General features: G+C 45.2%; 2 protein-coding genes across 2 annotated transcripts; one reads left to right on the top strand and one right to left on the bottom strand.

Annotated features, from left to right (window-relative positions):
* The first annotated feature begins 7,066 nt into the window (after nt 1–7,066).
* On the top strand, nt 7,067–134,199 carry SUCLG2 (succinate-CoA ligase GDP-forming subunit beta). The gene is made up of 11 exons (XM_075287532.1): nt 7,067–7,155; nt 36,778–36,919; nt 51,481–51,580; nt 51,766–51,856; nt 54,080–54,232; nt 55,163–55,252; nt 60,456–60,552; nt 74,608–74,769; nt 76,652–76,794; nt 123,250–123,370; nt 133,749–134,199. Exons 1-11 carry the CDS (start codon nt 7,084–7,086, stop codon nt 133,862–133,864), a joined length of 1,287 nt encoding a protein of 428 aa, XP_075143633.1. The 5' UTR covers nt 7,067–7,083; the 3' UTR covers nt 133,865–134,199.
* Nucleotides 134,200–220,057: 85,858 nt separating this feature from the next.
* Nucleotides 220,058–243,671, bottom strand: LOC142218946 (monocarboxylate transporter 2-like). Its single transcript, XM_075287955.1, has 5 exons — nt 243,635–243,671; nt 240,667–240,912; nt 226,595–226,738; nt 221,705–222,559; nt 220,058–220,801 (listed from the first exon to the last, which is right to left on the bottom strand). The coding sequence occupies exons 2-5, from the start codon at nt 240,881–240,883 to the stop codon at nt 220,506–220,508; spliced, it is 1,512 nt and encodes a 503-aa protein (XP_075144056.1). The 5' UTR covers nt 240,884–240,912; nt 243,635–243,671; the 3' UTR covers nt 220,058–220,505.
* Between the last annotated feature and the right edge of the window lie 5,225 nt (nt 243,672–248,896).

Below are 248,896 nucleotides of genomic sequence, written 5' to 3'. Positions count from 1 at the left end.
TAGATAGATAGGAGATAGATAGATAGATAGATAGATAGATAGATAGATAGATGGGAGATAGATAGATAGATAGATAGATAGATAGATGATTGATAGATAGATAGATAGATAGATAGATAGGAGATAGATAGATAGATAGATAGATAGATAGATATGAGAGAGAGAGAGATAGACAGATAGATAGATAGATAGATAGATAGATAGATAGATAGATAAATAGATGATAGATAGATAGATAGATAGATAGATAGATAGATAGATAGATAGATAGATAGATAGATAGATACTGTAGATAGATAGAAGACAGACCTAAATCCATAGGAGATACTTACATGCTTAGAATACTCATCGCTGGATTGGAGATATCTCTCAGAAAATGCCAGCTCACATCTCTATAAAATTGTGTTTTACAACTATCCTCTGCATAAGTTACCAAGCACTTTTCTTTGTTCCGTGTGATGCAAATACTCTGTGAATAGCAGGAAATTGTGGGTTACAAAATCTTACTTTACTGCACAGATTTCATCTCTGGAACGTGGCTGCAATCCTGATGATTCAATCTAGGAACATTAAGGGCTCTGAGCTTAGAGGGAGAAACTGAGCGACAGAAGAAGAGAAATATCCTCATTCCTATTTCTCTCACAGTCACACGTGCGCACCCATACACTCACACAGACACACGGATCACATACAGACGTGTGTCCCTGCGGTGACAGCTTGTCCTGTTTAATGACATAGTCCTGTCTTCTGTCTACATAGCTGACCACATCCGCACCTTCTATTATCCCCTATTCATCTGCCAATGGACCATGAAGAATATTAACCCTTGGTGTGTGGGCGTCGATGACTATGGGGTACCTTATATCTAGCACACAAAATCTCAAGGCCAATAGGTTGGGTTTTAAATTTCCAGAACACCAAAATATATATGTGACTACAACTATCTATGACGTCTATGCGAGCTTGTAGATGAGCAATGGGGAAAGTTACACCAGAATTATTAAAGGGAGTGTGTCACTGGACTACAACCCTGCAGATAGATAGTTTAGGGTCACCTGAATCAAACGCTTTTTTCCGCCTGGAAATCGGTGACTCCGTTGCCAAGATGTCAACATTTTTGTTAAATTCTTCGAAGCAATTAGGGCGTGGCCAGTACTCTCAAAGCTCCAAAGAGCTAATTTGCATATTGGTACAATTAGCAACATCTTGGCAGTGGATACAATGATTCACAAGGAGAAAACAACATGTAATTCAGGTGACTATAACCTATCTATCTGCAGGGCTGGGGTGATATGCTGGGTCTGGTGACAGTAACCTATCTATCTGCAGGGCTGGGGTGATATGCTGGGTCTGGTGACAGTAACCTATCTATCTGCAGGGCTGGGGTGATATGCTGGGTCTGGTGACAGTAACCTATCTATCTGCAGGGCTGGGGTGATATGCTGGGTCTGGTGACAGTAACCTATCTATCTGCAGGGCTGGGGTGATATGCTGGTTCTGGTGACACTAACCTATCTATCTGCAGGGCTGGGGTGATATGCTGGTTCTAGTGACTCTAACCTATCTATCTGCAGGGCTGGGGTGATATGCTGGGTCTGGTGACAGTAACCTATCTATCTGCAGGGCTGGGGTGATATGCTGGTTCTAGTGACTCTAACCTATCTATCTGCAGGGCTGGGGTGATATGCTGGTTCTGGTGACAGTAACCTATCTATCTGCAGGGCTGGGGTGATATACTGGTTCTGGTGACAGTAACCTATCTATCTGCAGGGCTGGGGTGATATGCTGGTTCTGGTGACAGTAACCTATCTATCTGCAGGGCTGGGGTGATATGCTGGTTCTGGTGACACTAACCTATCTATCTGCAGGGCTGGGGTGATATGCTGGTTCTGGTGACACTAACCTATCTATCTGCAGTACTGGGGTGATATGCTGGTTCTGGTGACAGTAACCTATCTATCTGCAGGGCTGAGGTGATATACTGGTTATGGTGACGCTAACCTATCTATCTGCAGGGCTGGGGTGATATGCTGGTTCTAGTGACTCTAACCTATCTATCTGCAGGGCTGGGGTGATATGCTGGTTCTAGTGACTCTAACCTATCTATCTGCAGGGCTGGTTGATATACTAGGTCTAGTGATACTAACCTATATATCTGGAGGGCCCCTTGCACACAGTATTATGCCCTATAGTAGCCCCTGCACACAGTAGTATGCGCCATAGTGGCCCCTACACTGATCAGCTGTCTTGGTATACAGCTGGAGACAGCTCTGCTCCTATTCAAGTGAAGAGAGGTAGAGCTGTAGTTCCCCGGTGACATCACTACAGTATAGGGGGCTCTGTACACTGTATACAGCTTCTGGCTCCATATACTGTAGTAGGGTCACCAGAGAACTTCAGCTGTGAGCCCAGTCACTTGAATAGGCCATATATCCTGTATATAGCTTCTGGCAGCAGATCAGCGTCAGACCCCCGCCTATGATACTGGTAACCTGTGGGGAGGTCATCAATGTCCATTTTGCAGGGTTTCGGGCACCCCCTATAACTTGGGCAATGCTCCTGTGTATGCGCAGAGCTCTTCCTCCTTGGCACAGTCTGTGGCCCCCTCGGCACATACCCAGTGACATAGTGTGATATAAAGCTTTTATTGCCCCGGCACAGACTGATATAAACATTTACGCTTTATATAACTCTCTGTATTGTGCCTGCAAGTGACTATAAAGACCAATGACAATAAACATCCGCCATGTCCCCGGGCGCTCTGTATGGCGGCACCGCTGTGAAATATGGGAATAAACAAGAAGCGCCGTATTCTCCAAAAATCAATGTCTTATATGGCTGCACCTCTATTAAGTAAAGAGGAAAGCGATGCAAAGAGATCGTCCCGCTAATAAATACCTGCAATTATGTGTAATAAGGAGAGACGTCCGCGACTACCTGCAACATCCCGGAACGGGGGAGATGAAATCTTATGGACCTCACTAAAATAACTGCAAGGGGTTGTCCAAGACTAGTCTGAGGATCGCTCATTTATATGAAATTGGTCCGACAACCCCAATTATCAGCTGATTTCTGCAATTATGCTGTGGAGCCATCTTAAGGGGGAAGGGCCACATTAACGAGGATGTTATACGGTATGAGTAGCACATTAACCCCTTCCCGACATGCGCCGTAATAGTACGGCGCGTGTCGGGTCTGTAACTATGGCGACCGCCCGGGAGCCGGGCGGCCGCCATAGCCGCCGGGTGTCTACTGCTTTAAGCAGTAGACAACCGGCTCTGATGCCTCCGATCGGTCCCCGGACCGATCGGAGGCATTAACCCCTCCGGCGCTGCTGTCAAAGGCGCCGGAGGAGCCATTTTCCCGGCGGCGCATGGGCGCCGCCATTTTGGCAGGGATCGCCGGCTCCTGGAGCATGCTCCAGGGCCGACCCCCCATTGCCATGACAGCCGGGAGCCTTGTTAAAGTCTCCCAGCCGGTCTGCAAATTCTCTCTTTTGCAGGCTGGTGTATACAGCCTGCAAAAGAGATGATGATTTTTTGCAATGCATTGCAATGCATTAGCATTGTAATGCATTGCATTAGTGATCAGACCCCCTGGGGTTCAACACCCCTAGGGGGTCTAATAAATGCAAAAAAAAAATAAAAAAAAAAAGTTAAAAAAAATATTAAAAAATATAAAAAGAATTAAAAGTTCAAATCACCCCCCTTTCCCTAGAACACATATAAAAGTAGTTAAAAACTGTGAAACACATACATGTTAGGTATCCCCGCGTCCGAAATCGCCCGCTCTACAAATCTATAAAAATATTTTTCCTGTTCGGTAAACGCCGTAGCAGGAAAAATAGTCAAAAGTGCCAAACCGCCATTTTTTCACTGTTTTAATTCTGATAAAAATTTGAATAAAAAGTGATCAAAGCAATAACATTTCCCGAAAATGGTAGAACTAAAAAGTACACCCGGACCCGCAAAAAAAGACGCCCTATACATCCCCGTACACTTACGTATAAAAAAGTTACGGCCGTCGGAATATGGCGACTTTTAGAAAAAAAAATTTTTAACACCGTTTTGGAATTTTTTTTAGGGGTCAAAATGTAAATAAAACCATATAAATTTGGTATCCCTGGAACCGTACCGAAACACAGAATATAGGGGACATGTCATTTTGGCTGCACAGTGAATGCCGTAAAACTAAAGCCCGTAAGAAAGTCGCAGAAATGCATTTTTTCTTCAAATACACCCCATTCTGAATTTTTTTCCTGCTTCCCAGTACATTATATAGAATAATTAATGGTGGCATCATGAAGAAAAAATTGTCCCGCAAAAATTAAGACCTCATATGACTCTGGGAGCGGAGAAATAAAAAAGTTATGGGGTTTAGAAGGAGGGGAGTCAAAAACGAAAAATGAAAATCAAAAAATGCCATCGGCGGGAAGGGGTTAAGGGGGATATTATACTGTGGGGGCCATATTAATGAGGATGTTATATTGTATGGGTGGTACATTAAGGGAGCATTATACTATGAGGGCCATATGGAGGGACAATATACTGTGGAGCCATAATATGGGGAATATCATACTAGGGAGGGCCATATTAAGGGGGATAATACATTTTGGGGGCCATATCAGGGGAGCATTATACTATGAGGGCCATATTAAGGGGATATTATACTGTGTGGGTGGCATTATACTGTGGAGGGCCATATTAAGGGGGATATCATACTGTTGGGGCCATATTCGGAGGGATATTATACCGTGGGGGCCATATTCAGGAGGATATTATACTGTGTGGGCCATATTATGGGGGATATTATACAGTGGAGGCCATATTAAGGGGGATATTACATTTTGGGGGCCATATTAGGGGAGCATTATACTACGAGGGTCATATTCAGGGGGATATTATACTGTGGGGGCCATATTAAGGAGAGCATTAGACTATGAGGGCCATATTAAGGGGGATATTATACTGTGGGGGTGTCACGACCTGAATATTTGTAAATCATTTGTGTGTTTTTCTGCTGGGGTATGGAGGGGGATTGATCCCGTGGTCTGGGGTCTTCTGGTGGTTTCCTTGCCATTGGGCCTTCTGTTGGGTAATTGAGTATCAGCCTTCAGAATATACTTGAGGTTCTTTGGATGGAGCCTCAGGTGTTGGTCATTACCATCATCCTATCGGGCGGTTCCGGGGCCTGTATAAGGAGGAGGGCTGGCTTCACTATTTGATGGTTTTTGTTGCATCCAACTAGAATTTGTGGCTCTGGGAGGAGGAGTCGTCTTTGTGGAAGTTTCAGCTGACTAGGAAGTGGTGTGAGTGTTGCCTTGTGTGTGAGTCTGGTTTATCCCTCTGCACTTCTACTCTGCCCTGTCCATCAGTTCTGTTTGCCTGGCACTATCTGGTTATTTGTGAGGTTTGGGGTCCAGTTTGTTTTGCCCCAGTCCTATGTTTACCCTTTCCTCACCTCTCTGCTGTCCCTCTTCTCATTTTCTTGTTGTGCTGTGTGTCTGTTGTCCAGCACATCCCATCCTGTTTTGTCTGCAGCTGCACCTTGGTTTCTGTAGGGGTGACCACCTTAGCATCCCCAGTCCATAGCTCTCTTGTAGCTCTCGCCCTATCTGCCGGCTAGGCCTTCGTGCTAGAGAGCCAGGAGTTGTCGGGGCCAAGGCTAGCTTGGGAACAGCTGACCACCACCCGCAGGCAGGGCCTAGCTAGCCGCCGTAGCGTCAGGGAAAGTCTCCCACCCCTGTTCCCTTAGCGGTGCAGTCCGGATTCTGTGTCTGGTCATAGATAAAATGTAACAGGGGGCCATATTTGGGGGGATGTTATACTGTGGGGGCCATATTAAGGAGAGCATTATACTATGAGGGCCATATGGAAGGATAATATACTGTGGCCATATTATGGGGGATATTACATTGTGGGGGCCATATTAGGGGAGCAATACACTGAGGGCCATATTCAGGGGGATATTATACTGTGTGGGTGGCACATTAAGGGGGGCATTATACTGTGGTGGCCATATTAAGGGGGATATTATACTGTGGGGGCTATATTAAGGAGAGCATTATACTATGAGGGCCATATTGGGGGGGGGGGGGTTATACTGTAGGAGTCATATTCAGGGGGATATTACATTGTGGGGGCCATATTAGGGAAGCATTATACTATGAGGGCCATATGGAAGGATAATATACTATGGCCATATTATGGGGGATATTACATTGTGGGGGCCATATTAGGGGAGCATTACATTGTGGGGGCCATATTAGGGAAGCATTATACTATGAGGGCCATATTCAGGGGGATAGTATACTATACTGGCCATATTCAGGGTGAGCATTATTCTGAGGGGGGTACATTGAGGGGGAATTATATTATATGTTTGCATTATACTGTAATGGCTACCAGGGGTCATTATACTGTGCGGGGATCACAAGATACTGTGTTGTTGGGGCCACTAAATGCTGTTTGAGGGCACAAAGGGACTTGGATGGGAATGAGTGGAGTCAGTATAGGTGTGGGCAGCGCTGGAGACACGGCTTACAATACCAAAACCTGCTGCAGCCTGATGTGCATGGCACAAAGTTTTTCCCGCTTTCAAGCCTATGAAATTTGGGCGGCATGCTCCTGTTTGAATTGGATAGGTCGTAAATGCGTAGCCCACTCCTCTCATCTCACTGGGTACTCCCAGATTTAGGGGGGTCCAGGGTAGTGACTACTGCCCCCCCCTATAACTACAACCAGGCAGTATATAGGAGGAGCTTATCTGACTAGTAGTAGCTAAGATATATGCTATAACTTGCCATAGGTAACTTTGTGCACTTAAAACATTTCATAACCTAATTTTCTAAAAGCAAAATCCTTCCTAATCCTTCCTAATTAAAGTCACCAAATGACGAATTTTTAGTAAAATAATCCCATAAAAAAAACCAGGGACTGGAGAAGGAGACAAAGGGGCGTGGCGGGTGGTCGGTAGAGCCGTCCAATCAGTAGTGAGGGGGGCGTGTCCTCCGCCGCTCTGCCCGTGACGTAGCCTTACCCTGAACGTGTCCATGTGGAGCTTCACTTTCTCTTCCGGTCAGACATGGCGGCCTCCATGGCAGGGCAAGTGCTGAGACATTTTACGGCAAAAACCTCACTTTTGGGAAGAAATAAGGTAAGAAGCGGCGGCGGAGCCTGGAGGGGGTGCGGTAATGGGAGATACTGGGGTGTTATAGACGGTGCGGTACCGCTGCGGAGACGCTGCACAGTATGACTCCCCTACTGTGCCCTGTATACAGTATATACGTGTGTGCTATCTATATACCACTACTAGTGTTATAGGCAGAGCTTTCGCTTTAGGGACCTGCAGCTGCAGGAGGACTACATCTCCCAGCATGCACTGACAGCTTGCTGAGTCTTGTAGTCCCACATACTAGTTTAGGGTATCACATCCCCATTGTGTGTGAGGGCAGTGGTTTTGTAAAGGGGAGAGGGGGGAGGGTCTCTTATAGACTTTGCATGGAGACCCCAAATTTCTTATAGACTTTGCAATTTTGGAGCTGGTTTTTTTTTTTGGTGGAATTGGTAATTTTTAGCATTGGAGTATATACGGTCCCGGGGGTGGTGGAGTGTGTGTGTATGTGTGTATATATATATATATATATATATATATATATATATATATACGGTCCCGGGGTGGTTGTCAGATGTGTCAGGGATCGGGGTGGTTGGATGTGGACTGTATAGGGGGGCGGTTCTGCTCTCAGTTTTGCTTTGTCATTGGGGGTCTTTGGGTTTTTGGTCACGATCAGGCTTAATGTGCAGTGGACGGGAGATGATTGGGGTCTATCTGATCTGTGATCGGCTGCAGTGCCATGGTCAGAGCATATTCCTGTGCAGCTCAGTCCCATTCATGTAAATGGGGCTGAGCTGCAATATCGTGCACAGCCATTATACAATGTATTGCACTGTCCTTGACATGTCGTTTACTTGTCAGATTGCTGCAGACGGCTGATCTGTGGGGATCCAGGGTGTCAGCCCCTCCTCCTCATCATTATTGCAATACTGGAAAATCACTATAAGGGTCAGTTCACACGTGAAAACCGCCTAGCTTATTTGTGCGAGGTAAAAAACCTCGAGGAGTTTTTTTGACGCTGTTTTTTGCATTCCACGCGGTTTTTGACGAGGTTTTTGACGCGGTTTTCGCTAGCGGTTTTCGCTAGGGTTTTTTTTTCCTATATGTGCTATAGAAACTGCAGGCGAAAACCGCGCGGTTTTTTGCAAAAAACCGCGCGGTTTTGTGTGCAAAAAACCGCGCGGTTTTTTACCGCGCGGTTTTCGCCTCCCATTCACTTCTATGCAATTCTTCAGGCGTTTTCCGCCTGAAGAAAGGTCATGTCGCTTCTTCAGGCGGAAAACGCTAGGAGGAAAAAAAAAGCTAGTGGTCTACATAGACCACCATGTTAAAGGAGAGGTTTTTGAAGCGAATTCCGCTGTCAAAAACCTCCCCTTTGCCCACGTGTGAACTAGCCCTAACTTTCCCTAGTTCTGCCCTAGGATGTGAGACTACAAGTTTCAGCGTGCTGTGACAGCCATAGCTGCAGAAAGAATTAACAGCGCCTCTTGGTGACCTCTAGTAGTATCACTTCCTATATGGTGTGACCTTGGTGCGATCCCGGGCGCCGTGTTCATGTGCAGGATTTTTCTGTGTTGCGTGCACAAGAGGCTGAGGGCCACCTATGTGAAGTAATGATCTACCGCACTGTGGCTCTGCAGCTCCGCCTGTCACTACTGTAACATCACGTATACTTCCATAGGTTGTAACCAATGCCGTCCCAAGCTGCATGATATGGAATAATCCATCGCTTTAATGTCCATACACCACGTGATCAAAGGCTTAGAAATACTGGGCTGCCATTTAGAGACAGCGCCTCACCTGCTCACAGGTTAGGTCTGGTATTGCAGGCTGTTGCAAACGTTAATCTGTGCAAGATTTGGGTGTCAGACCCTGACAGATCATACACTTCTTCTTAAGGCTTGGAGTCCTTCTTGAAATGACACGTGACAGGCGGCATGGAGAACGTCAGGGGACTCTGCATCTCGTTGCCCTATGCCCCGCAGTGCTGCAGGTTAAGGATAGGGTTCACATATTTACCAGATCAACAAACCAGAGAACTGGAAAGTCCTGAAAGTCTGTTGTGTGTCCGTGTAGCAGGACCTATAGCCTGATAGGGCGCCGTGTGGGGGATGTCGTGTCTTCTCTTATGTTTAATCGCAGGTCACGTGAAGGATTCCTGCCGGTTGTTTTTCCATTGTATGTCTGTACCAGCCGGACCTGACCAGATAAGGAGCCAGCAGATCACTGCGTACTGGAATAAGCCTTCATGGGGGACGGGTATTTGGAAGCTCAGGCTGGGGACTTATATGGAGTTTTCATTTTTGGTGCAGATTTTGCTGTGTTTTTCAGAGCCAAGGCCAGGAGTAGATTCAGCAGAGAAGAGCTTTCTATAGAGTTCCCTGTTCCTTTTGTATCCACTCCTGGCTTGGCTCCACAATGGCAAAATGTGTAACAAATAAAAATGCAACTTTTCTGCAATGTGTGGCCTCAGCCTTAGGGCCCGTCTACACGCCCCGGACAGCACACTGACCTATTCATTTGTATAGGCCCATGCACAAAAGACAGGATTTTCAGAGTTTCGTGTATAAGCCGACAGCCCTTGCGGCCAGACTCGGGACAGGTCCTATTCCTGTCTGAGTTTGGTGACACAGAGGAATATCCGTGTGCCGCCTAATCCGTTGATTCACGCTATAGACACATACAGGGGGTGAGCTGGTTTTGGGTGTTTCTTGCTGTAGTGGGTTGCAGGAGAGCGCGCTGCCGGATGTCCCTGTGTGTTTCTACTTTGTGACTCTACTCACCCCACATAGATACGTGCACATTGTAGGTATGTTTCCTAGATCTTCTTCTGTGCAGGGGTTGTTCTATCTCAGGGGTAGGGAACCTTCGGCTCTCCAGCTGCTGTGAAACTACAACTCCCAGCATGCTCCATTCACTTCCATGGGAGTTCCAGAGCAAGTATGCATACTGGGAGTTGTAGTTTTGCAACAGCTGGAGAGCCGTACGTTCCCTACCCCTGTTCTATCCGGTCTCTCTCCAAATCATCGGAGCTGACAACCTGGCCTTTGCCATACTTGCCCCTCCACCTGCTTTCTAGGCTGGGAGTGCTGGTTAAAGGTTGTGACATTTGCTGAGCCTGCATGTTTATTACTAGTGTCAAAGGGTATTTCTTTCACTTGCAAAGATTATTCTGGTTAATCATCAGCCCTGCAAGATCCGTCCTGGACACGGACAAGGAGCGCTCACAACCTGGAGGTTATACATTATACATTAGTTTGAGGGTGCTTTATACAATACCGCAGGGGTCAGCCCCCCGACAGCTGTGAAACTACAGTTCCCAGCATGCATACTGTGAATAGCAAATGCTAGGAGTTATAGTTTTAGATGGCGTTCTGAAGACTGCTGAATGTGGAGACGGCAGCAGAAATCCAAGGTTGAGCCTTGCCAAGTAGCCCCTATCCCTGCCAGGGGTGCATGTTTACATTGCAATTTAGCGAATTGTCTCTTAACCAAACAGGCGTTGACCCCACCGCTATGACCGGCTTTAGTTCGTCAGTGGACGTGAAAGTTAATATCAGGACGCGCCAATTGTATGCCATCTTGTTGCCATATTTTTTATCTATTTTCGTTATTATTCAGTGATTTAATGCCGGGATAAAGATTTTTCAGCAGTTTTTGCAGCGTCTTTGTTTGGCATCACAGAATGGTACATGAATCATTATTTTCCTGCCCGAACAGCGTGGGACATCCAACATCAAACCTCCACATCACACAGACTGTAAAATCAGGGAGGCGCTGAATCCATAATTTATTATCTGCTGGCATGCCAAGGATCCTGGAGAATAATGAACCCGACCTGAACCCCACGTTGCGATGTAGTAAGCACCTTTGTCACTCAGCACAGAGACACTGCCAAGGCCCCCACACCATTGCTTCATAACTACGAAGATTTTTATTATTTGCCGTATTTTTTGGACTATAAGACAAACTTTTTAGCGAAAGTCCCGGTGTCTTCTGGCCCCGAGCTGCTTTCTCCTGGGAGAATCGCTGATAAAACGCCTTTCCCGATCATAAGGCGAGCTATGGGGCTGCATAGTTCTCTCCTTCCCTGACCCTCACCGATCGATCAGAGAGAAAGTTTCACTCTCCATAGTCCGAACCCCTGGATCTTCATAATGAGAAACGCTCATCTCCTGACCGCTGGTCCACTAAGTCCTAATACATTACAATAGTGACTTCCGGGATCGGTTATCGTCCCTGCTGCCTGCTTATGACACTTTACTCGTGCAGTCGCAGGGACGATTGCCGATCCCCGCCAGTATTGCCATCTACAATATTAGTGCTAAAAGGGCGCTATAAGTGACCTGTCAAGTCTGTGATGGGGGCGCTCAGGAGCATCATATTGTGTAGGGGGCACCAGTGTCCCATTACTTCTTCCCACACTGTATAATGCTCCATTTACTGTATGGCGGCACCACTAGGACATTATACAATGTGAAGGATGCTAATGGTTTGTGGATGTTCCCGTTGTGAGCTGCAAGAGCGGACTAGCTAATAGCCCCCTTTGCTAGGTCATTGCTACTTAATAACTGTGATATACCAGAGGGGCTCACTTATTAAGGTTGGTTTAGGAAATGGCAGTCTGAATAAATCTCCCCCCACTGTCACCACTGACCCCGTTGTCCCCGGTAGGGCTCACAACCTAAATTCAATGTGTGTGGAGGAAACTGGAGTACCCCGAGATACCTCTGTAAACATGGGGAGAACATACAAACTCCTTGTAGATGTCCTTTGTCGGATAAGTAACCAGGACCCCAGCCCTGATCTATCTGTAGTATAGGAGTCAGGGTTCACACCTGCGCCCGGTCTCCGCTTTCAGGTTTCCATCTTCTGCCCGAGAAACTGGACAGGAAACGGAAACCGACAGTCAGTTTGCAAACCCATTCACTTGAATGGGTTTGCAAAGTGACCGCCTGTGAGCGTCTTCTGCCTCTTCGCGGCGAAACCGTTTTTTTAACCGGACATGCAGGACTTTGTGTCCAGTATAAAAAAAAAAAAAAAACAACAGTTTTGCCGTGGAGAGGCAGAAGACGCAGCGGGCGGTCACTTTGCAAACCCTTTCAAGTGAATAGGTTTGCAAACTGACTGCCGGGTTTCCGTCTCCTGTCCAGTTTCTCTCAGCAGAAGACGGAAACCTGAAAGTGGAGACCGGGCGCAGGTGTGAGCCCGCCCTCAGTAATCCAGGATGGGAAATAAAAAGATTTATTGTAAAGTTTGTAATAATCTGTGAATGTAAGAAAACTCTGAGATGAGATCTTGACGGTGTCTCCGGCCTGGCAGATCAGGACGTCCACTTAATGTACATGTTCATGTTGCTGAAGATGATGGAAATCTGGTGAAGATTTTCTTGTTCTCGTGAAGTTTTGTCATCGTCATGCTCTGGTGGAGGTCATGGTGGTCTTATATGTCTTACCCTAATGTCCTCCAGTCCCAGCAGCATAGAATTGCCCTCCTGATGGCCGGGCCTCTACTGCCGTCTTGTTGTGGTTCCTCCGGATACACTTTGGGATCCAGCGCTTTCTTTGTGGTGTAGATGAATCCTTGGTCGGCCATGCTTCCTTCCCGTCGTCTCTTACAGATGTTATCACTGCTTGAAGGGTCTGTGTAATGTTCTTATTCCTCAGGTGGTCTCTGTCCTGGATTTTGATGCTTTTTTTGGAACCCACCATTTTCTCTGAGGTATAACAGGGTCCACACTCAGCCATGTCTCCTTCATTCAATGTCCTCACTTACTTTCTCTACCTCCATGTCTTTCTCTTCCTCATAGATTTTATCAGTATTGGTCCAGTCTTGGGACGTTCTCGATGCTCTGATGTTTACCACGATCTCCTCTATTTCCTCCTCCATCTCATCTATAAATATGGTCTCCAGGTTGGGCCAACATGAGGCCTCTCTATATTGAGTAGGCCTGAATTCTGCTTGGCTGCGTTGTTTTTCCCGTCCCCAATTTTCCATTGGACGACTGAATCAGCCCCTTTCATGTCATCCATCAATCCGTGTGCCGTAACAAAATTGAAAACTCCCTTTAAGAAGCTTTAAGGGCGTCCTGCCGGCTTGTAAGTCTTCCTTTTACCGAGGAGTCTCTAAGTACGTCTATTAGAGGCCATTACATCAGGTTAATAATGGGGCCACACGCTCATCACCCTTTGTTCCCTGATAAATCCGAATACGTCGTTCACTTCTCGCATGAATTATCAAGAAATTCTCTTTCGTTATGAACCTTTGCCTAAAAATATCACTTTAATATCACTTAAGGTGATGAGGTTAAAGTTTTCATAACTGGAAGGCCGAGGTATTACGGCGCCGCTCCCTGAAGAGATTAGGAGCGCCGATCCTCTCTGTGTTGTATCTGGTCCTGCGGACGTAACGTCGGTGACTGCTCCCCCCCACACGTGAGCCGCGAGGTCTCTGCCAGGAGACATTTTCAGGTCATAGAAAACACCGATTTCTCAGGATTCTGAAAATTTAGGACAAGAATAAATTTATTCACAGATTAAAGAGGTTTCTATTGTTATCTGCGGTCGCGTCGTACAGTCGGAACGGATATCCCCGTGTCCCAGCGTTGTGTGATTAATGATGTCCGCATGTAGTGGGAAAGGGACTTATTTATTTTTTTCTGTTTTTATGAATTTGTTTCTATCGTGTAGGGTTACGAGCGCCAGAGGAATACCAACAACCAAACAGACCACGAATGGAGCCTGATGGACGCCATTGATTATAATGAGAGATGAGCGAGTAGTATTTGATCGAATACCTCGCTGCCATGGGTATGCGTGTAAGCGGCTGAACACCAAGTGAATACTCTGTGCTTAACCCCTTGGTGTTTGGCCACTTACACGGAAACCTATGGCAGCGAGGTATTCGATCGAATACTACTTGCTCATCTCTAATTATAATGGGGCCCATCAGACATCCGTTACTTTTTGGACAAAAAAATTGAACTTGCGGGACTTTTTCGTTTATCTACTTTCAATGGACACTGACTTTACGCAGATTTGAACCCAGCGTTAGGGTCAGAAATCTATTAAAGGGGCTGTCCAGGCTTATAATAGGCCTCAGGATCCTATTAATATTATAAATGTGAAAGTTTGCGTGTTTGGATGTTTGCATGTTCGGATGTTTGTTCCTCAATCACGGAAAAACCGCTCCACCGATTTGGCTCAAATTTTCCAAAAACATAGTTAATACACCCGAATTGCATAATAGGCTACTTTTCGTTACAATAGCGCATATCCGTTTTTCCCAGGACCCACGCAAAAAGCCAACTCACATCACTATCTCTGCAATCTCACACACTTTGGACCATAGGAAGCCCTAAAACTTCACATTCCCCTCTACAGCCTCGCCCCTAACCCCACACAATCACATATACATATACTTTACCACTTTACCCCTCCCCTTACCGATACTCCAGGAGGCGCTCTATAACGCTCCGGAGCAGCCATGTTTGCCGACCCCCACCGCTCTGACAATCCGCGACACCGCCCACCCATGTCAATACCCCTAGGGGGTCTAATAAATGCAAAAAAAAAGTTTAAAAAAAGTAAAAAAAAAAAAAAAGGATTACAAATTCAAATCACCCCCCTTTCCCTAGAACACATATAAAAGTAGTTAAAAACTGTGAAACACATACATGTTAGGTATCCCCGCCTCCGAAATCTCCCGCTCTACAAAGCTATACAAATATTTTTCCTGTTCGGTAAATGCTGTCGCGGGAAAAATGGTCAAAAGTGCCAAACCGCCGTTTTTTCACTGTTTTGATTCTGATAAAAATTTGAATAAAAAGTGATCAAAGCAATAACATTTCCCGAAAATGGTAGAACTACAAAGTACACCCGGCCCCGCAAAAAAACCCTGCCCTATACATCCCCGGACATGCACATATAAAAAGTTACGGCTGTCGGAATATGACGACTTTTCCAAAAAAAAAATTTTTTAACACAAGTTTGGATTTTTTTAAGGGGTCAAAATGTAAATAAAACCATATAAATTTGGTATCCCCGGAATCGTAAGGAAACACAGAATACAGGGGACATGTCATTTTGGTTGCACAGTGAACGCCGTAAAACCAAAGCTCGTAAGAAAGTCGCAGAAATGCATTTTTTTTCTTCAAATCCACCCCGTTCTGAATTTTTCCCTGCTTCCCAGTACATTATATAGAATAAATATTGGTGGCATCATGAAGAAAAATTTGTCCCAGGAAAAATTAAGACCTCATATGACTCTGGGAGCGGAGAAATAAAAAAAGTTATGGGGTTTAGAAGGAGGGGAGTCAAAAACGAAAATCAAAAAATGCCATCGGCGGGAAAGGGTTAACTTCAAATACTTCTGTCCCAGAGTCACTATGTAAAGTTTCTCACAACACCGTATGTATAGCAGCTCAAATACAAAGTAACTTCAACACAAAAGTCTCACGGATTCTCTGAATTACAGCAAAAACAAGATACAAAGTTACATTTCATATCCCATCCCTTATACACAGTACGAAAACCTTACCCACACCTGTATATACCCACTGCTACCATCACTGCAGACCAAGTCGCGGGTACCAGCTAGTAGGCCATAAATCTCTGATCAGGGGGATGCCGAGAGCTGCCCCCGGTCCCATTGGCCGTACATACCTGTTTCCAGTACCCGTGCTATACAGTGCTGGAAGCAGAAGGCTCCGTCCTTTATATAGTGGCTGGCGCCATTACTGCAGCTCTGACTTCAATGAGCGCTGAGCTGCGGTGATTTTGCTCGTCCTCCCTACAAGGGACGGAGCCTTTGGCTTCCAACACTGCATAGTACGGGCGGGCAGTGGAATCAGTTTGATACAGATGATCGGTCGGTCAGGGGGCCGACTCTTGTTCGTCCACCAATCAGGCATTTATGGCTTACCCAGAGGATTGGCTTAAGCCGGGGCAACTCCTTAAAGTGTAGCTTTGCAGGGAAAGAGCCATCTTCTTCATCTGTCAGTAGCCTGCAGTTTCTCTTCCCCATCATGCACAGAATCTGTAACGGTTTATAGCCCTCCTCAGCCCCCAGAAAATCCAAAAGCCATAAATACTAAACTGGAAAGAGAGGGTAGGAGGGGGATGAAGCTGCAGTCTAAGTGAGAACCAGTACTGCTAGGTTCTCTTGCTCATGGGTTTTGGGTTGGTTCCAACTGTGGGTCTTGGCATCCGGTCCCCAAGTAGCTCCGCCTCCTCTCCCGTCCTCATTGCCGTTTACCTGTACTATGGCGGCTGGCTGAATACATCATTATAATATCAACACCAGCCCCCATGATACAGGGAATAGTGAACACCGGAGCAGAGGGGGAGCGACTTTGGGGTCAGGGGTGCCTAATCTGATCAAGTGACCTGCATCGGGACCAGCCACTTGTCCATGGGCCATAGGTCTTATTGCACATACATACACGGATGGGACAGAGCCGCAGTACCAGCCGTAGCCCCTGCACACGTATGGCGCTGTCTCTCCTCTTCCCTCTATCACACGAGACCTTGTGAAGTCAGAGAAATGCGTTTCTTGTGTTCTTGATCCGTTCTTACAATAAATACATAAATATACCATTGGAAGGAAAATGTCTCTTTGTCGTTCTTCTTTTACCCCGGGATATGGAGCAGCCTTGTAATTAAAGCAACAGGCAGTAAACATTAAATTGGTCACGTAGCGCCGGAGACGCTGGAAGCGATTTTTGATCCAATAATTGTGATTAAATAGATTTAACAATCTCGGGACAGTTTATAGGGAAAGTGCGGCTTTTATTTAACCGTCACATTATAGGAAATGGATTGAAATTTGCATTTAATTGTGTAGGGTTTTTTTTTTTTGGGAAGTGGCGCGCCCGGGAAACCCATTAATTCTGATCACAATATATACATTGGGGGAAGATATCGAGCCCTCTATGCCAGTTTTCTCCACCATTCTGGCACCTGATTTAGTAGTGACGGAGCCTCCGGATGCATCGGCCGCGTCCTGCACCTATGGTAGAGTATCGCCAGCGGGGGGCGCTCTTAACCGCCCAGAGATGACGCTCAGCTGTAAGGCTACATGGGTTGTCATGAATTTGACATCAGCACAGAGAAGAGACCTGAGTGCAGCTGATCGGTGGGAGTCCTGGGTGTTGGACCCTCACCAATTAGACACCCCATTCAATACCAAGCATAGCTCCTACTATATCTACAGCACGGTGCACTTGGCATTCAGTAACAAGGCCACAGTGCATATCCAAAAACTGCAACCTGTTCAACCTGCTGATCAGCACTGGTCCTGGGATTTGGGCCTTGTGCCTATGACGCCACGTTCCATACCATGCACAGATCCTACCGTATGTACAGCACTGTGCTTGGTGTTCAGTGAAGAGGTCACAGCACTGCTTCCTTTTCAACCAGCTGATCTTTGGGGGTTCTGGGTGTCAGACCCCCACCAGATATGACAACCTATGCTTATTCTCCTCAACCCCAGTGTCGTGATGCTACACATATGTCCAGGCCACTGTAGATAAGTCCTGGACTCCTGGCCTACACCAACAGCGAGACGTATGGGGTTGGGGTCACCTGATATTTTAGGGGCCACAAACCTGGTGACCTCCAAGGCAAGGCTCCCGCATTTGTCTTAGTTGGGTTGGGTTCTCCAACCTATGGCTGTGGATATCTGAAGCTTCCAGCATGATGGCGGTTGTAGGTCTCCCTTAGATTGGGGCGCGTTGGGTTCCGTGCACGCAGTTGTCTCGATGTGACACGTAACGTTCTTACGTCCTGTTGTTTCCGTACCCGAAGTTGCAGATTGATAGCGAGGACTCGGGGAGTGGGTGAGATGTTGGGTGTAATGTAGGCCTGTCTGTAGGCTGTGAGAGATGTCGGTGATATTTGTGGGAATGGATGTATGTTACGAGTGGCATTGGCTGCTGATATATCTGCACAAGGCTGCAATTTGCGATGACCTTTAGAATGAGCAAGCGGGTAATGATATTAAATGTTACTCTGATTCACCTGGGTCATTGAGAAGCGAGCGCGCCTCACCGTGCGAACAAAGCCCTGCGTCTTCCTACAGCTTCTCCTCTATGGGGGGTTTATGGCTGCAAATGAGAAGATTTTTCATGGTTTTTGTTCTTTCTATTCATGTTTAATGCAATTTTTTATTCATCAGCATTTACTTCATGTTTTTTTTGTTGCGTCGGTGCTTTTGGGTTGGAGACCTATAGATTAAAAGGGATCCTATGATTGGATACCCTTTTTTTTCGGACTAATACATAGGAATAGCCTTAAGAGAGGCTATTCTTCTCCTACCTTTAGATGTCTTCTCCGCGCCGCCGTTTGGTAGAAATCCGGATTTTCTTCGGTATGCAAATGAGTTCTCTTGCAGCACTGGGGGCGGTCTTCAGCACTCAAACAGCACTGGGGGCGTCCCAATGCTGTGAGAGAACTCTCCAGCGCCACCTTCATCTTCTTCAAGAATGTCCTCTCCCTGTGTCTTCTTCCGTACTGGATTTCAATCTTCTAGGCCTCGGGCAGAGCCGACTGCGCATACCCACAAGAAAATGGCTGCTTACACAGTAAGCTGGTGTAAGCGGCCATTTTCTTGTGGTCCGGGCATGCACAATCGGCCCTGCCCGAGACCTAGAAGTTTGAACCCAGCTCCGGAAGAAGGCACAGGGAGAAGACGTTCTTGAAGAAGATGAAGGCGTCGCTGGAGAGTTCTCTCGCAGCATTGGGGCCGCCCCCAGTGCTGTTTGAGTGCTGGGGCCCACCCCCAGTGCTGCAAGAGAATTCATTTGCATACCGAAGAAAACCAGGATTCCTACCGAATGGCGGCGCGGAGAAGGCATCTAAAGGTAGAAGAATAGCCTTTCTTAAGGCTATTCTTGCATGTAATAAAAAAAAAAAAAATGTAGAATCCCTTTAGGAACTGCCAAGTTTAATAAATTCCCACCTATTAAGGAGTCATCACCTTGCTTTGTGCAGGGACTTATTAGACTGTGCATGCCCTGCTAAGGCGTCTGTAAGAAGAATATGTATATAGGTTTCAGGAAAACCAAGCATTGATCGATAGAGATCTTCTCTCCAAAAGGTGGTGCTAGAGCAAGTTCTGAGGACTTATTTGCATACTCTTTTTCCCAGCATTCTCAGCAGGGCATGCGTGATGTAATAAATCCCTGCGCACCGTAAAGAGACGTCTCCTTCATGACACTTAGTGAGACACGGGAAGAAAAAAAAAAAAACCTGCGATAATCGTGAATTTGACATTTTTCTTGGCCGGTCTTGCCGCGAAGGCATTTGTCCTGTCACATTACGGACTGAAACCATCTTACTTAGCAAAACTGTAGCAGGAAAGACACAATGATCTGTAAAAAGACGTATTTACTGAGGATTTTATGTTTACCTTAAGGGGAGGAAGCCATTAGCTGGCAGAGAGACAAGCGCGGCTATTTAGCGGACACATTACATTTCACGTAACCTTCACAAAGTGATCTCCAGGCTGATTGCTAATGCAGGCAGAAAACTAGGCACAAACGTATCATAAAAAGTTAAAGAGGGAAGCGACGCAGCCGTCTGCAGATGTTTGTCTGTTTTTCAAGACTCCGGGAACGTTCATTAAGCCATTTGGAGCAATGCTGGGATTCTTCGGCGTTCTCCGAATCTCTTAATTCCAGGGAATGGATCGGGATGTTATATATTTTTTTTATTGTCATTTTAGGCCGCGTGTTACTCTTCTTGGCACAGGGTTCTGTAGGATCCAAATGACGAAGCCAGGCAAATTAATTACTGATTAATTTGTGCCGGAGAACATCTTGCGACGGCTTGTAAAGGCAGATTGTAATTCAGGGAAAACAGGCAAAGTGTGGAGTATAAAGAAGGGGAAAGCTAATGGAATCTCGCAGGATGTACAACGTATAGGTACGTGTGGAATTATTATGTGCATGGAGACGCAGTGTAATACAGAGGTAGCAGAATGATGCTCGCTTCACACTAGCGCCAGCTTGTTGGGAGAGCCGGACTGCTAAAACAATGAGCGGTGGACCCCATTGACCCCATAAACGGGCCGTGTCTCTGTGGCCTCATACATCAGGGCCAGTCAGCACAACCGCAAAACTAGACAGGAATAGGAACTGTCCTGAGGTTTGCCGCACACCGGACTGTGAAAATACACAATCGTAGAAATTAATGGGTCAGTGTGCTAGCGGTGAACAACATGGTTCACACTAGCGTTCAGTACTCGTCTCCCATTCTGCTGTCCATGTTGTTTAATCCCGGCCTGGCTACACGTACACAGTCATGTGCATTTGGCAGGATCATATAGGATATTACCTGTATTGGTGTGAGTAAAGCAGTTGGGGTGAGATAGAAACTTCCCATTCGTCTCCAGAAGGCTCTGTCCGAGTCTGTGCTTCTCCTCTCACTCAGTTCCCGCTTACTTTTCCCTCACCATGGCCTCCTACATTGACCTGCTTCATGACTCCTTTGTTCTATCTCTTACTCTAGCTCAGGGGTAGGGAACCTTCGGCTCTCCAGCTGCTGTGAAACTACAACTCCCAGCATGCTCCATTCACTTCCATGTGAGTTCCAAGAACAGCAGAACAAGTATGCATGCTGGGAGTTGTAGTTTTGCAACAGCTGGAGAGCCGTACGTTCCCTACCCCTGCTCTAGCTAGATGCAATTCAGCAGAGATTTCAGAGTGAAAGTCAATGTAGCAGGGAGAGGAAGGAAAAAAAGCATTTTTCTCTAATATGTAACAAATTTCTTCTATTCACTTGTGATATTAATTTATATAAAGTTTGCTAAAAAGATGGTGACCATCATTTGCATCCATAGCACACTGCCCATAGACTGCTACAGTTCATTATTATACCTCCTTCCATCATGGCTTCCAAGAGCGTGTGTAGTGCTTAAAAAGATGCATGATACATAGCCACAGGGGTAACCTTTTACCACCTTCAACCCTTTGCACCCTGTAGTAGGTGGCGCTCCATGGAATCTGGCGCAGTTGGAATTTTTTCCTCTAACCCCACCATTCCTGAGCAATCATTTATTTTCTGCACTCATTATGCTAATTAGCCCATTTACTGTCAGGTAGGCGGTCCTTCGCTGGAGCAAACAGTCTGGGACTGCCCACCTGAAAGCAGAGGGCTTATAGAGGACCTTTCATGGATTTGGGCACATGCGGTGATATATACCGCTGGAGAGCCGACTGCACTGAATTCAGCGCACTGTCTGCTTTCCTGATCTGTGCTCCGGGTGAAGAGCTAGCGGTACCGTAGCTCTTCATCGTCAGAAGGGCGTTTCTGACACGTTCTTCTACACAGCAGCACCTATCGCGCTGTAGTGTTAGAACTGGGGAGGAACGCCCCTCCCTCTGCTCACAGTGCTCGTCCATAGACGAGTATTATCAGGAGGGGAGGGGGCGTTCCTCCCCGCTCACACAGTACAGTGATATTGGCACTGCTGTGCAGAAGGATGTTCCTGACTGTCAGGAACGCCCTTCTGACTGTGAAGAGCTACAGTACCGGGACCGATAGCGCTTTACCCAGGGCACAGATCGGGAAAGCCGACAGTGCGCTGAATTCAGCGCACTGTCGGCTTTCCAGCGGTATATAACACCGCATGTGCCCAAATCCATGAAAGGTCCTCTTTAAATAGCGCACTGTGTGCTGAAACTAGCAACCCTGATTGCTCAGGAATGGTGAGGGCTAGAGAAGAAATTCCAACTGGACTAGAATCGGTGGAGCAGCGCCTATTAAATGGGTGGAGGTGGTGAAAGGACCCCTTTAAGGGTCCATACTATAGACCCACCCAAATCCATAGCTTATTCACAAATGACAACGTCCTATGCTTTTCTCCTTTAAGCAGGGCCTTGGATTGTAAATGGTTAAGAGGATAGAACAAAGGCCTCCTAGTAGGAAATCATTTTATGCCATATATTTGGGGGGGGGGGAATAAAATAATTTCTTTTCTGGAGGGATTGGTGCATTAAATGTTGAAAGGTGCAATCTAGGCAATATTAATTTTTAATCACCGCTCGCTGCATGTCTCTCTTCTCTTACGGTTCATTAAAGGGATTCTCCTCAGAAGTTCAATTAGAAACGTTTCATATCATAAAGGATTTTGCGATTTAAAAATCTCCGCTCCGAGCCCAGCGGTGAAGTTGGCGAATTTCCTTGTAGTGCACCAGAGGGTGCTTGCTAGGATAACCTCTCCTGCAAAAAGAGAGCCGGCGCCGGGTAATAACAGACCTGTTAACCTCTCTCGACGAACATGTCACATACAAGACGTTCTACCAATTACTTGGACTTTCTTTTAGAAGATTTTTTTTTTATTATTATTTGAAGTACTCTCAAAGCTGCGACTGGCGCGCACAGCGGGCTCTATCGGGGAAATTGAGAGATTTTAGTCATTTTTGCTATAAGGCGTAGGAAGAGAGGAAAAAAATCCAAAACATTGATTTTGTAAATATGCGTTCACATCTGCGTTCAGGTTTCCGTTCGGGGAGTCCGCTTGGGGACCCCCGAACGGAAACCTATATGCTTTAAAGGGATCCTATCATTGGATACCCTTTTTTTTTTTTTTCTCGATAACATGTAGAAATAGCCTTAAGAAAGGCTATTCTTCTCCTACCTTTAGATGTCTTTTCCGTGCCGCCGTTCGGTAGAAATCCTGGTTTTCTTCGGTATGCAAATGTGTTCTCTCGCAGCACTGGAGGCGGGCCCAATGCTGCGAAAGAACTCTCCAGCTACTCCTCCATCTTCTTCTGGAACACCCTTTTCCTGTGTCTTCTTCCATCCTGGGTTTCAATCTCCTAGGCCAGGGGTAGGGAACGTACGGCTCTCCAGCTGTTGCAAAACTACAACTCCCAGCATGCATACTTGCTCTTCTGTTCTGGGAACTCCCATGGAAGTGAATGGAGCATGCTGGGAGTTGTAGTTTCACAGCAGCTGGAGAGCCAAAGGTTCCCTACCCCTGTCCTAGGCCTTGGGCAGAGCCGACTGGGCATGCCCGAGCCACAAGAAAATGGCCGCTTACACCAGTTTACTGTGTAAGCAACCATTTTCTTGTGGTCTGGGCATGCAGAGTCGACTCTGCCCGAAGCCTAGAAGATTGAAACCCAGGACGGAAGACGACACAGGGAGAGGCCGTTCCAGAAGAAGATGGAGACAGCGCTGGAGAGTTCTCTCGCAGCATTGGGGACACCCCCAGTGCTGTCTGAGCGCTGGCGCCCGCCCCCAGTGCTGCAAGAGAACTCATTTGTATACCGAAGAAAACCCAGATTTCTACCGAACGGTGGCACGGAGAAGAATAGCCTTTCTTAAGGATATTCCTATGTGTTATCGAGGGGAAAAAAAAGGTATCCAATGATAGGAACCCTTTAAAAAGTGATACGTAAGGAAACCACACGGACCTCATAGGCTATAATGGGGTCCGTGTGGTTTCCGTTCGGTTTCTGCACGAATCATACAGAGAGAAAAGTGACTTTTCTCTCCGCATGTTTCATGCAGAAACCACATGGACCCCATTACAGTCTATGGGGTTTGTGTGGTTCCCTTAGGTACTCACTTTTTAATGCGTATAGGTTTCCATTTGGGAGGGTTCCCAAATACAGATGTGAACTGGGCCTAAAGAGAATATTACTAGGACCATGACATTTTGAATCCTTATATGAAGAGCGTATGAGAATTTATCAGTTCTCTATAGTTTTCCCTAAAGCGTAGGGACATGTTCACTGCAATGCATCTAAAATGGAAAAATGAAGCAACTTTGCAGATAGTCTTGATTAAAAAAAAATCTTCTCCCATTCTGTGTACTCATCTCTTTTGTAGCTGTCTCCGTGATAACAGACTACAAAGACGTCCTGCGCAGTCTGGTCTTGTAGTCCTCCTCCCTTCCATCTGTCCTTCCGTGTTACAGTCAGAACCATTCATCATGTGTCCTCTGGATAAGCGGTGAACGTTAGATTGGCAGGGCTCTCACTATTGGGCTCCTCTTTATTCGGTGGTCTCCAATTGCCCCCCTCACAGGTGTGTCAGTGGAGGCAGACCTTACTCTAATCCTCCGCTCGGTAGCTCTTTTCTTTGATCCTGTTCGGTCTCCTATTGCAGTCAAAACTGAGAAATCTACAAGGAAACCTTCCCTTTGTGCCCTATGTGGTCAGCCACGTCCTCCTGCAGAAGGAGCCTCTCCCCACTACTATTTGCAAGAAGACCCAAAGAATGAAAAACAATCCCCCCTCTTTGTAATCTCTACTTCTTTACTCAGGGAAGTGACCTTTAGGAAATTTACTGCTCTTCTCTATAAGACTCAGGCAAATTTGGCCACAACCATTGATCGCTGGGCCACTGAGCCTTTATTGAATGGAGTCACACTGCGACCCCTAGTGGCTTAGTGGTGCAAAAAAGTCAAACCGTATTCAACTAGAAATCGTGGCACAGGGCGACTCCATTCACTAACATGAACGAGTCTCAAGGTGACCTGATAATTCTTGGTCGCAGCCAAAATCACCTTGTAGCCGAGCCTTATAGAGAACACAACACTAAATTTCCTAATGATCGCTCCTATGAGTAGAGGGTAGGGCTTAGACATGGGAGTGGTGCTTAATATTTTTGGTCTCTGAGAGGGGGAGGCTCCTTCTGCAGGAGGAGGAAGGAAGTCCTGGTCAAAATCACCTTGTGGTCCAAACCTAAGACTCTCCGGTCCGTACATTGGCACGACTTACCAGGACTCCTTGCTCCATAAGTTTAGGAGTCCTCCTCCTCTCATGGCATGTGTTGTGTATCCAGACCACATCCATCCTGGGAAAAGTGGCCCATATACGTTCCGATTTTTCCAGACCGCATTTCCCTGTGTACGTGGCCTCCGTCTATCAGATTTTCTGCACGTTCCCGAGCAGACAGTGTGATCAGGTTTATCTCCTTTCCATTTTATCACTTATTTCTCCGTTGGGTTACCTTAAGGCGGTTTTTTGTCGCCCTTTAAGTCTCGATTGACCTCCTATTAGTGAGATGTATCGTTACAATCCGATTCCTTGTTCCAGGACACGGAGCAGACTTTGGCCTGCTGTCATTTACACTCGCATTCTATTCCTTACAATACAAGTCATGTCTTTTCATTACGTTGGGGGGGGGGGGGGGACAAAAAAAAAAAAAAAAAGGCCATTTAGGAATTAACAAAGACCCTCCGTTGCGAAATCTCAGCGTCAGAAATTGGATGTCAGTCTGGAGGCAGCACGTACTACTTAACATGGGGATAATTTGTAAAGCCGCCCTTGACATCCCGGTATAAAAGGTGTCGCACACCTACCATTTCCAACGACGAATGTGATCGGTGTTATTGTGAATAGCAGGTGTCAAACAAAACCGGTCTCTGCTCCTCCCTCCTCCCTCTCGCAGCCGCAGACTTCCATAGCTCTTGTGAACCTGTTCATTTAGAACCAGTTACCTGGGGTTTTTCGGGAACTGGGAGCATGCTTCTATAGTAAATGCATCACTGAATACCCCGCCGAGATGTAATGCAAATTAGGGGCCTGCGATATTCGCACCGCGGGTATTTATTGTAGGTGGTAGGCTCACGCCGGGCCTGTCTTTAAGGTCGCAAGATGCGGTTTGTTCTTTAATGACGAGCTTTGATTTACAGGCAGTTCACCTTTGTGCTCGGGGAAGAAAGAATCAAGCGTCCCTTTTTTTATTTTTTTAGGTCTATAGAAATCCCTTTTAGCTTTTGTCTCGGGCCTAGGGGGATACATTGTCCGAGTCAGGTACAGGCTGAATGTAATCACCAGTAATCATGTAACAATGAGTGTGGGCCGGATTTGATTCATGCTCCGAGTGCGAGCGGCGGCCGCGCTTGTTTTATTGATCCACTCCGTTCCGATGATTATAGTTCAGAATTATGCGGCCCCCGATTTGACACAATCCACTAATCAAGTGCTGCAGCTCTTCATAGACCCCCGGCCCGCCTGAGACTTTCCAATTGCTTGAGGGCTGCTTGGGAATTGTAGGGCTGAGGCTGGAGGTATTGTACATGCTGAGAACAAGTCCCATCGCTTCATAATGGTGCCCGTTACGGATGTTTTTATGTATCGCATGTCAAGTTTTTGTTCTATGAAGTGTGTGATATACATTTTTTTTTTTTTTGGAAAAGAAATTCAAGTTCAGCCATTATTAAAGGGAATATGTTACCGGAACCTCAGCATAACAACCCAGCCTTGCAGATAGATAGGTTAGTGTAACCAGAACCAGCATATCACCCCAGCCCTGCAGATAGATAGGTTACTGTCACTAGTACCAGCATATCACCCCAGCCCTGCAGATAGATAGGTTAGTGTCACCAGACCCAGCATATCACCCCAGCCCTGCAGATAGATAGGTTACTGTCACTAGTACCAGCATATCACCCCAGCCCTGCAGATAGATAGGTTAGTGTCACCAGTACCAGCATATCACCCCAGCCGTGCAGATAGATAGGTTACTGTAACCAGAACCAGCATATCACCCCAGCCCTGCAGATAGATAGGTTACTGTCACCAGTACCAGCATATCACCCCAGCCCAGCAGATAGATAGGTTACTGTAACCAGAACCAGCATATCACCCCAGCCCTGCAGATAGATAGGTTACTGTAACCAGAACCAGCATATCACCCCAGCCCTGCAGATAGATAGGTTACTGTCACCAGTACCAGCATATCACCCCAGCCCTGCAGATAGATAGGTTAGTGTCACCAGAGCCAGCATATCACCCCAGCCCTGCAGATAGATAGGTTAGGGTCACCATAACCAGTATATCACCCCAGCCCTGCAGATAGATAGGTTACTGTCACCAGATCCAGCATATCACCCCAGCCCTGCAGATAGATAGGTTACTGTCACCAGTACCAGCATATCACCCCAGCCGTGCAGATAGATAGGTTACTGTCACCAGTACCAGTATATCACCCCAGCCCTGCAGATAGATAGGTTACTGTCACCAGGACCAGCATATCACTCCAGCCCTGCAGATAGATAGGTTACTGTCACCAGAACCAGCATATCACCCCAGCCCTGCAGATAGATAGGTTAGGGTCACCAGAACCGGTATATCACCCCAGCTACACAGATAGATAGGTTAGTGTCACCAGACCCAGCATATCACCCCAGTCCTGCAGATAGATAGGTTACTGTCACCAGAACCAGCATATCACCCCAGCCCTACAGATAGATAGGTTAGTGTCACCAGAACCAGCATATCACCCCAGCCCTGCAGATAGATAGGTTAGTGTCACCAGAACCAGTATATCACCCCAGTCCTGCAGATAGATAGGTTAGTGTCACCAGAACCAGCATATCACCCCAGCCCTGCAGATAGATAGGTTACTGTCACCAGATCCAGCATATCACCCCAGCCCTGCAGATAGATAGTTTAGGGTCACCTGAACCTATTGGTCACATGGCTATAGTGTAGCTCAGCCTCATCCAAATGAATTGAACTAGCTATAATAAAAAGCACAGTCACTATACAATATATGGCACTATGCTTGGCAAGTAGTGAAGAGGCCACAGCACTCAGTGTCCTAGTCCCAGACAAGTAGTGTAGAGATCATAGTCCCACACAACCCCTTTACAGGGTTCTCCCATGCGAACTACCTATTCTCTACCCAAGGGCACTGTAGATTAGCCGATCACCATGTATTAGGGAACTGAGATCACTGTCGATCAGCTGTTAGCAATATGGTAACTGGAGTGGACTTATATTTTCCCTACAGTGGCCACTACAGGAGAAGAGTGGTATTACATGCCACCTATTTGAATGAATGGTTGACCATTTAAAACAAGGGCACTCTGAGTCCTCCACACTTAGGTCTACTCTTGGCATTGGCTGTCTGCTGTGGTTAGCAATCTGGCCTATGAACCCAGGTTTTGTTACCGTATACAGGGTGCCTGAGATATATATTATACATTTGTGAATCTGATTGGAGTCGACGGAGAAGTTTTAGGCCTGTGCCCTGTAGCATAGCTGGAAATGTAATTCCTTCTACGCACGATGTACTCGTGGTGAGATCTTCAGTAACCGAATGCAAGAAAGTTATAAGAGAAACGTAAAGCAATACATATGTCTTTATGTAAAAGTGGGGCGAGCTTATTGCCTGCTGGGCCGCTCCTGAACGGAGAGGAGAAAGTTCACAGCGCCTTGTTTTATAAGTGGAAAACACTATTACATCTCGCACGTTACGACTTTTATACGCCTTGCGAAGGCCGGAGATAGTGGGAATGTAAAATGCCAGGACGTGAGGGGAAAAATATAACAATTACTAAGAAAAAAAAAATCCCGAGAATTGATTTTAAAAGGTTACTCGGGACTTTGTGAATCTGTAGCTCGAGGGGACACGAGCCCGGAAACTAGACATGGCGTCTTGCGTGATGGGAGAGGAAGATGGAGAACAAATGACATTACCTTTATTCGCTTAACGTCAGGGATTTCGGTGTTTTCGGAGACAAAAATTGCGTAGTCTGCGCTTGTATTCTTACCGTATACCAGACGTCACTATAAGACACGGGTCTTGGCAATGCCGATACCATTGCAACTGCGTTTTCGGAAAAAAGAAAAGTTGTTTTTACAAGGCTATGTCTTTGTTTAATTGCTCCATTGTATCCCAAATGAAAAACTAAGCAACTGTCCAAATCGTTTTAGTGAAAATTCTCCTGCCGTTTTATGTTTTCAGCTCCTCTGTTGGCTACTGTATCGCCATAGATACAGATTCAGCCGACGCAAAGGAGCGCTTTTATTCTCCAGTCATGTTCCCGACTTCTTGCTAATATACGGAATATTCTTTGGTATGAATAATTGTAATAGAGTGGGACGGGGACTGCAGGATGAGACTACACTATATGTATTGGTCACATGATCGTGCTGTAGCTCTAATATGTAATACCGCCACTATGTTATATATGGCACTGTTCTTAGTAGGTAGTGAAGAGGCCAAAGCAGTCAGTGTCTTTGTCCCAGACAACCCCTTTACAGGGTTCTCCCAACTGGACAACCTACTTCTACCCAAGATCTTGGAGATTAGCCAATCACCATATGTTAGGTAGCTGAAATCACTGTCGATCATTTGCTAACGGTGATGTGGCTGCCAGTAGGCTTGTACTTTCCCTACAGTGGCCACTACAGGAGAAATGGGGTATTACATCTTAAAAGAACATTGTGGACAAAACTTACCGTGTATCTTCTGCTAGGTCGTAGTGGAGCATGACATCAATTTAAGATCTCCTAAGAGGGATGTCCTGTGTTTTCTTCCACCCTCTTAGGCCCTTCAAACTTTGCCTTGTGTGTTCCTTTAATTTTACACCGTGCCGTACAACATTGGCTGTATCCATTCTAGATCAGGAGCTGCAGAAACAATTGTAGACTTTGTTAGCTATAATAAGCCCCTGTGCCCGTAACTTTCAGGCGCCGCTACGTGCGTTGTGTGATAATATGTTTGATCCCCGGCCGCCCCTAATACATAGGTGGACCTCACAGTATTTATAGTGAGGGGAGCCTATGCTTTTCCTGAACAAATGAAATTTTGTCCAGATGAAATGTGTAAGCCGGCAGAGCTGTGGGATCTGTGTGGGGCTGTACATATGGTGCAGCAGACGTGTCGAGCTCAGGACTTCCCACACGCATTGCTGCCTCCCCCAGAAACAATCTGCACTTATTATCTTGTTACCGACTGCACAAACTAGTTCCTGCAGGAAAGTGAAAGCTCAAGTTATCATTATTATTATTATTATTATTATTATTATTATTTTAGACCTTTGCCCTCTGTTCTTTAGCTTGGCTATAGGATGATATAGATCAGTGATGGCGACCGAGCGCCCAAACTGCAACCGTAAATCCACTGATTTATCGCAAAGTGCCAACACAGGAATTTAACCTTAGTAATGTGCACATCCACAATTGCAGACATTTACAGACCTGTAAAATATGCTCCACAGTGGCCCCCACACAGTATAATCTGCTGCACAGTGGCCTCCACACAGTATAATCTACTGCACAGTGGCCCCCACACAGTATGATCTGCTGCACAGTGGCCCCCACACAGTATGATCTGCTGCACAGTGGCCTCCACACAGTATAATCTGCTCCACAGTGGCCCCCACACAGTATAATCTGCTCCACAGTGGCCCCCACACAGTATAATCTGCTCCACAGTGGCCCCCACACAGTATAATCTGTTCCACAGTGGCCCCCACACAGTATAATCTGCTCCACAGTGGCCCCCACACAGTATAATCTGCTCCACAGTGGCCCCCACACAGTATAATCTGTTCCACAGATGGGTGCCCAAAGTGAGGGCTCTTGAGTGCCACCTCTGGCACCCGTGCTGTAGGTTTGCCATCATGGATATAGAGGAACCAGGATAGGATATTGAATACTATTCCAATATTTTTAGAGTAGGTCCTATTCCGATCAGCCAGGGTGGACACACAGACCCAGAAGACACCCAGTATGGAACATAGCTGTGTGCACGAAACCTTATACTTTGTAGGAACACAACAACAGGTTATCTATCTATCTATCTATCTATCTATCTATCTATCTATCTATCTATCTCCTATCTATCTATCTATGGGGCGGTGTTTGGGGCAAGCCGGGTCGCTTAGGTAATTGACAAGTACTTCTCCTTCCCAATCCCATAAAGTTGGGTGTCACAAATCCTACTATCAATCTATATAACTATGACATGTAAATCCCTGCTGCTCCCTTGCTGCGTTCCTATCCTTACTTTGTACTGTACAGGATAGCATAGCCAGAGGGACTCCCAGTGTTGTAGATCACTACTCTGCAAGGAGTCCGAGTCTCCTGACTGGTTGGATGCGCCGGCCTGAACCCAGTGTAAGGGCTAGACTTTTCTGGTCTGTATTCATCCATGAGCAGGAGGATTGAGAGTCTTGCAGAGAACATAATGGTAATTTCAATACCGATCGCTTCCATGAATGAGGGGGCAGGGCTTAGCCAGGGGGTGGGCCTTAACACTGCAGACAGAAGTGGGGAGAGGCTCCTTCTGCAGCCAGCTGTATAGTGAGGAAGAAAGAGGACATGGCTATTCTCTTGGGACACAGAAATTCTATATATTTCTCAGCTATGACTGCCTACATTTTCGGGCCTGAATTTCACCATGTGCATGAGGCCTTAGGAAGGTGCAATAACTGTACTTTGGGGGGGGGGGGGGTATTGATAATCTTGTCAACTGTCATATCAAACAGCTGAATTGTGAGTGCAGCTTTGGAGTATAATAATAATATTAATACATTTTTATTTAAAATTTGTATTAAATTTTTATTTATATAGCGCCAACATATTCTGCAGCGCTGTATGATTTGTAGGGTTCGAATACAGACAGAAAGATACATTACAAGAAAAGTCATTTCACACAATGGGACTGAGGACCCTGCTTGCAAGAGCTTACAATCTATGAGGTAGAGGGGGTGACACAAGAGGTAGCAGGGGCGGTATTGCTTATACAGAGGTCAGACAATTTTGTAATAGAGGTGACTGTCATTACACAAACATAAAACTTTGAGCCGTCAGCAGTCGTGTCCTTTAACATGTGGAAGGTGCTTGGACCTATAAAGTTAGCCTGAGAAAGCATCATATCATGCGGGGACAGAGGAGGGTTAAATTTTGGGGATTCTAATTATAGTACGGAAGGGTTTACGTTAGACATTGTGATAGGCCTGTCTGATAAGATGTGTCTTTAATTTGCGTTTGAAACTGTAGAAATTGGGAGTTAATCTGATTGTCCGGGGTAGAGCATTCCAGAGAAGTGGTGCAGCTCGGGAGAAGCCTTGTATACGAGCGTGGGAGGTTCTGATAATAGAGGATGTAAGTGTTAGATCATTGAGTGAGCGGAGAACACGGGTTGGGCGGTAGACAGAGATGAGGGAGGAAATGTATGGAGGTGCAGCATTATGGAGAGCCTTGTGGATGAGGGTGATAACTTTATATTTTATTCTATAATGAATAGGCAGCCAATGTAGTGACTGGCACAGACCGGAGGCATCGCTGTAGCGTCTAGCCTGATAGATGAGCCTGGCCGCTGCATTCAGAATAGATTGTAGAGGGGAGAGTTTAGTGAGGGGAAGACCGATTAGTAAGGAATTACAGTAGTCAAGGCGAGAATGAATCAAGAGACAATAAGTGTCTTTAGTGTATCTCTGGTAAGGAAAGGGCGTATTCTGGAGATGTTTTTGAGGTGGAGGTGACATGAACGTGCGAGTGATTCAACATGAGGGGTGAAGGAAAGGTCTGCGTCAAACATGACCCCGAGGCAGCGGGCATGCTGCCTAGGAGTTATAGTAAGGCCTGAGACTGCAATGGATATATCAGGGACAGATCTGTTAGATGGTGGAAACAGTAGTAGTTCAGTCTTGGAGAGATTTAGTTTCAGATAGAGCGAGGACATGATATTAGAGACAGCAGAGAGACAGTCACTGGTGTTCTGTATGAGTGCAGGGGTGATGTCACGGGAAGATTGGAGAATAATAGAGTATCATACAAGCTGTTACCCAGAATCACTATAACATACATGATGCAATGTATTTACAATTGCAGATTAATTCTAGATATATTGATTTTAGGGACATATTTTACTCTATATTTGTTCTCGTCCTCCCGCCAGTCATAATAACTTCTCATTGGTGACTTATGTCGGAGTTGGACGCTGAGATTTGGCTGTTCTTCTGCGCCTGAATGTTCTTCTTTCCGTAGAACATCCCAAGCTTTTGGAAGCCCCAGAGCCCCTTTTATACCTTCCAATTACTGTGGGTGTTTACCGAGTACATTACTGTTATTGCCAGGATCTGCTGGGTAGCGTCAGACGTTGGCCGGCCTGCCGGAGTTCTCCGCGGTCAGGGCTGATTATATTTTTACAGTTTTGTGTATGATCCATAACAGCACATGCTGCTTTCAAAGAATAAACCGCTTGCATGGCCTGGAACAGAACTTAAAGGGATGTTCCTCTTTTAGAGGGATTTTGTAATACAGAAAGAGATGGCGTACTGTTAAAGGGGTTTTCCAAGAATTGGTCTTTAATATGTGATCGGTGGGGCTCCAACATCAGTCAGCTGGTTGAACAGATCGCAGTGATCGGGTGGGTGCAAAGCACAGCGCCATACATTGTGAACTGGTTGTGCTCGGTATTACAGCTACGCTCCTGAGCTGCTGCTGTTACAATGTAACCAATAAATGTGATGTCATCGGTACAGAGAAGAGGCCTTGAGCGACTTTAAACTGGTCGGCGGGGGTTCTACGTGTCAGACCCCCACCAGGATTTTGATGTCTTATTCTAAGGCTAGGTTGTCCTTATGATAGTCCTGGAAAGTCTTTAATATATGCTATCCATATCAGATTGATGGGGGTCCGAGGGCTCAGAATGAAGGAGCGACAACATTCTTCAGCGGTGCGTCCTCCTTTGCTTTGCATGTTCCAAAGTGGTAAAATAATAAGGGGGGATTTGTTGCTAATTTAGGGGACGATTCTGCCCCCAAATTAGTGGCCGATTCCTCCCAGATTCTGTCTCCCATGGGAACAACCCTTAAGGAGTTTGGGTAGGTTCACACTGAAAATGGAACATAACGCACGGCTAGCAGTACATCGGCGTCCCGTCGTGGCGTTCTGCTCCGGATGAGGCCCGAATGAATGGGTCTTATCGGGAGGGAGTCTTGCATTGCGAACGCCGTGGCTGAGTCAGCCGCGGAATCCGCCTGAAGAAAGGGCATGTCGATTCTTCTTCTGCTACTAGCTAATGGAAAAAAGAAGCGATAGTCTCCCATTGAAGTCAATGGGAGCCGTTTTTGGCAGCGGATTTTGAGGCGGATTCCACGTCAAACGAACGAGCCCTTTCTTAGATTGGTCGGGATCTGACTGCCGGGAACACTACATGCCATTAGCTTCCTGACACAGGCGTTGTGTACATGCCAAGTCCCTGTCCCACTTATGCGCCATTCTGTTAGTCGTGGCGATTATGGGTACTGCATCTGTGTCCCTCAGACTTGAATATTCACTGATAACCACCAGTGAATAAGCAGCTCCCGGCACCTATGCCATCTGAAAGTGCTGATCTGAAATGGGACAATTGGCCTTCCCCTGGATCAACACTGTAGCGCAGGGGTAGGGAACGTACGGCTCTCCAGCTGTTGCAAAACTACAACTCCCAGCATGCATACTGGCTCTGGTGTTCTTGGAACTCCCATGGAAGTGAATGGAGCATGCTGGAAGTTGTAGTTTCACAGCAGCTGGAGAGCCAAAGGTTCCCGACCTCTGCTGTAGGGGATTGTAGGGTTATAGGTTGGACTTGATGGACCGGTGTCTTCATCCAACGTCATCAGCTATATAAGGTTACAAATTAGTTAAGTGGAGGTGGAGGATTCCTTTAATACGATGAAGCTGCAATACTTGGCACCGCCATTAGTAGTGGGCGATGTACCGGTAGACGGACCAGACTAAACGCTTGCATATGTGCGGCAGATCCTCCATATCCTGATCCCACGCCCATGTCGGTGACTCTCTTGCAGATTCCACCATTACACCTGCCGATCTTCCATCGTAGTCCGCGGGGTCCATTGGATGCCATCGGTCCTGCCCTCATTTCTTTCTGTCTTTGCTTAGGCTCACGTGTACCGACATCCCCCCGACTTTAATGGAAGTTCCGGCAGGTTACCTGGGTCTATTCTATTATGTAAGCGCATCTCCAAACCTAAAGTCAGGAGAACATTCTAATTTTTCCCGGATCACAAATGTCATCTTTCGCTTTTCGGTCGTCTTTTAAGTGCCGCGGAATGGAAAATGGGAGCAGATGAGAGGGATGGCGGGGAGCGCCGGCTCCTCTGTAGAGCCTCTACCCTTTCTTACCTGTCCTTTTTCCTGCAGGCTAAGAGTTAACCGCGCTCGCTGCCAGCTGGGAGAGACCGCGGCCGTCCATGTCTTCACAGATGTTCTACGTTGCGCTCCGGGCTTTTGTGACAAGGAAGAGATGTACTTTTCAGATTTAACGTGTTCTAGCTGTGGAATAGCTTAAAGCGAGGTTTTATGATCAACCTTTCCTTACAAATAGACTTGAAATGCTGAACATTTGCAATCATAAAACTTTAAGGCTCGCTTTTTTTTTTTATTATTTTTTTATTTTATTTTTTTCTTCTTTTTTACAGTTACTTTTTTTTATTTTTTTATTGTCTCGACGATGAAAAAGTTGCTTTATGGGTCAGCCGTAAATTTTTTTTTATTATTTATTGTACCTTTTTGGGCATTTTTTTTTTTTTTTAATTTTTTTTCGTAGAGTATTCTTGACTTTTCTACGTTCTATTGAGATTCCTTTCCGTAGCCGCTATTAATTATAATCGAATAAAAAAAAGGAATGGTAAAATAAAAATAAAAAAAATCCCTTTTATTACAGTCGTCCCCGCTCGTGCAAGTTTTAGGTGAAGACGCAGACAAACGGATGAGAGCAATCTATTTCACGGTTTGCTTAAAATTACATAAAATCCATGTTTGTAATAAAACTAGGCCCGCGGCTTTTTATACATGTATTTTTTTTTTTATTTTTTTATTTTTTTTAATCTGTTTGCTAGGAATAAAGGTAAAACGTCTGGCGGAGCAAAAAAGAGTTTTTGCAAAAAGTTTACCTTTATGCAGTTTAATGTGTTTTGGGTAGCGGGTGCCTGGTAGTGAATAGGCACAGACCTAGCGACTTTGAAGTTTTCCTAGCCACCCCGCTTAGGCCAGGGCCAGTCACCAAATCCGTAATGGCCACGCACTGCTGGATAGACACCCCCTGTTGACCGCATACCAGCTGGACTGTTTGTTTGGATATAATGTACCGCATCCCCCGAAGCTACACCATCATGGCATTGTTATGGGCTTAAAGGGATCCTATCAATTTTTTCTGCCTACCACGTAGGAATGGCTTTAAGATAGGCTATTCTTATCCTACCTTTAGATGTCTTCTCTGGACTGCCTTTCGGTATATAATCCGATTTTTGTCGGTATGCAAATGAGTTCTCTCGCAGCACTGGGGGCGTCCCCAATGCTGCGAGAGAACTCTCCAGTGCCACCTCCATCTTCTTCAGGAACGCCCTCTCCCTTCTTCCGACTGTGGCTTCAAACTTCTAGGCCTTGGGCAGCTGACTGCGCATGCCTGCTGGCCACAAGAAAATGGCCGCTTACAATACTGTGTAAGCGGCCATTTTCTTGGGGCCGTCGGGCATGTGCAGTCGGCTTTGCCCGAGGCCTAGAAGTTTGAACCTTGCTCCAGAAGAAGACGCGAAGAGAGGCCGTTCCTGAAGAAGATGGAGGCGTCGCTGGAGAGTTCTCTCGCAGCATTGGGGACGCCCCCAGTGCTGCAAAAGAACTCATTTGCATACCGACAAAAACCGGATTATACACTGAACGGCGGCGCGGAGAAGACATCTAAAGGTAGGAGAAGAATAGCCTATCTTAAGGCCATTCCTACGTGGTAGGCAGAAACAATTGAGTTTTAGTGATAGGATCCCTTTATTGGGTCCCCAGACATAATATTTTTTGGGCCCCTGAAATTCCAAATTCAGCTTTGCAAGAATTTCCGACAATATCAATGGTTAGCAAATATTAATAACGATGAAATCGCTAAAATATCCTTTCTTGATTTTTAGGGCGCCCAAGTGACCACAAGAAGATGGCTGAATCTGCAGGAATACCAGAGCAAAAAACTGATGGCAGACAACGGTGTCACAGTACAGAGGTTCTTTGTCGCCGACAACGCTACCGAAGCCCTCGAGGCCGCCAAGAGATTAAGTATGTATTTTATATGTTATTCTTACACAATGTTACAGTTATAATGGATATAATGGTGGGGGGGGGACCTAAAAAATTTGTTAAAGAGAATAAAAATGTTTTTAATTTTTGGGTTACAACAGACATGGCTGCAATTTTGGCTTCTACAAGGATAGTGGCAGTCCTTGCAGAAATGATACCTTGCTTCTCTTTCACTGCCCCGTGTGATACAGTGCACACAATGGTTGTCACCAAGATCTCTCCAAAAAGGAGGAGAAAAAGCAATTCTTAAAAGAAAAATTTCAGATTTTATGAGAATCTGAGTCAAGTCCGGTTTCCTGCCCACTGAGCTGACACATTGCTTTCGCGCTCATTGTGGATGTCCTCGCAGTGATGATATCGGAGTTAGTCGCCGGCTGTTCTAGGCCTGTCCGTACACAATAGGTTTTCTAGGGATTATTGATAAACTTGCTGGAGCGCACCGAGAAAACAATCAAAGTCGCCAGTGATAGAAATGCCTATGTCTGGGAAAGCTGGGTGGGTACGGTATTCACACACAGACTATGGCTCCCCCTGCAGTCAGATACGTATACACTGTCCTGTAGTTACAAGGTAAGTGGTGTTAGTAAGAAGAGCCATTTAACTGTTTGCCGACCGCCCATTGACGGTCCACATGTGACTGCTGGGGACAATCTGTGGGCACTGTGGACATAGGAAAGACATCGGTGACCTCACTCACATACGTCACTGGTTCCTTTCCTATTGGCGCTGACCGGTGGCTGTGACACCACGTTGCAAGCCTCAATGGCCCGTTGCAGTGCTGGGAACTGGCGAGGATGATATCTATTTTTTTTAGTGTTTCTCCTTCCCCTGAGTCGTCCAATTCCCCTTTAAAATTTTCCATCAATATTAGATCTGCAGGGGTCCACACCTAGGACCCTTGCAGATCAGCTTTGAAACGGCATGGCTGCGAGTAATGTTTACAAGCCAGAAGCGATGCTGCTCACTTGCCGTACAATGTGTAGTGGCGCCTTTAGGTACTGCAGTACTATCCCGTAGATTTCAGTGCTGCCGTTCCTAAATCCACCCCTACACATGTGTGTGAGCAGGAGCCACATCGTCCCGGGTATCGGACCCCTAAAGATCTAATATTGATAATCCTAAGGAAACATCATTCATATTAGAAAGTGGGTAACCCCTTTAAACATTCTTGTTCTAGTTAAAGGGATTGTCCAGCATTAAAAGAACATGGCTTCCACCACACCTGTCCATTAGTTGAGGTTTTGCAGCCTCAGTCACTTCAGCAGAGCGTAGCTGCAATACCAGACACAACCTGTGGACAGGTGTGGTGCTGTTTTGGAAAGAAAGCAGCCATGTTTTTCTAATGCTGTGCATCCCCTTTTAAAGGGGCTCTTCAAGTGTCCACCTCTTACATGTAGCCTCGGCTGCCAGTTGTAGTATTATATGGCGTCATCCAGATGGACGGTGCAAGTCTCGCAGAATATTACAAGGGGGTGTCAAGTGGGGGCTATCCGCCTTCCATGCCTTGAATTTTGCCCTTGTCCAGTTCTATCTTCTTCCCCATTGGTGTCTGGTATCTTCACCTTCTTTCCCGTCCCTTTAATGCGCTTATCACCGGTCAGCCGGCGCGCGATGGGTTAACCAGTAAGGTCGCGCCGATCTCGGCACCGTAGAATGTTACCGTCCTTGCTTCACGTTGCAAATGGCTCCATTAAAATAACACTTTTTATGCGTTATTGTTCACAGCGGGATCCCAGAGTTCTGTTTTGGGCCAAAACCGTGAAATTTAATGATCACTATTTGTTTTCTTCTTCTTCTTCTTTTTTATTATATTAAAACTGGTATAATTTTTTTTATGGGTTTATTATTATAAGTTTTAAAAGAATAATCTCCGCTCGGATACATTTTGGTGCAATGTGAAGACTGTTTTTATTTATTTTTTCATGTGGCACCAACATAGTCAGCAGCGCTTTACAGATATTGTCATTACTCACTATGCCCAGTAGGGGGCACAATCTAATTTCCCCATCAGTAGGTCTTTGGAGTGTTAGAGGAAATCGGAGTACCCGGTGCAAGCCCAAGAAACAATGTGGAGAACATACAAACTCCTCGCAGATGTTGTCCTGGGTTGGATTCGAACTCAGGACTCCCTTAGGAACTGGCTGCATGTTTCTTGCGCAGTGGCCTCTACAGGTTAAGTGTGGTATTACATGGTGACACTATATAATATAAGCAATGAGTCCTACAACAATACGTGCTAAGGGTGGGCAGCGATGTGGTGAATTTGCTAGTGTATGGCTGGAACCTAATTTGCACCAAACCCATGCCGATTTTGCAGCAGAATCGACACTGCTTTATGGCAAGATCTGCAGCTGAGAAAGTGACTTCTCGTACACGCGCACAGCGGTTGCTCTTTTCCTTTTTGCACTGATTCTAGTTTCTTGGACAAGTATCCGGTCAGTTCCTACCATACGTGGCCATTGTAACAGACAGCGGTCAGAGGGGTCCTGTATTCCGTGGCTGACCGTTGCGTCGTTGCGGTGTGCGCGCACCGTCGTGTGTTTTCGCTCCCCTTTCTAGTTACTGTGATTATATTGAATCATTAACGTTTCAGCAGTCACCGGGCACGCCGCCATTAAATGTGACAGAATGAGATCGGTATTGCCGTAATCCCGCACGCAGCGCTCGCTTTTTATGTTACCGCTACTCCATAACCGTTCGTACTTTTCCAAAATGACCCCATACTGCCTAGATTTACAGTAATGAGTGTAATAGGCGGGAGGACCACAAATCAAAATCTCATTTCAGATGTGAGACACTAATGTTTCGCTGACTTATTGTTCGGCGTCTTCCATCCCTTATAAAATTATAAACATACCTACCGGAGAGCGAAACGAGAAAAAATAACATTTGAGAACCCCGCGGCCCATGTAATGTGCTCACACTTTAGACAAATCGATTTTGGTCTAGGTAAAGGATTGTTACTGAGGAAGAGGAGAAGTTTTGCATAATGGCCGAGATTAAGACTCAATTCTTCGTAATTGGGATTTAGATCTAGGCTCGGAGTCGTTTTGAGGAATGGGGCGGGTTTTTATGGCCGTCGGCTTCCAATATTTCATCTTGGAGCTCTATTTTTTTCTTTTCCCCTTGGCCTGTATGAAGTTATAACATCTTGTCTGTTACCTATGTTTACTATTGTAGTTTTTGTGCTTTAAAGTGTTGCAAACACGACATTGCATTACCTGACACAGCCAGTGGACATGAGTGGCGCTGCGGAACAGGGGATGTGTCACATCTTTAGTGCAAGATGGAGCCTTGTGCCAAAGATGTGCAAATTATTACTCATCTACACTAATGTGTTCACCAGTTTCCCCCCCATATTATATACATTTTATAGACAAGCCATTGATATTTGGGAACTTTTAACTACCAAAATAGTCCATTGACTTCTTTTCCTGCCGGCTTCATTGTGTCCTGTAATTACATACTCTGAATTCTGATTCCTTATTATGTAACTGACATGGGGGAGCAAATATTACATTATCCCTTTAAGTTCTGTAGGAGGGTGGAGTCAGATAGGGGCGTGTGATTTATATCTCCAATCAGAGGCCTGTTCATGCCTGGCTCCACCCTCTCGAGTGCAGAGCCTAAATAGCATATCAGGCACCAAAACTGACAGCACTGATTGCTCAGGAATGGTGGAGGGCACAAAAACTGACAGCACTGATTGCTCAAGAATGGCGGGGGCACCAAAACTGACAGCACTGCTTGCTCAGGAATGGCGGGGGAACCAAAACTCACAGCACTGATTGCTCAGGAATGGTGGGGGCTAGAGAAAAAATTCCAACAGTGCAAGATTCAGTAGAGCACTATCTAGTAAATGATGTAAAGAGCTGGATTTGTTGGAGTTAGTGAAAGATTCTCTTTATATCTGCAATTGGGGGTGTCGTGATTTGAATAATGGAACAAACCAATTCTGTCTCCGATCCTTCTAAGTCCCTACATTATCCCTATCATCCCCCTAATTTAATTCCCCTTTTATTAGCTGATGAAATCCTAAAAAAATCAATCAGCGTTTCCAGGCCGCTCCTTCCTCGCACGTTGCTTAGCTGACGAGCAATGAGAAGCGCAATTATATAGAATACAATTTATAGCAGCAGGAAAGCGAGAGACGTTCTGCAAAATACATTACGGCAGGCGCGTATCGCTACCGGGAGCTTTGTGTCTTAATGGACTGGATTTCCACGAAGAACATTTCTCACAACGGCGCGATGAACGCCGCCTGCAAGGGCCACGACGTAGACGGCTTTTAATGTTGTCACTATTTAGATTTATGGGAACGTTCCAGCACCAAACAGTGAGAGGAAGAATAGAAGACGATGTAATGACCCAAGACATCTGAACCAGGGCGGTGGAGTTGGTGTCGGGTCAGATTTGGGTTGAGTTGGAATCGGGAAGGAACGGGACTGAGTCCAATTATCCTATCATTCAAACTCAATTTTTTCTGCCTATCACGTAGGAATAGCCTTAAGACAGGCTATTCTTCTCTTACCTTTAGATGTCTTCTCCGCGCCGCCGTTCTGTAAAAAAATCCCATTTTTCGCCGGTATGCAAATGAATTCTCTCGCAGCACTGGGGGCGGGCCCCAGTGCTCAAACAGCACTGGGGGCGTCTCCAATGCTGCAAGAGAACTCTCCAGCGCCGCCTCCATCTTCTTTAGATATGGCCTCTTCACGCATCTGCTTCCGGGGGTGGCTTCAAACTTCTAGGGTAAAGCCGACTGAACATGCCCGCCGGCTACAAGAAAATGGCCGCTTACAATACAGTGCAATACTGTTTTCACCTGTCCGAGCAGGTGAATGCGTGTAATACACAACCTACAGAGCAACCTACATGTAAATGAACGTTTGTTAAAAAGGATGAATCTGTCTTGGCCTTCCAAGATGGACTGTTGTCTCACTAAATCATCAATGATATGATATTGATCGCTGTGAGCTCTTGACTACGTACCAGGCACAGTGCCGTCCACGTATAGTGGCTGTTCTCGGTATTGCCGTCTTACCATGGTCACACATAAGTCTACATCTGAGCTGTATAAAGGGAATATTTTCAATTTTCGATTTGTAAAGTTGTTTTATGTTGCATCCTAGGTGAAATTGGACGTATTTTATAGAAAAGCCCTCTTTAAATGATGAAAGGGAGGGTATAGGTCATACAAAAAAATAAAAAAGAGGAGCCAATTAGAATACGTCGCTGTTCACACACAGATGACATTTGTCTGCTTGGTCCAATTTAGATTAGGAAAACAGCAGATTGAGGCGTCGATGTCTGAGACAGGAATACAATAGTTACACTTTTTCTGGCCATTTCTGGTTAAATATGTAGAAGCGAACACGTCTCCATGACACTGTCAAGTGTGCGGAGAGCGGAGGAAGTCTGTCCCCGGGGAAATTTAAGACAATTTATTGACTTGACGACTTAAATATCTTCCTCTGTGTTCTAAGACGTCTGGGATAGAAAGCTGCTAATTTCTCCCACAACTGTTGTTGAAAGGGCCATAATTGAAATGGTAAATCTGGTGGCAGAAGAAGATCAGGGAGAAAAGACGAGACGAGAAGCTTTCATGTATTTACTAGGGGGGGGGGGGGAAGGCAATTTAGCGTTAAAGGGATCCTATCACTAAAACTCAATTGTTTGTCCCTAACACGTAGGAATAGTCTTAAGAAAGGCTAATCGTCTCCTACCTTTAGATGTCTTCTCCGCGCCACCATTCGGTATAAATCCCGGTTTTCGTCAGCATGCAAATGAGTTCTCCCGCAGCACTGGGGGCGGTCCTTGGTGCTCAAACAGCACAGGGGGCGTCACCAATGCTGTGAAAGAACTCTCCAGCACCGCCTCCATCTTCTTCAGGAACGGCCTCTCTTCGCATCTTCTTCCGGCGCTGGATTCAAACTTCTAGGGCAAGAAAATGGCCGCTTACACAGTGTTGTAAGTGGCCATTTTCTTGTGGCCGGCAGGCATGCGCAGTCGGCTGCCTGAGGCCTAGAAGTTTGAAGCCAGCGCCGGAAGAAGACACAAAGAGAGGCCGTTACTGAAGAAGATGGAGGCGGCGCTGGAGAGTTCTCTCGCAGCACTGGGGCCCGCCCCCAGTGCTGCGAGAGAACTCATTTGCATACCAACGAAAACCGGATTTCTACCGAACGGCGGCCCAGAGAAGACATCTAAAGGTAGGAGAAGAATAGGCTTTCTTAAGGCTATTCCTACGTGTTAAGGACAAAAATTGAGTTTTAGTGATGGGATCCCTTTAAGGTGGAGGCCCCACGTTACGGAAACGCAACCTTTTATGTTGCAGATTTTGCTGCAGGTTCTTAAGCCAAAGCCAGGAATGGATTAAAGAGAAGAAGTATAAGGCTTAGTTCACACTGAGTTTTATGGCAACGGATTTTGACACAGAATCCGCCGCCAAAAATGTCTCCCATTGACTTCAATGGGAGCCGTTTGCTTCTTTTTTCCGCTAAAAAAGAAGCGACACGCCCTATCTTGCCATGGATTCCGTGGCTCAAGACACACTGCAGAGTAGACCCATTCATTCAACCTTGCACAGGAGCAGGATGCCGCAACGGAATGCCCATTGCTGTATCAGTATTCCTTCGCGGCGAGCGGCATGGAATGTTCACACGGCAGAAAAGATTTCCGCGACCTTTTCCTTCCGAAGAGCTTCCTATATATTTTCCATTCCCTTTGTAGACAATCTTAGCTTTGACTCAAAAAATTGCAGCAAAATCTGCAACCAGAAAAAGCTACGTTTCCGCAACGTGGGCCGTGGGGCTCTACGTGGCATAAACGTTGCGGTTTGGCCACGCCGTAAACACGGCACGATGACATCATTCACGTGACCGTTGCAGTCCACCATTGGACTGGCAATGGACCTCTGAGGCCAGAGATTGACGTTGATGATGTGTGTGACCTCATCGGTGCAGGAACAGCGCCAACCACTGGAGTGGCGGAGGAATTTTATGGCATAAACGTTGCGGTTTTTATTTTACACCCTTCCTTGCTTGCATGTAATTTTGGGACAACCCCATCTGCACCTTATGTGAGCTACGCGTTACATAAAAACTTGTACAAGAGCTGGAATACTGAATCCATCAGGATCTATGGACCCAAAACATTTTCCGTGAAGTTTGAGAAGAAAAATTCTTGCCGTGTTCCCTATTAGATACAGATATTGCGTTGTACAGTATTTGAGCACTCTATGGCGGTATGTTCCTACGTATGGGCCCCGTGAACGATATAAAACGCCTTGCACTTTTTCCTACCTAGTTGTTTTAATTTCTCTTTTTATATAAAAAAAAATTTGAGTCGCCTTTTAACATTTCGTGACCCCGGGAAGACAAAAAAAAAGTATTTCCCATCTTTGTGCAGTTTTTGTGAAAGTTGTGCCTGTCTTTTATGTTCTGTCTTTAGTTAAAAGCAGTCCTTTGAAATCCAGGAGGTTTAGGTGCCTGGAAGAGGCAGATGTGAGAGGTCCTCTGGAGGTCCCTTCTTCCACCGCCCCCTCCTCTCCGCTCTCCTCTACAAACTCCAGTCCCCTAGATAAATGATATAAAAAGGTAAAATGGTTCTGTACTTTTTCGTCGGACAAGTCTTCAGAAAAGTGCTTTAGTTTTTTTTATTTTTTTTCGAGAAATTACTTGAGGCTAGAGGAAGAGAGAGAGGACAGAATGTCTTATATCTGCTGCTTATATTCCAGTCCAGTTTTTGTACCCAATTCCAAAAAAAATAAAATCTGCGGATCCCCTGTTAAACTTTCTCCAGGTCTGAAGACCCCAATGCCATCCCTCATCTGACCCTTCCATTTTTTGGCATTTTGTTGATCCAAATCTGTTTGGCTACTCCAAAGATATAAGCCCTGCTTGTTTTAATGCAAATAAAGGGCCCCGGTGGCAACACTGTGGGGTCTCTGTGCTATTTTGTATTGTTACCACCCACTTGGCAAGTTGACCATAATTTTAATTACCATTAGCATCGCTTGTATCACTGTCACTCTAATCCACAATGGGGACGGCGCCGATCAGATGACGGATATTTTTGGGATTTTGTCTCTGGACAAATTTTTTGATCATGGAACGTAGAAAGGTTGCAGGCCAGTGATGCGAACTGTAGATGACCAGCATAAGATGTCAGTTCTTATTGGTGATTCTTATCCTGGGGAGACACTTAAAGGGATTCTACCATTAAATCCTCTTTTTTTTGTAGATAAGACGTCGGAATAGCCTTTAGAAAGGCTATTCGTCTCTTACCTTTAGATGTGATCTCCGCCGCGCCGTTCCTTAGAAATACCGTTTTTTACCGGTATGTAAATTAGTTCTCTGGCAGCAATAGGAGCGGGCCCCAGCGCTGAAAATGCGATCGGGGCGTCCCCACTGTTGCTCGAGAACATGATCCTGCGACGCCTCTATCTTCAGCTGGATCCTCCCCTTCTCTGTTGTCTTCCTTTGCGTCACCTCCGACGCCTGCGCAGTTGGCTCTGCCAGTGAGACACTAGTAGAGCCAACTGCGCATGCCGTCCGGTGGCCATTTTTGGGAGGCCGCTCTTGCTCTTGTAGTTCAATGCAGGAGCGGCCTCCCAAAAATGGCCACCGGCCGGCATTCGTACTCGGCTCTGCTGGTGTCTCACTGGCAGAGCCAACTGCGCAGGCGTTGGAGGTGACGCAGGAGGAAGACGACAGAGAAAGGGAGGATGCAGCCGAAGATAGAGGCGTTGCAGGAGCGTGTTCTCAAGCTGCAGTGGGGACGCCCCCATTGCATTTTCAGCGCTGGGGCCCGCCCCCATCGCTGTGAGAGAACTAATTTGCATACCGGTAAAAAACGGTATTTCTAAGGAACGGCACGGCAGAGATCACATCTAAAGGTAAGAGACGAATAGCCTTTCTAAAGGCTATTCCGACGTCTTATCGACAAAAAGAGGTTTTAATGGTAGAATCCCTTTAAAGAAGTTGTCCATGAATTAGACAAACCCATGTGGGGGCTGGGGAGCTGTAACAAAAAAAATAAATCATGCTCACCTGTTCCCAGTGCTTTGTTGTGTGCCGCGTATCGTGCCCTCATTGTTAGAGGTTCTGTGCCCCATGCGATTGATCTCGGTGGTCATGGCACAGGGACCGAGAACACAATGGAGCACCGGCGACAGGTCAGTATGAAAAATATATGTGGGACTGGGAAACCCGTTTACAAAAAGTTTGTCACTAGAACCCAGCATACCGATCCAGCCCCATTGTGTTCTCCCCTTGAGAATTGGGGCCGAGATATTGCTGTTTATGTCAATATGTAAATGAGCTCTTTGAGCAACAAAGTCAGTGCCATTGATCCAAAAAGGAAAGCGGCAACTCCCTCGTTACTCAGCAGTCCACTTGCTTATTGACAGTGATTCACAAGCGGAAAACACTGTTAGGTTCGGGTCACCCGAACCTCTCTATCTTCAGGGTAGGGGATAGGTTCCTGTTCTGCTAAAACCAGCACCTATCTACAGGTTCCTGTTCTGTCCGCCGAGGCACTAACCAGCGGCTACAATAAGGGTCCTGTGTTGTTGCCCCAAACAATACCGCCGCAGTCAACGTCTATGAAGAAGATGGCCAAGCGTGTTTTTTTTGCCTATCTTAATCACTTCCATAGAACACAAGTCAAACTGGGGCCACGGGACTTGGTGGTGGTGGCCACGGGACTCTTGTTCTTGATGGTGTTCCCAAAGGGCAGACACTTTTTTACTTATCCTATGCATAGATTGTAAGTTGTTCTTCTTGGACATCCCCTTTAAGATTCATTCCTAAACCATAGATTTGAAAGTCTTATCTGAAAAAGGAAGCCGAGAAGCTTCTAATCTGTTTGGGCAAATCCCGGCCCGTCCACGGGTCTAATAACCTCAACCATTACACTTGCAATTTCTTCGCCAACTGCAGAACTAATGACCCAAATTTCAATCCTTATCGATCCCTTTGATGCTATTAGATTGGATCATTAGATTGGCAGCACAAAATTGTGCCCGTATTACTCTCGTTTGGGGCCCTGAGGGTCCCGGATTCACATGGAGAGTGTCCTGCTTTGTATAATCCACTTTTTATACTGCAGTGAAGAGATACTGGTGGTTTACATCCATCGGAGGGAACCGTGAGGTTGTGTTAAATGAAGATATCCGTGTCTGGGAGCCGCAGCGCATTAATCAAGTGCTCTTAGGCTCCTGTGACTCCGGGGAATCTGTGTCTTCTTAATTCAAGACATTATGGTTGGGGAATCTTCTTCAAAATAGACTCAATCCCTGGAGGTTCCTGAGAAACAAATGCTCCTTTTCAGACCTGTAATATTCTGGCTAAACGCTCAACCAGTCAAAGTGTACAGAATATAGATAGCGGGTCTCGCCACGTCGCCCATTCCGGACTTTTAATTCTACGTATTTGTTCTTAAAGGGGAATTCGGGATTCGGATAGTGAAGACCTTGAAGGATCGTGAAGGATAAGTCATCAAGATCCTCAGATTGGTGGATCTTCGGATAGATCAGCAATATCATTAGATTGGTCCAACATGCAGCGCCCAACTTTTTGTAGAGAGAGCGACCTTGTTAAAAAATAACTGGAATTTTTTTACTTTTCTACTAAAAAGTTGGTCATTTAGGACTTTTTCTTCTGCCACTACACTAAACCAATATGATGGATGGGAAACGTCCTTCGCGTCTTTTTTTACATTACAGTCAGTGGTCCTGTACCACAAGAACGGAAGTTCTGGCACATGTGAACCTGGTGTAAGTTAGTGACTAACTGGTACAGAGGGAGAGAGGCCACTGCCCACAAGGGCTTACACTCTAGAATGGAGAGGAGGGGGAAGGACAGTAAGTGAGGGTAGAAGCCGTCCGGATGGTGGTGTTGTAGCCACAAGGTTTACTGAAGGGTGAGGCTTCAGGGTCATCTTGAACTTTGTGATTGTGGTGGGACAGTCTTACTCTTGGTAGTCCATTCCAGAATATAGAAGATACAAGAGGAACCTTGGAGATGGTTGTTTGAGGAGCAGGTATGAGTAGAGCAAAGAAGAAGGTCTTGAGAAGATTGGAGATCCTTTTTTTTGGTTAGACTTCCACCTCAAATACTTACATTTCAGCCCCTACAACCTCTGTGATGACCAAGGAGAGCGCTTATTTTTTCAGGGAGGAATTTGGTACCAATTTTGAACCCAAATCCACCTAAATATCAAAGCAAAATTTCACAGTGTGAACATACTCTTAAAGTGGCCATCCAGTCAGGAGCTCAGAAATATGGGGGGGGGGGGGGGGGTAGCTCTTCTCCATTTGGGCAAAGCTGCGATCTGTGACAAAAATCTTAGTTACTGTGTCTTATAGGGAAGTCTGAGGTGGTCTGAAACACACCCACTATCTTAAGACTGCTGCAGCCTGAACCAATGAAGAGCCAGGAGGCGTGTCTCAGACTCCCTGTAGGATAGTGAAGTCACCAATAAGCTTTAGTCACAGATCACAGCTCCGACATTATGGAACGCAATATTAGATGAAGTGGCCATTACATATGGATACCTGCATATTATTTTTTTTATTTTTTTTATTGTCTGACCGATGGTGGAAAAAAAAATTGACAGATGATGATTTTATTTTTTTATTTTTTTTATGTCCACTCACAAAAAAATAATGGAGAACAAGATGTGATTAAAAAAACTAAAAAAAAAATAGAGGATACCTACATATTATTTTTTGTATGATGGTGGAAATATTTTTTTTTTTTTAAAACTTTATTTTGTTGTAAATTCACCCACTTTTTTTTCTTTTTTTACATGGTATTGCAGTTTTCACATAAGCAATCTTGGGCTTATTTTCCCAACCTGATGTTTTATTTATTTTTTTTAAACTTTTTTTTTTTTTTAAACTTTTTTTTAAAAACTTTTTTTTTTTTTTAATTTAATTCCCAATTGCCTTCCAAGTGTTATTTTTCCTAATCTTAAGCACATTTTATTTTCTTCTGCACAAGTTTGCCTACATCTGACCAGAATCCATCACCGTTGCTTTGTAAAATCTACGGGGACTGTGATAAGTGCGGACTAGCCGTTGCGACTTTGTTCTTAATTTTTTTTTTTTTTTGAGGTACCGTGTGATTAGCGGCGCAATCTGTTCCTCTAACGTATCGTCAGCTGTGATTCCTCTGCCCGATTTCTGTCTTCCATTGAACTGAAAAAAAAAGCGTTGACGAGAATAAATTATCCCGTACACGTCTTTAGGCTTTTAATGGCTCAATGAACCAGTGTCTAATTTCTTTGTATGAAGAATTTGCTTCCACCGAACGGGCCGGGGAACGTGTGATTGGAACATAATTTTATCCTGTGTTTTAAAGCAGTCGGATAGCTAACATTTGTCTGTAGTAACTCAATTTGTACAGCGGCTGGGATATTTCCATAAAAAATCCATTATGCCCTTTGCAATTTTTGTAGACGGTACCTAAGAGAGTAGAGCCATATCATTGCAACTAAAATTACATTTTCTACTAAAGAACATTTTCTCGTAATCCCGTTAGGGAATTTGAACTGTGAAGGTATAAATATAAAAAAAAAAATGAAATAAAAATCTAAAAAAAAAAAAAAATTAAATTAAATAAGGTTATAAAAAAATTGAAAATTATTTGTTCTCTTAAAATCAGATATTTAAGTAAATAAAAATTGGTGACGGAGGGGCCAACAAATGGACCCGTGCAAAGAAGAGGTGGGAATAAATCTCCTAAATCAAATTTAAGTTCCCACATGCCCAGAGGGCAAGAAGTAGCGGCCTGAACTGGTGGCGGCGTCGATGTATTGATCGTAGAGCGGGGTCTAACATTTATCTAATAATGTTTGTTTTCGAAATATGACTTTATGGGTTTTCTCTACTATTCATTATGGTTGTGTGCCTTGTGGTGTTCGAAGAAGATTGGCTTTCGTCAGGAAGGGATGGGATTAGTTTTTGGCAAAAAGTTGCAGAATCGAGAGTCATGACCAATTTTGGGTGGAATCTGAGATGGAAAAAAGTTAGAAGATCTGACTCTGGTTTCAAAATAGAATGATCCATTTTTGATTCTATGATTCAATTGGTTATATTGGATCATTAATTAGATCTCAAGTTTGTTACTTTAATTGGAGTCCATCACTAGATCTTTCATGAATTACACTAAGTTCACACCTGCGCTCAGGTCTCCGTTCTTCGGATTGGCTTGGAGACCTGAAAAATGGAAACCCAATCCACTTAAATAGAGGTTATCCACAGAGACCCACGGATCTCATAGACGATAATGGGGTTCGCCAGGTCTCCACCCAAAAATTTCAAGCAGAATGGAGGGACGGAATCCTCGAACAGAAAGCTAGCACTGATGTGAACCCAAACTTAGGACTAGTTCATACGGCGTCAAATGGGCCTGATTTTGATGCGGAATCGGGTCCACAAAAACCCCGCTTCCCATTGAAATCAGTGGGAGCCGGTCGTTTCCTTTTTCCGCAAGCGGTTTGTTCCCGCTTGCTGAAAAAAGAAGCGAGCTGCCCTTTCTTCAGGTTGAATCAGACACGGACATCCGCCTTGTGACACCTCTCTCCCTCCCGACTAGGCCCATTTATTTGGGCCTAATCCGAATCGGAAAGCTATGACAGTTGCGGCTAGCTGCAGCAGGCACATCTTGGGCTTCCCGCGTCAAAATCCGGACCATTTTACTCCGTGTGAACTAGCCCTTAGAGGGTCTTTACTATTTCTGGCTGACTATGGTCATTTATGAAGCCATCAGAGTTGGACTGTACCAAAATAGAGGAGTTGAAAGATTGGCCCACCAATTCCGCATTCTTGGTAGATGAAACCACTTACATGAATTACCGTATATACTCAAAATATGTGCCGAGGCCCCTAATTTTACCACAAAAAACTGGGAAACTTATTGACTCGAGTATAAGCCTGGTGTGGGCGGAGCTACTAGGATTTAGACTCAACCTTATCTGCAGATGTTACATACCAGTGGCTACAGGACCTTTGATGACATCACAGTCATGTGACCTCATGACAAGCCAATCACAGAGCAGTAGCACTAAAGGACCTCCCCCTTTCGGTCCTTCCAGTTTTCTGTGCTCCGTGGACCCTGACTCGTGTATAAGCCGAGGAGAGCTTATTCAGCATGAAAAATGTGCTGAAAAAGTCGGCTTATACTCGAGTATATACGATAGATATACAATCTGAAGTGAAGTAGTGTATTCGGCAACGGTCACGTCTGCACTCCGGTCAAAATATCAGCCCTTAGAAGTAAACTCTTGGCTTACAAAAATAATCTAGGGGGCAGCATGGTGGCTCAGTGGTTAGCACTGCAACCTTGCAATGCAGGAGTCCTGGGTTCGAATCCCGCCAGGAACAACATCTGCAAGGAGTTTGTATGTTCTCCCCGTGTTTGCGTGGATTTCCTACCTTACCACCCTATATGGGGCTCACAATCTACATTCAAAATTACTAATAATCTTAACTTTTTTAATCCTTTTTGTTACTTATTTACTTTTCTTTTTTCCTACAGAGGCCCGAGAAATCGTTTTAAAAGCTCAGATCTTGGCCGGGGGCAGAGGCAAAGGTGTTTTTGACAGTGGACTTAAAGGCGGAGTCCATTTAACGACTGAGTACGTTTTCGGTTACTTGTACACCTCTTGTTTTATTGATCTATTTCTATGTTCATGTTATTGCCACGTGCATATATAAAGATGGGCGCGCATGTTGGAAAGTGTGATGGTTACACCGATGTGATGGGCTAGACCATACCCACGTGTAAGTTTCTCCGGTGTTCACTTATTTCTTTGTTTTCCAGCCCTAACAAAGTAGAAGTCCTCACAAAGCAGATGATTGGCTACCACCTTTCCACGAAGCAAACTCCCCAGGGCGGTGTCAAAGTGCACAAGGTAAATTTTGGTAACATTTTTGCAAAGTGTGGCCTTTGCATTGCATAAGTTTTTGAGCAGCTTTGGGACTTTTGCACATGGACTATGAAAGCACTTTGTGTCTTCTCGTATGGCGCCAACACATACCATTCAAGGGTGAGATTTTATAGAGTTCTTGTACCAAAAAACGGTAGAAAACCAGTCTGAGAGTCCGCGCGCCTCTATCAAGTTAGTGTTTTCGTTTACTCTAAAGATCAATTGTCTCCATCTCTTGGCTCTCTATATTACAACCCCCACCAGGTCCATGCTCTCTATTTAGGCAACACATCCCGTCACCATTCTGTTATCCTTTAGGCGAGCCATTCCTATGGGAAATGGAAGTAGATCTTGGCTGGAAGGCAGCTTGCTGCAGCAGAAACCTACCCCAACTTTTTGAAAAAAGTGGACAGGAGTCGAGGTGGACTTGGATGGACACAACGGATGCAGGATAACTTGTGCAAGTTCTAGTTGATCTCCTTTCTATTACATTGGAGCACCCAAGTTGCACCAGCTTTATTAAGAAGCCGAAGTCTCCTAATAAGTCCTCTGCCTTTCACGCCACCCGAGGAATTTCTAAGACTGGCGTACGACACGCCAGTCTTTATAAATCCGCTCCCCCCAGTGTGTCTGCTCTATGGAGATAATAATCCGAAAGAAAGTTGTCCCTTCCATTGCAGAATTTCCTCTTAAGTTCTCTCCCCCGTTTGATCTGAAATAATGAAGTTTTTTTTGCAGGCATGTAAAATACAGCGTGATGACTGTCGAGCCGCTCACTGTTGCCCCCTTTGCTGTGCTTCAGCGAAAAAAATCCACCTCAGCGAATTGCGAGCCCCGAGTAATTAATGAGCCGCTCTCTCGGCTTTTGGCAGGCGGCCATGTTCCTGCTTCTGTAGGAAACTCTTTTCTTTAAATGTGGAAAACAAAAGACGTCAAGTGATGGTAAAACCGGCCTCATTATGCTCCGTGTTTAACTGCACCTCTGCGCCTTTATGTAGAAGACGGGGAAACTTGCTTCATTAGTCTAAAATTAGCATGCTCATTGGCGAGGGGCTTAGCGGAGCGCAGGCGTGGCGGGGCCGGAACATACAGCACAATCCATCATGGAGTGCAGGATTTATGTCTTATATAATCTCCGGAGACGGGGAAAGCTGGGTGACCACTCACCTGAGTGGTATCACTTGTGCAGGAGTGGATAATGTATTGCTGCGTAAGTAGGCAGGCTTGACATTAGGTGGAAACAGGACCTTTAAAAGGATCCTATCATTGGATACCCTTTTTTTTTCCTCCCTAAAACGTAGGAATAGTCTTAAGAAAGACTTCTCCTACCTTTAGATGTCTTCTCCGCGCCGCTGTTCTGTAGAAATCCGGGTTTTTTTCGGTATGCAAATGAGTTCTCTCACAGCACTGGGGGCGTTCCCAGCACTCAAACAGCACTGGGGGCGGCCCCAACGCTGCAAGAGAACTCTCCAGCGCCGCCTCCATCTTCTTCTGTAACACCCTTTCCCTGTGTCTTCTTCCGTCCTGGGTTTAAATCTTCTAGGCCTCGGGCAGAGCCGACTGCGCATGCCCAGGCCACAAGAAAATGGCCGCTCACTCCAGCTTACTGTGTAAGCAGCCACAAGAAAATGGAAGGAAGAAGACACAGGTATTCGATTGAATACTACGTTATTCGAGATACTCGTACCCGGTCGAATACCACGCAGTAGACGCCTTTTACGTTCAATCAAATACCTACTCGATCGAACAAAACTCACTCATCTCTAGTAAACACCCGGGCTATATCACCTCTCCCGATATCACTTGTTCTTAACCCTCACAAGCCCCCAGTAGGTGCCCATGGCGGCCACTCCATCACTGAGCTTGTTGTCATTGGTCCAAGTCAATGAGATGTGTCGTGTACCCATCTAGATGATCTTGTGACTTCTCCAACCCTGGGGACCGCCATCTGCCGTGACCTCACCTCAGCGACCAAGACACTAAAGATGATGATAAACTTGTCAATGTTCTTGGACGGGAACAAATTAGAAATCGGAAAATCTGAGGAAACTGCCAAAAAGTTCATCTGCAATTTTTTTTCTCCCCCCGATAAGAAATCTGTTCTTTCCCTGACATCAGCAAAGGTCGTTGTAGTAATTACCAGTGGCGGGGCGAGTATTCGCTGACTCAGGACTACTTTGGTTTTAATTGAAACAATTAATGTTTTAGGTGATGGTGGCAGAAGCCCTGGATATCTCCAGAGAAACTTATTTAGCAATTCTAATGGACCGTGCGTGCAATGGACCCGTGATTGTCGGCAGCCCTCAAGGTGGAGTTGACATTGAAGAAGTCGCGGAGAAAACGCCGGAGCTTATTTTTAAGGTATTCGTTGTTTATGTTGTTCCCCTCCAATTTATAACAGCCATAGATGGAACAGAACAGGACTGGGTTCCCCCCCTTCCCGTTTTCCCCAAGAAGCAATGTCGGTTGCTGATGACTCAATTCCATTCTCCTCCATCCATGCTATAGAGTTGCAATCTGCCCCATACTGTTGATTAAAAACACCCTCACCGATTCCCTGCTGGTCCCGTTCTTCGGCCGTCCAGGTTCCCTTCTGGTCCCTTTTGACCCACAAGTAGCGCCGCTGAGCAAAAAGTCTGGTTTAAAAACATACCTCAATTTTATGTCTTCAATAGGGTTGAGCGATCAAGATCAGATCCCAATCTGTTTTGGCGGGATCGAGGTCTTGCGTTAGTTCCCACAATGCTTAGCTACTGGCCAGTCGTTGTGGGAAAAGCAAACAATGTTGTTAGGAGACACATCTACTTAGAAGCTGTAATCGCAACATTATAGTCAATAGTAGCTTAATGTCTTATTTCGATGCCATTGTAAAGCTCTTTATACATTGTTACATTTTCTTGGAATTCTATATAATAATGATGTTTGGTGCCAAAACAGACCCCGCGCACCCCCAACCCCCCCGAAGCGTATTTTGTAATAACATGGCTGGGTCGTGGCATGAACACACTGATAAGATTCCGGAGCTTGTCAGGAAAAATTAGCTGCTTAATGTTTGTCAAAGCCATCTGCCCGGTAATTAGAAGTGAAAAGTGGTGTCAGATTGTCTTGTCACCACGCCACCGTCTTGTTGTGGAAGGACTTCATTCGGAAGCATGGCGACATCATTAAAATGTACCCTCTGGGCAGCTGCTGCCTCCACTTCTTGGTGCCGGGGCGCATAGTAATTTTTGGTTTACATCTAAGTTACATTTTCCGATTTCTTTGCATCACTTTTTTTTGTTGCTTTCAAAGGAGGAAATCGATATCTTTCAAGGAATACAGGACAGCCAAGCACTGAGGATGGCCAACAATTTGGGATTCAAGGGACCTCTAAGGCAACAGGTGAGGAGGACGGTGACTGTATGGCGTGTACTGCTATATAGTGTGAACCATTGATAGACCGGAATGGATATTTTATAGCGCCTGGACCCAAATATGGTAGAGAATGAACCAAGTAGGTCAGTAGATCGATGGGTCAAGCTCTAGTTCCTGCCAATTGTTGCCTTGCAGTGCTGGGGTCCTGGGTTCGAATCTGACCAAGGGCCACGTCTGCAAGGAGTTTGTATGTTCTCCCCTTTCCATTGATCTCAATGTAGGGGCTGACACTACTGAATCTTCAAGATACACTGCATAAAACCTGGCATTAATTTAATACATCCCTCTCCATAGACTTCTGTGCTGAATACCAAGAGATTCTGTACTGATAAGTGGAGAAGGAAACTGATTTCTTTATTAAGATTTATTACTAAGTTTCTTATATTCAACTTACCAGCCCCTGTGGGATATATTTTAATGAAAAGTCTATGGAGAGGGGAGGAGGAAGCTCGAAAAGGCATAGCTGCAAAACTTAAGACACGCCGATATCCAGAGAAGAAAGATAGAGCAGCGGTTTCCAAACTGCTTTATTAGATCAGGTAAGACAGGCATAGTCTTCGGACATTGTATCTTCAAGATAAGACTCCATGACACAGAATGAGTCCATAAATCAACAGCCAGCCCCTCCTCCTCTCCATAGACTTCTATGTCTGAGCTGAATACCTTGAGGTTCTATACAGATATAACTGGAGAAGGAAACAGATTTCTTTATTAAGATATATTGCAAAGTTTCTTATATTCCCCTGGACTATTCATTTATGCAGAGTTGTTTTATAGTTAGAGGTACGCTTTAAATGCGAACAAAGCCCAACGAAGCTCTTGCAGCTTGAAACAGGATGCCAGGTTGTAAAGCCTTGCATTTGCTTTGGACGTTGAGAAGTTAACCAGACCTTGCTTTTCAAGTACCACTTTGCTGTGCGAGTATTATGCACCTGAGCAGCGTTGCGGCCGTATACCGTGCAGTGTTCTAATGAAGCAGCCTTGCCGGGAGTGCGGCCTCCTACGGAGGGCTGTTAGCTCCTATCAGGAGTGCACTTAAAGCACAGCACATCAATAACCTAAGTATTATTACACCCAACAAGTCATCCTTAAACAATTGCAACCATGGAGCAGTTGGATGACAAATTCCAGGGGACGGCTACATCTGCCGCTGTGTTCCGGCTTTCCCCCAGACCCGGACTGACACGGTTTCCTTCTGTGTGTGTTTTTTTGTTTTATGCGTGTTTTTTTTTTTTCCCCCCCCCAGCTTTGGGAATAGGAATAGAAATTTCATTGTTCATAAAGAGCCTGGTATCGGTATCCTGACAACGTGCATTGCTCATCTTAAACGTGATTTAATATATACACAGTGCTGTGTCTATAAGTAAGCGGCGGCGGGTTTATTTGATCTTGTCTGCCGTAGATCTATCATTATTTATGTTTAAAGACCTGCAGTACTTGTATTATGGATTATTACAGATTTTCTGCTTCTTCAGGCACAATACTCTGAAATATTACTGTACTTATTTGAAGAACAGATCCGTTCCCCGCTGAATAAGACAAGGCGCGGCTTGACGATTTTGTAAATTTCACTAAGCGGTTCTTCTTGTCGGTAAATACTGACGATTATTTTATCATTTAAGCAATTTTTTAAAATTTTTTTGCAATTAAAAAGTTGGCTCTCCTTCAAACCTGATGACTCTGATGCAAAACGGCCTCGGAAAAGTGACATTGCACATCTATGGGACTCCTGTTTTTATGGATCCTTCGTAGACTTGAGTCTATTGAAGGTTCTGCAAGGTCTGGCAAATATAAGACGTCCTATTTTTTATATGCCCTGATAAACCGACCACGCAAAAATTGGACTTGTGAATTGCCCCAATGCAATGACTAGGGTTGAGCCGATCTTGAGATTTCAGGATCGATTTTTAAAAATCCAATTTCCGATCATTTTCCAGCCGATCCCGTGAAATTTGCACGATCACCGATCAGGATCCGATCTTTCCCGATCGCTCAACTCTAGTCAATGCTTCTCTATGGGAAAAGTCACTTTTCAGGTTGAGCCGATCTTGAGATTTCAAAATCCGATTTCCGATCATTTTCCAGCCGATCGTCAAATTTGCTCGATCGCCGATCGGGATCCGATCTTTTCCGAACCCGATCACCCAGCCCTAGCAATGACTTGATTTTAATGCAGCCGTGTGACAGTCGTCACACAGCCATTAACCACTTCAGTACCGGACCTATTTACGGTTCAGGACCAGACTAATTTGGGGGGATTTTTGTATGTGCGATTTTGAGAGAGTCCCTAATCACTTAAAAAGCGATTTCCTACACCATAGACTATAATGGGGTCCGGCAGGTTTCCACACTCACTGCAGGATTTTTCTGATATTAAGCTGAATCGTCGGCAGAGACTCCAATACAGATGTGAATCCAGTTGCTGACAGTCTATTGTCTTGAATGGATAGGACCATGAATGCCGGGGGTTTCTAAGCGTTGGGACTTGAGAGTAGGTTACTCCGAAGTATGAAGGCCATCAACTGCAGTGGGAGAAGATCTTAGTTCAGTCCTCAAAAGGTCCTCAAAACATTAAAACCTGTATCTATCTAGATATGCAAAACTAATACTCTGTTACCAGCCCTGGGAATTACTCTGTGTCCAGACACAGGAAGCAGCAGCTCCGTCAGCCTCAGAGCAGGAAATCCCAGCATGTCCTTATACGCCGCTCCTATAATCGCAGTCTAGGCCTTGATCCATAGGAAGCCGAGGAACTCTCAAAGGCTCCTTATCTCCTATACCCCGGACAGGCCAGGAACAGCAGACGGTCTGAAATTACTTTTCTTGCTCAGTAGGGAAGTCGATTTTGATTGACAGAAGGCCGAACTTCCAATTTTCTCTGAAAAATGTATTTACAGGGCTACAAAAATGAAGATTGCGGCTTGCTGACAGCCCGCTGCATCCTAACACAGCATTTTATTACTTTACTGTTTACAACCCCTTTAGCGTCCGCTCTATACCGAGCGCCTTGTTATGATTGGTAAACGGCTTTTTAGCCTTGCATCTAAAGCAGCTCCCTCCACCGCTCAATGAAACGCCATTAAGTTTTATTACAGAAGTTGCAGGAGCCGAGGTATATTATTGTTCTTCTATCCTACAGCGTTTTCTTTTATCGGATACAGGAAGAAAATACATTAAAACACCAGATAAATCCATCAAAGCAAAAGTCAAGTAAAATAACACGTGCAAACTTTGTCCTACATAGCCTACTCTTTCCATGAAGACTTGGGTGGAGATCAGGGGACTGCAAATAATCTCCTGTATAGGATGGCTGCACTCATCGGTGTATCGCTTGTCTGTGCCGGAGTCTACCAGGTCCAAAATGCCTCCAAAACAAATAGTGCCGTGTAGGGGCGTCTATCAGGGGAAGAAGCATATCGAAACCCATATAGTAATGCAGAGAGAATCTTCTTTTCATGTGCAAATCATCTGCAAGTGCACTGGGGGCTGGGCCTGATTTGCCTACAGACAGCCGCAAGTGCATAGTTGTCCTGTTCAGTCTGTGTCATGGCTGTCTGTAGGCAAATAAGGCCCCTCCCACAGTGCACTTGCAATCTGATTTTCATATCCATACTTCTGCATTTCTCATCGATTTGTGACACAGTAGTATGTCTCTATTCCCTACAAGGTCTCTACAAGGCACTGTTATTGGCTTGGAAGGCATTTTGGACCTTAGACTCCCTTTGGACAGTCTATGAATCCCTAATTAATGTCCCATTGAAGTGGAATTGGCATGTACTATGTACTAACATTCACCTGGCTGTGGTTTGGCTCTGGGTGTAACGGCCTGGTGGTACAATATACCCTTAAAGGGGTTTCCAGGATTCGGAGAATAATCAAGGGAGATTGGGTAGGTGTAAAGCAAAAAAAGAAAAGGCATACCTATACCCCATTGTCTTGTGCCGGTTCCTTTTCCCTCATATGCCAGGGCTCACCGCGCGGGAAGACGAGAGGCGCACATGACCACTGAGACCGAGCAGGAGAGGGACCATTGGTGTCACTCGTGTACAGGCTCAGTCATGGGAGCCTCTTGCTTTCGAGCCTAGTGAGTAGGGTTGAGCGATCGGGAAAGATCGGTTCGGGATCGGCTGCAAAATGATCAAAAAATAGATTTTAAAAACGATCCTGAAATCTCAAGATCAGCTGAACCCGACTAGTGAGCCCTGCCACGTGAGGGAAAGGAGACCAAACAATGGGACCAGGGTTTGGTGAGTGTCTTTTTTTTTTTGTTTGTTTGCTTTACAGCAGGGGAAGGGAATGTACGGCTCTCCAGCTGTTGCAAAACTACAACTCCCAGCATGCATACTTGCTCTGCTGTTCTTGGAACTCCCATGGAAGTGAATGGAGCATGATGGGAGTTGTAGTATCACAGCAGCTGGAGAGCCGAAGGTTCCCTATCCCTGCTTTACAGCCACCCCAACTGGACATCCCCTTTAAATGGAATGGAGTAAATCGCGGTAAATTCACTGTTAAGATACCTTCAGGTCACCTGGATGTAATGCTGTTTTTCAGAAATTTGGTCCTTCTATGCAAAGATATGTTTATAAAATCATGCTGTGCAGTATCGGTGCATGTGCACCACCGCTTACACTTCAGGCCAGAGCGGATGTAGTACGCATGCGCCGATATCATAAATCACAGCGTAACCCTGAGAATAAATGATCTATGCAGGCAAGCCACAGGTTTCCGAGAATCTGTGACCCAGGGTCGGAACAAGCCTGGAAATATGTGGTTCTTCTGCATAGATCCCAGGGTAAGTAAGCATTAAGACTAGAGATGAGCGAGTATTGTTCGGATCAGCCGATCCGAACAGCACGCTCCATAGAAATGAATGGATGCACCTGGTACTTCCGCTTTGACGGCGGCCGGCTGCTTAACCCCCTGCGTGCCGGCTACGTCCATTCATTTCTATGCGAGCGTGCTGTTCGGAACGGCTGATCCGAACAGTACTCGCTCATCTCTAATTAAGACCCTCCCTGGACAACCCCTTGACCTAGGGGTCATCTTCCTATCTTTCCTCTCGATCCCTCCTGTGACTTATGTAATAGAACAATGTAATTTTTCTTCTAATACTCTTCCTCTTCTTCTCCGACCTCAATATCGTAATTGTGTTGTGTTTAATGAAACGCAGGCCGCGGATCAGATTAAGAGACTGTACGAGCTTTTCCTGAAAGTCGATGCTACTCAGGTTGAAGTGAATCCCTTCGGTGAAACTCCGGAAGGACAAGGTAAGAAAACAATGATTGTAATTATGTTTTTTTTTTGCAATCTTCATCATCCTCGTGGCTCGGAGCTTTGGGGAGTCGAGCGTTACAGTCAATAGGATTGTTTTGTTCTCGCTTAGAAGGAAGGAAAGGTCAAGTTGGTTTGTGAAGTGATCCTGATATTTAGCTGGGTTTTACATCGCCTGGCACAAGGGCTCTCCTAGAGCACGTCCATGGCCACTTGCCACCGCTGGATGGATGGAGTCAGTTCCTTATAGGATTTTGTCATTATAGACATTTATCACCGCAATCTCCGACAACACCATGTAAATAAATGGAGGGCCAGTTGGGGAAACACACATGGAGTATGCATGAAGACCTCCGGGCACCCGTACTCCTGATCGCGGGGGGTTCCAGCACTCAGACTAAGAGCGACCTGACCCTTATCACCTCTGTAGTGACAAAACCCCTTTAAGGGTGCAGACTGCTACTTCTTATACACATTTAAAGGGTCTCACTTGAATGGGGATGAGCTACTGCTGTAACGTATGACCGGTGAAAGTGATGTCATCGCCACAGGACACTTCAAACATGTGATATTTGGGAGTACTGGATTTCGGATCGCCACCGATCCTAAGGATAAGTCATCAAGATGTAAGCCTTGAAAACAAGATGTCTATATACACAAGCTTTCCATCATTCCTGTCCCGTTTCAGTGTCCCCCACATAGTAATCATCACAGTTTGTGCCGCATCCTCTTCCAGAGAATCCCTCCTTGACTATAAGCTGCTATTTTTGCTATTAAAGAATTTTCTCCTCTCTGACAGTGGAAGGCTGTGTATCGTAAATCTTCTCACTTCAGTGCACCAGAGGGCAGGGTTGAGAAATGTATGATGCCCAAACTACAAAAGAAATAACAAAGGAGATCAAAGAAGTTTAGCCAGCCCTGATGTGGTGAGGGTGACCTGTGAGAAACTGGTTACAATAGTGACCACCTCGACCATCCCTGGTACAGATGCTATTAAAGGGATTCTCCCATTAAAATCTAATTTTTTGTCATTGACACATAGGAATAGCCTTAAGAAAAGCCTTAAGAAAGGCTATTCTTCTCCTATGTTTAGATGTCTTCTACAGTCGCTGTTCGGTAGAAATCCCGGATTTCGTCGATATGCAAACGAGTTCTCTCGTAGCTCTGGGGGTGTCCCCAATGCTGTGAGAGAACTCTCCAGCGCTGTCTCCATCTTCTTTAGGAATGGCCTTTTCATGCGTCTTCTTCCAGCGCTGTAGGTCAAACTTCTAGGCCTCGGGCAGAGCTGACTGCACATGCCTGTGGCCACAAGAAAATGGCTGCTTACTTACAGTTGGCTCTACCCGAGGCCTAGAAGTTTGACCGCCAGCGCCGGAAGAAGACGCATGAAGAGGCCGTTCCTGAAGAAGATGGAGAGTTGTCTCGCAGCATTGGGGACGCCCCCAGTGCTGTTTGAGCACTGAGGCCCGCCCCCAGTGCTGCGAGAGAACTCATTTACATACCGACGAAATCCGGGAATTCTACCGAATGGCGGCGCAGAGGAGACATCTAAAGGTCGGAGAAAGCATAGCCTTTCTTAAGGCTATTCCTACGTATTAAGGACAAAAAAAAAATTAAATTTTATTGGTAGAATCCCTTTAACAGTAGGCCACTGAGCAGTAACTAGCCGAGAAGTTATTACCCATTCCGCAAAGATAAAATATCAGTTTCCCTTTAACGCCAAAGTCTCCGGTAAGCGTCGTCTCGTCTGTAAAACCTCCGAGCTGTTTATCGTCAAAAAGCAATTTGTTCATGCGAATGTGTAATGAGATACATGAGGCTCATTCAGCGGCCATTTATACTGTAGATGATGTCAGGTTAACGCGTCTCCGCGTTCGGCGCGCCGTTTGATGCATCATGTGTAGTTTTTAATGTACAGAAGATCCATATTTCCAGCTCCCCAGATCAATCTGAACACTTGACAATACTTTTTTTTATTTTTTCTTCTTCTTCTTTTTTCGCAAAGTTTTTAAATCAATTTTTGTGCAAACTGTAGTAATCATTCTGTCTGCATGGGCCGCTGCCACTTAATCAATGCCAGGTGAATTGGCAGCATGCTAAGGAGAAAATGGCCTTGTTCTGGAGATTAAAATCCTTTACCGTATTACACTCTCATAACTAAAAGACACATCGCACAATGCCGGGGGCGCTGGCCTCGGTCATTACTGAATTACCTTGTTAGAGCTCCAAAATACCAGGCCGGGTCACAAACGAAATGATATTGTTCCCTTTGTCGTCTCGGTGCCCTCGGCTGCTTTGGAGCAGGACGGCGCCGGCATCTTTTATGAAGAGCTTTTTGCAGAGTCCGCGGTGATACATTGCTAACCCATTTCCCAATGTAGACGGGGCAGATATTTGGCTTGTTGTGTGCCGCATTGTTGGTTCTGCTTTAAGAAAGTGGGCAGAGACCAAGGTGGGCCCGGGCAGGCCAGCGCCGCACCTCCCATGAGGCGACCTGAAGCGACCGCTTCAGGCGGCGCTATGCCAGGGCCACGGGGAGGGCGGCATTTTTGCTGTCCTAAGCCAGTCCAAGACAAGCTGTCCTGGACTGGCTTAGGGTCACCGTCACTGAGCGGTGGATTGGGGAGGCCGCTGGAGCAGCGCTGCTCCAGCGGCCGCCCCTCACGCTCAGGCAGAGAGCAGGTCCTCTCCGTGCCTGCTCTCTGCCTGATAAAGACACTCGCTCCGCTCGGTCCCGCCCCCTCTGCTCGGCCCTGCCCCCTCAGTGTGATCCCGCCCCCTCCATACAGCCCACCCCGCCCCCTTCCGCTCGGCCCCGCCCCCTCCTCCGGTGTGGGGGGGGGGGCGGCTTTCTGATGTCCGCCTCAGGCGGCAGAAAGCCATGGTTCACCCCTGGGGCAGGCCCAGAATTTACTATAAGTTGCACCGAGGAACTGGTACCAGTTCTACCTGACTGGCCTGGGTTTCGTTACTGAAACATGGGTCCTCCCGTATACCGCCTGAAATTTTAAGAGGCCACTGTTAATAATTTAAGAGCACGTGCCTTACTGGTCTTAATAAATTCCCCCTATTACGTATACCCTAAACTTCTAAAGATGCCCACACCCTTTTTCCAACAGCCCCGTACATGTGCAAAGGACCAATTGGTCCAACACCCAGGACCCCCTTCCTGATCAGCTGTTTGAAGACCTTAGTGAGCTCCACTTCCTCTTCGTAGGCCAATAACCTCTCATCCTTTGGTCACATGGCCTTGGGGAAAATGGATGGGACTGAGCTGCAATACCAAGCACAGCCACTATATATAATGTTTGGTAACCAGTAGAGATGAGCGAGTACTGTTCGGGTCAGCCGATCCTTGCATAGAAATGAATGGACGTAGCCGGCACGCCCCCCGCGGCCGGCCGGCCGCCGTCAAAGCAGAAGTACCAGATGCATCCATTCATTTCTATGGAGCGTTCAGCCGATCCGAACAGTACTCGCTCATCTCTAGTAACCAGTAAAGAGACCTCAGCACTTGTCCATACTCAGTCGGCTGATCAGAGACGGTTCCAGGTGTCAGAACCCAACAATCTGATATTAAGGTCCTATCCCAAGGACAGGTGATCAATATCATAATCTTGGAAAACCCCTTTAGGCTAAGACCCCACATGGCGGAAGCACAGATTTTTTTTGTTGCAGTTTCTTGAGCCAAAGCCAACAATGGCTAAAAAAGGAATGGGAAATATATAGGAAGTTCTTCACCGTCTACCTTCTTCTCAAGCCACTCCTGGCTTTGGCTCAAGAAACCACAACCTTGGGCCTTAACCTTAAAGGGTCACACCATTGCCTTTCACTAGAACAAAATGGTAGCAGAGTTAGGAAAGTCTCTACTTGTCTCTCTCCAGAGGTCGGATGGTCACGTATATGTGTCACCAAGTAAAGCCAAGTGGAACCCATTGGGGGGTCATTACGATTGGGGCCTACCATTGCCGTTAGCCCTACCCGTCGCTCATAAGTGGCACATCCTGCCAAGACTCCTTGTATTTTTGTCACAAGACAACCCTTTTCGAGTTAAAAATCATTGATTTCCTACAATACCTTGTTTTATCTTGCGGCAGATTTTTCGATGGAGGCGAGTAATCCCCAGGTATTTCCCTGAGAATACGCAGTCGTAGAAGTGTTATGGACGCTCTGCCAAACAAAGCTTAAGCTTGGAGGAGAATCTTCTTGTTACAGCTGTGATTTTCAGCAGAACACAGAACAACTGAGGGTTTTCATTATTTGCGCGTGTCTCCGGGGATTGCCGCAGAGCCCTCGTCTTGGCATCCGGATTCTTAGATCTACAAGTCAGGCCTTAAACCACGTAATTAAAGGCTATTAAGTGCGATGTGCAGAATACGGCGTTCATTAGTGGCATCTACTTGGCTCAACGTAGTCCATCGAGTCTCCGGCAATTGAGAGTCTGTTTTGTAGTGCCAGCTTGTAATAGGGGCCCCATAAAGTATCTGTAACCTCCAGGCGTAAGAATATTGCAGAGAGACTTCTATAAATGTCTTGTAAGTAGCTAAGAGCTTCTCGTATTGTGTGGATTATAAATGACCGCAAGGGCTTGTTAGTATTTTCTCGTTACTTGCCCAAAAAATTCACTGGGTTTTCCAGGACTATAATATTGATGACCGTGTCCAGTCAGGGCCGGCGTCAGCGCACGGTATAGTCGGGCAAGTGCCGGGGCCCACAGAGCCTCTGGGGGCCCCCCGGCACTTGCCTGTCACAATTTCAGCTCATCGGCGTCCGTCCGCCGATGAGCTGAAATACATACGCGATGCAGGAGCTGTGAGATCAGCTCCTGCTTTAAAGCTCCGGCCCCGGCTTGCGTGTGTAGGCGCGATGACGTCATCGCATCGCGCCTACACACGCAAGCCGGTCCGGAGCTAAGCAGGAGCTGATCTCACAGCTCCTGCATCGCGTATGTGATTGGAGGGAGAGAGAGGAGCGTCGGGGGAACGAGGGAAGGTGAGTGATGTAAGTGTTTGTTTTGTATTACATATTAAGGTGAAACATAATGAAGGGGGCCCATGAAACTGGGGGGCAAATGAAGGGGAGGGGGGGAACGGCATGACACTGGAGAAGATGAAGGGGGTGGGGAGAGAACGGCATGAAACTGGGGACAGAGATGGAGGGGGCCCAAAGAAACTGGGGGGCAAATGAAGGGGAGGGGGGAACAGCATGACACTGGGGCAGATGGAGGGGGGAGAACAGCATGACACTGGGGCAGATGGAGGGGGGGAGAACAGCATGGAACTGGGGACAGAGATGGAGGGGGCCCAATGAAACTGAGGGGGCAAATGAAGGGGGGGGGAACGGCATGACACTGGGGAAGGGGGTGGGGAGAGAACGGCATGAAACTGGGGACAGAGATGGAGGGGGCCCAATGAAACTGAAGGGGCAAATGAAGGGGAGGGGGGGAACGGCATGACACTGGGGCAGAGATGGGGGACATGAAACTGTGGGCAGATGAAGGGGGAGAACGTGATGAAACTGGGGACAGAGATGGAGGGGGGACATGAAACTGGGGGCAGAGGAAGGGTGTATATGAAACTGGGGGAGAGATGGAGGGGGGCATATAATTTACGGGTGACTGTAGGAGGATTATACTGTGTGGGAGCACATAATAAATGAATGAGAATGGGTGGAATCAACATAAAAGTGGGTGGAGCTAAATTTGCCGCGGCGCGCAGAGGGCGCCGCACATTTTGCCCCTCTTTCTACTCTTTAAAAGATTGGGAGGTATGGCGTTGGTGACGCCACCCTCCTGCATGACGTCACTCGCTTCATCTGCGACGCACAGTGTCTCGACTCCCCCCACCTCCTTTACAAGAGGGCCCACTGAGGCTCTGTCGCCCAAGGGCCCATAAAAACCTGGAGCCGGCCCTGTGTCCAGTTTATATGAAACAGGGTAGGTGACCAATGAAAGGGATGTCACCAAACTGAGAAGAGGAGGTGGTGGTCTCATGAGAATAAGGTCCTCAAAAAGCTCAGGAGTGGGGTGTAGGAAGCTATAGCTATGGATGGAGCCCAAAGCAACTTGGGCTTATTCAAGTAAGAGGAGCGTCACTGTATAGTGATGGCTCTGGGATACTTCAGCTCTATCTGCTATTTATCGGTAGCTCTTGGGTACTGCAGCTTTGTCTACTGTATTAGTGTTGGCTCTGGGGTACTGCAGCTCTGTCCACAGTATAGTGGTGGCTCTGGGGTACTGCAGCTTTGTCTACTGTATAGTGGTGGCTCTCGGATACTGCAGCTTTGTCCGCTATGTATTGGTATCTCCAGGGTACTGCAGCTCTGTCCACTGTATTAGCGATGTCTCTGGGGTACTACAGATTTGTCCACTGTATAGTGGTGGCTCTTGGGTACTAAATCTCTGTCTTCTGTATAGTGGTGGCTCTGGGGTACTGCAGCTCTGTCCACTGTATAGTGGTGGCTCTTGGGCACAACATCTCTGTCTTCTGTATAGTGGTGGCTCTGGGGTACTGCAGCTCTGTGCGGTATAGTGGTGGCTCTGGGGTACTGCAGCTCTGTCCACTGTATAGTGGTGGCTCTGGGGTACTACATCTCTGTCTTCTGTATAGTGGTGGCTCTGGGGTACTGCAGCTCTGTCCACTGTATAGTGGTGGCTCTTGGGCACTACATCTCTGTCTTCTGTATAGTGGTGGTTCTGGGGTACTACAGCTCTGTCCACTGTATAGTGGTGGCTCTGAGGTAGTTCATCTCTGTCTTCTGTATAGTGGTGGTTCTGGGGTACTACAGCTCTGTCCACTGTATAGTGGTGGCTCTGAGGTAGTTCATCTCTGTCTTCTGTATAGTGGTGGCTCTGGGGTACTACAGCTCTGTCCACTGTATAGTGGTGGCTCTTGGGCACTACATCTCTGTCTTCTGTATAGTGGTGGTTCTGGGGTACTACAGCTCTGTCCACTGTATAGTGGTGGCTCTGAGGTAGTTCATCTCTGTCTTCTGTATAGTGGTGGCTCTGGGGTACTACATCTCTCTTCTGTATAGTGGTGGCTCTGGGGTACTACATCTGTCTTCTGTATAGTGGTGGCTCTGGGGTACTACATCTGTCTTCTGTATAGTGGTGGCTCTGGGGTACTGCAGTGTTGTGCTGTATAGTGGTGGCTCTGGGGTACTACATCTGTCTTCTGTATAGTGGTGGCTCTGGGGTACTGCAGTGTTGTGCTGTATAGTGGTGGGTCTGGGGTACTACAGCTCTGCATGCCTATTATCAGCAAAGCTGCCCATCCACAGCAGTGGTTTCCGGTGCCTGGAGACCCCTAGATCAGCTGATTGGTGTGGTGTTCGGTTATTGGACCCCTCCCCACACATGCACACACATCTGTCAGATATTGTTGACCTATCCACCCAACCTTTGACCTGGTCATGAGATAATTAGTGATTTTCGCAACTACTCCTGTGATCTTTGAGCTGATCTGTGCATACCCTTCATGTAATTGCCACCCCCTGGGCACAAGTGCCATGCTTTTTCACTTGTCATGCATGTAATCGTACATACCAGCCCACATACTAGATCACACATCTTTGCCCGATTAGCACCGAAAGTGTTAAATAACCTAAAACAACAGGAAATTGTCACCTAAGGATTGTTGCAATGGGGCGAATTAATTACCGGGGGCTCCGATGTGAGTGATGTGCGGAAAATTGTGATAACTAGCTTGTCTAATGGTAATTAAAAGCATATTAAGACGCCTCGTTTTACCCATCATAGGAGGAATCTCTTACATTTATTAATTAATCTCTAATTCAGCCACAAAGGAGATTATACAGATCAGTCGATGTGATAAATGTGAACATCGACTAACGGAGACTTTCATGAAAGAGATTCCAGAAGGAGCGAGATTACAAATTACCGCAAAGATCCAACAGTATCTCGGAGTTCTGCAGAATTTGCCCATTAAAAGGGTTTGGTGACCGATTCTTAAAGGGGTTATCCATCTTTGTAATACTGATGATTTGTCCTTAAAGGGGGTTGTTCATGATAGGTAACAAAAAAAACTCACTATACTCGCCTGTCCTCAGTCCTTCCATGTCCTAGTCCACTGCCCTTGCGGAGGCCAATCACCTGCGTAAGGAAAGGAAGCAGGACCCTATAAGTGACGTATACGTATGACTTCTGCCTCGGACTTTGGCCAGAACAAGACCCGTTGCACTACGGGACTGGTCAGTGGCCAGGGACACCGGAGCACTTGGGACAGGTGAGTATGCTTGGTTTTTTGTAAGCTTTTTCCTGGACAATCCCTTTAAGATAGGCTAGTAGGGTAAGATAGGGTAGTCAGTGGGCCTGGTTTTTGGGGCCTTATTCTTAAAGGGTTGTCCAGGAATAAAAAAGTTATACTCACCTGTCCCTGGTGCTCTGGTGTCCCGTGCCACGGTCCAGCACGCGCTGGGGCTTGAGCCGGCAGAAGTGCTATCCACACGTGACCGCTGACGCCAGTCCGTAAAGTAAAGGAGCCGAAGACGTCACTCACATACGTCCTTTCCTTTGAGTGATTGGTCACAGTGGCCACACGCCGGCACAAGGGGACAGGTAAGTTATCATTTTTTTGTCCAAGTACTATAATTCCTGGACAACCCCTTTAAGCCTATCCTAAAATTCCGTAATACGCGTGCGATGTCCGATCAAGGTCTATCCCCGCGGATGTCTCCGTCCCGCTTCCGGACCCGTAAAATCCTTTTGTAAATCTGAATGTTTCAGATTGGACACGAGTGTTTTCCCAGCCAAATGGCTTCGTAACGACTCCGATATTAGATTTAAATTCTAAAGTAAAAACCAATAGGTTTTTATCCTCCTCCGATTCCAGGATTACCGCTTATCTGTGCCTGCTATAAACCTGCCAAAAACAGCCCCGCTCTCGCTCTATTTTTCAATTTAGGAATTGTAAGTCAATTTTTTGCTGTAGTCTAACTTAATAGGAATTTGTACCCGCAGCGTAGCGCGCATTAGATCAGATATTTGCACAGTAAGCAGAACGCACAGTAAAATAAAACTTTGAAGTTTCTTTTGGAAAATGGTATCAGCTCATCTCCGAGAGGGCAGGCGTCTAATCTAATTCCGAGGGCTCTATTAGAAAATAACAGAGGCACCATCGCTAATGGCGAGTCAATGGGGAAGGGGGGTCCTGCGGGGAGGGTATTGTCAGCGCCTCTCGGCTTTCAGGGAGGGCTGAGTCAGATGAGATCTCATTTGTATTTTGGCCTCGGTGCGGGAAAATAAAGAAAAATGGCTCCAACTCCCTTATCGGGAATATATTTTGGTTGCTTATGACTAAGCAATGGGGGGGGGGGGAAGGTTTTCGAGGCTGCGTAAATCATGACGAGACGCCGGCTCCTTCACATCGGGCTGTCAAGCAGAGTTAACGTTCTGCATGTATCACCTTCCCCGATACATCCAACCGAATCTGCTATACGTAGGCGTTAATTCATTGGTGAGATGACATCAGAGACGCCGCCGGTTCCGGAATCACTTGTGGGACGCGACTCGTAACAGGCCTTGTCGAGAACTTAATTGAAAGGCTTCCTCTGCACCCAAAGCATGAGACGCCATGAGGACGGCGATGAATCAGACGTAATTGTAACAGGAAAATGAATTACGGCTTCGGGATGAGGAAGGGAGTCGGGTAAATTGGTTTGTAAGGTTCCTTGTAAGATCAAATAATAGGCACTGTTCACATCGGCATCGCGGGTTCTGTCGGCTGCTTTCAGCCTCGCCAATGGATCCCAGTCAGCGCCAATAGCGTCCACTACCATGATAAAGTGCGTGAACAGAGCCTTAGTCATTGAAGATTTTATTCCACTTTCTATAGCTGTAACATCTTCTGAGATAGTTGGGTAATGGCCAGTATGGGAAAATTTCATGATAACTAACATAGGAACTCGTCACTCCTTGGGGAGAGACCACCATATCGGTGTGTGGAGACTTATTAAGCCTTTAGCACTCCACTTTGCAAGGGACCATGGGAAGAATATGCAAATCTGTCTTCCATGATGTAATTAGGAAGTCAGGTGCCTCAGTGTTGCAAACCAATAGAGGGCGCTCACTGGAATGTGCAAGTCTGTCTTCCCTGATGTAATTAGGAAGACAGAATCTCAGTGAACTAGCCCAATAAAGGCTGCTCCATTTAACATCATGCTCGACCTTCCAAGAGGCCTTTGTTTTGCAATGATGCTGGGATTATTACCAGATATAGTCTCTCAACTGAGGACGGCCGTTTCGATGTTATTGCATCTCGTCAGCCCGGTGTAGAGAAGACTAACCTGGTAGAGGTGAGAGGCTTAGACAGGATTAGGGGGATATCATCACTCCTTGGGGAGAGACCACTATATAGGTGTGTGGAGACTTATTAAGCCTTTAGCACTCCACTTTGCAAGGGACCATGGGAAGAATATGCAAATCTGTCTTCCATGGCACAGCCGCTCCATTGACTCTTTCGGAGAGATGGCCAAGTCCAGTGCTTAGAAGACCTTAATATATTTTAGCCTCCGTAGTAGAGCCTTGAGAATTGGACATATTCATGTGGCAGAATTTGGCACTGATGTTGAGATGGATTTCGCCTCGAAATCGGCACCGAATACCACCCTTAATACAATGGGAGGCAGAGATGGAAACAGGACGCTGAAACAATAAGCCCCCTGCCCAATATTGCCATGGATTCCGCCATTTTGTTAGACCCATCCATCAGAGGGCCAGAAATAGAACAGAAATTAGAGGAGGAATTTATATAATTGTCGTATCCTATAAGGGTCTAAGTCTTGTACATTATCAGGATGGGACCGGATCTTGCGGCCTACGACCAATTTTATTGGAACCCATTCAGTATGTTTTTTGAAGCGTGGGAGAACATGGAGGTCGTGTATACGTCCTACGTCAGGTCTTGGCCTTTGGTTGGATGAGTAACCAGGACCCCAATGAGAATCGGCGTTACCCTGGTACTCCTTCCTTACAGTGTGCGCATAGCAGGCGGCTATAATGCTGAAGAATTGCGTGATATGTAAATACTCTTACTGGAATCGTACATTTCGGCCATTACCGGAGTTGTTTAGAACCAGTTAAAATATCTAATTGTGTTAATGGTCAAATAAACCCTTCCCTTAACAGTTTAATGCCGTTGTACGTAGACGACAGCCGCCATCTGTTCCCGGCTATGTTATTACGCCATCAGAATAATAATAAAAAAAAGCCAATTATAGTTAAAGGACTCGTCTAGCTCCTGATGAAGTTGTTTACTTGCTGGGATTAAATAATGGGTTAATCTTGAGCCGGCGGTCGCTGTTTGGAGAGAGACAACGTTGCGTTGCTTCGTTGTCGGGAAATATTACACCATTATCTCCCATATTGTATGCCGTCTATAGAATGCATTTGCCTAATCCTATAATACAGATATCTGTAAAGCGCAGGCAAATACTAATCAATCTAGAGCAGCCATGTTGTTGGCGGCGGTGCCCGTGTCGTTTCTTCCTTCCGTGTTAGTGTTAGAAAAAATGGATTGGCGTTAGTTTTCCGAGATATAGCGCCACTCTTGTCTGTAGGTAGTTTTCGGTGTTGCCCTATTCACGTGAACGGAGTTAACTGCAATTGACCATGGACAGGAGTGGCGCCATATCTCAGTCTATGGATATCCCGCTTCATCTTGGGTTGTTTTTGCCCCGGGCTAAGAACTTGAATTCTGTTACGGATTTTGAACTTGGGAGTGGGCAAATTGGTGGATCCATTTGGACCAAAAAATGTCCAGCAGCCTATGGTCTTGGGCTCTCTGAGACCTCACCCAAACCCAACAGACCCAATTCTAAGTCACCGGGGTCCCTTGGTCGCTGCTGGTCCCTTGTTCGCAGCAGATCTTCCATGGCGTTCAGACTTCAGACGTGCACAAAACTTTATGAATTCTCCCCAAATATATTGCAGATTTGGCGTTGTAATATTGTGCTGTCACTCGGGGACTCTATAGGTCCCGGTGATGATTGTCTGTGACTGCCGGAATCCTTTCATCTACATCTAAGCTTGGTTATTGGTAGTGTTATGTTCTGTATTGTAGTTGGATTTATTCCTCGGTATAGACGGCTCATCTGACAATAGCGACGTTCCTTTCCGAGTCCTAAGTCAGACAAGCCGCCTGTGACTCAGACACGGTAATATCTCCGTATAGACTGCTGTCACTCTCCCTGTATCCGTAATGTAATACTGAGAGGACAAAAACTCTGCTCCTGCTGCCTGTCTCACAGATAGACTTGATATATGCCATCAGGGAAAGATATTACATGAAGATACATCTAGATTTTTGACCATTTCCACCAAATAAGTGGCTGCGTATTCTTTCTTTGGCTTAAAGGGAGTCTCATAGCATTGTGTGTTAGACTATAAGCAGACTAGCCCAGGGTCATGTACATAATTTTTTTTTCCCAATTGGCGCCCCCGTTGATTAGACTTTTTTTCCCTAATGTTCTCATGATGAGTTGTTTGGTGCAACAATGGCGTCACCATTGCTCTCATCACTCCGAATAGACCGGGCGAAGACCCTCCATCACTGCTTTGGTTGACACGTATACAGGCCGGCCCTGTCTATCAGTGCATGGGGGTTGCTGTTTGGTACGGTGAGAGCTATGGTGAGGTCATCGTTGCACCAAACCGCTCCAGAAAAAAGCAGAAATCTCAGCAATGGAGGAGAAAAAATTTTGTCTTCACGTGAACCCCGGCTTAATTCAGTATTGCACCGAATAGGGGAAATGTTACAAGCTCATTGTGCACTGGTCTGAATATTTTGTGCAATGGGGGTTTACCAGAATTAAGATTCTCCAGCCTCTTAAAGGGGTTTTGTTATTAAAGACACCTATTCCCTGTCTGGTGGGCATCTTTGGCAAAAATATAGGCCTTGAACCAAAGATGTCCCCAATGTACCCTGATCTGTCAGTGGCTTCTTCTCGTCACCATGCTTGATGGGCCGAGAAGATGCAAGTCCTTCTTCCAAATGGATTGGATCAGCGTTGGCCAAACCTGCTGGTCTCAGTTGACTGTCTTATGTCCACGACTGACTCCTTGAATGACGTGGATGCAAGTCCTTCTTCCAAATGCTGGCCGTACATTGGATCAGCGTTGGCCAAACCTGATGGTCTCAGTTGACTGTCTTATGTCCATGACTGACTCCTTGAATGACGTGGAGCAAGACACTAGGGTAGCTTCACATGGAGGACTTTGATGTGGTCTTCAGCCTCCAGTTCCTCTCCAAATTCTGGTCCTACGGAAGCCGTGGTGAGTTTTCACTTTCCACCGCAGATTTGCGTGCTGAAGGGCCTTCGTCACAATGGGGTTGATCAGTGTGAGCCTCGGTGGCAAGGGTTCAGCGGCAGACACAACTATGGAACCCGCGGTAAGATCGAGCAGGACGCTTCTTCTTTTGCATTCCGACACAAGTATGGAGATAGATTCCGAGCTGATTTTGAGGCAGAATCCACTCCAAACTACCCCATGTGTACCCACCCTAGTCTATAACCCATCCCTGAGTGCCCAGCTGATTAAAGGATAGTCCTAAAACGTGCCGGTCCGGATTGAGTTCACGATCACCACGAGTCTGATCTGTATATTGTACAAAGTCGCGCGGATAAACTTATCTAATTTCCGCTTTTTCCTCCATTGTTACCCTGTTATCTCCGTCGTCCCATTATCCTCCCTTTACTGTACTCGCTTTAGAAAACTTGAAACGAAAAGCCTCCCAGTATAATTGATGAAACGGCGTGTACTCCATAAACCTAAGTAGCCGCAGCAAATAATAAAGCCGTAAAACAATAGGAAGTAATGGCTGCGTCCTAATTATTTCTTTCTCTGGGTTTGCTCATCCATCCAGCCGTCGGCTTCTGATAGATAATAGATGTTTGTGTCGTTTGTTACGTAGAAGGATCTGTTTTATATCTCGTTGCATTGTTGGTTTCTAATCTTCTAAGCTGGAGGAAGAATTGGCGTTGGCTCCGGGTAACTTTCCATTCTTCTCTTCTCCCGTTCTTTATCGCCACAGTCGTGTGCTTTGATGCAAAAATTAACTTTGACGACAATGCCGAGTTCAGACAAAAGGAGATATTTGCGATGGATGACACGTCGGAAACCGATCCCATTGAGAGCGAGGCCGCGAAGTACGACTTGAAGTACATCGGTATGGATGGGAACATTGCTTGCTTTGGTAAGAACAGGAGTATTGTAACAGATCTTTTGTATCAAGTAACTGTTCATTTAACGCAGCCATTATTTCATGGGCTGGGTGATTGTGTCCCCCTGGCTGTGAGAACAATGGAGCCCTGTGTTTCTATTGTTCTCATGTCTAGTTTTGACTAACAGTATTGTACGTGTCATGGAGGATGCTGATGAGCTGGTATTTCAATTCAAGACGGGAGTTTGTAAGATACAAAGCATTTAAAGTAGCCCAAATCTTGTCATATTACACATGTTATTTACAGGTGGATATAATATATAATATAATGAGTATATGGAATGGCTGATCCTGTACTGATCCAGCAGAATAGTGAGCGCAGCTCTGGAGTATAATACAGGATAAGTAATGTAATGTATGTACACAGTGACTGTACCAGCAGAATAGTGAGCGCAGCTCTGGAGTATAATACAGGATAAGTAATGTAATGTATGTACACAGTGACTGCACCAGCAGAATAGTGAGCGCAGCTCTGGAGTATAATACAGGATAAGTAATGTAATGTATGTACACAGTGACTGCACCAGCAGAATAGTGAGCGCAGCTCTGGAGTATAATACAGGATAAGTAATGTAATGTATGTACACAGTGACTGTACAGCAGAATAGTGAGCGCAGCTCTGGAGTATAATACAGGATAAGTAATGTAATGTATGTACACAGTGACTGTACAGCAGAATAGTGAGCGCAGCTCTGGAGTATAATACAGGATAAGTAATGTAATGTATGTACATAGTGACTGCACCAGCAGAATAGTGAGCGCAGCTCTGGAGTATAATACAGGATAAGTAAGTAATGTATGTACACAGTGACTCTACAGCAGAATAGTGAGCGCAGCTCTGGAGTATAATACAGGATAAGTAATGTAATGTATGTACACAGTGACTGCACCAGCAGAATAGTGAGCGCAGCTCTGGAGTATAATACAGGATAAGTAATGTAATGTATGTACACAGTGACTGCAGCAGCAGAATAGTGAGCGCAGCTCTGGAGTATAATACAGGATAAGTAATGTAATGTATGTACACAGTGACTGTACCAGCAGAATAGTGAGCGCAGCTCTGGAGTATAATACAGGATAAGTAATGTAATGTATGTACACAGTGACTGTACCAGCAGAATAGTGAGCGCAGCTCTGGGGTATAATACAGGATAAGTAATGTAATGTATGTACACAGTGACTGTACCAGCAGAATAGTGAGCGCAGCTCTGGAGTATAATACAGGATAAGTAATGTAATGTATGTACACAGTGACTGCACCAGCAGAATAGTGAGCGCAAAATAAGCCACATGTAATTTAGGTGTGACCTAAGCCTAAGGCTTTATCCTAGCCAGGGCGGATCGCTCACCAGACTGTAGTGATGCCGCCCGACTCCAGCTGGTTACTGTGCGCCTACCTGGAGATTCATCTGCACATCAATTTATACCCGAGCAATTTCATATACATCAGACGCCAAAGGAGATGACAGGCACGGAGAGGGAGGATGGATGCACTTGTCAATAAACTCTGGATGAGTCAATTACAGTGGAAGCCGGCAACGCTAAACCTAATTACTATATACATGGCTGCCGAGGCGGGCGACCAGGGTGTAAACATGCCCGGTTTCCGTCTTCTCGTCTCGTCTTTGTACAGCGTGTACCCAATGAGTTATAATTTAGTAACCATCCTGAATGTATCTTGCGGTGTTATACCGGGGGAACCTACTCCATGTTTAAAGGGATAGTCTACTTTTTACTTGGGCATGTACTGACTACTCAGTATTCCCAAGGACAGACCTTGTCACCGCTCCCTGTCGTCGGGAGGAAGTTTCTTATGTTATTCATTTACGTCCATCGTTTCCCCTTTTTCCTTCAGTGAACGGGGCCGGTCTGGCCATGGCCACCTGCGACATCATCGACCTTCACGGAGGAAAACCTGCAAACTTCCTTGATCTCGGAGGAGGTGTCAAAGAGTCTCAGGTGTATCAGGCCTTCAAGCTGCTCACCGCAGACCCCAAGGTAACCTGCTTATGTCACATAGAGGGTCATGTAACGCTCTGCACCGCCCCCTTGACACTTATCAAGTGCAGGGGTAAAGTGAAGCCATTGCCCTTAGCAGCCCATCAGGGTTCCTCCAGACTAAGTGGGGGTCTGATAACCTGAATCTCCACAGACCAACTGCGGGCACAGATCTGTGATATAAAGTTTTGTTTGTCACGTGGCCTTTGTGCAGCTCAGTCCCATTCAGGACGCTTGCATAGCCGCTAGGTCATGTATGGTGGTGAGCTTGGAATTCAATGATTCGAATACCTCCGCCGCATAGCTCCTGGTACATAAACACTTCCAGGGCATCAAATTTTTACTCTGGCGCTGGGAGCTATGCATCGGAGGAATTCGATCGAGTATATTCGCTCATCTCTAATGGAGATCCCAGGCATCGGACCCCCCACCAGTCTGATATTGATGCCTTATCCTAAGCATAGGTCGTCAATATGCAACTCATGGATAACCCCTTTAAGTATGTTTTGCAGGCAGATATTGTTGCAGAGAGTGAAATAAATGGAAAAAAATTGCAAAAAAATTACTCCAAGTTTCAAATCTGCCTCCAAGTCAGTTTCCTTGCAGATTCTGACAGATTTCTTTATCAGAATTTTACTATTTGATTGGTGCAGATTCTCTATTTGCAAAATCTGTATCTCAAATCCACTGTTTTTTAATGAATTTTCCCCTCTGTATATCAGGTCTCCCTTCAATAACCGAACGAATAATAGAACGGTATTGCAGATCCGTTCTATTCACTTGAATAGGTTCTAGTTGCAATACCAGATGTCGCCACTGGGCAAGAGGGGCACTGTTTCAGAATGAGGGGTGACATGTTTTACTAACATCACGCGATGGGTAGTCCAGTCTGAAGCATTTGTCAATTATAGACTGTTTGGGGGTCCGACCACTTGCCACATTGGGGAATCCTTTTGTACACAGCGCATTAAGTCAGTGCCATAGCCTTTCAGTGGATTAGCGGGGTGCATACTAGTCCGCAGTCTTATTAAAACTTCTACTGTGGTCAGGTATTCGACACTGGTCCCATCAGTCAGACACCCCACCAATACACAATACATCTACACTCGGGGACTCGTATTATTTGCCCCGCAGAGTTTTGAGCAGACCCTACGGCAGACATTTATAGGATTATCCTACGTCATTCCGTCTTTGGTCTCCCTTTATGCAATGGTAAAAATAACCCTGATGTTTGGTGACACCTGAGAATCCAAAGCCCAGAAAGCTGTGTAGCGTTCTGCCATCCGCCCTTGTGTAAGATGGTGCCAGGGAGTCTACATCGGGCTTGTAATTGGTCCCAGTGTGCGGCGTAATTGATTATGAGTAGTGTACAGATAAATCATCTCGCCGAGGTACAGAAGAAATAAAACATTAATCTCATTAGTCGACCATCTATGCAGAAAACTGGAATTTACAGCGCGCTCTGTGACTTGCACTTGTCCTATGATGAATGGTGCGTGGTGTCGGAGTGTACTTGTGCAGGGCCTTACGACGGCGAATTCTTGTGTGTGCGTCTTATATGGCATGAGCGAGGTTACCGATGAAACCGGTCGTCTTATAACTGTGTAGGCTGGACCCTGCCAGACTGTACTTGAAGTTCTAGTTAAAGGGATATCCGTTTAAGCTAGAGCTACACAATTCACGTGCCAAAACCAAAGATCACCAAGTCACCCTGCGACTCCTTCACTAATGTTACTGAATGGAGTTGCATTTTTGACCCCGTTGAGCGTTACACAACTAGAAGACACAATTCTGGCAAACTGGGGATCGCAATGTGACTCCATTCATGGGCAGCACATGCAGCGTCGCTCCTATTCAATTAATAGAAGTGGTGCCGCAGTTCTCTGGAATCAGCACTGTGCAGTGGATGGCGCTGCTGTGCCACTCCTATAACTTGAGTAACAGAGGCGCTGTGCGCGCCGGCACCAGGAGGCTTCCAGAACACATGACCTGTGCAGGGTCTGGGTGTTGGTCACAGACAGATCACATACTGATAACCTATCCTGTGGATAGCTAGATTTGATTTGGGCCCAAAAAACCTATTTAACCCCTAGATGTCGCTCATCTGATGCGGTTGCGTAACACCTGTGAGTTACAGCTGCTCCTGTAGGAGTGATAAGTGCTGAAGTTACTGTCAGGGAGTTACACTGTGATAAGGGAATCTTTTAGGAATTTTATCATCACTTTTATCAGCAAAATTTAACTCTTTATAGTGGTCATAGTAAAGTGAAAGAGACTTCCCATTTACGTTGGTGCTAGCAGAACTCGCTCCCATGCAGCTCCCTCTGCTCCCATCCACTCCCCTCCTCTACCATCCCCTCCCTTCCTCTACCATCCCCTCCCCTCTTCTCCCCTCCCACATCTTCTCCCCTCTCACCCCACCCTCTCCCCTCCCACCCTCTCCCCTCTAATCCTGTCCCCTCCCACCCTCTCCCCTCTAATCCTGTCCCCTCCCACCCTCTCCCCTCCAATCCTGTCCCCTCCCACCCTCTCCGCCCCAATCCTGTCCCCTCCCACCCTCTCCCCTCCAATCCTGTCCCCTCCCACCCTCTCCCCTCCAATCCTGTCCTCTCCCCTCCAATCCTGTCCCCTCTCCCCTCCAATCCTCCCCCATCCCCTCCCCTCCATCACCTTCTTCATAACCCCAACAGTTTACAGCCCTCTACTATACTAAACTACTGTGTAATTAACACATGGACTAGAGGTCCAGAAAATAAGCTATACTGAATATAAAACCTAATGTTTTTGTTGTAAAACTATAGAAATGTGTAGCCCCTGTGATCAGAAGGATTAGGAAAACAAATTTTAATATGGTTACGTGCGATAGTATAGATAAAAACAATGTTGTTTTAGGTAGAAGAAGCAAAATTTACATTTTTTTTTTTTTTTCACATTCGACACCGTTCTTCTACTTCTAGAACGTATGTATATAGTATATAGTTCTTCTACTTCTAGCGAAAAAAAAATATTCAACTTATTTAACAAAAAACATTTTATTTTTTTTTAAATGTAGATTGTGAGCCCCACATAGAGATCACAATGTACATTTTTTGTCCCTATCAGTATATCTTTTTTTTTGGAATATGGGATGGAAATCCATGCAAACACGAGGAGAACGTACAAACTCCTTGCAGATTTTTTTTTTTTTTTGCCCTTGGCGGGATTTGAACACCACGACTCAGCGCTGCAAGGCTGCAGTGCTAACCACTGAGCCACCGTGTGGCCCCTACAGAGAAGGAATAGTTGTCTGCAGTGTGTAGGACAAGTGAATAGGACTGTACGTTGTGCCATATAATATAGTGACATCAAGTAATATGTCCGCAACGAATTCTTCCTAGCTCAGACAGAACTGCAGTCGTCTCGCGTTCGTGCCTCCAGGGGTTAACTTTTCTCCTTCCTTTCCAGAAGAGCCTATTTTGTTCCCTGCCATCGCGTAGGTTACGTCTTGTGGTCTAATCCCAAGAAATCCAGAGTCCCCGCTATCTTTAGCTAATAGAATTACATTTCCTGAATCCTCGTACTGGCGGAGCGGTGTCAGAGCTTGCCCGGCCTGGGTGTTCTCGGCAGACTCGCGCCCATGTATCTGAATTCTCTGCATTATCTGCAGCCGGCACGGGTGAAATCCAGCGAGAGGCGAGGGCTCTGCCTGGCGGTCTCAATCCTCCCTAAGGCTTCTCGCCGCTCTCCTAGGTTAATTATTTTATTTTCAGCTTATCAGGGAGTTATTTTCGCTTCCTCCCTATTAATCGCTATCACAGGCGCTGCACCTTTCCCCGGCTTCGCGCCTCAATTAAAACAAAGACAAAATAGTTTCTGAGCAAACATCTGTGGCTGCGTCGGAATAATTGGAGACCTTCACGTCGCTCTGTAAACAGCCGGTAATTAACACATTTAGAAGTTGAACTTGTTATACAGAAGGTTAAACGCACTTATTGAATTTTTCCCGCTTGCAGCGAACTGCTAAATAACGCTCGTGGGTTTCATGGACAAAAAAACACCCCACAAAGTCCTAATCACTCACACAGTCATTGTTTAGGGTCCAGACTCATTGGCAAAATCATGGCTGTGGGGGGGGACTTAGTTCTGTGATATATCAGGTTGTGGGATGGAGGAGAGAAGCTGAGCTCTGTGATATATAGGGTTATAGGATAGAGGAGAGAAGCTGAGCTCTGTGATATATAGGGTTATGGGATGGAGGAGAGAAGCTGAACTCTGTGATATATAGGTTATAGGATAGAGGAGAGAAGCTGAGCTCTGTGGTATATAGAGTTATATGATAGAGGAGAGAAGCTGAGCTCTATGATATATAGGGTTATATGATAGAGGGGAGAAGCTGAGCTCTGTGATATCTATAGGGTTATAGGATAGAGGAGAGAAGCTGAGCTCTGTGATATATAGGGTTATATGATAGAGGAGAGAAGCTGAGCTCTGTGATATATAGGGTTATATGATAGAGGAGAGAAGCTGAGCTCTGTGATATATAGGGTTATATGATAGAGGAGAGAAGCTGAGCTCTGTGATATATAGGGTTATAGGATAGAGGAGAGAAGCTGAGCTCTGTGATATATAGGGTTATAGGATAGAGGAGAGAAGCTGAGCTCTGTGATATATAGGGTTATAGGATAGAGGAGAGAAGCTGAGCTCTGCGATATATAGGGTTATAGGATAGAGGAGAGAAGCTGAGCTCTGCGATATATAGGGTTATATGATAGAGGAGAGAAGCTGAGCTCTGCGATATATAGGGTTATATGATAGAGGAGAGAAGCTGAGCTCTGTGATGTATAGGGTTATATGATAGAGGAGAGAAGCTAAGCTCTGTGATATATAGAGTTATAGGATAGAGGGGAGAAGCTGAGCTCTGTGATATATAGGGTTATATGATAGAGGAGAGAAGCTGAGCTCTGTGATATATAGGGTTATAGGATAGAGGAGAGAAGCTGAGCTCTGTGATATATAGGGTTATAGGATAGAGGAGAGAAGCTGAGCTCTGTGATATATAGGGTTATATGATAGAGGAGAGAAGCTGAGCTCTGCGATATATAGGGTTATAGGATAGAGGAGAGAAGCTGAGCTCTGCGATATATAGGGTTATAGGATAGAGGGGAGAAGCTGAGCTCTGCGATATATAGGGTTATAGGATAGAGGAGAGAAGCTGAGCTCTGTGATAGATAGATAGATAGATAGATAGATAGATAGATAGATAGATAGATAGATAGATAACATATATCCGATTATAATATGATGGAGATACCATGAAGATATTATCTAAGGCTGGTGTTGGCTCTCCGTTCGGAATTCTGTTCCCCTCTCCACTTGAAAAATGCAGAGAGTAATTCCATGTAAGAAAGGGCCGTGCACCACCTTTAGGGTGAATTCACACTGAGTAAACGCTAGCTTATTCTGAACGTAAAACACGTTCAGAATAAGCGGCGTCTAAAGCAGCTCCATTCATTTCTATGGGAGCGGGGATACGAGCGCTCCCCATAGAAATGAATGGGCTGCTTCTTTCACTCCGTGCAGTCCCATTGAAGTGAATGGGGAGTGCCGGCGTGTACGCTCCGGCATGAGCAGAGCTTGCCGTATACGCCGGCACTCCCCATTCACTTCAATGGGACTGCACGGAGTGAAAGAAGCAGCCCATTCATTTCTATGGGGAGCGCTCGTATCCCCGCTCCCATAGAAATGAATGGAGCTGCTTTAGACGCCGCTTATTCTGAACGTGTTTTACGTTCAGAATAAGCTAGCGTTTACTCAGTGTGAATTCACCCTTACAATCCTCTATACCAGAAAATTGGTGTTGATGGGTTACGCTAGGTTCACACTAGCGTTCGTCTCCCCGTTGTTCAGGTGCACATGGCGAACCAAAATATAGTGAGCCCGTCCGCTAAGAAAAATGGTTAACCATGGACCCCTCGGTCTTCCGTGCAGGATTTTTCTCTCCGCCAAGTTTAGATGAAATCTGCGGTGGAGACTCCAACACAGATGTGAACTGAGCCTATGTATAGGCATATTTTCTTAAATTATTTAAGAGAATATAGAGAGAACAATAATTACTCCGTCGTCCAGCAGGTAGGTATAGCACAGTCTCTAGCTGTCCATGTAATGCTGTGCTCAGCAGGTAGCTATAGCACAGTCTCTAGCTGTCCATGTAATGCTGCGCTGAGGCAATATGGATTGATAGCAGAGCCAAGAGATTGAGCAACAAGACAGCCAAGATGGCGTCTGATCAGGAGCTCAACAATCAGTTGAGGGCTAAAAGGCTGTATAAAAGGAGTTGTCAGCCCCCATACTGTCACCAGTATGTGATTTGTGAGGGTCTAACAACCCCCTCTCTGCACATACCTGCTCGTTCAGCAACTCTCCTACTCGAGTAATAGGAGTGACTCAGCTGCCCCCTCCACTGTATAGTGGTGGTTCTGGGGAACTGCAGCTCTCCACAGGATCCAGTCATCAGTATGAATAAATCCTTTTGGGGCCGGACAACCCCTTAAACTGTTTGCCGTTCCCTACAATCCCATATTAGTATTTTTTTTTTATGTTTTTTTCGCTTTACCTTTTTAAGGCATCTGCTTAAATCGTTCCCGTTTCCGTCCCCTGTACATACAAGCTGCAATAATCTCGCCCCCCGCAGCTCTTTCTTTTAGATTACCTTCCATTATGTATCGCGGCCTATAATCAATACCGCGCGCTGTAATTTTTCCTGCATGTTCCTCGGGATCCGCCATGTGCTACAATCATGCCTGCCGATCCACACGGGGTTGTCTAATTCATCCTTCTCTTTGTACAATTACTAGGAATTTGGTTTCCACGGGAGAATTGTAACCTATTATTGTTCTTGGAGCATTTAATCTCTTTAAAGCAGATTTTTTTTTCTTGAACCCCCCCACACCGCCCTCCGCCCAATTTTCTTCTTTCTTTCGCCTTAGCATTTGGCTATGATTTAATTTACTCTCCTCACTTGTTACAAAACACAACCCTCAGATGGTGTGTGGGTAGCGCGTAGCACTCTGAAAAACCGTTCGCTAATCCGTCTTTTATTTTAAATTGAGCGAAATAATGACATTTATCAAAACCATAATGCGAATTAAAGCCTGAAATCGGGTCAAGAGGCTCCACGCCAGCCGTTAGCTTTTTCCCGGTTCCCCCTCCTATTGTGTCACTTTCCGCTATTGAAGGATTGACACGGAGTAACCTGTGTTAATCTAGCGGGCGTGCGCGCTTCTCGTAGGATGTTGGTTTATAAGACGTAGTGGTTAATAGATTTTTTTTGAGAATAGTAGTTTGACTTGCCTAACTCTATAGGATCTTGGTTTGTGTAGGTTTATTTATTTAAAGGGGTTGTCCAATTTACCTCCTCAAAGAGCGGCCGATCGAGTGATTGAATCCGGTAACAAGTGGTTGCTTTTCCTGCAGCGCCACCACAGGTGTAATGGAGCATTACATAGTTACCACCCGAATCAAGACTTTCCATTTCGAGGGGTTTTCCAGTCCATAATCCTTGTGTCATACTGGTGATCTATTCTATTCGTAGGTCATCGGTATCGGATCAGACTAGCTGATCTATGCTGGGTCCTCTACCGATCAGATACAGATTAAGGCCAGAAATTCCCTTTAGGGTATGTTCACATGGCTGAAATAAAGAAGAATTTGAGGTGGACCCCTGGCAATGGGAGGTAGATTCATGGCAAAATTTGATGCTGATTTTTTTATTTTTTTTTTTGATGGAACCCACCTCAAAATCGATGCAAAATTACGTCTTGTTAACATTTAATCTAAATACATGGACTTTACCAAGTTCTTCCCAAAGATTGCAATAAAGATCCTGAAGAGGATGGGTTTTCTAAGGTTGGGCTCACATATATCAGTTGTTGGTATAAGCCTGTAAGTGCACTGGGGGCGGAGCCTGATGTGCCTGCAAAGGGAGAGTTAAAATGGGTATCGCAGTTAGACCAGGTTCACATTAGCATTGAGGTTTCCATTCTTCGGATCCGCTTAGGGACTCAAAAAAAACGGAAACCCAATCCGCTTAAAAAGCTGTTACCTGCGAAGACCACACGGACCCCATAGACTATAATGGAGTCCGTCCGGTTTCCTCCTGAAAAGCATTCAGAGAGAAAAGATCTATATCTATCTATCTATCTATCTATCTATCTATCTATCTATCTATCTCCTATCTATCTATCTATCTATCTATCTATCTATCTATCTATCTATTTCATGCAGAATGGTGGATGGAATCCCCAGTCACCGAACACCGATGTCTATAGGCATGTCAGGCTCCGCCTCCACTGCACTTGTAGGCTGATTTGCATATCCATCAATTGATGACTATCTATGAATTGATTGACCACTAAGGTATTTTGTTCCTAATAAAGGCTCCTACATGGCACTCTTTATGATTTGGGAGACATTTTGGACCAGTCCCTTTTGTATAAGACCCGTCGCTTCACTTAGACGGACTCTCTGCAGTTTACGGTGTCTAGCCGAGGAAAGCCGCTTAAGTCTGAAAAATGTGAAAGTTATTATGAAAAGGATTTTTGGCTTTCTGTGACTTTTCAGATGGGTTATTTAACCCCCTTAAAGGGATTTGAACCATCAGGTTAGGAAGAGGGGGGTAGTTCTGACACCTGGCACCCACATCGATGAGTTAGTCTCGAGTACAAGGCAGTGGCAGAACAAAGTCTCTACAGCTTAGCTCCTGTTCAAGTAAATGGAAGCTGACCTGCAGTACCTGGTTTGACCACTTTACAGAGAACTGAGCTGGCTGCTTCCTGCTCCATTCACTACCCCCCCACGATCTGATATTGATGACCTAACCATAGCCATTGGGTGAATATTTGCCAGCATTTGCTATCTAATATCCATGAGAACAGGATAGTTTGTGCATAGTCAGAATTTTTGATGTGGCCAAGCCCCTTTTGCAATGTGGACATGAAAACACCTCTTATTTCAGGAGCCTCCTGGATGTTCGGGAGGATTTGGCAACTATGGTGATTGTTGTAAAATATAGGTTAAAAGATTCTTACCAGACTATTACATTACCCTCAGTGATCGGCTGTGATCATTGACCAAACCAAAGTGTTCACTTTCCCTACAGTGACACCACAGGAGAAATGAAGTACTGCACCATTCCTGTTGTGTCAATGGGCTGTCCATGTAATACACAACAATGCTGAGTCCTCCAGAGTGAAAGACCTTCTTTATAGGCTCTGAAAAGGCAGGATTAGAAATCCAATGTCCCGTATACATATTAATACCCAAAAATTACCAATTAGATGGCGTTTATAGGGCGCCAGAAATGTAAGTCTTGATTACTCTCATTAACATTTAGCTGATTACCGCCTTAAGTGACACGTGGCCGTTTGCGAATCTTTCGAACGCCATTGACATTATCTGCTTGGTCAGAATTCGATTTCCCCCCCTCCTCCAACCTGCCTTGTCCGAGGCTGCAGGAAAAGGAGGGGGGGAAAAAAAACCAAAAAATCAATTATTTGATTAAAAAGAGTGGATAAGACGCCAAAGTCAATATCTCACGTTATGAAAGTTAAATAAGTGATACCCGGCGAAAAAGAGAAGCTTCTGGAATCGCAACGTGTGACTTCTCATTGACGGAACATAAAAGAACAAATTACCGTTTAGTAGGAAAGTCATAGGAACCTTATGAGAAGTGTTTAGTGGCTGCCGCTCCCCGGAGCTGTTCTTCTCTGACTGCTGATTGAGTATATGCTCTCGGGGTTGTGAAGGATTTTACTTTAATCGGGACTTGCATGGAAGCACACAGTGTTCTGTCTGAGGGAAAGGCAAATCATTCTCTCTCCGAAACGCAGGTGGGTCTCGGCCAGCTTTGCTTCTTCGCACCTTCTTGGTCTTCGTTCTTCTGCAAATGTTGTTTCTTTTTTTATAAACACAATGTAAAAGAAAAAAAACTCCAAAAATTTCCTGGATGTAGAACTTAACGGAGCTCACGTCAAGGTCTGTAGGAAAGTCACGGTTTTTGGCTGGATGGTTTCTGCAGACAAAAGCTTATTGTTGTGGGGTTGTAGTAAATTGTAGAAAACGGAGGCGTCTTGTGGTGTTCGGCAGCATCTTCTACAGCGTCGCCTCCCGCTTGTATAAAGGAGCCATAGATCCCAGTGGTATGGCCCTCATGAGGGGTGCATGACGCCTTACTCCACTCTCTCCAGCTTCTTATTACACAGTCCAAGTCATATTAATGTGACCACCGCCTACTTTTGATGTCAACGTTAAATAACCAATGGCAGGCGGCACGTGTCATCAGCCATCTGGGTGCGCTCATCATGGTGGAAGGCACAATGGATCAATACAAGTATGCATCTATCCTTGCAGACCATGTTCACCCCTACATACGAAATGTTTTTCCTCAGGATGATGGCATCTACCAGCAGGCCAATGCAATGTGTCATAAAGCTCGCAGTGTACGTATGTGGTTCAAGGAGCACCAGGATGAGTTTACTGTACTCCCTTGGCCAGAAAATTCCCCGGACTTGAACCCAATTGAGAATCTGTAGGACAACTTTGATCGGGTTGTTCACACCATGGATGCTCAACCGCGTAACCTGGCATCGTTGGCCACGGCGCTAGAGTCAGCATGGCTCAACATCCCAGTGATCATCATCACAACATCCCCTCTCTTCCTGCACGTCTTGCTGGTGGTTATTCTGTATTTTGCCAGGTGGTCACAGTAATGTGACTGGACTGTGTATATTGCTTCATTATAGATGGAGTGACGATGGTCACACTCCTCATTCCACCATCTCCTAGATACCTCAATCAAAACTTTGGTCATTTAAAAATTTTACTTGCCCGATATTTCTTTGCCCCAGGCACTTGCCCAACCATCGGCAAGAGCTGAGACCTTGCCGGGGGCATAAGTTGGTGCAAAAGCTTGGCCTGGACTTCGTCAGCCATGTCCCATCCGTACATTTTTCCTTTCCTTCACTCTGTGGGCCCAGACCACCATAAAGACTTGCTGGTAACATATCCGTACACATTCCTTTTACTTTTTGGTGCCCCAACCAAGTAACCCAGCACCATCTTTCACAAAGTTCTCCGCACTTGTTTATGGCGCATGGAGTTATTCTGAGACATTTATCTGCCGATGGTGTGTTTTGTTACATCTCCGGCCAGCTTTGGGGGACGCACTCGCTGATTGGCGTTGCTTTTCGGCGACTACGAGGCATATGTTCATCACGATGGCGGATCCAGAGGAGTCCTTTTTAGAAGGACAGTTATCTGACGGTTTGACGTGTTTGAAGCGGCTCAGATGGCATCAGTTACCGAGCGAGATTTGTGTTCAGTATGCATCGCGCGGGCCAATTTAATGCGGATTATGTTTGTCACAATAATTTGTATGCTTTGCCCGTCTCCCGGAGGTTGTGCTACAAACTCTTAATTATGTTTTATTGTACTAATCACGTTTTTAACAAGCCGACTCCGTCACGTGCTGCCGGCTGCGCGTACCGAAATGAAATAGTTGTGCGGGGAAGATAAAGCCACCTTTTCCAGATATTAGGTTCCGTTAGGAAGCAATTTGCAATAATTGGGTTGTTTTTGTTTTTTTGTGGGTTATTTCTTTGTGTGTGTGTGTGTGTGTGTGTGTGTGTGTGTGTGTGTATTTTGTTCGGCTTTGCCTGTAATGGGGATTTTCCCAAAAAAATGTGTGAGATATTCCGGTAGTTTCTAGGTTGCGACAAGTTCTGAGCAAATGTTCAGCAACGCATAGATATATTTAGAGATAGATTTGTAAAATTTATTTGCAAAATTATCTCTAAATTTTGCAAAAATTATTTGCAAAATTTGTAAAATTGATTGCAAATCTTTTGGGCGCTGCAAAAATTTCCTAGACTGATGCACTTCATTTGTGTTTTCTGCAAATGGCAAAGGGATCATTGAGGGCGGGTGGAAGCCTTCTGTTGTCCAGTTTCGCCCGGGACAGGACAGAAACCTTGCGGAGTGACACAGGAGCAAGTGTGAACACCCCCTAAGATGTCTTACTTCCCTTAGAAGACTTTCCAGGGATTTATGTTATGCGGTCATTTTGTTCCTTTCACGCCAAGTAATAGTGATAAAATAAACGGCATTAAGGGGCAACATGGTGACTCAGTGGTTAGCACTGCAGCCTTGCAGTTCTGGAGTCCTGGGTTCGAATCCTGCCAGGAAAAACATCCACAAGGAGTTTGTATGTTCTCCCCGTGTTTGCGTGGATTTCCTCCCATACTCCAAAGACATACTGATCGGGAAAAATGTGCATTGTGATCCCTCACAATCTACAAAAAAAAATAGAGGTTGCAGGGGCCACAGTGAACCCTGCAACCTCTATAAAAAAAAACGGCATTCGTGAACCTGCAGCCTCAGAGTTTCATGAAACGAATATTTACGTCGCCGATTTTGCGGTATAATCGTGATTGTGCGCCCCGGAGCTCTGAAACATGCCAATAATTTGCCAACGTTCAGCTCTCTGCAGAACGCGGCATTAATGTCTTGAAATCTCTAAATTGTGAGCAAAGATGATGAATATATTCTCTGGAGGAAACGCTCGGGAATTGTTCATTGCAGGTTAATCCTTCTGCCAAAGGTGGCGGGGTCACAAAATGAAGTCACGTGCCGAAATCCTCATAGAGATCAGGATGACTAGACCCCTGGATGACGACTATTCCCATATCCTAGAGTCAATATCTCTTTCCTTCATTTTGCTAAAAAAATAAACTATTAACCCTTCTGTTTCTGAAAACATTCTCATTTGCGGCATTTTTTTCCCCGCCCCCTGGCTAATACTTTTGCTTAGTCCTGTTTACAGTTTTTGTTCAAGAGAACCTGTCGCCTCTCTTGATAAGTCTGCTTTAGTACATACTAGAGATGAGCAAGTACCGTTTCGAATGGCACGCTCCTATAGGAATGAATGGACGCAGCCGGCCTCCGGTCGCTTAGCCCCCTGTGTGCCGGCCACTCCTATTCATTCCTATGGGAGTGTGCTATTTCGAATAGTACTTGCTCATTTCTATTCCCCTTAATATAACCATTCTGGGGCATCTCTTCTAATAACTGTGTTGCGATGTTCTTCTGTTACCCCTCCTAGAAATTTTTGAGTGATTTGACAATGGGTGTTACCATTCCCTTTCTCAAAAGGGCTGGTCTACACAGTCTGGTACTGTCAGCACTGATTGGACGGTGTAATAGTGGGCATGGACACCCCCCTCCCTTCCCCAACTGGTAACACCCAGCTACCATTTGCCAGGAGGAACAACAGAGGAACCAATCATTGATCTCTTAAGAAAAAATACTCTAAGGTTTTTATAGTATCCAACAAGACAAGTCACTTTGTCCACTTTGACTTTTTTCTTCTTTCTCCATTTTTGTGTCTTCCTCGGCACCATAAAAGATCAGACCTAGTTAACGAAAAAAAAGCAATTATCCCCTGTAACCTTTAATAAAGGCGCTGACACGCACAGTTAAGTCCTTCTCCGGGGACCATTTAACCCTATTTTCCTACAAGTAACAAGCTATTAAGTCAGTCCTCCGACTTCACCTCTGTAATCGATAATTGCGGCCTATAAAGCCAATGTTCTACAAATGTCAAAAACTTCTCCGACTCTTTTTTTTCCCCCCTCTTTTATCACTATTTGTGCACCCCCCTCCCGGTGCGCCCCCACAATCTATACAGATAGGTAACATAAGGCTGACTCCTTCATGCAGATACATCGTTTTTCCAGCGTTCCGCCAAACCTTGGCTGATACTTAAGCTTTAAGTAAGGAGCTGATTGCCTTGTCAGTCATGGCCGGAGCCGTCCGGGAGCTTCATGGATTGATGCTTGACAGATTAATTAGAAAACTGTCACTTGGAGTAACCGCTCTCGTGCCGCCGTAAGAAATGTGCCCGTACTAAAGTGCGGTGTCCAGATCTGGAGGTTAAATGTTCGCCAAGACGTAACGCGGAGTGTCAGTGGGGGAAATTACTTGAGCGGAGTAGCGGGAGTGATACCGCTCCAGTTTCTAATCTATTAGCTTTCAATTCTTTAGAACTATATAATCTGCGGCGCGCTAAGAGCACTTGGTCGTTCACCTGTAATAACGATATAAAGAACTGGAAAAATATACGGGGGGAAAAAAAAACCTAAAAGGAGAATACAAAATTAGAAGGCGGTAAAGTGTGAAAATATAGAAAAATGCGAAGTCTGTCTACTTAGCACAGGCGAGGCAGGCGTGATGTTACATTAAAGGGGTTGTTCAAGATTTGGGGGGTTTTATCTCGGTGATTCCCAAAGGGGTCCACGGGAGACTTGACCAGGGGGGGGGGGGGTGTCTACGTTGGTGTGAATCTTCACATTTTTTGACGTGTTTTTGGAATATGGTAGTAATGTAGCAGAAGGGGGTCCACCGAAACCAGTAAAACTTTGAAGGTGGTCTACGAGGAAAAAAAGTTTGGGAACTTCTGGTTTATCTGATTAGCGATATGGGGCCCCTTACAACACCCGTACTATAAACAACACTGGGTCAGGATCAGATGGCTCCAGCCACTATACTGACTATGCAGCGGCTTCCTGTGTTGTGTATAGTATGGTTGTCAAAAATGGCCCCACTGATCATCCTAAGAATAAGCCTTAAAAACCTAAATCCTAGACAACCCCTTTAAATTAAAGGGGAATGGTCACCTCTCCTAAAATGTCTATTCTTGTAAATGTTTACATTAACCATTCCTTCACCCTATGTTGTTCTGTTCCTCTGTTATTCCTCCTGAATATTTATGAACTGGGTGTTGCCAATTCCTATATAGGTGACCAAACCCTATGTGGTCCGATCCTGCCGTCATGCTCCATGCCAAGAACTATGGGATGGACGGAAGAATCGATAACTGTCAAGATCTGACTACACAGTCTGTAGTCTGTTGCCATGGAGACGTATACAACTTTGTAACAATATTTACTTATGACACTTAGTACAAGGTCTCCGTGTGCCTATATATATATATATATATATATATATATATATATATATATATATACAGTCCTATGAAAAAGTTTGGGCACCCCTATTAATCTTAATCATTTTTAGTTCTAAATATTTTGGTGTTTGCAACAGCCATTTCAGTTTGCTATATCTAATAACTGATGGACACAGTAATATTTCAGGATTGAAATGAGGTTTATTGTACTAACAGAAAATGCGCAATATGCATTAAACCAAAATTTGACCGGTGCAAAAGTATGGGCACCTCAACAGAAAAGTGACATTAATATTTAGTAGATCCTCCTTTTGCAAAGATAACAGCCTCTAGTCGCTTCCTGTAGCTTTTAATCAGTTCCTGGATCCTGGATGAAGGTATTTTGGACAAACAATTCAAGTTCAGTTAAGTTTGATGGTCGCCGAACATGGACAGCCCGCTCTCAAATTATCTGAAAACAAAGATTGTTCAACATAGTTGTTCAGGGGAAGGATACAAAACGTTGTCTCAGCGATTTAACCTGTCAGTTTCCACTGTGAGGAACATAGTAAGGAAATGGAAGACCACAGGGACAGTTCTTGTTAAGCCCAGAAGTGGCAGGCCAAGAAAAATATCAGAAAGGCAGAGAAGAAGAATGGTGAGAACAGTCAAGGACAATCCACAGACCACCTCCAAAGAGCTGCAGCATCATCTTGCTGCAGATGGTGTCACTGTGCATCGGTCAACAATACAGCGCACTTTGCACAAGGAGAAGCTGTATGGGAGAGTGATGAGAAAGAAGCCGTTTCTGCACGTACGCCACAAATAGAGTTGCCTGAGGTATGAAAAAGCACATTTGGACAAGCCAGCTTCATTTTGGATGAAGGTCCTGTGGACTGATGAAACAAAGATTGAGTTGTTTGGTCATACAAAAAGGCGTTATGCATGGCGTCCAAAAAGAAACAGCATTCCAAGAAAAACACTTGCTACCCACTGTAAAATTTGGTGGAGGTTCCATCATGCTTTGGGGCTGTGTGGCCAATGCCGGCACCGGGAATCTTGTTAAAGTTGAGGGTCGCATGGATTCCACTCAGTATCAGCAGATTCTTGAGAATAATGTTCAAGAATCAGTGACGAAGTTGAAGTTACGCCGGGGATGGAGATTTCAGCAATACAATGTCCAAACACCGCTCCAAATCGACTCAGGCATTCATGCAGAGGAACAATTACAATGTTCTGGAATGGCCATCCCAGTCCCCAGACCTGAATATCATTGAACATCTGTGGGATGATTTGAAGCGGGCTGTCCATGCTCGGCGACCATCTAACTTAACTGAACTTGAATTGTTTGTCCAAAATCCCTTCATCCAGGATCCAGGAACTGATTAAAAGCTACAGGAAGCGACTAGAGGCTGTTATCTTTGCAAAAGGAGGATCTACTAAATATTAATGTCACTTTTCTGTTGAGGTGCCCATACTTTTGCACTGGTCAAATTTTGGTTTAATGCATATTGCACATTCTCTGTTAGTACAATAAACCTCATTTCCTTTTGCCTTCAGAACTGCCTCAATTCTTCGTGGCATAGATTCAACAAGGTGCTGGAAGCATTCCTCAGAGATTTTGGTCCATATTGACATGATGGCATCACACAGTTGCCGCAGATTTGTCGGCTGCACATCCATGATGCGAATCTCCCGTTCCACCACATCCCAAAGATGCTCCTCTATTGGATTGAGATCTGGTGACTGTGGAGGCCATTGGAGTACAGTGAACTCATTGTCATGTTCAAGAAACCAGTCTGAGATGATTCCAGCTTTATGACATGGCATTGCATTATCCTGCTGAAAGTAGCCATCAGATGTTGGGTACATTGTGGTCATAAAGGGATGGACATGGTCAGCAACAATACTCAGGTAGGCTTTGGCGTTGCAACGATGCTCAATTGGTACCAAGGGGCCCAAAGAGTGCCAAGAAAATATTCCCCACACCATGACACCACCACCACCAGCCTGAACCGTTACCGATACAAGGCAGGATGGATCCATGCTTTCATGTTGTTGACGCCAAATTCGGACCCTGCCATCCGAATGTCGCAGCAGAAATCGAGACTCATCAGACCAGGCAACGTTTTTCCAATCTTCAATTGTCCAATTTCGATGAGCTTGTGCAAATTGTAGCCTCAGTTTCCTGTTCTTAGCTGAAAGGAGTGGCACCCGGTGTGGTCTTCTGCTGCTGTAGCCCATCTGTAGCCTCAAAGTTCGACGTACTGTGCGTTCAGAGATGCTCTTCTGGCTACCTTGGTTGTAACGGGTGGCTATTTGAGTCACTGTTGCCTTTCTATCAGCTGGAACCAGTCTGGCCATTCTCCTCTGACCTCTGGCATCAACAACGCATTTCCGCCCACAGAACTGCTGCTCACTGGATGTTTTTTCTTTTTCGGACCATTCTCTGTAAACCCTAGAGATGGTTGTGCGTGAAAATCCCAGTAGATCAGCAGTTTCTGAAATACTCAGACCAGCCCTTCTGGCACCAACAACCATGCCACGTTCAAAGGCACTCAAATCACCTTTCTTCCCCATACTGATGCTCGGTTTGAACTGCAGGAGATTGTCTTGACCATGTCTACATGCCTAAATGCACTGAGTTGCCGCCATGTGATTGGCTGATTAGAAATTAAGTGTTAACGAGCAGTTGGACAGGTGTACCTAATAAAGGGGCCGGTGAGTGTATATATATATATATATATATATATATATATATATATATATATATATATATAAACCCTCCTACTATAGATGGAGAGTAGAAAATACTCCGAAATATACCGTATGCAACCAATTAAATAAGTTCCAGTTGCAAACATTCGCTACATATTGGTTTAGTAAAAAAAAACTAAAAAATCTGCTCCCTTATAGCGATATATGTGCATGCCGTGAGCTATAGATATAGGGACTCGGACATGTTGCATGTTCTGTACAGACAACAATGCAATCCTTGCAGGCGACTTTCCCGGAGCAGCCGGCGCTGAGATCTTACACGTTGGCCGCCGTCTTGCAGCCATTTCCAAGTTACGGTTTGCAGCTCTACCCGGCCTCGTACAATCTAAAAACACGTGGAGAAGCCACAACCCCCCCGGGAAGGTAATTAGTATCTTCTTAAATCAAGTTACTTAATTGATATAAAAACCTGTAGACCGCAGCGGCCGGTCCTCGCGTCCAGCTTCAGCGTCTTCTCCTCCCCCACAAACGCTAAGTCTTGGCTGCAGTCATTAGTCAAAAGAGTTTTTGGCAGCGTCTTAGTGACTGCAGCTCCAGGCCCGTCCCCGGTGGCCCGGCAAATCTGGCTGAGCAGTTTTTGAGATGCACAAAGCTGGAACAGAGGAATAAATGCCTTACCTACTAAATTATATCGGGAGAAACAACGACGACGAGTACAGTGGGGACCAGAGAGGGGTTCACAAACTTCTCCTCTGCTCTGTTTACAGCATTTAGTGATCTGCTTTACAGTAGAGTAGGTAATAAACTAGAGCCGACCCATTGAGGTGTATGGGATGATATCATCTTATTGTCAGTAGTGGGTGTTATCTTATATTGTAATCCTGTCTGTGATGTAAAAGAGGTGACTGCTGCAAATTAAAAATTGGCAAGTGTCTGTCTAATATTAGGCTTAGTGGCCAGAGTGAAAATATTTTTTAAATAATGACATGGAAAATTTAATTATTTAAAATTTTAATTGAAAATTTAAAATGAAATTAATGAAAATTCTGAAAAATAAGTGATACAACTTAAGAAGAAAAAAAAAAAAAGTTCATTTTTGGTGAAACATTCCCTTTAAACATTCCCTTTAGTTCTCCGAAATGTTGTATTATTTACATTAAATAACAATTCTGGAATATCTTTTCTTGAGTCGTTCCTCGGTTATTCCTCCTGGAAATTGGTGAATATATTAACAATTGGGCGTTACCACTTGTCTTCTCGGAGGGGTGTGTCTCTGCAGTCAGCACTGATTGGTCAGGGTGTACAGGGACACACCCACCTGGGTAGCTCCCATTTCATAAATAGGCAGGAGGAATAACAGAGGAGCAGTACATCAGAGATGTAAGAAAAGATGGGTAGTGCAAGTATTTACTAAAACGGTGTCAGGAGAGTGGACACAAGGCCTTAAAGGGAAGGTTCATCTTTGTGCCCTGAATATTAAAAAATAGGAATGATAGCATCCATCCATTATGCCAGGAGGAACAACAGAGGAACGACACAACGTAACAGCCTAAGAAAGTCTTGCTACGTTAGTATTCACCGAAACAGACCTGTCGGTTCATCGTTCACCAAGTGTTCGGGGAAGTCTAGTGGGGCAAGTTCCTGCCGGCTGTTGTTGTTGTTTGCTCCTGTATGTTGTATATGTCAGAGGTTAATCAATTCCCGGGCCTTTAATGTAAACCTCACCTGACTCCGACAACCATCGCGCCATTGAAAGGGCGCCCGTCCCATTGTGCTCCCTATCATAGCCGCACGTCAGGAGCTTTTCATCTATTCACTGGGAGAAAACCTACATTTTACAAAGCACATTCACAGGGAAAGAAATACATTCCATTTTCTGTAATCCAAGAAAGAGATTATTCTCTGCGGGGAGCGCCGCGCCGGCTGCATCTGACAAATTACCTGCTTTCATTATTTCACAAGACATTTGCTTTGAAGGCAACTGTGCAACAGATTTAGGACAATTCAGACAATGCATTTAGATGAGGGGTGCAGAAAGGAGCCGCCATTATCACCCACATTTATATTGACACTTCACTGGACGACGAGGGCTACCTGTCGCCACGTCCGATGCCGCGACTGACGGGCCGTCTGGTCAACAAATAGATCCGTCGAATTAACAGGCACCACATACAATCCCCACGCTAAGTGGATGCGGCTGTAAATGAACATTGGAGGGGACACTTAAAGGAAATAAATAAGGTGGCGGGCGCCGATTGTCAGCACGCGGATAATGGAGGACTAGAAATCGCAACGTAATAGTAAAAATGTACCATTCCAGTATTTCGCCATCTGTGCCACTTACATGGGACTAACTCCTTATAGCACTTTACTGTGCACATCGAATAACACACTGATTATGGATATAAAGGGTTAAAAAAAAAATGGTGACCATATCACCGATCCATGACAGTCCCGTTTCAGCACTTATTGGGTCTCCACTTCCTGATACACAGGAAATGCCTGATCAGCCAATCACAGGCTGAGATAAGTCATCACTGTTGCACTTCCTGTTTGTGAGGTTGAGAGCAGGAAGTAGAGATCAGCGCCGGTACCGGGACCACCTATTCTAAGCCTGTTCGAAATTTTGTTTTTCCATACTAGACAACCCCTTTAATAATCCTTTATAAGGGTCAGCGCACTATTCTACTATTAGACTACACGGAGTCTACATGTTTTACTGTACAAAACATGGCTGCTTATTGTAGACCATAGTAAAACCAGCTCCATAGCACAGATCACTGCGAACACACGGGGGGGAGGGGGGGGGGGTAGAGCAATTCGGGGGCCCAGGTGCGGGTCAGAACCAGTCCTGTGATCACTGCCTAAAAGCCCAAGAAGACGTAAGTATTCACAGGCTCACTGGAGAATCCCTTTAAGTTAAGGAAGGCAGAGTACCCCATTGAATGTGCACATGAAACTCTCACAATAGGTCGACACTTCCTATTTTGTGGAGATCACTTTTCAGCCGGTGCCATGTTTAGAGTCAGCAGTCATGTCCATTATCTGAAGGTAAGGGAGCAATGAACACCTCTGATACAAGGTTCAAGTCAGATTAGAGAATCACACCGTTGAAAATTTGGTAAGAGATACTGTGCAGCTTCTTCTCCCTCCGCCCTCTCCCAGCACAGTGACAGAGCATGCCCACAACACTCTGTTCATGTGCCTGCCCTAAGACATCTGGTCACCTTACTATAATAAAATCTATGGTCTAGCGCACATTGCTCAATCTCTTTGCGGCTAGAAGTCACAGTCCTCGGAGTCGCAATGCGGTATGGCGATCTTTAGATTCACGGCCATGGCGCCATGTAACCCTAACCTAAAGGCACAAAACCAGGAAATTGCCATCACTGGGTTAAATGGCAGTCGCTCTGCCAGAGCTTTCTTCTTTTGCACCCCCTGCCTCCGCCGGAGACCCCCGTGTAGCTCATACATTGGAATGGTTTTGAGTGGCTCCCGGAAAATGACACACTGTAACTTGCGACGAATCAACGCTTGCTGTGAACTGCTTTAGAAACATGGAATTCATTGTGTTCATCTCGTAGTCTTGACAAATTTCCCCGAGCAAATTTATATTCCCTTTGTCTCTCAGTCCTCGGAGATGATCTATGCCCCATATGGAAGAGTCATGAGCCAGAGAGCCATTTCTTTTCTTTTAATATAGAGCCTTCAATGACAGAGCCGGCGTGTTCATCATCCCTCACGCCTCGCGTTCTCCTCGCTTCACCCGTCTGTCCCGCTTTACGAAGGCCCAAACCAAGAACAAACTTCTATTACAACCACTACGAGCAGCTTGATAAATGGGAGCGGAATCTTCTAATAAAGTCCTATGTTATACAATGTGTTCCTAGCGGCTCCCTTGAATCACTCTGGAAGTTCTGCCTGGAAGATTCACTGTATATTAGGGAGCTGTAAGCAATTTTGGCTCGGCTTCCTCAAGCCCTTATATATGGCGCCCATTTCCGTCTCTTCACAGTACCATACATTGGAAACTTTGCTTTACTTATAAGATTTTTTGAGGCCTACCATTCGCTTCTATTTTTCTCTGCTGCGAGTCGTTGAATGGAAACCCATGAAAGACTACGGGTGTATTCACGTCTCTGTTTTTGTACCCATCAAAATGGACAAATACAGAGCACGTCCCCAGTAGCCAATCAAACGCAACGTATCTTCCGTGATGGTCAGGATAGAGGGACCAGGAACACATCAGTATGGAATTTGAATAGAGTGTTAGCTATGTAAAACCGCAGAGACAAATCCGCCCCAAAATCCACCGCAGAAGCAATTCCGCACCGAAATCTACCGCAGAAGCTAAACCGCCCCAAAATCCACTGCAGAAGCAATTTTGCCCCAAAATCCACCGCAGAAGCAATTCCGCACCCAAATCCACCACAGAAGCTAAACCACCCCAAAGTCTACCGCAGAAGCTAAACCGCTCCAAAGTCTACCGCAGAAGCTAAACCGCCCCAAAATCCACCACAGAAGCTAAACCGCCGCAAATTCCACCGCAGAAGCGATTCTGCCCCAAAGTCCACCGCAGAAGCGATTCTGCCCCAAAGTCCACCGCAGAAGCTATTCCGCCCCAAAGTCCACCGCAGAAGCTAAACCGCCCCAAAATCCACCGCAGAAGCTAATCCGCCCCACACATTCAAAATTCCTCTTGGATTCTTAATTCAGTTTATTGTGGAATTATTTGACCTGCACCATGCACCACCATTTTATTTCGAGGAAACATGGACCTTCAGTGATTCCAATGTACACAGCCGAGTTTAGTCCATGAAGTACAGCCCACACATGCACAATGGCCACTTAGGGTTTGTTCACATGTTGCAGGTCCGGTTGCAGAAATGTATACTTACTAAATGTCCCTTCCATCTGAATGGGATTGTCTTGGCAGTAAGCATATGAATTTTTGCAACAGAATTCTCAGTGTGTGAACAGACCTTTACTGTTTCATGGAGTGAATCTGTCTCGGACTTGTCACGCTCACACGGCTGCTCGGTTCATTATGAGACAGATTTTTATCCCCTGGAATGAAACAATGAATGCTCCTGTTCACTGACTGCAAGCAGAGATGACAACCTTTAGATAAAGGTCTGTTTTTTTGTTTTGTTTCTTTTTAATTCTATCAAGGGAACAGCGCCGCTCTTGTCTAGTGACTGCGCCTGGTATTGCAGTCATGTTGAAGAATTAATGTATGTCTATTGTTCTAGCAGTCATCTTTCACTAAGAGCCCTCTGTAATGTCCATTGCATCTTATATAGGACGGCACTGTATGTGATCGGCAGAGCTGACCTGGGGATTACAAGCAAGTTCTAGGCTTTAGCGGCATAGGATTTCTGTAATTTTGCAGCATTTTGTTTCAAGAGAGCTCTTTCTTAAGACAAGCAATTACAGTGTCATGTTAGGATTCAGAGTATTGACTTTCTGCTAAGAGGGATACGTCTCCGTCTTAAAGAGCGTCTTGACAGTATCTTGTTCATGACTTGAGAAAATCCAGCGTTCCTGGTCGAGCAAGCAGCAGAATTTATATGAATAAAGAGCTGATAAATCATCCCATAAGAGTTGGTGTAGATATCTTAAAGGACAGTTCTTGTGTTATTAAAGGGATCCTATCTTTTTTTTTCTAACTAACACGTCGGAATAGCCTTAAGAAAGGCTATTTGTCTCCTACCTTTCGTTGTCTTCTCCGCGCCGCCGTTCACCTAAAATCCTGTTTTTTGTCGGTATGGAAGGGAGTTCTTTCGCAGCACTGGGGGCGGCCCCAATGCTGCGAGAGAACTCTCTAGCGCCGCCTCCATCTTCGTCTGGAACAAGGTCTTCACCGCGTCTTCTTCCGGCGGTGTCTTCTAACTTCTAGGCCTTGGGCCTAGGGCAAGCCGACTACGCATGCCCACCGGCCACGAGAAAATGGACGCTTACAATACTATGTAAGCGGCCATTTTTCTTGCGGCCGTGAGCATGCGCAGTCAGCTTTACCCGAGACCTAGAAGTTAGAAGACACCGCCAGAAGAAGATGCGGTGAAGACCTCGTTCCAGACAAAGATGGAGGCGGCGCTAGAGAATTCTCTTGCAGCATTGGGACCACCCCCAGTACTGCGAAAGAACTCATTTACTTACCAAAGAAAACCAGGATTTTAGGCGAACAGCGGCGCGGAGAAGACAACGAAGGGTAGGAGACGAATAGCTTTTCTTAAGACTATTCTGACTTGTTAGAAAAAAATGGGTTTGAAAGATAGCATCCCTTTTAAAAGGGTGGTGTGGCTTATAACACTCTCCGATAATAGAATGGGGTCGCCATTTCGATATCTTTAGTCAACGAAGATGATGGTTACGAGTCTGGAGGACCCACTGTGTGCCATATTACACCAACCGTGCACTGGGTTCACTGAAAACTATGTAATACTTCATTTTCCCTTGGGTGGCGCTGCAAGGATATTGAGCACTCTCTACTGATGTGAATAAGGTGCTTTGATTGTGATTGAAAGCTTCACGTGGCTCCAACATCAGACTAAGCTTATATCTCTTATCTCCTGCTCACTCCTCCCTTTTATAGTTTAGTAGATATTTAGTGATCAGACAGTTGTTCTACATCCTACGACTACCCAAAATAATTTTCTACATTTTTTTCATCCCTTATCTGCTATCCAAGATGTAAGCAGTCGCAATTTATTTATTTTTTTCTTATGATTTTGTCTTGTAATTACACAAATACCGACATACACCAGCCCCGTTCTGCTTCACTTTCTAAAACCGTACGTTCCCATCGAGCCGCAAATAACGTTATTTTGGCCATTACGGCAATGTCTTATGGAACGCAGCTGTACGGCCGCCTCTGCAGCTGCTGATGGATACGGCCAGCGCCGGCTCGTCTGCTTTTTAGTGTGCAGGTGCCGGATGAATTGAACAGTTTCTTATCATTGTGTCTTCATAAGTAGTTATGTGCATGGAAGTTAAGCGCGAGGCCTACAAACCCCGAAGACAATGGCTCATGTTCCACTGAAGGCGACAGGCCCTTAGTAGTTTATTACAGTGTAATGTGAATTTTCCAAAAATTTTCAAAAATAGAATTAAATTGGTACTGATGGAACCTGTTATAGGACCTGTATAATCTACATTGATTTTAGGTATAATGTTTATAGAGATTTTTTTCGATTAAAGTGGTTCCTATCTGACAGAAATGGTCATCAGCCGTCTCCAGAACTTCCATAGGTGCAATCTACTCTCTGTTCACATTGGTCAGTTCACCAGGATCACCATTCTAGATCTAGATGTGGATCCTTTTCATCCATCAGACAAAATGTCTAAGATGGTCCCTTTTGAGAAAAAATCTAAAGTGTCCGATTTTCTCTCATTTCCATCAGTCAACCCTCAAGAGGTCTATGGAACGGGTTTACGTATTCCTTATACAGTCCATGATTGGATCAACCTTGCTTGGAGGAATCTTGCCTGCTTCCACCATGACATGCCACCCTCAACATCTCAACCCGAATACTATGTTTCATTAGGAACTACCAACATGAGGTGTTATAGGGACTTATTAGACCATGCTAAGAATTTTGGGTAAGAAATATGCAAATAAAAACTCCTGCTGGGTCATAATCTGGAGCTAAACTAGAATTTGTTCAACTAGATGGACAAGGAAGTTCCTGGGACCATTTTGATGCAATGAGGCATGTAACACCATGGAAATAGCAGGAGAACCCTTACTATTAGAGATGAGCGAACAGTAAAATGTTCGAGTAGCCCCTTAATATTCGACTACTCGAATCGAATATCGAACCCTATTATAGTCTATGGGGGGAAAATGCTGGTTTCAGGGGTAGGCAACGTTCGATCAAATTATACTTACCAAGTCCACGAGTGAGGGTCAGGCTGGATCCTCCAAGCAGTCTTCTCTTTGCATCGTCCCCGCGGCATCTTCCGGCTCTGAATTCACTCTGCCAGGCTTCGGGCCTGGGCAGAGCCGACTGCGCATGCCCGCACTGCAAGCGGACATGCGCAGTCGGCTCTGCCAAGGCCCGATGCCTGGCAGAGTGAATGAAGAGCCGGAAGATGCCGCGGGAAAGCTGCACGGAGAAGACTTCTAAAGGTAGGAGAAGAACCAGCGTTGATTGGCCGACTGTATAGCATTCGGCCAATCAATGCTGGTTCTGCATCGAACTTTTACATTCGAATAGCGAGTGGTACTCGATCGAGTACGAGTATTTCGAATACCGTAGTATTCGATCGAATACCTACTCGATCGAGTACTACTCGCTCATCTCTACTTACTATGATGCCTTTTGGTGGGTGGCCAAGTTTTTGCCCAGTGATACATTTTATCAATACAAACTGAGGTGGGTCCTTCTGATCTCACTTGGGTTGTCCACATGGACTGTCTTGCTTCTGTTTAACCTTCCTTTGGATGGATATAATCTTTGATTCCACCATCCTATGTTTTGGCACCTTAATCACAAGAAACCCAACTTGGCCGATCTTCAGAACCTTCTCCTCCCGTTGCATCGTCTTTCGTTTCGGTCATGCCTAGATTATCCATTTGATCCATGGCTATTTTTGTGGTGGAGACCTCTTTTAAAGGCAGTCTGAGGCGGACAGATAAAACGAGCCCATTGTTTTAGCAGATTAGGACGTAAACGGCTTAATATTTTGCCATTTTGTTTGGCGGGACAATGGATTGTGGAATGCCTGGGTGATAAGAGACTTGTCATTGTTCATCCCGGAATAGACACCCATGTGGAGCTAGCTGATTATTTGTGGACAGGACTTGTCTTTATCGTGTGCTGCTCGGTAATAAATGGAGGGAATGTAAAACCACCTCCCACCCTCTTCCCGGGACGTTGCTCTTGACATTCATCTTGGGGCCGATACGGCGGTAATCTCTTTAAGTATTTACGACACAAGTTAATTTGATAAATTCTATTATTTCACGATTAGAGCCCATTTGGCTCTTGTATTTCAATCACCGCGGCGGCGATGACATAAAATGTTCCCAATTTCTACTTTAATTTGGCTTCCAAATCTCAAGTGGTAGAAATCTTTAAGGGTTTTTTATTTTTTTGTTTCCTTTTTGTACTGGTTAACGTCACCGATATAGAGTGTGTTTTCAGACGCCGCAGGGAACCCACGCTCTGCAATTTGCAAGGGCAAAAGTCGACTCATTTTGCAAAATTAAAAACCACTTTATGATTTGTTCGCCGGGAATTTTTTGGTCTTTTTTTTTTTTTTTTAATTTTTGAAAAGGGAGGCTTGACATTTACAATTACTCTTGAGGATTAAGTACCGGCCACTTAGGGGCAGAAATAAAAAATCATTGCGAATACAATGTGAGTGATGTGGGGGGTTGTGCATGACAAGTATGTTGGAGTGACGTTCCATATGGAGAGAAGTTTAATGCCGGGCGGAAAATCCCACAATGCCTCGGGTTACTTCCAGTAGGGAAAGTCTCTTGGACCAGTCACTTTTAGTGCTGGAACATTATTAATTTGGCAACATTTAATAATGTGACGGGAAACGGGGAAAAAATAGAATTTTCTGTAATCGTGGGAAAACATTTTATCGCAATTTTGTTTTACGCGGTTTTCTTAAGCTACTTCCACATGGGGTGGTCTCTAGTTTTTGTCTCTCAGATTCCAGCAATGACTTCACATAGCGAATTGTATTGGTGTCATGGGCTGAATTTTATGCAAATTTGCACCAGTTTCATTGGAGTTGCTGCAAAATCTTCAGACCACCGAGTATAAGTGGAGGCCCAGAGGAGCTCTTTTGGACCTCCTCGGCACTCTTCTCTCTCCTCGTTGATGTCTGGGGTCACCGATGAGGCTCGTGATTGGGCCTCTACTCGGCATGTCCATATGGCAAAGAGGCCAAAAGAGATGAGTTAAGGGGGAAGGGGGGGGGTCCCTCCTCATCATCATCATCATCATCCCTCCTCCCTCATCCTCATCCTCCTCAGTCCTCATCCCTCCTTAATCCTCAATCCTCATCCCTCCTTAATCCTCAATCCTCCATCCTCATCCCTCATCCTCCTCAATCCTCCATCCTCATCCCCATCCTCAATCCTCATCCTCCTCCCTCATCCCCATCCTCATCATCCTCCTCAATCCTCATCCTCCTCAATCCTCATCATCCTCCTCAATCGTCATCATCCTCCTCCTCCATCCTCATCCTCCTCAATCCTCCATCCTTATCCTCCTCAATGCTCATCCTCCTCAATCCTCCTCCTCCTCCCTCATCCTTCTAGTCCCTCATCCTCATCCTCCATCCTTCTCCTCATCCTCCTCCATCCTCATCCTCCATCCTCATCCTCCTCAATCTTCATCCTCCTCAATCTTCATCCTCCTCAATCCTCATCCTCCTCAATCCTCATCCTCCTCAATCCTCCTCAATCCTCCATCCTCATCCTCCTCCATCCTCATCCTCCTCCATCCTCATCCCTCCATCCTCATCCTCCTCCATCCTCATCCCTCCATCCTCATCCTCCTCAATCCTCATCCTCCTCAATCCTCATCCTCCTCAATCCTCCATCCTCATCCTCCTCAATCCTCCATCCTCATCCTCCTCAATCCTCATCCTCCTCCCTCATCCTTCTAGTCCCTCATCCTCCTCCCTCATCCTCCATCCTTCTCCTCATCCTCCATCCTCATTCCTCCTCCTCCTCAATCCCCATCCTCCTCAATCCTCCTCAGTCCTCATCCTCCTCACTCATCATCCTCCTCAATCCTCATCCTCCTCCATCCTCATCCCTCCATCCTCATCCCTCCATCCTCATCCTCCTCCATCCTCATCCCTCCATCCTCATCCTCCTCCATCCTCATCCCTCCATCCTCATCCTCCTCAATCCTCCATCCTCATCCTCCTCCCTCATCCTTCTAGTCCCTCATCCTCCTCCCTCATCCTCCATCCTTCTCCTCATCCTCCATCCTCATTCCTCCTCCTCCTCAATCCCCATCCTCCTAAATCCTCCTCAGTCCTCATCCTCCTCACTCATCATCCTCCTCATCCTCCATCCTCATTCCTCATCCTCAATCCTCATCCTCCTCAATCCTCATCCTCCTCAATCCTCATCCTCCTCAATTCTCATCCTCCTCAATCCTCATCCTCCTCAATTCTCATCCTCCTCAATCCTCATCCTCCTCAATCCTCATCCCCCTGAAATTTATTTCACGACCGCCATTTTACTTTTTCCAAGACGAATTGATAGTTAATTGGTTTTGTTAAGAACCAAACCATTTAGAATATTCGCTTCGAACCCAGCTCATAAGTCATCAGTTTGCCGTCTCTAAGCTTAAGACACTTTTTGGATTCTCAGTCACTCAGTCTCTCTCTCTCTCACCTTAATTTTTGGAATATTATTCGGCCATGTAAAATTTCGATCATTTGTAGAACATTATAAAATATTCGCTCAGTTATTTCAGTGTTACCAGTCGATCAATGAGCGCTCAATCCTTTATGCAGCAATTACAAGAAGAAAGAAAGAAGAAACTCATCAATATCGAAACTTCTCAGGCATCCCTTTGATGTACAGACAGTTGTGCCTGTGACCCAGGTCAGTAGGAGTCTTCTTGATATTTACCCCATTCTCCAAGCCTCTAAGGCCCGCTAAAAGCAGGAAGTATGGCAGTCAATATGAGGACCGGCTCTAATGACCACCTACTCGCTACAATCAATAGAACTTCTCACTGATTGAATCATTTAACCATCTACAGTGGTCAATAAAGCAATTTACTTTCACAGGAAACCATCTAAAATTAAAGAAAAAATATTCTCTTGTTAATCTCTTAACTACCACCTGGGGGCAACTAGTGCTCAGGCGCAACGTCATCGCCTACACGTTCTTTCCCTCTTCCCTGGATATGGTTTGAGATGTTAAAGGGAATGTGTCATCGGCAAAGAACCTACTGTCTGGTTAAGGTTTTTATGATAAATGTTTTTTTTAAGAATTTTTTTACTGGGCTTTATTAAAGGCTAGCACTTCCTGTTCAGTAGAGATCACTTCTCAACGGGAATCAGTTGACAGGATTATGATGGTGAGTAGATAGTCCTCCATTCCCCATAGGTGATGTCACAAATTATCTTCTTCCACCTTCTCTTCGCAATGACCTCTGTACAAGTCACAGAGCATGCCCACAACACATTACCATAGAAGTCAGTTAATATAAGCAGGTGGTGGCCACCTTGTAATTCTCACCAGCTTTGGACTCTAGGAGCTAGGACCTGTGTCTCAAAAATTTATGAGAAGGATGCCTTCACGCCTTGGTCCATAGTGGTTTCTCGTTTGGCCAACCTTGATCTCCAACTTCATCTTCTTGCCCATGACCAATGACCTCAACCTGTCTCCGACTTTGTCTTCCTACTCGTATCATCTTTCTTTGGCTCATCCTTTGATACCAGCTGGACACCTTTTCTTGGTTCCTAGCCTTTTCTCCCAAGGAAGTTTCTCCAATGACTGACTAGCAAGTCCCGTGTAGAAGGCCATCTCAATAAGAATGTGTGAAGAGAGAAGACGAGGAGCTTGTTAGATCCTACGCCCAAGCCATTACTGGTGTCGGTCTTTGGAGACGTAATGGATTCCCACCCCTGCTGTTACCTATCATTTGTGAATGACTTCCGCAAAACGATTTGGTCTCCGTTTCCTCCTTGATAGTTGGAGTTCATCGTCTTATATCTTATCTTCCACGAATATTAGTATCTGATGACCAGTGGAAATGACTGGTCAATGACTCCTCGATGTCCTCCTCCAATTCCTGTAAGCTACGAGACCTCTATAACCACCATTAACCATTTTCTGATTGTAATGTCCCCTACCGACTGCAGAGAAAGGCCACTCAGGAGTATTTTACTGTGCGCACGTTCTTCTCTCCGAGAGCCAGTAATGAGCCTCTGGAGCTCACAGCTTTGTCACTTGAGAAGAGGCTGTGACAAGAATTCCCAGGGCAATCGAGAATACACGAGCACAGAGCTTTAGATTTAGGTCAACCTGGCCTTCGTGGAGAGGCAGCGGGAAAAAAAAATTAGAAGTCGTAAAAATTATTAAAACCGAAAAAAACGTGCATCAATTAGGTGTGTGGAGAGTCTAGGAGAACGCTACGAGGGCATGGATGTAAGAAGGCGCTTTCCTTTGTTTTGGCGTGCTTGGCCTATGGATCCACCGACCATTTTGATGGGTTGACGGGTGTAATTATGGGTACTGTCAAAATTGGCCACAAACCTCCAGTAGGAATGGAAGCCCTCAAAATTGGCCCAAGGGAGTCCTGCACCTCTATGATAGCGTCAGGACTTGTCTGCAATAACATGGAGCCATAATGTGACTTGAGCTGGGTTATTTCAGCAGATAATTTACTCATCAATTTTGGCCTCCAGGGGGCGCCGCACAATATGTCTGGACACCTATTGTACTGTATGAGGCAGAGAGGTTGACAATTATAAACTATTAACACTTCTATGTCTAAAAACCATTCTGTTTTTCACACTTGTCTAAAACTTTTGCACAGTACTGTATATACACACAGAATCACGGCCACATTTTCATGTGAATTTCCATAATTTTACATTGGGGCAATTATTTTAATTTTTTACACTTTTTTTTTTTTTTTTTTAATTTTAAGGAACTGTCCATTGAGTAACTCAAAAGCAGTATATAAGTCAGTATCTATAGGTGATGCCTACCTGCTATTTATTAATCCATGCTCACCCCTTGGCTTCTTTTTAGGTCTTCTCTGATGTGTATAGGGAGTCTGTAGAAGTCTAAGACACACCCCTGCCCCCTCATTGGTTCAGGCTGCTGCTCTGTCCCTCCCCCTGTGCTCTGCCTCCTCTGATTGGCTGCAGTGTATAACATAAACCCACCACCGTCTCGCCAGCAGTAGAGGCTGATGTTACACTACAGCAAGGGCAGGATTACTCAGATTACTAGAGATTAATACGGATTATTAAACCACCAGTAAGAAACACAGACATCGGCTCATTGCTGTCCGTATACGAGTCAAATCAGCCGTATTAAGGGGGCGCTTGGAGAGTCACTTTAATTTTTCCGTTTCCGTCTTCCTCCGGCATAACTAGGGCAATCACTATCATATGGCGAGAGCGTTCTTACACACATGCTGTTGTTTGCTAATTGATAATTATTCTTCCCAAATCGCCGATCCCCGCATTGTACCTGTCGCGTCAGAAGAACAATTCACGACAAGTTCAGCCTAAAATAAAATGCGAGCGCTGATCCCAGCCGCTCCCGCGCGCCATAAATCCCGTGTTATCATTTACTCCTGACATTCCATTTGGCGTCGCGGCTCCTAGCGCTGGAGCATGCAAATGAGATGCTAATGAGGTGTGAGCTGCCTGCACTGCCCGTAGCATTCTGCTTGTAATGAAGACAATATTAGAGCGGGTGTGTAATGTGCAACTCCCATTTACTCTGCACAAGGAGGAGGCTGCAACAATCGTATTTATGGCCACGACATGCTCATTAGCAGCCTGCACCCTGCGAGACGGTGCACCATAAACAGGTGACCGTAAAGGGTTAACCTGAAGGGAGAAATTGCATGCAGTACAGTGCCTCTACATAGTGCTGGAAAGCAGCAGAATTTATAGAGCATGTTCCTCAATTACTCTTCCTGCAAATGTAGCAATAATGTAACGACTCGACAGGGTGCGCCCCTGCCTAGGCCGACACGATCATCACAAGAAAAACAGTTAAAAATGCAGTAGGCAAGTTATTCATACATTTCCAGGAGGCATAATAGAGGGACAGAATTTTTAGAAAATATGTTCCAGAATGTTTTAATAGTATGTAGGTGCGAGGAATTGTTGGGAGAGATGCCAGGTCCTCTTACAATGGCCCCTGGCACAAGGACAATGTGATCACATTGCTAATGGGTATGGTCACATTACTAATAATGATATGATGTGACTGCAATGGGACAGTCACAAAACCAGAGTTTTGGTTGCAAAATGCAAGCGACTTCAGCATGCAGATATGCAGCCCAAGCCTTAAAGGGAAGGTCCACATTTGCAGCCGGCTATCCCTAGAATTCTAATTTGCAAAAAGTCTAGATTACAAATGTCTTACCAGCTTGTGTATACAGCTCTATAGGCAAACTCTTGTGTAGTCTGATCCTGCTGTCTGTCACCTTTACTGCTGACTCGCATACATTAAGTAATTTAGTAAGAAGTCGGTGGGCGGGGGTGGACTGCAGGATCAGACTACAGAGGTGATTGTAGTCTGTAACCATGAATACCCAGAGTTTTGCATTTGGGCTTTGAGACAAAATGGTAGGATATCTTTTATCAATAGAATTTGCAAAGTTGCTTCATTTCTTATCGAAACACATCGGCAGTATAGACGTAATATTGGTTGCAAAATATGGACGCACCCTTTAATAAGGTTGTGCAAAATCTCAGAGGGCTACAGAATTATAACTATTTTTGCAAGTGCGCCCCCTAATGTTGCTTCCTTTATTTCGATAATGTGTAGATGATGTGGCTGTTCAGTGACCTGCACGGTACCCAGCAGCTCGGTCACACTGACCCCGCACAGGTTCCGGTTTCCCCGTCCCTCTCTGTCTATATTGTAAAGCTCACAAACAAAAAGTTGAGTTCAGAGCAAAAATGAAATTTGTCGGCCATTGTGCTTCTGTAATTGAATGGCGTCCATAAAAGGATTTGCGAGCAGGAAGATGATATTGAAGGTTCCTGGAACACACAGAACTGGCACCCAGGAGCTATATGGTGCAGCTGGCACCCGTACAAAGGGAACGGAGCAGGAGGAAGCAGCCAATACATCTGCTGGTAGTTGGACGTCTCTGCTCCGTGCACAATATGCGTATGTTCCCAGCACAGGATACTGAGATTCTGTCTCTTTCCATTTTGTTCCGACTTTTGCCAGAGAGTTTTGTGGGTAAATTCTTCCTCGGCAGCAGCATATGGCCGGGTGCGTTCATTAATGTGACAAGTGTTAGGATTGTCTGATCAGCTCCAGGATTTTTCAGGCTGCGGAGAGTGTTCATTCGCTCCTATAAAGGATGGGCACCTATCAGGTCTTCAGGTAGACGGTGCACCTGGGTCCTAGTCCCCAAGACTCCAGTGCAACAGAAGAAGATGCCAGGATTATACATGGTGCGGGGGATGGTAGCGTTTGCATCGGGGTCCTGGAGCTTCAGGTTGCAGTAAGGGGGGGCTTCTGATGGGTCCTTAATCCCATGTTAAAGGGGTTTTCCAAGATTCTTTTTAGGATTGCCTGTTAGGATAGCCCATCCATATTGGATCGGTACTATGCAGTGTACAGAGCCAGAAACAGATGACTCCATACAGCTGCAGAACCATCATGACGTCACCGATGTGTATACAGGAACGGAGGGGAGGATGCAGGTAAGTATCGGTGCATTTTTATTTTCTCGCCCTCCCCTGCTGCCTGCACTAAATTTTATGATCCTAGACAACCCCTTTAAGCTGCAACTTTGAGTAGGTGTTTCTTAAAGGGGTTGCAGAATTGCAAAATTGATCCTCCGTCTTTAGGATAGGCTCTCAACATTGGATTAGTGGACGTCTGACTCTGGGCACCTTCACGATTCGTGGTGGTGTGTAGTGTTTCAGGTCTGTTGTACTTGCTAGAATGGTGTAATACCAGACATGGCCACTGCTAATAGTATGGCACTGTGCCTAGCGGCACGCACCCCCCTTATACAACTCACTGTCACGGGGGGTCTGACTTTTGGCATCTGATAAATATAACCTATCCTAGGAACAGGCCATCAGCATTTTAGAGCTAGAAAACCACTTAATGATTGGTGGCGACCTCGACACCTGGGACCGTCACAGATCAGCCACTTGCAGCAGCAGGTGGGTGATCACAGTTTCTTCCTCACGGGCCTGTGATGTCACATTCATTCATCATGTGACCTGTTTGCTGTCCCCTTCAGCTTAGTGGGACTGAGCTGCAATACCAAGCACAACCACTATACAATGTACGGCGCTGTGCTTGGTAATCTGTGAACACTGCAGCATCTTTAACCAACTGATCCGTGGGGTCCCAGATGTTGGACCCCCACCGATCAGGTATCCTGTTCTGGAAAATTTTTACAGTATCGAAACGCCTCCTTGGGGTTGGTCAGCCCGCCATCGTCACCTGTCCTGGGGATCCCAAATATTGTAAATATTCCGTTTTATTGGCGTTCAATCACAATTTGTTGCTCCTGACGCCATTTTTTTGTAGCCTTTTAGTAGAAACCAAGTAACTACTGACTGCCAGAGATAATGGCTTTGCAGGGTATACAGGTGTTCGTCGGCTGCTGCGTCACCTCTTTACATGTCCGCTCAGCACATTACTTATTACCGCCACACATTACATCTTCACCTAGTAATCCCCGTCCTCTCACCTCTTAATGAAGATGAGAGGAAGTGTCTCATTAACACCTAAGCATCTGTATAAGACGCTCCGTACCCGTGATCCCCCGTACTATAGGATCTGATGCACTTGGACCCCCCCCCCCCCATGTCAGTTTTTCACAATTTTTTTTTATTATTTCCCTCTACTTCAGTTTAGACTGCACGTGACAAAACCGCAAAAATAAACATTGCCGTCATACTTGAGATTACCTGTCAATGGCCGACACAGACATTCGCAGCTTAGACTCCTAATTCCTAATGGATATCGCCAGGGGAACGTACTTTACTTGAAAAGAAAAAGGAAAAAAATTCAGGTTGTATTTTTGGGAAAAAAAAAAAACAACAAATATCCGAACCATTGCTGACTAGCTCTTACTGCCCCCTAGTGGCGCTTCGTATATGGCAGCCTCATTAAATACAACAAATGTTCAGCCACCTGAAAATAAAGGCAGAACGCTTTCTATTCTCGGCTGCAATCTGTCCAGCAGTTATTTATTGCATTGTTTAGATGCGGTTATTTTCGGTTCACGTATTTTATGTCTTTTTATACTTGCCTGGACTGTAAATAATAGTTTTAGCATCGGTAATTGTTATTTACTTTTATTAAAATGTGACTGTTTAACCCCGGAACGAAACTGCGTCTTGGGTTTTCAGCCTCTGTTGCAGTTCCCCATTGACACCGTATCAGGATATAGGACCCATCACCATCTCCAGTTCTTTGCATCCTTCAGTAGGCGCCGCTCCACTGATTCTGGAGCAGTTGGAATTGTGTCTCTAGCCCCCACCGTTCCTGAACAATCAATGCTTGTTTGTTTTGGTGCCTGATAGACTATTTAGGCTCTGCACTGTCAGGAGGGCGGGGTCAGGCAGGAGCAGACAAGGGATGAGATTCTGAGCTGTGACCATGGCTGCCTCTGATTGGAGCTCTGAATCATGCCCCCTGCCTGACACCGCCCACTAGACATTACAGAGCTTAAATAGCACATCAGACAGCAAAACTACCTGCTCTTGTAGCTCAGGAATGGTGGGGACTAGAGGGAATATTCCAACTGTGCTGGAATCAATGGAGCGGTGACTATTCGCAGAGGCTAAGAACTTATTGGTGGTGGTGAAAGGTCCTCTTTAAAGGAAGTCTGTGACCATATCACCACAGCTACACAAATAGATAGGTCATCGCTAGGGTTAATATGCTCCCTACTATCAGGTGGGCGGTACTTGTCTGCAAGTTGGGACCGCTCTCCTGACAGAAGGGAGCCTAAATAGGATAGCGGGTGCTGAACCTGATAGCACTTGATTGCTCAGGAGTGGTGGGGGCCAGAAAAAAATTCCGAGTGTGACTGATTCAGTGGAGTAGAAACTATTAAAGGATTCAAAAGAGTTGGAGCTGATCAGAGTGGGATCTCTAGTGATCGAAAAGCTGTGATCTCTACAGGAACCTGACTGTAAGTATTCTGCTCCCCTCCAGCACCACAGGGGGAATGAAGCATTGCAACCGCTCTTACCTCTAAGAGATTAGGTTTAATAAGGGCTCCCCTTCTATTCAGGTTTCCACCTCAGTGCTCACACCTACGTCGAGAATGGGGGTTGGGGGTCCCAGGCCCAGTCTCGCCACTACTCTACATATGCGTGGCTCTATTCACTTCTATGAAGTTCCGGTTATCATCTCGGCATTTCTTGTTGCAGTGTGATGCCAGTTGCAATAAGTAAATATGCCTTTACTAAGTGCAATCCTATCCCGCCTGTTATGTGATCTTTACCGACTTGGAAATCACTTGATTAAACTGATTGTTGCCAAGAAAAGCTCTGTCTAACCCTACGTTTTACCTGCAGTGACCCCTGTAGGAAAAAATTGGTATTACACGCCAGTCAAATAAGTGGCTCTCCACAGAAAACATGGAGGGGACAGGACCATCCAAGTAAGTCTCTGTCGCCCGGGGCCCCATGTAGGTCTACAGGGCCCCTAATTGGGCCCACAGACAAAGGGTTAATGTAATGAAGCGGCCATAAGTAATAGCACATGATGAAGGTGCCATTTATACCATCCTCCACTGCTTTCTGCAGAGCGCTCCTGTCATTTATCATACGGCTCGGTGCTGGCGGCTGCTCTTTGAAGGAGTCGCTGAGATCATAAGGTGTTGAGGACGCTTCCGAGTTCCTTGAGACATCTGCTGGCCGCCAAATGAACAAATCCTCAGGACACTCCATGGCTGCCTGCTGAAGATATGAATAGCTGTAAAATATAGGTGACAGCCAGACGTTCCTTTTGCTATTTTCTATCTCCCCCTTTTAATCAGAAAATCTGATGCTGACAGTGGAGAAACGCATTAATCCTGCCGCCAAATCTCGGGGGCTGTCACCGAGCGCCATGGCGCTTATCTGTCTGACCTGGACAGTATTTTAAGTATTAGGACAATCCAGTAAAGATGTAGGCGTAAGCACTCCTTTAATGAATAGGATTAGGGTAATGTATTGCGGTGGCTATGAGATTTGGCGGAGCGCAGAGAGCGACACCTATCCCAGCGGATGAGGATTTTATTCATGGTGTGTATAGGGCTCGATCTTACCAAAGCTATCGGCCTGGGGTCGGGATTGTTTTACATTGTAAGGCATTATACCATGCAGCGAGTCTACGCTCTCCATGAGATTTTATTTCTCTATATCCACCTACAGAAATCCCTTGGAGCGGTGTTCATCCTGAGCCACCTGGTTCATAAGGGTAATGGCAATAGAAAAGAGCTGCCTGTTGCATATTCGTTTGCGATTCAGGATCTCCATATGTGCAAAGAGCGGCCTTTAGTGTAGCAGTTACCTGTTTGGAAGACGCAAAGTTGATTGATAAAGGGTTTGTATCTTGAAGGCAACCCAATCGGTATCACGTCTTAGGGTATATAGACGGTGGGACCCTCCTTTATGAAACCTGGCTCCTCCATGCGTTTGTTTGGCCACAGTGTAATGCTACATCTCTCCTGCAGCAGGCGTACTTGCAGAGGTCAGTTACCACGCTGGTAACCTTGGCCAGATTCGGGGGATTTTTAACGGTCCCCAGGGCTTGACAACAAACAGTTTGTAGTCTGTTAGCATGGACTAAGACTATTAAGTCTACCTCCTGTTACATTACATTATATTCCTTCTTCAGTCTCACACATAGAGCTCTATGGAGCAGGGAAGGGGATAAGATTCTCCTGCTCGCTGGTTAATTGATTCACTGCCTCATTCTGTGCATTTTCAGCTTCTTATCTACATCTTAGCGGTGTTAAAAAAAGCAAAGAACTGCAGAGTATAAAAGCAGCAATTATCTGACTGTCTTTTCAACCCCCTCTTCATAGACTAACATGTAGAAAGGAACTGCCTGATAAGTGGAGAAGGAAACAGATTTCTTTACTAAGATATATTACAAAGTTTCTTATATTCACCTGTACTATCCACTTATGGTAAGTTGGAGGTACACAAGATGTATTGGAATAGTTAAAACTAGTCTCAGGCAGATTGTATGCCCAAAAGCAACCAAAATGCAAAACCGATTGCCGGCAAGTCACATACAACTTGCATTGCTGTCTATAGTGAGACTAGGTAAAAAATATGCAAATCTATTCTCCAGGATGTAATTAGGAAAACAGTGCCTCTGTATGCTGGCAGCCCCCTTAACATCATGCATGACTCAGTTAATAAGCCTACTAACATGATGCGGAGTTTATTGCCAAATTAGTATTTCTATACCAAAAAGAACAGATTCCCAGCTATGGACAGCGCTGTTTTGGTCTTTTGGACCTCCTCAGTATAGCGCAGGGATACTGATTTGGTGCACACTCTCCCTAATGTGTATGATTATCCCCTGACCCTGGTCTACAGTCTCTCACTCTACCAAAATCAGTATCCCTGCGCTATGCTGATGAGGTCCAAAAGACCGAAACAGCGCTGTCCATAGCTGGGAATAGCGCCGCGTATACGATCCCGGCTCCCATTGAAATCAATGGGAGCGTATACGGCCCGCAAAAGCTCCCGCAGCGGCTTCGGGCCACATTATGTGCCAAAAGACATCGTGTGAACCCGGCCTAAGGTGTATGGACACCTTTAAGGATTCCTAAGACTTTTACTTCTTCTACTTGAAAGCCAGTGAGTTCTGTTCTTTGGAAAGAAAACCAGACAAGTAATGAAAATCATCTCTAGATAAGGAGCGAGAACCCGGCGGCCGCTCGCCCCTCATCACATGTATTTACTTATTTATTCTCTATGCAATTCTTTCTCCAAAAAACCTAATAATGATACATTGATTTTATGCAGCGCAGGCGGAGTGTGCGGAATTGGGCAGTGAGATGTAAAACTTATAGATTCAGACTCTGACTTCTCCACGGATTATTCTATTTCAGACCTCGGTCTGGTTGTAATTATTTAACTGTTTACGGTCTTGTGTCTTGGCAATGGGGTATTGTTCCATGGTGATGTCATTACTACATACGTGTTACAATGGCGGGAACAAGCAAGGTGGACAGCCCCCTCCCCAGTACCGATGTCATCGACCTCTGTATCCTGATCCTTGCTTTTGGAAAAAGAGCGGCCATGTTGTATTGTAACATCTCTGATCCTTTGTTTCCCTGGTGGGAATCGGGTCCGTAGTTTGGCCTACAAACGCCTCAACCATGGGGTAACTCCACTAGACCATTAGATTGCTTCTAGTTATCAATGCAGTTGGATGGTGGGATGGAGAAAGGGGAGTGGGGCTTAGACGCCCATGACTTAATGCTTGTGCCTAGGTTGAATTTAAGTGAGGTGGGGGTCCGTGTGCAGGGGTCAGGTCACAAGTGTTGCAGTTTTTATATAGAACATGCTGTGGGGGGATAAAACGAAGATTTAAAGGGGTTCGACTTCTCACCTAGCCATAGTATGGGTGCTGATAGATGGGTTCCATGCGCTGGGACCCCCGCCAGTCATGAGTATGGGGTCTGTATCCTTTTGAATGGATTGGCAGATCAAGCACACTTACAGACCCCCCCATTGTCATTACAGTATGGGTTTTCTATAAATAACCAATAGCTGTACATGGCAGTTTCCAAAATCAGTGCCATACCTGTCTGCCGATTGTCATTGCCATTCACTTAAAGGGGCTTTCTGAACCCAAATTCATTTTTGTTACTGTTGAACTTTTGACAGCATAGGTCATCTATATCTGATCTGTGGGGGTCCAACACCCGAACCCTGCACAGATCTGCTCTAGATGCTGCTGTGGATGTAGCGTGGGAGCTCATATATAGATGATAGCAATGAAGCTGCAGCACCGCTCACCACATAGTGGTGGCATCGAGGAATTACATCTCTGAATTACTGCTTCTACTCCCCATCCACCACTGCAGAGACAGCAGCAGATCTGCGTCGGACCTGCACGGATCAGATATCCTGTAGATAAGGTCAACAATATCAAAAATGTCTTCGAGGCCAAAAAAAAAAACCCTTCTTGGAATGTGTATTTTTTGTATATAGTCAATTCCAATAATGTAGAATTGTTAGAACACTCTGGATTATCTGGAGTCCGGCGTGTACGGTGCCAGATTCCTGGAAAATCTTGCTGCAGACCGTTTGCTTTTCCAGCTGATCTCCAGGTTGTCCTGCACAACAATGGCGCTGGCTTGTTTGGCCGGCGGAGCCGAGTTTATTCTGCTATACAGCGCTTGACACCGTAAAGTTTTATGGATTCATCTGCTTCAGTATAAGAGAAAGGTCCCAGCCGTTCTGTTTAACCTTTGTGTGGATGGTCAGGATGTGGCGGATACCCAGTAGACTCGCACATCGGAGGCGCAGACAGTTAGACGTCCGCTTTATAGATTTATAAATGCGCTGCAAGGGAAGAAGACATTGACGGTTCCTCGGTTTTAATTCTCCAGCTAATGATGATAGAACGTTGCAATCCATCTCCACATCCAGGGCTGCAGAGACAAGGCTTCAGATGGAGCGGCCATGCGTTACCACTTATTACCGGGCTGAAAGATCGCTGCTGCGGATACGCTTTTATTACACACATCCTCACTCTGAAGCTGGCAGCCATTGTTGGCCCCGCACGAGGAGAAAAGCGAAGGAAGAACATAGATTCACCGTGTCCTGCAGTCGTATCATCGGATCTTTCTCACCTCGGCCTTCTGAGTGCTGGAGGTCTGCCAGCGCCCTCTCCCCTGGCGTTACGTTTCATGACCTTTTTTTTAGTGGATTCCGAATCCGCAGTATACATGTTAAGGAGGAAACCGCGGCTAATGTTACTTTTATGGGGAATGGAGCCGCTGCTTTGGATGGCGCGATACGTAATGTGAACGTTATGGAGAAGAAAATAATCTTTAGAGCGACACTAAACTTAATGTGCAGATTAGTCTGGAGGAAGAGGAAATTGGCACCTTAGAAATAATCGGGAAGACGACTTGACCCGAGACTGGTTGTAAGTGGCCATTAAGGAACTCGTCGTCTTCTTAGTTAGTGGCCGAAACTTTAGAACCCACCCAGCCCAAAATGGGAGAGGGCAGAGGATATCTTGTGACAGATGCATTGTATAAAACTAGTTGCAAACTAGTGATAAATGTTCCCAAGGGTCTCGCGCCTTAAGAGTGTGCACAAACAGGTTGATGTCAACTTGACGCTAACACTTGGCGCCCACGCGTACCCCTTACCTATGTTTCTAAATATCCTACAATGTGTGACCTCTGCGCCAGTTTCTTTCTTTCCTTTTTCCCCTCTCCGATTCTTCATTACATTTGCAATAATACAGATTTGGAGGAATCTTCATTACACCAGCAATTATTACCGGCTCGCCCCGCAGTTCTTTACTGGTGAAATTAATGGGACTCTCTTAAATAATGAATATGGCCGCATTTTAATGGCATGTGATATTCTAGCGAAAAAAAATCGAGAAACCCCTTACGCTGCAAGCTGTGATGGAGTAGTGGAGCTATCGAGATGGACTGCCTGGATGCCATGTCATTCATCAATATCCTCGAGTGCACAATACGTACGTCTGTCCGCAGAACGCGCCGGTCGTGAATCTGGCGAAGGCGGGACAGAAATTATAATAGTGAGAGTCAGACTGATGAGGAAACGCATAGACCGAAGTTGTGTGTAAATATATACTGTAGCGCAACGAAAACCTTCAAGACCGTATTGGCAAAGCTTGGTCTAGGAGGGTTCTTGGTCCCCAATGTTTGTGACTTCCCTCTACACCTACATATTGAATAGTATCCTTTGTGATACATTCTGTTACCCCCATATACAGTCATAAGAGTATACAAGTACCCTACTACGTGAGAACAGTCACTAGTCTATGGCTACATGTTGGGTACCAGTGATGTCCCCAGTACCCAACGTGGCCGCTCAGGCCAGTAATCGGCTACGATTGTTACCTGGGCCTCTGTACTTCCTACACACCCCAAAAGGAACGGGTAACGTACCACTGCGGGTAGATGAGTATCACACTGCTACTGAAAAACCACCCTAAGGCTGAGCCTATTCACTCATGGTATGGTGAGGGCCCATGTTTTGAACCCTCTGGGCTCCTTTACATGGACCAGTCTTGGTGGGACAAGCACCAATGGACTATATAACGCATCAGTTGTTTGCAGTGGTCTTTGCACGGGCCGAGCACTATCACTCCACCATTCACCCTGCTTTCTATGGCTTGGCATTGACAGGGACACTACTACGCCAAACCGCAGAACGGGCAAGCTGGAGGAGACGTGCAGATAGTCTGTGAGAACTGAGCTAGGTATTATTTATATATATATTTTTTTGGGGGGCAAGACTTCTGGTTGGAGGCCACTAATGGGGCATTATACTTTGGGGATAGAAAGGGACTAGATGGGTCAAAGAAATGTTGTAAGGTTAAGAATATGGCTAAACACACTAGATTTGTCTACCAAGACATGACCATGCTCAAATAAGTATACACCAAGCCTAAGATGCAAGATGGCGTCCCTGGTGCTTGCCATACACCTTCCTGCCTGCCCAGTCTATAATGTATATAGGGGAGTCCCCGATGCAAGGGAGTAGCCCGCTCATCCAAGAGTCTCCGGGCCGGTGGCCACCCCTGGGTTACGTCCCTGTATGCGTGTGCTCGGTTGGCGCCATATTGCTCCCACTGTAAACGTTCTGTAGTTAATTAGCTTAAAGAACTCCATTCCCCCGGCTTATTTACAACACAGATAAAATGTCTGCCTCTCCAATTGACCCTGACTAACAGCGTTCAGAGCGATGCGGGGCCGTAAATGCAAACAGCCCGTAGTTTACATAAAGATGGCGTGTTTTATGTGTCTATTACACAAGGTTACGTTCAGAGCTTGGGAGTTTTTAGTATTTTGGAATGAACTTTTAATAAAATCAGCTTTTATGCTGCGCTCTCCAAAATCTTACCGTCTGTGAAATGCTGTGTGCGCTTATTTTCTGATTTTTATTTATTTTTTTTATTTTTTTGTAGTTTTCCCAGCCACAAATTTGTTTCTGCCAAAAAATGAAGGAATCAAAGTTGTTGTTTTTTTTCTGACTGTCAGATGATTGTGTCACTGGTGGGTGATTTATGAGGATTGACCGAAACGAGGAGCTAAAGAATAGACCCATCCGAATGTTACCAGAAATGTTACCGCGTGTATACAGTACAGTGGCAGACTGGGGGTTAAGTGGCTGGGCGACATGGGTCGGTAAAACCTGGCATTGAATTCTAGACGAGTCGGGTATCGGTTTCATTGGGCGCTGGGCCAATTGTTACTGGGTGAGGGATATCCTCCCCGTATTCTGGCAATCATTGAAACCTACTACTACGGAGATCGGAGCAAACTGGGATCTTAGATGTTCCATAAGGGTTCAACATTTACTCGTTCTTCCTCTGTTACATTGACCTCTAGAATAGGGGTCCTCCGATCCACCCCTTATATCCGCTGTCGGGTTAGGAGAGTGTGGGCGGGTACTGGGAGGGGAGAAATCACGTCTCCCCGCCCTGTACCCGTCCACACTCTCCTAAGCCACAAGCCCCGCCTTCTTCCTAGCTCTTTAAACACTAACCTGGGAGGCGGGGGCAGCGAGGTGAAGAAGAAAGAGAACACCGGGCACCGGACCAGCCATCTCTGCAGGTAAGTAGCTACTAGAGACGTTAACTAGTCTCCCATTAGAATGAATGGACGCAGCCGGCGCGCAGGGGGTTAAGGCTGTGTGCCGGCTGCTTCCATTCATTCCTATGGAGATGCAGCGGAGCCTTCACACGGAGTATACACTCCGCTCAGAATGAGTCTAATGAAGGCTAACATTGTTAGCTTTTCCCACAATGCTTGGCCAGTAGCAAAGCATTGTGGGAAATAATCACCGATCTCGATCCCACCTAAAAAGATCGTGTTCGGAATTCCGATCGTGAAATTTTCTCAATCGCCAATTGGAATCCGATCTTTTCCGAACACGATCGCTCAACCCTATTTTTGACCTCTTCTTGCTTCATGTTCCTAATTCGGTTTTCAGGTGGCATCTCAATGACGTTAACTGGTGGTAAGGTAGAGGATGGAATTTGTGTTTAGTTTTTTGGGTATTGATGGGTAGAAGAGATGGTATTCCATAGCCAAAATCAAAGTGGGTGCTCCTTCCCGGTGCTAGTCTGTTCTGCACCACCTTCCGACATACGGCACCAATTCACCATATACCACGCTCCCCAACTGATGGAGAAGGTCAATGGGGTTATTGGTTTTAAGAGAGAGCTTTGTGCTGGTCCATTGAGCCCTGGTGTGCCAAGATCTTTGATGGTGGGCACCATGAGACCTCCATGGGCTTATCTACACATGCTTGTTTTTGGTTCAACTGGGCAAAGGACTGGTATTGAGATCTGAGTATGGTTTGGCTTTGCAGAAGAGACTATTGGTGTCTTCCAAGTAATTTCAGTCGGGGGACCCTATCACTGGAGGTCTCCTTTATTCATCCAAGGAAAGTCAGATATTCTGACCCCAAAACATTGTTCGTGCCCATGACAATGAGTTACAATTAGGTTTTAGTTTCTGTAAATTTCAATTTCACGAGTCAGACACGTTCATCGACTAAAAAAAAAAAAAAAGCATGGCTTCCTGAAATCCCTTGATGAACACGCAGAACAGATAAGGGAGGAGGTGACGACTTTCATGTTCGCGAAGACAAAACACGTCCCGTCTCAGATGTTGATTAAATGTGCTTTTGCCCCGATGATGTTTTCCTCGCATCACACCTAAACACAAAGAAACGTATTAATCGCTGTTTGATCATCCCCAGATCTCAGGCGTCTTCATGCACAGGTAGCAAATGCTTTGTTGTTTTTTTGTGACTGTTTTTTTTTCCCCAGTTTTATTAATTTTTATTTATTTTTTTGTGATTTTTTTTTTTTTTTTGCTGCTGCAAAAATTTGTTAATCTGACTTAGCAGATAGGATTTGCACCCTGCTGTCTGCAATGGCCACAAACTCACCTACCAAAAGTCATATTTTGGCACGTGGGACCTACAGTAGTGCCATGAAAAAATTGTAGCATCCACTATTTATTTTTTTTATCTGTTGATTGTGACCCCCATGTAGGCATTTTTTCCTATCAGTATGTCTTTGTAGTATGGGAGGAAATCCATGCAAACACGGGGAGAACATACAAACTCCTTGCAGATGTTTTGTCCTTGGCAGGATTCGAACCCAAGACTGCAGCACTGCAAGGCTACAGTGCTAACCACTGAGCCACTGTGTTTCCCCCAGCATCCATTATTTTTGTCCATTCTACAGACAACATGGACTTGAAGTCCATTGGAGACCATTGTTTCCTCCTTGACTCCATTGAATGAGACCCATCAATATGTAGACACGTTCCAGTTGAGAACCATGCCAAAATTACACATCAGATTTTTGCTGTGTGTACTCTGTCTTTATGAATCTACCTAGAGGACACCTCTACTATACACGGCCATTTGTACACACCGTAACGGGGTTGCCAATGTGGTGGCGAAGCCTCTACTGGATCTCCATATGCATCCAATTTCATATGGAGGCTTCTTTTCCCCAATTCTGTCCTTTGGTCTTCTCCATTGTACGGTATTGCTTCCTAGGTCCATCACTCCTTGATCCATACTAGGCAAAGCCTCAATGATGTCTTGTAGATGTTACAAAATTGGTGGGTAACCGGTAGACCTGTACTCCCCTGTCTACGGCCTTGGCCCTCTTCTTCTGCATTGTCTACACTACTAATGAATATTCTCAGAAAAAAATCCAAAAATTGGTGACATTGGTAACTCTACGGACCCCCATTTACGCCAAGCACAGAGGTCCTGATACCATTACTAGAGTTATAGTTGGACTGGTAAACTAATAACTCCGTCTTCTCTTCTAGGTGGAAGCCATTCTCATAAACATTTTCGGAGGAATAGTCAACTGTGCCATCATCGCCAATGGGATAACCAAGGCCTGCCGAGAGCTGGAACTCAAAGTGCCTCTGGTGGTCCGACTTGAAGGTAATTTGGGATTTGTTCTCACCAACCTTGTTCTTAAGACCTTTCTATTTTGAAATTGAAATTTTTTTTAAGACTAAGATGGTGCTTGGATTGACATTGGTCATTGGACCGTGATGGCTTCAGATGAGTTTTTCCATGATACGATTGTGATTTTTGTTTTTTACTTTGGTAAAAGTTTTTGGGGTTTTTTGCCACCTGTCATTTTCCTCTCACAATTCGGCACTCCGAAGTTTAGTCCTTACATTAACGTCAGTCTACTTTGTCCCCCATCTCAGCAGAAAATCGTTACGTTTTAGAATGTCAAAGGCGAATGTTTTTGTCGATTTTGATGTTTCTCTCTTTTTGTAGCGAGACTTATAAAGACGTGAACCATTCCGCCTTCCTCGGCTTCTCTAAACATTAGTCGTTTTCCCGCTGTAATCATCCCGGAACATTAATTTTCTGTCAGCGAGCTATCGAAATATGTCAGAAAACAGAGCACAAAATTATTCCTCAAAGCGTTCTTGTAACATCCTGTAAGTGTACGTTTCTGCGAGATCAAAGCGAATTCTTGGTGCGTCTTCCCAGTAATCGCTACCGGTGTCTTCGTAAATATACTATTATTACAGTCTTCTTCCAGACGTTCTCGGGAGGGCCCTTGGCAAAGATCAAAACCAGGCCCCTTATAGGAGCTGCTTGACACCATTAGACTCTCTACCACCGTGACTAAAGGTCCTAGCGCCTCCATCCAAAATTCTCCTCTGCTTTTTATGGACTCATCGTGGAGATCACATCCCCCATGCCGGTTCTCACCACCCATTGAGTACATGGAAGGGCCACACTTGTCACGATCATCTATGGGTTTTTCCATGATCCATTTTATCAGACCATCCAAAAAACAGATCCTTCAAGAGACTCAAGTCTATGGAGGATCCATGAAAATGGATGCGGAAAAAAAACGGATCGTTGGCCGGTTATCCACAGCCGTTTTTTTCCTGTGTCATGTAAATGTAGCCATAGGTGGTGCCTTTCTTAAAGGGATTCTACCATTAAAACACTTTTTTTTTCTCATTAACACGTCGGAATAGCCTTAAGAGAGGCTATTTTTCTCCTACCTTTAGAATTTGTCTCCGTCCCACCATTCGGTTAAAATCCCGGTTTTTGTCGGTATGCAAATGAGTTCTCTTGCAGCACTGGGGGCGTCCCAATGCTGCGAGAGAACTCTCTCCACCATCTTCTTCAGCTACCGCCTCTTCAATCGTCTTCTTCTGGCTGGGGTCACACTTCGATGCCTGTGCATAGGGCCTCACGCAGAGCCGACTGTACATGCCAGTGGCCACGCAAGCTTTCACAGTACGTTCTATACCATCGGCTTCCTTTTGCCTGACGTTATGGTAAGGAAGAGGCTGTCAACGGTAGGCCATGAATTTTTCGCCTAGCCATATGAAAAGGGAGAGGCTGTCAGTGACGACGTTTCTTTTCCACCTGACATTATGAAAAGGGAGAGGCTGGCAATGACAGCTGCTCCCTTTTTCACCTGCCTTTATGAACAGGCAGAGACTGGCCTAACTTGCAATAAGGTGCGTCAAGATTTTTGACATTTTTTCATGGCGCAAACGAAGCCAACCAATAGGATGTGCAACATTACACTAAACAGATCTCCTTTGACATATATAGATTAATTTCCCTCCTTCTACTTGTGCCAGTCTGTACTGTAGTTCTTGCATTCTATTCAAAATAATATTTTTTTTTACATTTTTTTCTCCTGCTATGTTGCAATTTTCTGTATACATCTATATCTATCTGTAAAACGAGTGGCGACCACAGTATAGAGGTAGTTGTTGATGTGCACACTGTCTGCATCAGGAAATGCTAATCCACAATGACAAGTGCAGCGTAAGCAATGCTGATGGCAGGTAAAAGTTGAGCCGAATATTCCAAAAAGTACTCGCACAACTTGGATTTTGCAGACGATGCAGAACTTATTCAGTAAATACAGGTATTGATATTATAAATGTTGTTGCAGACCTCACCGGCTCCAGTTATTAGGATGCTGGATGCATAAAGCAAATAAATACCAAAGTGTTATATATATCCTTAAAGGAGTTCTCCACCTGTTCTTAAAGGGGCACCCGACCATAAGCTTATGACACGGCGCTTCACTGCTGGGACCCTCGACAGTCAACTGTAACCCGTGATACACCCAGCGGTAAATGTTCATTTTGCCTGCAGTGCCTCCGCAGTTGAAACCTAAGCATTACAGTTTCCATTGAAATCAATGCTGCCCACACACATGGTACATGTATATTGGTCACACATGCGCACTACTGCTTCATTCGCACAGGACACGTACGGACCCCCGTTCCTGTAATCGGTGGGGTTACCAGCAGTCAGACCTCCAATGATCATACATTTATCACCTATCCACAAGTGATATAGGCAGAGCCCTTTAAATGGCGGCGGACTCGTGTTTGTATACATAGTAGACATAGCGTTGCTGATGTTGCCAATCTTTAGCCTCTATGGTCAGATTCTGACATCTTTACCCTGCACATATGATGCCCGGCATTGCCTTGTGTTATCAGTATCCCGGTCAGGATCCGCACCACACCACAAGCTGTTCAGTATCTGGTTTGGGGGGGTTTGAGACAAACCGTTTTACAGAGAGACTTTTTCCCATCTTCTTACAATTCTATTGCATAGCCCAGAGCGGCCTTCTTCAAACAGCCGGCATACACAACAAAGAAGGCGCTGGCAACCTCACTATTATGTTATCTGGGCTGTGCAGCGCTCATGTAGACTGTGCTTGGCGTCCTCCGGAGACTTCAGGCATCCAGATGTATTTTAGAATGTAAGAAATAGAGTTCTACCATTTATTGCTACATGTTTGCGGCATCCCAGTGATACAGAGCGGTATCTGCAGTAGGTGGGATCCGAAGGGGTCTGCGGAAACCTACAGCCTGGCATATGGCATGTGTATTATCAGTTTATACAGGGGGGAGGCACAGAATGTCTCCTCTAGGGGGGGGCATACAATCTCATAACCTGATGCACACCGTCTCTGCACCCCTATTGCTACACCTCTGCTAGCGGGTTAATCTCAGAGACCCTTCTGGACTGATGGTGTATCCAGAGTATCCCTATATGTAGCCTGAATGGTGGAGCAGGAAGCTGAAGTCTTCCTGCTTTACCACTGTATTCAACTTCTCTTCGTCCTGCATTTGTCTCCCTATATAGACTGTTAGCTCTGCAGAACATTGATATCACGCACACTGTATAGGGGACGCCGCGCTGACAAGAAGAAAAGGCTCGCCTTTTGTAAGAAATATCCAGATTGCACATCTGATGTTTGGTGATGCAAGCACTTTCAGGTTGGCCCTAGTAATAGACCTGATACAACCGGGGATCAGTACGGGTGTATATACTCTATAGTGTAGCCCTATAGTCTTGGATCAGGGCGTGCTCCTTTAAGACGTCACGTCTTCCCGCCCATGGCATCAGCTCTACAGCCATCGGAATAATCTTTGTCCCCGTTCACTGAATTACAGAATGTCTTGATGAGGAAAGTTTTAATCAGTCGGATCTGCCTCGATTTAGGAGGATTTCGGGAGTAAATCTTTGTTAGCGACCGTATAATAATTACAGGCTGTTTGATCAGGGGATGAGGAAGGGATTAGCCGCCCCTCTGAACATGGCAACTTCCTAATTGCATATATTTACTTGTCTAATGAAGAGGCTGCCCACCTGCCGAGACGGCGGATTATCGGGTATTGTTATGGGACACATGGAATCAAATCCAGCGATAAGACCGGTTTTGTTATAAGGTGCACAGAATGGCCGCCTGTCGTCCTATTATCCTCTGCCTTCTATCCTTATGATGTCTTTAGGTCCGACATGTACACAGAATTATCTCTCAACTTAGTTCAGCCAGAGTTTTTTGGTTTTTTTCCAATTTGCAAAAATGGAGGAAAGTTGGTATTAGTTTCAGTGCTCCAGGCCTTGTAGTGAGGAAGTGCCTGTGACCGTACAGCGAGTAAGGACCTGTGACCATTAGCACCGTGATGTATCACTGGAATAGACATTCATGGTATATTCTCCTTGATAAGAAGCATATAGGGGTCAGGATCAGGTTTATAGGGACAGGGATATAAGATACAGATGTGTGAGGAAAGGGAATCTCTGATACCAGAGCCATAAAGTCTCCTAATCCAGGCAGATGAAAGTGTCCGGGGCGAGCGGTGCAGGGTCTATATCTGCTGCTTCATAGTAGGAGTTTATATACTACATGAGAATAGAGATCGCCCCGCTGTAGTATCTCGATACTGGTGTAATCTGGGAGAGGCAGCAGGTGACAGATCCATAGAGATGCCCAGAGCTGGTGTTACACTTATCTCTTTTATAGCATTCCTGCTTTCTACCTCTGTGTTCTGTTACTTGTGTTAGCACTGGTAATGTGTCCAAGCCACCATCGGGGGCAGCACAGTTATAACGCACAGCTGCACCTGCACGGATTGACTTTGGTTGGAGCAGAGTTCCACCATATACTTTCAGTGGGGCAGCTGGGTACTTGTTGAACCCCTCCCTGCCATAGTATTACAGCTCTGAGAACATCATTATAGGGGTCCCAGTGATGAGACCCTCTACGATGTAGCATTTGTCTCCTAGCCAATGGACAGGATTACACAGGAGACAATATATCTACTGCTGCTATGGCAGACTATATACAACATTATTCTCATCACTTAGTGTCAGCCATGCTGGATACTAAAATGCAAGCCTGTGTTTTCCTTTAAATAGGTGGGACATGTCCATATACATAGGACTGACTACAGTCTATCCTAAATGCAGCAGCCAGACACTACATTGCCTCCACCCTGTGCCAGTCACTGCTCTGGTTACCCATCCACCATATAAAACAACGTAACGATATCACTCGCCCATCGAGCAGTCCGCAGCGCCGCACCTCCCTACATCCCCCTCATCTCTACCAACCTGCTGCATCTTCTGCCGGGGATCTACACTCACTATATCGTCCTCCATAATCCAAATCTCCCCTTCTGTTTCCAATACTTTATTAATGCTGCACCAATTCTCTGGACTGCGCTACCCTGTACAAAATCATTCCTAATATCCACATGTCCTAAAAACATACCGTTTTGGTTTTGTTTTTTTTTACTTTTCACCAATTGACTCGTTTTGCTACCAATGTGTCACCTGACCCCTTCATACACTGTATGCCCCCCATTATTTGCACCCTAATCCACTTCATGAGGACCCCAACTCCTTGGGTTGTGCATACAGTTTACAGTGTAATGTCTAATTTTTCTTTGCAGTGCCCTCTGAAATGCAAAGCGCTGTGGTATATGCTGGCGCTATATATGTAGAGGTTAGAGCAATGCTTTTAATGGCTGAGCAGCGCTAGATCTCTGCGGCAAGGGTTAAATGAATCCTCCTCGCTGCTTTCATCTCACATCTATTGTATTGTAAGATCTAACCTGCGCTCTGAACTTTGTACAGCTCTCTGACACCACCCAGTGGCCAAAGGTTATTCCTTTCGTTTTTTGGTTTTGTCCCTCTATTTAGTTAGCACTGACCTATTGTGTAGCGCCGTACAAGGAATATATTCATTTCTTGTCCATGTGCCTATTGGGGTTCAGGATCTGATTTCTTCGGGGATCGGCCGGCCTGGGGGTCTTGTCAAAAGAAGACGCGGACATCTTGGCCGAGATGATAAGACCGTCTATAGGGTGGAGGTGATGTGCAGTACGGATCCCGCCAGCGTATGGTGTACTCTTACAATAGTGACGTAATGATCGGGACATTTGCAGAATAAAGCAGGACACTGCGTCAGAAGTAGAGACTGTCCCTTACGTGCTGAAGAGCGTAATCGTGATAGAGTGAGGCCCTATAATGATTTTAATAGGTTTCCTTATTTTAGACCATTTTGGAGCCTCAGACCCTTCTTAGCACCCAGGCTGAGCCCTGTGCACTTTGGAAAGAGCCTTCAGCGAGCACGCGAGTATCAAAAATGGTCCGGGGAAAAAGGAAGGAGGTTTGATTAGAGATAAGCAAATAGTATTCGATCGAATACCTCGCTCCCATAGGAATGTGTGTAAGCGGCCGAACACCAAGGGGTTAAGCTCAGTGAATATTCGATGCACTTAACCCCTTGGTGATCGGCCACTTACACACATTCCTATGGGAGCGAGATATTCGATCGAATACTCCCCGCTCATCTCTAGGTCTGATGTATCACATTTACATTAGATCTATGGCGGGGATTCTGCACCAGGATGCCGGCGGAGATAGTGTGATGGTCTGGGCGATGTCCTGCTGGGTAAACCTTGGGTCCTAACGTTCATGTCGATGTAGCTATAGAGCATAGTACCTGCCAGTAGTGGATCCCTTCGTGGCGCCAGTGGCCTCTACCAGCAGGACAATCCCGTCACACAAGGTCACGTTCCAGACCATGGAGATTGCAACGAGTGACTTAAAGGTGTTTCACTTGGGGTCAGGCCTCCAGATATTTTATTGTCCAGGACAACAGGGTCCGAAACGTCCCTATGCCTCCTCCTTGTGAATGCGGTGCTTGTGCGTCACCGGTACTCTGTTCACTGCGGGGGGAAGTCATGGTAGCCACGTAGCAGATAATGGAGCTCCAGTTGTTCAGCCATAGAAGACTTTTGCTCCCCCCCCCCCCCCCCATTCTCCGATCTGGATAAGTGTCCTTAATGGAGAACCCCCCTTTAAGTGTCTGCCGCTTACGTCTTGGTGCCAGATGCCATAGGACACCTTCCGAGGTCTTGTGGCGTTCAAGTCTCAATGGTGGCACATGTAGACCTGCATTATTATGGTGGTCTAGAGGTTGCGGGGGAACCAAGTAGATACCTCTTATATTAAATCACATGTACAAAACCAGGACCGGGATCTTAGGGCCTCCTCCATGTTACCGTCTCCACGTCTAAAGAAGCGACTCCTTTTATCGAGCACTTCCCTCTTCATTGTAATGACATGTTATCCCAGTCTCTTAGAAGTTGTGCCGATAACACTTGAGCGGATTGCACCCCATACACAGCTGCTTTCCCGGTACATGCTCCCCAGAATGACATTTTGACTTTTTTCAGGCTCCATTATAAGAGAACATCCTTCTGCTTCCACCTCGAGCGGCGAGAAGAGGAATCAAAGTTATAAAATATTAAATTGGCATTAATTGCAGACTCCATGCCGGCTAACAGCAGACGAGGGAGAGCGGGAAAGAGCAGCCGCTACATTCTTCTTCCTCCCAGACTCTTCTGTCTTTTAACAAATGTTGTAGAGGGGAATAGGAAAGCAGACGGGTATGATGAATGGCCCATCTACGCTCAAAGTTCTGTAGGGGGGCAGGGGGGTGAGTACAAAGTGCAGATTAACTTGTGCAATAGGCGGGAGAAACATAGGGGTGAATTTATCAGCGCTGGATGTTACAATTTTGGCTTCAAAAAGTTGTACGGTATATTTTTGTTTGGCTTATTTGCACAAAATTTTGCAAAAGTAGATGAGAAAGTGGTCATGGTTAGACTGTTGTTGGGGGGGTCTATGAATTGGGTAAGAAACATTCAGTTCGTGGGTTCCTCCAGATATGGGAACATGATAGACTGGAAAGGTTGGGATGAGAAGATGGAGGAAGACCAGGACCAAGAAGCAGTAAATGTAAAGATGAGGAATTAAACAAGGCGCCCAGAATGGTTGGATGAGAACATCGAGAATGGTTGAGCAGTCGGGTTCAGCTGGCATGGGGGCTTATAGTATTGGATGAAGATCGGCATCCTTGTGTAGAGTAGAACATGGAGGACCATGATTTTTGAACTAAGGTTGGCCTTCTGCCATGACTTGGACTATCCCACTCCTTGGTGCCAAGGAAAGGAAGTGTTAAGCCAAGCACAGCCTCTTAAGATCATGACTAGAGCTTGGTGTTAGACCGAATTAACCATTTATGATGGGTACATGGTCTTCTAACAGTCTCTCAGTGATGCTACCACCATTGCAAGTGATATGGACAGGGGAGCATGCTTTTTAATGTTCCGCCTCTACCAGCCTTCCCGGGGTTTGTCCAATTCTTGGAAACCCTTAAACACCTGCTTTAGGGACAGTCCAGACACAGAATACCCAAATGATCTCAGAATGTGCAGGTCACTCTGGAATTGTGCAGGATTCCACGGATTGTAATGTCTTTTGCTTTTTATAACAAAACAAAAACTTGCACCCGGCAGCTGGATGTCTCTCCATCCTCGAAGCAACGCTGCCGCCAGCTCTGCTGAAGATGCTGCTTTGTGTTTGGTTCAGGGATTTTGAGTGCTACATAGGAATGTTAATGTATTGGGGGCCGTGTGTGAACATTGCCTCAGATTGTCATCGGGGTTTGTATTCTGAAGGTTTTTCGGCTGTAAGGACCTTGTGCGGCGCGCTTCTCTTTTACTGCATCTGTCCTTCGGCTTTGTGACGGCACCATCGCAGTTTGGATGATGTTTTGCTGTTGACTGAGAAATGAGAAACAGACGAAGTTTCGGTGACAAATTTAGTTAGTTTTTTGTAATATCAGATGCAAACTTTGACAAAATAATGGGGTCATTTCTTATTCTAAAGGTCCCTTGAGTAAAAATGATCACAAGGAACCTTCAGCGATCAGCTCTGATAGGCAGTGAACCTGGCTGTCAGTGTTCAGTTTTTCTGCAGCACCACCACTGGACATAATAAGAATTACACGCTGTCCATTCAAATCAATGGGTTGTGTGTGTAAGGCAGGACAGGTCGGGTCCTCCAGAGAAAGAGACACTTCTATTCTGGCCAAAAATGAGGAGAAGGACCCACCTCTGTCTCAGAAGTCTCTAATAGGGTGTATAATAATGGCTTTTGCAAACTGGACACCCACTTTTACGTCCAACATAATCCATGACCCTACTTGGGTTATCTAGGATAGATGGATTAGAAGCTTCCGATTTCTTTTAAAAATGGCGCCGCTTCTGTCCTCAGGTCATGTGTTGCTTTGCAACTTAACCACTCCTGGTTTTTTGGACCGTTTTGCAGCTTGACCCAACTAGTAAAACAAAAGACTCCATTATCAAATATGGCTTGGCTCCTGATGTTGTCCACCTGAGCCCATCCTCCGGTCATAGTAGGGGGCGCCACCAGTTTCCCTCTAATCTGGTACATCGCCACAGCCATTGACAATACGTAGAAGTTTGCGTCGGCTGTCACCGTTCTGAGCAGTATCCATGATGCCTCGTATGTGACAGGTACACGCGGCGTCACAGCAGGGCAGCGCTAACTTGTGCCTGTTCACACTCTGCCTAGATATCTCAGGATTTTCTCACGTTCTTCATCTATTTATCGCGGCGTGCAGGCTGCTCCTCCATTGGTGGGCGTGCGAGCTGTCACCGGGTAAATTAGCAGCTCAACATGAGGCGGCCTCCTGGGATTAGCTGCGAAGTGTCATTTATTCTTTACTTTTGTCTACACCAAGACTTCACTAGAACATGAATAATCACGGCCAAGCCAGGCTGCCATTCAGGACTCTAGGAAAGCTTGGTGACAGCGGCCATATTGATCTTACTCTTCTTACAGACGAAGCTAGGGATCCAATGGTGCCATGTTACTGTAACAAAGTAATAGAGGAACAACATAGAAAATGGACAAAAAAAATCTCCCAAAACTTCCTTATACATAGAGAGAAATGAGGTCAGCCATGTCTCCCCTCCTAACTGGCTGCAGCAGGAGCCTCCCCCCATCCGACCTGTCTGAAGGGGCAAGACTTACTTTTCTTCTACTTTAGTCTGTCCTATAGTCTGGCTGCTCACTCATAAGCCCTTGATTTGGTTTGGTTCAGTGTAGGCTCCAATTTTTTGCATACCCAGACACCATTCACATGAGTGGATGTGACGCCAGGTCCAGCATGCAACAGAAAATATCTGCAGAAATAAACTTTTGGGGGTGGAAATGCTGAGGACTGAGCCCATTGGATGACAGTAGGGTTCCTCCATAGTTTGCAACAAAATCTCGGGACACTTTATCCCTGCCTAGCCAACAGTCCACCCCTTTTCTGGCCAGGGACCGCCCACTGTGTGGCCAGCCACGCCCCCTTCCCACAACTGTTGGTAATGGCTAATCCTTGTGCAGATCGACTGCGCATCCACGGCAGAAATCAGGATTTAGGCCACCAATTTTGTCCAAAAATGTGTCCTTTTTTGCAACATGTAAATGCAACTTCCAATGTTTCTCTAGTACAGGACTGCCACTAGGGGGGAGTAAACTCATATAAAAATGTAGACGTACCCCTTACAAGGGCAATGGTCAAAAATCTTTAAAATATCGAAGACTTGAATGTTTTTTTCAAGAAAGTTAACGGTGTTTTTTTCCTTTCAAGGAACCAACGTGAATGAAGCCAAACGCATCCTGAAAGAGAGCGGGCTGCCCATCACCTCCGCCAACGACCTGGACGATGCCGCCAAAAAGGCCGTCGCCAGCATCCGCAAGAAGTGAAGACGCCGCCTCTTCTAAGACCCAGAAACCTCTAACAATGAATGTAACACAGTTCTACAGCGGAATCGGGAAAATCCATCTACAGGAACATCAGGAGTCCAGACGCCCTGTTAGGAATAATGAAGCCGTCCGTCATCTGTACAAATCTTAATCCGTCAGCGATTTTATACCCAGATTTTTTCACTAATACTGTTTTATGGTAGCGACGCATCAGCGCCGATACATGGACTGTGTATTTTATACGGATCACTACTGATCTACAAACCGTACGCGTACTAGAGCTTTATTTTTCTTCCAGAACTTGAATCAATAAAGATTTCTTAATCTGTGCCAGATTATGAGGTGATGATGTCGTGTTTATAGGTCCTGTATCCAGATTATAATATGGAAATAATCCAAATTATGGTGTGAAAATCACTACTACCATCCTGGCAATACGGGACTCCAGTGGATTGGGGAGCAGTAATTTACCGAACTGATCCTGGATCGTCGTTGATGGGCCTAGGGCAGGGGAAGGGAACCTTCGGCTCTCCAGCTGCTGTGAAACTACAACTCCCAGCATGCTCCATTCACTTCCATGGGAGTTCCAAGAACAGCAGAACAAGTATGCATGCTGGGAGTTGTAGTTTTGCAACAGCCGACCGTTCCCTACCCCTGGCCTAGAGGTTCCAGCGATGCCACCGCCCCGGGTCATGTGATAGAAACCTACGTTCCTCCCCCCCCAACTCTCAGTCCCTGCGATATTGGGACTGTCTGACTATAATAGTAATAGACTGACCCTTGCCAATTCTGCAGGAATCTTCACAGCAGTCACCTCATCTACATGACAGACCGGATTACAATAGAAGATAACACCTCCATAGACAACATCCCTGACCCATCATTACATCACCACTGACTATAGATGGCACATTCCCTTTAAGCCCTTACGCCCGACTTTTTTGATCTTTTTTCCCCTCTCCCTAACCCCGTATGTAAACATTCAGCTACAACGCGTTTTCAATCCTTTTAGCAATGCGTTTTGCTCCTATTGATAGCTCTGTTTACCCCATGTAACCTATACTATCCATCTGAATCTAGCTGGAGGGGGACACACAACAAAATAACCTAAGAGCCGCGCAAAATTTCCTCTTGTGTTTCTCATCCCGTTGACATTTTACTGCTGCACTGAGCAACATTAAAAACTTGCTGCAACACAGATATTGTGGTGGGGTTGGGGGGGGAGCGCCAGGATGCTGGGTCTCTCCATCATAAACTGATAATTGAGCCTCGGGCGTAAGAAATCTGTCATACTTAATAGAGTCCTATACAAGGTATTTGTATTTTATGCCAAGAAAGGTCAGCATGTGCGCTATACGGGAAATAAAAGCATATGCCGCCTGCACCGGCGCTGTCATTTGTTACTCTTTCTTATGAGGACATGCTCTGAAAGCAGAACTAGGTCGATTGTAAAATGAAAAGCCTGGTTTACTGTGAAGAGAAGCAAGGTTATTTCCCGCTGTATAATTGTGTAAGCGAGCAGCAGTTTTTTTTTTTTGTGGGCAAAAATAGAAGGTTAGCGGGTAGATGACAGGATGATTAATTGCCTGTAACTTATACCTGGGAGGGGGCTCAGCAGAGGATCAAGTGCACAAGGCTTTTTATCGTGTGAGTTACAGAACAAGATAATACCGCAACGCCATTTTGTGCTAATTGTCAAGGAGGGATCCTCGCGGCACGCCGCCGTACGAAACGTGCGGAATGTAAAACGTGTTAAAGGGATAATGCGTAGTCTAATGGAACGGTGGTTCCCTGGACGAAACAGATGGGACGTAATAAATACATGTTTGGATAGGCCGTCCATGTGCACGTGGTTGTGGGGTCCTCTTCAAATTAACAAGGGCAACTGCCCTGATAGATAGAGATGAGCGAACACTGTTCGGATCAGCCGATCCGAACAGCACACTCCCATAGAAATGAATGGAAGCACCTGTGACGCCGGTCGGCCGCCGGCAAAGTCAGCGTCACAGGTGCTTCCATTCATTTCTACGGGAGCGTGCTGTTCGGATCGGCTGATCCGAACAGTGTTCGCTCATCTCTACCGATAGACATTGCGCTGAACTTGTAGACCTCCATGGATCACACAAGGTTACAACTTGAGAACCCATTTAGGCCTAGACTCCCATTATTGGAACGGTAGCCTCATAGCACACAACTCAAAATTTTCAACCCCCGACATAAATGGATTAATGGAATTGTGTAAAACCTGGCGCCCATGGATATAATCATGGTGCAAAAGTGGCAGTTCTTACCCGGGCACAAACCTGGAAGATGGTGGAAATTGCAGAGAAGACTAAATAAACTGGGATATAGGATGGAGCGCTACTGATACATGATAGGGACTCAAGGATGTGTTACAAGTCTTTATTGGTTCCAGAAGACGGAGGAATGGCTACGCGTTTCGACACCGGACTGGCGTCTTCTTCAGGCCAATGCAAAATACAGTGTCCAGAGCGTGGGAACCAACTTAATGGAATTCTAGCAGACCTGATACAAAGGTCTTAGGTCCTCGGTATACTCACTTAAGCATGTATTCACCAGTAAAAGTGAAAAATTATACATATATACACATACATATATACCGTACATTTTCTGAGACTTTTTAAGCTTTTGTTTCTATTGGAAGCTAAAGCTGCTTTTATCAACCCATTGAAGGGTCCGCTTGCTCGTCTACCTGTTTCTAACCCTAGTACTCGCCAGACAAGAACGTAACATTACCAACTCATGGGGGCACAAAGACAAATAAGTCTCCAATGTAAGCCATATCCCATGTCTCCATGAGTTGAGAAGCCTTGGTAATGTTACGTTATAGCTTATACAGTCTTGTCTGGAGAGTACTAGGGTTAGAAACAAGTAGACACATAAGCTTTTAATGTAAACCATATTCTACTTGTTTCTAACCCTAGTACTCTGCAGACAAGACTGTATAAACTGTAACGTTGCAGCACTGGAGTCCCGGGTTCAAATCCTGCCAAGGACAACATCTGCAAGGAGTTTGTATGTTCTCCCTGTGTTTGCGTGGGTTTCCTCCGGGTACTCCGGTTTCCTCCCACACACCAAAGACATACTGATAGGGAATGTAGATTGTGAGCCCTACATGGGACAGTGACTGACCATATCTGTAAAGCGCTGCAGAATATGATGGCGCTATATAAGTAAGCATAAATAAACGTAACATTACCAAGGCTTCTCAACTCATGGAGACACGGGATACAAGAAGCTTATTTGTCTACTTGTTTCTAACCCTAGTACTTCTTAGACGTTCCCTCCTCTCTCAGAATCAGTATGCTTGCTCTTAGACTACAATATATGAAAAGGTAGATGAGTTATTGGGTCAATAGAGTTCTGGCCTGAAGAAGGCGGCTACTGGATCAGCTGACTAATGGGCAAAGTGCCTGGGACAATTCGTCGTTGCAACTTGCAAGGAAGCAGAAAGTAAAGAATGTTCTGGAACTAGAATACAAGAAGGAACGAAACAAATTATATAATTGTAGGGACTTCTTGTTGGGGTGAATGCAACATCACTGGTGGTCTATGGCACATAGGTATTATCGGGCACATCACTGGTGGCCCAGATTAATGGGCCTGGTCACAGATAAACGAAGGACAAGGATAAATGAGGATTGTTCAGCCTTCTAATTGGGGATTTGGTCATAGGGGCTAAGAGCAAGCCTTCCTGTAGGTTTGTTCCAAAACTGGACAACCAATGAACTTAGGAGGTCAGAGAAGATGGAGTACTAGACCACCATTACTGTATACTCAGACTTGGCCGCCTGGATTCCCCAGACGTTGACATGGGCCTAAGATTGCCAAGTGAAGAAGTCAAAGAGTGTCCTAGTGATTTGCCATGCAGTGAGATCACCATGTAAAATTGTATAAGATATGGTGATGATCCTCTCAAAGTGGTGGTCCTCTGTGGAGGTCTGACTGAAGATAGTTCACCAGGTAGCCAAACTTCTTTGGATGGGACAATACTAGAAGTGTTCGAGATCCATTTGAATGCGGTTGCTTTTGGGACACACAATAATAAAATAACGGAGCGGCTCACACGAGACAGGTGGTGGGCCAAAGACTTGGCGAACATGTGTTAGTCACATCTCCAGGTACATAACTATATCCAAAGTCCACTGAGTCGAAACGGGTATCAGAACCTGACTTGGACTAATGAAGACGGAGGCCTGGTCTGAAGAATCCCATTATTCAATATGGCACCAAGACGTCACGTCTCCCCGCCCTGTACCCGCCTACACTCTCCTAAGCCACAAGCCCCGCCTTTGCAGCAAGGCAAAGAAGACCAACGTGGAGCGGCAACGAGGCGAAGAAGAACACCAAGACCGGAGCAGCCATCTCTGGAGGTAAGTAGCTACTAGAGATGTTACTTTAGTCTCCCATTAGAATGAATGGAGGCAGCCGGCGCGCAGGGGGTTAAGGCTGTGTGCCGGCTGCTTCCATTCATTCCTATGGAACCGCAGCGGAGCCTTCACACTGAGTATACGCTACATACTCGTGAAGGCTAAGCAAAGCATTGTGGGAAATACTACCGATCTCGATCCCACCTAAAAAGACCGTGTTTGGAATCACGATCGTGAAATTTTCTTGATCGCCGATCGTAATCCGATCTTTTCCGAACACGATCGCTCAACCCTAGTCAGAGCTGTTTTGGTGTCATGACATTGGCCAGGTGGCTTTTTATGACCGGAGTTACCAATATCATAGATATGTCGCCAGTTAATATTCATGAAAAGCTGCAATGACTTTCCTCAACAAGATGGCGTCTCCTCTGCCTTGTAGACACTAGAGATGAGCGAATAGTATTCGAAACTCTAGTTTCGAATACCTCGTCCATAGGAATGAATGGAAGTGGCCGGCACTTAACCCCTTGCTGTTCGGCCGCTCCCATTCATTCCTATGGGAGCGAGGTATTCAAAACTATTCTAATCAATTCTAGAAGACACTTGTGCGGTATATAACGTCGCCCTTGTATATAATATCCATATCTCAGCCAGGACATGGAATCTATATATAATTGTCCGTCACGGGCCGCACATCTGCCTTCTCCTGCTCTACATCTCATGTGTTGTTCTTTCATAGGCCACAGATAAATATTTCAATATATTTTTCTCGAAATCATGAAAAATGCAAAAAGGCTCCTCGTTCATTTTCCTGTCTTGCAGATATTCTCTTTGCGCCTTCGGATCTGCAGATGTAATATGCATGCTTAAAATATGGATACCTTTTTTGCCTTTTAGTAAGAAACATTACAGGGCACCGGGGGAAGGGAGCGATCGTCAGATCATTATAGCGGGATGCTGCGCAGAAGGATCCCTGACGGATTTTCAATGTGGAGGCTTCAAAGACATGACTGCGCTTAAAGTCAATATTCTTTAAGGAGTCACCTATTATATTATACAATTTGTAAGTAGTTGTCTATTATCAGGACACTTTAGGGATGTACGAGGACACGTTTATCAATAGAAAATCAGCCACTTAGTGTGTCGTAAAAAAAATGCCACAGCAAGAAGAGAATGCAACAAAGTTAATTATGAAAAAAAAATTTTTTGCAATTCTCACTCTGGCCAATAAGCCTAATAATAGGCCAACACTTCCTGCTCTGTAGAGATCACTTCTCAGCAGTCATCTCATTATTATGACAGGCAAACTGTATAACATGGGATCTGTGATTCCTGATAGGACCAGATATCCTGTCAATCACTGAGTAGGACCGCCCACTGGACTCCTAAGCTGAGAGCAAGCAGACCTTAACTAGTAAGCCATACATCAATCCGCTCAGGTCCGCCGGCTCTACATCACCATTTTCAATGCGAAAGGGCTTCCAACTTTCCGATATATTCTTAAGAGAATTTAGTCCATGATAGAGTCTCCACCAGATGCGACAAATTCTATTTTCATATGAAAAGGTCACAATTACCAAAAAAAAGGCGCATCAGATGAGAAGAACAGATCCTGCACGGAAGAAGACAAGCAAGAATGACAAAGCAGATGGAGGGAGGATATTGTGGACATGAAGTAGGTGTAGGAAGAGTGTGAAGTATCACAGCTGCCGCCACCGCCGCCGCCGCTATATGTACGGATCTAATGGAAAGGATTAATTGGAATTTTCCTGTGATGAGTGAACATGAAGTACAGAGCGGAACACTGCACATTCTCTTTCTACATACGGCTCCTGGTTTCTTTCTCATCATTCATTTGGAAAGTTAAAAACAGATTTTTAGACTTTCTGCAAGTTCATCACAATTGGTGGCGGTGCCCTGTATATCCTAATGGAAGCGCAGTGATGGCCAAAAGTATTGCCCCCCTGCAGTTCTGTCCGATAATCCTCGTTTTCTTCCAGATAATGATTACAAGCACAAACTCCTTGGTAATATCTTCATTTATTTTGCTTGCAATGAAAAAACACAAAAGAGAATGAAAAAAAAAGTCAAATCATTGATCATTTTACACAACACTCCAGAACTGGTGCGGACAGAAGTATTGGCGCCCTCAGCCTAATACTTGGTAGCACAACCTTTAGACACAATAACTGCGCACAACCGCTTCCGGTAACCAGCAATGAGTTTCTTACAAGGCTCTGCTGGAATCTTAGGCCATTCTTCTTTGGCAAACTGCTCCAGGTCCCCCCTGAGATGTGAAGGGGGCCTTCTCCAAACTGCCACCAAGAGATCTCTCCCCTCCCCCACAGGTGTTCTATGGGATTCAGGGCTGGACTCATTGCTGCCACTTTACAAGTCTCCAGGGCTTTCTCTCACCACCATTTTCTAGTGCTGACCTGAAGTGTGTTTTGGGTCATTGTCCTGCTGGAAGACCCCTGACCTCTGAGGGAGACCCAGCTTTCTCACACGGGGCCCTACATGATGCTGCACAATGTGTTGGTCGTCTTCAGACTTCATAATGCCATGCACACGGTCAAGCAGTCCAGTGCCAGAGGCAGCAAAGCAACCCCAAACCATCAGGGACCTCCGCCATGTCTGACTGTAGGGGGCGTCTTCTTCTCTTTGAAGGCCTCTTTTTTTCCTGTAAACTCTATGTTGATGCCTTTTCCTACTTTTGTCTCCTCTGACCAGAGAACATTCTTCCAGAACGTTTTTGGCTTTCTCAGGTAAGTTTTGGCAAACTCCAGCCTGGCTTTTATGTCTCTGGGTAAGAAGTGGGGTCTTCCTGGGTCTCCTACCATACAGTCCCTTATCATTCAGACGCTGACACTGGATAGTACGGGTTGACACTGTTGTACCCTCGGACTGCAGGGCAGCTTGGACTTGTTTGGATGTTAGTCGAGGTTCTTTATCCACCATCCGCACAATCTTGCGTTGAAATCTCTGGTCAATTTTTCTTTTGCGTCCACATCTAGGGAGGTTAGCCACAGTGCCATGGGCTTTACACTTCTTGATGACACTGTGCACGGTAGACACAGGAACATTCAGGTCTTTGGAGATGGACTTGTAGCCTTGAGATTGCTCAGGCTTCCTCACAATTTTGCTTCTCAAGTCCTCAGACAGTTCTTTGGTCTTCTTTCTTTTCTCCATGCTCAATGTGGTACACACAAGGACACAGGACTGAGGTTGAGTCAACTTTAATCCATTTCAACTGGCTGCAAGTGTGATTTAGTTATTGCCACCACCTGTTAGGTGCCTCAGGTAAGTAACAGGTGCTGTTAATTACACAAATTAGAGAAGCCTCACATGATTTTTCAAACAGTGCCAATACTTTTGTCCACCCTCTTTTTTATGTTTGATGTGGAATTATATTCAATTTGGCTTTTTGACAATTCTTTTTGTGGTTTTCCATTGAAGACAAATTAAATGAAAATAATATCAAAGAATTTGTGATTGCAATCATTTTCTGGAAGAAAATCAGTATTATCTGACCGAATTGCAGGGGTGCCAATACTTTTGTCCAACGCTGTGTGTGTGTGTATACATAATATATATACTGTATATATATATATATATATGTATATATATATATATATATATATATATATATATATGTATGTATGTATGTATGTATAGTGTTTTCTTTGTATATAACAAGTAGCTATACGCACCTGTTCGGTGTCACCTATCCGAGGAGTCTTCTCTCTTTAGAGTTCCTCTCTGACACCTCGGTGCTTCCCCACCCAGAGCTTCTTATCTCCTTGAGGGTGTCAGATGAATATCACACAAATCGGGTGTTAATATGATGCAAAACAAGCCACGATTTCAGCGTTACCTTTCGCACATGTATCAGGCAGTATTATTCTCTATTAGAGGGGATAAAAGCTTAGTCACACATTGAGAATGTACCGCACTATAGTGGACACGTGTTACAGTAATGTCAGGACACGACAAGCTCACAGGTCTGTGCTAGAATGAAAGAAACTCCTAGGAAAGGAAACCAGATGGCGGCGACTGCGGATTATTATTGGTCCTTAAGGGTTTGTCTCAGGTATTAGCATATTTACCTGTCATAGAGGAGGACCACATTTACACACACCTCAGCTGCTGCAGAACCTGATAATACATACCTCAGCTGCTGCAGAACATCATAATACACACCTCAGCTGCTGCAGAACATCATAATACACCTCAGCTGCTGCAAAACATTATAATACACACCTCAGCTGCTGCAGAACATCATAATACACACCATGGATATCCACTAATGGACAGATTTTTCCCAGTTATGCTTTTCTAAGTGGTTCTGCAGCAGCTGAGGTGTGTATTATGATGTTCTGCAGCAGCTGAGGTGTGTATTATAATGTTTTGCAGCAGCTGAGGTGTATTATGATGTTCTGCAGCAGCTGAGGTGTGTATTATGATGTTCTGCAGCAGCTGAGGTATGTATTATCAGGTTCTGCAGCAGCTGAGGTGTGTATTATAATGTTCTGCAGCAGCTGAGGTGTGTATTATAATGTTCTGCAGCAGCTGAGGTGTGTATTGTGAGGTTCTGCAGCAGCTGAGGTGTGTATTATGATGTTCTGCAGCAGCTGAGGTGTGTATTATGATGTTCTGCAGCAGCTGAGGTGTGTATTATAATGTTCTGCAGCAGCTGAGGTGTATTATGATGTTCTGCAGCAGCTGAGGTGTGTATTATAATGTTCTGCAGCAGCTGAGGTGTGTATTATGATGTTCTGCAGCAGCTGAGGTGTGTATTATAATGTTCTGCAGCAGCTGAGGTGTATTATGATGTTCTGCAGCAGCTGAGGTGTGTATTATAATGTTCTGCAGCAGCTGAGGTGTGTATTGTGATGTTCTGCAGCAGCTGAGGTGTGTATTATAATGTTCTGCAGCAGCTGAGGTGTGTATTAGGAGGTTCTGCAGCGGCTGAGGTGTGTATTATAATGTTCTGCAGCAGCTGAGGTGTATTATGATGTTCTGCAGCAGCTGAGATGTGTATTGTGAGGTTCTGCAGCAGCTGAGGTGTGTATTATGATGTTCTGCAGCAGCTGAGGTGTGTATTACGATGTTCTGCAGCAGCTGAGGTGTGTATTGTGATGTTCTGCAGCAGCTGAGGTGTGTATTGTGATGTTCTGCAGTAGCTGAGGTGTGTATTGTGAGGTTCTGCAACAGCTGAGGTGTGTATTGTGATGTTCTGCAGCAGCTGAGGTGTGTATTGTGATGTTCTGCAGTAGCTGAGGTGTGTATTATGATGTTCTGCAACAGCTGAGGTGTGTATTGTGATGTTCTGCAGCAGCTGAGGTGTGTATTGTGAGGTTCTGCAGCAGCTGAGGTGTGTATTATGATGTTCTGCAGCAGCTGAGGTGTGTATTATAATGTTCTGCAGCAGCTGAGGTGTATTATGATGTTCTGCAGCAGCTGAGGTGTGTATTATAATGTTCTGCAGCAGCTGAGGTGTGTATTATGATGTTCTGCAGCAGCTGAGGTGTGTATTGTGATGTTCTGCAGCAGCTGAGGTGTGTATTATAATTCCCCCACTATAACTTCTAAAGAACATAAAGATTCCTCCTGTATCTCCCCGGCCTGTCTATACGTAGGTTACCGCCTGCAGTTTGCTCTTTATATTATAAATCTCTTCTATATACAGTCAGGGGCGCACCGTCCTGTCAAGGATAGACGCGAGGAGTCTGCACACGCTCCGTTTGTGTTCAGGTGTTTGCATACAGGCTACGCCGGCCATTATTTAGGCCAATTAAGTGGGGAATGTGATGCCAATTAGAAGTCAGAATGGCTCCTCCGCCGGCGACCTGCCCGGAATGCATAGCGCCCACTTAATTACCGCGGCCACCAATATCACATACATTTTCCTTGGCCCTATCAGACAGGAATTATCTGTGTTTTGTAATCTAAGCAGCGCCTGTCTGGAGGGCTGAAGGTGACCTTCCCCATCGCCGCCATCATCTGCTGGAATTTACGTTTCCCTTTTCTTTAAATTATTCTCGTAAGCTGCATTTTGGCATCACTTAGAAGCCGAACACATATCAAACCTGCATATGTCAACTGCTATCCACATCAAAGCCCTTTCATCCAGCCTCCAGCCTCTTGGTGTTTCCAGCCTCTTCTCCCAGGAAAGTGACTTGTCACTGATGATTTTTCCAAGTCGGGGAACTTGTGTTGTGATGAGACAAGAGATGTGTGCAGCGCCATCTCAGGCCAATGGAGACATGTCTGTAAGACGCGGCTGTAGAATCATTATGAGGGACGTAAGTCTTAGCCAAGTCAAGTAATAGGTTTAGGGGCCGTTCACACACGCCAGATTAGACATGGATTCTAGGGTGCAAATTTTGTTTGAAATTTGATAATTTGCAACTCATGCGTGTGAATGAGGCTCAAGTTCTTTGGATATAAATAGCAATCCTAATGACAATGGGGCAAAATGGGGTTTGATGGGATCTGCTGCACATCCACGCTACATGTGACAGGCTTGGATCTCTGCGGCAGGCGTACAGATGAGATTTTAAAGGGATTTTCCAGAGAAATAAGATGATATTCAAAAAGAGAGAAAAACAGGCATATACTAACCTATCTATCTGCAGGGCTGGGGTGATATACTGGGTCTGGTGACAGTAACCTATCTATCTGCAGGGCTGGGGTGATATGCTGGGTGTGGTGACAGTAACCTATCTATCTGCAGGGCTGGGGTGATATGCTGGTTCTGGTGACACTAACCTATCTATCTGTAGGGCTGGGGTGATATGCTGGGTCTGGTGACAGTAACCTATCTATCTGCAGGGCTGGGGTGATATGCTGGGTCTGGTGACACTAACCTATCTATCTGCAGGGCTGGGGTGATATGCTGGTTCTGGTGACACTAACCTATCTATCTGTAGGGCTGGGGTGATATACTGGGTCTGGTGACACTAACCTATCTATCTGCAGGGCTGCGGTGATATGCTGGTCTGGTGACACTAACCTATCTATCTGCAGGGCTGGGGTGATATGCTGGTTCTGGTGACACTAACCTATCTATCTGTAGGGCTGGGGTGATATGCTGGGTCTGGTGACACTAACCTATCTATCTGCAGGGCTGGGGTGATATGCTGGTCTGGTGACAGTAACCTATCTATCTGCAGGGCTGGGGTGATATGCTGGTCTGGTGACACTAACCTATCTATCTGCAGGGCTGGGGTGATATACTGGGTCTGGTGACAGTAACCTATCTATCTGCAGGGCTGGGGTGATATACTGGGTCTGGTGACAGTAACCTATCTATCTGCAGGGCTGGGGTGATATGCTGGGTCTGGTGACACTAACCTATCTATCTGCAGGGCTGGGGTGATATGCTGGTTCTGGTGACACTAACCTATCTATCTGTAGGGCTGGGGTGATATGCTGGGTCTGGTGACACTAACCTATCTATCTGCAGGGCTGGGGTGATATGCTGGGTCTGGTGACACTAACCTATCTATCTGCAGGGCTGGGGTGATATGCTGGTTCTGGTGACACTAACCTATCTATCTGTAGGGCTGGGGTGATATACTGGGTCTGGTGACACTAACCTATCTATCTGCAGGACTGGGGTGATATGCTGGTTCTGGTGACAGTAACCTATCTATCTGCAGGGCTGGGGTGATATGCTGGATTCTGGTGACACTAACCTATCTATCTGCAGGGCTGGGGTGATATGCTGGTTCTGGTGACACTAACCTATCTATCTGTAGGGCTGGGGTGATATGCTGGGTCTGGTGACACTAACCTATCTATCTGCAGGGCTGGGGTGATATGCTGGTCTGGTGACAGTAACCTATCTATCTGCAGGGCTGGGGTGATATGCTGGGTCTGGTGACACTAACCTATCTATCTGCAGGGCTGGGGTGATATGCTGGTTCTGGTGACACTAACCTATCTATCTGTAGGGCTGGGGTGATATGCTGGGTCTGGTGACACTAACCTATCTATCTGCAGGGCTGGGGTGATATGCTGGTCTGGTGACAGTAACCTATCTATCTGCAGGGCTGGGGTGATATGCTGGTTCTGGTGACAGTAACCTATCTATCTGCAGGGCTGGGGTGTGAGTAGGAATAGATTACATGTGATGAAGTCTTCTCTTTGGCTGACCCCCTCCTTCATGATGTCTATACCGTGATTGGACAACCTCTATAATTTGTGTGATACATTAAGGGGAGTTGTGTTAGATACAGGAAAACAAATCTATTGGAAACTAAATCCATGGGAGTAAAAAAAAAAAAAAAAAAAAAAAAAAAAAGGGACCGCTATGGGCACCTGCCGACCCCTGATACTGATCAGATCACTGACAGACACAACTGAAACGGACAGGGGAACCCACATTAATATGTATGAGCAGTACAAGGCTCTGTTCACATCTGTGCTCTGGTTAATGTTATAAACGGAAAACACAATGCAGTGCAAGATCAGTCTCACACCAGATGCCAATGGTGGCCACTGAACTGCAATAAGGACTATCGATCCATCATTTTGGTAGGACAAGTACTTGTGTTATTGTACCCATCATCTGTATCAGTAATAGACACCGGACATTTCATTTGGTTATGGGGTGTTTGTAGATAGCAGTCATGGGGTTGTCAGAGGGGCACTTTAATTTGGGTGTCGGAGCCTTGGCCATAATCGTACCCCTATTACATTCCAAAAAGTTCAGCGCAACTTTTATTGAAAAATGCAAAGTTTTTCAATATAACAAAACAGTAACTCTCGCCGGATGATGACATCATCAACATCATCATCATCATCGTCAATGTGCTGATATAATTTAAAGGACTGTTTCACATCTTTATTGTTGGCAAGAATTTAAGGAAGGGACAATAAAGCGGCAGATGTGACTTCTCCTAAACACATTAGTGCAGCCTGTTTTAATCTGTTTTAATCTCACATGCTGGCAATGTGTCCCCGGCTGCTGGCAACGCATCAGCTTCACCCGCTACAGGCGATGTGATGTATGCCATCAGGGGCGGCTGCAGCGTTCAGTTATATATCACAGCCTGGGACCAGACGTCAATGCAAATGGCAGAATTAGAGAAGTAGGAGACCCTTTACTCAGCTTAGTCCTTCCTTATATTACAGGAATGGGTCAAATCATGGGAATCTATAAGTGTGTGTCGTATAATGGCAGCCATATTGTTATATAGGGGGAGGGGATGGAATAAATCACTAGAATACACCTAATAACCCAATCAAAGAGCAGTACGATTGGCCCAGGGTCACCTGAATAAAATGGTCTTCCTTCCCCTTTGGTGAGTCGCTGCAGCCATTGCTGAGCTGTGAGTGGTTGGGCGCCATTACTGCCACTCATCTCCCAATGATGTCAACGCCTTTAAAGGGAGCCTGTAACCTGAACCCAGAAGCATTGCCTTTATGAAGCAACAACAACTTTCATTGCTCCAAATTGCTAATTGGCCTATTGTCAAAAACAGTGAAATCTCAGAAACAGAGGCAGCGATTCACAAGGGGAAAACACGTCAAGTTAGGTGACACTAACCTATCTATCTGCAGGGCTGGGGTGATATGCTGGTACTGGTGACACTAACCTATCTATCTGCAGGACTGGGGTGATATGCTGGTTCTGGTGACAGTAACCTATCTATCTGCAGGGCTGGGGTGATATGCTGGTTCTGGTGACACTAACCTATCTATCTGCAGTGCTGGGGTGATATGCTGGTTCTGGTGACAGTAACCTATCTATCTGCAGGGCTGGGGTGATATGCTGGGGTCTGGTGACAGTAACCTATCTATCTGCAGGGCTGGGGTGATATACTGGGGTCTGGTGACACTAACCTATCTATCTGCAGGGCTGGGGTGATATGCTGGTTCTGGTGACAGTAACCTATCTATCTGCAGGGCTGGGGTGATATACTGGGGTCTGGTGACACTAACCTATCTATCTGCAGGGCTGGGGTGATATGCTGGTTCTGGTGACAGTAACCTATCTATCTGCAGGGCTGGGGTGATATGCTGGGTCTGGTGACAGTAACCTATCTATCTGCAGGGCTGGGGTGATATACTGGGGTCTGGTGACACTAACCTATCTATCTGCAGGGCTGGGGTGATATGCTGGGGTCTGGTGACAGTAACCTATCTATCTGCAGGGCTGGGGTGATATACTGGGGTCTGGTGACACTAACCTATCTATCTGCAGGGCTGGGGTGATATGCTGGTACTGGTGACAGTAACCTATCTATCTGCAGGGATGAGTGATATGCCGGGGTCTGGTGACAGTAACCTATCTATCTGCAGGGCTGGGGTGATATGCTGGGTCTGGTGACAGTAACCTATCTATCTGCAGGGATGAGTGATATGCTGGGTCTGGTGACAGTAACCTATCTATCTGCAGGGCTGGGGTGATATGCTGGTACTGGTGACAGTAACCTATCTATCTGCAGGGCTGGGGTGATATATTGGGTCTGGTGACACTTAACCTATCTATCTGCAGGGCTGGGGTGATATATTGGGTCTGGTGACACTTAACCTATCTATCTGCAGGGCTGGGGTGATAGGTTAGTGTCACCAGACCCAGCATATCACTCATCCCTGCAGATAGATAGGTTACTGTCACCAGAACCAGCATATCACCCCAGCCCTGCAGATAGATAGTCTGGTTCTGGTGACAGTAACCTATCTATCTGCAGGGCTGGGGTGATAAAATCCATATGAATTACAAGTAGATTTGAGGCCCCACATCCGTAATATCATTTTTGGAATTTTTTTCCATGAATTTTACAGTCAATGATCAGATTTGAATCTGTCTCTGACGTTATTACTGGCTAGTATGTGAGCTCCGGTGACATCTCGCGTTTCATGGCTGTGACCACGTTTCGGCGAGGAGACGCGTTGTGCGCTCTTTCTATCTCAGCAGCTTCTTTCCTAGACTGAATATTTCTTCTTCAGAACATTTTCTGATTTCTCGCTGCCAGGCCTGGGTGAACACAACCTCCATTTATTCCTGCAGAACGCCCTGCCAATAGCAATGTCTGTCCCTCACCTCCCCGCGGATGCGCCGGCCCTGATTTCCTGTCTCATTCGCTTCTCGTCCGCCGATGATTTCGCACTTTCCTATTATTATTTCTTTTTTTTGGCTTCTTTCTTTCCAGCAAATTGAATAGACAGTTTGAGGAATAGCCGACCGTCGGCCTGATCCGGAGCTAGTGGACAAGTGCACCCTATTGCATTCGTGATCTGGAGACAACGGTGCAACAGGTCGCCATTATTATAGCCGATGTCTTGTCTTAACCCCTTTGTTTCCTAGTAGTGTCGCCCACTTTTTCTAAAACAAATTCTACGACAGAAAACTCAGTATAGTCCCATATCCATGTATAGTCTGAACGTAGACACATGGCCAAAAGGTGAACTGTGAGGCTCCTGGGCCCCAATACAACAGCTATAATGGGGCCCCAAATACCATAAGCTGAGGCTGGAGGGCCTAGTAGCAATCGCCACCTCTACATCCCCTATAGTTACACCCCTGCACACGGTGCATTGTAAGTGTCACCTAGCACTTTACACCCATGTGCACCTTCATGCAATTTTGCATTAAAGGGAATTTTCTGGGTACCCATTGGGGCAGATTTATAATAGATTTAGTATGGGGTAAAAAAAAAAAAAAAAAGTTGCAAACAGTGTTTATGGGCTGCCCGCGCCAATTTCGTGCAATGAGAGACACACTACAGTCTACTGGGACATGGGATATAGCAGAAATCTACGTCAGACATACCCCAAATTTTTGGAAATCTCGTAACAAAACCGGTTCGTTACAAGCCAATTCACTAAACCCTATTAAGACATTTTTCCTCTGACGTCAGGGACCCCAACAGATTCGCTGTTTGTAGAGACTGTGGTTTACGGGTGAGCACAGCGCCATAGGTCATATAGTGGCTGTGCTTGGTATTGCAGCTCAGCGCCGATTCACTTGAAAGAAATGCGACTCATGGTCGTGATGTCTTTGGCTTGGGATCCAGGCCCGGAGTTTTCAAGCAGCTGATCTATGGGGGTCCCATACGCCACACCAATCATATATTGACTAATAGGCTTAATCCATATGGATGGTATTAGAACTACAAAAACAAAATTGCGGAAAGATATCCCTTGATATGAGTAGTGTTGCGCGAATAGTATTCGTCAAATATCTTGCTCCCATAGGAATGCGTGTAAGCGGCCGTCAAATATTCACTGTGCTTAACCCCTCGGTGTTCGGACGCTTACACGCATTCCTATAGGATACTATTCGCTCAACACTACACATAAGTAAAATCCGCCCCGGAATTGATGGCGGTATTATTCGTACATCTCCATTGGTTGATATGGACTCGTGTACTGGATGTTATCCATCATCCTCACTGTCGCACCGTATAGTGTAAAATATTTAAGCTGCTCGGTTTCCTCCACTTGATAAATGAGCGGTAACTGCGCGGCCGGGTTACATGACTGTCACTCAGGAGAGTGACAGCGCTAATCAGAGGGAGACAGCGGCGGTAATACAATGGCGTACACGCAGCCCGAAATTGGAGGTTATAAATGTGCAGGCGCTATGATGGGTGTTAGGAAGATTGGATGGAGCCGCAGACGTGACATCTTCTCCTGATTGTATCCACTTCCAAGACATTACCCTGATGCCTCCTGTGCTGCAATTGATGGGCCCCGGAGAGACTTGTTCTAGAGCCGTCTATGGGGGCCATGTCTGTAAACTGAACGCCCGATCCAGGAGCGGCTGCTGAAAAATTAATCCTAATAATCTCTATTTCCTAGGACGTCACTGAGCATGTTATAAATCATTCACTTCTGCTGCTAAAATAACACACGGCCTTCAGGGTTTCTTGGTAAATTCCAAAAATAAAACACCAGAAATGCAAAAACTAAAAAGCTGACCTATGTATGACAGCCACAGAAGCACTGAGGGACTGGAGCTGTGCTCATCCTGATCTGTCTGGTTCATTTACAGAATGCCAGAGCTATAGAAATGTCTTCTACAGTTCTGACGGCACCTGGATGGGGACAAGGCTCACACTGGTGTCAGGGCTCATGTATGGACACAAGTACCAGGGCTGCAGCCATAGCGGCTGTGATGGGGCAGTCTATAGAAGGGGATGAGAGCAACAGAATCCATTATTTTATTTTATTATGGAGCTTCACAGGTTAGTTCAAAACCCCTGTATCATACCTCCCAACTTTTGAAGAACTGAAAGAGGGACAAAATTTAACCCCGCCCACTTTTGTGTTGACTCCGCCCACTTGTTAATTTTTCATGTGCCCGCACACAGTATAATCCTCCTACAGTCACCCGTAAATTATATGTCCCCCCTCTATCTCTCCCCCAGTTTCATATACACCCTTCATCTGCCCCCAGTTTCATGTCCCTCTTCCATCTCTGCCCCCAGATTCATGTCCCTCCATCTCTGCCCCAAGATTCATGTCCTCTCCATCTCTGCCCCCAGATTCATGTCCCACATCTCTGCCCCCAGATTCATGTCCCCAAATCTCTGCCCCCAGATTCATGTCCCCCATCTCTGCCCCCAGATTCATGTCCCCACATCTCTGTCCCCAGATTCATGTCCCTCCATCTCTGCCCCCAGATTCATGTCCCTCCATCTCTGCCCCCAGATTCATGTCCTCTCCATCTCTGCCCCCAGATTCATGTCCCACATCTCTGCCCCAGATTCATGTCCCCAAATCTCTGCCCCCAGATTCATGTCCCTCCATCTCTGCCCCCAGATTCATGTCCCTCCATCTCTGCCCCCAGATTCATGTCCCCCATCTCTGCCCCCATATTCATGTCCCCACATCTCTGCCCCTAGATTCATGTCCCCACATCTCTACCCCCAGTTTCATGTCCACTCCATCTCTGCCCCCAGATTCATGTCCCGCCATCTCTGCCCCCAGATTCATGTCCCTCCATCTCTGCCCCCAGATTCATGTCCTCTCCATCTCTGCCCCCAGATTCATGTCCCACATCTCTGCCCCAGATTCATGTCCCCAAATCTCTGCCCCCAGATTCATGTCCCCACATCTCTGTCCCCAGATTCATGTCCCTCCATCTCTGCCCCCAGATTCATGTCCCTCCATCTCTGCCCCCAGATTCATGTCCCCCATCTCTGCCCCCATATTCATGTCCCCACATCTCTGCCCCTAGATTCATGTCCCCACATCTCTACCCCCAGTTTCATGTCCACTCCATCTCTGCCCCCAGATTCATGTCCCGCCATCTCTGCCCCCAGATTCATGTCCCGCCATCTCTGCCCCCAGATTCATGTCCCGCCATCTCTGCCCCAGATTCATGTCCCCCATCTCTGCCCCCAGATTCATGTCCCCACATCTCTGCCCCTAGATTCATGTCCCCACATCTCTGCCCCCAGTTTCATGTCCACTCCATCTCTGCTCCCAGATTCATGTCCCTCCATCTCTGCCCCCAGATTCATGTCCCCACAGCTCTGCCCCCAGTGTCATGCCGTCCTCTCCTTCATCTGCCCCCAGATTCACGTTCCACCTCCACATTAAACTTACCTTCTCCTCCGCTCCCTCGCCGCTCTCTGCCCGCCTCTCTCGCTGACACATGCGGCTGAAGGAAGGAGCTGACACAGGTCAGCTCCTCGCTTCCCCGCTGCCCGCCTCTCTCCCTGACACATGCGGCTGAAGTGGCTCGCGTGCTCGCTTCGCCGCTGCGTCTCTCTCTCGCTGACACATGCGGCTGAAGCGAGGAGCTGACCTGTGTCAGCTCCTTGCTTCGCCGCTGCCGCCGGCTCCTGTCTTGTACATCGCGTCTACAAGCCAGGAGCCGGCAGCAGCGGCGAAGCGAGGAGCTGACACACGTCAGCTCCTCGCTTCAGCCGCATGTGTCAGCGAGAGAGACACAGCGGCGAAGCGAGCACGCGAGCAGCTTCAGCCGCATGTGTCAGGGAGAGAGGCGGGCAGCGACGAAGCGAGGAGCTGATCTGTGTCAGCTTCTTGCTTCAGCCGCATATGTGTTCAACTCAGATCGGCGTCCTCTGGACGCCGATCTGAGTTGAAATCGGGACATACCTCCCTCCAACCGGGACCGCGGGACATGTCACCCAAATCGTGACTGTCCCGCGGAAATCGGGACGGTTGGGAGGTATGCTGTATAGTGACATCATATGTGCATTTACCTGCATATGGCATCATAGTGATATCCTATGCTGTGATGTCACATTGTGCAGAGATTTTTTTCGTGCAATAAAAACAGCGTGCATTATTATTAGTGTAACATTACTGTATAATCCCTGTACTGTGACATCACTGTGTGTATTATCCTGTACTGTGACATCACTGTGTGTATTATCCCTGTACTGTGACATCACTGTGTGTATTATCCCTGTACTGTGACATCACTGTGTGTATTATCCTGTACTGTGACATCACTGTGTGTATTATCCCTGTACTGTGACATCACTGTGTGTATTATCCTGTACTGTGACATCACTGTGTGTATTATCCTGTACTGTGACATCACTGTGTGTATTATCTCTGTACTGTGACATCACTGTGTGTATTATCCTGTACTGTGACATCACTGTGTGTATTATCTCTGTACTGTGACATCACTGTGTGTATTATCCCTGTACTGTGACATCACTGTGTGTATTATCCTGTACTGTGACATCACTGTGTGTATTATCTCTGTACTGTGACATCACTGTGTGTATTATCCCTGTACTGTGACATCACTGTGTGTATTCTCTCTGTACTGTGACATCACTGTGTGTATTATCTCTGTACTGTGACATCACTGTGTGTATTATCTCTGTACTGTGACATCACTGTGTGTATTATCTCTGTACTGTGACATCACTGTGTGTATTATCCCTGTACTGTGACATCACTGTGTGTATTATCCTGTACTGTGACATCACTGTGTGTATTATCTCTGTACTGTGACATCACTGTGTGTATTATCTCTGTACTGTGACATCACTGTGTGTATTATCCCTGTACTGTGACATCACTGTGTGTATTATCTCTGTACTGTGACATCACTGTGTGTATTATCCCTGTACTGTGACATCACTGTGTGTATTATCCCTGTACTGTGACATCACTGTGTGTATTATCCCTGTACTGTGACATCACTGTGTGTATTATCCCTGTACTGTGACATCACTGTGTGTATTATCCCTGTACTGTGACATCACTGTGTGTATTATCCCTGTACTGTGACATCACTGTGTGTATTATCCCTGTACTGTGACATCACTGTGTGTATTATCCCTGTACTGTGACATCACTGTGTGTATTATCCCTGTACTGTGACATCACTGTGTGTATTATCTCTGTACTGTGATATCACACTGTGCATTACTCCTATACAGTGACATCACTGTTTGCATGGATACTATACTGTATCAATCTGTATTTTATCCCTGAACATTAGGAAGCTCTTCTTGCTGAGAACTTGTAGTCCTGGTGTTGGGGCCCCACCTCATGTTTTGCTAGGGGACTCTCTAGGCCTTTGTCCCTGGGCTCATGGGTTCTTCTCCAGTCTCTTGCAGTGGATCTCATTATCTTATAATGGGTCCCTCAGAGTTTAGTTTTTGGCACCTGCGCTGTCCTGTGACTGTCAAAAGCCATCAGAAAAGTCATTTCCATTTCTTAGCAATGCAGATTTATATATCATTAGGTGCCTGGAAAGCTGACGGTCATCTGTCACACACGTCAACATCTGAATCCCAACTAGAGATGGCCCCAAACAGCCCATCGATGCAGATAATAAACCAATATCCTTCCTCTTGTGTTTGTGGTTTTCGGAGCAGCCCCGCTGTTATCTTACACAGATCTATATCACTGAATACCCAGAAATAGCTGCTTAATAGAAATCCTGCCTTAGGCTGAGGTCCCACGTTACGGAAACGCAACTTTTTTGTATCTACGAAGGGTCTTATACTTCTCCCTTCTGCTCAATCCACTCTTGGCCATGGCTAAAAAAAAAAAAAAAAAAGATGAGCTAAAGATGATAAGGTAGCTGTAGGTGCTCAGATACACTCATTCCATATATTAGGCTACCCCCAAAACCGAATATTGCAAATACAGCACCTAGCCCTACACCTTAGAACAGTGAACAGTGCAGCAGTATTCAGAGGTGCCAAGGAAACATGACAGGTGGGGGGAAGATGGAACTTCTTATACCTGTCTCCTCAGGGTGCAGATAACTGGTGTACAGTGGTACAGCAGGAAGCTTTTTACTTCCCGCTTCACCATTCAGGCAGCTACTAGTGACATCACTCGGTACAGACTTGCTGTATTGAGCCGGAGTTAAGAGAAGGAGAGTTACAGGGAGCTTGGTAAGGATGTGTCTTATTATATTTATATAGCACAACTACTGTGAGGAACATTATAATGTGTATAGGACCCACTGGAGAGCACTATATTGTATGTAGGGCCATAGAGAGGCATTATAATGTAAGCAGTGCCATCAAAGAACATTATGGTGTGTGTAGGGCCAACGGGGAACGTTATATGATGTGTGTGGGACCAGTGGGAAGCATTATAGTGTGTGCAGGGCCAGTGGGGAGCATTATATTGTGTGTAGGGCTAGTGAGGAGCATTATATAGTGTGTGGGGCCAGTGGGGAGCATTATATTGTGTGCGGGGCCAGTAGGGAGCATCATATTGTGTGCGGGACCAGTGGGGAGCATTATATTGTGAGTGGGGTCATTGGAGAGTATCATATTGTGTGCGAGGCCAGTGGGGAGCATCATACAGTGTTGGTGAAACTCAGGGAGCATGATGATTGTGAATCTACTGTAAGTGGGTAGAGATAGTCGAACCTCTGAAGATTTGTCTTATTTTGCGTTAAGACGGTTCAACCCAAAGATTTTTCACCTGAAATGAAATTATTATACTTTGGGGTCTCTTCAGACTTCAGAGTATAATAGGTGGAGGCCCCGGTAGGTGTAAAACAATTACAAACCGCTATCCTCGCCTTCCCTCACCTATTCTGGGCCTCCTCCTGGTTTCTGGCCCTCTCTGGGGCCTCTTCTGGCCTCCTGGATGACATCATAAGCCCCATGTGACTACTGAGGACCAATCACAGACCTCTTCAGTGACCCCGTAGCTCATGACATCACCCAGAAGGTCAGAAAAGAACCAGAAAACACATAAAAGCTGCATTTTTGAGTAAAAATTCAGTACGAAGGAAAAACATTTGTCCCGGGTGCCCCCGAACATGAAAGGGTGCAAATACAGTCTCTGCACGAACAGAACCCCCTATACAGCAGCCAACAAATAAACATCCTTCACCTCCAATGTCCTGCCCGTAATCTCCCGGTTTAAGGCAATAACAAGACGGATTGATTGTTTTCCTTCAGACACACGTTCTACATTTCACTCCACAACAGGTCAATGGAGACAATGAGATGAAACAATAGGAGCGGCTTAGTGATCCTCCGCCGCAGTGCAGGAGGCGGCAGACGCTGCCATCATCGCTTTCTGATTGCGCTTTATGAAAGCAAATTCGTGTCGGGCGAGCGCTTTATAAGGAGGCAATTTCCCACTCCTTATAACTACGGGAGACATTGAAAAATTAATGAAAAAAATGATGGCTGTCTGGCAGATCGGCGTCCGACTCTCACCTCTGCATAAATTCTCCCAGGTCGAAAAGGAGAAAACAGTTCAGGGTCAAAATCTCATCTCGTTACCGAGATTAAAATCTAATTTCTCTAAAGTATATGCGAGATTGAAGCTTTTTCATGCAAATAAATAGCCGGAGCCCCGTCCGCTCCTCCTTTATTAGTTGTGCATGTCATGAATGTGAAGAGGACATTGAGTTCTCCTCCATAATTACATGCATGTAAGGAATAGTCTATTCCTGGCCAGCACATCATTAGTCGCCGACCGCAAGCCGTTCTCCGCTCACACACACACACCGTCATGGTGGCTCATCCCAATATCCACTCATCGAAGATTAAAGGTCCCCTAATGTCCCAGCAAATACAGAACCCATACGGGGGCGACCCATGTCTAAAGATTAGCCTGACCCTGATAACTAAGTGCAACGTACGATACTCGTCTCCAAGGTGAGATGAAGAGTCAAAAACATAGACCCATAAAGGCTGAAAAATCATTGAGGGCAGTGGTGTAACTACCGCCATAGCAGCGGAGGCAGCTGCCACAGGGCCCGGGACATTAGGGGTCCGATGACAGCCGCTACCGCTGCTATCATTATACTCCGAGGTCTTTTCAGACCCCCGAGTATAATGATTGGTGGACCGGGAGAGGTAAGAAACATAAAAAACATGTTACTTACCTCTCCACGATCCTGCCAGGCCTCCTTCCTGATGTCTCTGATGTCACATGAACCTGGCCTGCGTCCCGGGTCATGTGACGTCCGACATCATTGAACAAGGACAGCAGCGCAGAAGGCAACGGACAAGACAGCGTAGGAGCTGGGGGACAGGTAAGAAACAGTAGTTTTTTTATGTTTTTATTTCCCCGGGTCTCTCATTATTATACTCTGGGGTCTGAAAAGACCTCAGAGTATAATGATTGTTTATGGGTGTCCACAGTGGGACATAATACTGTGTGCAGGGGCCACTATGGGACATAATACTGTGTGCAGGGGCCACTATGGGACATAATACTGTGTGCAGGGGCCACTATGGGACATAATACTGTGTGCAGGGGCCACTATGGGACATAATACTGTGTGCAGGGGCCACTATGGGACATAATACTGTGTGCAGGGGCCACTATGGGGTATAATACTGTGTGCAGGGGCCACTATGGGGTATAATACTGTGTGCAGGGGCCACTATGGGGCATAATACTGTGTGCAGGGGCCACTATGGGGTATAATACTGTGTGCAGGGGCCACTATGGGACATAATACTGTGTGCAGGGGCCACTATGGGGCATAATACTGTGTGCAGGGGCCACTATGGGACATAATACTGTGTGCAGGGGCCACTATGGGGACATAATACTGTGTGCAGGGGCCACTATGGGGCATAATACTGTGTGCAGGGGCCACTATGGGGTATAATACTGTGTGCAGGGGCCACTATGGGACATAATACTGTGTGCAGGGGTCACTATGGGGGATAATACTGTGTGCAGGGGCCACTATGGGGGATAATACTGTGTGCAGGGGCCACTATGGGGACATAATACTGTGTGCAGGGGCCACTATGGGACATAATACTGTGTGTAGGGGCCACTATGGGGGATAATACTGTGTGCAGGGGCCACTATGGGGACATAATACTGTGAGCAGGGGCCACTATGGGGGATAATACTGTGTGTAGGGGCCACTATGGGGGATAATACTGTGTGTAGGGGCTACTATGGGGCATAATAGAATGCGCAGAAATGCGTAGGAGGGGGTCGGTCGAGGTCTTCAGCGTCAGTCAGGGCGGAGCCCCATGTCAAAAGTTCGCCACGGAGCCCCGCCATTCCTAGTTACGCCACTGATTGAGGGGCTCGGTAAGCAAAGGGCATTAAAGGGTTATTCCAGATAAGCCATAAACATCTATTTGTTGGGTGGGGGACCTTCATTATTCAAGGGAATGACGGCCCTGTAACCTGTATTGTATGTGGGGGCCATTAGGAAGCATCATATGGTGTGTGTAGGGCCAGTGGGGAGCATTATATGGTGTGTAGGGCCAGTGGGGAGCATTGTATGGTGTGTGTAGGGCCAGTGAGGAACATTATATGGTGTGAGCGATTTGTAACACTTGTACCTGTTGTCGCAATACTGAAACCTGTCACCTATCGAGGGGTATATAATTAATGAGGTCCAAAAACTGGGACCCCCAATGGTCACAAGACTAGGAAGTGCATCAAAGTCTATAAGACAGCCAAAGATAGCCAAGTACTAAGCTCGGCACATCACCTATCCTCTGAATTGGGGTAAATATTAATCTTGGGACAACCCATTTTGGGAAAATCCAAAACCAATTTGATACAATTGTATTTAGCAATTTCATAGTTACAGTAAATGTATTTGTGGGAACCTGATTGGCGTCCAATATGGAGGCCACCGCCGCACTTACAGAAGTTTGGACACAGTTTTCCCAAGCACTTGGGTGGTACATACATCTACAATGGACCCCGCTGAATAAAAATAAAAACCATCTGTTAGCACTGCAGCCTTGCAGCACTGGAGTCCTGGGTTCGAATCCCACCAGGAACAACATCAGAAACCGGTAAAGCAAACATTTGTTGCAGGGACACCCTCTGTAAGGTCAATAGATCTTTCTGGGGATGTTCAGGCTGCAGTGCGAACTAGAAAATCTTTGCCGCTCCCTTTCTTCATTGAGCATTGCAGATTGCAATTTTACTTCTCCGATATCCCGGCCCTCATTATAGATCACTTTATCTCCAATTGTGCGAGCAGAAGAATGGCGCGCGTTGCCAGATTGCCATTGATAATAAATCAATAACCACTTTTCTCACTGTTACATATCACGATGTGAAAATTGCTCCATCACACCCCGAGCCGCGTGTGGGATTGATATGCAGCGTTTTATTACGGGGCCGAGTTGAATGGAAATTAATATTGTTTTCGTTCTCCCCCTTATCAGGTTTAATTTCTAAACCGGCCCCCAATGGGAAAATCTATAAGTAATTAAAAATGGAATCGGGAAGCGACGGCTCGGTGTAATTTACACATCATCCTGTCATTATGTACTTGGGTTTCAGTGTTTAGGGACACGTCCGCTTGGGCAGTCATTTTTTGTTTCTCCGTTGCATCTAAAATATAAAAAAAATGAAGCAAAAATCTATAACCGTTTTCTGTATACAGCTCTAATGCAGGCTTATGTACAAAGACGTTGTGTAGTCTGACTTTGTAGTCTTGATTCGTGCAATGAATTTCCACCCCTTTCCCTGAATGAGATCCAGTGATGATCAGCGGATCACGAGGATCTAGAAAGCGGATCAGCCAGTCAATGCTAGAATAGTCTTCGCTAGGGTTGAGCCAATCTTGAGATTTCAGGATCGATTTTAAAATCTGATTTCCTATCATGTTCCAGCCTATCCCGATCGTGAAATTTGCTCAATCACCAATCAGAATCCGATCTTTTCCAATCCCTCAACCCTAGTCAATGCTTCTCTATGGGAAAAGTCACTTTTAGGGTTGAGCCGATCTTAAAATTTCCAAATCCGATTTCCGATCATTTTCCAGCCGATCCCGATCATGAAATTTGCTCGATCACCGATCGCTCAACCCTACATAGCGTTCACCAAAATGAGTGGTGCACCGTGTAATAGATGGTGGTGGCGAGCCATCCAAGGCCAATGTTTGCAGCAGCTCTCGCTTTACCTCAACCAATAGTGGATCATGCCCATAGTAATGAATTTTCATGAAATTGTTACCACTTTTACCATAAAAGTAACTTATTCATCATGTTTAACTTACAAAGGGTCTCCCTTGGTCCTGCTGGAATCAATCTCCTTCCCCCTCTGGCATCTGACAATACAGTCCAATTCTACTATCTCTTGTAGGAGTCTTCTCAGCTATACTGCCCCCTACTGCAGAAGTCCTGCTACTTCTCTTACAAGAGGGTAGGAAGCTATTTCTATTGAGTGACTGAGCATGTGTGTCCGCTACCACTTAGCTTTTAAGATGGACGTGCACATTGCTATACACTTTGAACACTAGGTGGTGCCATACTATGAAAATAAATGTCATAATTGTGTCAGAGATTTTTTATGATATTTAACCCTGTATTGCGACTGTCCTGTCGTGCACCCCCATAAATGACACCTGTATATAGGTATACATCGCCTCCAGCTGTCATACGTCCGGGACACATTGTTGCGCAGTATTTTTCCTCTATTACGTTTTTTTCTCCTCTGCGTTCCGTGTAGATCTATCATCGTAGTGTATGGCTGGTTGTGACAAGCAGATCTTCATCCGCTCAGTGGGTTTATTAACTTAACATTCTGCTGACGTATGGCTTGTCTGTCCGTGCTGCCGCTGACAGTCTTAAAAAATACTTATTTCTAGCGTTGCGACAAGCCGCTTGTCACCTCTGCCACCGCTGTTCTCAGGTATCAAATTAGACCAGGAACAAGCCTAAACTACTGTATTAACGTCGCAGTCGATGTGATGTTCTCCTCTTTTTTGGGGAGGGGGTCGGTCTGTCAAAATCGAGTTATTTTTCTTTTTAAAAGGATGTTCTCGTATTCGCCGGGTAACAGCGAGCCGCAGCGATCGCTCAACAGGGCTGACGACTGAAACCCCAGTTGCCGGTTCCTCTAGGACGAGGAAACGGGCCGGGATGTTTGGATTTTGTGCACATACTGACACCCTGGCATGGGAACTGTAATGACCAGCTGTTAGGTTGGCAGGGCTCCTGCTCAGAGGGTTTTAACATGGCGTGAGTGCCAAGCTACCAAGGTTTTGGAGGGGCAGCCAGCATTAAGTGTTGTCCCGGCTGCCAGTTTCTGCTATTGTTTGCAACGTGTGCCAGCTTGATGACACTGGCATTCTCCGATGGAAACACAGCTGTGTAGTTGCAGAAATTGAGAACTTTTAGGAGTTTGCTTATTGCAGAAGTGTGTCGTTCTAGGTGCGCAACACCGACAGTTTGTAGGAGCACTTTCACGAAGTTTGTACACTGAAACAAGACGTGATAGGTTTAAAAAAACATCTACGTTTTTTTGCAAACAAGCGCCACCCTTGTACATAGGCTGTGTATGGTATTGCAGCTCAGTCCTATTAACTTGAGTGGGTCTGGGCTGCCATACCAGAAACAACCTATGAACAGGAGTGGCGCTGTTTTGAGAAATATGGCAGATTCTTAGGTTAGTTGCAGGCAAGAGTATTATGGTAGAACAGGGGTCAGCAACCTTCGGCTCTCCATCTGCGGTGAAACTACAACGCCGAACATGCGCCATTTACTTTCAAGTATGCATGCTAGGAGTTGTAGTGTTACAACAGCTGGAGTGCTTAAAGTTACATACCCCTGTAGTAGAGTGCACTAGACCGACCGTGGCTCTTATGACCTGAAATTCATTTGGGGTCAGTAGACCCATGTCTAATAGCAAAAGTTATAAAGCCACAAAGAGCCTCTCCGGTTCTGGAGGACCCGACATGTCTAAGTATTCTAAGAACAGCCCAGTGATTTCAATGACAACGGTGTAATACCTCACTTGGCCTGCGGGAGTGCTGTAGGGAAAGTAAACAGCTGCTGCTAGGTTCTCTAACATTACATCTGATCACTGTAAAGTGAGATTTACTATGACAAACCTATTGGTGGTCAAAATTGGAGTACCCCTTTAAAGAAAATAAAAACTCAAAAACAAACGGCAGTATATATGTATTTATTCCTCGTTCTATGTTGTATAGGTGACATTTAAAAGATTGCCTTCAGGACCAAAACAATAGAAAAATGTAAATGAGTCTCATTAAAACTTTCCACCCTCCAGAAGGTTCCTGTCCCCTCCTGGCGGTGGGCGGTATTTCGCGCTCCCCGCCACGTATGTATTTATTTGTTTGTGCTGGTAGAAGCAGATGTCATCGAGCGTAGGTTTAATATCCGACATTTAAAAATATCTCAGCCCAAAGCTGTGAACGTAGACGGCACATGTCAGATCTGGGAAGGGGGGGGGGGGGGTAAAAAAATCTGCTTTTTTGAGTAAATTAAAACCGGTTCGTCCCGTTGTCCTTATACGGGATTCCGCCTGCTCTTAACAGAAGGGTAAAGCATATGGCGGTGCAGATATATGTGTCTTTTACATCCACAAACTAAGATTAAAATGCTGTTTGCCTCGGAATCCCTTTAATTGTCCTTGATAAATATATAGCAACAGGATGCATATGGCGGAGTGTGTGCACTGAGCCCTGGATATACAAACACGCGGCTCGGAGAACACCCAAAAGCATCTTGCTTTACTACGCAGCAAATCGTACAATGCACATTTATGGCAAATTTAAAGGGAATGTCCAACCAAAAATTACTTATTTTTTATTTTTACGTTTTTATGCACAACATATTTTTTTTATCTGTGGATTAGGTTTCCGTTCAGCAGACTCCCATGTGCAGAGGAAAACCGGGCCTAAGGGTTTTCTTTGCAGCAGTCACCTCATTTACATCACAGGCAGAATTAAAATAGAAGATAACACCTCTATAGATAACACCACTGTCCCATGATGTGGTGGTGATGTGTTTTCTGATCCTTTTTGCTTATGGCTGCCCATAATGTTGTCTAGTAGAGATGAGCGAACACTAAAATGTCCGAGGTTCGAAATCCGATTCGAACAGCCGCACACTGTTCGACTGTTCGAACGGATTTCAAACCCCATTATAGTCTATGGGGGAAATGCTCGTTTCAGGGGTATGCAAAATTCGATAAAATCATACTTACCAAGTCCACGAGTGATGGTCGGGCTGGATTCTGCTTGAAGTCTTCTCCCGGCGCAGGGTCCTCGCGTCTTCTTCCGGGTGGAATTCACTCTCCCTAGGCATCCGGCCTGGGCAGAGCCGACTGCGCATGCGCGTGCATGCCCACGTATGCTCAGTCGGCTCTGCCTAGGCCAGATGCCTAGGGAGAGTGGATTCCACCCGGAAGATGACGCAGGGACGCAGCGCGGAGAAAACTTCGGAAAGGTAAGAGAAGAACCAGCGTTGATTGGCAATGTATAGCATTCTGCCCATCAACGCTGGTTCTGCATCGAACGTTAAACTTCGAACAGCTAGTAGTGATCGATTGAGTACGAATATTTCGAATACCGTAGTAACACCTACTCGATCGAACACCTACTCGCTCATCTCTATTGTCTAGTCCTGTCTACGACTACCTCAAATTTTTTAAATTTCTGTTGACCATTACCCCATATACCAATGCTTAGACCTCAAATTTTGGTAAAAACTTTTTGAGATGAACGGTCACTCCAGATGGCGTCTTCAGCCCCAAGATGATAGAGGCATTTTGCAAAAATTGTTAAAAATCAGAATAAAATGATTTTTTTCTTGACTCTGCGCCGGAGCGATCTGCCGGGTTACAGAGCGGGAGGACAACACTGGAATATCAAGCTACGGAAGATGAACAGCGAGCTGTTTAGTATAACCTTGATACACGGCCCCTGGCATGTCCTGTCAAATTTCACTGCCTTCCCCCTGTAAATTTGTTAGATCTCGGCATAATGAGACCATCCCGTGTCACTCCGAGGCTGCTAAATATGCAGCTGCTGTATACCATCACGGCTTTTCTAAGGAGCAAGTGACACGGGATGAAATATTTATGGAAACAATACAAATGCGGTGTTTGCTAATTATGAGCGCCGGAGATCATTGTCATGGAGGGCCCGGCCCGCGCTCTAATAACCTATTTTGCTTTCCATAATTATAATTACTTTCCCATTACCTGTGTTATCTATATAGCCATTACTAGGGGATATAGATCTGCATAGTTATAGTGGTTGTATCTTACAAGGAGGATTGGAAGATAGGTTTTGCAAAAATTTACAAAATTTGCCGCCAGTCTGAACCAGAACGGTTATTATAATACTGTGCGGTCAGCCCCCGGAGAATAGTAATCGGAGGCCCAGGGGAGATGCGGACAAATAAGAAGTAGGGTTGAGCGATCGGGATCGGCTGAAAAATGATCGAAAATCGGATTTTGAAATCTCAAGATCGGCTTAACCCTACGGTATATATAATATACAATTAGGGTTGAGCGATAGGGAAAGATCGGATCCCGATCGGCGATCGAGCAAATTTCACGATCAGGATCGGCTGGAGAAAGATCGGAAATCGGATTTTAAAATGGATCCTGAAATCTCAAGATCGGCTCAACCCATAAGTGTTACTCTCCTTTGATCTCCTCTCCTGGGTTCCCTTGTGGCATCCCCATGTCCTGGACTGGCTTAGCACCGAGTGGTGGATTGGGGAGGCCGCTGGAGCTGCTCCAGCGGCCTCCCCTCACGCTCAGGCCCTTTGTGACTGCTGAGGCCCAATCAGGGGTGAATCTGCCCCAAGGCCGGGAGGAGGGGGTGTGACGGAGCGAAGGGGGCGGGGCGAAGCGGCATTCGCAGGCAGAGAGCAGGCATGGAGAGGACCTGCTCTCTGCATGCGAATGCCGCTTCGCCCCGCCCCCTTCGCTCCGTCACACCCCCTCCTCCCGGCCTTGGGGCAGATTCACCCCTGATTGGGCCTCAGCAGTCACAAAGGGTGTGACGATGTCTAGAGACTTATATCAAGGCACCATGACATCCGAAAGTCCCATGTGACTACTGAGGCCTAGGCGATCCCCTTGGGCCAAAGACGTTACCCAATAGGCCGTAAGATGAAAAAAGGAGCCTTCAAAAAAACAGGTGCACCCTACACCCTAGGGGAGCTCAGGAGAGGTGAAGGAAGGGGAGTACGTCTGTTTTTCAACACCTCTAGGGGGTCTCTCCATATTACGCTCCCCAAAGTATAATCATTTCACTTCCAGTTCACGGCCAACAAACCCCCAAATTTTCAGGTTAATTTTGGAAATGTAAGGTTGAATGTGGTTTAGTCCGAACGGCTTGTCTCGCCTCTATTTATAATATATTTCGTAATTTTTACTCGCATTTTAACAAGCGCACAAATCGTGCTAAGAAGTGTCGGCATCCGGATCAGACAACACAGGCTTTGTAGTCTGTTACCAGGGAAACACAAGTAGACGTGGGCACAAATTGACAAAAAAATAGTTGAAAAACGATGAGAACTTCACCTCCGCTCCGTCCATAGCCGTATAATAAACCTACTACGTCTCCTCCGTCCCATTAGATGAAGCCTTTGTGCCTTTTATAGGCTTTTACTCTCCGCCCTCGGTTACAAGACGTCTCGTAGCACGAGACGTTCTGCACCTGGTTAAGTCGCTTTTAAGACGACGAGACACGAGAACCTGATTTTACCGGACGGGCTCTTAATACTTTTATGTCTCCGCTCAATTATTTATTATCCATTAATATCTTTTTCATATTTGTCCTCAGATAGAAGAGTCAAGTGGTATCTGGATGGCGGTACAGGCGGATCCATTCTTACCTCGGCCATTAAGTCGTGTTATAGGATAAAGGACCAAGTCTTGTGGATTTTTGGTTGATATATAGTCTTGGTGTGGTAGATACACACGTACGGCCTGTGTGTATACTTAAAGGGAATGTACATCTATTATGGTGGCAGCCATCTTGCTTTTGCTGCTGTTCAGAGGTTTGCTTTACAGCGGCCACACGGCCTATAGGAACCTGTAGTCTGGAGAGGTCTCCTTGACTTCAAAGGTGAAGAGTATTGGACTGGGATGTTTAAGGACCACCGGTGGAATTAGCTCATTCCTTACCCCGGACCTGCCCTATGTCTCAGTAACTCCTGCTCCGGGCACACATGAGGTCACTACGGGAGCAGTAAGAAGCTGGATCAGGGAGCAGAGAGGGTCGTACTGATACTCCTTATGCCACCCAACTTGTAGACCACAGGCCTACACATTGAAGAGTGGTGGAGCAGGAAGCCTGTGGCTTCCTGCTCTACCAGTAGCAGAACAGAGTCAGGCCGTCACTTCTCCCCAGAAAAAAGCACTGCATCACAGACGTTGCGAGAACTCGCTGCATTCAACATATACATGTACAGCCGATTTGAATAATACGTCACTTGCTGACAACTTTCACTTTTAAGGGTTGTCTCGCCATAAACAACACTTTCAGATCTAGCTCCCGAAACCCCACGGAAGGGGAGGTTGTCGTCAGTTGCTCATTTTCCCTGCAGCGGCCACTGCAGGCCACATGTAGTATTACATTGAATTACTGGATATAATGAACAAAATAAACTCATTTTAAGACACGATCTGGCACGGCAATCACCTTATCTCCAGAGGTCTAACATCGCCATTCCCTGGCAGGTAGCTACTGTATATACATAGTATACAATATAACACAGCGGAGATGCAACATTATATACACCAGCCAATCAAAGGAATAGCCCAATATGTAAAACCTAGACCATATTGCAAATGTTTCTGAATCTTTACATTTACTCTTTGCAGTTTTTGCTCATCCTATAGGTTTCGATGCACGGCCACCCAGTGGCTATACAGTATATTGCAGGCAGTCAATGGTTTTGCATGCAAGTTATCCTATTGTATCAAACTGGTTACATGAAAAGTTGGAGATCCAAGGAAAGAGTGAGGTTGGCCAAGTTACAAACCCAGCTCTACTACATCTGCCCGTCACCAAAGCTGTACGGCTCACAATTATTACTAATCCCTTAAAGGGAAAGGTCAGGAGGATCTGCTCATGATAGGAGGGGGAGTAACAGGAGACCATAAAACACAATGTCCAGTAAAACAAAGAGAAATGATGAGCTTTGTGCCTGAACGTCATTGTAATCGGCTGGATATTCCCGCCGGCCTGACGTCAGCCCTTATCAGTGGGGACCATACCGGGAACTCCTGGCACAGGAAGACACAATTTGCCTTTTACAGATATAAGCTTTTAACCGCTCGTTTTCAAAGGGAACCTGTTTATCTGCGTCTTCGAGGTTCAGAACCAGGTTGTGGCTTTTAGCATGTCAAGATGGATCGCATCAAAGCGCAATATATAGCCATGTGATGACTGAACTTCAATGGAGCCCGCGGAGGGGGGAAGAAAAAAAGGACTATTAGGAAGTTTTACATCTCCTGCTTTAAAAAAAAAAATAAAAATGAATAAAAAAAAAGTAAAAAAAAAAAAAATCACATAAGCTTGGAAAATTTCTTCACTGCTAAAAAGTAATAAAAAAAAAAAACTAATCCAATAAATTCTGGACTATGAAATAATTTAGACTATTGGACCATGTTTTTGTTATATTGACGTGCAAAAAATAATAAATTTGTAATTATCACATTGTTATTTATTTATATATTTGTATTTATTTTGAAATAAATTGATACTTTGATTGAAACTTTTTTCTTAATATTTGGCTAATTTTGTATCTATTTGAAATAGAACGTCTTTTCTTATAACTCAGTGTTCCTCTGTTATTCCTCCAGGAAATATAGGAATAAATTGACCGGACATTACCATTCCCTACACAATCCGGTATGGTCTGCCATGATTGGATGGAGTCGGTCTGTACAGGGTCACGCCCAGTTGTCAATTTATTCATATATTTACAGGAGGAGTAACAGAGGGATAGTGCAATGTAGCATCATAAGAAAAGAGGCTTCAGAATTATTTTATAGGGGTGAAAATTTATTAGTATTAAAGACGTTTTATAAGAACTGGCCGGGCCCTTTTAAAGGGGATGTCCAGTCCTAGTCACGTCCGTCCTAGTCTGTTTTCAGCTGCTGGTCGCTATATACGTCACTGCCCTCAGGTTCTGTTCACACTACAGTCATGGATGGCTTTCTTAAGGGAGACATAACATAGATGAAGGGTCTGTATACAAACATCCATCATTACGCAGGTTTCTAGAGTTTCTGGCAGGAAGAATCGCTCTCCAGACTGCGCTATACTGAAGCCAGCACAAGTGTGAACAGATCCTAAAGCCCAAGCTATACGTCACTCTGATCTGGATCACTGTACAGTCATGAACACGTCTATATAAGAGGTGATCACAGCCCTGAGAGTCGGCTGTGCTGACGTGAAGTCGCCTCTAGATGGCTCTGCTTATCTTCAGACATCTCAAGTTCTATGGGATTTTATGTCACAGAAAGTCACCACCAGTGTGAATGAGGCCGAACAAGTATTATCCCAAGTATATCATATACGAAATATACTACAAGACAATACACACACATATACTATATATACACATCAATGAGGCTTATCCTGATTATTATTACAATGTTACCAATTTATGTACGTAAATCATTATCAATTGTAATAGAATTCATTTTTGTTTATTTGTAATTAATAGAGATGAGTGAACACCAATCGATCGAATATCAGGCCGTTCAAGGTATTTGATTCCAATCGAACACCACGAGTCAAACACAGTAAAAATTCGTATCCCCTCCCACCAATAACTGCGCAGGGGAGGTGGGACAGGAAATACGACAACGGAGGCAGTGAAAAAAAAAAATCGGAAAAAGGAATTGGCGGCCGAAATTTGAGACTGAACTATGTGACAGTGAGACAGGGACAGATGTACAGGCAGGGTTAGCTAGGGGTTACCTTTATTTACTGGGGAATGTCACTCACCCAGCTCTTTCGGGCTCTATCTGGTCGGGATCCCTGTCAGCTTGCGATATGCACGAGCTGACTTTTTCCTATAGGAATGCATTGACCATCGTTGATTGGCCGAATGCCATACAGAGTACAGCATTCGGCCAATCAATGCTGGTTCTGCCGGAGGAGGCTGATTCTAAGATCGGTCCACAGCAGTTTCCATTGTGGTCCGATCTCAGGTGTAGCAGTGCTGACACAGCTCTGCTACATGGAGAAGCGGCAGAGCTAAGCACACACAGAGATGCAGCAGAGCTGAGTGTGCAGCAGGGTTCAAAGCACACTAAGTTCTGCTGCATCTGAGATGTAGCAGTGCTGAGTGTGCGTTGAACCCTGCTGCACACTCAGCTCTGCTGCACCTCGGGTGTAGCAGAGCTCAGCACACACTCAGCTCTGCTACATCTCCGGTGTACAGAGCTGAGCACACGGCCAGCTCTGCTTCATCTCCGATGTAGTAGTGCTGGCCGTGCACTGAGCTTGACTGCATCTTCGGAGCAGTCTCCATTCTGGTCCGATCTTAGACTCCGCCTCCTCACAGATGAGCCTCCGGCAGAACCAGTGTTGATTGTCCGAATGCTGTACACTGGCCAATCAACGCTGGTCAATGCATTCTTATAGGAAAAAGTCAGCTCCCGCATGTCACAAGCTGACAGGGATCCCAACATAATACAGTGACTTGGGCATGTTAGATGCCCCCAGAAATGCTGCCCCTGCTGTCCCAGTTGCTTTCCAGGGTGTTGGCATCAATTCCCGGGGTGTCATAGTGGACTTGGTGACTCTCCTGAGTCGAAGAGTGGTTTCACCCTTAACGAGTATTTTTTCCCCATAGACTATAATGGGGTTCGATATTCAATCAAATAGTCGAATATTGAGCGGCTATTCGAAACAAATATCGAATATTTTACTGTTCACTCATCTCTAATTATCAATTGTAATATAATTCATTTTTGATTATTTGTAATTAATGCTAAGTAATGTAAAATGTAGTTCTAACTCATTCATATCTCTCTATGTAATGCCATATGTATATCCATTCACCATCGTATTTTGAAGCCCCTGGACCCCACCAAAGTTCTGTAATGGGGCCTCTATCTACCCCATGCCATATAGAGTAGTGGTATATTTTATGAGACCAAGGGACCATTGGACTAATCTGATAATCTCATATCTATCCAGCTATCTAATCTCATATTATCCATATATAAAATCCCCACTTCGGATAGGTGCATCTATCTAGACAGAAAATAAATCTATGCCAATCGTTGGTACGACCTGTTGTCAGACTGTAGCTTTGCACCGTCCTACTTAAATGTGCCCATTTTTCTCACCATGAAATTTGGCAAGTCTTAAAAATGTAGACTCTAACACCCAAAAGCTGGTGCGTCATTTGATAAATTCCCTTTCTACTAAGCTCGATTAGTGAAGTTACGCACTTGATAAAGGGTTCCGACCCGAAACGCGGCAACTGTTTTTGCGTTGTGCAATCTTCTTTTTGAATAAATTCCTTTGGACCTGAGAGCGCCGTCCTTTTGTTCTTCCATTGGTGCATCCTCCTGGTTTTTGACCAGTGTTATAGAGACGTGCTGCCACTCTCACTCTGACGAAGCCTAATATTGCTGAAAACGGAGTTGTGAACGGAGTCACAACCCGATCAGGTGAGAGGCCACCAGGTCCTGAGTTCTTTTCATAAACACCAGATAATTCATCTATATATTTATAATAGACCATCTACACTATAAGTGTGCTCGGTATCTCTCTATTCTCTCTTTCTACTGGTGTGGATTTTACCTTTTTCCCCTTTACCTACACCATCCACTGGGCCATAGGGATGCGTAATGTACCAGGATATGGGGTGGCACCAAACTACTCCAGATCTTGATGGTCCTCTATTGATCTTGATGTGAAACCTGACAAGGTCACAAGGACTTGATGGCCAAGTGTGTCAACCATGGGCAAATACAAAAAGTTCCTTAACGTCAACTGGCTGTGTCCAAGTGCGTAACCCATAAGAAACCTCATAAACCTACTGGCTGTGCATGTCATGTCTCTAATGGGATTGGGCTCCAAGATTCCGGATTTCTCATGACCCATACTGATCTCAGGGGTCAGACATTTATGACCCTTCACCCCTTACGCTCTATTATACATAGATATTATTGTATGGCTATACATTGGGCATAATTTATCTTCAGTCCCCGGTTATTTCCTATCTTCTTCATCTTCCATCTACGTATAATTTTGGATTCTTCCGGCAGAGACGTTCTATTTCTTTTCCCGCGTTTGGCGTATGTCAGGTTGAGAAATCGTTCACATAGATGTATAATGTAAAAATCTGGAAGACTCCTGGAAATGATTTCTGATGAAGCCCGGTGTCTACTGATGTGGATGCTATCTATATTGAACTCATATTGGATATAGACAAGCAATTTAAAGAGCTGTTGATGGAAGGCTGTGCGCGGAAATGTCAGGAGGAAATGTAAAGGCTAATGGTCCAACAACATGAACAAAATGTATTTTACAATGTCGTGGAGCTGAAGGGTTCAGGAGCCGTTGCGGCACCTCGCCAGATAGCAGCCTTTCATTCGGGCTTGGCGGAAGTTTTATGGAAGGATTATTTTAACCTATGCTACAATATAGTGATAAATAAATGATGATGGTCAATGCATAGAGATCGCGGATCTGCATACTGGAGTGTAAGTATGGAAGAACTGTTACGGTAAGTGGTCACACCAATGACATGAATACATGCATATAAGGATACATAAGAGTATCCACAGTGTGTGTCTAAATGCTCAACAAACGATGAAATAATTGGTCTGCAATGGTCTTACTTTGCTCTGTGCTTCACCCTTGTTTTGATGCCTCCAAGGCTTGCTGCAATTGGATTAGCAATGCAAAGAGTTACTGATCCTATGAGTCGGTTCACAAAATACGGTTCAGCATTCTTTTATTATCTGCATACCTTTCTATTACACAGTGGAGATTGCAGCTGCTTCTCTCTGCCGGTGGGTGGGTCCGCTCGGGGCTCCTTGTTTCTAGATCAAAATTATATTTCCAGATTTTCTGAATTAGGGGCCCAAATGCATTTTTGATATTTATGACTTATCTCATCTGTGAGGGCCTGACACCCAGACCCCACACAGATCAGCAGTTCTAACAAGCATTCCGCTCCTATTAAAGTAATAGTAACAGAGCTGCAGTTTCCTAGCAACACTGTTATGCAATGGATGGAGCGACAGGACTGATCCGATTTCTTGACGTTCCCCGTCCGCTGCTATAGCGTCTGGTGCCTGTAGGCTGCTGGAACAGCTGAGGATTGTGGGGTCTGGGTGTCAGACCTCCACAGATCAGATGCCAATTGACCTATCCTTTGAATAGGTCATCAGTATGAAAAATGCATGTGGAGCCAGAAAACCCCTTTAAGGAATGAAGCACTGCTGAGGAAGAAGAAGACCTGCCTCACTCGGACTTAATTCTAGGGAAGGAGCAGAGTTAGGTGATCGAGCAAGGTTAGGTGATCGCCTAGAGATAAAGGAGCAGGGTTAGGTGATCACCTGGAGATGAAGGAGCGGGGTTAGGTGATCACTTAGAAATGAAGGAGCAGGGTTAGGTGATCACCTGGAGATGGAGGAGCAGGGTTAGGTGATCACCTGGAGAGGAAGGAGCAGGGTTAGGTGATCACCTGGAGATGGAGGAGCAGGGTTAGGTGATCACCTGGAGAGGAAGGAGCAGGGTTAGGTGATCACCTAGAGATGAAGGAGCAGGGTTAGGTGATCACCTAGAGATGAAGGAGCAGGGTTAGGTGATCACCTAGAAATGAAGGAGCAGGGTTAGGTGATCACCTGGAGATGAAGGAGCAGGGTTAGGTGATCACCTAGAGAGGAAGGAGCAGGGTTAGGTGATCACCTAGAGATGAAGGAGCGGGGTTAGGTGATCACCTAGAGAGGAAGGAGCAGGGTTAGGTGATCACCTAGAGATGAAGGAGCGGGGTTAGGTGATCACCTAGAGATGAAGGAGCAGGGTTAGGTGATCACCTAGAGATGAAGGAGCAGGGTTAGGTGATCGCCTAGAGATAAAGGAGCAGGGTTAGGTGATCACCTGGAGATGAAGGAGCGGGGTTAGGTGATCACCTAGAAATGAAGGAGCAGGGTTAGGTGATCACCTGGAGATGAAGGAGCAGGGTTAGGTGATCACCTGGAGATGAAGGAGCGGGGTTAGGTGATCACCTAGAGAGGAAGGAGCAGGGTTAGGTGATCACCTAGAGATGAAGGAGCGGGGTTAGGTGATCACCTAGAGATGAAGGAGCAGGGTTAGGTGATCACCTGGAGATGGAGGAGCAGGGTTAGGTGATCACCTAGAGATGAAGGAGCAGGGTTAGGTGATCACCTAGAGATGAAGGAGCGGGGTTAGGTGATCACCTAGAGATGAAGGAGCGGGGTTAGGTGATCACCTAGAGAGGAAGGAGCAGGGTTAGGTGATCACCTAGAGATGAAGGAGCGGGGTTAGGTGATCACCTAGAGATGAAGGAGCAGGGTTAGGTGATCACCTAGAGATGAAGGAGCAGGGTTAGGTGATCACCTAGAGATGAAGGAGCGGGGTTAGGTGATCACCTAGAGATGAAGGAGCGGGGTTAGGTGATCACCTAGAGAGGAAGGAGCAGGGTTAGGTGATCACCTAGAGATGAAGGAGCAGGGTTAGGTGATCACCTAGAGATGAAGGAGCAGGGTTAGGTGATCACCTAGAGAGGAAGGAGCAGGGTTAGGTGATCACCTAGAGATGAAGGAGCGGGGTTAGGTGATCACCTAGAGATGAAGGAGCGGGGTTAGGTGATCACCTAGAGAGGAAGGAGCAGGGTTAGGTGATCACCTAGAGATGAAGGAGCAGGGTTAGGTGATCACCTAGAGATGAAGGAGCAGGGTTAGGTGATCACTTAGAGCGCCATATTCTGCCCTTATATCTTACAACCAATTACTATAACAGATGGATGGTGGGATGGCTTGCCAAGTACATAGTTTGTAGTCCATTACCATGAAAATACACAACAAAACCATTGACAAAATTGCTGCATTTTTTGCACTAGAACCATAAACATGGTGGACGTAGCAGTTTTTCTTCAACACAATCATATTCCCATTTACATACACTTACAGTAATTGACTCCCAAACGTATATGGAAAGTTTTTCGGTGATTTCTCAGTTTCTCAGCCAAGCGATTATTCCTCACCCCTGACTGCGGTTGTCGCTCTGCGTGAATCCACTGCTGGAAATATAAATAAGAGAAATGAATAGTAAGGAATCAGTGCAATGATCTAATGCGGTGCTTATATAGCGGCAAATACCCATCACTCCCTAATAAAACGCTATGCTGATAAAATACACTCGGAATAGACTGAATTGCTGCTTTTCTACGTCTACAGCGAGGATATAAAGGACAGGAATACAGAACCTTTGACAGAATATGAAAGTTTTATTAGGCTGGAAGTTTTCACATAATAACTGAGACGATGGCGGTTGAGCGCGGTTTCGATTACGTTCTAGCAATAGCTCTGTCAGGGAGAAATCTGTTTTTTAAAGAGGATTTTGCTATTGAGATTTTAGGCTGACAACAGTAAAACAACCAAAAATATATTGTGGAGCACAAATAAGACAGATGTTCAGTATTGGGATTGTTGTAATGGGGCCCATTAGATGGTGTGTTCTACAAAAATTAGTCCAAATCTATCTGACCTAAAATGGCAAATGAACAGAGGATGCCCTTAAGAACAGAGGACCCCTTTAACGTTGAAAAATGTAAAGCTATACATCTGGAACAAGAAAACAAAATTTACAATTATATGTTAAATAGACAGATAACCCCTAACATTGAACCTAACCTCAGCAACCAATGCCAGACAGCTGCTGCTAAGCCAAAGACACAGGACGCCTTACAGGAGGCATGGAAGCAACAAGTGACCTCGGCCCCTGAATCTCTGCTTGTACTTACCGCCACCACCCTAAATAACATGTCCAGCGCTGCATCCATACTGTGCCTGAAGTCCTAGCCATACACAATGTCCCACGGCCTCTCTCCATGGCCAGGGCTTTGGACACAACATGTTAAGTCTTAACCCTTAGAACTCTCTCTCATATTAAAACGTGCACACGTGCGAAACTTTGAGCAAGGATTTCTGCCATCATCAGGCACAATTCTAAATATATACACAGTCCGTCTGCATTTATTAAGGCAAAAACAGAAAATATTGCAGCTCACTTAAATAAGATTAAGAAGTCTCCGCGCTTGATGTTCACTTAATGCTCTGGGAATCCTGTTATGCGCTTGAAAGTGGCGTCATGCTGAGACAAATGTGTTTTTAATGTTTTACTGTGCCTAACAGAGCGTGATAATAGAAGCTAAAATATATATACGGGACCAAAAGCTTCTATGTCATAGAGACTGTGGACGGAAAATGCAGGGGCAGAAAATCTCAGAAGTCGTCTGAGCTCTAAGGGCGGCCAATATTTCTTGTCTAATGAGAATGTGAACAGATGAGTGAATGTGAACTTGTGCAATTGTTGCCGTCATCTGGGCCCTAATAAGTAGAAAATGAAGACCCGTGACCGCAACGCACTAAGGACTAGAGGATATATTTTAGTCCCATTTCTCTTGTCCCAATGTATTGGCCTAAATATTTGTATTCAGATCTGTATAAGGGTCTTTTCCATAGAGAAAAGCTCCTAGTACATATGTTAAATGGAGTCTGTCACCAAAGCCCAACATATCAACCCCACCCTGGTCTACTCAATATGAGCAATGGCTGACATGTAGGAGTACAAGAACACCAAGACAGAAGCAAATCAAAGTCAGACAGAGCTAGGGTCAAGGGTGGCACAGGTCAGGACTGGTAAGCTTTCAGGAGGAGGATCAGGTAAGAACTGGCAGCATCTGGGAGGAGGAGGTCAGAAATGGCAGCATCCGGGGGGACAAGCTGGTCAGAACTGGCAGAATCTGGGAGGAGGTCAGGACTGGCAGCATCCGGGAGGACGAGGAGGTCAGGACTGGCAGTATCTAGGAAGGCGAGGAGGTCAGGACTGGCAGTATCTAGGAAGGCGAGGAGGTCAGGACTGGCAGCATCCAGGAGGAGGAGGTGGTCAAGACTGGCAGCATCCAGGAGCAGGAGGAGGTCTAAAATGGCAGCATCCGGGAGGACAAGGTGGTCAGAACTGGCAGCATCCAGGACAACGAGGAGGTAAGGACTGGCAGCATCCAGGAGAAGGAGGTGGTCAAGACTGGCAGCATCTGGGAGCAGGAGGAGGTCTAAAATGGCAGCATCCGGGAGGACAAGGTGGTCAGAACTGGCAGCATCCAGGACGACGAGGAGGTAAGGACTGGCAGCATCCAGGAGAAGGAGGAGGTCAGAACTGGCAGCATCTAGGAGGAGGAGGAGGTCAAGGCTGGCAGCGTATAAGAGGATGAGGTCAGAAACACAAGCAGTCTTGTGTTTAGACAATGGAAAGTTATATTAGGAAAATCTGGTGCAGTCAGTGTAAGACTAAGTGTCTGATGCTTTGATAAACCCGTCAGACTTTGAGACTGTCCAGTCTAATGTTATACCACTTATCAGTCGGTGCAAAGTTACATTACACAGTCTTAAACTGCACTAGATTTTCCAAAGATTCTCCTGCGGTTTGATAATCTGGCGCATTATTAGACGATCTCATCTAACTTTACATCACCTATTAGTTGGCTTATGTGGTATAGAGGTTAATACTGTGGTGAATGAAGCCCAGAACAGGGGAAGATTTCTGGTCCATTTTTACTAGTCTTTCTGTCCCAGAGTTCTACAAGATTCTCCAGAATTTAGATTTCTTGATGAAAACAAGAATTACCTAAAGCGAACCCGTCAGGAGAGGTGACAGATCTTCTGTACATGGCCGACCTCTAATGTAATGTTATCGTGAATATCAATCACTTGATTGGAGGACTTCTGGGAAATTCAGTAGACTGCTCTGTATTGATCTATGGCTTGTATCTGCACACGGCTGGTGGGAAGTGTCCACTTCTAGAGAAGGTGCTGCCCTCTGACCTCTGCATCGATCCTGGAGCCCCATTAAAGGCTCTTCACATCCCACTTTACCTTATTTGACCTTCGTAAACTAAGCCACGGCTCTCTGTATTGGATTTGGGATCTTCAGGGAAGGAGACGTGTAAATAATTTTTAGCTTTTTCTTATACTTTATATAGACTTTTCATTAGAGAGTTGTGCACAGATCCATAAACCTGACAGTGATGTGGCCGAGCCGCTTGTCTCATTTACAGGGCTGAGAAGAAACCCAATAGACAATATTCTGGAAGGATTCTATTCTAATAGGAAGACCTATTCCTGAAGAAGATGGAGGCAGCGCTGTTTGAGCACTGGGGCCCGCCCCCAGTGCTGCGAGAGAACTCATTTGCATACCGGCAAAAACCGGGATTTCTACGGAACGGCGGCGCGGAGAAGAGATCTAAAGGTAGGAGAAGAATAGCCTTTCTTAAGGCTATTCCTAGGTGTTAGGGACAAAATATTAATAGTAGAATCCCTTTAAGGGCACAGGAAGTGTCACCATGGAGCCCACCACCAGATATTTATAGCCTAAAAAAAACTGTATTCCTGGACAGCCCCTTTAAGGTTATCACATGTCCTACCATTTGGCTCCTTCTTCTAAATCTTGAACAGCCCCTTTAAGGAAATTGTTACACTAAATCACACTGTAAATTGCCTTTTCCCTTCAGTAACAGATTGATATTGTAATAATCCGATGACACCGATCCCTTTTCTCAGGGTTACCGGCATTTTATTACACAGATTTCTAATACCGTGGAGAAGCCGAACAAAACATTGGCAACAAGGAATTGTTCAGTCTCAATGACAGCGGACCTCGGCTACCAGCGATATTTATTGCGACTCACACATTCAAGTGTTAGCTTTGAAAACTGCACAATGTACGCGACGTCCCCGATTCTTCCAGCCACAATGTATTTCACCGTATCGTAATAAAGGAGAACTATGCGAAGGTTCAGCGCTGAACAAAGCAGGCGCACACTTCTCGCTTCAGACCAATAGAATACCGGCTGATTCCATCTCGCATAGGAACAATTTGTAGATACAATGTCATCGACCGAAATCTATAGACTGCGCCACAGACGTAAAGCAAACCCATGACTTCTCATGTACGCACACGTTGCAGCTTATCCCGAAGAGTGCCGCTTTATGCCATTATAGGGCTTGTAGCCTACAGTTTTCCCCTGTTAGTTTTCCCTGAGCTTTTAGAACACATGAAGAAGAGGAGATCCTGTTCACAAATTGACTCTCACTCAGTAGCAACTTATATAATATAACAGAGTTACTTAAAGGGGTTTTCCAAACTAAGGATGGGTCAGCAACTGAAGATCCAACACCAGGTTTTCCCCCAGTCTGCTGTTTGGAAAGTTGGAAAACCAAGTAGAGAGCTGTACATTGTATATTGCCCGAGCTTTGTATCACAGTTCAGCCTATTCACTTCAATGGGACTGAGCTGCAAATAGGTCATGTGACAAATGAACATGACATCATATGTCATGTGAATTAAATCAGGGCTCAGGGAGCACTGCCACTGCTTTCAGCCATTGATCCATGGGGGTCCCAGGTTTCCAACCCTCCACAGATCTTCAATTGATGACCTATCCTAAGAAGCGTTCATTAATTGATAAAGCCAGTGTTGGACTGAAGGGTCCAGGGCCCACCAGAGGGACTTGTTCTGGGGGCCACTCAACAGCTTCCTGCTAATAGCCTACACCATAGCTTAAGAGTATTTTCCTTGTATTGTCACCCCCTATAGTACTGTACATATCCCAATATCTCCATGTCAGATATATATATATATATATATATATATAATCTATCTAATGCTCCATAGTGGCCTGACACAGTACAATAAGGCTCTCCACAGTACCCCCAATATAATGCTCCCTTGCAGCCCCACATAATATAATATGCTCTTCAGAGCCCCCACACAGTATAATGCACCACAGTGGCCCAAGATAGTATAATAGGTTCCCCAGTAGCCCCACACAGGATAATATGCTGCCCAGCACCCGCCCCCCACCAAATCATAATGCTCCACAGTGGCCCCACACAGTATAATATGCTCCCCAGTATAATATGCTCCCCAGAGCCCCACACAATATAATAGTTTCCTGGCAGTGCCCATCCTAATGTAAAGTTCCCCAGTGGCCCCCTCACCTCAATATTTGTGAGGTTCAGCCCTCTGGTTAGTTTTGATACTATTTTTTACTATTATCCTAGACAACCTCTTTAAGGACCTGTGATTGGACCTAAATCGCCCTGAACGGCTCCTTTAAAGTTGTAAATTTTGCACCTATTAAATTTATAATTTGTGTGGCAATGCACCCCACCTATCACAAAAATTCGGTGTCCCCTCGACCGCTACTCTGCCTAATGCCATCCCCAGCCAGACCCCTCTCTTTTCCATCCCGTTACCTCTTTAAGATCTTTCTGTGACTAACATTGAAAATTCTTCTCCCAATCCCCTAAACTCCTAGTTCAGACAGCTTGATGTTCACAGGTCACAGATGTTTTATCCGAACCCTGATGTCCGCGTATCCAGATGGTGAACAGGAAAATATTGTAGAACTTTTGGAAAATATACCACCCAGGAGCCCGACAGGAAATAGACAGAAATGAGAAAATAATGTAATAGAATATTTTATTTGCCGTACCAGACACGATTCCTGGGAAAAAAGCCATTTTGAGCTAGACATCTTGGCTGACTTCCCCGAATTCTCCCTTGTAACATAGACATTTGTAATTTAGAACCAGGATCCATGCAAAATGCTGGAAGCATCCAAGCAAAGCATTAATGGGAGGCACATGCTAATGTATCAAGGAGTATGCCTCTATGTCAGCAGGACGGAAATCGGAAGGTTTCGGATGGCCATAAACTTCCCGGGTAAAAATTGTTGTATGTGGCAGCCAATGGCCGACCACGAAAGAAGTGTTTGGCTAATGAGCAGAGGCCAATGGAAGCTGCACCCTTGTGGCATCCAGAACCCATTGGGGGTCATCTTCAACTGTCTTCTATCCTCCTGGGTGACATCACTGAGGTCCACGAGTGGGGCCAGCCATCATGATAGTTTAACACAAGCAAACACGATGTTGGCACGTTCCACTTGACCTCCAAGGTCATTCATCTCTACTTATGACCTATGCTGTGGATAGATAAGTAACCAATCACCAGGGACCCTCACTGACAGCAGGGTCTCATCTCATGGCCCCTACTAGAATGGAGTGACAGCCAAGCATGCACACTGCACTCCATTCAATGTTCATGGAACGGACTGAGATAGCAACTGCTTCACCTCCGCTCCATGCATGTATGGGACAAAGGACCCCGGTTCTCATGATTGTTGATGTTCCATTGTTGGGACCTCCAGCAATTCTACATTGATCTTCTATCCACAAGATAGGTAAGACGTGTTAATTTTGGGACAAACTTTTTATAGAAAGGAGTTCCATTCGGTAGTCCTTCCCTTCTAGGATGTCCATATATTCCCTGCTGGAATTCTGTAGTATGTTCAGTGGAGCCTGGACTAAGTCCCATAAACTTGTACAGGAGAGTTGATGGTATGCTGATTGGGGTCCTTCATCAAGGAAAGCAGAGATCCCCAAAAGAATTGGACATTAACCTTAAGGGAGCTATCTGTACAAGATGGTACTAGTGAGATAGTAGGGTTGCTACCCGTAGCGCCGGTCTCTCCCACACAGATCAGGTACCCACTCCTGAATCCGAGTGCCCGCGTCCGGCTACTAGGGGAAGCCAACCGTTACACTTGGCTGCAGTAGAACACAAGGAACCCGACAGTGACACATCTTTGACAGGCGTGACACAGATCTACATGTGAGAGCCCATCCACCATTGGCACTTGACAACTCTAATTCTTCTGGATGTAAGGGATTTGGGAAGTGGATTGTTGTTCATGGAAAAAGAAATAAGACACCCCCTGAAAATAAGACCTCACCCATCTTTGGAGGAAAAAAGTCTTATTTTTGGAGAAAATTGGTAGTCGGAAGTTGTAATTTTGGCTTTCTGCTCTGACAAACAGGGGGTCCAAAGCAGGGTCTTCCCTTTATTGCATCCCTATGTCCAAATAGCGTTTATGTTTAGAGGGAATCACCTTTTTTCCCCTAAAATTTTTTGATAAAGCTGTAAAGGGTTAACTGGAAAAGTTGCAGTTGCTGTATTTTCCCGGCTCTTGGTTGTATTTACTCTTGTTTTTGCCGGGTGCCGGATCAGATGCGATACATTTTTCAGCTAATGTAACATGAGAGGAATAACACGGAGAGGATCGGATTCTGAAAGTGCTCAGTGTCTACTCCACAGACAAAACAAGTTACCGGGCAAAACCAGAAGAGTGTTTCAAATCCGTAATACAGTGTGACAGCGGCGCTGAAAAATTCATGATTCCACAGAACAAAAGCGAAAAACGCAAACACACATTTTCTGTTTTCCCTTTTGTCAAAATTTCTGTTTTCGGATGGAAATAATCAAGGTGAAATAATAATGGGAAAAAAAAAATCTTGGATTTGAATAAAACGTATTACATCTCACCCGACCGGCGCCATGTCATTTATTCTCGATTGTTATTTGCGCAATTATACAAAAGGAGCGCCTTGTCTCCCTGCGACGGCCGCCGCTCTACCCCGTGTTATTGTAAATAATCCCAACAAAGAACAAGTCCGGGTCACTGATGTCCCATTGAAATGCAAAAGGCCTGGAAATGTATTAGTTTCTGCGGCTTTGTAGGAAGTATTGTCATGTCGGAAAATTGATTTCTATTTTATGGCGGTGGTGCGTTCCGCAGGCTGAAAAGAAGAGACCTGAGGGGGTGCGATCTGAAAGCATTATCTAATGTGGCATTGTGCTCAAGTTTTGGTGTGATGTTACCGGAGTTTTTGTACCTGCTGAATGTTTTATAACACAAGGTCGTGGTGAGTGGTGTTATATCATCGCTGTGTCTTAAAGAGGAGCTCCGTAATTGGCAAAAGGAACAGCTAGGGTTTTTGGATGATATCTTCAGGATTTTGTTTTATGGTTTGCAATGAAGGAATAGCAACAAGCTGTTTAGGAAAAATATAGGTATATAAGATATAAGATATACCCATAGTGGCCCCTGCACACGGTGTTATGTCCCATAGTGGCCCCTGCACACAGTATTATCCCCATAGTGGCCCTTGCACACAGTATTATGCCCCATAGTGGCCCCTGCACACAGTATTATCCCCCATAGTGGCCCCTGCACACAGTATTATCCCATAGTGGCCCTTGCACACAGTATTATGCCCCATAGTGGCCCCTGCACACAGTATTATCCCCCATAGTGGCCCCTGCACACAATATTATGCCCCATAGTGGCCCCTGCACACAGTATTATCCCCCCATAGTGGCCCCTGCACACAGTATTATCCCCCATAGTGGCCACTGCACACAGTATTATTCTCCATAGTGGCCCCTGCACACAGTATTATACCCCCATAGTGGCCCCTGCACACAGTATTATCCCCCATAGTGGCCCCTGCACACAGTATTATCCCCCATAGTGGCCCCTGCACACAGTATTATCCCCCATAGTGGCCCCTGCACACAGTATTATGTCCCATAGTGGCCCCTGCACACAGTATTATGCCCCATAGTGGCCCCTGCACACAGTATTATGCCCCATAGTAGCCCCTGCACACAGTATTATGCCCCATAGTGGCCCCTGTACATAGTATTACCCCCATAGTGGTCCCTGCACACAGTATTATGCCCCATAGTGGCCCCTGTACATAGTATTACCCCCATAGTGGTCCCTGCACACAGTATTATACCCCATAGTGGCCCCTGCACACAGTATTATGTCCCATAGTGGCCCCTGCACACAGTATTATGCCCCATAGTAGCCCCTGCACACAGTATTATGTCCCATAGTGGCCCTTGCACACACTATTATGCCCCACTGTGGTCACCCATGAACAATTATTATACAGAAAATATTAATCGGAGACTGTGAGGGGATACATAAAAAAACACTGTTACTTACCTCTCATTGGCTCCATTGCAGTCCTCAATGGTGTCGGCCAGCTTCAATGATGTTCGGGACATCACATGACCCAGGACGCAGACCCGAATCATGTGATGTCAGAGACGTCACAAAAGTAGGCCTAAAGCCTGCCTGGAACCCGGAGAGGTAAGTAACAGTGTTTTTTATGTTCTCTTACCTCTCCTAGGCCTCTGATCATTATAATCAGTTGTCTGAAAAGACCCTTGAGTATAATAATGGTGTTTGTGGGTCCTGTGGCATCACTTACCGATCCCAGCCCCTGCCAAGATCGGTAACTAAGTAGGACCCGTTACCAGCTGGAGTAACTCCAGCCGGTAATGACCTATTAAGAAAAAAAAAATGCAGAACAAGTAATAAGCTACCAAGCCTAAGACGCCGTCCTGGTTTGGAGTCTAAGATCAGGCCAAGATATTCACCATAGTCAGCAAAGCAGGATGAACTTGGCATCTCAGGACCCAAGTTGCAACCTCAGAACAAGGTACCAGAAAATAGAGGAGCTTGCGCACAAAGGACCAACTCCTTTAGCCAGCAGAGAGAATAATAGACAAGCCAAGGTCAAAACCAGGAGAGTACGGAAATAGCCAAAGAAAAGTCCAAACCATAAACAAATCCCAGTGGTCACAGGTACAGCCGAATCAGAAACAGAAGGGTAATCCGAGAGAGCAAGCCAAGGTCAGAAAGCCAGTTCAGCAAACTCTCAGGATTATAAGTTCTGAGAATACTGAGCCAGAAAGCTAAAGTAATCACAGGCAATGGAGTAAGGAAGTTGTCAGGTTAAGAGACCCTGCCTCAGCCCTTGGTTGAATACTGAAGTACAGCCCTGGTTTGCTCTACATCTCAAGGCTCAAACTGGCTGCACAGACCCCGCCAAAGCTTGACTGTTAGGCATGGGAAGCGTAAAGTGACGACTGTGAGCTGCGCTAATGGATGTGAGAACATAGATAGTGAGATATCCAACACATCAATGTTCAATCCATCCTGTGGTTGTATCTTTTTTGATAGGACAGAGAAAATTTCTGAATAAAAAATGGCTTTTTCCAAAATGTATTTTTTTTTAATGTATTTCCTATTGATCTAGGACTCTTTCCTAAAGAATTGACGCTGATTTCTCTTGAATACGAACCCGTCCTTTAATTTTTTATTTTTTTACAGGGCGCTATGGGACGTGAGACAGGAGTGTGGTCAGCCGCAGTTTATTATAAGCCCTCCTTTATGGTGTACAATGTAATAAGACTTTATAGCGCTGTGTACACCGTTGTATAAGACTCGCCTTGCTGAGCCCCAGTCCCCGAGCCCATTATTGTTACAAGTGGCTGCCTGGATGACTTGTGACTATAATGAGCTTGATTTAACATACCGTTCCATTTCGAGAAGTCATCTATATTTTGCAGCTGACAAAAGCTGAGAATCCGTCATTTTGTGTTTGCAAATCCGACTTTTGACTGTCAAAAAAGCATTTGTGATGGACAGTGTTATTAATCCTCATTGTCAGTGACTCGTAAAATCATCAGTCATGTGTCGGAGCCATTGTATGAAATGTATTATTGGAGATTTTCACAATCCCCGTCTTTCTGAACACAATCAGATAGAGGGAAGACATAACACAATGCCAGATGAATGTCTCTGCCTATTTATAGGAGGAAATTGCTCTGTAACGCTCCGTTTAATGGGGACTTATTTAATAGGGTAGTGGATATATGGCGCTGGATTACATCGTGTCCCCGAGTCCTCCCGCATAGTAAATCTTGGATTTCTTCTTAAAGTGTACCACCACTTGTACTGCAACTTTTCATAAGTGAATAGCACAGGTGAATAGAAGATATCGTATTTTTCGGACTATAAGATGCACTTTTTTCCCAAAAAATTTCGGAGGAAAATGAGGGTGTGTCTTAGGGAGGGTTCACACCATGTCTTTTGGCTCGTAATCTGGCACGTCTACGCCACGGGAGCTTTTGCGGGCCGTATACACTCCCATTGATTTCAATGGGAGCCGGGATCGTATACGTGGCACTATTTTGCGGCCGCAAAAAGCTCCCGTGGCGTAGATGTATGTACACAGTGACTGCACCAGCAGAATAGTGAGCGCAGCTCTGGAGTATAATACAGGATAAGTAATGTATGTACACAGTGACTGTACCAGCAGAATAGTGAGCACAGCTCTGGAGTATAATACAGGATAAGTAATGTAATGTATGTACACAGTGACTGTACCAGCAGAATAGTGAGAGCAGCTCTGGAGTATAATACAGGATAAGTAATGTAATGTATGTACACAGTGACTGTACCAGCAGAATGGTGAGCGCAGCTCTGGAGTATAATACAGGATAAGTAATGTAATGTATGTACACAGTGACTGCACCAGCAGAATAGTGAGCGCTGCTCTGGAGTATAATACAGGATAAGTAATGTAATGTATGTACACAGTGACTGTACCAGCAGAATAGTGAGCGCAGCTCTGGAGTATAATACAGGATAAGTAATGTAATGTATGTACACAGTGACTGCACCAGCAGAATAGTGAGCGCAGCTCTGGAGTATAATACAGGATAAGTAATGTTATGTATGTACACAGTGACTGTACCAGCAGAATAGTGAGCGCAGCTCTGGAGTATAATACAGGATAAGTAATGTATGTACACAGTGACTGTACCAGCAGAATAGTGAGAGCAGCTCTGGAGTATAATACAGGATAAGTAATGTAATGTATGTACACAGTGACTGCACCAGCAGAATAGTGAGCGCAGCTCTGGAGTATAATACAGGATAAGTAATGTAATGTATGTACACAGTGACTGCACCGGCAGAATAGTGAGAGCAGCTCTGGAGTATAATACAGGATAAGTAATGTAATGTATGTACACAGTGACTGCACCGGCAGAATAGTGAGCGCAGCTCTGGAGTATAATACAGGATAAGTAATGCAATGTATGTACACAGTGACTGTACCGGCAGAATAGTGAGCGCAGCTCTGGAGTATAATACAGGATAAGTAATGTAATGTATGTACACAGTGACTGTACCAGCAGAATAGTGAGCGCAGCTCTGGAGTATAATACAGGATAAGTAATGTAATATATGTACACAGTGACTGCACCAGCAGAATAGTGAGCGCAGCTCTGGAGTATAATACAGGATAAGTAATGTAATGTATGTACACAGTGACTGTACCAGCAGAATAGTGAGCGCAGCTCTGGAGTATAATACAGGATGTAACCCAGGATCAGTACAGGATAAGTAATATAATATATGTGCACATCTTTTTGCATAGATTAATCTACACATAAAACTCATAAACAATGTTTGATACCAGGCCTATAGCAATATAGACAGAGAAAAACCATCCACTTATATAATGTGTTTCCTTAAATGTAATTTCATATTGTAGACGATGTGACTTTGATAAACTGCAGTCTGGTGACCTGTCCCTCTCCAAATGTCTCCATAGGGAATGGCCGCAGGTTATGGCAGCTGTCTCATCTCTTTCCTACAATTCTTTCACCTTTCATTTAGTTTGGGGATAACATATAGGTAATGTGCAATAAGCTCACCCTTGTGCAATCTGAGACTCCTATAATACAGCAGGTACCGGTTATATTAGAGACAGGACATTGGCGGATCTCCGGCTGCTGTGAAGTTATTACATTGCTCATGTCTGGTTACGAGTCAGCGGTATAGCTGGAATAAGATACATATATATATACAGTATATAAATGTATGCTGCTAAGGAGGGCGAGGAACCTTATCATGGCTTTAATATTCAAAACTGTGACCACTGGTCGACTATGGGGGGCCCAATATACACTACATATATGTATACATCATCTGTATAATGGCCACTACCAAGCACAGATACTACAATTCATAACTACTGACCATTATTGCAAAGTGATGGAGTCTCTTTAGGCCACTGTTCCTTCCATGTGGTCACTGTTCCTTCAATATACTTTACACAGGACAATATAAGAAGATTGGTAACACTTTTTGTTGAAAGAAAATGCCTTTTTCTTCACTTAACAGGCTGGATCCCGGATCATTAACTCTTTGTCAAGTCTGTCTTGGGAGATGAGACAGACTATCAACTCACAGAGGGATCAGATTACTGCATCGCATAGAAGGGGAAAGAGAAAAAGAGAAGACAAGTGACTGAGAAGCAGATAGAAAACCCACTATTAGCTGCAGCGGCGACTCTATCTAACCCTACAGCTTTATTCACATCTATACTGTTCATTACTGCTGTATAATGTATGAGAGAGAGACGTAGGGAGCAGAAGCTCCTTATATATCATGTGAGATATCATACTAGGTAGTCTTCTCCCAGATCCTGCACTTATATAACAGGGTGTGTTGTGGTGCTAAATGCTATGCATTTTTCCCCCATCAGACCTCTATTACCATCCATACTGCTCAGTATTGCTGTATAATATCCTTCATGCTGTTTCTGAATGCAGCTGTAAGGAGCAGAATCGTCTGTTTTTCCAACATAGCTGGTAATCCATCAACTCAGGATGGACAGACCCCGCAGACCCACCCCACTGACATAATGGGGGCCATCAGACTGTGCTGCATTTCATCCATCAAATGAGACCAAATCTGCAACAAAGGCTCTGAAAGAAGACGGTGACGCAGATGTGAGCTCAGCTTAGGTAAGTCAAAGCGCCTCCTGGTAAAATGTCTTTTGTTACTTGTATTCCTTTTTTTTTTTTTATTCCAGAAAACACAAACTAAGAACAAAAGACGAGCGAATGGAATAACACAAAATATGTTGTAGTCTTTTCAAAAAGGGATCAACCTTGAGTGCCATGTGGCGTGCATATATCAAAACGTATCCGAGCTAAGACACAAACAGCAGAATTTTAATTATCGCTGCTCCTCGGTGCTCGGCTCCAAACTCCCTGGGAGAATGGCACTCAGACCCGGATCACACTCGTAAAGTCTTCAAATCCAATTCTCTTTCATACCAAGGTTTTTGTTCAGAAATTCCCCGAGCGTTCAATGACTCACATAAAAATGGAACATTAGTTTTAACATTTCAAGTATTACCAAGACGGAAAGATTGGGAGACGGCATCCGGTAATTAGAAAGTTATTCTTCTGCCGGGATTTCTGGCAGTAATTGCAGGTGCATAAATTACAAATCATTGTGTCATTTACATGGCGCACCGATAAAGTCGCACTATGTGTAATGTGCAGAAAACGAGGATTTGTTCTGACAACGCTTATTCTTAATTGTTTTATGTTTGTTGAAAAGTTTTTAATGTATTTGAGGGAAAATAGAGAGGGAAACCAATGACAACAGGGGATAGCGATATACTGTATGTAACGGCTGCTTACATAATATACTAAATCTCCTAATCTATCTACCTCCTATCTATCTATCTCCTATCTATCCATCTACCTATCTCATACAGTAGTACATCTCCTGCACCACCTTAAGGCCTCACACATTGTGCAGTGTCAGTGTACTAGCCAGGTTTCTCACCTATTCATCCCTATACCACACGTTCATGTGCACGGAGCCTTATCAGTGTTATAGGAGTATACAATATTATACAACATACAGAATTTGAAGCTACCAATAATACTAATGTATAGGTGAAGATTGCAAGAAGGGATATATCAAAATACTGTCTGGTTGATGTAAATTATGTGGGAATATTCATTCCTTCCTTTTTTCCATCTTTAATCCATTGTTGCTTTTTTCTTCCTTCCTTCTATCCTTCCTCCTCCTTTCATCCTTTCCTTCCTTCTATCCTTCCTACTCCTTTCCTTTCTCCTCCTTTCCATCCTTCTATCCTTCCTTCTATCCTTCCTCCTCCTTTCCTTACTCCCTTTTATCCTTCCTCCTCTTTTCCTTCCTCCCTTCTTCCTTTCCTTCCTCCTCCTTTCCTTCCTTCTATCCTTCCTTCTCCTTTCATCCTTTCCTTCCTTCTATCCTTCCTCATCCTTTCCTTCCTTCTTTCATCCATTCCTTCCTTCCTTCTATCCTTCCTCCTCCTTTCATCTCTACTTTCCTTCCTTCCATTGGTTTGGACTGAACAGTCCAAAACCAAAATCAATTATAAGAGGTTCATCCATCTCTACAAATTATCAGTTTCTGAAATTACTGAATTTATTAACTAGCCATGTAACCTTATCGATCTATAATTATTACACAATTATTTTGATCTATCTCTCCTATCTATCTATCTATCTACCTATCTCTATCTATCTATCTATCTATCTATCTATCTATCTATCTCTATCTCTCCTATCTATCTATCGCTCCTATCTATCTATCTATCTATCTATCTATCTATCTACCTATCTCTATCTATCTATCTATCTATCTATCTATCTATCTATCTATCTCTATCTCTCCTATCTATCTATCGCTCCTATCTATCTATCTATCTATCTATCTATCTATCTATCTATCTATCTATCTATCTCTCCTATCTATATCTATCTCTATCTATCTCTCCATTATCTATCTATCTCTATCTATCTATCTCTCTATCTATCTATCGCTGCTATCTATCTCTCCTATCTATATCTATCTCTATCTATCTCTCCATTATCTATCTATCTATCTCTATCTATCTCTCTATCTATCGCTCCTATCTATCTATCTCTCCTATCTATATCTATCTCTATCTATCTCTCCATTATCTATCTATCTATCTATCTATCTATCTATCTATCTATCTATCTATCTATCACAAATACGCAGCTTCAGGTCAGACCTCTGTCTTACACGATGTGGCAGTGAATAGACAAGTCCTTGGGCTTCTGACCCACAGACACGACCCTTCTCCTCTGAGTCTAATATTTTTATGGGATATTTCTCTCATTTTCGGCGCCATCCCAATAGCAGATTTGCCTCTATTACTTTATAACTTCATTTGCATAAGCAAATATGAAAAATAATAGAAATGTAAAAAATATTGTAATTTACTCTGGATGGATTAATTTCCAAGGCTGGCTCTCGTTCCCAAAATGCCGGCCATTTAAATGCCATTAGACCCGTCCTGAGCCTCAGAATCCTGAGTGCTGATCGCTCTTCAGTTTCCAAATTTGATCGTGACCACGACGAATGGCCAGTTTTATATTTCTAGCGCCTGTGGGACTTCTGGTGAGAGGAAAACAGCTGGAGCAAATGGCTTATGGATTACACAGCACTACGCCGGACTACTGTGACCAAGGAAACCAACATCCGAGAATTATCCGCCATTCCTTCCTCTAAAAGTTCTACAAGATATATATATTTTATAAAGCACTATATCCTGCAATTTTTACTCTGACCACTAAACCTAATGATATACTTGTCAATTCTGTTTCAGTCCCCTGACAATGTCAGATAACACCACCGACCTATCATTACGTTCACCTCTTACGCAGAACGCATCTAGAATATTCTCCCATAGACCTCAATAACTCAATAAAAATATCAGATCCTAAAAGTACAAACTTCTGCAGTGAGCGGCGTTTCCTAGAAGACACTAGAAAGTTAAGGAAGCCAAAATAATGAGACGATCGCTCTCCAACAAACAGTCCCTGGACACATTGCGTGATAATTTCAGATTTCAGGAGCTCCTCGGCTCTGTCACTTTCATTCCCGTCGAGTAAGCGGTGAGTGAAAAGTTATTGAAGGATGGTGTTATGTACCCTTCATGAATTATGCATCCTAAACAAACTTACATGATGTGGAGCAGCCAAGCAGAAGCCTTTTAGCTGGAAGCGAGCCATCGGAGACACCCATTACACGTCTCCAGTGGTGGTTTAAAATAGCAGAAGGATCGCCTCCAAGTCCTTGGCCTGTCCAAGATTTGTTGGGATTGTGTTTGCTTCACTTCACCCTTACCAATGGCCCTTCTAATCCCAGGATGAGGGCCTATCATGGGGGAACGTCTCCGAGGCGGCTTTGTTCTTCGTTGTCTCGAGTTGTCTTACTAGGAGTCGGAATAGAGCGTGTACCATGGAAAGATAAAGCGCACAATTCTACAAAATCCCAACAAACCTAATCATTCCGGTCCACTGCCGATCCATGGCCGATCCCTAGGACTATTCCCTGGCCTACAGCCGATCCTAGACTACACCTTCCATTATGACCTCTGTTTCTTAAGTTACCAAACAAAGTCAAGAGCAAACCTTGTAAGGATAGGTTCACGCAGCATGGTAGTAAGGAAGGTTCGGGTCAAATCCGCGAGACGATCGGGCAGGATACTTCTTTTTCGATTAGACAATTTTTGTCTGCCGCCGATTGAAATGAATGGGAGGCGGATTTTTTCCAGCAAATTCCGTAACAAAAAACTCTGCCTTTAAAGGGACAGCGGAATTTAATAAGACTGGTAATTCGCACTTGTACATGTGTCTGGTTGTAGATCTACACCAGTAAATCGGGCGCATCCTTGCTCAGGACCAGCTACCTTCCCAATCGACTTGCCTAATTCCCATCTACTAGGGGCCCCACTATTCCTAGTTACGCCACTGCTTCCACCCATTATACTTTGGGGTCCTAAGACGTCTTAGAATATGATAATTTACCGTATATACTCGAGTATAAGACGAATTTTTCAGCACAGTTTTTGTGCTGAAAAAGCCTCCCTCGGCTTATACTCGAGTCAAGCAAAAAAAGAAAACATTTTTTTTTTTTTTAAGAGGGGGGTCTATGACCAGCCGCAATAGTAATGTATAGAATCTCCCATAAAATAGTGAAAAAAAAAAAGCTTAAAAAAATTTAATAAAAAATAAAGTAAATAAAAGTTGTAAATCCCTCCTTTCCCTAGAATACATATAAAAGTACAAAATGACTGTGACACACATACACATTAGGTATCCCTGTGTCTGACAGTGCCCGGTCTACTGAATATAGGTTATCTGCAGTGCTCCTGTTCCGTCGGGAAGGGGTTAATAGGAGCACTGCAGATCCCCTATATTCAGCCAGACTGAATTCCAAGTGGGGGGAAAAAAACTCAGTCCTCAAGCTCAGGGAAGGGGCAGACAGACAACCAAACACCCCTCCCCTTCCCCAGCAACTACTGCACCCAAAAACTCCAACCATTTTAATTTTTGAAATTTTCCAGCAGCTGCTGCATTCCCTCCCCTCGGCTTATACTCGAGTCAATAAGTTTTCCCAGTTTTTTTGTGGTAAAATTAGGGGCCTCAGCTTATATTCGGGTCGGCTTATACTCGAGTATATACAGTAATTTCCAGTTTGTAGATGATGAACCCTCAAAGTTTTGCATTTGGACGAATTCAAAACTTTTGAAAAATTTGGCTCGAATTTGGTTCATCGTGAACCAATTCGCTCACCTCTACCCTTAACCAAGGAGAGATTTTTATTGTGGCAAGGAAGGCAGACACACGACAATATAACATGACAGTAAAATATAATAACATAGGTGCTATACGAGAATCTCATTTCTATTGGGCAGGCCACTGAGATCAGCGGTACCAGTACGTGACAGCCGCTTATCGCTCCATCTAAGACAATAACTGCGTCCAATTCCGAATCTCTCTTTTGTATTTCTATATTACAGTGAACGCCTGAAGCAACTTATTGTTTTGCTCCCTTTCTGTACATCACTATCCTGCTATCGGTTTCGGATCCACAATATTAATACACCGTAATAGTCCAATGTCCCAATTTTGGGTAACATAAAACCTCTTCTTCTCTTCCTCCCTTTATCTAAATATGCTTCATTCCTAAACAATTGCGATTTCATTAAATTTAATGGGACTTCTCTCGGATTTTTATAGGCGCCGCATCATGGCCCGTGCTCTTAATAGTAGGCCTGAAACGCGCACTAATAATTGTTTCCAAAAACATAAGCGAAAATTGTTTTTTTGCCTATTTATGAGTAAATTGCGTATTACTTAAATTTGTACAATATTTCCCTATTATGAGCCATTATGTCTGCCAGGAGGAGGCAGTGAGCGCCGAATATGCAGATTAAGCTCCATAAATGACCTCATTTAACATGGAAGTCGATAAATTCTGCACGCGGGTTTGTGCCAAACAGATGACATAATCCTCCCTGAACTGTAATCACACAATGCTAGGAAGCTAATTGTAGCGCTGTAACCAGCCCGCGCACACCAGCTCTTTGTAGGGCAACGGAAATCACATTTTTCTGCCTCAAAAAATTTCCACATCAAATAAATACATAAAAAGATTTCCATTTAGGCTTAAACAAAATGAATGGAGATTTCGAAATTTGTTTTGTGTTATTCCGCAAAGAGTTAGAACAATTGAGGAATTAGGAACCATTTCTAGAAGTCAAGGACAAGGCTGGATGACATGGGCAGGAGACATCGGGCCATCGCTAACGGGGGAAGAAAAAAGAATGAATGAAAGAAGAGGAGGAGGAAGAAGAGGCAGAGGAAGATGAAGCGGAAGAGGAAGAAGAGGAGGAGGAGAAGAAGAAGAGAAGGAGGAAGAAGAGGCAGAGGAGGAGGAAGAAGAGGCAGAGGAGGAGGAAGAGGAGGAGGAAGAAGAAGAAGAGAAGGAGGAAGAAGAAGAAGAGAAGGAGGAAGAAGAAGAAGAGGAGGAGGAGGAGGAAGAAGAGGAGGAAGAAGAAGAGGAGGAGGAAGAAGAGGAGGAGGAAGAAGAAGAAGAAGACGAGAAAAAGGAGGAGGAAGAAGAGGTGGAGGAAGAGGAGGAGGAGGAAGAAGACGAGGAGGAAGAGGAAGAAGATGAGGAAAAGGAGGAGGAAGAAGAGGAGGAGGAAGAGGAGGAGGAAGTGGAGGAGGAAGAAGAGGAGGAGGAAGTGGAGGAGGAAGAAGAAGACGAAAAAGGAAGAGGAGGAGGAGGAGGAAGAAGAAGAGGAAGAGGAGAAGGAAGAAGAGGAAGAGGAGAAGGAAGAAGAGGAGGAGGAGGAGGAAAAGAATTTTTAGAAAAGGACTAAAATGGGCTCAAGGATTTTTGGCCCCTCACTCAGCCAATCACTGGACATATTGGGTGCCCGCCTTAGCGAACGATTGGCTGAGAAGTATTTCCTGTGTTTGAACACAGTCAACAGTCCTCTGCTAGGTCCTAGGCCCGAACAGGACACCAAGGGACTTTAGGATGCTGTGATGAAGCCCAGGAGAAGCGAGTAACACCATTACATATACTCACCTCCCCTGGGCCTGCACTTATACTCTGGAGACTAAGCGGCAGAAAGCAGTGGGCGACCCGGTGGATCAGAGAGGTCACAAATGCTTATTTGGTTAACCCATTTTGCCACTTTTCTAAAAACAACCTCCTTAAAGAGGACCCTTCATCACCTTCAGTGTCTCTGCACAATAGGCTCAAACCACCGATTTTGGTACAGTTGGAATTTTTTCTCTAGCCCCCACCATTCCTGAGCAATCAGAGTTAGTGGTTTTGGTGCCTGATAGGCTATTTATGCTCTGTACTGTCAAGTGGTACAGGAGGCTGTGATTGACACATCCAATCAGATCTGGACAGTATTAGATAGCTCAGGATCACCCCACTGGTGTGAGGCCCACCCACTTGACAGTTGAAAATCTAAATAGCATTTCAGGCACCAAAACTAACAGCATTGATTGCTCTGGAATGGAGGAGGCTAGAGAAAAATAGATGCTTGTATCCAAGTTCTCAACAGTCCTCTGCTAGGTCCTAGGCCCGAACAGGACACCAAGGGACTTTAGGATGCTGTGATGAAGCCCAGGAGAAGCGAGTAACACCATTACATATACTCACCTCCCCTGGGCCTGCACTTATACTCTGGAGTCTGAAGACACCCCAGAGTATAATAATGGTTCATAGGTGGAGATCCCCAAAAATGAAGGGTTAGACCAAACCTGAACATTTGTAACGACCCCAGCTCATTGCATAATAGTTTGTTCATGCTTAGTATCTACTATATGCCGTAACTATCAGTTATTTTTTTTATATGATCACGTTTCCTGCATTTAGCCAAATTTTTATATATCCCGCGACACCCCCTTTAAGAGGAACTTCAGAGTTTCATCCGAAAATCATAGAACCCCCTTTAATAAGATTGTCGGTAAAGAATCTAGTCAAGCAAATACCAAGTGTGCAACAAAGTTTTATAGAAATGCAATTACAATTCTCTCGCCTTACACATAAATTCTACATAATTTCGATAACGTTGACCAGATAATGAGGACGCGCCGGATACGCCAACTTCTTGCTAATTAAACACAGTCATCATCTCCTGGTAAACAAATGATGACAATATTCCTAACACTGCCCCCTATTATTTTATTATACCCCACACATGCTATAAAGCAAACACATCAAATCATAATTATACACCTAATGGAGCGCAGAAAGACTCTAGTCCCTGCCGAAGCTTTCCATGACATCTACTCTACAAATCAGCTGGGTTGCGATTGAATAGAACGCTATGAATAGGAATAACAACAGATTAGAATTATTGAGACTTCAATACTGGATTTTGCAACGTTTGGATGAAGCATTATATACAGTGCTGTGCTAAAAATGTAACAAAGTAAGGTTGGGTTCACACCAGAGCTCGGTTGCCGTTCGGGGATTACCCATTCTGCTTGAAAAATGCAAGCAGGATTATTCTCTCTGCATTTTTTGGGCAGAAACCTGACGGACCCCATTATAGTCTATGGCAGGGGTAGGGAACGTACGGCTCTCCAGCTGTTGCAAAACTACAACTCCCAGCATGCATACTGTCTCTGCTGTTCTTGGAACTCCCATGGAAGTGATGGGAGTTGTAGTTTCACAGCAGCTGGAGAGCCGAAGGTTCCCTACCCCTGGTCTATGAGATCCGTGCGTTTCCACAGATTGGGTTTCCATTTTTTGGGTCCTCAAGTGGACCCAGAGAACGGACAACTAAGCGCAGGTGTGAACCTGGCATAAAAATGCTTTCAGGAACAGAAGGGTTAATAGTTTATTTTGGTCAATTAACAAAATGAAGGAACGAGAAATTTAAAGAGGACCTTCCATCAGATCGGGAACATGCAGTTTTATATACTGCTGGAAAGCTGACAGTGCGCTGAATTCAGCGCACTATCGGCTTTCCCGATCTGTGCCCGGTGTAAAGCGCTATCGGTCCCGGTAAAGTAGCGCTTTACAGTCAGAAGGGCGTTTCTGACACTAAGCCAGGGACGCCCTTCTGCCCAGCAGTGCCTATCGCGCTGTGCTCTAAGACTGGGGAGGAACGCCCCCTCCCCTCCTGATAATACTCATCTATGGACGAGCTGTGTGAGCAGAAGGAGGGGACGTTCCTCCCCACTCACACTCTACAGCGCTAAAGACGCTGCTGTGGAGAAGGACGTTCCTGACTAAGTGTCAGAAACGCCCTTCTGACACTAAAGCGCTACGGTACCGGGACTGATAGCGCTTTACCCCAAGCACAGATCGGGAAAGCCGACAGTGCACTGAATTCAGCGCACTGTCAGCTTTCCAGCAGTATATAACACTGCATGTGCCCGTTCCGATGAAAAGTCCTCTTTAAGTGCCAACAATATTTGGTGTGACCTTTGCCCTTTGCCTTCCATCAGTTCTTACAGACAGTTTTGGGCAGGACTCAGCAAAGAAGTTGTTCCCGCCATCATCTTGGAGAACTAAGAACAGAGCTTCTGTGAATGTAGGCCATCTCCAATCCTTCTGTCTTTTCATGTCCTCCAAGACGGACTGGATAATGGTTTTCCTGCGCCCACTCTTTTTCGACCAGTTCAGGATTCCTTCAATGCAACGCGGATCCCAGATGCAGGTAGGGTCTGGTTCACATCACCATTCGGTATTCCGTTCAGGCCCCCAGATTAGAATACCGAATGCACTGACAAGCGGTGAGCTTATGACAGCACATGGACTCCCATAGACTATAATGGGGTCCGTGTGTTTTTCGCACGGTGTCTGCACGAGTCACAAACTACTTTCCTCTCTGCATGACTCGTGCAGAGACCACGCAGAAAACACACAGACCCCATTATAGTCCGTGTGCTGTCATAAGCTCACCGCTTGTCAATGCATTTGGTATCCCATTTTGGGGTCTCCATGCAGACACCCTGAACGCAGATGTGAAGAAGCAAAGGATTTTGAAACATATGACAACCTCAACACCCATCATGCTAAATCCCGAGAAGATTAGAGATGAGCGAACAGTAAAATATTCAATATTCGTTTAGAATAGCCGCTCAATATTCGACTACTCGAACGAATATCGAACCCCAATATAGTCTATGGTGAAAAATGCTTAGTTTCAGGGGATCCCACCATTTGACTTAGGAAAGTCACCAAGTCCACTATGACACCCCAGGAAATGATGCCAACACCCTGGAATACAACTGGGACAGCAGGGGAAGCATGTCTGGGGGCATCTAACATGACCAAGTCACTGTATTATGTTGGGATCCATGTCAGCTTGCGATATGCGGGAGCTGACTTTTTCCCATAGGAATGCATTGACCATACAGAAGTACGGCATTCGGCCAATCAACACTGGTTCTGCCGGAGGCTCGTCTGTGAGGAGCCGGAGTCTAAGATTGGACCAGAATGGAGACTGCTGTGGACCGCTCTTAGACTCCGGCTCCACCGGCAGAACCAGCGTTGATTGGCCGAATGCTATAGCATTCGGCCAATCAACGCTGGTCAATGCATTCCTATGCCGAGATGTAGCAGTGCTGGCAGATTTAGCAGATCTGAGTGTGCGCTGAACCCTGCTGCACACTCAGCTCTGGAGTAGCCGAGCTCAGCCAACGGCCAGCTCTGCTTCATCTCCGAAGTAGCAGTGCTGGGCGTGCGCTCTACTTGGCTGCATCTCCGGAGTAGCCCAGCTGAGCGCACGGCCCAATGTAGCAGTGTCCGATGTAGCAGTCCGATGTAGCAGAGCTGAGTGTGCAGCAGGGTTCAGCTGCAACCCTGCCTGTAGATCTGTCCCTGTCTCACAGTCACATAGTTCACATTCTCAAATTAATCGAATATTAAACTCACCATTCGTCTAAAGTGGAGGTCACCTGATTTCAGCCACCAATTCCTCTTTCCGATTTTTTTTCGATGCCTCCGTTGTCGTAGTTCCTGTCCCACCTCCCCTGCGCAGTTATTGGTGCAAAAAACGTACCAGGGAAGGTGGGAAGGGGATACGAATCTTTTCTGCGTTATCCTTGCGATATTCGATTGGAATCGAATACCTCGAACGGCCTGATATTCGATTGAATATGTATTAGATTGAACGGTGTTCGCTCATCTCTAGAGAAGATCGCATGAGTGGAACCTAATGATGATGAAGCCGCCATGTCTATCTTTGTATCTGGGGATAGAATCAGTAGTAACACTTCCCCGGAATATGGACGTTCCAAATGATGATTATTGAGTGTTAATGTAGCCGGATAACAAGTGCTCTACAAAGAAAAAAAGCAGCGAGAAAGCTTCACAACTTGACCCTGTAAACTCTCCCGTAATCTCTGCTCTGATCAGGAAATTCCCCGAAGAGAGCAGTCAGCATCCTGCAAACATCTTCCCTGGCACGCAAGCTTCGTCCATATGGAATAAGAGGCAGTGATCTGTCAGACACCCCGAGACATATAGTTATTCTTCTAAATTATTCCTACACAAGCTCTGCCCTCCGCTGACCCTTCTCACTGTCTTTTCCAGTTCCATAACTTTCTCTATTTCCTGATCTTCAAATCTGGACATGAAATCTATAAAATCTCTGCCTACCAGAAAAAATACTTAATACTTCACAAAAAAAAAAAAATAGAAGAACTTTTCCGTACGGTAGAAACTTTTATCTGTATACCTGAGACAGAAATCTACTTGGAGGAGAAAAATACAGTCCTATGAAAAAGTTTGGGCACCCCTATTAATCTTAATCATTTTTAGTTCTAAATATTTTGGTGTTTGCAACAGCCATTTCAGTTTGATATATCTAATAACTGATGGACACAGTAATATTTCAGGATTGAAATGAGGTTTATTGTACTAACAGAAAATGTGCAATATGCATTAAACCAAAATTTGACCGGTGCAAAAGTATGGGCACCCTTATCATTTTATTGATTTGAATTCCCCTAACTACTTTTTACTGACTTACTGAAGCACAAAATTGGTTTTGTAACCTCAGTGAGCTTTGAACTTCATAGCCAGATGTATCCAATCATAAGAAAAGGTATTTAAGGTGGCCAATTGCAAGTTGATCTCCTATTTGAATCTCCTCTGAAGAGTGGCATCATGGGCTACTCAAAACAACTCTCAAATGATCTGAAAACAAAGATTGTTCAACATAGTTGTTCAGGGGAAGGATACAAAAAGCTGTCTCAGAGATTTAACCTGTCAGTTTCCACTGTGAGGAACATAGTAAGGAAATGGAAGACCACAGGGACAGTTCTTGTTAAGCCCAGAAGTGGCAGGCCAAGAAAAATATCAGAAAGGCAGAGAAGAAGAATGGTGAGAACAGTCAAGGACAATCCACAGACCACCTCCAAAGAGCTGCAGCATCATCTTGCTGCAGATGGTGTCACTGTGCATCGGTCAACAATACAGCGCACTTTGCACAAGGAGAAGCTGTATGGGAGAGTGATGAGAAAGAAGCCGTTTCTGCAAGCACGCCACAAACAGAGTCACCTGAGGTATGAAAAAGCACATTTGGACAAGCCAGCTTCATTTTGGATGAAGGTCCTGTGGACTGATGAAACAAAGATTGAGTTGTTTGGTCATACAAAAAGGCGTTATGCATGGCGTCCAAAAAAAACAGCATTCCAAGAAAAACACTTGCTACCCACTGTAAAATTTGGTGGAGGTTCCATCATGCTTTGGGGCTGTGTGGCCAATGCCGGCATCGGGAATCTTGTTAAAGTTGAGGGTCGCATGGATTCCACTCAGTATCAGCAGATTCTTGAGAATAATGTTCAAGAATCAGTGACGAAGTTGAAGTTACGCCGGGGATGGAGATTTCAGCAAGACAATGATCCAAAACACCGCTCCAAATCCTCAGGCATTCATGCAGAGGAACAATTACAATGTTCTGGAATGGCCATCCCAGTCCCCAGACCTGAATATCATTGAACATCTGTGGGATGATTTGAAGCGGGCTGTCCATGCTCGGCGACCATCAAACTGAACTGAACTTGAACTGTTTTGTAAAGAGGAATGGTCCAAAATACCTTTATCCAGGATCCAGGAACTGATTAAAAGCTACAGGAAGCGACTAGAGGCTGTTATCTTTGTAAAAGGAGGATCTACTAAATATTAATGTCACTTTTCTGTTGAGGTGCCCATACTTTTGCACCGGTCAAATTTTGGTTTAATGCATATTGCGCATTTTCTGTTAGTACAATAAACCTCATTTCAATCCTGAAATATTACTGTGTCCATCAGTTATTAGATATATCAAACTGAAATGGCTGTTGCAAATACCAAAATATTTAGAACTAAAAATGATTAAGATTAATAGGGGTGCCCAAACTTTTTCATAGGACTGTAACTCTCAAGATGAGTGTAAGATTAAGCATAGGGTCACGCAGGGTCAACTAGGCTTTCGGGTGTCTGGGTAGGACCGGGGAGCCATCATGGTGGTCATGCAAGACTTCAAACATTTCTAAAACTGTATACCATACTAATGGGTGAGTAAAGACTCCGAGGGGTGGAAAAAAATTAGAAAATAAACTAATGATGTTTTAGTCTTTTTGTTGGAACCACAATGATCAGCTAGACACCTACGTCTGACGTTTCCCTATGGTGCCCCCGCAGGTGAAATGCAGCATTGCGCACTACGCAATGAAATGGGTCCTCCAAAGTAAGGAAATCTTCTTTGGAGGACCTGAATGGTCGACGACCCCCTGCAACTCAGAATTCCCTAACCAAGATTTTAAAGGGGTCTAAAATATTGATGATCTATTCTTAGTGTGGGTCATCAATATCAGATCTGTGGGTATCTGACATCTGGAACTCCCAAATTAAGTTTGTGCGCGTTCAGGACTGCGGCAGCTTCTTCCCTGTACTGATGACATCACATTCACCAGTCTCATGACTCAGCTTCAGTTCAGTCCCATTGAAGTGAATGGGGCTGAGCTGTGATACCAAGCACAACCCCTACACAATGTACGCCGCTGGTCACAGTGCTCACCCGAATTCTGATATATTGGGGTCCTCACTGATCAGATATTGGTGACCTATCCCTAGGTTTGTAGACGACCTTCCACCACCTCCACCAACTCTTTGTATTCTTTACTACCATTCCATTGTTTCTGGAAATCAGTGTAACTAGTTTCAGCACCCAATATGCCAATTTTGCTCCCTACTGTTCCAGTCTAGGACCGCCCACTCGATGGCCTAATTAGCATATTGGATTCTTAAATGAACAGCACTGATTGCTCTGGAATGGTGGGGGCTAGAAAAAAAAACTCCAACTGCTCCATAATCAGAAGAGCGCCACCAGCAGTGCAATGGTAGCCGTTGCCCCTGGATCCCTTGCTGCATAAAACATACCCATGCAAGAGGGGCCTTGCAGTTGGGTCCACGAGGTTCAAGATACTCCTTTGAGCGCCACCTACTGAAACATGCCAAAAATTGGAGTTGGTGGCAAAACGTCCTCTTTATCATTGAGCGTTCAATATCAGACCATCCCTTTAAGGAATTAGACTACAAGGACATGCTCTTTAATTATTAAAAGTAGAAGCGATGAGGTGACGATTCTGAATAATTCAGATTTGTCTCCTTTTGTCCCCCACAGGAAATTAAACTTTCAGCTATGGAATATATGTATTATTCTAGAAGGTGCCTCTGATAATTGATAACAGAGCGCGTTGTATCCAGACGTATCTAATGCGATGACATCACTCATTAATCCAATTAACAAAGACTAAATATTCTCCTTCCTTCTCTTAAGCCCAATTTAACTCGCTCGTTATTTTATACATTAAATTTTTAGTGCAATGTAAAATCTTTGGGATTTTATGTCCGCCCGCGCTGCCAGTGTTTTTACTTCTGAATTAATCTGCTTTAAAGTTAATTGTAATTGATCTGAATTATTAATGGCGGCTGATTGTGGTTTGGGGGGTGTCAGGTGCGGATTAGCACATGATAAATGATCCTTCACTGTCCTAGAAAGGCGCGGGATGAAATCTAGAAAGACAGAGACAGCCATGCCACAGGGGGTTGCCGGAACCAGAAAGAAAAGTTTAGGTTTGCAGAGATTTTAGAACAATTACAATTCCCTAATTTTGTGTTGGCTTAGACGTGATGATAACCAGTGGGAATTGCCTATAGGAACTGACTTGGGCAGGGGTCACACCGACGTTTAGTTTCCATTTGGGGATTCCGTCCTTGAATCCGCTTGAAAAATGAGGAGAGAAAGGTCCAGACTGGGGCTGGGACTTGGTTTCCATTTTTTGGGTCCCCAAGTGGAACCGAAGAACGAAAACCCAAGTGAAGTTGTGAACCTAGAGTAAGGCTGCGGTCACACCTGCTTTGGGTGACCGCTTAGGGACTCCGTCCCCCTTTACACAAACAGGTCTTTACGGTCTGCCTATTTAGGGTGGAAACACATCAGACCCCGTTATGGTGTCACCGTCAGTCTATGGGGTCCATTGCTTGTGGCCTGTGGGCATGCGCAGTTGGCTGTGCCCAAGGCCTAAAAGTATGACCACCTGCGCCGGAAGAAGACGTGTGAAGAGGACATTGAGGCGTCGCTGGAGAGTTCTCTAGCAGCATTGGGGACGCCCCCAGTGCTGTTTGAGCACTGAGGCCCTCCCCCAGTGCTGCGAGAGAACTCATTTACATACCGTTGAAAACCGGGATTTCTATGGAACGGCGGCGCGGAGAATACTTCTAAAGGTAGGAGAAGAATAGCCTTTCTTAAGGCAATTCCTACGTGTCAACAAGAAAAAAAAAATGTGTTTTAATGGTAGAATCCCTTTAAGTCTTTAAGGAACAAGACTACTTTGGACAAGCCACACTTGTTAGAAGGACCTACTAATACCAAGACCATAATGTGTCATCTTGATAGAACCTCCAATGAAGGGCTGTAATCAATGGGAAACTCAACTGTAAGTGTTCGCTTCCCTAGAGCGCCACCACAGGGAAAATTAAACATTGCATAGGGTCCATTCAACTCATTAGGTTGTGCAATATAGAACAGGACAGGTCCTTCAGAGCAAGAGATGGGAAAGGTCCTTCAGAGTGAGACGCTAATGGTAACCCCATCTTCTTTGGCCAATAGACAAATAACCTGAACAAAAGGACCTTCTCCATTAACTCAACTCCCTAATAGGATATAGGACAATTGTTTTCTAACCGGGTGACAGCCAATATGGCCACTTTTATAGTATGGATTCTCCATTTGGTCATATATACTCTTCTCCTATTGCTAAACAAGACTATGTCCATGTCCAGCACAGAGTCGGTCGGAAATTACGGAAGAAAAATCAAAACAAAAACAACATACCCTATTAGAGTCAATGGATTCCTTCCAAATTCATCGATGTCCATCCTTAGACGGACCATATTTCCAGAGACAAGGACACAACTGTGAACGAGTCCCAATTTGAGAACGTTGCGATTCAGAAGTCTAGGAAACCCTGCGGGAGCCATGATGGTTTCAAGCCAAACTTTTTGGAAACCGATACAACTAAGAAAAGTTTCTACAGGCTCTTAGATAAAATTCCCATTAAAACAAGTTGATATAGTAATTAAAGCCAGCTTTTTTTAATCTTTTTGGTATCAAACATTTTGTAGGCCTCTCGCCGCTTCCTTAAGGATATGTAGAAGAATTCCCCGGCAGCTCTTTACAGCAGATTTATTTTAATTAGTTGTAAAAGAAATAAAAGAAACTCCTTCCTTTCCCATAAAGTCATCCATTTAGTGGCGTTCCAAGGGGACACAACCAAAAACGCTGACAAATAAATTCCACCAGTAATTTTATGTTTCAAGTCCCGTTTAGATCTAATTACCGCCATCTTTAATGAAATCTTTATTTTAAAATCCATTCGGAAAAGGCTGTCTATTTATTCCAAAACCAATTTTCTGTAATCTAAGAGTAAAATCCTATCCATAAACTGCAGGAAAAACTCAAAGTGTCTTCCGCTGCAGGTTTTTGAGCCCATAGCATGTTTGGCTGTTGTTCTCCACCTTTGGAAGACTAAGTCAGTGGTCTGGGAATCGGTGAAAACTGTACGATTTTAGCGGTTTCTTAGTCCGGTTAGGTCTACTGTAGAGATGAGCGAACAGTAAAATGTTCCCTATTATGGTCTATGGGGGGAAAATGCTCGTTTCAGGGGTAGGCAACGTTCAATCAAATTATACTTACCAAGTCCACGAGTGAGGGTCGGGCTGGATCCTCTGAGAAGTCTTCTCCTTGCTGCGTCCCCGCAGTGTCTTCTGGCTCTGAATTCACTCTGCCAGGCATCGTGCCTGGGCAGAGCCGACTGCGCATGCCTGCACTACAAGCGGACATGCGCAGTCGGCTCTGCCCAGGCCCGATGCCTGGCAGAGTGAATGAAGAGCCGGAAGACGCCGCGGGGAAGCTGCACGGAGAAGACTTCTAAAGGTAGGAGAAGAACCAGCGTTGATTGGCCGACTGTATAGCATTCGGCCAATCAATGCTGGTTCTGCATCGAACTTTTACATTCGAATAGCGAGTGGTACTCGATCGAGTACAAGCATTTCGAATACCGTAGTATTCGATCAAATACCTACTCGATCGAGTACTACTCGCTCATCTCTAGTCTACTGTAAACAGACCCGTGTTGCCATTGTCTTACCCTAAATTCATGAGAGAGTTTCACCCATGTAACTGGGTCCGTATGTTCACTGGATTTACTGCCCTAAGCATCATGCCTAAGCATCATCACATCTATGCAGCAAGGAGTCCCTGCAGTGTTGCAGGGACTCCTAACAAATCAGTGTTTTGCTAAACAGTCAGTCCAAAAAAACAGACATGTGAAGAGTCCAATAGATAGTTGTGGGTAATACAATTAAAAACCACCTATTGCCAGGCATATGAATGGCATCCATTTGTCACCAATGCCACCTTTGAAGTAAGTGAACACTGTCTGCAAAATGGACAGGAATAAGACCTGTCCTGAGTTTTGCTCACGGCCTCATATACCAGACTGTGGAAATACACGGTCCTGTGTACGGGGCCATAAAAATAAATGGGTTAGCGTTAGGGTTGAGCCGATCTTGACTTTTCAGGATCGATTTTAAAATCCGATTTCCGATAATTTTTCATTCGAACCCGATCTCGATCCCAATTCCAATCCCAATGCAAGTCAATGGGATTTTTTTTATTAAATCGGAGATCGGATTTTAAAAGCAATCCTATTCACTATACAGCATGGAATCTAACAATTGTTAGAATCCACGCTGTGTAGTGAATCACTAAAGTAGCCAGAGGATTTTTTTTTTAATCCTCTGGCTACTTAGTCCCCCCTGGTGTCCACTTACCTGCAGAGATGGCTGCTCCAGTTCTCCTTCTTCTTCGCCTCGCTGCTACTCCACTGTGTTCTTCTCGCTTCGCTGCCCCCTCCCTGCCAGGTTAGGAGAGTGTGGGCGGGGAGACGTGACTCCGCCCCGTACCTGCCCACACTCTCCTAAGCCACAAGCCCCGCCTTCCTAGCTCTTTAAACACTAAGGAGCCGGGGCAGCGAGAAGACCAGCGTGGAGCGGCAGCAAGAGGCAGAAGGAGAACACAGCGGGCACCGGACCAACCATCTCTGGAGGTAAGTAGCTACTACAGATGTTTAGTTTTGTCTCCCATTAGAATGAATGGAGGCAGCCGGCATGCAGGGGGTTAAGGCTGTGTGTTGGCTGCTTCCATTCATTCCTATGGATCTGCAGCAGAGTCTTCACACTGAGTATACAGCATATACTCAATGTGAAGGCTAAGCAAAGCATTGTGGGAAAAGATCACCGATCTCAATCCCACCTAAAAAGATCGTGTTCGGAATTCCGATCACGATCGAGAAATTTTCTTGATCGACGATTGGAATCCGATCTTTTCCGAACACGATCGCTCAACCCTAGTTAGTGCGCTAAAGCCTAATGGACATCTCATCTGTCTTAAGTCGCGGCACCTCCATTCACTCTAGGTAGAAACAACAGAAGTTTTCTCAAAGACATCTCAAGTTTAGGAGACAACAATAGAAATAGATCAACCTCATCTAAATAAAAAGTTGTTTACCAGCGGAGGGCTCCTCAGTCAGGCGCACTAACTCCTCTCTGGGGAGACACTAAAATATTATAAATTAGAGATGACGCTACGAAAACCTGCTTATTACCGCCAATTTATTTCACATTCCAGCTATTGCATGACAATGTGGCATTATAAAACTCATTAAAAGGAACCAAACACAGAAACAAAAGAGTTCTATGTAAGGACGGCAAAATAAGAGAAACTTCTGGAGACGAGAGGCAAGTTAGGTGGTGGGCACTCGAAGCATTGACTAGTGGAGCAGGGGAAGAGAGCTCGCTTGGGAGCGGTGAGGTAAGTAGTGACTGGGAGGGGCAGACATTAAAGTGTATGGGGCCACTGTTGGGAACAATAAATTTGTATTGCATAGAATATGAAAAATAATGCAGCCCATCACATCTTCTACTGCATGTAAATGTCCAGGAACCTCCTCAGTCACCACAAAATCCATCTACTGTATGGTAAACAGAAAAGAGGAAGGAGGGGGGAGATGCAGCTGCAGTTTCTCTCTAACTGTGAGTCACGTAGGAGTTATATAATGTTCACAGAAGACTTGCAGAAATAATGTACATTGACTGCATAGCTGGGGGGAGACAACCGGGGTATACGCCCTTGCTGGCTGTTGGAGACGGGGGAACACACAAGTCGCTTTTATGCATTCAGATACAGAGTTTTGGCACTGAGCTGAACATTTGCCCCAGGTGAAGGAGAGTCTAACTACACCTCTGATGACAAACCAAAAATATACAGATAAGTCCGAACATTCAGTGCCCCAGATATACATCTAGATCTGCCTGTGAGGGATTGAGAGTCTTTCTTGGTCCCAAAAGTTCCAACCCAATGGCTCTGCCACATCTTAACCCATAATAATCCGTCCTACAGATACAATGCACTGCACTCTGGAGATAACACACAAGTCTGATTGTTTTTACGGACCAGACTGAATGGCGACGTCCTGAGAACCGGAGCTGTAAAACCTCATTAATCAAAGGACAAATCCTGAGGCCTCCAGATCTTCTCTAATTAATCTTCCTCGGCTCATACCTAGTCAGGAATGGCAGGACAAGTCTCCCTGACACCTTCCCCTCCGCACTGCGCAAAGTCAGCAAGGTGCTACCAGGTCAGCAGAAATTTCAGGACCCTAGGAATATATTAAAGGGGTTGTCTCAGGAAGGTCTCTCCTATGTTCTGATGGCAGGGCTGGCTTCTTCACGGTTCTTCAGCCAGTTTGCAGAGGACAGGTCACAGCAATGCACCCGGAGCAGAAAAAGAGCAAGGATGAGAAAGTGTCACTACAGTGATTTGGAGCAATGAGGGGGTCCAATAAAGTGTGTGGGGACCTATGGTGGACTTTATTCTGTGTAAGACATTAGGAGGTCATATTCAAGGGGTTGTCCGCACATACGGTGTATAGCAGTGGATTTAGGAACTGCAGTAGTATCCCATTGAAGTCTATGGGGCAGTGCTTAATACAAGAGGGCATCATTTATACAAGGAGACCATTAATGTCCCTAGAAGCTGCAATAGGGGTGCGACCCCTCCTCCCTAAAAAAACAAAAAAAATTCTCACTGTGCTTTGTATGCAACCCCTACCCCGCACTCCTACAAAACCCATTAAAAACGTGAATCCCACCCAAATTTGTTAGGGGGCGCGGGACACAACGCTATAAACTTCAACATGAATCGATACAAAGTTTTCTCCGTCTCACGCACGAGGCCCTTTCATTTTAATGAAGATGTTTTTGCTGATTTGCGTCCACCGCCGGCTGAGCCTGACTTATCTGCGGCGCACATTCCACTGCAGGAAGAGCAGCGTTATTTATATCACTTTAATGTAATGTGATTAACACAGATACACTTGGATCTACATCTGTAATACAGAACGTGTCGACTCCAAGTGAAAGTCGTTAAAATCTTTTTCTTTTTTTTTTTCCCCGTCCTTCTGAATGTGTTGGCAAACGCGGTTGTGTTTTGGCTGCTAATCTGAGAGAGAAAGCTGCCAGCGGCGGTAGTAATTGTAAACTGGCTGATGTGAATTTTGCACATTTTCTGTTGCCAAATTTGGGTTTTGTTTACAAAAAAAAAAAAGTTAGCGCAGGTAAAGCGGAGAGATAGGTTACACCAACCCAAAATGTAGAGGCCTGAGGCGCGAGATCCTCGGTGAAGGTCGCTCCTGGGTCTGCATGAGGGCCATTCTGTATACTTGTATATACTTGTTTGAGTTCAAGAATGACATCTATGATAGGACATCGCGTCTACCTTGGTCTGTCTTCTCTGGATTCTCCAAAGGGACGAGAACCAGTTCTGACCATTGCCTGTGCAGTGGGCGGGTGTCCCTTTGGCGTTGGTCAATGCAGTTTTTACCTGGAATGGTCTGACATCTTATAGTCAAGACTGGAACCTCCAAAAGAAACAGGACCAGTGGTTGCCCACTTCAAGAAGAAACCAAATACGCAATACGTTTCAGCAACAGTCTTCTTCAAGTGTAATAGAAGAATGGAGTGTCCCACTAAAAGAGTCTTCAATTCACGATTCTACCTGAAATGGGCGAGCGTTGGTCCTGGCCAGTGGACACAACTAGTTTTCACCCTTTGGAGAATCATCATCTCAGCCTCTCTCCAGAGAACGCCAGAACAAGTTGGTCCATTCGTGGAGGTTCCACTCCTGGATATTTATGTCATGGTATCTTGATTTCCGAGGTCTCCTAGAATGGACACCTGTAGTTCACCATACCCACCAGTTTACCCAATAAACAATGAATGCATATTGTCCGTGTGCCCTGTCCTTGGGTAGGTTGGTGTAGGAGGAGGTGAACCCATATAGTCCGGGTTCCCTGTCCTTGGGTAGGTTGGAGTAGGAGGAGGTGAACCCATATAGTCCAGGTGCCCTTTCCTTGAGTAGGTTGGAGTAGGAGGAGGTGAACCTATATAGTCCAGGTGCCCTTTCCTTGGGTAGGTTGGAGTAGGAAGAGATGAACCCATATAATCCAGGTGCTCTGTCCTTGGGTAGGTTGGAGTAGGAAGAGATGAACCCATATAGTCCGGGTGCCCTGTCCTTGGGTAGGTTGGAGTAGGAAGAGATGAACCCATATAGTCCGGGTGCCCTGTCCTTGGGTAGGTTGGAGTAGGAAGAGATGAACCCATATAGTCCGGGTTCCCTGTCCTTGGGTAGGTTGGAGTAGGAGGAAGTAAACCCATATAGTCCAGGTGCCCTTTCCTTGAGTAGGTTGGAGTAGGAAGAGGTGAACCCATATAGTCCAGGAGCCCTTTCCTTGGGTAGGTTGGAGTAGGAGGAGGTGAACCCATATAGTCCAGGTGCCCTGTCCTTGGGTAGGTTGGAGTAGGAGGAGGTGAACCCATATAGTCCAGGAGCCCTTTCCTTGGGTAGGTTGGAGTAGGAGGAGGTGAACCCATATAGTCCAGGAGCCCTTTCCTTGGATAGGTTGGAGTAGTAGGAGGTGAACCCATATAGTCCAGGTGCCCTTTCCTTATGTAGGTTGGAGTAGGAAGAGATGAACCCATATAGTCCGGGTGCCCTGTCCTTGGGTAGGTTGGAGTAGGAGGTGGTGAGCCCAGCCTGGAGTAACACTTAGCATAGTCAGAGTGGTCCAAGGACCCTTGATCCCTGCAATCTGATAGACACTTTACAGCCGTTTAGCACCTTTCTGGATCCTGGAACCTCCAGCAATCGGCTGACGGCCATGTCTTAAAGACAGAGTTGTCCTTGTAAGCCCACATCCCGCCATGAATGCACCCTAGTAAGTCTCCAAGATCTCGTTCCTGAAGTTATATCGCTCTCTAAAACGTACATTTAAGCAGTGAACTCCAGCCCTTGGCATCTACCAGCTCACTTCATGCAGAACTAAGTAATTTGGGCATTATCATGGGCCCTGAAGATTTACTCGACTATGAGGGATCCGCGCGGCAGCCAATGCGTTTTAATTAAATGAACTTGGGTGACTGATAACACGGACGCGGGAGAAGAGGGGGGGGATTTGTACAATTATTGCTATGACAGGTGGTGTTAGATTTCACATTTTGGAGCCAAGTTGGAGCAGGTCACACTTAATCAGCATCTGCGGATGTCTGAAGTCCTTACACAAAGACACGTCTGCCCCGTACGCCCACAAATGCAGGTTATTAGAGGAGGTCGTTACAAGTAGATTGTAATAACCGGCTTCAAAGAGTGGGCAAAATCCTGCACGAAATGGGAAAAAAATCAATGCGCTGATTCACTTTGATGAATGCAATGCAAGCGAATCGCATATTCCGCTGGCAGACGACTAGGATTGGCTCTTAATGAACGGGGACTTTAGCCAGAGGAGCTTGTTAAATCTGAGAGCCCAATTGTGTAATTCTGAAGAATTGATGAAAAAGATCTCAGACTGTGATTGTCGGCACACTCGGAGGGGACACTTACAGTGAATGTCCTAAGTCCTCCTTTCATGGCGCTGACGGATCCAGCGTTCTGTGCCAGTTTATTTCTTAATATACCTTTATAATGCTTGGAGCTCGTTTTTTGGTACAGAGCTTTGAATTAGCAAAAAAAAATTCAATGATAAAATTTTGGCTGACTGTAGCCACCACTAGAGGGAGCTCACTGTATATCGTATTATATTATGAAAAGTTTGGAAGTTTGTGGGTTTGTGTGTTTGGATGTTTGTTCCTCAATCACACCCGAACGGCTGAATGGATCTCCTCGAAATTTCGCACACACCTACATATTGGCCAGGAAGGGGTAATAGGCTACTTTAAAAGTGTCTCACTCACCCCAAAACACCACCGCGACCCTCCAAAGTTGTCTCCTGCTCTGCTGTCGGCCCGGGCATGACGTCACCGCAGAGACTTATACACAGCTGCTATTGGTGCATGCCAGTGTGTGGGCGGGACAGGGAGCCAGCACAGCGGCCCATAGGTTGCGGCTGAATTGTGGGCGTGACCAGTGCGTGGGAACCCAATGCTGAACATCGCTCCGAATGCTGCCAACATGCCGGCTGGCCACACATTGCCTCAGGCCGGCGTATCATGCAGCAGCGCATCCAGCCCCAACAAGCCCAGCAGCACCTACCAGCGAACTGTGCGGCCGGGAACACAGACGCCACGGGAAGGACCGCACATGCTCGCTGAAGCTGTGGCCACAAGACACACACCTCCCCAGCATGTAAATGGTGAGTGCTGCGGGAATAGGGATCGGCGGGATGCTTAAGGGAGGGGAGGGGGGGAGTGCTGGTGCTACGGGTTACGGAGGGGGCTGGGGGGTGCGGGTTTGGCAACAAAGGGCAGAAGGTAAGAAGGGGGGAGGGGGGCCAGATTGCACATGTGGAAAGGTGGGGGAGGGGGTACATGTAGGAGGTGACTGTAATCTCTAAAGGGGGGAGGGGGCTAGGGACGCGGGTGGGGGGAAACCGGAGGGCCGGAGGTGCAGCAGCGGGGGCGTGGGGTCCTGGCCTACAATGCTGTGGGAGGGGCCCGCACCGGCCGCAAAGAAAGAGCAGTGTGGGACCACGGGCGGCGCTGCAGGTGGTTCGCGCAAGGGTGAGGGGACAGCGGACGAAGTAGCTAGTTATGGAGATGAAGGGGTTTTCATAGACTGGATATTGATGGGCCATGAACATCTGATCAGTGGTGGTTAGACACCCAGAAACCCACCAATCGGGCGTTCAGATATTCACAATGTTCGCCCACTAGTTTTATTTTGGACCAAACTTGTACTGTGTGAACCGAAGTGCTATTATTATATTCAAGGTCTCTTCAGACCCAAAGTATGTCTTTGTAGAATGGGAGGAAATCCACACAAACACGGGGAGAACATACAAACTCCTCGCAGATGTTGTCCTTGGCTGGTTTCGAAACCAGGACTCCAGCGCTGCAAGGCTGCAGTGCTAACCACTGAGACATATATAGTATCGTACAGAAATGTGCATGATATTAATATAGTAATATTAATGATGACTAATTATCTGTGGAATTAAGAGCAATCTCTTGGACGCTAATAAAACGTACGGAATTAAATGACAACATGGCTGGCTGCTTTCTAGTAAAGGTTTTCCTACGGTACAAGGCTGCTCTCTAGCGGCGGCTCAGAGGTACTGCATGCAGTAATAATGTGCTGCGGAGCAGAGCTTTTGTGGCAGAAAATCATTAGCTCATTATTTCAGTGTAATGAACACACAATTTGCTACATTCTGTCTGCGTGTTTTCACAAACATTAGGAGAAATTAATTAATGGAAAAGCTGACTGTGTAATGATAAACAGCCAGAAGTTTCACAAAAGGGTTAGACCCCAGTCAGCGCTCCATTCATCATAGCGGATAACTAGGCCCAGCGGGCTGTGCAAGAGGACTGAGCAACAGTGTATATAGTGCCATTCCCAGGAGTATAATACAGGATGTAACACAGGAGAAACAGTGTAATGTATGTACACAGTGACTGTACCAGCAGAATAGTGAGCGCAGCTCTGGAGTATAATACAGGATAAGTAATGTAATGTATGTACACAGTGACTGCACCAGCAGAATAGTGAGCGCAGCTCTGGGGTATAATACAGGATATATAATGTAATGTATGTACACAGTGACTGTACCAGCAGAATAGTGAGCGCAGCTCTGGAGTATAATACAGGATAAGTAATATAATGTATGTACACAGTGACTGTACCAGCAGAATAGCGAGCGCAGCTCTGGAGTATAATACAGGATAAGTAATGTAATGTATGTACACAGTGACTGCACCAGCAGAATAGTGAGCGCAGCTCTGGAGTATAATACAAGATAAGTAATGTAATGTATGTACACAGTGACTGTACCAGCAGAATAGTGAGCGCAGCTCTGGAGTATAATACAGGATAAGTAATGTAATGTATGTACACAGTGACTGTACCAGCAGAATAGTGAGCGCAGCTCTGGAGTATAATACAGGATAAGTAATGTAATGTATGTACACAGTGACTGCACCAGCAGAATAGTGAGCGCAGCTCTGGAGTATAATACAGGATAAGTAATGTAAAGTAACTATACAGGGTCTCAACTTTTCTATATAGACCAACCCTATATGTACAATGTACAATGTTGAACAAGTCCGTCTAATGTCCTCCATTCCTTCCTTATAGGTAAGTAACATTACAAGATCACCTGATAACTCAGTAGATGGAGGGGATTGATCTGACACCAGTAACCTCTATGTCTGACGCTCCTTCATTATACATAGACACCTTCCTCATTAACCTTTAGTCTAGGAGAAATGACCAGACGCAGCAATAAGACGCGACACTGCCATTAATGGGGGACATTTCTCACTGTCTGGCTGTAGTGGAAGAAGTGAAATGTTGTGTCCTCAGAGGCCGCGCCGCAGATGATCAGACCTTTTATCTTTACATAGTTGAGATATAAAGGCTCCACAATGCAGATATGTCACCTACAAGCACCAAGGGCCGACATGACAGCCGATACAGAATCCGTTACAGCTCATGCACCCAACTTTCTCAGTCCTCTGAATGGCAACCTACGCTTTGTAGTGAATCCTGGAGACTTTCATGACCTCAGTAGGATTAATAGTCAATGCAAATAGTTTTGGGAAAGGTCCTGTAAACGATTTAGGAGATTTAGCGAGGAAACGATAGCGGATGACAATAGCATATACTGGGCCGAGTACAAGGAGAATGTATCAGCACATGTCCGCGTTCTCCGAGATTGTATATCCAGACTGTCAGAGGCAGGGAAGTGTGTGAAATTAATTATAGACGGATGTTTAATCACCTTCATTACTAGTCACTCCTGGCATCCAGGCATGTGAGCGGAATGACTGATGAAAGAGGCCTCTTGTGTTCAATGGCTGACATAGCGGAGCAGGAACGCGACATGACCCGAGACACTCACGTTGTTCTAGGACATAATATTATATCCTCCAGAACATTGCATTAGATCTTCCTTCCCGGGGTCACGCTTTAGACCGGGTCAGTGATACAATCCTAAAAATACCCACATGGTCCATGTTACCAATAATAAGGACGCAGCCAGTAATAAGCAACGGTGAGGGATCCATTACAGAAAAGCAAGGAACTTTATGTATTGTAGGGTCATTGGGGTAAGGCTTTGATCACACTGTGTGATCCTTGGATATTGCAATACATTGATACCAGGTGCGCTGCGACTAGTTCTAACCAAGTTGCACAAAGAAGCATCAAGCCAAGCAATTAAAGGGGAACACACACTCCAAGGTCAGTTCCTTTGCTTTGCATGAATATACCCTAGGAAATCCAGAAATGATCAGGGCTCCAAATACATTCAGCTAAACAGGATCCCTGACATTCAAAAGAGAAATCTGGGAACAAGAAGGAAAACCAGAACTAATACCCTGAAACATTTATGTATCAGAAAGACAAAAACTCTCCTTGCACTCACTTCTGCAGAGTTGATGGGGCTGCGACACGTTGCAAACACCTTTCTGCAGTTACAGGTGCCAGGAACCAGCCAGAGGACAGACCCTCCCCCGCCTCCTGTGTTCCGTCTTGAACATCCTGGATTCTTGGGTCTGCTTTTTTTTTTTGTCGCAGATTTGGCTGAGGTTTTTTTTTAGCCAAAAGCAGGAGTGGATTGAACAGAAGGAAGAAATATAAGAAGCTTCCTAGATATTTCCCATTCCTTTGCAGCTGCTCCTGGGTTTTGTGCAAGCAAACGCAGCAAAATCTGCAACAAAAAAAGCTGCGTTTCAGCAACGTGGGGCCTCAGCCCAATAGTGACTACAGAAGGAATGGGAAAGCATTGACGTCTGCACAATCCACAACCTGCGGAAACCCCGGCGTTGTCCATATAGGTATAATAGAGGCAGAAAGTCCGCAGGGGAAAACTCTGCGAAAAAAAAAGCTGATTTCTGGCACATTTTTTTTCTGCAACGGTTTTTGCTGTACTTCACTATGTGGGGCCTTACACGGTAATCTTTGTTTAGTCTTACAGAAGACCTGTCTGTGGTTTTTAGTGGCAGCTATAGGTGACACATGTTATTATGTACTTCGCCTATAAGCTAACCGCCATTAGGCTAAGGCCATGGATTGCTGCCATTTTCGATACGCAGCAAAATCTGCACTGAAGACTGAGTTCCCACGTAATGAACCGCATCGTGCTTTTTTCTGCCATGATTTTTATTGCTTTTTTGCTGCATTTTTCTCAAAGTAGCGGCCGGAGCGAGGACCGCAGACACCGCTAGCAGAGACCGGAATGACTGGCCTTTGTAGCGGTGCTTAATGGAAAGGGTAAGTGGAAGCGGCGCTGCCCCGCTCCTCCGCACGGAATGCCGGAAGCGGGGGGCGGGGCTTATCCGTCACTTCCGGCAGTTAGCCGGAGAAGCGCCATTCAGCGTGCAGACGCCAATGGATACGGTCCCTCCCTCCCTAAATTTTTTGTATTGTTTGTTTTTATTGTTTGGTTGTTGTTTTTTTTGTATTTTCCTGTGGTGGTGCCGTTCTCCTTCGTTTGAGTTGTGTGCGCTCCCTAGGGGGGTTCCGGTCCTGGAGTCACAGTGGCTGGTGGCAGGCGGGGGTCCTTGGAGGTGGTAAAAATTCTGTGGGGGGGGGAATCTGTGTGGTGGCCACCCCCTCTTAGCACAAGCTGGTACTAGTCATGGTGGTGGGTGGTCTGGCGCATGGCAGGTATCTCAAATGTTAGAACCCACCTTAATTGGTTGGCCAGATTTTGGTGGCGCTGAGCTGGGGGTAACGGCTAGTGGCAAATATACTATACTATCTGGTCATAACTCATAGTTGGGGCGCCAGGCCAGTGTACTTGGTAGCTCCAAGGGCCTCCGCTCGGGTTCTTCGTGTTAATACAGGTTCTACTGTTTTATAGTTCTCAAATAGAAAAGAGACACCAAGCAACCCGTAGTGCAGATCGTACTGATAGTGATAATTTCAGATGACAAAAAACAGGCTCACCTTTTAGGTTGTGTGTATACACAACTGTTTTGGTGATGATGGGATCACTTGGCCAAGAGCACAGTCCCTAGGACTGAGGTCAGGACACTGGTTATATGTGAGCGGCGTGCTCCAGGTGGACACCGTACAACCCTGAAGAGCCTAATGCCTATCATGTACAGTACTTCTGAGTATAGAGCTTTTACACCTGAAGAAGGGCGGAGTTATGCCCGAAACGCGTAGTGTGTTGTTCAATAAAAATCGTATATTTACTCATCCATTTGGCAAGCGCGGGTCCTTTGTGTCCAGGTTTGCAATCACAAATCTGTTATCTGCTCCATCTTTGTACTGTCTTATAGTTGGGTTTGTTATTACGGTTATATTTATGTATGTTTTGTAAATAAACTGGCTGCTGTGGCCAAAATTATCCAAAGTATACAGTCTCAGTGTGGTTTAGACGGGGTCACGCAGTGGAGGAGGGGTAAAGGGGGGGGGAGCTATCGGCTTATCTCGAGAGTTGGGGGGTCTCAAGTGGGAGATTTAGGGGGGTCTCAAGTGGGAGGGTTTAGGTGGGAGTGGGTTCCAAATCTTCGAGCACCAGTCTACAATACCGCAGTCATGGTTTTCTTCCCTTATTAAATGTATAAGGAAAACGCAACTTTTCCCGTGAGTTTTTTTTTTTCCATAATGTGTGGATGGGATTTGCCAGAATCTCATTCATTTTGCTGTTACTGTAAAATGCAGCATTTTTGCAACGTGGGGCCTTAGCCTAGTGGTTTTCCAGGCAGGTGGAAAATCCAGGGATGGCGTAAATCTGGGGCTACACTGTGACTGGGGTCAGGACACTAGTCTTATGACAAATGATCGCCGTGTTGCCCTGTGACTTATGTACCAATGTAAGGGAATGTTCGTATAACTGTATTAGCAGCACCCAACATGTGACCACTGACCTGTTTCACTTCCAGCCCGACCAGTGACTGTACATGGGACGGAAAAGGGAAACTAACACTGGAATGGAGGCCGGAGGGTGCGGGGGTATTGCTAAATGGTCTTAAAGTTCATTTGTCCCCTTCTGGTGTTGAGTAAATACTTGCAAACCCCATTAAATAATCATTCTAAATGAGCCCAAAACCAACAGCTGAGGTCACCTCTATGGTGTACATGTCCTAGTATACATGCATTATCTCTGTACTGTGACATCACTGTGTGTATTATCTCTGTACTGTGACATCACTGTGTGTATTATCTCTGTACTGTGACATCACTGTGTGTATTATCCCTGTACTGTGACATCACTGTGTGTATTATCTCTGTACTGTGACATCACTGTGTGTATTATCTCTGTACTGTGACATCACTGTATTATCTCTGTACTGTGACATCACTGTGTGTATTATCCCTGTACTGTGACATCACTGTGTGTATTATCTCTGTACTGTGACATCACTGTGTGTATTATCTCTGTACTGTGACATCACTGTGTGTATTATCCCTGTACTGTGACATCACTGTGTATTATCTCTGTACTGTGACATCACTGTGTGTATTATCTCTGTACTGTGACATCACTGTGCGTATTATCTCTGTACTGTGACATCACTGTGCGTATTATCTCTGTACTGTGACATCACTGTGTGTATTATCTCTGTACTGTGACATCACTGTGTGTATTATCCTGTACTGTGACATCACTGTGTGTATTATCCCTGTACTGTGACATCACTGTGTGTATTATCCTGTACTGTGACATCACTGTGTATTATCCCTGTACTGTGACATCACTGTGTGTATTATCCTGTACTGTGACATCACTGTGTATTATCCCTGTACTGTGACATCACTGTGTGTATTATCCTGTACTGTGACATCACTGTGTATTATCCCTGTACTGTGACATCACTGTGTGTATTATCCTGTACTGTGACATCACTGTGTGTATTATCCCTGTACTGTGACATCACTGTGTGTATTATCCCTGTACTGTGACATCACTGTGTGTATTATCTCTGTACTGTGACATCACTGTGTGCATTATCTCTGTACTGTGACATCACTGTGTGTATTATCTCTGTACTGTGACATCACTGTGTGTATTATCCCTGTACTGTGACATCACTGTGTGTATTATCCCTGTACTGTGACATCACTGTGTGCATTATCCTGTACTGTGACATCACTGTGTGTATTATCATTGTGTGTATTATCCCTGTCCTATGACATACAGAGAGTTTCATGGCTGGTGGGGGTAGAGGGGGCCCCATAGTTACTTGTTACACCCCAATATAAATGTCCAGGTGTTTAATCGTATCATCAAATAACTTCTCAGTGGACAAACTGACAAAGAGAAGATGTAAGACTAGCTAAAATAAACATATTTATTACATATAGTACAATCATCAGCAGAATTACTACAGTCATCAGTTCTGGATTCATTTATCTGATTTTTGGGGTTCAGGTTAATAGAATTCAATATACAAGGTTTTACTTCATTAAATATCTGGTCCTGAAGGACAAAGACGTCCTTTACACAAGAGCGAATTGTCTTATCGCACGTAACAAACATCTTCAAGTATAACTTAAGGCAATATATGGAAAAAAAAATCCTAATTTATCAAAATTAGAATAGAAAATGTGGCCTTGTTGCCAACAGCAACCAATCAGAGCTCATGTTTAAATTCCAAAATTAATTTTGGTTGTGATTGGTTGCCGTAGGTATTTTGATAAATGAGGCCTAGACATCACTCAGTTAAAGAAGCAGTCCCTTTGTTATTGCCCCCTACCCTTGTTTGTACATTGGCGAGTCAGTGGGGTGTTGTAACAGTGTTATTCATCCAATTTATTGCCCCGCGTTGCCCCATGTGACCCTCTTCTGAGCGGATCAAGGTCACCGACCTAGAACTCGGGTTCTCAATTCATTCTTCTTTCCATAGGTTCCATAGGAATACATTGAAAGCCTGAGTTCTGGTTCAGTGAATAAAACCGTGACCGCCATCAGCTCAGAAGCAATCACATGGGGCAGCACTGGGCAATATATCTGCTGAATAACACAACTAGTAAGTTTAATTTTTACACCACCCCACTGAAATGGGGGAGGGGAATAAAAAAAATGGACTGCTACCCTAAAGTGCAAATTGTATGTTGTTTCCCCTGAGAATAAAGCATCTTATACACATAGGGTTAATAGAGACAAGGCAAGATAACAGGGAATGAAAGACAATTAGATCGTGAGCCCTACTTGAGACAGTACGCGGTGACAAGGTCTGTAAAGCTCCGTGGAATATGTTGGTGATAGGAGTATAAAAAACAGATACCAATAGATCTAACCCATTCTAAAATTCTGAGTTTTGGGTCCTCCGCTAAAGGTCCTCATCCCTTGGCCAGTAGTTACAAAGGGAGTCTCTCTGGAGGACCTGACCTGTCCTGCATTACACAACCTATTGATTAGAGTGGACACCGTGTAATGACTTATTTCCCCTGCGGAGGCGCTGCAGGGAAATTATACACTTACTGCCAAGTTTCTGAAGACTGGAGATCCCAGCTTTGATTTATGGTTATGGGACCCTTAGAACAAGAAGGGAGAACCTTTCTAAAGGTACTTTTAACAATCATTGATATTTTATGATCAATTTCTCAGGAAATTTACAAAAATGCTTCCCCATAATCTCTACCATTCCGGGAACCCCTATACATTGTTAATAAGTTAAGTTTAGGAACTCCTTAGCGCGTCTTTTCTCTTCCTTGTAAGAAGATTTTTACAGAGGTTTGTTGGTATCATTTAAGGTTTGCAGTCTCTGAACCCTCTGTGCAAGACGGAGACGTTTTCTGTGGTGTAGTCTCCATTTTGACGCCACGTAATGGGCCACACGGAGCACCAGAAAGAGCCCAAAAGTGTCCAATAGCCTACCAATAACTACAAGTGTCCTGAACTGCTTCTAAGACTGATGACCCGATCCATTCGCATCTTCACATTTTTCCGATTTGACTTCGCTGCCATTTTGGGCCACCTTTTCGTCGCTGCTTACTGCATCGTAGTCGTGTTTTTTCAGAGTCGCAGCGTCCTTCATCTCCACATCCTTCTTCTGGTCAGCTTTTTCTAATTCTGCCTCTTTCCTTAGCATACGGTAGTTGTAAAAGTTCCCGACGAAAAGGAAGATGCCAGAAAAGACCATGATAGCCCCGCAGAACAAGAACATGTACTTGTAGTCACCAAAGGTATCGACAATGGCGCCTGTAAAGGATAAAAACATGCAAAAAATTAGGACTGTGCAACATAAAATCTGTCCATATCAATTTTTGAAGATCACACGTGAAGTCTGTCTACCTGGATAACCAAAGACCAAATCTACGTAAAACATATCAGAAAATTTTCACTAATATAATAAATCGGAGGACAAGAGGGGGTGCAGAAGTGTAAAAAAACACTCACGTACCCTCCCTCATTTCCCCTGGACTCTTCTACAGAATTTGGTCTGCCTCCCTGGGCCTCCTCTGGCCTTTTCTAGGAGATCGGTGACTTTGGATTACCTCTAAGACCTGTGTTTGGGCGTCAATAGTCATGGGTTGGTGTCAATGTCATGTTGAGTCAAAGGTTGATGTTGTCCCCAATGTCTATGATTGGGCCTCAGTGGTGACTCTTGGCTTCTCATGTCATAGAATAGGCTGGACGTTGGAGATAGATTGGGTGAGTGTGGCCGCAGAATCCAGAACAGGTGAGGGAAGGTATGAGGTTTTTGGGTTTGTTTTTCTCTACACCTCCCATTGGACTTTGACTATTATACTCTGTGGTCTGAAGAGACCTCCAATTATAATATTGACTTGCTGGTTGCAAGCCTAAAACATTTGGAGTTGGATAAACATGATGTTTTTGGTAAATTTATAACTAACCAGTCTTGCTAAATACAGATTTCCTCATTTCTAGTAATAAAAATTGGCATGTCACTGCATGAAGACTGAGTGGTAACCCTTAAAGCCTTTGGTCAAGGGTATACCTTGGGATACTCTCCATAGGGTACACCTTGGGATACTCTTCATATCACGTATGGACCTACCATCGGAGACACATGGGAACAGTACAGAAATATATATTTTATTAAAAAAAATTTTACTAAAATGAAAATTTTAAGAAAATTACCTCCAATTGGTGGTCCCAGGAGTAGGGGGACACATTCTACAATGGTGACCAGTCCAACAGCGCTTGAAAATCGTTTTACCCCGACAAGATCCATAAGAGTTTCAAAGAGTAGGGAACACACCATGCCAAACCCTAAGCCGAAGAAGACGGAGTACACAACAAGACCAACATAGCCTGTAGCCAGAGGACACATGAGGTGGCATAAACCATTAAATATCACGGAAAAACTGAAAAAGTATTGGACTCTGGGTCGGATCCATTTCGTGTTGGCGATCATTCCCGTGGCCGGTCTGGCAATCATATCAACAATGGCAAGTACAGACAACAAGAAGGCTGCAGAATACTCATCGACGCCAAGGTGCTTTCCGTAAGGAGCCAAAAAGACTATAGGCGCATAGAAGGCGATAAACATCAAGACGTTTCCTATGAGGTAGATCAAGAAGCCTCTGTGCTTAAACAAGCTCAAGTCCAAGACCTTATTGAACCTTGCCAGACAACTTTCTTTCTCTTTCTTCTCGGGTGTGTCAATGTTTTTGGGTTCTGTTAGACTTATGCCCGCTTTCTCTGGGTCCTTGTCTTCGATTGGCTTGTTCTTGTCCTTTTTGGTTTTAGACACGAGTCCGATTGGTCGAAAGAGAGCACCGGCAACGCAGCAGTTAAGCAGTAGGGACCCCAAAATAAGGAAGCTTCCTCTCCAACCATACTTGTCGAAGAGAAACTGGTTTAGTGGAGCGAGTGTGGAGAGGATAACCGGACTCCCTGCCATGGCCAGGCCATTAGCCATTGGACGTTTTTTCAGAAAATATTTTCCTACCACAATAACGGACGGCTGGAGGTTCATCGAGAAACCAAACCCTGAAATAAAAGGAAGGTCACGATGGATTAATAGAGTAAGAAACAATGGGACCCCTGCAACACATTGGAATACTAGAATGACTCCACTAAAGGAGGGCACGGGCAATATCAGTTTCCGATTTCAATTTTTCACATTTTTTTATATACTTTTTTCATAATTTTAGCTATTGTATATTATTTTCTAGACAATGTGAAGACCTCTTCTGATGAAATACATATACCGTAATAAAGAACCTGGTAAGTGGTGATGCATATGATGCATATACTGTGTCCCATGAACTCATTTGCGGGAAGGAGTTGGTGATGTAAAGGGCAGTGTCTGCAGAATAGGGACAGGACTTGCACACAAAAAATAAGCTACAAACTGGTGGTTCACACTTTGCACACTGCAATCCTCTATCTCCTGGGCTAGAAATATTGGCAAGTATAGAACAATACAATCCACGCAGTGTCAGCCCCATCACCATTTATAATGAATAACATCGTTTAGCATTGATTAGATTTAATCAGCTACAATCATTACAGGTTAATGAATATATTACAACAGATTATGATGAGCGCACATAAACACATAACACTGGAATAATCAGCACTTAAGTATACATTGTATATACATCAGTTATTCGGGACTGCTGCCACTGGGCCCAGGACTACTACACAGTGTACAGAGTCAGAAGATGGATCTGTACACTGTATAGGGGGCGAGCTGTAATATTACTCTTGAAGGGAGCAGAGCTGTAGTAATGCCACAAGGCCACTACACAACGTCCAGAGAAGAGCTGAATGAACCTCGTGAGATTTGTCTCGTGAATATTTGTGAGGTTCCCCCACAATTTTCGGTTCAGTCTAAACGAGAAGTGCTATTATTATATTCTGGGGTCTATTCAGACACCGAGGGGAGGTGCAGACAAAAGAAAAAGCGCTAATACTCCCCTTTCTTCCCCTCCAGACTTCTATCCAGCATGTGGCCTTCACCCATCGGCTCTTGTTGCCTCTTCTGGTGTCTTCTCTAACGTCAAGGGCCTTGGATTTACTGCTGAAGCCTGGAGGCCCCAGCAGTCACATGGGGTGTATTAACATCGTGAGACTGGGCGGGTTCACACCTGTGCCCGGTCTCCGTCTTCCGCCTGAGAAACTGGACAGGAGACGGAAACCCCTCAGTCAGTTTTCAAATCCATTCACTTGAATGGGTTTGCAAAGTGTCCGCCTGTGAGCGTCTTGGGCCTCTGTGCGGCGAAACCGTTTTTTTTTAACCCGGACACAAAGTCGGACATGCAGGACTTTGTGTCCGGTTAAGAAAAACAGTTTCGTCGCAAAGAGGCAGAAGACGCTCACGGGCGCACACTGACTGCCGGGTTTCCGTCTCCTGTCCAGTTTCTTAGGCAGAAGGCGGTAACTGGGCGCATGTGTGAACCCGCCATAAGTGAGATGATGTCAGCACACCCATATGACCCTGGCGTGAGTCAAATCAAAGAAGCTGCAAGAGCCATGGGTGAAGACTAGGAGCAAGGAAAGAAGACTAGGGGCCGAGGAGAGGAGAAGAAAGGTGAGCATCGGTGTTTATTTGGTCTGCACATCCCATGGGCTTACATTTATCATACAGACCCCACAATATAATAATGATTCATGACTAGGGAACCCCACAAATTTCAGTTTCGGCCAAATTTTTGGAAACTTCATAACGAGCCCAACTCATTACGAACCAGTTTGCTCATCTCCAGTCTAGTGTATAGTGTCGGGCCCAAACAGCTATTGGGTGTTGGCCCTCCATTGATCAGATATTGATGAACTATCCTAAAGTTAAGCCATCAAAAAAGTTCTATACTATGGTGTTGTAGTCAATAAAAAAAAGCTTTTCAAACACTTTGAGGATCTTCTATAAAAACAAAAAATATACATAATGAAAACTAGGCATTAATATATTTTGGGTGACACTCAAAGAATTTATGAAATGTAACAAGTTATGCAAATTTAGGTGGAATGCCAAACACTAGGTTGAATGCCAACTACCCATTTAGGTAATAATCAATTATAGCTCCTTATTATCTCATCATTAAATTTCCACTGACACAAATCTAATTTATTATCCTCCCGTTCTCCGGCATTAATGAGGATGTGATCGCTTTGCTCTCCGCATTCCTCTTGCTGACTTGTCATTAAAATGAGTTTTAGTCACTAACAAAATCCTCGCTGTAAATTAGACTCCAAAATCCTTTCCTTCCAGTTACCCGTAGAGGTAGGTCCTTCGGGACCAAAATAATTAAATGTTGGTACGGTAGAAATGGACTCCATTAATTTAAAGTGTGCAAAAACATTTACATTCGTCTGCCGACCCCGTCCTCCGGGTTTTCTCATAGGCTTTGGTTTTTTCGGAAAATGGTTTTTAAGGGACAGTAATTGCATTAGGGAATTCAAGGATTACAAGACATGGCCGCTTTCTTCTTCTAAGGAAGTGACTTCAAGTCCATTGGTCACAAGGCAATGTCACATACTGGATGAGACTGATCTCCAGCATGGCCGTGCGAAAAACTGATACGATGTCACTTCCTAATGTGGAAGAGGAAGTCGGCCATGTTTTCCATTTCCAAGACTAAATATTGATAGTCTGTCCCTATAATAGTTCATTCATCAGATCGGTGGGGGTCTGACACCCGACACACCCTAATCACTTGTTTAGGGTAAGTTCATACGGGGTTTTTTGGATCGGAAGGAGGGAGTGTCTTCAGGTCTAACCGCGAGGGGACTCGGCCTGAAGAATGAGCATCTCGCTTTTTTTTTTCCCCAGGAGCCAGAAGAAACGACTCCCGGAAAAAAAGACCTGAGCGGCTCCCATTGATTTCAATGGGAGCCGTCTTTTTGGTCAGGGTTTTGAGGCAGATACGGCCTCAAAACCCTGACCAAAAAACTCCGAGTGAACTTACCCTTATAGAGACCAAAGGGTGTGGACGAGAACTGTGGCCTCTTTGTTACTTACCAAGCACAGCGCCATACTTTGTTTAGTGGTTGTGCTTGGTATTACAGCTCAGCCCCATTCATTTGCAGGATCAGACTACACAGGGGTTTATTTGTAGTCTCCAACAAATACGACTACTAGAGTTGAGCGATCGGGATCGGAAAAGATCGGTGATCGAGCAAAATTCACAGTCGGGATCGGCTGGAAAATGATCGGAAATCGGATTTTGAAATCCCAAGATCAGCTCAATCCCAAAAGTGACTTTTCCCATAGAGAAGCATTGACTAGGGTTGAGCGATCGGGATAGGGAAAGATCCGGATCGCTGATTGAGCAAATTTCACGATCGGAAATTGGATTCTAAATCGATCCTGAAATCTCAAGATCGACTCAACCCTAACAACTACATAACAGCTCTATATACACAATAAAAAGAGTTTTATTAATGAAGTCTATTTGCTAAACCGCTGCAGATTTAGATTAGTTGCAAAAGTGCTGAACATCTTTATATAAGGCAGCGTGAAAACATGTAGATGAGGCAAAAGCATGGCGGGAGTCATTGCATGTACAGGATAAATGGGCAAATGGTCATCTACTAAACCAAGGCTGCATTTGGAATGATAATGTTATAATTTACACAATATATATATATCTAATTCAGAATTTATCCCTGTATTTTAGGCCGACATCAACTCTACAGACACCAGTCTAAGACGCCTGACAGTGGAGTCTATAAATTTTATAGGGCGGTAATAGATTTCGCAAATTGTCTCCATTTCTCCTTAATATTGCATTCATACATTTACAAGAAAAACAGCCCTGACCCTGGAGCTGTAATATTTATGGCCTCCCATTAACCTCGCCAATGTATTAATGGAATATTCATTTTTTTTAAAGACCCATTTTGTCATCTGTTAATGTTACATGACATTTCGTCTAATGAGGATATAACCTCGGCCACCTCTCCCTTATCATAAGAACGCGCTTCACAAATCAAAACATTGATCCTCCTGTCAGAATCCCGGCAACAAATCCATACGTTAAGAGATTGTGTTAAGTAAATTAGGATATAATGCTTCATTACCTGCTATGACACCCACACATATATACAGCTGTATAATACTGGTGCTGAACGTGGCTAAAATCATCCCAATTCCACTCAGGAGGCCACCGAATATCACCACCGGTCTGCTGCCATATTTATTGACCAGAATGCTGCTGACAGGACCTGAAAGACAAAGAAACAGGATAACAATGGAAGTTAACAATAGCAATATTACAAGGGCTCCGAACATCCCGTCTGAGAGCCTTCCCGTCCACATGGTGTAGCCTGCGCCGCGATAGTGAAGCGGACATAGCGAATCACTAGACGCCGAGGCTGGATACTTTGCGCTAGGCCACATTGCCACCCCGCGGACCAGCCAATAAAAACCCAACGGCCCTGTCCTGGTCCGCGGACTGGTGGTTTGGGATCCCTGCCCTACAAGACTTTGTTAAAGTTCTAGACACTAACATCTTCCAAGTTTGAAATTATGGTGTGAAGACAAGCATCAAGGTTCTCCCAAACCCCTCATTTACAGAGGAGGACGACTCAGAGGTGCTAATCTTCGGAAGGGGGTGATTAAAAAGGAGTATTCCGGTCAAAAGAAGTTACCCCCTATCCTGTAAATAAGGGTAACTTGGTGATCCGTAGGGGTCTGTCCACGAGTTTAAATGGACACATTTTTTGGAAATGTGCACTCTGCTACATTCATTTCAATGGGACCACTAAGAGCGCAATGAGGGGTGGGATGATTCCTGATGCAGCAAGCTACCTCCAAGCCAGACCTGGTTCACATCTGCATTTGGTATCCCATTCGGAGAGTCTGCTTAGGGACCCCCTTGAACGGAATACCGAACGCATTAAAAAGTGGTTCGCTAAGAAACTACACAGACCCCATAGACTATAATGGGATCCATGCGTTTTCCGCACAGTGTTTGCACGAATCATGTGGAGAGAAAAGTGGTGTTTGCAGTACTTTTCTCTCCACATGACACCGCACTGAAAACACACAGACCCCATTATCGTCTATGGTGTCCATGTGGTTTCTTAGCTAACTTCTTTTTAAGGAGTTGGGAATTTCATTTGGGGGGCCCCTAAGCGGACTCTCCGAACGGAATACCGAACGCAGATGTGAACCAGGCCTCAGAATTTTTTTTCTGGTCTATGACCTGAGACAAGGATGGGGATGGATACCCCACAGAACAATGCACAGACCATGATTTTCTAGGGGTTTTTTTTCCATTATTTGGATGGAAGTGTTGGACAGGAACCAAGACAACAAAGATTTGTTGCCACCATTAAAGTGGCAAGATGTCTGGAAGAGCAATTGGTTGGGTCCCAGCTTTGAAGCCCCTTCATTAGGTCCCAGCACTAAGACGTCGTCTAATGGCCCCCCAAGATACACAAAAAGACATACACAGTTTCAGTGGAACCGGATGATTATCCGAGGTTTATGGAGTTGTCGACACATGATGTTAGGGGAAGGAAGGATTGGACATGTTGAATTTTAACATGCCTGATCCATTATTCTAGCAGGAGAAGGCGTATGGCCATCTCTTTAGGATGTCAGAAGGTGTATGACCACTCCTCCAGGACGTCAGACAACACCTTAAAGTGGGCTTTCAACCCCTATATTAAAATATCCTATTCCGAATTACTAGATGGGGGTACATTATACAGAACCACCATCAAATAGCTTGAGGAAGAAGTGACTAGAAAGGGTCTGTCTCTCTGGAGGACCCACTATGTCCATGCATTACAAAGACAGCCCTATGATTTCGATGGGCATCATGTAATACTTTATTTCTCCTATGGTGGCGCTGCAGGGAAATTGAACACTTCCTCCATAGAATAACACAATCGTTGGGGATCTCAGTAGTGGGACGGTCAGTGATCAGTTTATTTTTAAGGAATAAAAGACTTTCTAAAGCATTTTCCCATCCTAGATGACAACAAAAACTTACAATGTGAAATATTACAAATCCGTAAATTATAAGGTGCAGTTTTTCTCATAGATGCAAGAAAAGTCCAGGAGAATTTACAGAAAAAAAATAAAAATCTAATAAAGTAGAAGGGTTTGCAGATAGTCCTTACATGCTCCGGCGATAGGAGCCGAGCATCATTACCCCTAGAACAAATGACTTCTCCGCCGAGCGTTCGGCAATTTGTACTGGGAGTGCCAGACTACGGCGGGCAAAAAAAAAAATGGCCAGTCAGGGGCTCAAACAAATAGGGCACAATTTAATAATATATATAAGGAATTTCCGTGCCAAGGTGAAACTGCTCTAAGTAATGGGGCAGAATGGCTTCAGAGAGCGGAGAAGAGACAAAGCAAGATGAAGATAATATCACAAGCATTATGCTGCAAATTGTAAATCATCCCGCATCTCTAGCTAGTGCACTAAATCTGAACACAACCCGAGGAAGCCATTACGGTTACCAAACAACGCGATCATACATTCTCCATAACAAGGAGCCCTGCGCTGCCTAGTAAACCAGAAATCCTGCTTACTCACCTAGAATGGAAAAATAAAACAAGGAGGACTTGGCTTAAAATGGAAAATTTCCTACAAGAAGAGTAAACGTTGAAGTGGAGACACTTAAAGGGGAAGTCTATTGTTATAGAATCCTGCATTAAAGGGACCGTCAATAGAATTTTCATTACTCGACCAGAGTGACGATCATATACAAAGAGTGTCTCTTGTGTTGGAGGACCTGTCCTGTCCAACATTACACAGACAAGCCATTAAATATGAATGAGCACTGTGTAATGCCCAATTTCCCCTGGGGTGGCGCTGCAGGGAAACTAAACGCTTACTGTCAGGTTTTCCTACAAATCAAAGCAGATTGCTGTGGATACCAGAAAGGGGATGGGTTGTTTCTGGCTTATTGTCAAAAAATGCTTCTAAATGGTAGGAACCGCCCCTTTAAGAGCATTCTGAGTTACTGGAAGGCATCTTCTGTTTGAGATGTCTCTGTATTAGGCAGAATAGACAGTGGTGACAAGGAGCAAGATTTACTTAGGAGGATCCTGTTCATTTCTTGAATGGGATTTGTGTAATTCTAAATTTGTCCTGTGGAGGCAGTGCAGAGAAAATTAATACTTACTGCTAGAACTCTTCTAGGCTTAGCATTAATTTTAACGGAGTTAGTATTCAGACAGACATCAAAAATTATCATATCAACTTGACCTTTGGCACTTGCAATACCACTTTTCACCACAAATCTAACAGTGGCAATGTTCTCCATAGGCAACCATGCAACAGCGCCACCATGGGCGCAATTATGAGTCATACATATAAAACATAATGCCAAACTGACAAGCGGTGGCTGACATGGAGTGACTGTATAATGAATTACAATGAGAGTGCTCAGTAACTTAGCGACTGGTGCAAAGAAACCAGGACATAAGCGGTCACGAGGTACATATCAGTTTAGTCAGGCAACAGTCAGATCCCGTCACGCACTTAGTAAACAATTACTCATATTCTTTGGAAAATGTGGCATTGATCAGGCGGTATTACATTTGTAGATTTCACTTGCTTTTTATAGATTTCTCATTTGGTTTCTCTTATTTGTATAGCGCCAACATATTCAGCAGCGCATTACAGATTTCTCAGTCCCATACGGGGCTGACAACTGTTCTGGTTTACATATATAGCCCAATGGACCGTTTTAAGAGGTGGGCATCTGATGTGCGTGTCCCTTGACCCATGAGCGTTCCCACAACTCCCAAAGCTGTACCCATGTGTCCATATTCCGTCCGGCCATAGGGGGTGTCCTACCCCCTCCCGCAAAACTCAGCCCTACACTTCACATAGACACGCACAGTTAATTTTAAAGGAACAAGACATACGGCTGTCAGACTAATGCGTGACAAATTAGATGTAATGAGAAAGTTCTTCTCTGTTTTCACGAACTTGAACATTGGCAAAGTTCACAAGGTGAAGAGCGAAAAATTCTTCAGACGCCAATGCCAGATTCATTGCCAACATGTCCCGATGTGACACTCTCCAGAAAGTTCAAAGTCAGGGCTGCGTCACACTGTGTACAGGGACACCCTCCAACGGGTAACACCCACTTGCCAGTTTGTTCATAAATTTGTAGGAGGAATAACAGAGGAACAATGCAGAGATATAATCCAAAATTCTTGTTTCATGGAGAAGTAGACACTCAAAGATAAATCAGGAGAGGGGGAAAATCCTTGTAAATGGGGTTTTCTAGGACTGTAAGGTTAATAGTAGATCTTTAGGATGGATTACTAATATCAGATCAGTGACGATCCGACACCTTGACTCAGCATTGATCAGTGGCAGTGATTTGTTCCGGCTAACTGTACAGCCCCGCCTGACATGTATGCATACCTCCCAACCGTCCCGATTTCCATGGGACATTCACGACTCCGATGACGTGTCCCGCAGTCCCAGTTGGAGGGAGGTATGTCCCCATTTCAACTCAGATCTGCGTCCAGAGGACGCAGATCTGAGTTGAAAACATACACGGCTGAAACAGGTCAGCTGCTTGCTTTGCCGCTGAACGCCACCTACTGGCTTGTAGACGCGATGTGATGACGTCACATCGCGTCTACAACTGTGCGCCAGTGAGAGAGAGAGGCGTGCAGAGTGCAGCGGGGGAACGTGGAGACGGTAAGTGTAATGTGGAGGTGGAACGTGAAACTGGGGGCAGATGAAGGAGAGGACGGCATGACACTGGGGGCAGAGATGGGGGGACATGAATCTGGGGGCAGAGATGTGGGGACATGAAACTGGGGGCAGAGATGGAGAGGACATGAATCTGGGGGCAGAGATGGGGGGACATGAATCTGGGGGCAGAGATGTGGGGACATGAAACTGGGGGCAGAGATGGAGAGGACATGAATCTGGGGGCAGAGATGGAGGGGGGACATGAATCTGGGGGCAGAGATGGAGGGGGGACATGAATCTGGGGGCAGAGATGGAGGGGACATGAATCTGGGGCAGAGATGGAGAGGACATGAATCTGGGGGCAGAGATGGAGGGGACATGAATCTGGGGGCAGAGATGGAGAGGACATGAATCTGGGGGCAGAGATGGAGGAACATGTTTCTGGGGGCAGATGAAGGGTGTATATGAAACTGGGGGAGAAATAGAGAGGGGACATATAATTTACGGGTGACTGTAGGAGGATTATACTGTGTGCGGGCACATGAAAAACTAATGAGAATGGGCGGAGTCAACACAAAAGTGGGCGGGACTAAATTTGCTGCAGCGCGCTACGGGAGGTATGTATATGACTAGTCTGACAACTTCCCCGCGTCAGCACGGACAGGTTGTCAGACACAGCTTGGACAAAGTTATTAAAATATTCTAATATCAAGGCTGCCTTTGCTGCCCATAGCAACCAATCACAGCGCAGCTTTCATTTTGTATTCAGCTCCGGAGACATATAAGCTGCGCTGTGATTGGATGCTATGGACAATAACACAGTTTTGCTTCCCAACCATTTTCGTAAATCTGCGGTTCCCGCTCCTCTTCCCTCTACAGACTTCTTGTCCTATTAGCGTTCAATAACAATTCTGCATATTTTTTTAATCCACGGTTGCTCTTCGCGCTTTCAGGGTCACATTCGCGGTTGTTTTGTCTTCTTGGCCTTTGACGCCGAATCCTTCACTATGTAATAGCTTTATTTGACAGTGCAAAGGTCGGATAATTCATTCGGTGCTGAATTGGCAGCCCGGGCGGATTTAATGATCAGATTAATTCTATCGGAGCGTTAACCTTTTACCTCTCGTAAAGCGTCTGTTTGCTTCTTCTCCGCTCGGCCATGTGTCATTCGCGCAGACTGGAGATCACATCCATTAGGACTTAATAGAATCGTACTTATCTTGTTTACTGAGCCGCATAATTATCAGGAGTTCATAGCGGGAGCCGCGGTCACGAGCAGAACACAAGTGTCGCTACGCAAAAAGACGGGTTTTTTGCAGCTAATAACCGCGACACGCGGTTTAGACGTACCGCGCCATTTAATCACTCGACCCTTCTTTCTTTATCATATCCGCATAATTATTCGTAGGAATAACACGTCACGTATCGTTGGCCGCGCTCATTACGGATTTCACACTTTATAAATCCTATTTTAATTCCCGCAATGATGGAATCGGCGTCTTCTTAATATTACGTAATGTGAGGCCGGGGCCCATGTAGTTACAGTCCGTACAAATGGCGAATCTCATCCGCACATGGCAAGAAAATATGCACGACGAAATCGCTGCGATTTCCAAAACGGTTGCGGTCTTGGAAACCGTAGCATGTCAATTATACGTACGGAAACGGCAGCTCCCAATAGGTAAAATTGATGCAGAAAGGCGCTGAGGGCGATGCGTCGCCACCTAAATGGCTTTTCCCAGACTCAATTGATGATCTATACTTAGGACCAGTAGTGGTCCGACACTCGGGACCGCCACGGATCAGCAGTTTAAAGCAGCGGCGGCACTCCCTTCACTTCACAGGAAGTCACATGGATCTGATCATATCTCAGTCCCATTCGAGTAAATAAGGGAAAACTGCAATACCAAGCATAGCCACTATACAATATATGGCGCTGTGCTTGGGAAGTTTCCTTTGCTCCAGTTTTGCTAAATCTCCACCATACAAGAATATGATGTCTGGCACTCCTATGTAGGACAGTGATAAAGAAAGATGACATATTATAACCTGGGATTGGGGCTGTAATCTAGTGATAACCTTTTGGCCACAGGCAGTAAATGATCACGGTCTTGGCAGATGGTTTTCTATGACTCAGTGAAGACTTATGCAACTGTCCAGCGACATCCAAACCCATGCTATAGTCATAGTCTTAAAGGGGTCGTGTGACATAAGCAGGGAAACTGACTTTTGCAATGTGACCTGCCAATGGCTAAAAGATTTGCTACGCCCATTCACTTTGCAGGGAGGTATCAGTGGCCTTCACCCCAAGATCATGCCGAATTTTCAGCTGGTAGAAAAACAAGAACCTGAAATAAATGGGAGGCATCATTTTTGAAGAGGAATCAGTCGCATAATCCGCCATTCAACTCCACCTGCATGAATAAGGATGCAATACTAGTTGCAACCTATAGACAAGAGTGGCGCTGTTTACAGAAATAAAAAGTAGACCCCATAACCCCCTTAAGAGAGTGTCTAGCTCCTTGATAACGTCAGTATTCCAGTTATGCAACAAATCCCTAGTTTATTGCTGTGAATATGTTTTGCCGCTGATATGCTTATGGCAGCAGTAATACAATAATCCCCGATTATGAAATTCATGCATAACCTCGGAGCGCGTAGTGACAGAATTCTACATAATAAAACGATTGTACTATCCCGACCTTCAGGGACACAAACTGCACAAGGGGATCTCCAAGGTGAATAACTACAACGGAGCTCCCCTTTAAGGGTTAAGGTGAGCATGCACATTAGATTTAGGACTTGGAAGGGCGTTGCAGGGGACAGGGGCCAGGGTGTCATGGAGGTGGCGTGGGCCCTATTACAGCGGGTAAGCATATTGTGGGTCCGGGGTGAGTTTCCCCCTTTGATACCCCACACAATATAATGTTCCCAGGTCCCAAACAATGTAATGCCCGCACATAGGGTAACACCGCCAGGTCGCACACACAATATAATGGTCCCCAGTTCCCCCATTGAATAATGTTCCCGGGTCTCAAACAATGTAATGCCCGCACATAGGGTAACACCGCCAGGTCGCACACACAATATAATGGCCCCCAGTTCCCCCATTGTATAATCGCCCCCAGTCCCTGACTGTAGACGTCCCTGGCCCATCTTGATTCAGACTTATATAGTCACATATAGATCTCCCGTGCCCGGCCCATAGATAGGGAGTTGATTATACAGAATGCCACATGCCGGGGCAGATTAATACCCCCCGGTATATTGGATTAGTCGTGTTATTTAATCACTCGCTGTTGTTCACCGGACATAATAATTAATACCACACTTTAAACCTTCAATCTACATAATAAGTCAGCACATTCCCGCTGCGTCTCCTGAGCCAGTGATTAGGACAACAGAGCCGGAACATCGCTGACGTCCTCCATGATGTTTCACATAACCAGACATGCTGCATTTATATACATAGACTGCGACAAGTCGTCGGCTGTGTGAGCTCAGCCATGTCAGGAATGGATCGCATCTGTTCAGTTCTATGTTTGTTTCCATTCACTGATGGTTGGCAGAGATCTTGGACTAAACAGTATCTCAGAATGTTGCAGAATTTTACCTTTTAACCCCTTGCTGACACTGACCAGCACAACACCTGAATGCGGATGGAGGAGAGCTGGGACCTGGTAACAATAAGAGCGGACACTGGTAGTGATAGAGGTGTTCATTGGGTGCGGTAGTGTCTGGGAGTGATAGGTGGGGACAATTCTCAGTACTCACCGCTCCTAGGACTCCCCAACTCTACTGTGCCCTGGCATCACTCCGACGTAGGCGCTAGTACCAGAGAATCCTGATGTGTGGGACCTGCAGAGCACCATGTAGTGTGGAAGCTCCAGAGACTTGGGGGCATTATACTGTGTGGGATCTGGGGACATAATTTGGGTTGAACGATCAGGATCGGGAAAGATCGGATCCCGATCGGTGATCGAGCAAATTTCACGATCACGATCGGCTGGAAAGTGATCGGAAATCGGATTTTAAAATCGATACTGAAATCTCAAGATCAGCTCAACCCTAGACATAATACTATATAGGGGTGTCTGCGGCAGCCACAAGAAAAGGGGCGTGGGGGCCAACGGGCCAAGGATGGGGGGTTTGCGGACGAAGTCGCGGGTACAGCTTGTAATACTATATAGGGGTGTGTAGGGGACACTATAGTGTTGTAGGGGACTCCTACCATGATACGTATCCCCTCCAACCAGAATACATGCCTCACTATGATAACCCCTGAGCCCACCTCTAGAAGATTCTGCGTACGCCCCTCAGCACAAGTCACTATGATATGACAGTCATTTTTGTCATAATGCCTACACATGCACTGTCACCATGACATATGTAATGTACGGGCTTGTTTTAAAGGACTAATGTGATTTTTGTCATGTGACCACCCACCTCCGGGACACACCTGATACCCAGATATACCATATAACCATATCTACCATATAACCATATCTACCATATAACCATATCTGTTGCCCACAAAAAAACATTTCAATAAAGTGTCGATAAAGGGCATTACCCCTGATCTTTACTTAGGGCAGTGCACACAGGACTATGGTGGGGCGCCACGTTTGCACCCTGTTGAATTTGCTTCTGCTACTTCTGCCAATCTGATAACACTCCCTCCGCGCCCTGCAGCTGGATGGCATCCTCTACTATTGGTCTGCATAATATTTGCTCAGGATACATGTATAATAAAGGTAGTACAAGACCAAACACAGATATTTCTAGGTCTGACTATCAATATGTCCTATAAAACCAGAGCAATAGCATGTGCACTGGTGCTCCATCCAAAGTCTATGTGCATTGTTGCTCCAGAAAGAGTGAATGGAGCAGAAGTGTACATGTGCAACCCTCACTCCATTTAAAGGAGGGATTTGTCACCCCTGTATCCATTGAGGATCTCAGAAGCAGGGCCTGCAATTATGACAAGTTGGCTATCTCCAGCCACCACTAGAGGGAGCTTCCTGTATACTGGTTTATACATGAATCAGTATGCAGTAAACCTCTACACTCCCTCTAGTGGCAACTTTAGGTAGTTACAAATTTATACCTATGTAGAGGATTTAGAGCTCTGTATCAGAAGAGCGGAGCTCCAACTGTTATTAAGATTAATTAGGAAATTAATCACGACAGTATTTGGAACCTAAAAATGGTGGAGATGATGAAAGGCGGAGATTTACTTTAAGTAAGCTAAGACTATGGCTTCCCATCTGGATAAGGTTTGCATTCCTAGTATGCAGCGATAATTAGCTTGTAATTATTAATAATTAATTGATGTTATATAAATTCCTTGTTTCTCACAATTCACAATTACTGTTGATGGAGAAGTTCCAGCCGGCGCGGCGTTACTTCAGCCGCTAGAATGTTAATCAGCAGCTGCCATTGTAGGTAGGAGCGCAGCTGGAAGTAATTGTGGATATAGAGGAGGTTAATCCACTTATAGGAATTACCGCAGTCACATATTGAAAAAGTCTCCAGACTTGCAGAAAAACTTATTTCACGCAGTGAATTTTGACTGATCTCTGCAAATTATTTTTATTAAAGGGGACCTTCACCTTAAACGCACATTCTGGAACCCTTTCCAATCTCTAAGTGGGATCAGCTGACCAACGTAAATTCTGTACCCCAAAAGGATTTGTCCGGGACTACGATACTGATTTCTACACTGTCTTCACTACTTACTAAGTACAGCGCCGTACCTTGTATAGTGGTTGTGTTGGGTATTGCAGCTTAGCCCCATTTCATTGAATAGGACTAAGCGGCAGCATGGTCATGTGACCAATGGATATACTGTAACTTCCCTGGCCTGAGAGGATAAAGTGAAGCTGAATATCATCATCCTGGACAACCCCTTAAAGTTTTACAGGCTTCTTGGAAATATTTTAGGCAAATACATTTTTCTCCTGAACGAACTAAATTATCTCTCTAGCGCCTCCTACAGGTAAAGCAAGAGATTAGAAGGGAGAACTGGGCTAAGAATAGACAGTCACATTGATCACAATGCCAAAGATGGCACTGAAGGGGTCTTCATTGCAGGTGATGTAAGGTAATGCAGTTACCATGCCGCTCACAAGTTGGCACAATGGATTTTTGCAGCCACTGTGATCGTATCCGGACAAACGCACAATTCGCAACGTAAGTCCATTCAGCTTATTGGCTGCCATGAAGACACTGCTGCACTGGAATCTAGAGTGTATGTCGTGGCTGGCAAGAGTACCCGTGTCGCCCGAGCCTAAAGCTTGCCATTCCTTAAAGGTGTATCCTGCAATGGTGCTGAAAATGTGGAATAAAGGTGGTGCAGGACAGGTATATATAGTGGGTGCAGGTATATATAGTAGGTGCAGGTATATATAACAGGCGCAGGTATACATAGTAGGCGCAGGTATATATAGCAGGTGCAGGTATATATAGCAGGTGCAGGTATATATAGCAGGCGCAGGTATATATAGCAGGCGCAGGTATATATAGCAGGCGCAGGTATATATAGCAGGCGCAGGTATATATAGCAGACGCAGATATATATATATATATATATATATATATATATATATAGCAGTTGCAGGTATATATAGCAGGTGCAGGTATATATAGCAGGTACAGGTATATATAGCAGACGCAGGTATATATAGTAGGCCCAGGTATATATAGTAGGCGCAGGTATATATAGCAGGTACACGTGTATATATATATATCTCAGGTGCAGGTATATATATATATATATATAGCAGGTACAGGTATATGGACGCATCATAACTGTCTGATATTGGAATACCCTTTAAACAGCAGAAAACTCACTGACAGAGTATATAATATATCAATATAACAGTCAAACAATGTTGTGCAAAGATCTCGGTTTGCAGCTAGATTAGAGATTTCAGTAAACCATTCAATCCCGAATTAAGAGAGTTCAAAGGTTAATCTTATTGAAGAATTAAAAAAACAACATTAAGAGAAAATCTGCTGCACGGTGCAATAAGTGTCACATCACAGCAACAGAAGGAGAGCGGCAGAAAGATGCAAAGTCGCCGCTGCCATTCCTCCTCCATGAAAAGGCGTTAATCCATATTATAAAGGGATAGGGCAGATTGAAGGCTATGCCATCACTTTATGATGAGAGGGGATCTGACTTCTGTTGGGGTCAGACATCAAGCACCGCCATCCGCAGCTATGGCAAATACACAGTGTACAGAGCCAGAGGTAGACAGCGCCATTCACTGTGCAGTGGTCGAGTAAGGTAATGCAGTTCAGCTCCCAGTCATTTGAATAAAGCTGTATACCTCTATAACAGCCGACTGGTTGGGGGGGGGTCACGTGTTGGACCTCCACCAATGTGATATTGATGATCCATCAATAGGTTAGGTCATCAATATCAAAATATTTGAAAACCCCTTGAAAGCAGAATTGGGACCCATGCTGCCTGCTATCTAAAGATGGTGGGTGGTCATTAGAGACTAACCTTAACAACCCCAGGGAGAGATGGTGGTAATCCAGATTTGGTTGGCTAATATGGCTCGGAAACATACAGTGATGGGTTAAAGTTTGTGAACCCTTATTTTGGGGAGGGTAATGATGTTTTTGGTTACAAATGGAGTCTGGCGTTGGCTTGGCAAAGTCCACACACTTTAGAGATGGGTTTGTAACCTTCTCCAGCCTGAGGAGCATCCACAACTCTTCTTCTGAGGTCCTCAAATCTCCTTTGTCCCTTCCTTTCTTCATCTACATTTAGGACTTATGTAAAAATCTGAAGTATTTTAGGTCAAATTTATGCAGAAACAGAAAATTCTAAAGGGTTCACAAACTTTTAAGCACCACTTTAACTTTTATTATCTCCTTGAGTCTATATTTACCACCAAACACGTCTTGAAAGTGTACAAAGTGACACTTCCCAATGCCGTAGCCCCCAGGTACGATGCAAAGTGATCTAGTTTCGGTTCACAGTGCTGTATGCGGACCGAGAAGCCGGAATGTGTAACCTAAGAAGGTGGAAATTTTTCTTTGAAGCACGCAGGTAAAAAGCAACAGAGGCAAAAATATACAAGGTCACAATTACGGGGCTGTCAGGGCACGCTGGGAATTATAGTATTGCAACAGCTGGAGACCAACAGTGCAGTGTGCTAAGGTTGAGTTCACACAGTTCAACAACCAACCAGATTCCAACGGATAATTCTCAAACATCTTCAAAAAAAGGAAGCGTTCTACTTAGTTGCCATGGGAAGCCACACCACTTTTCGAAAATGCTCCCCCGTGTGTTATTTCAGTTTGCTCCCAATAGTAGAAGAATAGTTGCCAACGATTACAATTTTTGTAGGACTGTCCGGCAAATCAGGTCACAAAGGGGGTGGGGTCTATGCAAATTTACTCAAAATGGGAATTTCTGCACATTTGGGGGAATTCAGGGGGCAGATCATTGTTGGTAGGTATGTAGTAGGGATTGTAAAAATTACATTATAAGAGGGAACTTCCATGTAAGCTATTTCTCAATATATTTTTTAAAAGTGTCTCCCTAAGTAACATAGTATCCGTCTATCTACATATCTAAAGGTCAGATCAGGAGACAGCACTCAAAAATAGCAAAAAGATGATGGGGTTTAATGTCACCCATGTAACATTTAAGTGAAAATAGATTTTGCTGCACACACTGTTTTGTGATCAAAGGAATATAGAGATTTATTTTACAATATAGTTAACGCCTTTTGACACAATGCAAAATATTGGCATAGAAAGACAGGCTAGATCAATTGGATATGACGTTTCGGTCCTTAGACCTTCATCAGACGCGATCTAGTGTGGTAGCAGGATCAGTATAAGTGTCAAGTGTGTATAAGTGTATAAGTGTCTCATGCCTTGACACTTATACTGATCCTGCTACCACACTAGATCGCGTCTGATGAAGGTCTAAGGACCGAAACGTCATATCCAATTGATCTAGCCTGTCTTTCTATGCCAATATTTTGCATTGTGTCAAAAGGCGTTAACTATATTGTAAAATAAATCTCTATATTCCTTTGATCACAAAACAGGGTGTGCAGCAAAATCTATTTTCACTAGTATATTTGGGTCGAAGGACCTTTTTTCGCTAGCACCACATATAATTTTAGAGTGTGCGGTACCATTGACTTTTTTGCTCCATGTAACATTTAAGTCAATCCCTATGAGAGCTTTATCAAGACAAGTCTTTATCTAATATCTATCTATCTATCTATCTATCTATCTATCTATCTATCTATCTATCTATCTATCTATCTGTCTGTCTAGCCGTCTATCTGTCCATCCGTCTATCTATCTATATATCTATCCAATATCTATCTATCTATCTATCTATCTAATATCTATCCGTCTATCTATCCATCCATCTATCTAATATCTATCCATCACACAGACATTCTATTGGCTATCAATGTGACCATCACTCACCTCCCGCATACATGGCAGCCAACAGTAATGAGGATATCCAGGCGATTTCACTATAAGAAGCCCCAAAAAACTCCTGGATTTCTTTATAGAAGACAGTGATTGCTTTGGAAAAGGCATAGGAGAATCCCATGGATATAAAAGCCCCTACGACCACCATCCATCCCCAGCCGCCATCAGGTGGGGTGTACCCCAAGTCTGTTCCCACTGCTGGAGCCATTATGAAATCAGGACACCGTTCTCATAGATCTGTAAGATAACAAAAAAAACAGTATTGAAATGTCTCAAATGCAAATATTAGAATATTCCGTGCCTAGTTATGGAGGATGTACGGGTCACTCATGGGTAGTCACATGTGGAAGATTTGTTCTGGTAATTTTTGCAACTTGTTTGGATAGGACTTGCAGAAATCTTTGTGCCTGTTTAGATGAATGGAACTGATTTTCATAGAAATTCTGCCACATGTGAATGTAAAATCTTTTCTACATGGGGTAAACCGCTGAAAAATTGCACAGATTTTGCACCGGTTAAAGGTAAGGCTACCCTGACTGTATCATATCTACATCAGTGAAGGTTAATCCCCCTCCGCTCCACAGACCGCCCTGTGTTCATGCTGTATTCACACTGATCCACATTAGAGCCGCTCGTCACATGTTTCCCGTAAATCCTTTAAATCAAATATAATAAGCCAGGACCCCGGGGACAGTGGTAGCTGCCGGCCCACAAAGGGGCCATTTATACTCAGGTTAGCCTCTGCCAAATACAATTACACTGAGATCTCAATCCGAGCTGCAGTACTTGAGCTGTCAAATGTTGTATTTTAAAGGGATAGGCTATCAATGGATAAAGCCAAGAAAATCCCTTTAATTTAGGTTACCATAAGGATCTATGCTGATCTAAGACCTCTATGCATATGACAGAATCAGCTGATGATTTGGGGCGAGTTTGCACTGGGTGAAACTGGGAACGACAGCCGAATAACATCTGAGGGCATTCCAGTATGCATTATAATGGGGGGTTTGGATTTATTCCATTTTGATGGGCGAGTACTGTTCGGATCAGCCGATCCGAACAGCACGCACGCATTGAAATGAATGGAAGCACCTGGTACTTCCGCTTTGACGCTGGCCGGCTGCTTAACCCCCCGCGTGCCGGCTACGTCCAGTACTCGCTCATCTGAGATCCATGTCATGGATTGGAAGCCCCCAAAGAGGTGAATGCTTCACGCAATGCAATCGGATATCATATGGCGAAAACTTGGCTCCACATCAGATGCACTGAGTCATTTCCATGGGGACTTAGGCCAGGTTCGGGGATTCCATTCCTCATGCGGAGAAAAAAACGCATTTTTCGTGTGGAAACCAAATGGACCCCATTATAATCTATGGGGTCCAAGGGTTTCCTAAGGTAACCGCTTTTTTATGCGGATTAGTTGTCCGTTTCAGGGGTCCCCAAGCCGACCCCCCAAATGGAAACCCATGCACAGATGTGAACCAGCATAGAACCTTATAGTAACCTAAATTAAAGTCTGTATCAATGGATAACCTGATGCAACAGGGTGCCTGTAGGACAACTATCCTGTAGCGTTCAGTTGCCATGGATTTACTCATACAAAAAAATACAGAGCAAAAATAGGAGACAGTCTTCATTTGACTGCGTCCTAATAGAAATTTGACAAACATTTAAAGGAATTGTCCTACTTAAATTAAAATTTCTCTTGGTGGTGCAAATAGCTGAAAAAACGATATTTCCAAGTCCCCCATTCCAGGAGTGAGATCCGAGCATATGAGACGCTGGTGTAGGGATCACCGCTGATCCCAGAGACTGATTGTGTGACCGGAACAAAGACAAGAAGCCATCCATCATGGCCAGTAGCGATGACCAGGCGGCCGCTACTGGAATAGAGAAGCTGGAAATGGTAAATGTAGACCCCAAAAAAATTTTCAAGTCAGTCGTTCATTTTAATAATGACAGAACCCCACTGAAACCGGGGATAGGCCATCAGTCCTCAGCAAACTTTCTGCTTCAATTATACCTGGCGGTTCCATAGATATAATGGACATGTTGCGATTTCCAAAACTGCAATGGTTTTGGATATCGCAACATTTGCGCTGTGTGTATTTTTCTGCAATGTGTGGGTGGGATTTGCTAGAATCTCATTGACTCTGCAGGGACTGTAAAAAGCGGTGATGGCGTCCTGGATCAATGGTGCAGCACAGGAATAAAGCCAAGCCGAGGTGTCAGGGTGCGGTGACCACTTCATTCTAGCAATGGGCAGAGGTCACTGATGGTCCATCCTACCCCTATAAAGAGGTGCAGTGGTAGCAGTCTCTACTGGACCCTGTCCCTTATACAATATACCACTGTATTAAATCCAGATTTTGCAGAATTTTATATGTAAAATGACACGGCATGAACTAAATCTGTAATACAGAAGCTCCACAAGACAAGAAACGACATACTGACTGATAACACACATCAAAAATATTGAAATAATGTAATCTAACCAGAAAGACTCCCACAAAACAAATAATCTCTCCACCTCCAGAATTCTTCAAGGGAATCTGTATGTAACACATAGACATACTATAGACACAGAATACTGGATACAATGTATCAAATAGGAATAAACACACAAACAATATACATTGTATCAACCAGACTATACACACTGCAGGAAAGCAAACTAATCTAGATGTAGCAGAGCTGAATAGGTGTTATTTACTGATGCATCCTTTCTGAACTTTGCTCTGGGGTAAGAGGATGCATTTTACATGGGACTGCAGCTCTCCTACCTCTGTATTTGCTCATAACAATCCAATAGGGTTTTCTGCAGAAGTTGTCCAGTCCTCTCCTTCCATGCTATGAACCCCCACACCAGGAGATGTGGCCCCCAGTGCTGACTCTTCCTGAGCTCCACGTGTACAGAACTTCCTGCAGTGTGAAGTTCCCCAGAGCTGCACTCACTTACCCAGCACCAGGTGACGTGGAGATCTCTGCTGCTGCTGCTACTACTGCTGGTCAACTCCACTGGGGTGAAGGAAAATAATTTTAGTCCAGACCTTATCAGTATATGAAGCAGGCAGGATGCTGGGAGGAGCCCTGCACAGTCACACCATGCACAGGACAGACCTGACCCCCCTGCTCCTACCTCACCTAGAGAAAAGGGGAGGAGGGGCTGCAAAAGTTTTTTGGTAGGACAATGTAATTGGTGCAGCCAGAGATTCACTGCTGAAGAAGGTAAAGGGGCAGGCTAGATGGACCCTGATGGCTGCTGCAGAACCTCTTGGGGAAGTATTAGACTGCATGTTTATGTGGAAGCATTTGCCATATGAAGTTACATTTTATTAGAAGGCTTTCATCTTCAATCTCAAGAAGTTCTTAAAGGACCAAGTCATTGAGTAGATCAATGGAGGTTATTTATCATCTGCTCTTTTTTTGTCCATATTTTTCCACAGGTGTGTTTTTTTTTTTTTTTTTTTTTTTTTTTTATAGTGGTGCCTATGTCATTGTACCCCCTTTTAGATGTGCACAGGTTCGGTAGTTTAGATGTTCCTTAAAGAGGATCTTTCATGTCCTTGGGCACATGAGGGTTTATACACCGCTAAAAAGCCGACGGTGCGCTGAATTCAGCGCATTGTTGGCTTTCCCGTTCTGTGCCCCTGGTGAAGAGCTGTCAGTGCTGTTACCGATAGCTCTTCACTGTCAGAAGGGCAACGCCCCTCCTGACAGTAGGGTCCATAGCCCTGTACTTTCAGGGGGCATTCCTTACCACCCAGCAATGATGCTGAGGAACGCCCCCACTACTAATCTATGGACAAGTACTATCAGGTTGGGGGTGTTGCTCACTGCTCAGTGTCATGGCTGGGCGGTAAGAAACGCCCCTTGACAGTATAGCACTATGGACTGTACATTCAGGAGAGGCGTTCCCAGCTAGACTGTTAGGAACGCCCTTCTGACAGTGAAGAGATATCAGTAACGGCACCAACACCTCCCGCCCCGGGGCACAGAATGGGAAAGCCAACAGTGTGCTGAACTCCCATCATGCTCTTGAAATGCTGGAAATTGTAATTTTACATCACATTAAGGACAGGGCTCTGCATAGCGTAAACACTGCAGCAAAAATTGCGTCATTTTACATTAACTGCAAAGTGGACAGGAATCTGGCTAATCCCAACCGCACATTGTAGAAAGTAATCCGCAATGGAAATGCTGCGATTTGATAAATATTTGCTTTTTTTTTGCAAATTGTGGCATGTGAATTATACAGAAACGCTGACTGTTTCCCTACAGGTATAATGACATTGGAAAGTCCATAGAGGAAAGTTAATTTGGGGGCCACACGGTGGCTCAGTGGTTAGCACTGCAGCCTTGCAGCGCTGGAATCCTGGTGTTCAAATCCTGCCAAGGGCAAAAAAACATCTGCAAGGAGTATGTATGTTCTCGCCGTGTTTGCATGGATTTCCATCCCATATTCCATAGACATACTGATAGGGAAAAATGTACATTGTCAGCTCTATGTGGGCTGACAATCTACATTTAAAAAAAACAAACAAACAACTCCTTAAAAAAAGGAAAATTCATTTGCACCGTGGCGATTCCCGCAGCGCTTTCTGGTTTCGGCTCGCTACGTAGGGCCTTAGCCTAATGGGGTTATACCAAGTTTGAAAGTTATCCCCTATTAATAGGATAGAAGATCAGTTCATGAGCGATGAGGGTCCCATTATTTGGACTCCCCAATCATAGTTATCATCTCTTCTATAGAAAGGGGAAAACGTTAAAAAAATTGGCACATCCCCTTTAAGGCGATGCAATACTACAACTTCCAACATCTCCAGGACATGCCGGGAGTTGTAATTCTGCAGCAGCGACAAGTTGGAGATCATTGGCTTCGTGGATGATAATCATAATAAAATGCAACTTCATAGAATTATAAAAATTTTATTTGCTCAATTCGGCAGAGTCACAGCAGTAAGGGCTTATTCACATGACATGGCCGTGACACAGCTGCTTTAAAGACAATGGGGCGGGTTTATTTAAAGTGTGTTCTATATTTTTCCATTTTGACAGACACGCAGGCCCAAGTAGGAAGCAATGGGTCCAGATTGATGTCCGATTAATGCATTAGTATAATTGTGTTTACAATGGGACATCACTGTATAGACACATATACACATCTTAGTATATACATTAAACGAAGGCCATAAACAATGTAAACACAGCAGACCTGACCTTACTGTATACATTAAGCCGGGGGTCAACAACCTTCAGTGCACCAGCTGACATCAAACTACAACTCCCAGCATTATCCAGTCTGTTCTATGGGCATTCCAAGAACAGCAGAGGAAATATGCATGCTGGGAGTTGTAGTTTCTCAGTAGATGGCGTGCCAAAGGTTACTGACCCCTGGACTGCATCGATGTTGGCCGAACCTGCCGATGTCAGCAGGACTGGTTGACCATTGAGTACAGGGGTCAGCAACCTTCAGCACCCCAGCTATTGTAAAACTACAACTCCCACAGTGCAAACTCAGAAGTGAATGGAGCATATTGGGAGTTGTAGTTGTATGCCGGCGATTGGTGACCCCTGAACTAATGTGTATGGCTAGCCGCTAGCAAGTGATTGCAATAACATATTGTTCCCGTCCAAGGTCCCAAGATCACTTGGACCAGTTATCAGAGGCTTAAGGGGGTTGTTAAATAAATATCATAAGAATTCCAAAAGCTGGAAATACCTCCAATAAAGTAATATTGCCGGGGAGGCGGCTGAAGACGTCACCAATTTCCTTGCAACTTTGAGGCTACTGAAATGGAAGGTCAAAGGTTACTTGTGGTTCTGGGACTTAGAAGCAGGGGCTATGGCTATAAGGGGGAAGAGGTAGCCATCATTACCGGGTCCCAAGACATAAGACACTAGTATTATAGACAGCACATGATCAGTGGGGGCCACAGGACAAATTTTTCATTGGAGCCCAAGAGTTTCAAGTTCCGTCTGTGCTCGGAGGTTCCCTTTATCATCAGGACCTGCTCTAATAGACGAATGAGAAGAACGGGCGTCATCGGTGGGATATGCAATAACAAAGGATTGGTAGAATACCTCTTTAATTCACATTAAGGGACCAATGCGATGTATTTCCAGGACAGTGTTATAGGTGGCCCATCCCAAATGTCTTGGAAAATCCTGAATTTCGAATTCTCCCCCAGGCAGTGGTGGTGGGGCAGATCCGACCTCAGGGTTATCTGATTTGAGTACAATGTTGAAGCAACGACCATTGACCATTCCTGCTTGACCGAGGGAGTCAACACGTATTGTGGGCAACATTGCAAATGTAGGGTTTATTATGTAACCACAGCGCCCGCCCGGGGCCACCGTCATGGGTAAATATAGAAGCTTTGAGGTTATAGATAATTCTATACTCACTGCAGACAAAAGGGTTAAATCAACAAACATAAAGACTCTCAGCACAGGGCGACCAATAATGACCACAGGGTGATACATATAATGACACATTGTAACAAAAACCTGATAAAGGGCAAAAGGCTATAAAGTCTGTGCTCACCTTTACAAGCCTGGTTTATAGCTCAGATAAGAACATACGGCAGCTTCGTCTATACACTACCGTGCAAAAGTTTTGGGCAAAATACTACACAATAAGAATACTTTCAGAAACAGAAGGGTTAATCGTTTATATTTGTTAGATAGCAAAATTAAACGAATGCGGAAAAGAGAAATGGGAATCCCATCAATAATCGGGGTGACCTTTGCCCTTTGGAGGAGGAGTCAATGGACGTGATGATACGGCCCCCATAGATATCGCCCTGATCTCAACATCATCCAGTCTGTCTGGGAGGACGTGAAGAGACAGACGGATTGGAGCAAGCAACATCCACAGAAGATCTGGGCTTAGTTCTCCAAGATGGCGGTGGGATCAACCTCCAAAAACTGTCTGCAAGAAGGCAACGATGGAAGGCAAAAGGATTTTTGTAACATGAATGGAAAGTATTCTGAGCATCTGGTCGACGACTATCATGTTCAGTATTATGGACAAAGGTTGATATCAGTTATAGCAAAAGTTATATTGAAGGCCAGATTTATAAAAAGAGAAAGTGAAGTGACAATTAGGTAACGTTCAGATCTTCCGTTGTTCTGCTCTGTCATAGGAGCCCAAAGTTCCCATTGCCTACAATGGAGCCCATTTTGGCATTTGTCACTTTGCCGGAGAAGTCTTACATGCAATACGTTTGCAGCCGAAATTTTTAACGGATCCTGCAATGGCTGCTCAAACCAGAGGAATAACAACATCCTACCAAAGCATTGGGTTATAGTGAGGAATTGAAGAAGATCTCTTCACCAGTACCATAGACCATCAATGGAGAAGAGGATGAAGGCTTGGCCACCACTCTCTTTGATGCCTCCTGGTCACGATCTGGCAACTTGGTGGGGAGAAGGTCACCAAACACCCATTCTGGCAGTTGCTACAAGAACTTGTACCCCACCAACCTTATTTACCACTTGAAAGAGTCCCCATTGAAGTTCCTTGCGTATAAGGAGACCTCTCCATCCTATATCCAGCTCCTATGGACTACAGCACATGGCATTGATCCATAAGGCCTGACAGTAACAGATTGGAGAATAAGCTCTGACACACTCGGGCACCGCAAATATAATCGGCACTGATAGAATAAATATAGCCTTGAGTCTAGTGAGATAGCCGCCATTGTCCACACTTATTCTATAGCATAGGGGTTGAATAGTCATTACTCATGCAGACTATCTTTCCAAAGCAAAGGTAAACCCATCAGTCAAACGGCCGGGTGACAGCGCAGGTAATGGTCGCTTACCCGGCAAGTGTTAGAACAGGTGCCAATTACTTTCCCATTCATTCTGGTATTGATCAGTCCAAAGAGCACCTTCTATGGAGGTTATGGGACCTCCTATGTTATATATCAGCTGGGTGGTGTTACCCCTCCAGAGAACGAAGTTGGTTTCGGAGCTCTAACCCCTGGGGGATCGGATAGAAGAACTAAATTTGGGTAACCATGAAAAGAGATGTTTGTACCGAGCTCATTCAAGTGGGAAACACTCAGAATGAAGTTTGCATTAAATTTAGAATTTTCAGAAAATTTTGGCTTTATATTTGGGATTACACTGTCCACAGAGTACCAGCTGTGGACAGCGCTGTTTCGGTCTTTTGGATCTCATCAGCACAGCGTAGGGATATTAGTTTGACAGA

Source organism: Leptodactylus fuscus, chromosome 9, assembly GCF_031893055.1.
Source record: "Leptodactylus fuscus isolate aLepFus1 chromosome 9, aLepFus1.hap2, whole genome shotgun sequence".
Classification (NCBI taxonomy): Eukaryota; Metazoa; Chordata; class Amphibia; order Anura; family Leptodactylidae; genus Leptodactylus; species Leptodactylus fuscus.
The sequence above is the reverse complement of the archived record's forward strand: the minus strand, read 5'-3'. Positions and strand labels throughout refer to the sequence as shown.

Coding starts and splice junctions, on each gene's coding strand:
- SUCLG2 (XM_075287532.1), top strand. CDS start 7,084: ATGGCGGCCTCCATGGCAGGGCAAGTGCTGAGACATTTTACGGCAAAA. Junction 51,857..54,079: donor GCGGTGTCAAAGTGCACAAG/GTAAATTTTGGT, acceptor TTAATGTTTTAG/GTGATGGTGGCAGAAGCCCT. Junction 60,553..74,607: donor TGAAACTCCGGAAGGACAAG/GTAAGAAAACAA, acceptor TTATCGCCACAG/TCGTGTGCTTTGATGCAAAA.
- LOC142218946 (XM_075287955.1), bottom strand. CDS start 240,883: ATGGCTCCAGCAGTGGGAACAGACTTGGGGTACACCCCACCTGATGGC. Junction 226,739..240,666: donor GGCTGCCATGTATGCGGGAG/GTGAGTGATGGT, acceptor TTTGTCTTTCAG/GTCCTGTCAGCAGCATTCTG. Junction 222,560..226,594: donor ATGTGTGGGTGTCATAGCAG/GTAATGAAGCAT, acceptor CTTTTATTTCAG/GGTTTGGTTTCTCGATGAAC.